Here is a 288,358-nt window from a genome sequence, read left to right as displayed (position 1 = left end):
TCTTATGGTGCTGCCGAGCCCACGGCTGGTGTGTTCGCTCCTTGGTGATTTTATTGTCTCACTTAAGCATATATTATTACTTGCCGGTGATGTGGAGAGCAACCCTGGCTTGAACACGCAAGAGTTTGCTTCTGAAATCCGTAAAATGGCTGCCGACATAGTTGCCGTTAGAAGTGAAAATAAAGCTGCTACTGAATCACTCGCAGCCCTACATGTTAAGCTAGATTCATTGGCTGAAATGGACAACAGACTGCAAAAAGTTGAAAGTAGAATTAGCCAAATAGAGCAAACTTTTTCTCACTTTGCGCAAAATATTGACAATCTCGAAAACGCGAGCAGGCATTCAAATCTTATCGCCTACGGCCTGAATGAAGGAGAAGTTGAAACGCTGGAAGACATTGAATGCGAAGTGGCTGACAGGGTTATCAAGGATAAGTTAAAGGTGTCAACTGCATAAATCGAAAGACTGCACCGCCTTGGGTATAACAAGGAGGGTGAAACATTGCATGTGCTTGATTTCAGGGACAAAGATACTAAGGAATTGTTCCAAGCTGAAGGGATCAAGTTAGTCTGTAAGCGAAGACTTTTCTTTAAAGTGGCTCTGAAACACCTTCCGAGGAGAGCACAACTCACTTCATCACTGCACTGCTTTGCCATGAAAACCAGAACCAAATAATACTCTTCTACACGCAGCAGACTACCCACAATCGCACGTCAAAGTTGGTGAGCCCTTCCCGGCGACTTTTTCATGCTCGCACCATCCTCCGTCCCCCGCATCTGTGTAGACAAGGTGAGAGGTGGCCATTGGTTAGATTCTTTCAGACGTCAGGCAGCTACCGTCGCCGCGGCCAATAAGCCGCTGATCTACGGCGGGTTGGGAAGCTCCACTCCCAGAGGGGGGTCGGCGAAGGAGCGCCTACCTTCCAGTGTGTAAAAAGTGACGAGAGGAGAGGAATAGGCGCGAAGACGCTGAAATTCAAATTTTAACTACAGATAACTCAGATTTTACAAAGCGCATTTTAAAAATCCTTGCTGGACGCAATTCGTGAAGCGGTGTGCTTCAGTATCCCAGGCATGCCGCAACTTTATTTAAGCTTCCTTCACAGCCCCTTTAAGGGTTCGAAATATCAGGAAGCAGCTTTGGAACAGTGCCAGGCTGAAAGAGATAATAAAGAGAAGGTTTTCTTGGTTTTCGATAAGATTAGAATAAACTGATAGCTGTTTGCCTGTGATGCAGTACAGCAAGAAAGGGTACCCATTGAAAAAAAAACGAGCCCAATCAAGCAGTAAACTACTTTTTGGCGAGACAGCACAAAGTGTTACTGTAGTGAACATAAATGCGAGAAGCGTAGCCAATAAGGTGGCTGAGCTTGAAGCCTTCCTGCTTGAACTCACACCTGATATTACTACTATTACTGAAACTTGGCTTTCTCCGCACATATCTAGTGATGACATCTTCCCACCCGGGTACACTGTCCTCCGAAAAGACAGATACTCTCGTGGGGGTGGTGTGGTGATTCTAATAAAAAATAGCTTTCATGTTACACCGATGCCTGAAATTATTAATATTGAAGCACTTCGGTGAAAAATTCTCATAGGCAAACTGGCTTTCTATGTAGGGACAGTGTATCGACCTCCAGGCTCTAGCTCCGATGTATTACATGAATTAATTGAATACATGCAACGTCACCTTAAGTGCTCAAATAGAATTATACTAACCGGCGACTTTAATCTTCCCGGCATATCATGGGAATTCTTCAGAATGTGGATAGCGCCTGCGCAGAGGCCCTTTTGGACATGACTTTTAACTTTGATCTTAAGCAGATTATCCTTCAATCCACACTTGTGGTCGAGAACTACCAAAAAATTCTAGACCTCACTTAAGTTAGTGATAGGCATGCCTGTGTAAGGTTTTCTTGGGAAACAGTTGATGGCTTGCCTGATCACTAAGCGACCAAGTCAACTTTTACATGTGAGGTAAAGTCCGTTGAAAGAATAAGAAGGTTGGTCTACGATTGGGATTGCTCTGACGACTTCAGAATTCTTGAATATTTGGAACAGTCTTATGACGAGTTCCAGCATCATTTTAGCGATTCTGATGTGTCGACCGAAAAGCTGTGGTTAATTTTCAAAAACAACGTTGAGCACTGCTTGACAAACCATGTGCCAACTAAAGTCAAGAGTATATGGAAAGTTAACCCCTGGACCCCTGGATAACATGAAAATTTGTACAGGTAAAACGCAAAATTTCCAGGCTGAGGAAACTCAAAAACAAATTTTCATTGCCTAGGTGCACTTAAAAAATTCGTAAAAATTCCCCCGTGCTCAAAGTAGCCTTAAAGTTAGCAAAAGCAAAATACCAAAATGTTACCCTTAGTAATTTCTTGAAATCGTCCCTCAAAAATTTTGGCAATATCTCAATTCAAGGTCCCATAGCAATATAATCTGCCGCCAAGTGAAGCTCTACTTAGAGCAGAACAGGTTAACCATTACTTTAAATCTGTGTTTACTGCTGACAATGGCATATTACCTGACAGAGACCCTCTGATACCTGATGGCACCTCAAAACTTGAGGAAGTAACTGAACCTGGCATCCTGTCTGTCCTTGTTGCTTGCCATTGATGTCAACAAGACCAGTGGTCCAGACAATATTCCAGATCCTTTCCTAAGAAGATACGCAATATGGGTATGCAAATGCCTTAAGCTTGTCTATGAGAAATCACTTAAAACTAATGAATTACCACGCGACTGGAAAATAGCTAAAATAATTCCTGTTCATAAGAGTAGAAGTTATGACAACCCTTCTAATTATCGCCCCATTTCTATCACTTCTACAGCTTGTAAAATTCTTGAGCACGTTATTCTGAAATGTATCGTGACTTACGTGGAAGTAAATAATTTCATCTGTAGCAGCCAACACGGTTTCCGTAAAGGCTTGTCAACTACAACGCATTTAATTTAAACCATTCATGACTTGGCGTTAACTATCGACAATCATGGGCAAATAGACATTTCATTTTTTGATCTATCCAAAGCATTCGACAGAGTATCGCAACCAAAAATGCTCCACAAACTACACATATTATTTGGTTCTGGGAAAATAACACAATGGCTTCAGGCTTATCTGACTAATGGGTTCCAGTTCGCTGAATATGACGGGCAACGTTTGGGATGTGCTGAAATAGTGTCCGGCGTGCCTCAAGGCACAGTATTAGCTCCATTTCATTTTCTTATCTTCATTAATGACATTGCAGACAACATCGACTGTATGGTCCGTATGTTCACAGATGATTGTATCAATTACAATGAAATTAGTAACTATGAAGATCAACTAATTTTTAACAACTCACTAGAGCAAGTTTCCGAATGGTGCCAACACTGGCAGATGACGCTTAACTTAGATAAAACTATCTCTATGACAGTAACCAGGAAAAACAATCCTTTAATATTTACCTATCGTATTTAGAACCAGAAACTAAATAAAGTTGATAAACGTAAGCACTTAGGAATTCTGATCTCATCGGATTTGACACCAAATTATTAGCGTATATCTCACTTGTTCGTTCAGTACTAGAATATAGCATAATTTGTTGATTTCCGTTGACTAACCACTGCATTGATCAATTAGCAAGCGTTCAGCAAAAGGCCATTAGATTCATTTATAACAAGTGCCGCCGTAGCGATTCACCTACAGCACTTTTACGCAAAGCTGGTCTTCCAACAATACAAAATAGGGCCAAATTCTTGCGATTAAAGTTTCTTTTTCTACTTTTCAATGATGCATTCAAGATAGATAAAAATAAGTACTCGTCATTTTCTAACTCAGTAGACTCGAGAACAAAGCATACTAAGCACATTATAGAGTACAGATTTCATAGTGACACATTCAAATCTTCTTTCTTTCCGCAAGCCACACGAGATTGGAATGTGTTGCCGAATGATGTGGTCGCCTGCAATTTTTTTGATGCTTTTTCGGAAGGATTTTCAAATTTTGAATGGAAATAAGTGCACTGGTTTTGGAATTATTTTTTAATTTTGTTTTCTGTGTACATGATTTATCACATTGTATTGCATGGCATTGTTCTTTTTGTCAAGTAATTTTGCAGCCAAGATTTTTTTTAATAATATTATTTTCATTCTTGCAGTAACCTGACCGTAAACGTTTTTCATTCGTGTAAACAATTTATCTCTGTCTTGAAAAATCTCCCAAGATGAGGCTAGCACTATGTTGTAAATAAAATAAATAAATAAATATGTTCCACATGTGGCAATGTGGTACAAGTATGGAGTACTGAGAGGCATTTGGAAAAGAATGATGCCAGGGCTTACTTTAGAAATGCGGTTTTGTGCTTAAGCGGAAGTGTTCAATCGGGACTAGAAATAAATTGGAGGCGTTGGAAGGTTAGCGCTAGGTGCCGATGACAAAGCCACAGACGAGGCAGTACAGGTGGATATGTGCTGAGCATCGTTCGAAGCACTGAAGCTCAGAGTAAAATATCACATGGAGGACACTTGAGGAAATCGGCGATAACAGGTGGGCAGCTAAGGTATTTAAATACTCGTACAGAAGGAACGTTGATGCACAGTAGCGGAAAAGGACTAGGAATGTAACCAGTAAAAGTGAAGGACACCAGGTCGAGAAGTGTGAAGGACACAAGGATGGAGAAATAAAGAGCTCTAAACGACAAGTAAAAAACACAGAAGGTGAAAACTGGATAAATTAAATGGAAAAGAAGCAGAGTGTCGATTTATATCGAAAATAGAAAAGGCAGATCTGTAAAGACCCGCCGCGCTGGCTCAGTGGTTAGGGCGCTCGGCTACTGATCTGGAGTTCCCGGGTTCGAACCCGACCGCGGCGGCTGCGTTTCGATGGAGGCAAAACGCTAAGGCACCCGTGTGCTGTTCGATGTCAGTGCACGTTAAAGATCCCCAGGTGGTCGAAATTATTCCGGAGCCCTCCACTACGGCACCTCTTTCTTCCTTTCTTCTATTAGTCCCTCCTTTATCCCTTCCCTTACGGCGCGGTTCTGGTGTCTGTGTCCGCCGATATGCGAGACAGATACCGCGCCATTTCCTTTCCCCAAAAACGAATTTTCAGTTTTTCAATTTCACAAAAATGAGTTCCTCCTCGGAAACGAGGCTGCCGATAAATTGTCCCGAGGTTTAATTTTCCGGGCTCAGGACAGTCTCGATCCAAGATTCTCAAGGGTGGTGGCGGTGAAAAGCATTTATTAATCTATATGTACAGAGAGGTGCTCGGGGAGAGGCCCCTAGTGAGTCTCGCCCCTTACAATACAAGGCGGAGTCCCACATTCCGGGACCCCGTTGGTCCTGACCGCTGCGCGGGTCCGCAGAACCAGGGCCTTGTGGGCCGATAGTTCCTGGCAGCCGAGCAGAGCCGCCTCCCAGTCCTCTCGGGTAGGGGAAGGGGTGATGGGGGAGAGAAGGATTTTGCCTGCATGCCCAAACCATGTGAAAGATGTCGGCCACCTCCCCACAGAATGAGCAGCGGCCGTCAAAAGAACAGTCAAAGTGCTTGAGAACCGCCGGGCACAGCAGGGTGTGTGTGAAGCGCCTAAGAAGAGTTCGTTCGCCAGCTTTACCGAGTCCCTTCATAGGAACCGGGTAGCGCCGGTGTTCGGCACAATAGTGCTCAGTAATGTCTTTAAAAGAAACAAGAGGGCTGTGATCTGGGTTATAGGTCCTCCCAAGAAACGCCTGGTGCCCGGTGAGTGCGCGGGCTGCCTCATGGGCGGATTCGTTACCTGACATGCCTTGGTGGCCGGGGACCGATATATAATTGAGCGATGAGTTGGATCGCAGTCGCGAGTACTGTGGTGAAGAATTTGGTGAGCAAGTGGAGTGATTTAACCGAACTAAAAGTTACGACAGCTAGGCTCCGTGAGAGAGTGAGGATTAATTTAGAGTCGCGATGGGAGGCTGCGAGGGTGATCGCTACCTCCTCCGCATGAGTTGAGCTGGGCGCTCTGAACGAGAGGCCGTCCACCTGTTTTCCATCGTCTATGACTGCAGCCGTGTACCATTCCCCCCGGAGTGGTAGGGGACTGCAATGTCGACGTAGAAGACGTGCTTCCTAGAGCTATATATAGTGGCGGTGCAGGACATCCGCCCGCGCCTGGCGCCGGCCATTTGGTCCTCCTTGTTCATATTAGTCGGAAGGGGTCGAACGTAGAGGGCGCGTCTCCACAGTTCGGGCATTCGAACCCGTTCCATCGTATGGTGGTCATGTTTGATATGTAACCGGTCCGAGAGGCGGCGACCGGACACGGTCTGAGCGAGACGCGTGTATTGGTTAACGAGATGCGCCTCGCGAAGTTCCCGATAGGTATTCACGATAGGCGGCGACCGGACACAGTCTGAGCGAGACGCGTGCATTGGTTAACGAGATGCGCCTCGCGAAGTTCCCGATAGGTGTTCACCATCCCCAACGCGAGCAGTCGCGCGTTGGAAGTGGAGATCGGGAGGTCGAGGGCTCTCTTGAAAATTTTGCGGAGTACAACCTCCAAGCAATCTTCGTCATGTTTCCGTAAGCGGAGCTAAGGAGTCGAGTACAGTGCTCTACTAGTTTACGAAGGCATGGGCGAGCCGCACCGCATCCTTACTTCGCAACCCTCCTCGCTTGTTGGAAACGCGGCGAACCATTCGGCCCACCTGGACGCCGACTTTGCGGAGTTTGGCAATGGTCGTGTCTGCCTTGCGATGTTGATTAATGAAGAGACCGAGTATTCGCAGCTCCGTTTCACGGATGGGGCCGCAGGCGAGAGAGAGCTGAACGGAAATTTCGCATTTCGGAGAATGTCGAATACGCACAAATTCAGACTTGTACGGGGAGCACTGGAAGCCACAATACGTAGCATAGTGGTCTACTGTGCTCGCCGCTGCTTGCAGGCATTCCTCCATCTATCCTATGTTTCCCGCAGTAGCCCAGATGGTGTTGTCATCGGCGAACAGTGCGTGCTGAACACCGCCGACACCCGCCAGCTGTGCTGGGAGGTGCATCATCGCAATATTAAAGAGAAGCGGGGACAACACAGCGCCTTGTGGTGTGCCCCGCGTTCCCATCTCAAACGGGCCGTACTCGGTCTCTTGTATGCGCATATAGGCCAAGCGGTCTGTTAAGAAATGTTTGATGTAGCTGAATGTACGAGGACCGCAGTTGGTCTCGCTAAGGTGTTTTCATATGACGCCGTGTTTAACATTGTCAAACGCACCCTTCAGATCGAGTGCTAGGACTATCTTGTCATTGTGTGGGTGTTCTATGGGTTCGATAACCTCGCGATGAAGCTGCAAAAGTATGTCTTGTGCGGACTTATGAGGTCGGAAGCCGAACATGGTGTCGGCGAAGGTGTTCTTTCTCTCGAGATATTCCGAGAGGCGGTCACGGACCATCGTTTCCATCAGTTTCCCTACGCATGAAGTGAGGAAGATGGGCCGGAGGTTGTCTGTGTTTACCGGTTTCCCCGCCTTCGGGATAAAGGTTACCAATGATGTCTTCCAATCGTGTGGCAACGAAGTGTCCCCGGTCCGAATGGCGTTGATATATTCAAGTAGGGTTCCGTATGCCCGATCGGGGAGGTTTGCCAACAGTTTGACTGCGACCTTATCCCTCCCGGGCGCTGTCCCCTGCGCATTTTGGCAAGAGCCGCGCGAAGGTAGTGAAGCTGGAAAACCTGATCCAGTTCCGGATTACGGCTGCCTGCATATGAATAATCCTGCCCGCGCGGATCTTGATCCCGATTGAGGTATTGTGAGCGTAAGACGTTCGCTAGCTGCTCTGTGTTTTCTTGAAAGTTGTGTATCACGCGAGTGAGGTGTTTCTGGGTTTCCGAGCGTGTTTGCGTAGGGTCTATGAGACTCCTAAAGAGCCGCCAAGCGTTGCGGCTCGACCTCTGTCTCGCTGCGATGTTGCATCTATCTACCCAGTTATTGTCAGCGAGCTGGGCAGCATACTCGGCAGCTTGCTGGGTGAGGTCAGAGATGCGAGCGCGAAACTTACGGTTGTGTTTCTGCCGCCGCCATCGTTTAGTGAGGCTGCGGCGAGCTTCCCAGAGGTGCATCAGGTGTCTATCCACGTCCGATGCACGCTCCGTAAGCTGGATCTGCTTTTCGTGTGAACGGAGTGTTTTCATAAGTCCGTGTGCCCAAGTTGAGTAGTCGTACGAGCTTACGTATGCAAGCACTTGGTCGAACGAAACACGGAATGCCATCTCACTTCACAGGTAATCTCACGCGCACTGCCACCACAGATGGCTTGCATGTGACGTCAGGGGCTCCATAACGGTGAACGACACATCGTTTCCGCAATACAGGCGACCAGCGACTCGCTCTGTTCCTCGTTCGCTAACGTAACGGTTGCTGTGACGTCGATGGACGACGTAACGGGTACTGTGCGTTTCCAAAGACGCACAGCAAAGAATCGCAGGGAAATCGTCTGCAAGCTACTACCGGTGCCATTTTCCTCATACTCTGCCTTTGCACTGCAGTCGCCGTGCAGGTCGGTATTCTTTGTTAAGGCGAAAGCATTAGATGGATATAGGTTTACGCCAGAAGTATCCGCAAAGTTTATCGCCGGAAGTTTGTTCCCTGTGACGTCATCTGCCATATGAAACCATGAGTCATGCAAGTCATAAGACAGAATAAAAACAAGAAAACAAAATTAAGCTTTAGGTGGGAATCTATCTCGGGCTGCCGGCGTGCGAGACGGGGACGCTGCTACTCCACCAAGACACTTCACTTCGACGTGTGAAGCTGAATGACGGCGCGTCATCATGGTTAACAACACTAACTAGTGCACGCCTATGTACTTAGTCTAGCGATCCGGCGGACCTACGCCCGGCGAAGAGCGCAGAGCTCACCGCAGCGACCACCTGTTTCTAGACGTAAATCCGGTTGCTAGAGGCTCGTTGATAACGACCTGCTACTCTGCTCGGAGCTCCGAGCTAAACTTTGGTTCGGACTAGCGTAGTAGAGCTTTCGCTCTAATAACTGTTCCTGATTGGCCGGGTCCTTCCTAGCATTAATCACCATAGCCAGGAACACGGCAGCAGAGATGCTATAGCCAGTCGTTAACCACTGTTGATGAGAACAGCTTCCTGCATGCGACACTAACGTGTTGAGTCCTGACTTACCCTCTACTATTGCACATTTCTGCGTGTTAACAATGTATCCATATTAAGTATAATTTACTATATCTCACAAGCGTCTCTAATTAATATGCCTTTTAAGTTACCTGACCAGAATTGGCGTCCGGGCATAGTATCAGAAACGAATTCGCCTTTAAAGCAAATCCGTCCGATTTTCGTTGTTACCAATAGTCGATTGCTAGGTTTTTTTGCAGCTGTGTTGACGTCCGTTCGGCTGCAGAAGTCGTATTTAACGCATAGAAATTGAGTTTTAAAATAAGTAGTATCCTGCCCTTCGATTCATCTCTGCACCTCCCTGCTTCCAGATACTTACTCGCAGCGAATGCATGATGAGGTCGACATCAGGACGGGTTGTGCCCAACTCGACAGAAGTGCTCGTGTCGACCATGGGTCTGCACATCGCCGCGGCCACTGTGGGGGCGATGTCCACTTTCTCTTCCGGGGTCCCAGTGACGGCCGACTGGCTCGACCTCAAGCGGGCCTGGAGCCTGTACCAGATGTCCAAGGCGCAGTTCTTCTACGTCCGTTACGCCTACTTTCAGTGCAGCGCCGATGAGGACTCCGGGACCCTGGTGAACGAGCCCTTGAGGCTAAGCCCCGACTTCGGCCTCACCTTCCAATGTCCGTTAGATGCTCGCGCGGCGAGCAGCATCGCGTGTGCCAATGTTACGTAGAAATCGGTGGATGATTGACTGGTAACATTGCACACTTCCCCCCTCCCCTTTTTTTTTCGCACTGAGTTTATTCATGCTCACTTTATTTGTATTGCTAAGAGTGTATTCGGGATATGATGGGATCCTCTTTTTTGTATCCTCCTTATGTTTTCCTGTGACTGGGAACGCTAGATCAAGATGAAGTGATGATTCTCACTTTCCGCAAAGTTTACACAGTGCTAGGCTTTGTGAACTGTTTTCAACTGAGCTGTAGGGGTAGTGAATTGCGTTTCTTAACGCCTGTAGGTACCGTCATTTTGCAGTGTCGTACCGTGCCTTTGTGTCTATCCGAAATGTAAGCATTCAGCGGACCACAGGTTGCTTGCGTGCAGCGTCTGTGCAATTAATGGCTCTGTACCTTCTTGGTATTGCTGCTAACGAAATTATTAAGTAGCTCGCCTTTCCAGAGGACGCGTTCTGCCCCGATAACTGATCTAATGAAGGTACTACACGTGTACGTAATCTTTTCCAGCTATGAAGTGTTCAAGCTGTTGTGAACCGGAGCGTCAATTAAGCAGAATATGTAAGTGTTCCCTTGTCACACATTTGCAAGAATCGACGGCAAGCTCTAATTTGAACAGCGTCCGTTATAACGTTACCTGACCGTGCAGCGGCCTCTGATAATACACGGCCCAACGTGTTCTTAGACATAGCAGGTAAGCTATAGCGGTCAATCATCAAGTGTTTTCTGTGGCTCACGTAATTGCGAAGAGAGACCGCCCAAGCTTATTGAGTGCCGATAGCGGGCGCGCCTTTTGTGATCGCGTCGCGGTTAGTGATGAAGATCGCCTGCTCTACCAAAACTGATCTTGCGTTAAACCACTGTTTCACAATTTTTCACACCTGCGAAAAGTGATTTCATTGACAGTGTAAACGCTGGGGTGTTAATATTCTTTTTTCCACCATAGTGGACTGACTTCCCTACGTTTATAAGGGCTGGACGTTCTTTAGGGTGCCCTTTGCCAAGCAGGTATGTAAACAAATATTTCTTTGTGCTCGCGGCTTGACGTCATCTCTTGTGAAGCGCACGAGATTCACTGCTGCGAAATATTTTGTGGTGAAGTCTGCCGCATGGAAACATGCCAAGTAGTGAAGCACATTTAGAAATACCAATTAACAGTGGTGTAGAGGGCCTAAGACATTGTTTTGTATTACCTAGTGATGAAGGAAGAAATAAATGTATGAATGACTAATATTAAAAGCTTTAAAGAAGATCGGGTAACTTTAGCAGGCATCCTTGGCTGGGCAAGGACGTTGAGCCTCCCAACCAGTCAATCCGGATGTATACTGTCACATTCGAGTGTGAGGTGTTGAATTATTCCACACCACACACAGAAAATGTGTTATTTTCTTCGTTAAACGTCTTTTCGTAGCTGCTCGTTCGAAGACATCCTGATCTAATTTGAAAGAGCAGGGCATTGCCTCTGCAGTTATCGTAGAATGATTCCTTCTCGAGCTGCCTTTTCTAATATCGATGAAGTTCTACACTCTGCTTCATTTCCAATCAATCAATCAATCAATCAATCAATCAATCAATCAATCAATCAATCAATCAATCAATCAATCAAGTTTTTGCCTTCCGCACTTTTTATCTGTCTTTTAATTCGTTCTCTGTACTTGTGTCCTTCATATTTACTGCTTAGTTCCCGCGAAGAAACGCGACTCGAACTTGAGGGACCTGAACCCTATGCAGGTAACTAGAGAAGAACATATATATTTCTGTGCTGTACGGTGAACTAATGCTTTTTCATGCAATTGTGTCTACGGAAATCAATTAGATTGCAAGTGCTCTTCACCAGCCATCAACGCAGCTGCGCCACAGCCTTCGTCAAACAGTGGCATTCCAGAAAAGACACACGGAAACGAGCATTTATTTTGCCCCATATTCACACGAAAGCAAACCCACAGAGCGGGAGTCGCCACTAGGCACATCGGTAAGCTCGTTCCGGGCGCTTTTGGGTGAATTGTTACGGCATCACGGCACACATCAGTGGCAGTCGCTCCCACGGGGCACTGTCAGCTGGAAAATATACATTACCAGCAGGTGTAATTCCAATTAACCGTACACCGATACCTTTTATCCGCGAATGCGCCGAAGCGACGAAATTTTGAATACGGACATGATTTTACGAACATTCCATGTGGAACAATGATATATAGCAGTACGAGATCAAATACCCCCTAATGATTTTCAAGGGTTACTTCATTCTACGACGTTATTCCCTGCTCATGCAAAGCCAGACTGACCGTAGATTACGCGTTGTGTTCGACAAACATTTAGTACGCACGCAGTCACAACATGAAGCCTGAGCAGAATGAGCAGAAATGCGAGGGTGCAGTACATGTTCCCAGTAGCGTAGACGACGGAATTTGTGACGCACAAATTCTGGATTTCACAGTTTTTCTTCTGATGAGTAGTTCTGTCTCCGGCTGTCTTCGAAACCGCACTCCCGTGCTGTCGTAGGACGCTTGTTTTCGACGCATTTCCTTACTATCTCAAGGTTACCACATCTTCCTCCCTGTGAACAACTGAATTGAAAACTATTATGCATTAAGTTTATACAAGAACATTAAGTCACCGTAAGGATCAAAGGGAACTACCCGCGTCGAAAAAGCAGGCGCGCTATCTATGTCACACTTGCTCGTGTGCGTAGTTTCTGACACCGTCAAGCAGGGCTGGCGTGCTGTTTCGAAATTGCTTGCAATGCAGCGTGTAGTGCCACGGGTGACCTTCAATTTACCTTTCTGTGACTACAGCGCAACGAATGGGACGTTGAAGAAGGACGCAGGCAGGGACAACACACAGCGCTGTGTCCCTGCCTGTGTCCTTTTTCTACGACCAGTTCGTTGCGCTGTGGCCATGAAATATCGAAAACAACTCGAACAACAGCTTACCTTGTCGATTTACTTTGCCACTGTGAGCGTTTTTTACCCGCGAAATCGCGTCGCGCGGCCGACGCCTGCGCCGGCGTCGACGAATTCACTCCCGCATGGTCAGCAGCCCAGCGGCGTTTTTTTGCCACCCACTTGCGCGATGCGTGCGCCCCCATCCACACTGAAATCAGACGGATGCGCAGGAATCGAAGTGAAACCGCTGGCTCTCGCGCGCAAAATGCTCGCGAGCGCGCATCCTCCATGCGAGCGCGCCTTTATTGGCTGGCGAGGCTCTGTCCAGAATCACGTGACGCCCGTTCCGGCTCTCATTGGTCCTCTGGCGCTTCCCTCTGCCGGCGTCGGCGCGGCGTCGGCGTTTTTTTTTTTATGTTCCGCCAGAACCCGACGATTTGGTGAAACCGTCCTCTCCGGCGACAAAAACACGCTCCGCAGCCGTCGACGTCGACGAATCGCCCGGAAAAACGCTCCATGTGGGCCACACCCTTTCCGGCGGAAAATAACGCTCCGCTGCCGTCGACGCCAAGGAATCGCCCGGAAAAAATTTCTTATTTTATGCGAAGCATACTAGCCGCACAACCGAGCTCTTCCTTGCTGCGCCGCGCGCGGCCGCGTAGCTACGACTTGACCTACATCGGCGCACCACGTGATATGACGTCACAACAGCTGTGAAAGCTGGGGCTCAACTCGTGCGCTCGCTTGCGGACGCGCAGCCTCCGCCGGCGGCCTAACTCCCGCTCCTACCGCTAGGAGATACTGACGTCACGCAATTGTATAAAAGGCGACGCACTCGTTGAGTCAGTTGAGCAGCGAGATGTCGGCCAGGGAGAGGGCGGCTCGCCAGACCGCAAAGCGCAAGTTACAAAGAGCCACGGAAACGGGAGAAGAACGAGAAGTACGGCTTGCCAAGCGACGTATGCTTCGCATCCTAGGCTTAACCATAAGCTAAGCCAGGCCATTTTTTGTTCTTTACTCTGCTGCAACTGTCGTGCCATTTTGATGTTTTCTTACTTATGTTTGCCTGGTATTTTTTTTCTGACGTGCTTGCCTTAATCGCGCTATGCTACTCATTGTTACAAAGTTCTGCGAGCACATTATCCTTTATTGTTGTGCTTTATTTTGTGTCGCGTATTTTCTTTTCCCCATGTTATTTCCGCGTCGTTTCTGCTCTACTATTTTTTGATATATTGTTTATCATGACTGACTCATTTCTTTTCTCTTTGGTTATTGCACTAAATAGTATCTCTTTGGTTATTGCACTAAATAGTATATTTATGCCCCCCTTACACAGTGCCCAATGGGCCTTTAAGGTATTAATAAATAAAGTAAATAAAATATTCTTTCACATACTGGTACGACGCTAACGTACTACTTCGCTAGTGGTAAAGAAAGTAGAATGTCCAGTCTTTAGAGGCGAAGTGGAAACATTCCATTATCCGAAATAAAACATTAAAACCCATCGGTAAGGTTTTATACTGTAAACTTCACCGTTGGTTTACAAAAAGGTGAAAGAAAGCGCTTCAGTGCAATAGCAAGTTTCATAAAAACCCCGATCTGCATCGACAAAACTTACGTGATCACAAGAACCATGCCTATTATCTGCTTTTATTAGGCTTGGGTGGTCTCTCTTCACTTCTTATTAAGCCACAGAAAAAAACATGACACTTGACCAGCCAACATGTTGTAGCTCACAGGGTACTGTTCACAACACATTCGGGAATATATAGGCATTATCAGAGGCCACTACGCGGCCAGGAAGCGTTACAGCTGACGCACTGTTGAAATTAGCGCTTGCCGGAGATTTTCTAATCGCTTTGACGCGGGAAGACACTCATATGAGGCCGAAGAAGCGTCCAGCTAAACCGCGTTAAGAGCACTTCACAACTGGCAAACTTCATGTTTTTGTGCAGTGCCTATAACAAGTCAGTTATCGGTGTAGAACGCGTCGTCTAGAATGGAGAAAGCTACATAAAAGGGGCAATACCAGACGGTTGCAGCACATACGCCGCACTTATCAAATACGCTGAGTGGTTACACTCAAGATAGATAGATACACTCAAAGGCACGACACAGCATTGGGAAATGACGGTAGTGAAGCTGTCAGAAACCAAATTTTCTATCCACGCAGCTCCATTGAAAACAGATCACAAGTAAGAATGATGCACGCTTCGGAGGAGGTGAGGAATGATCACTTTGTCTAGACTTAATAGCATAAGCTTTTTGCAGTCACTGAGACAAAAAGAAAGAAGGGGGGGGGGATCTCACGCTGTCCAGAAGTCACTTTTAGCAGTACTAATCAAATGAGCGTAAAATCAGCGCGATAAAAAAAGGTGGAAGAAATATATACGGTAAATCGCGTCAAAATTCCACCGATTCCCGCGTTCCGTTGGCACAAGCGAAGGTAGTCAGTGCGTAAGCATCTAGCGGGCATCGGAAGGCAAGGCCGAAATCGGGGCTTAGCCTTAGGGGCTCGTTCACCAAGCGCTTAGAGTCCTCATCGGCGCTGCACAGAAAGTAGGCATAGCGGGCGTAGAAGAACTGCGCCTTGGACATCTGGTACAGGCTCCAGACGCGCTTGACGTCGAGCCAGTCAGCCGTTACTGGGACCCTGGAAGAGAAAGTGTACATCGCCCCCACAGCGGCCGCGGCGATGTGCAGACCCATTGTTGACACGAGCACACCTCCCGAGTTGGAGCCAGCGCGTCCTGATGTCGACCTTTTCATGCAACTGCTGCGAGTGAATGTCAGGAGAGAATGCGATGCAGGATTAAGTTTCATGATGCAGGTTGAGTTTCATGAATGCATTCATGAGACATGCTCCGGAATCAACTCGGTCGTGGTGGTATAGCACAAGTTTTCTAAAATTTCGATATTTTTTTTCGCAAGCCACGACTCACGGGATCCTAATGGAAAGCTTAGTTCGTACATACCGAGCGCTTGGAACGCATAAAAGCGTTTGGCAGGTTTTGAACGAACATTTCTGTTTAGAGCGTAGGTCTACTCACCGCGGTATAACTTCGGAAAACCCCTCATGCCGATACTTTGACCTTCAGTATCAGCCAAGGTCAAAGCGGGGCTTGGTCGATTTCGTTACTGTCTAGCTAGTATGTGTCTAAGCATAGAACATGTAACGAGATCAACCGTGAGTTTGGGCTAGTTGTAATTCTGCAGTTACTGGACCGAATTAGTGTCAATTATTTGCAACTAAAACCAAATTTTGCACTATAACATCGAGTCATATTCCGTTGGAAAGCTTAGGTCAAATGTAAATGCACTGTGCTAGCTAGTGACCCTAATTAATTAGCGGTCAACAGTTAATTACAATTAAATGAAATTTGCGATAGCGTTGAGTCATATCCGGTGGAAAGCTTAGGTCAAGTGTTAACGCACTGCTCGAGTTAGCGACCCGAATTAATTATCGTTAATTAGTTAATTGCAGTTAAAACAATAAAACCAAACTTTGCACTGTAGCACCAGTCATATATTGCCAGGAAGCTTAGGCCAAGTGTCAATGCACCATGCTAGTTAGCGACCTTTTTGATTAGCGTCAATTAGTTAATTTCAATAAAAACCAAAACCACTCATAACCATAGAGCTAACGCTCTATTAACTAGGTTTAACAGAGCTTAACCGTTGCCATTTGTTTTCTGTGGAAGGAGAGTAAATGGGGGGGAGGGGTGGTATGGTACGGTATAGTAATGCACGGTATGGCATGGTATCTCATGGTCTGGCAAGCTACGGTACGGTATCCAGGTGGGTTTCTCAATGTCAATAGCGATCCTCACTGAAAGAGAAGCTCGTTGGAACTTTCCCTAATGGCACGGGACTCTTTCTAAATTTGGGAATTGTGCACTGGCAAGCGTCGCACGATATCGCCTTACATCGCTCTTTACACCTGGCCAAAAAAGAAAAAAAAAACTCTTCTGTGATCCTGGACACCGTTTTCTGCACACCCTAGTGTCCGGCCATAATGATCTCGTGACCTTAGCTTAACACTGTCTGTCGCCGACATTTCGGTAGCACTAGCTGCTGGACATTTCTTCCAGAGCTAAACATACATCTCATGTAAAGCAGACCTCCCCGCACCTGAGAGTCAATAGATGTTCGACTACGCCTCCTTTTCTGCATTTCCCCAATTCTGTATGCTATTGTACGGTATGGTACTGTTCGACATGGTACGGTATGGTAGCATGGTATGGTTTGGTAGCATGGTATAGTTAGTTGCATGGTATGGTATGGTATGGCATAGAGTTGTATTTAAAAATATCGTACCCCGGTGTGGTATGGCATGTGGGTCTCAACATCGCAAAGCTGTACATGAGCTAAGATCAGCCAGTAGTGAATGGCTCCGGATTAAGTTAGACTACCCAGGGCACTTAAAAGGGCTGACATCGCAGAACGCACGGGAGTCCTTGCATTTCGCCTCCACCGAAAAAAGGAGAGGGAAGTTGCGGTGCGTGCCACACTGCAAAGCGGCCACACTACGTTGCCACGCAGTTGCTACCTGCTCGCCGTGGCACTGCAGATGAGCCCTACGGGAGCTCGAGAAAAGCAACCCGGGTCTCTCAATCCCCACCGATGGCTGTGTTTGAAACAGCTGAACGCCGGGGAAGTGGTGCATTGCTTAACCGCTGAATTAGTGCGCCAATAGGGGGATGACTGCCCACGGTCTACGAATGTGACTGAGGGGGTCGTGACATCATCAACACCAAGCGAGCACCAGTTAAAAAAAAACCCAGGGAACTAAAAATTTGAACATCCGAGAACCTACAAAAATTAGAACCTCTAAACATTTTAGAAGTAGTAAAACGAGCCCAAGCGGAGTTGTGGCGTTAAAACCACTGGAAGAAACACTCATTGTAAATACTATAGCAGGCGGTCAAAATGCTATCTCAAAGTAGCAGCGAAAAAAACACAAAGCGTCTGTGCGTGTCTCTCGGTGTCTAGTTCTTCCTTTGTGTGTGCTTCTTGCGCTGCTATTATGCCATTTTTGAAGTAGGTCAACGCCCAGAAAATGGATCAAGGTGAATTATGGGGATTAGTGGATGAATTAGGGCGAATTGGTGGTTGGGATTAATATGATGGCATATGTAACCCAATTAGAGGTACTCGAACATTTTAGAAGGCGATGGCGCATGCATACCATATTAGGGGAATGAAACCGGTTCCAAGCGGAGTTGTGGCGTTAAAACCACTAGAAGAAACACTCATTGTAAAGACTATAGCGGGCGGCCAAAATGCTATCTCAATGGTCTTTAAGAATGTGGTTACGACAGCCACCAAGTTATATTGTTGCAGTCGTTGCAGGAATCGATATCGACAGTTTGCTCTCGGACCCGCCGCGGTGGCTCAGTGGTTAGGGCGCTCGACTACTGATCCGGAGTTCCCGGGATCGAACCCGACCACGGCGGCTGCGTTTTTATGGATGAAAAACGGTAAGGCACCCGTGTGCTGTGCGATGGCAGTGCACGTTAAAGATCCCCAGGTGTTCGAAATTATTCCGGAGCCCTCCATTACGGCACCTCTTTCTCTCTTTCTTCATTCACTCCCTCCTTTATCAGATCCCTTACGGCGCGGTTCAGGTGTTCAATGATATATGAGACAGATACTGCGCCATTTCCTTCCCCCCAAAACCAATTATTATTATTATTATTATTTGCTCTCGGTTATGCTCGCGCCATGTGCATTTGGGCCTGTTCCCAACCGCTTCAATGCGCCTCGTTGTGACGGGCTTAAACAGGCAACGCTGTGCGCTGAGCCGACGAAACCTTTGCAGTGCGCCTGCGCTCCTGACTAGTTATGAACGCCGACATGCGCCATCTGCCTCTACGGCGGCCCTTCGGAGGCTAAGCGGATGGACACATTCTCGCAGCGCCACGGGCGTACGCAGGGCCTCGCAGCGCCACGGGCGTACGCTGGAGATGGTCTGCGCATGCGCGAGGCGCGACGCGCGAGCAGGCGCGACTTTGCCCAGCTATCTTTGCATGTCATAATCGGAGCCAGCGCTCGGGCGCTCGCGAGGGCGTCGGGAGCGGGGTGCGGTTTACGACAGGCGGACCGCGGGCTCATGGCTTAAAGCTCTTCCAGGTTTCCCGAACTCTTCTCGGAATTCTTTAAGGGCCCCAACTTCTTTTGTTCAATTCATGACATTCACTAAAGTCGGGCCGAGAGCGGCAGCTAGCCAGCACACAAAAATCAATTATTGTAATTTACTTAGAGTAATGCAATTATTGCAATGTCTGTTGCTGAGATTACCTGTAAAGATGGATGGCATCCCCTGTTTCCTGCGACCACGTTCTTCTATAGGCAACCTGGTACGACATCAAGGTTGCCATGCGGGTGGCGATGACGGGGGCGTCGGCGAGCAGCGGATCGGCGGTGTTGTCGCTCAGCAGGCCGAAGGTAGGCGCAGGAACGTAGATGCTGGTCTCGTTCACAAAGAGCAGTTTTTCCGCCCCTTCTTCTATGTCATCTCGGACCAGAGGCATGCCACGTCGCCATTTTGTCAGCATCACTTCGAACTCGAAGCTCAGAGCTCGGAGGTGGTTGCGGACAAAGCCACGAGCGGACATACTGGGCACGGCAACGTCGCGAATGATGAGGTCGACCGGAAGCAGGAGGGACATATTGCCAACGGCAGCCTCGAACTCTTGCGTGTTGTTGCCTGCCGCCATGAGACGACGAAGTGGTTCGTAGTTGGCCAGGGCCCGTCGAGTCGCCTTAAAGACGGTTCGGAGTTGCTCGTTCTTAGCCGGATTTGTAAGGGCAGCGACGTATGTTGCGCGCCATAGTTCCTGGTACTTGTACGCATGGGAATTGCACGCAATCCAGCTGTCTGTCGTGGGAGAATCGAGAACGTTGCCTGCCTGAAGCCCGGCGTTGGCATCTAGCGCGACTGCAGTCAGTATGTAGCCCAAGGACAGCGGCTGATTCGAGCTGTTCCACAAGCGCTGTATGTATGAGAGAAAGGCCTTCTTGGAGGAGACAATGATTTCCTCGTGGTCATAGTAGACGCCACTCTCATGAAGAACGTCGTTAAGCAGCGAAGCGTTCAGGCCACCGAAAGCGTCTCCGAGCTCTTCTAAAGTAGCAGTGCCTGGAGCGCTGAAGATGGAAACCCCCGGAAACTGAGCCTCCCACTCGGTAATCTGCGCGATGGTATAGTTGGTTCGGAGGTGAGCATTGACGAGCGACACAACAATGCCTGAACAAACGACCTTGCATTGGAGAAGAAGTGGATTGATGGACACGTAGTTATTTCCGAGGAACATATGTTCGCCTGGCTCGTAGCCGAGAGAAAAGAAAAAGTTGAGTCTGTATCGAAATTGAGCACGCAGGGCGAAGCGGAGCATATCGGCGGGGCTCATCGGGTAGCTGGTGTTGCCGATTGCTAAAACGGCTTCGGTGGCGTCTCTGGCGCGGAGTTCCGGCTGCCAGAGCTCCCTCAGGCATGATGTGTAAAGCCAGTGAAGAGCGGCAGCAGCCGTCGAGTCGTAAAATTCGGTGCCTCGGATGATGTTTCCGCGGATAGTGTTCTGCAGTTAAGAAAGAGAAGCAGAAAGAAACTCGTCAACCTTCGCATCTCTGACACTACACCTAGTTTATCTGTGAAGACAAGGCGTGTTGTATTCAAGTTATTGAAGATAATATGGCTTCCTTTAATGTTTGAAGATATGAACACTGAGTGCAGAGATAACGCGCTCTTTTACAACGAGATATTTAGAGCTGAGTTATGAAGAGCAATGTCTGTGGTATCACGAGCAAGACAAGTAACTCACCACAACTATGAAACTTCGGAACATTGAAAAGCCAGAATGAGCGGGAACAATAAAGCCGAGGCTTTGGAATTCGTGGCTCTTGCCTCCTGTGCAAGTGCTTCAGTTTCGCGCATTTCTTAGAGCGCCCTCACGTAGAGGTTTTGCAAAACGGCTCACTTTCAACAGGCATTGTATTAGGAGTAGAAGGAACACGGTCATCAGCTAGCATGCTAACTGCACAGAAATAGTCATGCAGATAAATGTCCAATATGCGAGAACCACTTTTATCTACTGCGTGATAAAAAGCCACTCCCAAGAGAATTCTCCCAGAAAGGAGCAGTGGGAGGCCTTGCTGCTCAGCAGAAAAAGAAAAATTTTCAACGGTGCCACCACAATGCAGATAAGACGTAACTCCTTGTAATACTGAATCTTACGAAAGGAGAGAGCTTGAGCGTTTGGAAAAACACGCTAAAGGCAACGTCATTGAGTTCAGATAAACAATGCGAGGAAATCGTTCATTGTGAGCACGTTTCACAGTCTTAGAGCTTTCGTAATAACAACTTGAGTTGTTAGTCTCATTCTCGTGGTATTAATGATAGAGATGATGCTGTTGCCGTCTATGTGTTAATGTCTTCAGGCAGGCGAGACAGGTTATAAAACTTCGGGGTCTTCTTAACCACATTCTTAAAAATATAATGCGATAACTAAGTTTTAGGCTGCGTGCTGTCTTGTCTACAGTGGTTGTCTAATTATTTGCAAATTTTCCCACCACAACTCCGGTTTAAACCGGTTCCATTGCGTTCATATTGCCCAACCAGTAACTCCTCTAGTGGCGCCATACAGCGGCTAAACTGCATTGCCTGGCAGTTGGCAAGCCTTGAGCCATCGCGGGGCTAGATGCTTCGTCTTCATCGTCTCTCGTGCTGCCTGCTGCCTTGTGCGTCCCAACGTCTTGCGCGTCTAAGTAAAGCAAGTAAACCAGCCCTGCATACGTCAACCTTTTCTCTGTGGCACATTTGGTGGAGCAGCTGGGTAACGGCCCATGTACGCTGACCTCGAGGAAACCTTTGAAGTCAGCTCTCAACGCGCGGCTACAACACCAGTCCACAAGGCGAGCCGCCGCCTTCGAGGCCTACAACCCGAGTTCGGCCAACTGACAGCGCCGGTATAGGGCCAGGACATCCACCGCGGCTAGCCAGACAAGTCAGCACTCCGGGAATGCCCCGCCGTTCGTCCTTCACGCACCTCGGTCGCCGCCACCATTCCACGGGGACAGGTTCGAGGACATCGAAGACTGGTTGGCCAGCTTTGACCGAGTGGCGGGTTTTAACGATTGGGACGGCGAGCGCGAGCTGCGCAACGTCTACTTTGCGCTGCAGGACTCGGCCAAAACATGGTTTGAGAACCACGGAGCTTCCTTTACCACCTGGGAGGCTTTTCGTCGCGAGCTGCTAGCGGCATTTACCAGCAGCCACAGAAAAGAGAAAGCTGAAATCGCCCTGCGCTCGAGATCACAGCAGCCGAACGAGGGCGTCGCGATGTTCATCGAGGACATGACGCGACTGTCCAATCGGGCCGACCCTGCAATGCCTGAAGCCCAGAAGGTACGCCACTTAATGCGTGGCGTAAAAGAGCAGCTGTTTGCCAGACTGGTCCGTGACCCGCCACGAACAGTGTCCGACTTCACCAAAGAGGCAATGGGTATTGAGCGCTCTCTGCAGGAGCGGGGCGCCCACTACGGACGTCAGGCTACTGTAGCAGCCGTTTCCCACTCCCAGTACACGCCTACGTCGCTGCCCGCCGAGGAGCTTCGGGAGCTTGTAAGAAGCCTTGTAGGCGAGGAACTGGCGAAACTTCGCTTTGAAGATCCACAGGTCAGCGTCGCTGTCGTAACGGACGTGGTCCGCGAAGTAATCCGACGAGTTGTGCAGCCACCCCCAGCTCCACAGCCGGCGCCCTCCGTTATGACGTACAGCGAAGCGCTACGGCGTCCCGGGCCAGCGATGCGAGCCTTTTGCCCCATCGCTCCTGTGCCATACCTGCAGGAGCCAATCGCACCAGCACCCTCCATGCCGCAGGAGTACAGGCCCCCCGCGAGCAAAGCGCACGTTTGGCGTACGCCAAACAATCGGCCGCTCTGTTACCACTGCGGAGAGCCCGGCCACATCCTCCGCCTCTGTCCCTACCGCAGGATGGGTTTTAAGGGATTCTTCACCTGACGCACCTCGACCACGCTACGGTGAAAGACCACGGGATATCGAACAGTACTTGGCTGAAAACGTGCAATCTTCGACCTTGCAGTGACGCCAGTCCCGATCGCCATCCCCAAGGCGGTTCTCTTCGCCCGGCCGCCCGTCATCCTCTGGCCAGTTCAGAGGTACGTTCCCACGTCGGGAAAACTGAAGACGGCATCCTCCGGGGATAGGGCTGCCGCTACTGGACCGAGTCAAGCCTCCACCCGACGATCCGCCGCGACGCTCCAACCGACGACGACCTGACTCGACGACCTCGACGACGCGCTGCGACCGGCTGGCCGCAGCCGAAATTCCGGTATCCGCCGACAACCACGACGTTACCGCACTCGTGGATACCGGCGCTGATTTTTCTGTAATGAGCAGACGGTTAGCCACGGCCTTGACCCCTTCATGACCCCTTCTGACCCCTTGGTCTGGGCCGCAGATCCGGACAGCCATGTGATAACTCTGATCGATGTCTGCACTTCGCGAATCCAGGTCCGCGGTGTTACTTTCCCTGGCTGCTTTGCTGTGTTACCCGAGGGCTCCAAAGACCTCATACTCGGTTTGGATTTCCTTCAGGAGTACGGTGGCGTTATCAACCTCCAGGAGCTAATCGTGTCGTTTTTCCACCCAAGGCCCTGTCGACGACGATACCGAGCCACGCAGGGCTAAGTTATGCGTCTGTGACGACCACGTTTTGATCCCATCAAGATCCAGCATGTTTGTTACTGTAGATTGCGATAAAAGCACGAAAATTCGTGGCATCGCTGAAACCAACATGTCGCTGCTCCTTGGTCGGCAAGTCTGTGTTGCTCGAGGAATTGTTGAACTGAACAATGGCCGAACCGAACTCTTGGTGACCAATTTTGGCTGTGAACCTTAGTGTTTATCTGGCAAAACAGCTATTGCGTATTTCTAGGAACTCGGCGAATTCGCGGGACAGCACGCTTTGTCCGGAGCCCCGGCATCAGTGGAGGAACAGACCACTCCCATAAAAACTGACGTGAACCCAAACCTCCCATCTAATCAGAAACGCTGCTTGGAAAGCGTTATCAAGTCTTTCTGCGATTGCTTTGCCTCGACCTCCAAGGTTAGGCAGACACCGCTCACAAAGCATCGAATTATAGTTGACGCCAACCAACGGCCGTTATGTCAGCCGCCTTACCGGATCTCTTCGAAGGAGCGTGATGCCATTCGCCGCCAAGTTCAAGAAATGCTCAAGGACGACGTGATACAGCCGTCGACGAGCCCGTGCGCGTCGCCTGTTGTTCTAGCGGCAAAGAAAGATGGAACCCTACGGTTTTGCGTTGATTACAGACGTTTAAACAAAGTCACAAAAAAGGATGTTTATCCTCTCCCGCGTATTGATGAATCCCTGGACCGGCTGCGCCACGCCAAGTACTTTTCATCGCTAGATTTACGAAGCGGCTATTGGCAAATCGAGGTGGACGAACGCGACCAGGAAAAGACCGCCTTTATTACACCGGATGGTCTGTACGAATTCCGGGTGCTCCCTTTCGGCCTGTGCTCGGCTCCTGCAACCTTTCAGAGGATGATGGACACCGTTCTTGCCGATCTCAAATGGCAGTCCTGTATCGTGTACTTGGATGACGTTGTCATCTTCGCTGACAGGTTCGAAGAGCACCTCAGACGCCTGCGCGCTGTGTTCGAAGCAATTCGGTCGGCCGGTTTTTCCCTGAAGCCAGAAAAGTGTCACTTCGCTTTCGAAGAGTTGAAGTTTCTACGCCACATCGTGAGCGCTAAAGGGGTTATCCCAGGCCCCGATAGGACTGCTGCCCTGGCTGCTTTTCCTGTGCCCACCGATAAGCGCAGTGTGCGCCGCTTTCTGGGTCTCTGCGCCTATTATCGGCGTTTTGTGCAGAACTTCTCCCAGATCGCTGAGCCCCTCACCCAACTCACGAAAGATTCCGAACCATTCTTCTGGGGCCTGGAGCTACAGCAAGCCTTTGAACACCTCCGCACTCGCCTCCAAAGTACGCCCATCCTTGGACACTTCGACGAGTCAGCCTACACTGAACTACACACAGACGCCAGCAACATCGGCCTCGGTGCGGTCCTTGTGCAGAGGCAGGATGGTCTCGAACGCGTAATCGCATACGCAAGCCGCACCTTGTCCCGATCTGAGGCGAACTATTCCACCACCGAAAAAGAATGCCTGGCCATTGTGTGGGCAGTAACCAAATTTCGCCCGTACCTATATGGCCGCCCTTTCAGGGTCGTCAGCGACCACCACTCGTTGTGTTGGCTGGCGAACCTCAAAGATCCCTCGGGACGGCTTGCACGCTGGAGCCTTCGACTTCAGGAATTCGATGTCACCATCGTCTATAAGTCTGGTAGGAAGCACAGTGATGCCGACTGTTTGTCTCGTGCTCCTATCGAGGACAACCGAGCTGACCCTGACGACGATTCTGTTTTTCTTGGCGCCATCTCCACGTCCATTCTCATTCAACACCAAAGGGACGACAGCGAACTACGGCCCCTCATTGAGTATCTAGAAGGAAGCGCTCAGTCTCCCCCGCGAATCTTTTCGCGCGGGCTGTCGTCGTTCTGTTTTCGCGACGGCGTCCTGTATAAGAAAAACTACAGTCCAACAGAAGCTGTCGTGCCTACGGCCCTTCGCGCCGAAGCCCTGCAGGCGAGCCATCATGACCCACCTTCTAGTCTCCTGGGTTTTTGTCGAACTTTGGCCGAATACGGCAAAAATACTACTGGCCCAGGGTTGCTGCAGTTGTGAAGCGTTACGTAAGAACTTGCCGCGAGTGCCAGCCTCGCAAGACGCCGCCGACTAAGCCAGCCGGCCTACTCCAGCCTGTTGATCCGCCTCAGGTCCCATTCCACCAAGTTGGCATGGACATACTCGCCCCATTTCCGTAGTCCTCTCTGGGTAACCACTACATTGTGGTCGCCACAGACTACCTCAGCCGATACTGTGAGACTAAAGCTCTTCCCCGTGGTACTGCTGACGAAATTGCGAACTTTTTCATTCAAAAACATTGTGCTTCGTCACGGTGCACCCACCATCGTTTTAACTGACAGGGGAACAGCGTTCACCTCGGCCCTTACGCAGGAGGTTATGCGCCTAAGCGGCACCAGTCACCGCAAAACAACCGCTTACCACCCCCAAACGAACGGCCTCACCGAACGGCTCAACAAGACGATCGCCGACATGATTTCTATGTATGTTGACGCAGACCACCGGAACTTGGACGCCATACTCCCTTACGTCCCCTTTTCCTATAATACTGCGGTCCAGGAAACGACACGCTTCACTCCATTTCGTTTAGTACATGGTCGCGAAACCACAACCACGCTGGATGCAGTGCTGCTTCCAGCTAGCGCTACCCCCTCTGTTATGGGTACTGCCCAATTTGTTCGTTACGCTGAGACCACCCGCCAACTCGCTTGACAGCGCATCCGGCACCAGCAAGTTCACGACGCTCGGCGCTACAACCTCCGCCACCGAAATGTGCGTTACCTGCCCGGCGAACAATTCTGGGTCTGGAGCCCAATCCGCATGCGGGGAACGCTCTGAGAAGCTTCTACGCAGATACTTTGGCCCCTACGAGGTGCTCCGCCAGCTCAGTGAAGTCACCTACGAAGTTCTCCCTCAAGGAACAGTTCGCTCTTCTAGACGGCCGACCTCCGAAGTTGTCCACGTCGCTCGGATGAAGCCGTACCACGCCCGCTAGCCCCTCGCGCGTGTCTACACCACACGCCAGACACGTGCGACTACCCTTGTGGCCCTGCCTGCAATTGCTACCACACCGAGTCGGCGTCTTCAAGAGAGGGGGAGCAATGCCAGACCACTAATTCCTCTAGTGGCGCCATACAGCGGCTAAACTGAATTTCCTGGCAGTTGGCAAGCCTTGAGCCATCTCGGGGCTAGATGTTTCGTCTTCATCATTTCTCGTGCTGCCTGCTGCCTTGTGCGTCCCAACGTCTTGCGCGTCTAAGTAAAGCAAGTAAACCAGCCCTGCTTACGTCAACCGTTTCTCTGTGACAATATGGTATGCATGAGTCATCACCTTCTACAGGGTTATCATACGGGATTATACTAACCCTGACAGCTAATCAACCTAATCCTTCTACTAATCCCCTTAATTCACCTTGATATATTTTCTAGCGTGGGCCAGCTTTCAATATTTGTGGGGTTCTGCGGAATTTTTGGTGGCGGGCCGACTTCGAAATTCTCGGGTACTCAGATTTTCAAAGTTGGCAGCGCCCATGATTAGTCCACTGGTGGTCACGTGGTGTTCCTGACGTCACTGCTCTCTCAATCCCATTCACAGATCGCGGGGAGACCTTGCACCGCAGCAGACGCAGTCATGCAGTGGTCAAGCGGCTACTCTTCAAAGGGATGCTACCTGCTTTTTTCTTTTTAAAATGAGGCAGTGTAGCATGTGTCCTGTCTACCTACCTTCTGTGTGCGTCTTCTTTGTGCGCTAGCCACTATGTCGGTTTTAGCTACCAACTAGCCCAGGTAAGAGCCTTGGCAGCCAAGCGGACATATTGGTCGAAAGTCCGCAAGCAAGCTACAAGGTTCAGTGATGAACAGTTCAGTGGACCATTTCCCAATATGAGACAAACTCTACATAATTCCACCAGAACTATGCCGTAAGGGCCTCCCTTAATGGTTCAAAATCAAACCCTGCCCGCCTGAGGGCTTTGACCAAGGCTGTACGTAGGCGCCATGCATGTCGCTGCGGCTCACCAGGATGTCCTTGGCGACGCCTTGTAGCACGAAGCCTTGCGCGATGGCGTCCTTGCAGACGTACGCGAAGAAGTCTTTGCAGGGCGAAACGCTGCTGTCGATGACGGCGAACAGCTGGGCGGCCTCGCGAGGGCAGCAGAACGGGGTATCGGTGGAGTTGTCTCTGCCCTGTCGAGAAAACTGCCGGAATACCATCCAGGCGAGGGCGAGGGCGACCATGGATATCCACAGCGCGGCAGCGACAATTCCGATCGTGCGCGCTTTTCTTCTTGGAAGAGGCGACGGGAGAGGAGCGACGAGGCCGGTAGGAACGGGAGGACTGGCTACCCCGACCGGGAAGGCAGATTCCATCGTCTTCTTTCTTGTCAAGGGCTAGCTTCCCGCGTGCCAGGCCATCGCCAACAACCGTCTGATGAATTTTTCCTGTCTTTCAAGGAATGAACAAAATTCATTTAGAAAAGGAAGGCCGTTTGACCACTGGTTTTGAAAGAGGGAAAGTGGGATATTGTTTGTGAGCGTCTTGCTCGCCCCTGGTCTTGTGTTGCCCTTGCTGCCAAATGGAGCTTGGACTTCAAATCAAAGCTCCGCAGGCTCATGAATGTGGTGTCTGTGTCCTGGGGGTCTATTCTCGACAATTCCCCATTTTGTTCAAATTGTGACGTAGCGGTGACGTGCCCACGAAGGCGGTGGCAGGTTACGTACCCACCGACTCTGATTACGTGAATAGAAAAAAAGTAAAAAAACTGATCTAGAAATAAATACTGTCGTCTGCTACTATTGGCGCCAAGTACGAAACAGAACGCCGCTCCGGGAGCTTGCGCTGAGCCTCTGCGTTGCAGTCTTCGGTGCATACGAGTCGAGGGGCAGTGCGAGGGAGTGAAATATGTTGCGGCCTCTTGCGTATCATGTCGGATGTCCGGCAGCAGCTATTGACAGACCGAGTGGCGCTACTCAGTGCGAAAGACTCGCACGTCGGTTGTCAAAGGATTCATCGAGTTCGATGCGGCGGTGCGAGCGATCGAGGGCGCAGCCCAGACGAATTTTCAGTCGAGGTGAAGTGATGGCATACCCGCGATGCGCGAGCAGCGTCACACGCGCGCGTACTGTTGCGCAGAGAAGCTGGCGAACATCAGGAGCAGGGCCAGGATATTCGTAATGGCGTACGTGCCGAGTGGGAGCGGAAAGTGAAAGCTTTGGCCGGCATGATGCCTTTGCGGCATTGCTTTTCATAACGATCGACGACAGCTTCGCACATTCGCTTACCAGCCACAGTTGAATGCAGGAACTGAGGCGTTTAAGGCACTTTTCTTGGGGAAAAGTCATCTCGTCCGGGACAGGAAAGGAAGCAGCCAGAGCTAGATTTTTGGAGTGGTGCCGTCACTGCTGAAAAGGCGCCGGAAGCGGCGCCTAAATCCGCAGGCCAGCAGTCCCTGCCCGAGGACAACGCTTGCATTCTTCTTAGCGTTGTAAACTCTGCGCAAGCCCACTGTTTCCTAGGCGCCGCGTCAGCTACCGTCAGGTCAGCAAGAGTGCTAAAGCTGTTAATTGCTACGTATCGGCTTTGACGGGGAGCAGGGTGCAGCGGAGTTGTATCTGTGTGCGCTTGGAAGGCACCCACGATGTGTTTAGTGCTGAAATGCATGCTTGGCAAGGCAAGCTGGTGTGTACAATTTAGGCAACGCGTTGCACCAGACTCTGTTGCTGGTCAAGCTTGCATGCACCCGCGCAAAAAAGGAAACTGCAAAATGCGGAATATCGGAGTAAATCTCGTCAAGGAGAACGCACCGAGTGCGCATCCCTTATTATCAACTTAAATGTGCAAAGCAGAGAAAAAAAAAGATTATTTTCCAGGCATTAAAAAAACATCATCAAGCAAAGCGAACCCCCCTCCCCCCAACATAATTTGAATAGAGCGTACCCTCACAACATTCAGTGATGTACTCATAGTATTTCTTCGTAAGCCTGCATGCATGCATGCGCTTTTGTGGTGTGCGTGGCACATATATTACTTCATAAAAATGACAAATGCTGTCAGCAATTTTGCTTGCTTTTCCCTTCCTAGAAGGGCATACATTTTTTCCACTTGTTCAATTGAATGCGTAGCACTCACCACAACCACACAGAGGCAGCTACACTATATGTGCGATGCAAGTGTGCACAACATTTTGTGAGGTGGAGCAAAATTGTTTTCTTGTGCACTTACAGGCCGCCTCACCTCGCTTGCTGTCCACACAAGCAACACGAGTCAGGCACCGTCTTCAAGTTTCTTCGCTGTAGAAAAACTGTTATGCACCTACCATAAAATCAAGCAGCTCCTTTCGATGCCTGATCAAGTACAGTACAGCAAGCTTCAGTGTAAGAGAGAAAAATATATGCCAGAAATGGTGAAGTCGGATACAGAAAAGTTCCTTCACCTGTTATTCCACAAAGGGGCAGGGGAGGAACATAGAGGTAGAGAGTGAAGGTCGGTGGTGACACCATATTACAATGAGACACATGCACTGTGCAAAACACTTGCTTTATTTGCTTGGTTTTATAGGGTTTATGATCCAAAGCGATTCAGGCTATGAGAGATGCTGTAGTAGAGAGCCTGACTGCACCGCTTGTCTGTATTCACTTTGTTTTGAATTTTATTTGAAGCAAAATGTGCTTAATTTATCTGTTACTTTCGCTAAACTCATTGCCATCGCACATGAATGTTTCATTGCTTTTGTAAGTGCTTTCTAACTTCATTCTACCACATTTTCTGTATAATTTTATGTAGTTCTTGTGAGTGATTGTAATTGCAGATGTTTTCATGTTTTGTTCTATTTAGTTTTTGGATGAGACATGCCGTTTCATTGCGCCTATGATGCTGTCAAGTGTATAGGGGGGCCTCCGGCTTTGTCAAGCTGTCGCTTGTGACAGCTTTTACTGCGGGTCTCCCGCGCCTTGTATTCATTAGGCGCAAATAAAACCACTATTATTATTATTATTATTATTATTATTATTATTATTATTATTATTATTATTATTATTATTATTATTATTATTATTATTATTATTATTATTATTATTATTATTATTATTATTATTATTATTATTATTGTTATTGTTATTATTATTATTATTATTATTATTATTATTAATTTCGACCCCCTCGGGTTCTTTGCCGTGAACTGGCATCGCACAGTACACGGGCCTCTACCGCTGCGGCCGGGATTGAACCTGCGTCTTTCGGGTCAGCAGCCAACTACCATAACCACTGAGCCACCGCGGCAGCTTTATTTATGTGATGCAAGAAACTGTTAATTTAATGTTCATGTCTGCACACTCATTACCTAGTACACGTCACACAAAGCCTGAACATGTGTTTTGGGGCCAAGCATTCCGGCTGGTCTTGCACGCAGTGTTTAAAGAAACAACTAAGTGGCACCATGAGCCGAAGAGCTGAAGGAGAACAAAAACATGACAGTAAACTTACGAGCACTACAGACAAGGAGGAAATTAATTTATTTCCATACCCTGCAGGCCTGGAGGCATACAAAGAAGAGTGGGGGAACATAAAATTGGTAACCGCTTTCTCGAATTTAATACAGCCAGATATTGCAGTAACGGAGGCAGGCACATGGCAGGAAAAGCACAAGCATAAGATTAGACAGAAAATAGGCAAGACATTCAAGGTTGATGTGGCCCACAGGACAACATATGGGAGGCACCAATACAGACAGCGGTAGTGTTCTGGTTAGGGTACTATTAAGATAAAAGTCTCCAGGATGCACAAAAAGCAATCTAGTCAGCGACGGTAGCCACGAGCTTTCAATGCTTTCGGTAGGTTTTTTAATGTGTGCACCATGTAGGATGTATTCATGATAATTAATAAACGACAGGAGATTGTTCAACACGAAATAAATTATTCTCACAGCACCATACAATACACAGCTAAACGGAGAAGTCAGCAGTAGGAATTGCAACGGTACGGTGCATGTACACCCCTACGTGAAGACATCACGCCACAGGGTTCACTTTTTAGCTGTGTAGTGGAGTATTCAAGGCACCCATCATGCTGTAAACTTCTGTGAGGAAAATCCTTGTACCAGCCTTTCAAGGCCCTTTAAGCTTCAAGGACACTGAGTGTTGCACTTCGGGGATCAAAAGCAGACCATGAGGCCTGAAGACTTTTGACTACAACCCTGCAATTCATTACAGTTGAAGACAGCTGGAGCACCATTAAAAACCAAAAAAAGAATGTCAAACACGAAGCAGAACAAGTGTTCCAATTTTTGATCTAGGTATTGTTTACATACATACATACTGGAGCAGTTGCTGTCCTGTTGTATTCTGCCAGAAAAATATGTGCTGCAACCATAAAAAGCACCATATTTAGAGGACGATGGATGCTAAATTAGATTGAAATTAATAAATCAGTGACAACTAAAGTAAACCCCGAGAAAAATGAGTTCGCAATGTACACAGTTGTGTACAAAGAATGCAATTTTCTCGTACATTTAGTCATTTGCAGCTTTTTTTGCCGAACATCAGCATAGCCACGCATAACACAGATAATTTTACACATAGGTGGGATTAGACATTGGTGACACTGATACAGTTAATCGCAAGGGAAGGCTCGAGTAATGGGTAAAGTAGACGATAAACTGGTGATCAGGATATATGTAAGTGAAACTGGAGCATTTTATTGACTAAACAAATCAGCTGTAATACAAAGGCAGAGAAAACTGCAATATGTTAGTGGAAATTTGGTGCACTAGAAGATATATCGCACAAAATTTGAGCCCCCTGAAATATTAGCTTGTTCTAAAAAATAATTGCTTTGCTGCCAATTTTCTTTTGAAGCTCAAGCAAAATTTCGGAGCAAGTCAGCTATAAAACAAACTTCCTTTCTGCAATGTATCACAACAAACACATTTGTCTTTGATACACAAGAAGATTTCATAACTGCTGCAGGACATGTGATGGCAATGACAGTAATAAGCCAATTGCTGCTGCCACACAGCATAAGTGGTAAAAGCCCGCACACATCAGGGTCACAGAGGCAGATTTCTCCGGTAACAAGACAAGTTGCAACGTGTGAAAGAAGTGTGATGTGGCGTATGTGCGCATTGATAATGCCCATTTCACAAAGTGGCAAATCCAGTATATTCCTGTGTTGAATAAAAAAATAGCAATGCGTCCATTGATGCCCCAGTCATACCAAAAGAACATATGGTGAACAGATTGTCTGAATTTTTGTCAAATTCGCCTAACAGCATTAGCAGCAGCCAAGAAGCAAAGTGCCAGCAACAAGGTTGGTAAAAGCGGGTCGTTACACAGCGAAACTGGTCGAACCAGGATACAGCTGCCTTGTCTTTCATTCATAGAAGCTTGGCAGATGGCAAACATGAGAAAGTTGGCTCATTTTTGGCTCAGAGGAAAACTAGTGGATTGCTGTATCCCTACATGTAGCATGTAAAAGCAACAGTAGAAAACAGGCACAGAAGCAAAGAAATGTCAGGGGACAAAGCTTGCTTTGTGGGCACACACAAATGACACATTAGGGGCCTCCTATCGGACGAACAGTTGCCTACATAATCAGACTGCTCCCTGAGCAAGAAGTGATAAATGACTGCATACACATCCCTATGTTTTGTGCAAGTCAAGAAATTTCACTGAAGCAGTAATCACGTCATGGAGCACAAACTTTTAACAGAAATACTGGTTCAAAGCTCTGGTGGCAGGAGAAAAACATTTTGGTGACTTCCTCTGTTTCACTGCACTAAAGCACCAACATGCACATTCTGCATATAGAGAGCACACTGCAATGCAGTACGTCAAAAATTGGCAACTCTTCAGTAGTGTTAAAGCACACATCCGGCCAATTTGCAGATAGTAGGAGAAAAGTTCCTCGGACGCTTCCTGTCACGTGAAGAACTGCAGCACTAGAGAAAGCCTAGTCTACACATCAAACACACGCTCAATTACACATCAAAAACACATCAATTACACACTCTAGTGACAAAGTGAAAGCAAAATTTGGTCCTGTTTAAAGACCAGCACAAAAATCATAGACTTGAACAGCTTTCTTGCTGTGTGCAATGAAACTTGAAACATAAAAAATGTTCACATAGAGTGACCATAGCATGACTACATGTGAAAAGTGAGTCCTGCAGCTAAGTGCGGATGCATGCAGTGTGTCGCACAGTGCAAGTTGTGATCACCTTTGAAAAGAATCCTGTTCCATATGTACAGCACTTGACACCTGTGAAGACATCCAATGCAATCCTTCCAAAGAATGATGCCTTGCTTGAGAAGCACTCTAGCTGAGAGGTGAACGATGTTGAACCTTGCAGCAGCATTCCCTAGCACATGACTTCCTAGGATATGAGTGATGCATCGAAGAGGCACAATATACACACTGTCACCTGGAAGGCAATCAACACTGTCTTTAGTGCGTGAGCTTTAGTGCAATGCAAGTTTCATACACAAAAGAGAAAAGACTATCAAATACGTGACATCACAGGGCTGTAATTATCAAACTAAAGTTTCACGTATGACTGTAAAACTACTACCCAAATAAACTGCTTTTGTAACAGTTATATTCTATTGGTCATCTCTATCAAAATGATAGAGGAAGTAAAACAGAACTGTGAAAACAGCTTGACTACGGCCAGACTTATGGGTATAAATAATTGTTAAAAATTTATTTTTCTTGTGCTGCAGTGAAGGCACTTGCTACAAGGCACATCGTAAGGGAAGGCCCAAGGTTAACTTTACCTCAGAATATTTAACTGCATTAAAATCTCACTACACGAATGCTTTTGCAACTGCATTTATCAAAATGGAGATGCCAAGCCATTGTGTTTGTGTGCAACGAAAGAAAACCATAGACATGCAGATGCCCTACGAGTCACCCACATCCGCATATTGTAGTAATCTGAAAATGCTGTTTTTATTTGCACAAGGCTTCCTCGCTTAATAGGCTACAAATAAATGTGCCATGAGATTCATAGCTGTTTGCAAGTGATCAAAAAAGGGTAGGAACATGAGGGACTTGTTATGAAACACCCGAGGGAAGCCACCAGCCATCAATATGAATAACCTTGCATTCAGCCATCTGAAGAAAGGCAACAACAATATTTCATTGCTGTTTGCCTTACCTCCTCGATGCTCGAGACGATGTACCCGGCACATGTACGCTGCCTTGCTGACACCGCTGTCTTCAGAAACAGCCCTTATGCACACAGACACTGATGCACACAAATTATGCACTGATGAGCACAGTCCCGCCGACAAGCCGAGCACATTCTGGAAGCATGTCGCTCAGCCGACAGACAACCTTTGTGCCACCCTCTCATCACTCACGCAATTGAATATCAAGTCAGTGACAGCGTGTGAATAGAGGCAAACACTGAACTAATTGGTGACCAGACATTCACGGCTACCGATCGCGCCTTGAAACACACAGGATCAGAGTAACGGCCGGAGTAATCCCATGTGTAAGGCAGACCAAGGTGCTCACGCGCTGCCTCTTGCTGCAAAGATTCTTGCACAGCCGCCACACCATATATCACTGGCAGGCCGTCGCACTCACGAACCGTGCAGTCCTTTGAAAACACCGCGGCACACTCACAAACGCCTCGCTTCTCGCAGCCCATGCCAACCAACGACAGCTACGGACGCCGCCATATCCGCGCTGTAGCAACCGCGACCGCGCGGACAGATAATTTCTTAGCATGACAGAAGCGTTGAAACGGCAGAGCAGCTACAGCCCTCACGCGGGTGGAAATTTACGCTCTGATAATTAATGCTCTAAAAGGTTGCTTATTTGAGAGGTACCATTATAACGCCTTTTCAATGCTTCTACATTCAAAACAAATATGGTTCTGAAGTTTATTACTTCAAATAAGCGCCTACCAAACAACGGTGAGCTTTACCTCAACTGGCGCACTTTTTTTTAGTGCATTAGCTTTTCTACGACTGTTCCTCAGAGTCATGGAGCGCCCGTTCTCCGAAGTCTTCACCGACCCACCTCCACTTGCAGAAGCCTGAACACACTAGAAAGAGATTAATGAGACGCAACAGGAAGGCGTACTGCGTTAACAGCCTTTAGTGATGATGAAGATGGTGATGGGCCTCTTCCTTTCTTAGCGGGTGCTCACATGTGCCCTAACCAAAACACATTTAAAAAAGAAAACAAAGAGAAATAAACAAGTGCAAAGCAACCTCAGAGTAGGTCGAGGTGTGTGCCCTCAAGTCACCTCACAGTGCCACGTGTGGTGCGGCACTGTCGTTGGCAGCGACTTTTGCGGTCTGGAGAATCTTCTGCCATCGCTTCTGTAAGGGTGGTGGTGGTGAAACATTTCATTTAAAATTGAACAATGTGAGACCGGTCCTCGTGAGCGGGTTCCTTAGTCGAGGACTCCGATAGCTTCTGTCATTTTGTGGGCCCGCGCGATCAACCGTAAGTACTGTGGGGCGGGGGTTAGGATGCCGAGGAATGGGTGCAGGAAGAGTAGTTTGGGCATCCCACGTGCAGTGGTATAGAGTGCGCTGGGCGCTGCTGCGTGGCGGGATCTGCGCAGGGTATTGTGAAGGGAAGGTGTGCTTGTGGTGAAGGTTCTGGAAAAAGTTCATCTAGAGCTGGCGCTTTGCCGTGGCGTCCGCTCTTGATGAGTATGTGTGAGGCGATGGAAGTGTGCGTTCTTCGTTGCAATATATAGTATTAGAGGATGTGCGAGTATATTAGTGGCTCTGCCGGTGGTGCGTCGTTGAAGTTGGACCGCCTGCCGCCCGGTGCCCAGCCTGTAAGCATCCTGGAGCCCAGAAGATGCGTACCACGGGGAATGCGCTGGCATCAGCAAGATTATTGAGCGTGTGCTGCTCATGGTGAGTTAGCGTTGCCTGCCCACGGCTTGTAGCATGGCAAAGGCGATCGCTCTTTCTTACGCCGACCGGCTCGAAGTCAAGGCGACCAATGAGGCAGCTTGTGAGGGTCCACGCTTGTTCGCGACCTCCATGCACATGGTCGGCTTGTGGGAGTAACTGGTGCCGTAAATATAGAGCGTGGAGGGATTGCTTACGGGGAGGTGCGTCAGTTGCACTCTGGATCGTATTCTGCCTCTGTGATGATCGGGATGCACGTGGCGGGAATTTGATGCTACCAGTGTCTTCACACGGAGCGTGGGCGCCAGGGGCACTAGGCGGAGTACACGATTTCCATGTCGGGTGCCCAAGGTGGTCGAGGGTGGAGGAAGGAAAACTCAGGAGAAGCCTTCGCTGTCCGAGCTGGACGCCAAAAAGTGTGCCGGGAGTCAAGCGCTTTCGCAAATACTATTGGTAGTCTTTGGCCGACAGCGCAGACAATAGTAACGCAAGGCGCAGGGGTCTCGTCTCCTGCAATGCCTGCTGCGCATGCACAAGCGCGCCGACACGGCGCCAAGTAGGGGGGAAGCTGGCTTCAAAACAATGTGACGTAATCGCCTCTCCTGAGTTATTTCCTTCCTCTGTGCGGTTGAGGGGGCTGTGCCTGGTGCGTCTGCTTCACAGCCGGACAAGCCGGTTGGCGCGCTGTGCCTCGGTCAGTTCGATTGAACTATGCATGCGTAGCTAACGTTATGTTGAGGCGTGTGGGGTAACTTTCGTTCCCGCTATGATTGCCTACAGGCGGAGGGCGTTTCAGCGTTGCATTTCTTCACAGGTGAATGTGTGATAGTGCGTGTGGTACGTGAGATGGCTGACGACGAGTGCTTACGCGATGCGCAGTGCGTCCGTCTCTTTGAGGACGCCAGGACGATTGGATGCGCGACGTATCATATGTGCAACCGGCGTGATCTGTTTGTGGAGGAGGGGTATTATGTGAATGGCTCTTCCATTGGCGTGGAAGAGGAGGCCCAGGACGTTTACTTTTCACTTTTCACTTGCGTTACGGATGTCCCCTTCAGGGAGGGTGGAAATCGCGGGGAGCCTGTCCAATCATCGGCGCTATTTGAGGAAGCCCGAAAATTTCGACATTATAAGCTTTAAAATTTGTGCCTAAATACTGCCCAAAGTACGTGACACGGAGTTTCGACTTCAGAGTTTCAATCTACGGCTTACTGTGCCTTGCACGTTGCCGCCGGATCCGTACGTGGCCGAAATTGTCCCATCGTCCGCGTACAGTGCATGACGAACGTTGGGGATGCGAGCCAAGAGCGGGGGTATCCTAGCAGCATCGACATTGAACCGTATCGGAGAGATTAGTGATGGCTGGGGTGTTCCTCGGTCCGTCAAAGTGTTTATGTTCGAGCGAACATCCCCAGGCTGTTGGTGGCGACGCGGTCTGCGAGTAAGACGCAGACGTAGTCGTAAGTTTCGAAGGGGAAACGGAAGGAGAGGGGATGGTCACGTACAGCTTGATTGCGATGGCAGTATCTCTGGTATTAATGAGTCTTTTCAAGATATGTTTGCTGCCGCACGTTCTGTTGACAATGTCTCGCAACCAAAGAGGCAGAAAATACTTTCGACCAGAGGGTGATCAGTGGCCCTTTAAAGTGGAAACTGCTGCGGGATGCCATGCAAAACTGTTCCCAGTTTGGTACCCAGCTCTGCTCCGAGTTTTTTTTTTCATTTCCATTGTAACGTGCCGGTTGCAAAGGTAAAGCAGAAGACGAAGAAGAAGGAGATGATGGACTCGCACAGTCCGAACGCTGGTGCAGGATCTTCCTTTTCCGGCCGCTCGCCAGCTACTGGACCGCCAATTCTGCGGCTCGAGCGAAACAAGGTGACCGGGGTCGTCGCTGGCGCCGCCTGTTCGCTGTCCCTGGTGGCGGCCACCTGCTTGATAATATGGCTGCTCGTCACGCAGCAAGCCTGGGAGCACAGGGTGAACACCACCGACGCGCCCTTCTGCTGCCCCGACGAAGCCGCCCAGCTGTTCGCTGTCATCAGCCGAAGCGTTCCGCCCTGCAGCGACTTCTTCGCTTACGTCTGCTACAACGCCATCAAGGACGGCTTCATTCAGGAAGGCGTCAGCCTGGACATACTGGTGAGCCCCGCACCGACATGCATATTTTTTCCAGCTTGGCATCGGTACCCTCTCGCCATAGTTCTTTAAAGAGGATTCCAAAGCAAATGGAAGCGCCCCCCCCCCCCCCCCACATCCCCTCACTTGCCCCCCTTTCAAGACAGAAGAGGAGAGGGAAGTGCTTCTGGAAGATTTCTGCTCATGATGAGCAGAAGCAGGGCTGAAGGTCGGTCACTACGTAGAAGCGCGCCTTTTGTTCGCAAGCGGCTTCTACAAGTTCCGCGCTTTCTGTGCTCAAAAAAAAAAATGCAGGCGTACGTACACAGTTAGAAGCAACATGAGAGGGAACACGGAAGCGTGTGGTGTCCGAAGCGCTGCCGCTGACAGCCGACTAGAATGGGTGGCACCGGGGGTATGTGGGGAAAGGGCAGCCGTCCATGCTTACTGTGCATGCACCTAGTCGCCGATCCTAGCTGCATGCCGGCGACAGCGGTTCGCGAATTGCGGCGCGCCACATGCTCCCGTGTTCCCTCTCATATTGCTTCTAGCTGTACTTCAGGGGTGGATTTGTGGGCCATTGTTGGAGGTGCCGGTTGGGAGCGGTCCCGTTGTAACCATGCATTTCTCGCACCTTTCCTGTCGACAAAATGGCGTTCAGCCTGGTTGTACGTGCTCTGGGATTATCATGTGTATTAACAAAGAAACCAAGTTGGCTCGGGTGCTTGGCATCCTTTGCAAATGCCAAGGCGTCTTACCGACCAGAGCCAACCGTCTGATTTACCAATCTCTGTTTTCTTCAATTTTATACCTATTTACATTTAGTCTGAGTCATCCTAAAAAAAAAGCTTCTAATATTGCAGAAAGGAACGTTAAAGCTATAACTGATATCCGTATAAGATCGCGATGAGTCATGTGTTTTCGAAATATCAAACCATGGAAGTTACCGAAATGTGTGAGTACCGTGTTCTAGCCTTATATAAGCCCCACTTACACCGTAACATGCTCTTTTCTTTCAGACATTGCCAAATGAGTAACAAATAGAGTACATCATACGACACGCCTTCATGATTACTGGCACGCCGCTTGTCAGCGAACTAATTACGCTCTCCGAGAATTACCGTATACTCCAACTTCGACTTTGCACTCCCAAACAAATTAATTGTTTTCTCTTCGTTTAAACACATGCATAAAATATTTGTACAATTTCTCAAAGCCATATGTTCCTCAATAAATGTGTGTACTTTCTAAATTTTCTTCAGAGTTCACGCTGATGTACATGTGCGTGATATCCTTGTGAAGTGTTTGCTGGCTTTACTTGATTTTTTTTATTCTGTTTCTTTGAAGCAATAATCGTCATTTTCCCTTGAAACTTTTGCTTTGACGATTGTTGTACTTTTTATTCTTCAAGTCTCCTTCATTTTTAAACCATGTACACGAAATCAGCGTTTCTCACCCTTGTTGCAATACCAGCATTGCACTGCCGAATACGCGTAGCTGATTGGAGCTTTGTCAAGGCGCATAATGCGGCCTTTTACTCCCATGAGTGCCTCGAGAATTATTTGTTTGTTTTTTGAAATAAAGAAATAAAAAAGTTCTATTTTAGGGGGGGGGGGGGGCGGTGCTTTCTCACTAAAAATTTTGCGGTGCTCTTAACAATACAGTTATTTGTTCAACTCAGATTACGACCTTTGCGATTACTTCCCAGTAATACTTCATGTGCCCGACGCCATTCTAGCTTTCTTGTGTCCTGATTAGGACTAGAGGCCAGCTTGTGTATTATGCATTCACTTCATAAACTTCACACTCCAGTATCTCTGGATCTTTATGAGTCCATCTGCGCATGTTTTTACGCATTTATTTTTATTTCTAGACCGTTCTTATTTCGTGCGCTCTCAAAGCAGTCGGTGTGTCACTCATGACTATATTCTAGACTAGCAACTCCTTTTGGGTGCGTCTCAGAAGCTGTTTTTGAGAAATAACGACGCCGAAAGCAGGAGATGCTGTGCGTCACGTGGTGATCTTTTTCCCGTAACGTATGGCCAACTGAGTGTAATGTATAAAATGAATTAAAAAGCGAGATCAGAAAGGCTGAGCTGATGTCGTCATAGAAGGCTGTCCCCAATCATTGATCGTGGTTTAGTGACGTCATGGTCGACGTCAATAATTCGGCCGCCCTGGCGTAAGACGCAAAATAATTTGTTGAACTGCGAGTTTCTCGGCGACAAGGCGGCTTTCCTTGCCGCAAAACTGTGGGACGACTGCGGCAGGCTCCTTGTTTGAGATGAAAGAAACTTCTTGTTCTATTAAGTTTACCGAACTGGCTAGTATGATTCACGCTCTTAAGACACTACTTCGCAATTCTCTCTTTTCGTCCTTACAGCATAATATCAAGGGTAATATCATCAGAGGCGTCGACCGCTATGGATCACCAGCGGCCGCGGCGCTTCACGGCTTCTACACGTCCTGTCTGAACGAGATATGGCAGCGCGACAGGCGCCAAAGAGAGATCGCCTCTGTTCTTCTCGATGAGGTCGGCGCGAACGAGACCATGGGACACGCTGAACTGCTTCGCTTCGCCCTTGCCTCGCACAAGCGATATCGGCTCAACTTTTTCTTCACCATCACTGACCACAAATTTTTCACCATGATCGATCGAAACTACGTTAGAAGCAGCGACTACAAGCGTTTCTGCGAGGACGACTGCTTCCTCGTCGCGCTGTCTGTCGTCAACGCTCGCTTGCGCACCAATTACACTCGAGGCGACTTTTTCGCCTGGGAGCGACAGTTGCCAGGCGACGACGAAGACGACGGTAACTATGAGTTGGCCACGGAAGAACTTCTTGACGCCTTAGGAAACATGAACACGTCGTTGCTGGAAGCCATTTTGAGAGAGTTCTTCCCCAGCTTCAATCTAACCACGCCCGCATACGCGACCGCCAAGAAGGGCCTGCTCGACGATATTCGCATCCTGTGGAACGTCTCGAATCAACCTCTGTCGCTACTGTACATGCTGACGACTGTCGTGATAGACGCAATTAGCCAGATCCAGATAGACAAGGTGCTGGACGCTCCGACGCCGCGCACGTGGCGCATTTGCGACGCCCACGGCCAAAAGCACAACGAACTCTGGCACGCCACGTACGTCGCAGCCCTCACGAGTCCCGCCAAGAACCGCCGAATGCGCGCCGTCTTCGAGGCGACCCGAGAGGCCATGGTTAACTACGCGCCGCTCCGGAGACTCGTGGCGGCCGGCAACCAGACGGAGCACCTGGACGCTCTCCTTGGGAACATGTCCCTCGTGCTTCCCAGCGACCTCGTCCTTGGGCACGTGGCTGTGCCCGTCATGCCTCCTCGCGGCTTCGTGCGAAACTACTTTCGGGGGCTGAGCTTCGAGTTCGACGTCAAGCGGGAGAAGCTGCGTCGGGGCATATTCACGCCCCTGCTTGCGGGTGCCGTGCACCACGGCATGGAGCGCATCAACGAGACGAGCTTGTACGTGCCACCGACGGCGTACAGCACGCTGGGCGCCAACACCAGCAGTCCTCTGCTCGTCGACGCATCCATGATTGCGACAGACATGGCGGCCCTGATATGGAGGTGCATCAGGCTGCACGAGCACTGGAAGTCTAAGACGATTGTTGCTTTCGAGTACCACAGGTGACTACCACATTTGAAGAGTTTTTTTTTCTTTTTTCTTTCGAAATTAAGCCAAGTCCACCTAGACGCAAACTGGGAGAAACGCGACAGTTTGTTTTCCGTGCAAACCCTAGTGCTATCGAAGCTGCTATAAGCTATGCTTTACGTGTTAGAGAAACCCTACGCCACAATTTATTGAAAAATTATGCTAACAATTCAGTCGATATCAGCACGTATACTATTTATTTGACTCATTTTCTATGCAGAACTCTGGATATGGCCCAGTTTTGTTCAGAAAACATCATTTCAACAGTTGTTTTCATGCTCTGTTTTGAAAAATAGTGCTGACAAATGATTATGTCGATAACGTCGTGGAGAAACAGTTCCAGCGACCATTTTGCGCAATCAAGAGGCATGGTTGTGCTTCAACACAAGTAAAGGCGAATAACAGGCTTCTGTTGCAAGCACTGACGTGACAGCCTTCTTTCCTATTTTTTGCACTTCGGAAGCAGAAAGGTAAACTAGCTAGAATCTATGGAATGTATAAAATATTTCACTTCACTGCAGCGTTCTAAATTCATCCATGAGTAGTAGTGAAATGGTGGACGCGCGTAGAACACAAATAGACAGAACAACGGCTAGTATTGTACTTTCCTATCTGCATCTGTTATTTAGCGTGTAACAAAATTTTAGAAAGCCACTGCCAACTAGTCCAACTAAACGCTTTAACGGTCGCTGTAGGAGGGGCGAATCTTTGCTTAATCGGTGACAGGGCTAATTATCACATTGTTATCGTCGTCTTCTGTGTTCAGAACTTACGTCGATCTTTTCATATCCATCGCCGTAGAAGGGATAGTAGCGCTGGGGAAAGAAAAATGAAACCACGCACGAAACAGGTCGTCTTATAAGGCTAAGATTAGGCCGCCGCGGTGGCTGAGTGGTTATGACGCTCGGCTGCGGGCCCGAAAGACGCGGGTTCGACCCCGGCCGCGGCGGTCGAATTTCGATGGAGGCGAAATTCTAGAGGCCCGTGTACTGTGCGATATCAGTGCACGTTAAAGAACCCCAGGTGGTCGAAATTTCCGGCGCCCTTCACTACGGCGTCTCTTATAACCTGAGTCGCTTTGGGACGCTAAACGCTCATGAACAAATCGTAAACATATAAGGCTGAGATTGACAAAGGAGACTCTCACGTGTGGATTTGGCTCGTTCTGATCCGTAAATTAGCGGGATCGGGCGCATTTTAAATGACATTGCCTCTTCGCGCATGTTTTCTAGGCGTTAATGCGCACCTTCAGTTCTCACAGATTTTGCAAAATTAAGATCTAAGGATGAGCTTTCCATTACAGCAAAATTTGTCTCAGTGATTTCGCTCATCTGGAAAAAATACTTATATTTTGACGTGAGAAAAGCCTATTCATAGCTGTAGAACAGTAAAATAACAGCTCTGGCACTGAATCTTCTTAGCTGAAGGTAGAAGCACACCTTTGTGATCATGGCGTACTTGTGTTATTTAGGCACTGGTAGATTCCACTTAGTAAAACAGTTGTAATGGCCTATTAAGCTCATCTATTTCATTTCAGCGTAAGCGCGAGCTTGGAGCGGTTTTTTTTTTTTCTGAGATGCCGGCTTACTATCTTTTTACCTCCAACCAGGATATCAGAAAATTCTCTCAGGAGACAAAAAAACTCTTTTTTTAACAACGCCAGAGACAGAATAGAACTGACCCAGCTATCAAATCAAATAAATAATCGCAGGACAATTGTAATGAGGAAGTATAATATGGAGAGAATCGAGCATGCTTAGGTCTATAAAGAACGGGGTGGGCTAAAAGCCGTCAAGAGAAAACTAGGCATAGGCCAAAATCACATGTATACGCTAAAAGATAGGAAGCGCAATGCCGTTAGAAAGGTGTATGAGATAGTTAAAGTGGCCGAATAACTCTATACAGGTATATACAAAGACCTTTTGCATATCTCATTAATTAACCTTGCGCCAAGTTTACAATTTTTGGCGTTTCTCGGGGCGTATACTAACTTTTTCCCTTGGGAAGCGACAAAATGACAATTTGAAAACTTTCTAGCGAGGAAAAACACAAAAGGCAGCGCAGCAAAACTGTTTAGACGTTGGGTTTTCCGGTTTTTTTTTTCCTTTCACACGGCGGTATCATGTCTAGTTGAGAACAGAGATGACATTTTGCAGCGAGCAATGGAAACGAGGGATGGAAGGCTGCCGCTCGTTACTATGTCTGGCATGAATCGGTGGCTTCTCGCGCAGGCCGCTAGGTTACGAGGAATGATTCTTGCAGAGTGGTCTATATATAGCCTACACATTGTATATAGACATAACGAAATGGGGTCCTTATAGACTAGTCTAAAGACAGTCCATAGATTGTCTATGAACAAAAAGAAATGATTCTTGCATACTTCAGTAGATAGGCAGTCTACAGATGATCTATATGCAAAAGTGAATATCCAGAGGATGACAATATAATTTATTTAAAGCCATCTATAGAAAACCCAACTGCTAGCGCACCAAATTCTGATTTCGCCTCACTAGGCAAATCGTCCATCATTTTTTTTTTTTTTTTGCCGGCAATCCGAGAATCTACGCTACACCGTCAGTCACCTCAAAACGACGGCAAAAGTGGCTGTGGTTTAGCTCTGGTTGAAGCTGGAGTGACGCGATAGCTACAGCTGGCCGAGTGGAACTCGCTCAGTCGAATTGGAAAGTCAGTCTTTCGCCGCTGCGTTTCGCGGGGCTTTCCTTCAACCACGGCTAATTTGTTTGCTGAAAACAATAATTGCACGCAGTGGTCGTCAGTGTTCCTTTTTAAACTCTTGTTGCTGCCATTATTGAGCCGAAAGTAACGCCATCTCAGCGTATCCTAACTTGAGCTGAACCTCGTTATAACGATAACGAAGTTGAAGGCACTCGGTGACTACTTCGTTATAGCCGTAGCTTCGTTATAGCCCGTATTTGCCGAGCTTCCAAGGAGAATCATTACTTCGTTGTAGCCACTATTTCGTTATAAACCGCTTGGATATAACGAGGTTCGAATGTACATCTTCGCACCTAGCGAGTGCATATTGCAGCCCCTGTCGGGATGGAGCTGGCACGCCGAAGAACTCTTGGGGTCGACTGTAGCCGTGCAAGTCGCCGCCGATGTAGCGGCTTCGGGGAGCGCCGTCCCTTCCTCCGGCTCACCGACGGCAACGGACTGGAATCAAGTGAGGACAATCTGGAGCCTCTACCGGATGTCCAAGGCGCAGTTCTTCTACGCGCGCTATGCCTACTTCCGGTGTAGTGTTGACAGGGAAGCCAGGTTTTTTGTGAACGAGCCGCTGAGGCGCAGCGCTGACTTTGGCGTTGCGTTTCAGTGTGCACCGCGCCACCTGATCAACATTACCGCGTGCGCGGACGTCCCCCAGTGACTATCTTTACCAGTCTGCTTCTTTATTTTTTTTTACTTTCTGTGCGTCATTCTAGTTCGCGATTCCTCTGTTGTTTTGCTTGCTCAGGCTCAGCTGTGGACAGCGGCAGCGAGTGACCATTTTCCTTACCTTACGATAGATTTCGAACTGACAAAGCTGCTGTCTTCTGTGAAATCTGAACAAAACTGCCATCTTCTCATTCTCGTGACATTGACGGCAAAGCCAGAGCATTTGGGCGCTGTCACTCGAAAGTACCCGTATCGCATTATATTTTGCCTTATTGGTCCCCAGCTGCCTCACCACAGAATTTTATTTTGAACGTGAGTGGCTTCATGCCCTTCTGCCACCACCGTTCACCTTATATTTTTAGGGCTGATTGAAACTATCAAAAGAGAAAGCCAACATGTTTTCTGCCATTGTTTAGGACGAAGAAGGGGCCGCTTTATTTATTCGACACCGCCCTTTCAAAACAAGGAAGAAACACGTTGTCCGGCAAGCATTTTATGTGTCTGTTGCATGCGAGTGGCTAAACAATGAGTAACGATAACATGTGTTTTCTTGTCGTCATTATGAAAGTAGTCCCGTAGATGTATATGGGAAGAATTAACATGTGTTCAGACCCGGCAGCATCCGCATAGAAGTGAAGGTCGGCTTTTTGATGTAAAATGCTACGTGCGGTTTTTGTTATGGCTGCTTGTATAGTGAACTTTACCTGAATTAGGGGTACGTGAGTAAGAAGAGTAGAAGTGAAAAAATAAAAAAATGCTTATTGCACGAAGCAAATATTTATCCAAGATTGCTTGATTTGGTTAATATCATGTGGCAGGGTGGTGGAACCCCAACTTGGATTTATTTTCCAACGCGCCACACCCCTCTCTTGTACAAATGGCATGAATGTGAATAATGTTTTCATTTACTACCAGTGACACTTCCGGTTATCTGCACATTTAGGACTGTTGGTAAACCAGGCACCACAGTTGAATTGGTATAGGATGCTCACGCAACATCGACGCTATTGTGGTGCAAGCCTGAGAGTTCAATTTCTTTGAAAATGTTCGAAACTTCGGTGCACGTCAAGACCGCACCAAATGTAGCCCTGTGCAGAGTGAAAAATTTGTTATATAAAGATAAGTAAAACTACAGTGATCGCTCCACTTTACAGTTCGTGTCAAACACCGCCCTGTTCGTGCGCATTTTATCCCCAAACATAAGCAATAAAATAACTGCCGCATGTAAATGAGTTTTATTTCGCGGCAAGAAAATGTCATGGTACTGTCATTATGCGGTACACCGTCTCAGCCATTGCATGCAGTACCTAAGTTTCACTACCTTTTCATTTACAGTGGCATATGTTCATGCTGTTAGGTACAAATTTTGGTCCCCTATGAATTTAAGTTTTTTTCAACAGCAAACAGCGCATGATAACAGGACCACAAGACAAACATCGCCTTATTGTGCGCTTCTCGCTTCACCGAAGAGGTACACCCTCTATCCCACTGCATGATCCTGTTATGGTTCAACAGAAACTCTGGTTGACTAGTTTGGTTCAATGAAAACCGGCAGAGATTTAATGACTAAGATACTCTGTTTTGCATCACTGAATGCTCCTTTAATGCGCGATAATACAACCATATTTTTTTTATCACAGGCACGATTTTATCGCCACCTATGGCAGCTATAAGAACAGCGCATAAAAGCACAGGACAAAGAGAGTGATTCCTGCTGCAGCTTCTTCTTTTCGTCCTCGTCTTTCGCGCTGTCTTCAAGATGAATTCGACTGAAAACAGAGCTTTTATCAACTTGGAAAGATCAAAAAATGAAATGTAGATGTCGCCACCGCTGGTTGTTTTTAGAAGCAAATTGCGGAAGAGCTTTCCTTGGGCGCGGATCCCTGAGGTCATGCTACAGCGCTCTAGACTTCGAAGCTATCATCACGGAGTCTATCTCGGTCTTGACGCCACGAGGTTGGAACGAGTGGCGGGAAGAACTTTCAGTTTCATTTTTCTGGCACTTTTGCGGCCGTAAAAACACCAAAATTCACCAGAAAGTGCCACGGAGACGATTTTTACGAAGATAAAACGTTGGAAGGTGCTGTTCTTTTTGTGCCCTTACCACCCACATTGTACATGAATCTATGCAGAAAAGCATTTTTTTTTGTTAGTCGAGGAAAGCTAAAGAAACATGACCACCAAATTGCATCAGGCTGGTGTTCATCATGCAATATGCTGAAAAGGTTTTTTTTTTTCGGCGTGGTCTGAAAAGCGCACTCACACGTTGCAGAATGACACAAACACAGCGCTGGCTAGTAGATGGAAAACTAGAAAGAAATCGAAAATGAAGGAATTGGGGAGCAAACGAAACCGCAAAACAAGCTACAGCAATGCCGCTTTGAGAACCTAATCGATTAAAATAAGCAACATCCTTCTGCAATAAAACAGCCGTAGTAATGCTTGTGCACCTGTCGCGCTCCTGACGAGTCAAGGACGGTTAAAACATGTCACATGTTTGCGGATTTTCGCGTCTTCACAGAAGAGTTTGGATTCAGATTCGAATTTTATTTTCCAGTAGTCATTTGATGGATTCCTCGGCCCGTATTTCGCTTGGCAATGACCAAACTGCCTGTGAAAGCTGGCCTGCAACACAAAAAATAAGCGGAGGGTATAATTGCTGCCCGCAGTCCATTGAAATGTCTCTTTTCAAATGATTTCTGACATACCTTTCGTATAGGCTGTGTAAGGGTGACCGAAATTTAACCAAATTCCGTAGACCACGTTCGGTACATGAATGGTACCGCGCCTTTGGTCGCATTGCGCAGGCTGTCGCAGTGCTGAGCGCTTACTCGAGCGCGTCACCAACGGCAAGCCACAGGCTGCGCAGTGCAGTTTAAAAGGCGGGCAATATATGTCATAACACTCCACGTAATTCAAGGAACACTGAGAGCAACTCCATGAACATATCGTTCTTAGCAAAAAATTGATTTTCTGGATTTTTCTGGCTATGCTCACATTTTTCCGCCTGCAAAAGACTCATTTATCAGCGAGAAAATTAGATTTAAAATCCTCCCCCAGTCGATACTTTTTGACGTCCTTACCGAGTAGGAATAATCATAATAATGATAATTGGTTTTGGGGAAGGACATGGCGCAGTATCTGTCTCATATATCGTTGGACACCTGAACTGCGCCGTAAGGGAAGGGATAAAGGAGGGAGTGAAAGAAGAAAGGAAGAAGAGGTGCCTTATTGGAGGGCTCCGGAATAATTTCGACCACCTGGGGATCTTTAACGTGCACTGACACCGCACAGCACACGGGCGCCTTAGCGTTTTGCCTCCATAAAAACGCAGCCGCACGGTCGGGTTCGAGCCCGGGAACTCCGGATCAGTAGCCGAGCGCTCTAACCACTGAGCCACCGCGGCGGGTCCACCACCGTGTACCTCAAAACGTGATTGTGGCGTCCACTGACCCAGGTGGCCAGTTATGCACCCTTCATTTCCTCAAAAATATCATTGGAGTCTAGAACGCTGTCAACGCCAACGCCAATGAGCACAATGAACGTCGACAGCTTTCGCTTTGCATATCCTGGATTAGCTGAGTTAATCCACAGCCTAACGTTTCGGTCTCTCGTAGCTTAGAAAAGTTCCGTTTTCTATGAGGGCGGGCACTTTGTGATTACAACGTCGTACCCTATCGCTGCAAGCCATCTTCTATTTGCCCGCGGTACTTCATAAAAGCCCCAGTTCTTCGTCATTCCTCTAGTTTTAGCATACATCAGCTATGTCTTGCTAGAGGCGTAAGAGTAAGACCAACTTTTCAATATTTGCTGGTACATTGATTTCTGATTTTAATTAATAGCTAGCGTTACTGACTGTCGGTATGTGTAACAAGCGCGTCATTCCTCAAAAACTAAAGGAAACGGACAAACGTTGGTAAACTGTGGAGCTACCTCACGGCCAGCTGCCACCAGCAATTGTTTCCTCACAGATCGGAGGGAAGAACATTTAACGGTCCTTTGTGGAACCTGGTTTTCGTAGCTTCTTTCATCCATGAATGTGCAACCCCCGCATTTATTCGTCTTTCCCATTTACAACCGTCTCGGTCACTCTGCTGTTCGCAGCCGCGTGACTGGACTTGGCCACGTACGTCTTGGCGTAGAAATTTAGGAATAAACACAGAATGACGAAAGTCTGGAGGATACCCAACGCGACCAAGTGCTTCGGGAAGCCGCAGTCCACGAAAAGCGGTATCGACATATGTACCATGATTATGAAAAACTGCACAATCTGCAGAGTGGTGAGGTACTTCTTCCACCAGAGGTACTTGCGAACAGCGGGACCTAGCGTCGCCAAGAAGTAATAAGAGTACATGATGACGTGGACGAAAGCGTTTAGGCACGTGCTCAGCGCCGTCTGTCCTTCGGGCGCGAAAAGCGCGAAGAACCACACGTTAAGTACCACGATTGTGTGGTGGAACACGTGCAGGTGGGTTATGTGGGTGAACTTCTTGCGCAGCACGAAGAACACTGTGTCCAGGAGGTCGCAGTAGCGAAACAAGACGTAGATCCAGCCAACGCGGTAGGACTCGCGCATCTCATCACTCGTAATCCCCGTGATACCCTGGCACCAGAGGTCGTAGTGGCCTCCAGGAAAGTAGGTGAGCCCGAGGGTCATGCGAAGGAACTTGGCGGTCATGAGTACCATGACTAAGTTGTACACGCGCACTATGATGATGATCTTGAAGGGCTCGCGGTTCTTCATCCAGCGGGGGCCGGCGACCTTGACGAAGTAGAGGTAGGAAGCCAGTAGCGCGAACACGAACATGGGGTTCGTCACCACCGGATAGTCCCGGGTTCGGGGATCGCCCATCTGGCGGATCTGCTCGGACAGCGTGAAAGGGTTGATGCTGAGATTCATAGTTGTGTGTCCGTCAGCGGGCAGGGATACGAGCAGTTGTTTCTGCAAATTGAAAAGGAAAAGGGAATAAAATGGCAGAACAACACCCCAAAGCTGTCCGGTTAGAGTAAGCAAAACTTGAGCGTGAGCGCCACAATATGACATCTAATTAGTACGACGCGTCATGCAGGCGCCACATTGATGTCGGGACAGAGACAGGGCATTCTGTTTTTTTTTAGGGATTGTCTCAAATTGATAAAAAAAGAAAAAAAAAGTAAAACATTTTTTTCCCTTCGCACAAAATATTCGCAGTACTCAAGAGTGCTCAGATGGGTATATTTTTTCTCCGTCGGCAAGGTAGAAACCGATCTTGCTTTAAAATTGGTTTAGTACATGTAATTTATATATACAGATACAGTTGAACATCGTTATAACGAAGCGGAAGGGGCCCGGCGATTACTTCGTTATAGCCGTAACTTTGTTATAGCCCGTGTTGTGTTGACAGAGCTTCTAAAGGGAATATTCATTCCTTCGTAATATCCACTATTTTCGTGTTAAATCATTTGGTTATAACGAGGTTGACTGCAATACAAATATTTATTTACCGAACTGAACAGTTTACCACGCTGATTATAGTTTTCTTTTTTGCATGCAGGTACTGTATAAGGATTAGATGGCGTACAAAAATGACAACTATTTTCAGGCACATTACACACCACAATAATTAGCATCGTGCAAATAAATAAGCCTAGTGCGCATTATTTCATTGCGGGTTAGTTCCCTAACCAGAACGCTGTTTCTGTTAGTTTGAAAGATTCACTGCAGTGTCTCAGTGATAAAGCGCTCTATAGCTGAGCGCGAGGATACAGGATGGAATACCGACCACGAGGTTTACACTTGAAGGGAGACGAAATTAAAATCACAATTGTGCTATGCGTTGTGAGTTCATGTGTCAGTCAAAAGTGCCAGGAGGAAGAGTGTAATCAGCAGATATTCACTACGTCGTCTCCCATGGTCCATGTGTAGATCCGTAACTTAAAACCCAGCCCAACGTACCATTAAATTCAACTGGTGTGATAGTCGTCGGCAATTCTTACTTGTAATGAGAGACGGGTAAAGGAAGTGCCGCGAAATTTTTGTATGAAGGAAGCGTTTTGACTGTTGTGGTATAAACACATAAATAAACAGATGTTTGATCAGAAAGACTCGGGCATCGATTGTTAAGACACACAGTATCAAGTGCGCATAATTTGAATCTGATATTCAGTTATCTGTACACATCGCACACGATGAGTGAGACGGACAATGAAGGAAAGAAACGCATGTGCCTCTGAAAATAATTTCCTAGTTAGGCAAGAGAAAATTCGTGATCGATCACTTCAAACGCATCCGGTAATCGCAGATGCCTATGTTTCAAGGTGAAATTAAAGGCTCAGCAACTGTGTTTATTTACTCTCGGTGAACACCTGACCTGCGCCGTAATGTAAGCGGATGAAGGATGGAATGAAAGAAGGGATAGAGAAACTGGGGTCCTAGTGGTTGGCTCCGGATTAATTTTTACCACCTGGGTGTTGACTGAGGTCGCACAACACACGGGTTTCATCTAGCTGTCGTCAAAATGCAGCCGCCGTGGCGCGGAATTCGATCCTGAAACTTCGTGCCCAGCAGCCGAACGCAGTGACTGGAGAGTCACCAAGAAAAAAAAAATATTTGAGCAACACCGATTTTCTGTGCCTCGTCTGTTTTGAATGCCTTACTGGGATGCATTTAGAAGAGGGTAGTTATTGCAATTCTAAGTGGGCAGCCTTTTTCCAGGTTACAGGAAAGCAGAAATTTGTTATTGATATACAGCGTGTTTCACTTGAGACTTTACACAGTTTTTAAAGATAGGCTTTTTGGGTTAGAAGAGCGCTTTTGTCAGCATAGCACTGTCAGCGGTGTAGGGCATCACAATAGAGCTAAGTCGTGTTAACTAGCAGGCTAATTAACTAATACTATATAGGTAACTTTGTAACTATTTGTTAGGCTCATTAATTACTGAGAGACGTGTAGCCCAACTTGAGTCCGTAAGTAATATCCTGATCAGGTATTAGACTTTAGAAAACGCGGTTATCCTCGGCGTTGTGACCCAACCAATTTTTGGCTACATCGCGCAAAAATACATGCGCTTTCGAGAAGCTTGCAAGCAAAGCGACTTCTCCAGTGCACGTAACTCGTCGAAATAGCCACTAGTTGTTGGGCCACAGGGCGGAGGTTAACTGCGTTATCGAAATTCTAAAAACAGATATGGGTATTACTTATGTTGGGCTACACGCCTTTTAATAACTAAGGATCCTAACTGTAATAGGTAAAATTCAACTATTCAATATTAATTAACCATAATAATTAGTACGTCTTAGCTGTATTCTGAAGCGCTACACCGCTAAACATGATATGCCGAAAAAAGTGCACCTCTAACTCAAAAAGTGTATTTTTAAATATTGTGTAAAGTCTTAAGTGAAACGCCTTATTATTACGCGTACATTGTATGTAACTCCTGAAAAAATGATCTTAATTGTGAGACTAATTTTCATCGCCTGATGATTGTCACCAGTTTGCAAAGTCTCATGTATCAGATAGCTTAGAACTGGTTTCAGTTCGTCAAAATTTTCGGTAAGGCCTCTAATTGGAATGCCGCAGTATTCTGGGAATATGACAATCAGTACATTTCGATTATTTTCCAGAGCTCAAACACCGTGACTAATGATATACGAGCAGAGTTTACGCTCTATTCCGAGGTCTGTGATAAAATCGTAGTCGCCGACTGGGCAGCCGCTAGCTCGGAAAAAGAAAAGATTTGTACAAAGCATGCAGTTGGGTGAATTTTTAGCGATATTCTCAAAAATGATATTGGCTGCGTTATGTTGTGATGGCTTTCCTACTAGAGTCTCTGTGTTTACAGAGGTGCCCGTGATGGAGACTTCGTAGAACAGCTCTAGATAATAAGGTTTCTTTGAAGTGTTCATTTTCTGTAAATTTGTTCGCGATTTTCCCCTGCTGTCTTCGAAGGCTATACATTACGGTTTCTTGGAATACTTCTTTACACATTTTTTTTCTTATGCCAGTACATATAAATTATTTTTCTGACAAACCGAGGGTGCATCGCGGTTTTTATGTGAGTGCATTGTGCCGCTGTATCATACCAAGCAGCACATCCTTATCCCGTGTGCGCCAACTTGCTGCCGATGAAAGTTACACATTCAGGTGTTCGATTACGGAGTAGTTGTCAATGCAATGAGTACCATGTACGCAAAACATGCCTAGGCGCATCGCACTAACTGATCACTAAGTCGCTAATTGACCTACCCTGCTTCATTAAAGTTCTTCTCCTCCTTCTCCTAAGTCGCTAATAAACATGCTAACGGTTGACATTTTCAATTTCCGCTGATACTTCCGTTGACTTTAAAGAACCTTAGGTTGACGAAATAAACTCGAACCCCTTCCCACTGAGCTGAATTGTAACAACAAATCCTTCTTGTGCACGCAAAAATAAATGCATTGACCATTGGAGAGTTTTAGCAAAGCGTGTACCGTCGCCGCTTACCGCGACCGCCAGTGACCAATACGCACGCAAAGATGGCGACGCTAAAACTCCATATTATCACGACACGTCTTTTTCCGAATGCACCCCTGAGAAACGAGCAAAGTCGGCCAGCACATGCCAGTACTCACCTCCCGAAATGGCTGATGAACGAGAAGCTTCGACACCACACGACGGGATGGTGCGCGTCCGCAGCAAAGAGCCAGAGTGACTATATGGTGGATGTCTGTCCGCTGTTTGTCACGAAGCAAGACAGAAACACTAAATGATTTCGGCGGACTAAAGAACACGGCAGGGTTTTGCAAACACTGTTAGGCAAGGCACAGTAATTGCGACCCGTAAATTACTAGCGAAGCCAGCGTTCCTCGCTGGTTCAACTTGCCTAGCGGGCACCAGCCTTCTTAGAGCACCACTGCTTGTACTTGCTTGTGGGGGCCAAGGCTAGACTCTAGTGACGACGTTTTCAAACCTTTTGTTTCCTTAATTTCGTGGCTTCATCGCGCAGACGACTCTTCTTAACGACGCCGTAAATGTGCGCGATGGGGGGCGCACACACTTCTATCCACGCATTCGTTGCAATGGCCGAGTCGTGGCTCTGTAATTTTTGTGAGTGACTGTAAAGCCCCGTTGCGTCTCATTACCTCTGATGTCGGGGGACGATGCTGGAGGAAAATGGAAAACAGAGGCAACTTTTAGCTCCTACGAATGACGGTTCAAAACGTAATGTAAAAAAAAAACCAGCATTAAAACAATGACTTCCAGACCCTCCACTACCCCGGGTAAATCTTTTTGGACTGTGCATTAGGAGCGCACGGCAGCTTCGTATCTACATTCTCTGCGGTTCTGAAAGCAAGTATACGGAGCTGTTATAGCAGTCCAGTCTTCAGTATGGCGGTGGCCTTAGACGTCTGTGCGAAAAGCTCTGCAAGTCTGCAGATTTTGTGTATAGAAACAAGGCGTAGGTTCTTTGGCACCATTCGGGTATTTAGATGCCCGGTATTGCGGACCATAGCCCATCGTATTTTCCCTTCTTCTTTCTATTTTTTAATAGGCCAATGGGTACCAGTCTTAATAATAATAATTGGTTTCTTGGGGAAAGGAAATGGCGCAGTATCTGTCTCATATATCGTTGGACACCTGAACCGCGCCGTAAGGGAAGGGATAAAGGAGGGAGTGAAAGAAGAAAGGAGAAGAGGTGCCATAGTGGAGGGCTCCGGAATAATTTCGACCACCTGGGGATCTTTAACGTGCACTGACATCGCACAGCACACGGGCGCCTTAGCGTTTTTCCTCCATAAATGGGTACCAATCTTGGAATTGAGACTTAGAAGGTTTGATTTGTGGCTTCAACAGCAGTTTACGGCTCTCAATGGCTGGAAACCAGCCAAGTTGGTGCGAATTCCTAATGTAATTATAGTGAAAAATGAACAACAAGATAAAGAAGTAGCTAGCTCAAAAGCATGAAACGAAATCTCGCACTTGCATGAGTATGCGCCATTTAACAAAAGCGCAAAAACAACGACTTTCCCCGGTAAGAAATTATTGCAGAACAATTAGCGATCCAACATGGCGTCATTACTTTTCCTTGCCGTGGCCTACCAGCAGGACAGAGGATACTTTTTGCAAAGTTTCTTCGTCGGCGGCTTCAGGTAAGCGCACAGTTTGCTTGCTGTATATTATTCCGTAATTTCTTGGTAGCATAACTTTTTATTCTACTGTGTATTTCCTCATTCTAAGAAGAAAATGGAGTCAGGTGATATAGCCTGTGTTATTTACTTCGTGATATCCTTGCTCGTGTCGCTCTGTCAATCCTCGTTGCTTTTTTAACTTGATGGCTAGTGCTGTGATATTTATTGCAGAAACTGCAAGAGGTTGACCGCACCTAAAGTTGGATCTATAGTTGAAACCATTCCATGCAGTAACCGTATCCCAGCCTGTTTCAAGAGAACGAGGACCAGTTGAAGCTGTTGACGTACCACCTGAATGAAGGAATCAAATGTTGTGTTTTATGACACATAAGCGACTACGGCTATCATTCGTCAACCACAGGGTAGTATTTGTTGCCTTCAAAAGAAACCTTAAAAATCTATTTAAAATCTCACAGTTTGTTAAGAAGATTGCTTTGTTAAAAACAGAATATATGTACACAAGTGTATTTTGTCCTGCCAGTAAAGAAGTGTAAAAACGCAAACATTCAGAATAAAACAGTGGAAAATGTTTTTTCTTCACTGAGTCCAGCTTTGCGCATAAACTTAAAATTTGATTTACGTTGACCTCCTCTCCGCACAGCGCGCATGCAATTTCATCTTTTACAAGAATTAAACTGTGTATAAGATGTGTGTGCCCAATGCGAAGGCGCCATAAAGTGACTTTGGTGAATAGTTATTTGTGTGAGCATCACTTCCATTCGATTATGATAGGTTTTACCAGATGTAGCTTGTTATTAACTTCAGTATTCCATTTAGACTGCGACTTATATCTCAATTTAGAGTGTACCAAATTCATGCCATCTTCATAGGGATTGTTTACTTTCTAGATTTATTTGTGCCGAGCTTGTGCAGCACATACAGCTGCTTTCTCATTGCCACTGATTACGACGTCGCTGGGAAACCAACAAAATATTGTTATGTCATGTCCCTGTGTGGTGACTCTTCTTATGCTGTGTATGATGTCGCCGATTAGTGGTGTAAGTGCATTTCTACAGAGAAGTGAGGTGAGTATGCTCAGAGAACCATGATAAACGATACTGTTCTGGATGTTCTCAATTTTTCTACAGCCAGCAGAGATTACGTAGCACTCAGCAGTGAAGATGGATGCACACTGAGGTTACCGCACTGTTTTTTTCCCACTTGTCTTGTACCCCGACACTTCCAGCGTAGCGTGATGATCTTGAACCACCGGTTTAAAATGCTGTTTATTCCCCGTATCTTTCGCTCAGTGCTAATATTCTTGTAATACATGTTCATGCTGTGTTTATTTTTTCTGAAAATGTCTTAATGTTAAGTCGCATACAGAGAGCAGATAGTACCAAGGTTGGAGTGGATCAGGTTTTCGGGCAATATTAGGCAATGTGTCCATTATGTCTAATTCATGACATTTCTCTCCGAACCGGAGAATCAGTGGTCTGATCGCTTGGGGTTTACTGGTATATTGTGTTCGAGATGGGAACTTTGTAATTATAGGGTAACATATATGTTTAGGCCTTGGACGGATTTTCAAAATATATGAGCATGCAAGCATGCTTCTTCTGCCTGCCAGCCGTGGTTTCTACTGGTTTCTATATACAGACTGTTTATGTGGGACGCACTGAATGTAGAGTATTTGTCAAAAATACGCAGCCCAAGAGATTTGCTTCCAAGCCGCGTAGCGAGAATCTTTAACATATTTGACAGACCTAAGCTTCGGAGAGTTGAGGACTTAAGTTCCTCTAGCCTTCGTGAGGTTAGAGTCCCTGAGTATGCAAGAGGTGCCGCGCTGCAAGGCTCAGGAGCAGACCCCTTGAGCTGCATACGCTTGACAAAGGCTGTACCAGTTGAAAGACGCAAACCTAAATTCTGTACTGGCTCCAGCCGTTTCAAGTATGACGGCCTCGCTGAACCATGCACTATGCAACTATCGTCTAAGCAGGAACGTTAAATTAGTAAAAGGCATGCCCTATCAGAACCCCAGTGTTTGCGTGTAAGGACTTTAGGTACGTTCAGAAACCGGGAAAGTTTTTTTTTTTTCAGCGCAGTTATTTGAGGCAGTCAAGTGAGATTTTGTCAAAAATTATGCCTAGAAATTCACGTTCATTTTTGACAGGTAATTCGGTTGCGTTCAGGTGAAGAGTGGGACATGTCAGTAAGCCACGTTTGAGTGAGATAAGAATGGAATTTTTTTCTGAACTATAAACTATGATGGCAACTATGGCGGCACTATGATGACATTTTGAACTATGATGCAACGCCATCTGAGGGCCTGCTCGCCTGCTCTCGGTCGCGGCGGAAGGCCTCATAGTTTTTGAGAATGTCTTTGTGTTTAGAGCCTAAATTTGTCTCTTGTAAACACTACTCCCCAGTTGGGAGTGTTGCTAGTATACCTTTTATGTTATTTAGGTGATGTAAAAGTCCTCTGCGGTTCCAGTGAATGAAAGCCTTCTTGTATTATATGTGCGTGTATTATATGTTTTCAGGCCCCGCCATTCAGGGCTTGTCTCTTTTGCGTCGATCCAAGGAGCCCCTCCGTCCTGCCGACGTTTACGGCACAAGACTACCTTGACTCGTGTCCATCGCATCCTCAGATACGCTGGACGCCCGCGCGGAACGCACGGGTGTGTTTGTGTTGGAGTTCTCCGTGTGGGAAGTGTCCTTGGGGCCCTCCGATTTGGACGCCCGCGCAGCCTGTTTTGTGGCTGGTGGCGCAGCGCTAGCTGCTGCCACCAGGGGCGCGGGTGTCGCTGCTCCATCTCACTGTGTGTGACCTGGACAGGCACCGAAGGCCATTGTGATGCTGTCCCCTGTTGCACCGCAACCTAGTAGCTAGGTTTGTGCATCAACTAAACTCCTTTCTGCGCTTCCCTGAAGGTTTTGTTTTCTTTTACTTTGATTGTAAATATTTACCTCTTTTTTTCAAAACTAGGCATCCTAGAGAGCATGCAAGTCTCTTGTCCGACAGCGTCCGCATATGCAAAGTAGTATTCAAAGAGGAGCCCAGGCCGCTGAAGGGAACCATTAGCGCTATCGCGTCATAGCCTTACGGCGAAGCTTTAATGTACCCCCCATTTTTCTGTCGCTCTTTTTGTACTTTTTTTTCGGAGCCGCACAATTTTCACCCCATGGTTTCTCCTCAGAGGTGGTGAGCGATCTCTGAGCGGTCGCATAAACAACGTAGCGTTTCAACAAATAACCTCTTCCTTTCATAAAGTACCGCACTTAGCACAATGACCCTTTGTGCGAGCGTGCGGCGCTGTAATCACTTCGCTTCTGTGTTTTTCCCTCCGAGTCTACAATTTGGACAGGATTTTTCCTTACCAGTGGTCATTAAGGCATTTTTCCTTTGTGGACGCTTTGCACCCTTCCGAAAACGGTAGTGCATTTATTAGGGGAACCAACTACTACTCAGTGGTACGGGGGAATCTCGAAGAAAATTGAGAAGTCGCGTCTCACGCTGGCAAAACGGCGCTTACGCGGTCGCGCAGGGGTGGCTTCGCTTTTTGTACTGGCTTGAGTTCTTTGATCTTGCCACTTCCGAAACTTCCAATCGAAGTTCGGGAATGATATTCAGCCAGTTTCTGCTCGGAGTGCCAATGAAGGAAATGCTGCTATAAGCAACTAAATATTTTCCACGTTTTTTCGCTATGTTTGAAACAACACAAGACAGTTTGTCTGAACGCCGATGTAGTGGCGTTTATTTATTTTTTGGTTTCTTTATTTTGTTTTGTCAGTACGCACACCGCTAATTGAGGGAGGGTGGCCTAAAGGGTCTCGTAACACCCAAAAAAGACTGCCCTCCCTATGTAAAAACTATAAAACATATACCACAAAGCAGCCTTGCAAAATTCGCAAAACCAATACAGAATACACACATTACTGCGTAGTATGAATGACAAAAATACATTGATTATTTCTACATAACCCTATAGGAACCATAAAGAAAGAAGAAAAAGGAGCTTATAGAGAGTTTTTTTTTCGGGACATTCGGAAAATCGCCAAACCGCTGCTCATATACCCACAAAGCAACACGCCCACCAGAGCTAATATATATATATATATATATATATATATATATATATATATATATATATATATATATATATATATATATATATATATATATATATATATATATATATATAACACGTGGGGAAAGGGAGTTGTCACAGGTAAAAGCGAAAAATCGAGATGTTGAGCCATTGATACTGCTAAGATTCTATACCGATACGGTCAGCAACAAACCTAGCCGTGATAATTAAAAATAAGCAGCAATAAGTAGAAAATAACCTCGCGGTACAACAGGTCAGTAGCTATCACGGCTGGAATGCTTGAACAATATTTTTTCACGTCCTCTCATTCTAGTTTCTTTTTCTTTTTCCTTTCTGTTTTCTCCAAAAACAGCAGAGCGCGTAAGCGCGGCACTTCACCCCTTCGTGGTGAAAACTTTTGTGTGGTTAGGGAAAAAAATTGGGGTGAAAACAATTGAAAAACTCTTTATTCTGCTCATCAAGGAAGGATATAAAAAAGTACCAACTAAACTTAAGAGGCCGACCAGCAACCGTTTAGATGATCTTACCTGTAATTACACTGCTTTATCTGAGTTGTATATATCTGATTTGAACCAAATCGATAGCTGACATAACCAATTATTTGGAGTGTCTTGTAAAATATTCATGTCTGCAACAGTAAAAAAGTTTCATTTCATCTGCATAAATTGCAATGTCATCTGCTGGGCGAAAGGTAACTACATAATTTATATACAATAAAAACAACGTCGGTCACAAAACTCAGCCATGCGGCACCCCAGTTACAGTAACCTTTCCGACCTGTTTACGATAATAATTGTTTACGATTGTAGATAGTAGTTAGTTATTAAGACAACTAATAATGATAAAGCAACGCCCCCCCCCCCCCCCCTTTTCCATACAACGTCATTTTTTTTTACACAAACATTTTATGGTTGATCGGGGCGAACGCTTTTCTAATGTCAAAAACTATGCGCACCGTTATCAATTTACTTTCTATCTTTTCAATAATATTTTCTTTATTTTCCAACAAAGCGGTCTCAGTTGTCTTCTTTTCTTGAAATTAGTGCTGTTGCCAAGAAATAACACTATTCTTGGTTAGATACAGTGATGTGTGTGTGTGCTAATTACATGCTCAGCAATCTTTGCGAAAACCACGGGCATGAAAATGGGCCGATTATTACGATTCAAATCATTAATGTCACTCCCTTCATGAAAAGCAGCGAACACGATCAACTTTTCAAGAACTATGCATCAATCAAGAACTATGCACCAACTAGCCCAGCAACAAGTGTTACTTGAGTAGCGATCAATTTTAAATTCCTGTGGAACTCTACCTGTATCGACAATCTCCAAGCTCTGGATTGATGGTAGCGCGAGATTTGAATCTATTGGATTACGGGGCGCTTCAAAGCTGGAACAGTCTCAGAATCTTTGCCTGAGGCGGACTGGTACACGCCACAGGTTCTTCCAGTAGAAAAACTTAAGGTACCGTCAGCGCGGCTCTAAAGCGATGCCGCCGTGGAACCGAGCTGAGCTGCAGTACGGTGCCTCAGGTTTCTAGACTCACTGCGACTGTCAAACTTTTCTGGCTGATGCTATAGGAACCTACTTCTTGTCCCAGGTGCGAAAATGTTCGCGCTTACCTCGGAGGCGTTTGTTGTTACACGAAGGGGAAGTTTAGGAACAAAACTAGCAGACCACGCGACGCTTTCGTAAGTAGAAAGCGGTTCGCTTCGTTCAAGGCTGACTAGTGCGGTTGTGGCATCGTCTTCCTTGCAGCACTTACGCAGGCAAGCCAAAATAAAAATACCCCTGAATGGCAAAATGAGTAACTACGTGATCCTTTAAAATGTCGCACTGCCTCTTACCACAACCAGCTTGCGGCGAGAAAAAAATTAACAAATGCTCTTGATAAAATTTCAAACTAGTCTTTAGAAGATACGAAATGCCAACCATCAACGAAGACTTCGTGCCTAGTATCCTTTTGTGGCTTATGTTAATACATGATTATGGGTACCAAACTTTAACTACATGTTCGCGTTAAACGTTTTATGATGCTTATCTAGAGAAAAATAAAAACAAAATATGAACTAAAACTTCACGCACAATAGCCTTTATAGACTCTTTTTAATACGTTGTCATAAAAAACACATTAAACGTGTTATAAAATTCGACAACGGGCGATCTTCTGAAGATCAGTATGGGCCGATAGGGGGCAAATTTATGATTCTAAGCAGATTGTCTTGAATGATTTGATCTTTTAAAGCGAAAGCTTTAAAAGTCCCATTCTGTAGAAAATCAGACGGTGTTTGTTGTAGTTGTTGTGAGCGAAAAATCCGGATTGATCTAAAATGGTAAGGTCACACTTAAAGCTGCGGATTTGAAAAGTGAATAAAACATTTAAAGAAACTGGCGATCAATTGGTCGCAATATGACCAAAACGTCATTAGGACATGTAAGCATATAAAGTAAATGAATTACGGTGAAAAGAAAATTGGGGTAAGTAGCCGGAAATCTCCCCCTGGCTATTGAGTTGCCAGTCATATGCGCTGCCTATATAGGCCAAGCAGGCACGTTCGTATGGCTTGGTTAATGTGCGGCTTTATGTGCATGTCGTGCGTTCTTTCGCATAATATGGAAACAGCGTCCGTGTCTGCGTGGGCAAGAGGAGCCGCTGCAGGGGCCCATTAATGCTATCCCGTCATACTCGTGTTCCCAAAGTTTTGCCGACTTCCTTTCGGTATATAAATTCTAGAAGTAAAATCATAACACAGATCCAGAACATGTTTTTCAATTCTGTTTTGTGTTCTTCAGGCTCGGAGGATGCTCAGTATACCACCTCCGAATGGCGTTGCTTGACGCAATGCGCACTCTGTAACGTGACAGCAGTGCAATGATGAAGGCTAACTGGTTAAACATGATTAAAAGGCGCGCGCTTGACGCAATGAGCACTCTGCAACGTGATAGCAGTGCAACGACGAAGGCTAGCTGGTTAAACATGATTAAAAGGCACGCGCTGCATTTAAGGAGCACGACCTGAGCGAGCTGACCATCTTATTTCAGTGTAATGTTTTTGTCTTGTGCAGCTATAATGCACCCAACTCACTCACTGTATTGTATTCAGCGTGTTAATCGGCTATAGTAGCACAAATCCCTTCGATTTGTTGTCGTGTATTATATTTGTATTACTCTTGAATCCTTGATGTACCGCCACTGAGCAATGCACGGGATTAAGATCAGCGTGCGGCAGAGCGCATCTACTGAGAAAAAAAACACAGAAAAGCACAATTTAAACGGAGGTAAAACGAAGGCGGGAACAGCGACAGTTTAGAGTTACCCTATTCTTACAGCGTGCCCTGTACGCTCTATAGTGAGCGTACTTCTCTGGCGGTCTCTGATGTTACCTCCAGGGTTTTATTTTGTACGAATAATCAGTTTAATGGGGTTTAACGTTGCAGAGCGACTCAGGCTACGAAGGATGCTGTAGTGAAAACTCCGGATATTTTGGACCACCTGGAGTTCTTAACGTGCCCTGATATCTCAAAGTGCACGGACCTCTAGTATTTCGCCTCCATCTAAATGCGACCGTCATGGCCAGGACCAAAACCGCGTTTTTCGGATCAGCAGCCGAGCACCATAACCACTGAGCCACCCCGGCGACCTTTTTTTTATTCTGTTTGAACATTTGTAGCGCACCGCGCGGCTGGCAGTGCGCCTGATACCGAAAAGGACGAAGTGTTCCCAGCACGCGCTGGGAAGAACGCTCGGGAACGCTCTCTCTGAATTAATTACTCTGAAATTTCAACCAAGGCACAATCATCAGCTTGGCACCAGTTTACCCTATTCTATGGGGTCTCCCCATTGAACCCCGGCCAATCCCCTGTCGTGGTTATGTGCCATGTCACAAAGGCAACAACAACAACAACGACCTGGGCTGGGGCTGGACGCTGCCGCCGCCGCTCCGCTTGTGTCTCCTCTTCGGCAGCTCTAAATAAATGTGGCCGCGGTCGCCTTCCTGGGTGAGCTCCATATTGTGGTGACCCGTAGAGCCGCACCTTCTCGCGCAGCTGCGCTCCTGGATGGCGAGCTGGCAGAACCCAGCCTTCGACCCGCCGCTTCCGGCGTTCCGACCTCAAGACGTCGGCGAGTGGTTCGCTCAGTTTGAGGCTGCGCTTTTCCTGAGCGGCATCGCCATCCAGCCGTACAAACACGTTGTCCTCTGCTATATCCTCCCACCCGACATACTGCGCCGACTCGCCTGCCCTGCCTTGGGTTGCCGGCCGTACGACGAGCTGCGCGCTGCCATTCTGGCGGACTTCGGCGTCTCCTACTGCTCTCTGCCACTCAACGACGCTGCAGACCCGCTTTCGCCGCCACCAGCAGCTGGCCCAGCACCAGCCTCGCTCTCGCCCTTGCAGCCTTCGTCAGAACCCTGCCCGCCTCGAGAGCCCCTGGCCGCCTCCCCGCCACTCAGCTCAGCGTCTCCGACCCGCCATCTCTCTTCCCGACACACGAGGTAGGCTCAACAACAGCTTTTCCGCAAGTCCTGCTCCCACAACTGCCTTCTCCGCGTCTTTGGACGGGCCTCATTGCAACCGTTCCGACCCAGAGCCACATTCGGCTCAGTCCCCACCTCCTCGCCCACCACTGCCGTTATCGCCACAGCCTCCTGATGACAAGGAACGCTCTGTGACCGCATGCGTGTCGCGTTTTTCGGCATTTGCGCCTAACACCCCACACCAGCCAACAGCTCAACAGGCCTCTGCAGAGCCGTCGATGCCGTGGCCGGCTGATCCTAACGAGCTCTCGGCAACATCCCAGCCTGCTCGCCTCACTCCCAGCCCTCACACAGGTCCGAAATGCAGTAACAGTCACGCGACGCAGGATGAGAAGGTCAAACCGGTGACAGCTGTGCCAAGCACGGCTATTGACACCCGCCCTACTTTGCCTGACAAGGACCCTGAACCGATGCCAGCGCCCGTCCTCCAGCCAAACCAAGTCACTGATGTCGGTTCTTCTTGCTCCCCAGCGGTGTTCGCATCTTCCAGGACGCCTAACACCACTGGCTCGGCCACCGCCAAACGCAAGTTCGACAGAAGACCCCCGCCCACTCCTTCTCGGCCACAGCAGATTCAGGTTCTAACTATGCTGCCGCTCCATCCGCCGCCATCTAGCAAGCTGCCTAGGCTTACCAGGCCAGCGGACGTTCCTCCGGTTGCTGTCGCGGCGCTGAGGGCGCCTCCGATTGCCGCAACTTCTCCGGCGTCCCACTTCATGACCTGCTCTGCGCCAGTTGCGAGGCCGCCGCTCGTGCGTCCGGCCGCCGCGTTCAAGCCAATCCCGGATGGCTGTGCGCATGTCCCAGGAGCCGCATGCCGTCCATCTAAACCATTCCCCTGCCTCGCACCTCGCTGCGCCTTCCGTAGCCGTCTTCCTAGGTACCGGGCCGCTCCGCTCGGCAGCAGTTCCGGAAGCTCACGGCCCATCAGCACGCCTAGCTGTCCTCGACTGCTACTGCGCGTCCCTCGACGCTCTCCGAAAGCTAGGTCACAGCGCCACAGCCAGAGTCACCCGCCTGAGCCATGCCTTCGGGTCCCGGACGGCCTTCACGAGTCTTCACACAACCGACTGATCGTCTGGGGGGGGGGGGGGGGGGGGGGGGGGGGGGGGTAGCTCCGCGCGGCTGGCAGTGTGCCTGATACAGAAAAAGGACGAAGTGTTCCCAGCACGCGCTGGGAAGAACGCTCGGGACCTGGGCTGGGGCCGAACGCTGCCGCCGCCGCCCCGCTGCTGTCTCCTCTTCGGCACCTCGAAATAAATGTGGCCGCGGTCGCCTTCCTGGGCGACCTCCACACCTTAACCAGCCACGAGCGCACGAACGTAAAAACACTGCAATATGGCGATACTGATCCGGAGTACCCGGATTAGAGTCCGACCGCGGTGGCCACGTTTAGATGGAGGCGAAACGCAAAGACGCCCGGGTGTTGTGCGATGCCAGTGCACGTTAAAGATCCCCAGGTGGTCGAAATTGTTCCATCACCTCCACTACGGCACCTCTTTCTTCTTTCACTCCCTCCTTTATCCCTTCGAAGACGGCGCGGTTCAGGTGTCGGCCAAGACTTGAGACAGATACTGCTCCATCTCCTTTTCCGAAGCAACAATTTTCCGTCTTTTTCCAATACGATGAAGGGGTTTGTTGACGTATCCAGCACCGAGCACTAATTCTTACCGGATACGAACGCTGACTTGTTTTTCCTTCAAAGTGAGTGCTGCAATATAAAAGAGGTGGAAAGTTAGACTGATCGGTTCTTTTTTTGTACTCGGAAAAATAGGCTGCGATGAAGCATCGGAACCCAGTCAGGTGAAGCGTGAATGAATTAAGTGAACTTTAGTGATATGCGCACCTGGTTCTTAACACAGGTCATCTGTACAGCGATAAGCAAGGGAAATGAGGAATCACATCCAATTTGTATCAACATTTAATGACTACAGCCCAAACACGGTACTGCATGCGCAAAACACAGCACGCCACACATGGTTCCGTATTTTGCTGTACACGCCGTGTGCAGAAGCACATTTCCCAAATACCAAAGAAATAACTCAGCATCCACTGGTTACGATAGCCCAAGGTGGACAGCTACATTACCCCATGACAATTTGCAGTGATAGAGGGAGTTATAATCCGGTAAATTGCTCATTTACTCTTGCCATTGAGAACTAGCTCAGCAGCCTTTCCCTCTGTTCTTTGGGGGCCAGGTGAAGCCGCGTGATCGGATTTGGCGCCGTAAGTCTTGACATAAAAGTTCAGAAAGAGGCAAAGAATGAGGAATGTCTGCACGTTGCCCATCATTATGAGGTGCCTCGGAAAGCCACAGTCAACAAACAGCGGTATGGACACGTGTATCATGATTATGACAAACTGCACAATCTGCAGAGCGGTCAGGTACTTCTTCCACCAGAGGTACTTCCGCACTGCGGGACCTAGCGTTGCCAAGAAATAGTACGAGTACATGATAATGTGTACGAATACGTTCAGGCACATGCCAAGAGCGGGCTGGCCTTCTGGCACGAACAGCGTGAAGTACCACGCGTTGCCAACCACGATGAGGTGGTGCAACACATGGAGATGCGTGACCTGAGTGAACTTCTTGCGAAGCACGAAGAACACTGTGTCCAGAAGGTCGAGGTACCGAAAGGCGATGTAAACCCATCCCGTGCGATAGTAGTCGCGCATCTCGTCGGTCATGAACCCCGTGATGCCCTGGCACCAAAGGTTGTAGTGGCCACCCGGAAGGTAAGTGAACTTGAGGACCAGGTAGAGGAACCGCGTGCCGACCACCACCAGAATCAAGTTGTATATGCGCACGATGGTGAGGATCTTGAAGGGCTCGCGGTTCTTCATCCAGCGGGGGCCGGCTACCTTGACGAAGTACAAGTACGACGCAAGCAGCGTGAACACGAACATGGGGTTCGTCACCACCGGGTAGTCCCGGGTTCGGGGATCGCCCATCTGGCGGATCTGCTCGGACAGCGTGAAAGGGTTGACGCTGAGCTTCATCGCTGCGCTGCCGCCGGGACGCCCAGTGCCGAGAGAGCTTGGCCTGCGAAACAAGAATTCCGCATTGGTGAGTATCTGTCTCATATATCGTTGGACACCTGAACCGCGCCGTAAGGGAAGGGATAAAGGAGGGAGTGAAAGAAGAAAGAAAGAAAGAGGGGCCGTAGTGGAGGGCTCCGGAATAATTTCGACCACCTGGGGATCTTTAGCGTGCACTGACATCGCACAGCACACGGGCGCCTTGGAGGAAAAACGCTAAGGCGCCCGTGTGCTGTGCGATGTCAGTGCACGCCAAAGATCCCCAGGTGGTCGAAATTATTCCGGAGCCCTCCACTACGGCACATCTTCTTCCTTTCTTCTTTCACTCCCTCCTTTATCCCTTCCCTTACGGCGTGGTTCAGGAGTCCAACCGATATATGAGACAGATACTGCGCCATTTCCTTTCCCCCAAAACCAATTATTATTATTAATTTTTATTATTGGTGACTAAACACTCCTACGTTAGGCTAATCATTTTCTCCAATGATTAGACCTCGTTTAGTTGTATTAAAACGTCCTATCTGCTTCATTCGAGAATAAATAAAAAAAGTTGATCGTGCTTACCGTGCCGGAGTGAAACGCTTTTAATTGAAGCTGCAGCACACGTACAGGTTTCGGGACATCGCTTATAATTGTGAGGCAACTGTAGATTATCATCAGATGCTGTTATGAACCTATTGATGGGAATGGACTATTTTGACCGATGCGTGGCAAAAATCTTCTAAAATTTGTCCTCCGCTTTGACCGAGACCCGCCGCGGTGGCTCAGTGGTTAGGGCGCTCGACTACTGAGCCGGAGTTCCCGGGTTCGAACCCGACCGCGGCGGCTGCGTTTTTATGGAGGAAAAAGGCTAAGGCGCCCGTGTGCTGTGCGATGTCAGTGCACGCTAAAGATCCCCAGGTGGTCGAAATTATTCCGGAGCCCTCCACTACGGCACCTCTTCTTCCTTTCTTCTTTCACTCCCTCCTTTCATCCCTTCCCATACGGCGCGGTTCAGGTGTCCAACGATATAAGAGACAGATACTGCGCCATTTCCTTTCCCCAAAAACCAATTATTATTATTATTATTATTATTATTGTTATTATTATTATTATTATTATTATTATTATTATTATTATTATTATTATTATTATTATTATTATTATTATTATTATTATTATTATTATTATTATTATTATTATTATTGACCGAGTAGTTAAGAGTGCCTTAGAAAACCAATGTGGTGCTTTTTTGACAGCGAATAGGAAGGAATCTACAGATATATTGATTCTTATGGCGGAATCTTACGATATGCAAAAAAAAAATGCTTTCATAAACAGCTTCCATTTGAAAACTCACGTGTCCAAAATTTCTGGGCATATTTGCTCCCCATGGACGTCTTAAGAACGGAATTGCGGGAATGACGTGCCTTGCAGAAAAGCACCGTGTTAACGTGAAGATTACTTCCTTAACTGCTTCGCACATCAGTGTTTTAGCTTCTTGGCGTAGATAGGTTTGCCTGCTGCGTAGATGGATTTAAGGTTGACGAAAGAAGGAAATGTCAGAAATGTAGGTTACGTCAAGTGGCATGAAAAGCGTTGACAGTGTGTTTAAAAAACTAAAGACGTTGCTACATTCACCTTGTCTTGGAGACGACTCCTTTACCCCAGAGAACGATCGGCTATCTGATTCTCCGGACTGCATGCCCTCCCCCTTCTCATTCCCTGTTGATTTCAGCTGGGCGTTCCTTAATTAACCTTTCCACCCTAGCCTATGCAGCTCTCTTCTGGTCTCTTAAAGGGACTCTGAGAAAAAATAGGAGTTAGCCTGTATCGATGGGTTAGCGCATCTTAATGACAAAGACGCTTTCACCAAAAGCAGAGCTTTTGTAAGGCAGAAAAGAACAAAAAGCTAAATATAGGTGCAGACATCAAACAGGCAATTCATTAATTTCATTTTCCTCTCCTCATATCCACCACAAACTACGTGGGAGGGATACGGAAAAACTGCGCGGGGCTGCTTGAAATAACTACCTCGAGTTACACATGGCAGGATGGGCAAACATACATGGGTTACTTGTGGACAGAAACTAATCAGCAATCCAATTTATTTCATGGACATAACCGTAACGTATTTCCCACTGCACGCAGAAACAAAATGAGCTAAAATAAAGGGTGTGCACTGAAACAGACTGAGGACATTATACGCAATGAAATCAACAAAACAGTCGCATAAAAAAGTAGCCAGACAAACATCTCTAGAAAATAAATAAGTTCATTCACGCAGAAGGATGCACTACATGCAAGTACAAAAATATTTTCAACAAAAAATGTTTCTCAGGTGCTTTAATGATGATCATGACTCGTGAAAATTTTGTGCTTCAAGTTTGTTCAGAAGGCGCTTTAATGTGTTTGATAAGCGTTGTAAGCAACAGTTTGCTCTACAGATTTGGAACGTTCCAGAGTTCAGGTTTTCGACTACTCTAGGTTAGTACATTGTGTGCGGTATTAGCGAGCTGACGCATGTTATCAAGATTGTTTTATTGTTTGTTTTTCATATCTCGCCATTAATTTCACATAATATGATTGAAAATTTTTACAATGCCGTGGTTTTCAGTCATATAAACCATGTGAATCCTACACCAATGTTGTTAATAGACGGCAATGCATGTTTCTGCGGAGAAAAACACTTTGTTCATTAAATGCAGCGGCTGTGCCACAGACCAAGATGCGTCCGTCGACATTGATTTTCCGGCGCAAATCCCAAATGATACACTGCACTGTCATTCACTTCAAAATGACGATAACCCGTTCTTCACCGTGTGAATTTGAATCGACAGGCGGGAAGATTCTTAAATGAATTTTCCTACTCATAGATGCGCCTTTTGCTGCCGGATCAACATGGCTGGAAAAAGCCAAAGAATCAATTTTTCCCGAGAACAATCATACCCAGCAATTCTGGAGAAAAACATTTTTGAGCGGGAAACCGTTTATGAACGCAATTTTTTTCATATAATATAAGATTTCACTATAACATTCAATATATCCACAGATCACCCGACGGCAGTCATGTATTTTTTTTCTATTCATGTTTTTGCTATCGTCAAAAGCGTCCCATTGGTTTTTTATGGCAGTCTTAACTGTTCGATGCGATCGATGGAAACACTTTAAAAGAGCAATTTTGCTACATATCAGAATAATAGACCATTACCTTCAATATTTGCATAACAGTGTCTTACAATTTTCTAATTTCAAAAATTTTTGCCCGAGAATGCTGGACATGAATTGGATGGAGAAAAAAAAACCTCAATTCCTCTAACGTTATCCGTTTTCTTTTCAACAGATCGCAGTGGTCTCTTCAATTTAATTTCAAGCTTATCAGGCAACTTCCAAATGTGTGCTGCAAACGTGAGTACTGCGAAGAAACATCTATTAAATATCTTCCTTTTCAGGGATATTACTAAGCTGCTGCTCATTACCTCATAACCTTAAGAAATATTGTACTGTGCTGCTGTGATTGGATAGCGGAGTACAATAGCACACAGCGAGTCATGGGCTGTTGTTTTGAATGGTTGTTTCTTTAGCTTTATCCTATACTATTGGTACATGTATTCCGTGAACACTTCGAATACCTCCTTGACTATCACAAACATTTCTTTCCTTCCTAGACTATTGACCATTCAGTTTTTTCTTCATATCAATTTTTACTACCCCCCTTAGGTTCTAAGCGTTTAGGTCTTTATCACGCACTGCAAATCTCTTAGTTATTGAGCAGGGCAATGCCAAACGGAAATCAGAGGTTACCAAAATGCTACCCGTGAACATTTTCATTCGCTCTTCATATCCCAACCCTCCGAAAGCTTATGCCCACTTCAGCCGCATTACCAAAGAGACCACATTCTCGAAAATTCTTCACTCCGGGGTGAATGTATCCCTTAGGCCTGTTGTCTACCTGAGTAGCATTTTTATTTTAGCAGCACATCACTCGCTTTAATTCGGACTCGGGTTACGCAAATTCGAAGTGTACTCACCTCACGCAAAGCCCGGAAAAGCGACACCGTGTCAGCACGTCGCGGCCGCTTCTTCAGGCCCTCGACGCTATGGGAGTCGGAGGCACGCAGAGTAGCCTTGTGTGCAGCTTTTTAGGAGCCGGAGCCCGATTAGCGTCCCTTGCGTCACAGAGCGAAGGAAGCCGTAATGACACTTCTACGCCACTCCCGAAAGCAGGCGCTTCTCACGCGCACGCGCGTTTCTATTTACACATTGTATGCCCGGAATTGGACACCACCATTATTCGCCGGCTTAGCTTACCCCTATTCAACTCCCTTGTTTAGCCAGCCTGTGGTCTTATTGTAGTGACTTACGCGGGCGCTGGGCGTTTGATTTGACTCCATTTTTTCCTCCCCTCATTATCTTTAATGACCGCTTTGATTGCTGCCTTCTCGAGGCCGGCAGGAGGGCGCGAGGCGGTGAGCGTGTGCTTGTGTGTTACGACATTGTTCGCCACGCTCTGCGTAACATAGGTGCTGGTGTGGATGGCTTCCTACTGACCTCGAGGTCCAAGCACGATAAGAAGCCGAAACACGAAGGCAGAAGGCGCGCTTTAAGCATGCCGGCAGGCAAGAACAGCAATGAGAAACGACTGGGTAACGAGGTTACAAGGCCTGAGCCTTGAGGAGGGCTTAACTTTGGTGAAACTAAGATTTTAGCTCTTTATCCATTCTTCCTGCGCATATATTCATGCCGTGGGCACTAGACACGCAATTTTGGGGTAAAATTGGTGCCATCGCTTTTTTAGAAGAAGTCGCGCTAAAACTTTGTAACTAGGATACAAGTTAAATATACAGCAGTTGGTAAAAATGGGCTTTGACTCGCGGGGTACATCCCCCAGTCCAATGAAGGAATTAAAGCGAGTGATGTGTTGCCGAAATAGAGCGCTACGCAGGTAGACAAGGGGCACAATTTGCACATTCAACGCGGTGCGAGCAATTCTCGAGAACGAGTGGCATAGACTTTAAGAGGGTTGGGTTGGGAAGATCACAACAGTAAACAAAGTTAGCTTTTTAATCCTTCACTGAGTGGAACACACCAGAGGCATGAAGGTTCTTGCGCTTATTATTTATCGCGTAATTAATTTCTTCCTACGAAACGCAAACGCCTTTAAACAGATACCAATGGCCACATACGTCTTATGCTATACCGAAACAGCAAGAAGTTTACTCAAAGACATCTCTAAAACATCAGTAAAAAAACTTTTTCAGAAACGTCTTTAAAACTTCTTACAAAAGACAACGCGAAGAAGATTTTGCACTCAAGAAATTCGGCTAAAAAAATAAACATTTGGTAAAAGTCAGCGCCATGGCGCTTCCACTCCTCTTCCCCGGTGAAAACATGAGACGAGCCCGATTGAACCATAGTCTAGCGTGTTACAACCTTGTCACACCAGCAAATTTATTCTAATTCGATTCGAATGGCACTGGCATCTAATGTCATTATTCTGCTGCTGCATTCGAGCATTTAATATGATTCGGTTCGAATGACATTCGCCATGAATTTGGGGACCTCATTCTTATTCGATCTTGAACCGAATGTGTACTCTTGACCCCAGATAAGCAGCAGAGACAAGCAGAGCAAAAAATATAATGTGTGGCCTACCAAAGTGAGAAGCTTTCCAACTTATAAAAACAACAGTTAATTTTGGTGCCAAAAATCTGGTAGAATTTCAACGTAGTTAAACAGAGAAGACGTGCGAAAGCATGACATGCTTAGTCTGGCTGGCTCATGGTTTTGCTTTTCTCAGTTGTCGGCACGTCTGGCGGCGATATTATTTCGATAGTAGTGAAGGGAGGTTTACTGGGACATGAGAAGTGCCGGCAACGAAGACTCTTGCACAAGTAAGCCCAAATAGACTAACCCTCTCTAGCCTGACGCCGTAGGATAGCGCGTATTAGCGTTTTTCATATTTTTTTTTTTCATTCTTTGCCTTCTGATAGCCAGTACATAAATAGAGCCCACCGCACTGCCCGCTCCAGTCACCGTAATGCAGTGTATCCCCCACAAGCCCATACCACAACTTTTCAGCAGTCATTCTTCCTGCGCACAGCACGAGACAGGAATGGCCTGCCCACCGAAATTGCCACCATCATCAACCCATTAACATTCAAGCAGCTCATCGATAACAATTCATTGTGACTTATACTTTTTACTGCCTTGTAACGCCCACTCCCTCATGTAATGTCACACACGAGACCATTGACGAATCAAATAAACAAATAAGTAATGATGAACCAGCGGAGCCAGACGCAGGGTCACAGGCAGTTCTCCAGCACAAGCGTCAGCCGGCCGCCTCAAATGCTTCGTCGTCGTTGGCGTCGGTGCATGGTTATCTTGTTCATTTCAGTAGTATCCGTTGATGAAGGCGATGATGTGCAGTGCACAGTGCCAGAGTGCGTATATTAGTTCCATAGTAGTATTAGTTGATGAAGGCGCCCATGTGCGCGAGAGTGTGTTGCAGTTTAACATGAGGAGTGATCGGGTGCAGCTGTAGCATAGAACTCCTTATAGCACAATCTTATGCCCCTAAGCAAAACATGCTCTAAGGCCGCAAACAAGAAATTGTTATGAACTTTATCAAAGGCCTTGGCAAGGTCAATCTGAATTAGAGCTACTTGTCCGATCTCATCTTAAACTGTCTCCACTACTGAACATGCAATATGAATATGGGTTTGGATGCTGCGGCCTCTGATACCGCGGACCTGATGCGTGCCTATTAAGTGAGCGACAACTAGCTGCAGACGATTGCAAAGAACCTTTGCAAAAAGTTTGTAACCTACATTACAGAGGGACATTTTACAACGAACAATTAAGAAGGACATCTACATCACACCCTACAGTATTCGTTTTTTGCCCGCGGAGAAAAACAGTGCTGTGCCATATGATATATTTATGTTGCTGGGACTATTTAGCCTCTGGAAGATGCGCATGATGGACCGCCACGCCGAATAACCACGGTCGTCGAAATACTTGTTTCGTGAACAATGCGCTTTGGTGCGGGGAGTATATGCTGCCCTGCAAGAGCCACCTAGCTGGCTCCCCTGTCTGGATGCATGTGTGTGCCTCCCAGACTTTTGATGTTTTGGAAGGAGGGTTCATACAGGGGTAGGGTGGCCTGGTGTTTTGTGGCGTAAGCGTGCTTAGACTTTTCGTTTCGGCACTATTTCCATGCAACAAAGAAAAAAAAGCTGCGATGGTAGCATAGTGCTCTTCGTGTGTTCGCGGCAGTATTTTTTGTTTATTCACGGTTTGTACAAGGTCACCTTCAAGGTCAAGCTTCACAAAAACTCGGTGAGCCGGTTCGACCTCGTGAATTAGCCCTTTCGCACTAGAAGATTGCACCGCGGGCTGTGGGAAGAGATATCACTCTCGGCATCAGCAGTTCCCGGATAAGCCTGTCGTGTCCGGTAGTGACGCTGGATGTCGTGCTTGTCTCGTAGTTTATTGGTAATTCACGTGCGATGCGATAGCTACGGCGGCTGTGGCTGCGGACAAGAAAGAAAGAACGCACAGGAACCCCGAGGAGTCATTCTCCCTTATCAAAATAAGGGAGGATCATCTGCATGACTTAAGAAGGGCGAAGCGCAATGAAAAAAGTGTTCCAATTGATTGCTGAAAAGCTGCGCGATGCTTGCACCCAGAAAGCCCTAAAAGAGACAAAAGCAAATACTGAGAATCTTGCAAACAAGTACCGGTGAGGTATTTTGTAAAACAATTCAATTAAGCATGGCTCCGCGCGAAAAAAAGGCGGGGGTGTATCACGTGCAAGTGTCATTGTTTTCTAAACACCGCTTTCGGTAGCTACTGAGATTGCATGGTTCACGTGTGATGGTATGGTATGGTATGGTATGGTATGGTATGGTATGGTATGGTATGGTATGGTATGGTATGGTATGGTATGGTATGGTGCGAGGGGTTTAACGTCCCAAAGGTGCATCACGGACTCCGAGAGCCGCCGTTGCGGCGGGTCCCGGATAAATTTAAATCACATGGGGTACTTGAACATCAGCTGACATAGCTCATCACACAGGCGCGTTTGTATTTCATCTCCATCAAAATGCGCCACCCACGGTCTGGAGTGTGGTAGTTCGATTTCAGCAGTGTTCACAACAGCCCTGCGAATTTTCATTGTTCTTTCACCCTGGATCGGCGGGGCAGCTGGCAAGTTTAGTGAAATGGAGTTAATTTTCACGTGTCTTTGAGCCAGCTGCACGTCAGAAAGCAGTCACCTCACGATCGAAGTTTTTGTTCAGCTGCGAATAATTTGGCTTTGGGAGATCGGCGGGAAAGCCCTGCTATCGTGCATGAATTTAGAAAAGGCCGTGGATAAAGATAAAGTCTTTGTAAAAACTATTTAGGTCATGCAGTATGGATTGTTTTGCATCAGCAGCACTCTAAATCTTTGAATGGTGAGAGGTGCTACAATCATTACCCCTCCGAAGTTTTAAACTTCCACGAATTCTAGAAAGCCTTACTACACGGATTAGGAGCAAACCCCTTCAGCTTTATATTTTTGACGTCACACGGATCCGGTGCGTTCTTTTACAGGGTACGTCGGGCGGATTCACTCAGCAGGTCCATGCCATTGCTTGCATGAATAAAGGATATTGATAAGTTTTCGTCCAGAAACAAATAACCAAACTAAAGAATTTTTGGTCATAAAAATTGAGGAGATAAGGTTCTAGCGTTGAACGTAGCCAGGTTCAGATTCCAATCGCGGCCTGTCCGGAGCCAGAGATTCTTAGCACCCTCCGCTACGTCACAGGTCTGACCGCCGCCTCGGCCAGTTGCTCCGCAGCCGCTGGGGACTGAGGACCGAGGGTTAATTGGTTTGATCATAGAAGGTTGTGGCCAAGTACTACACCAGGGTGGCCAAATCCTGTTCCGGTAAGGGGGTGTAGTTTTGATTACAGTCATTCACTCTTTATAATGTGGGCTCATTGCACTGACCTTAGCGCTCTGTTTAAGGTAATTCTTCCAGAAAAAATGAACTCTAACCGTTCATGACTTTTGCAGTGTTTAAACACAGCATTAAAACCTGTTTTAAAATGCATAAATAAACTTTTAACCAGAACACCTTCAGCCGCCGCGGTGGCTGAGTGGTTATGGCGCTCGGCTGCCGGCCCGAAAGACGCGGGCTCGATCCCGGCCTTGGCGGTCGAATTTCGATGGAGGCGAAATTCTAGAGGCCCGTGTACTGTGCGATGTCAGTGCACGTTAAAGAACCCCAGGAGGTCGAAATTCCCACAGCCCTTCACTACGGCGTCTCTCATAGCCTGAGTTGCTTTGGGATGGTAAACCCTTATAAACCATAAACCAACCAGAACACCTTCGAGGGAAGTCCGCATCGTAGGGCTTGAAATAAAAGTTGTCAAGTACTCGCACAAACGCTGAATTTATTTTCAGCGCAACGTTGAGGGGTGACTGAGAGGCGAGCGAGCAGCAGCAGGGAGTGGCACTCGCTATGCTATCACGTGGCGAAGGCTTTTTTTACGCTGTTTATTTAATGTAAATTTTTCACCTGGAGCGGGGGACGCCGTTACCCCTTCCCCCCACTAAATATCCGCCCCTTGGCTGGAGCACCTGTACATCCAGTCAGAATATTGAGCAGTCCACATAGGGTACCTGGATGTCCGCTCTCCCATCGAGGCACCCCAAGTCCACAGCACGGTGTCCACACCGTCTGCAGCGACACCTGATGCCCAACCGAAAAAAGAAAACGGTCTCTCGCAGAGACAGAAGTGGTAGCGCCATCTGCTTTTTACCGTAGTATTCCTGCGCCCCTGAAGGCACACAGTCGTTTTACACAGCGGCGACAGATGGCGCTACCAGTACCACAATATTAGGGTGCATTCATGTTTGCTCGCTTCTGCACAATATATGTCCTCCGATTGCGAAGTTGGTGACGGCCCTGATGATAAAAAAGAGCAGCGAGCGCGGCAGCGGAACAAAGAACTTGAGCATGATTACATAGTTCAAGTTGATTTTTCGAGAGGTGGTGGCAAGTGCCGTTTCTGACAAAATAAAGCCTGAAATGCCTGAAACGCCAGCTCCATAACTTGAAGTAAGATTTAAGAAATAATTATTGTTCTTTCGTACGCTGAACATGTCAGCATTCTGAGTATAGAAAATTTCCGTTAGCATAATAACATCAAACATGAAGTATAACTAGCTGAAGAGTAACTTTAGGTGAGCACATTTATTCTTTACTGCGTGCTTAAGTGAAACATTCCTAGCACTTTCTTATCTTTTTCGGAAATGTATTAAAATTCATGTGACAGTATATAATACGCGCTCTTCATTGCCAAGAGTACGTTTTACTATACAGGGGGAAAGAAAAGGACTACACGATCTAGTCCAAGTCTCGCTGTTCGCGTGCAGTGTCCTCTCCCCACTTTCAGACGTATACATGGTGTTCCGTATTTATCTGTCTGGGTTGTCAAATATTCTCTTGCTCAAACTACTTACCTGTTTGGGCTCAGACACAGACCATAGGGCAGCTTATGATAGTCTGCGTTTTGAAACAGATAATTTAATTATCAGAACTTGTCTGAATTATCCGGAATCGGCAAAAACTGCAGTCGTCTGAATTTTCGTCTAGGCGAGCGGAGCAGCAGATTTGACAGGCTGCGCCATCAGGAATACTGCGAGACCCACCCTAGCTCCGAACAGTGATATTGGCTCTAAGTAGGAATATTGGAGCTTCCACACAGTTCGCCAGATGGCGCAGCCTCTCAAATCGGCCATCCCGCTCACTTTGATGAATATTCTGCGCGCAGACAAGTGCAGTTTTTCATCGATTCTGGGCAGTCCAGGCAAGTTCCGATGTTAAATTATTTGCCTTATTAACGCAGACTCTCATACACTATCCTGTGGTCTGTGTCTGAGCCAAACAAAACAGACCAGTGGTTTGCGCAGGAGAATTTTTTACAAGTCGGACAAATAAATACGGAGCACCCTGTATATCTTTCCGTTTATGTACCAAACGTACTTGTTCGAGTTGTTCGTACATATCGGACACCATTTGAATTGACTTCTGGGTACTTTCAGCCGGGCCTTGCAGAGCCATTAGCGTTTCCAATTTTTCTTTGGTGCCTACCACCATGTCAGCAATGTCAGCATCCTGAGCCTTCAGCTTGCTGCTCTGGCTACCCCTTGAACTTGCAGGTCGATAAGTTGGTCAACGCCAGATTTCCTTCCATGCATCCCCTCAAGTTTCGAAAGTAGACTCAGCTGCCCCAGAGGAAGTATCAAAATGGTGGCAGTAACTACATTCAGCACATAAGACAATCATTCCTCATTCGAATATTATTTGTTGCATCCCGGGCATGCGATATCCTCGATAGGTGACATTTGGCAATTTTTGTTTAAATACAAATGCTGTCACCATCTGTCACATCCGTCACAAGATGGTGACAGCAGCGGCAATGTGATTAAAGAAATATTGAAAAGTAATCATGTGCACACCACTAACCTGGGAAGTTCGGTAGTTCTTTTTTTTTTTTTTTAGCGTGCTCCAGAACGGTGTCACTGCTGCCAAAAGAGTCAGCGAGGATCCAGTCCTCTTTCTATATAAAGAAGGGTGGGTGGTCAGTAACGCGGGCGTTGCTGACGTCACTAGGAAGCTTGACATGAGGACGTTACGAAAGGCTTTGCGTGGTTTGATCCACAGAGCTGTTCCGTACGGTAAAGCGTTTCCTTGTCGGCCAAGGCTGTAGCGCTCATGAAAGAATCGCTTCAATGCAGCAAGTGCATACTAGTGCGGGACTAGTACTAGTGAATTTTATCAGTGCGTGCCAGTTGACCTGGTTGCCCATTTTTATTTGATGCTGGCCGTTCCTTTATTTATACGAGACAAATAACAGCAAACAATGAACAGTTCATAGTGAGCGCTCGTGTTGTCGTGTATTCCTTTTTTGTCCCGTATTGTTCGCCCTGGTTTTACCCTCATGGATCACCAATTCGCAAAGCAAACGTCACTTCTGAATTTCAAAATCCCTTTAGATTCCCGCGCAATATTAAGCGCTAAGCAAACAGTTGGCTTGACGGATCAGCGGCAGCTGACAGCTCCGTTGGGCCTACGCCAACCAGGCACGTCAGGAGCATGTGTAGGGAGGAGGAAGATAGGGGGATTGAAGAGCGACGGGGCAGGAGACAATGTTCCAAATTCGCATAAAGGGTGGGCAGTTGGGGCACGAGGAAGCTGAACGAAGGCGCCGCGCGCTTTGATGGATGTGGCGCCACCTATCGCTGCTGCCCAAAACTATTATAGCTTCCTTTTCACCTTCACATTAGCGCGTAGTTAGCGCTCCGCTCTAGAGGTGGCGCCTTATGTCCGTGCAGATTGGTTATGGAACGATTTTAAGGGGAAGTGCCGAACACACAATAACAATAATAATAATTGGTTTTGGGGGAAAGGAAATGGCGCAGTATCTGTCTCATATATCGTGGACACCTGAACCGCGCCGTAAGGGAAGGGATAAGGGAGGGAGTGAAAGAGGAAAGGAAGAAGAAGGTGCCGTAGTGGAGGGCTCCGGAATAATTTCGACCACCTGGGGATCTTTAACGTGCACTGACATCGCACAGCACACGGGCGCCTTAGCGTTTTTCCTCCATAAAAACGCAGCCGCCGCGGTCGGGTTCGAACCCGGGAACTCCGGATCAGTAGTCGAGCGCCCTAACCACTGAGCCACCGCGGCGGGTCCGAACACACAATTGAGGAATAAACCGGTATCTAAAAGTGGGGCAATGGGAGCTTTCTGAGTTGATACACCTAATCACATATAGCTATTGGAGGTCCGATGCGTATATTTTTATGATAACTGGGGGAGCCGCGAAATATTGCTCATTGTCCGCTAGACAGACGTCCGTGAGAAATATGCTTTCGTTTGGGTGTCCACTGGTCAAACACAGGAAAGGTCTCTTTCTTGATGCCGGTGTGATCCCAATCTTTGAATTATAGCGATACCGGATAAGCATTTGTTACAAAAGAGAAATTAAAAATAATACAAACCATATTCGCCGTTTGGCAAATTTCCGAGAGAAAACCACAATTTACCCTCCCATACAACCTGAAGACTGGACGGTGCTAACAGCACGCCTTAACTGGGGGCAAGAAAGATTGCAGTATACACTCTATACACTCCCTTCCCTTCTGAACGTTTATACATCTGTACATTTTGACTTGTTCACCTGCACACGTAAGGCATTGCGCAGTATGTATATAGAAAGGTAACTCCAAACATTTTTCATGCTCACGACAAAATAACTGTCATTGTTGCTGTGCCTTATATTTTGATGTGTGAAAGTGTCCTACGACTATCACAAACTTGTTTTTGCGGTCTTCATTGAGTACGCCTGAGGTGAACTGGCGATGCATTACATCATCTTTTTTTTTTGTTTCGTTTGTACGACTTGCCCCGCCGCGGTGGCTCAGTGGTTAGGGCGCTCGACTACTGATCCGGAGTTCCCGGGTTCGAACCCGACCGCGGCGGCTGCGTTTTTATGGAGGAAAAACGCTAAGGCGCCCGTGTACTGTGCGATGTCAGTGCACGTTAAAGATGCCCAGGTGGTCGAAATTATGCCGGAGCTCTCCACTACGGCACCTATTCTTCCTTTCTTCTTTCACTCCCTCCTTTATCCCTTCCCTTACGGCGCGGTTCAGGTGTCCAAAGATATATGAGACAGATACTGCGCCATTTCCTTTCCCCAAAAAAACCAATTATTATTATTTGTACGACTTTAGAAGTTGAGTCGTTGTCTATGTGCTGCTGTTGCCTGTAAAATGGGGGCTGCGGCCTTGTCAAGCTGTTTTCTAAAGCTTTTTCTGCAGCTCCTCTGTCGATGTATCTTTAAGGTAGAAATAAAATTATTGTTATTATTATTATTATTATTATTATTATTATTATTATTATTATTATTATTATTATTATTATTATTATTATTATTATTATTATTATTATTATGTTGTTGTTGTTGTTGTTGTTTGGTACCTGAAACAAGAATAACGACAAATGGGTATATGCATGTTCTATTATCTGTGGGATAAAGCCATAAAGTATCGGTAACATGATATTTTCGCACAAACAGTGCGTCGCATGAGCATTCACATCATGTCCAACACACATTCCACACCACCACATATTTATATGTGTGCATCACCCCTGCCTATCACGCATGTTCGGAGAGAGAGAAGTCATGACCACTTGTGGGCGCCCTGTTTCACTGTGGTTGTATGGACAGTGGATGGATGGATGGATGGATGGATGGATGGATGGATGGATGGATGGATGGATGGATGGATGGATGGATGGATGGATGGATGGATGGATGGATGGATGGATGGATGGATGGATGGATGGATACGGCTGAACCCTTTACATCGGGCGGTGGCTCAAGCCACCTAGCCATGTCTTGTGAAATTTTACTCCTGTCTTGCTTTTAGCCACCAATCAGATAACCTTCGCTTGGTTACTTCTAACCTCTTAAAATCCACTTTCCCTTCACTATCCCTAAACCCCAATGTCTTGGGTAAGTCAGCCCCGCTGCCTGAAAATGCGCCTACTGGCGCATTTTCAAACGAGGCCTTCAAGCCGAGAAATTCTCTGAGTCCAGTGCTATTTTTTTGCTATTTTTATACTCCACTCATATCGCTCCTTGTTATGTTTTGTACGTGTGATATTTTATGCTTGTTTACTAACGATGTTGTTATTACTGAGACTAGTGCATTTAAGCCTTTAAATAGTATTGCCCCCCCCCCCCCCCCCCCCTGATGAAAAATAAACCTTCATTTCAAACTTGCTGCTTCGAAACTCTGAAGAAACGCTTAGAACAAAGTATACAAGTAACAGAAGCCAGAAGAAGCTCAAGAAGAATACAAGCAAAATGAGCACACAAAGTTAGTACTATAGGAGGTCCCATCAGGTCAAGAAGGGGACCTCCTGGGGCAAAATAACGTGGTTGAAACAACTACTAAGGCAGCGGTCACTAGTTGCTGTGTTATGATATTGGCCGTTGTTAAACTCTATAACCGAAATTCCGCTTCCGGGTGAGGGCACGGTAGCATTTATACATTTAGCATTAATGATAAATGGGGTGGTCACGAAATAAAAATGGACTTACTTGGACTATACAAACTCCAGTAATACACTAGCTGGCACGTTCGAATTACATTTTTTCGTTTTTTTTTCTCCCCATGTTTGTGGTTGTGTTGGTTGCGGTGTGGAATTGACTGGCAGGTGCTGCTTCTGGAAAGTACCTTCCCCTTCCGGTCGCTGAACCACGCAGGCATTTTTGGGAAGTAACACTGCTACTAGTATCACAGTAGAAAAAAAATGATGGCGATTACACCTGTGGCAAGGCGGATTATCAGCGCTAGCTTTTCTACTTGATGCTTTTACAAATGTTGCATTCGCTTCGAATGCTTCTGCCACACTGGCGAGGTGTTTGTCTTCAACCTCAATCTAAATCTGCCACGCTTGAATGGGTGATGATAGTGTTCTGGTTTTTGCAGGGTTACAAAGAGTTCTAAGAAATGTGTTGGCACGGCCTTGAGCATCTTGTCACGTAGCGGGTGTTGGGTTAGCGTCCTGGAAACATTAGGCCTACGTTCAACACGCCACACATACGTAATCCCGTGTCCGTGCAAAGTTAGAACACGACGCTCCGCCTTGGCTGCATCCATGACCATCCTGCAACGTGACTGAATTGCAACGTTGCAATGCGTCGCGGCTGGCGTCTTTACCGTAACTGCGGCAACTGCGCAGGCGCGCAGGATGATGCGCTATGCAGTCACTTCAGGATGAGATCTTGGGTAGCGTTTCAACACGTCTGGCGCAGTCTTAGTGCTAGCCAGACAACGAATCAATTTGCGCGAGGCGCGTGGCACCGTCTATATGAAGAGGGTGGTCACTGTACCACGGAAGCTTTTTAGCGACAAACAGTACTGCTCATTTGTCGGGAACCTCCGCCTTTAATAGCTGACACTGCAAAGATGTAATATTGCTCATGCTTTGTTAGAACACTTACCGTGCTCCATTTCCTTTCGGGGTTGTAAGTACGCGAATGCACCTGATACGCCCAGTGCTGGTAGTACGGAAAGCTTTGCATGTTGCTGTCCCATTCTTCGATTTATTATGATTATTACCAGATATATCTACATGGAGCATAGCCCCTGATATCGCCTCAGACATCAGCAAGAAAGTGACGTTACTTCTGACGTCATTACAGCTCCCGGTGCATCCTCTACAAGAGGCTCCTTTCGTGCAGCACGTGTCTCGCCTAGTAATCTCCGGCGCCGCTCCATAGGTGTTCGTTGACGTCATCTCATGATTCGACCAGCAATGTGCGTTCAGTACGTAGTGTTCTTAAAGCTTGTGCAATATATAAGAAATGATGGTCTTCCTGTCTTTGCATTCCTCTGTCGCTTGCATATGCTGCATTCAGATAACCATCAGGCCTATAGGCCTTGTGGAATGTACAGCTTTCGTCAAAAGTTTAGAGCCCAAGGCTTTTGCTTCTCGGCTATGCTGTGTGGCTAGGTATCCTAGACAGTGTCCCAAATATCTTGATGGTGAAAAGAACCCTCGCCCTTGCCTCTCTGAGAGTCAGGACCTCCACAGGGGCTGCAAGAGACCCCCTACACGACTTTGATGGCAATTTCTCGGGCTATAATTTTTTTTACAAAGGCTGTACGTACCCCTGCTGATGAACGCGATGGTCTATGGAACATACACGATAGCCATACAGCGAAACTCCACCGAGACGTCGATGTAGGCTAATGCTGAGAGTCGGGTGCAAAACGGTGAGCACTAAGTGACTTCGTTACTATGCTAGCCCAGCCCTTCGTGTTAATCATGGCGCCTGTCTCTTTTACTAAATTCGTGCATATTGATCCAGTGTAGCTTCTTTACTTGAACGTGCTCACCCAGTACACGAATTTAAGTGCAAATGCGCAGTTCACAAACATTCGTTCCGGCTATCCTACATTCTCACAAGCTCTACACGCTATATATATATATATATATATATATATATATATATATATATATATATATATATATATATATATATATATATATATATATATATATATATATATATATATATATATATATATATATATATATATATATATATATATATATTTGCATAGCTCGCTTTTTAGCGCTATCGGTTGCTGTAAAGTTATTGATTCCGTCCGATCCTAAGCGACAGCTAAAATTATCGATAATTTTTGAAGCGAAAAGCTTCACTACGCTAGGTAAAGCAGACTTCGGATAGGCAGCACAACAACCTTGAACGACCTTCAGCCCAAAGATAGCCGTGTATGACCATATGTGGTACAGTTATGGTGTCGAACCCTTGACCCATGACCTTTAGTTGACCTTTGGGTTGACCTTTAACCTTTGACCTTAAGAACAACCGATGGGGTGATGTGAAGCCAAATCATGGCATCCGATGGAGCTGTCGTAAGACCATGTGATACAACGTCATAGCCACGTGGTCGTATGGGTATATATAGAACGGCTGTCGCGAGCGTGTAGCGGAGCTGCCATGGTCTAGCCTCAGACGCTTAGCAAGCGTGCTTGCTTTTCGATGAATTCCAGGGTTAGCCAAGTTAAGCCACGGCCAATTCTTAATTTATATTTTTACATAACCATCAACGCTTTACTCACTGGGCTATTCGAGTACGTATTGTCTCGACATGCAGTAAAAGCGTCAGTGATTGGGAAGATATGCTAACAAAAAGGTGGGCCAGTCTCACAAGCCTGGCTTTTTCTTCAGTCGCCCTCGGATTCCTCCTTCACTTGAGGCGTAAAGGCCTTCATTCAGTGTGAAAGTCTAGTCAATGGCTTATGGAAAAAAAATATTGGCGGACGTCTCATTTTACGCGCCATTATGATAATGAAGGCGAAGCCTCAAAAACTAAGAGAGGAGAAAAGCTCCTTTCTATACCGCTCCTGTGCTGTGTTACTTGTAGCTTTTCTCTTCTATTGTTAGAATGACTATTACTGCGTCAAGCTGAAATGCCGCACTTGGTTGCATTTTCTTCTTCTATGCGCTTATATTAACACATTTTTTTTGCGATAAACTCCATCGGTAGCTGAAAACTCTCACCATCACCTGCTGACTAACGAGAACGTTAGAAAGGAGGCGGGGAGCAGTGGCCGCTTTGAAAACGAGAAATCGACAGAATAAAGGAAAAGATGGGAAGTTAATGACCTTTTGGTTACACGGCACATGGGTGTGGGGGGGGGGGGGGGGGAGCGAAAGAGAAGATAAAGTTCAGTTCAGTGTGCAGTATAGAAAGTGTTGTTCTTTGCCCCGCACGAGCAGAGGACACCCGCCGTGAGTTTAATGTCTCACACTTTAAGCATGTGTCTTTGAACTATTTAACGCACGAGTTAAATATTTAATGCAAGCGAATACAAGCGGTTCGAGAGTGTCTGCAATGTGTACTACGTGGTCATGAGATGTTGGTGTGCATGGCCACGTGCCATGCCACGCGGTCATTAGAATGGGTGCTCTTATGGGGCGCGGAGGAGGGGAAAGGATATGACTATTGCAGCCACGCCTTCGACGAAGGACTTGAAGAGCGTGTCAATTTTTAATACTTCAGCATTACTAGTCTCATTATGAGAAAAGCCGGCGGCGCGCGCGTGTGTGTATCGCAGATGGTACGGAAAATCCCAGCGATGGCTAGAAAATTATTTGGTGGCGTCATCACGCGGCCGCACACAGCAAGCCAAGCAACGCCACTTCCAATCACTTACCAACATTCGTCTATATATACTTGCCACTGGCCTACATGTGGCGCCAATTTTCCTGACGTTAGTACCAAAATTGTGACGCAACCGTTTGTCGTACAGCGTTTCGGGTGGGATCATACGATTTCTCTTTACATATAGCTTACATGTACTAGTCAAGTTGGAAGCCAGCTTGCGACAAGGATGTGAACCGGCGATATATACACCCTAAATGTATGGCTTCCGAGACTTTCGTATCAAAAGTGTGATGCAGCCGTTTCTCCTACAGCGTTCCAGGTGGTGTCATGCGCGTGTATGTACGTGGGCGTCCCAAACAACCAAACGTCTACGTCTTGCGTCCACGACATGCAAAACTCGGCCAACCTCATCGCAGTGCAGCTAGGGGATCCGAACGTTTGCGATCTGGAGCGCTACCGATACGCAAAGACATAAACTTGTAGAAAAGAAAGTTTAATGTATGTACAAATACTACGCATAAACAATGTACCTACGGACAGTAATGTCTTCGCTTTCCAACTCGCAAGCAGTCTTAGTGTATCTGCCAAATTTTTTTCGTGTATATATATTTTCAGATGAACGTGTTCGCCAGGGGATCGCCGGAGAAGCAAGCAAAAGAGAAAATAACACACAGTGTGAGTGGCACACGTACAACAATGACCTACTCCGGCACCTTATTAAACGCTACACTCCGTGAGAACTTATTCTGGCAATGGAGCGGAAGCTGCGCAGCCTAAACACGCCCCCTCTTCCTGCTCAGTGGAATATAGTCCCCGCTTGCAGTTATTTTTCTCTTGAAACATAATATACTGTCAATATTCGTTATTTAAGGCTTATTTATAACCCAACTGCAGACTTTAAACATTCTAACGGCAAAAAAAAATCCCGGTTGCTTGATTACAACGAGTTGCCTAGGCACATCTTGTTACAAGAAGCTTCCATAGATGGCGCCAGCTACACCAGCGGCCGAGAAAAGTTGCCGCGCCGAGAGCTATGCGCAGGCGCCCATGCGTACCGTCGTGCGGCCGTTCTATTTGACTGAAGGACAGTTCCGGACGCTCCGTCCTTGTAGGCTTCTTTTTTTTTGCAAAAAAAACCTTCCCTGAGTGTAGGCAACGCCTCCTTTATAAAATTTCATAAAGTGGCCGCTGGTGTAGGAATGTAGCGAGAAGTTCACAGCACAGCCAAGGCTTTAGAGGAGACCTTGGTCATTCTATGATGAATGTGGTGGTACCTCCGTTACTGATTACTGAAGGACAAACTAGAAGTAGCTCTCCGTGCTGTAAAGACAAGCCACGAAGGCTGCAAGCGGATCACTTTTGTAAGGCAGCTTTTGTGCTCGGGTGGTAAAGCATGTAGCATTTAGTTGGGCAATGTCGGTCAGTGCTGTCGACCGCTACAGGCTGAAAGGGCAAGAGCACAGGCAATAAAAAAATATTTATTTCCGGTGGAGCCAAAGGCAAGGGAGACGCTTCACCAAGCAACAGACACGGCTAAGAAAAACACGAAGTGAGCACTTCATTCATGCATAGTCTCTTGGCACATTGTCAGTGTAGCGACGTAGAGAGGGTGGTCATGAAAATGAGGGACAATTGGTTGGCGACAACTTTCCATCTCCAATTTGCGGAGAACGCCGAACCGCTTGACGTTGATTCTCAGGCACTCTGCTAGCGTGCAGCCCCTTTCGAATCTATCCTTCTAGGCCACCTGGTTTGCTACTTGTCCTGCAGCCATCACGACGACGCCAGTGCTCCAGATTTTTACCCTCTGAGCGGAACTTCCTCCCTCATTGGTTTAGAGCTTTGAAGCTCCATCAATCCGCTACACAGGCAGCAAAAGTGGCCGCCCCGAGAGGTCCTGAGAAGGTAGATACAAACTTGAGACTGCATAACGCCGTTTGACTAACGCACGTTCTTTATCCAGAACTCGTCGACATTATGCTGCTAAAGACCAATGTTTTTGAAAGCACAGAACAAACCAAGTCTTTGAGTGTAATACGGATAAGTTCAAGACAGCAAACAATGCTAAACTTGGAGTAGAAGCTCGTATTCTGCCCCAGCAACATGCTAAGTTCGCAAGAAACATCGTAACATAGTGTGAACACTTATTATACTTTGAAATCACAACAGGTGAAACAGCAGTCGACAGAACCTCGCTATTTCGACGTCAGGCTACGAGGCCACCCTGAAGCGTTGCGAACGGACATTTTTGGTTATCGCTATACCAGTGGGCACAAGGAACAGAAGGACTTTCTGGTTTATCTTTTATATAGCACTGAAGAAGTTCCAAATACAACCGGGCAGCAAGAGAGACGAGAAAATATGCGGCGCGCTGTTTTTCGCGCCTTTGTTTCGCGTTAGGGCGGAACAAAGACGTCGACGTCACACGAGCCGATCACAGCGGAGGGCACGGAAGAGCCGAGCATGCGCTGATCGAACGCCGTCCGGCCAACTGCGAACGGCAGACGGCCAACGAGGTTAGAAGAGCGTCCGAAAAGGGGCCCCGGCCTAACAAAAGCGTCACTTAGCATAGAGAGCTCCGCAGATTCCGGGGCCCCAAATGCAATCCCACTCCACGGTAAGGACGTTGTAGGTCTCTCTCCCGCCGCCCACGTCGCCTTTTGTACAGGGGGCAGAGGAACACTCGGTGCCGACAGGGCTAACACTTTTTCCCCGACTGACTGTCTAACGCGCGGCTGTTCTTCTACAGTTCCAATTTCCTTTGGTCTGTCTCTGGGCGCTTTGCTGCTTTGTTTTTTATTTTTATTTTCAGCCAGTCTTTCAAGACGGTGAACGTAGCGACGTGTTTCAATGCGGTGTTACTAGTATCCCTGCTTGCTAGGCTACTATAACGTGCGGAGTTTTTTCAGGTCGGGTCTCCTAATTCAACTCTGCTCGTGCTGGCTTGATTTCATGGCTCGTAGATTTTTTTTCCCCCTTTTGACTCTTCTCTCTCGATCAATGCACCACACCCTGTTTTTGCACCGTTCCGATTTAAACTAGCCTGTTATTTTACATTTGCCCAGTGGAAGTCCTATGAGATTAATTGAGTTGAGTTGCTGTATGATAAAGGTGGGATTAGCCTTGCTTAGTCTGCCGGAAATAGCTCCACCGTAACGTCACTTATATGTTAATAACGATCTAAAACATGTCGTATCTGCCCCACTATGCGCAGTCACTTATAATAGTACATATTCCACTCCCCCAGTCAACACCTATGCACACATTCACTCACAGCAGAACAAAGTCCACTCCAGAAGTCACCATCTATGCACATATTCAGTCACAGTAGAACATAGTGCACTGTAGTGTCACAATCCATACACATATTCACTCACAGTATAACGTAGTCCACTCCAGAAGACACCATATACGCACACATTCAATCACAGTAGGCCATAGTCTGTTCCTGCTGTCACCATTTAGAAACAAGATCAGTGTCCTGCAGAAATGTTAAAAGAAGGCGTGCAGCCTCCCTTCTGCATATCTGGTTTCCACTCGGGTAGACAATGTCCTGAACTGTACTGTGAAGGGTTCCTGTCTTCTTGAAGGAAGCGAACATCACATAGATTTCCGTGTTGTACTCTGGACAGAACATAATATAATGTTCGATATCTCCGCACACACCACATAAAGAACATAGCGGAGACGATGCTATCTATGCCCGTCTTATGCATCCAGGCAGGAGTGCGAGCAGAGGCCGTGCGAATTCGATGTAGTAGAGTAGCCTGGAATCTTCTCAGTCCCTTCGTCACACATGGCTTGTGGGGCGCACTCCAAAGGGTACTAAAATGATCGAGCAACGTTTCTATGAAGAGACTTTTTCCATCTTGAGGTCCTTTTTGGATTAATTTCTTGACGGAGCTTTATGGGCAAGGCTGTCTGTCACCTCATTGCCTCTGACTCGTCTGTGAGCGGGAATCCATTGGAAGTATAGAGTAAAGCATCTGCTGTGCAGATTCTGCACCAAGTGTAGAGAGCTTATAGACAGGGCATCAGTAGAGAAACCGCGCTCTAACCTCTGAAGGGCAGATTTTGAATCAGTTAGGATGACAACAGGTTGAGCCGGACAAGACCCTAACTTCCGTAAAGCCGCCTCATTAGCAACACTTTCGGCAGTTGCGGAGGATACGACAGCAGTAAAGCGTACAAACCACTTACAGTTCAAAGAAGGAATGTAAAAAGCCGCTGCGCTACCTTGTTTGACCTTGTCCACAAAGCCATCCGTGAAAATTTGAAGATGTCGGACATACTCTGCTTCCAAATGTTCAAGTGCGAACGAACGCGTTGCTGCCAAAGGAGAGCTGCGCTTTGCGCTCACATGGGGAACTGTGAGCTTACGGTCGAGGGTCTGAAAAGACCAGGGGGGTTTCAACCGTTCCTTTGCCTTCGAACATTAATGCCTAAAGAACTAAGAGTATTAAGTGCCAAGTAGGCCTTCGACTCATATCTCTTGCAGAGCCGCCGGAGAAGGGATTGCTCAGCTCCCGTCTCTCTTAGGCGCCCAAGATGCATTAGTAGCCTCTGAGAAGCGACAAGGCTAAGAGGTTTCGATAGAGACTCATGAAGTACTGCCTTATTCGCAGCCGCCTGAGGAACTCCGATGGCTCTTCTTAGGCCCTTTCTGTGGACAACTTCGAGACGTCCAAGCTGTGATGCCGAGGGTGTAATGAAAGGTAATTGATACATTATGCGACTGACCACCAGCGCTTAATGAAGTTTGAGCATTGTAGAAGCATGGCATTTTCATTCCTCACTTGCAATTCTACGGATCACATTGAGACGCGAAGATAGAGATGGGACAATCGCGTCGACAGCTTTTCGCCATTGTAGACGGGAGTCAATAATGACGCCCAGGAAACTCGTGTGATTAAATTGGCGAATGCAAGAGTGACCAAAATCTACCTTCAACCGCGCATGATGTCTTCCTACACCTGGAAACAGACCAAAGCCAGATTTTTCCACTGATAGAGACAATCCCACACCTTGAAGGTAAGCTTGTACCGAAAGTAGAGCCTGTCGAGCTATCAGGGCTAATCGCTTGTGTTGGTAGCCAGCAATCCAAATACAGATGTCGTCAGCATATATTGACATACGCACTAGTCTGCAATCTTTTTGCAACGAATCGGGAAGGCCAGCCATTACAACGTTAAAGAGTGTGGGGGAAAGAACACTTCCTTAAGGCACACCTTGTGATATAACCCTTTCGGTGCTTAAGGTACTCCCTAACGGTACACGAACAGCACGATCACTGATAAACGTGTGAATGAATCTTAACATATGGCCGTGTATGCCCATACAGTGGCGCCATGTATGAGCATAGATCCGCGAGTGGAATGGCGGGCATCATTTATTTCATATTATTCTGCGTCGCCAGGCTGCAAATATTAATACAAGAGAAACAGAGTGCAGAGCCTAATGAAAGTGCAAACTAGCCCAGCACATCAATTCATCTGCCCATTTTATAATACCAGGCTCAGATCTCCTAAACAGAAATAAGCGTCATTAATACTTGCAACAAATCAGTTTTTTTTTTATTCGATCACTTGCCATATGGCGTTTGTTTGGATTATTTGTATAGCTATAGTCACGGGGGCTTCTGTCCTTCACCGAACTTTGTAGACTCTGGTTTTTATTGTTCTCCGTCGTCGATTTGAGCAAGACTTCTTTCCACTAACCGTAAATACAGCTTCTTCAGTAATCTGGTTCTTCGGGCCTTCCATCCTGCACGCGTCGAAGGCAGGTGGCGCAAGTCTCCGTGAGCGGCTGGCGTTGAACATTTCGGTCATGTTGCCCATGTTTAGACGACCCGAGCATAGTTCGCGCTTTTCTGGCCCACGACGCGTTATCAGGCACGACTAGTTTGAAAATGTGCGCACACAGCTTCTTTAGCGAGAAAGGCCCATCCGTGGTTGCGTCCGGCCCAACTTACTCCTCCGCTGGCAGCACTGCACGGTAGAGCCAGCAGAGATACCCATGGCGAAAATTTTAATGCAAATGTATATTCAGTTCAATTCAATTCAATTCAATTTATTCAACATCTTGAGGATGTTGGGTGCGTCGACAAAAAGCCAGAGAGAAGGCTTGACAGGGGTCGACGCACCCTACAATGACTTGACAGCAGCATCAGGATGGTATACAGAGTGTCATATATGTTAATAACAGGATCATCACATGAATATGAAAATAAAATAAAACGGCAAGTAAGCATACAGGAAAGAAAATACAAACAATAAGTACAACTCTCAGTTGGTAATAAGTACAACTCTCACGGTACCTAAGTGCACACAAATTTAGATGCCTTATTTAATGAGGACGGAAGAGTGTGTGAAAGCATTTGGCGACTATAATTGGTGAAATGCAATCCTGTATTTGCCGTACAGGTCCACTATAACTCTGATATGGGCTTGAATTAGTCTAAAATGTAACAACTTGTACAGTTTGAAAAAAAAAAAACAGCGTTTATTTTCTTCCTGTTGCTGATAATTGCGGTCTACAACAGAACATCACAAGCAAACCTGCTCAGATTTACACTACACATAACTAATACCTGCTAGTATTCTTATTTAAAAAGCTTCGATAGTCAACAACTCACCTCCAGTACGTGTGGTTAATGCGTATGGCGCATGGCAGAGGGGCTATAAAAGCGCCGTGAAGGTTTCCAGTTTGCGTGCGTTAAGGGCGAGGTTTTAAGACCTGGATGTCACTATGATGTCACTGTGTTCCCAGAGGATGTCAACTTATGCCTGTTTCAAATGACGGTCGCTGCAAGTTGTACACTGAGCTCAAGGGTCAGGGAATCTAATAGCCAACCAGATTTTGTATTTGATGCATTTCTTATTGGTATAATTTCCTGCTAGTTGTCGATAAAATGCCAGGCTATTAGTTCTGCTATTGTAAATTCCGCCAGGGGCGGTAGATCCTGGAATGTTGAGCAACTACAAGCATTTGCTCTGTAGTTATAGCTTCGTTCACGATTGTGCCATCGCCATGGTACGGGTAAGCGTAGCGTACTCGGTAGAAACGAACTGTGACGTCAGTACTGCGTACGCGAACAAATCAAAGCGAATGATTCGCAATGCAACATAGACGGCGGTTAGGCATAGCAGGTCTCGTTGTTGGACCAAAATGGCCTTGCATACAGGGGCAGATTTAAGGGTCACACTTGCAAGGGATGGTTTTGAGAGAGGGTGTGTCCCATTTGCACCTTGCATTTCTCGGACTCGTTTCTTAAAAAAAATGGCCTTCAGCATGAATTTTCTAAGTAAACGCTCTTGCCTGGAAGAGAGAGAGAGAGATAGAGGAAAGGGGGGGGGGGGCACGACCTTTCTATTGCTGCTTGTATTGGAGAAACTGGATGCTCCATGACTACTAAACCAAGTCCTAGTCGAATGACCATGGCGGTGTGAGTTTGCGTGCGCGCGCGAGTGTGTGTGCGTGTTTGTAGTAAACGCGTACAAGCTAGTGCGTCCCTCATCCAGACGTATAAGCCCTCGCATGCTTCATGTCAAAGCAGGCCTTATTTTCTTATTTTCACGTCGGAAGACACAAGAAATTTCGATATAACTAAAGATACAAAGTAATCTTTCGGGTTGAAAGTTTTTGTCTAGTTGTTTCCCCGTGTTTCTCTGCGCGGCGGAGTTTTGTCGCTAAGCCTCGTTCTTTATCTTTTTTTGTCCCGGAACGTGGAGGAGGACATTCTGTCGCACTTTCCATCTTCTTCCGGTCTTTGGAAAAAGGCAAAAAAAAAAATAAGACACCGTCCGCCTCTTGGTCTCCGCGCCGTTTCGCCTTGGCCGCCTCGGCTCCTTGTCTGACGCGCCGTATACCCGCGCTTATTTTTTCCTGCCTCGCCTACGCTCAGCACAGGCAATCATCATTCCTTTTTCGCGGCACTGAGATCAAGCGCACATGCGTATACGGGTAGAAGAATAAAGACAGACTCATACACACATTTTACGAGTGGAGGCAGAAAGAAAGAAAGAAGGAAGGAAGAAATCAACGAACCGAGAGATGCGCACAGGGGAGACGAGAGGACGAACGAAGAAAGGCGGCAGAGAAAGATGAGGAGGCGGCAGAAGTAAAGCAGTAAAATAAAAATAAAGCTAAGGCGGCGGATCCAATGTTGAGATAGCGCGATATCACAAAACTCGCGAGCAAAACGAGAAGTACAGTTCGAAATGCCAGATCTTGCGCAGGAAAGAAAGAATACACGTACAAAAAGCGAAAAGAGGCGATGAGAGAACGAACACGCAGCGAGTATAAGAAATATGAGCGGAAGCCTGCGCGCAGTGAAGAGCAGGGCAAAAGAGGAGATGGAAGGAAGAGAAGAAGAAAGAGACGGCGTTGGCGGCTCTCGGTTGGTCTGTCTCTCGCGCTTGGTCGGAGCCTCCTCCGAGAAAATTCGCATTTCAAATGCGGCTCCATGGCCCGCCGTCCCAGTGCGCCGCTACCGCCGCCTCCCCGGGCTCCTTTCTGCTCCTTGGGGTCGTGGCACGAACCGGAGGTTCCTGCACGAAAGACGAGAGAGGTGTGTAGAAAGAGAAGAATCAGTAGAAAGAATTATAAAACAAAGAAAACAAGCTTTCTTTCGTGCCGTTCTTTCCTATTTAGATATTTTTTATTCCAGCGGCAGAGATGTAGCCGGCTATGGCGGCCTTAGCAGACCGAAAAAGAGACAGGACGGGAGAGTGGTTTCCATAGCACAGCGACCTCTGCCGGCTCCTTTTTTCCCGGCGGCATTGGTTTCCTTTTCAGACTGGCCGCCGCTGCCGACTGTTCGGCGGACAGCGACCACTCCTACCTCTTCCCTTCCCTTTCCTTTATCTCTTCCCCGTCTCTCCAACTCTGAATCGAAGAGGCGCGCTCCGGGTTTCGAGATTATTTCCACCGTTACAACTGCATATAGCAGCGCACGGCTATCTCCTTCACTTGCAATCGCGTGAATGTGAAAGTATACAGTCCAGCGCTATAGTGAATTTTCAGTGAACTCTGGTGCTGCGCCGACCGTCTACATATACCGCCTCTCGACTCCCTTCCTCTCCTCTCATCCCCCAACACACACTTCCCTTCCCTAAGCACTGCGCCTGCGCGGTAGGTTTCACCTAAGCCTCGCCTAGACTGTCCGGCACGCATTCTGGTGCATGTAAGATATATACACAAGGAGGCGCTATTCGCTGCTGGCGGACTGCTCGCAAAGTTCAAGCGATGTGAGGCCGGGAGAAGATGGAGAGAAAGGTGGTTTTCATTTTCATTCAATCTTATCAGGGTTCCTGGCTTTCTTCGGAGAGTAAGTCGGTGTCGTTCTCTTACTGTAGGCTCCTTAATTTCTTTCGGTGAACGCAGTGAGTGTTCTAAGCATTGGAGATGCGGCGAAGCCAGCCGAAAGAGGGCGGAGTGTGAAGGCGCCGTGTGACAACGAGGTTCCAAGATTTAATTCACTCGAAGAAAGGCTGTTCTTGGTTCCTTTTTACGGGTTAAAGGGAGCTCGGGAAATTGCCTCGGCTCGAGATTAGAAACGAAGAAAAAGGTGGAATAAATGCCCGAAAGGAAGCTGCGATGGTTGTCAAACTGAAAAGTTCGCGCCGCAGTAGCTGGTGGTGACATTTCGCGTTACCCCGACTGCACGGTTTAAGGGAAACGTAAAGAAAAATAAAGTCATTTGGAAATCGCCTCTTTTGACCCAGGAATGGTAAGAATTGAACGAAATATTATAAGAGAGTTCATCGAGATCGCGCGGCACTTTCTGCAGTTAACTTGGCGACGGTCTTCACGTCGCCCCGACTTGTTTTTCAAGGCTGGGAAAGATTTCTCATTGAAAACAAGACACTTACATGCATGACAAACAACGACAGGTTAACACACACTGACGACACACAAGAGAGGTTGCTTGCTTGCTGTTGCTGACAGGAAGAATGAAAAGGAAAGTGCACGGGTTTGTCCACCAGCTCAAGCAGAGCCACAATCGCTGCCACGTGCTGAAAGTAGGAGATTCGAAAGAGAGGAGAGCAAAGATTGAAAGAAAAGACGCGCGCTATTATATCCAGAGATTATGAGTGGCCGTGTGTAGTATGAGTGGCGTTTCCTCTGCCGACCGTCTCGCTGTTAATCACAAAGTCTTGGTTAAGTTTATCTGCGTCGAGGGGAGAGAGAAAGCATCGGAGGCAAAGAGATGGGTGTGTCGGCAAGGCGTTTTCAAACAGGAGAAGAAACCATGGTCGCGCATGTAAAAAGGTTTTCAGAAATGAGCGAAATGAGAACTGCTTCATTCTTATTAAAGGGGGGCAGAAACACTCGTACACGTACGCACTGACGAACACAGTACCGAAGCTGTCGATGCACAGCGACATCACCCGGGCTTCTGATGCTGCTCTTTTCAGTCGCACGATACGCACAGCAAAAGTGCACATGCGAGCGTTAATATTTCTGGTCCAGAGTGAGAACTCCGCCTAAGTGAAGTAGTCATTCGGTACTGGCTTCTATAAGAACATCACCGAGTTGTCTGCCTGAAAATCGACTCTGACTCAAAGTAAGTCAGAAGCCAATATCGCTGCTTAACCCACGCATTTTTTGCCTCTTAAACCCTACATGACTTGTGGAGTCATCCCATCGAACCTCCTCCACTTGACACAAAGCCGCTGGCGCTGCTAAAAGAGCGAGAACAGCCGGCAGGAAGAGAACGTTAAAATGGAGAGAGGAGGAGGGGAGGAGGAGGGTTGCTCTCATTGCAGTTCAGCCCCAGATCTGCCGCAAGCGTCCTGAGGACGACAGGCCAAGGCGACAGTCAAGTCCTTGTGGCGCGACGAAGAGGGTCCTCAACGGAGGCTCCCGACTCGAAGCGGGGAAGGCGACGCAGGGGCGCCTGGCCGTGACAGGCCGGCGCCACCGACGCCTGGCTGAGAGGACGCCGCCACTGCGATGGCGTCGATGAAGGGTGCTCGGCGGGTGCGGAGTTAATGAGAACTCGGGACGGGGATGGTGGGAGAGAGTGTTTCGCGCATCCCCTTTCTTTGAGCCGCCCTGCAGGAGGACACGTGGCGTCGGGCGCGAGCTGCCTGTAGAGGCTATAGGCAGTGCTTATTCGTCGCCATAGATGCTCGATTCCGGAACACGGCGCAGCTCGAAACAACCCGGCTGATCGGAGGGGGAAAGTCAGTTGCCCCGGGCGCAGCTTAACGGCACGTGATTCGGTTTCAGCGCGCAGCGGTGCTTCGGACAGCGCTCGCCAGCGAAGGCACTCGGGCCGTATGAGGCTGATTGAGTGGAATTGGCGTTGTTGTGGTTCCCTGTAATCGGAAAGTGCTTTGGAACGTTCGCGGGAAATGTTTCAATGTTTTAGTTTGTACTTCGGCTTTGTGGTGGGCCAATGGGGAACAGACACTGCGTCGAAGGCGGCTAGGCTTGTGATATTGTGTGCTACACGTAACCGATCTGACCACGTGTGTGTGTGTCAAGCTCTTCTGTCTGGACACCGACATACAACAATCTTTTCAAAGCATCTGCGAATGAGATATTTCTGAGTAGACGGCTTTAAAAGGCAGATGGATAAAGTTTGATAGGAGGAATACTCACAAAATATCTTAAATGGCATCATGTGGCAGCCCTAACAACAGAGGTTTTGTCTGTATACTGCAGAATGATAGGGGTTCAATGAAATGTGCAGACACAGCAAGAGTTCTTATGACAAGAAACATGAAAAATGTGCTTTTTTCACGGTTGTACAAAGCGCCTTATAAATGTCCATGTGACAAAGGCCCAATTTGAGTCACATGTGACGTGAAGCGAATGTGAACTTGGAAAACTGAAAGGCTGCCTCCACGTATTTGGCCATGGAGTATTGTTGACAATATACGAAACTGTGCTGTTGGCATATTGAAACGTTGATGGCAGGAGTCTAACATCAAATTACAGATCAATTGGAGCTTAAGCACCGCATTTGCGAAATATTTTGTACAAGCGACAACTAGCGTTGCGCCAAGAGCACACGTAGGAGCAAAACATCAGCAGACCGTTGCATAGTCGAGCCTTTCGAAATGCTTAAACAATAAGAGTTTCTATTTTCACACTGTCAGCAGTTATAACTTATGATTAATATATGGTGGTGGTGAAAAACTTTATTATTGGCCGAGCCCTTATAGTTCAAAATTTCGGAGGTGGGCTGGCTCCTGGTTGTGGGCGGTGGCCGACAGCTCGTGCTTGACGGCGACCTTTTTCGCCCACTGCACCATGACTAATGTATAATCAAACACCTAATAACGTGCTTTTATCAGGTTAAAACATTTGTCCTTTAAAAATAGATTCCTAAGATGAGTCCCCGTGTTTGACGCTCCTTAATATGGCGAAGCTTATCTGTTGTGACTTCCTCCTATAACTGTCACAGCCGGAAACTACATCGCAAAAATGCATTGAGCTTCATTGTCCAGCTAAAAAGACATACAAAGCAAAACCAAAAAGAAACGACAGATCGCTGGGCGCACAATTTAGACATGAGGGTAAATCTGCCGAATTTTATGCAACAGTTTGTTAATTACTGCTGCCACATAAACTACAGCAAACGATCATCCGGTTGCTATACCTACTTCTCGAATACATCATCTTCACCAGGGAGCATCTCAGCTTGCGTGTTTTCCGTTAGCACATTCCATGGGACACGGCGGACGTAGTGACTGCAAGATGCCGGAGCACTGCCACTTCTGCATATGAAACAAAGCAAATACAAGGGGGAATCATGAGTGGTAAAGAAAGTACAGACACAAAAGACAAATTTACACCAGAAAATAAATTAATTACGCACGATTTAAGCTACGCTTTCCTAAATTATTCGTGACAGTGCACTCGGAAGTACGAATTTTTGCAGGGTTCAGCGTCACTAGGTCTAAAGAACTAATGCTTGATAGATATTTTAGCGCGAAAGCAATACTTCACGAGGTCTAGCCGGCTACCCGAGTTTCTATGAACCTTGACCTTGAGGGTGACTTTTACCAAAGCATAAATAAATATATAAATAAATAAATATTGCCGCGACTGAGATTCTAACCCTCGGCGGCGCGAACAGATCAGCTGTGCTGGCCACGGCACGAGAGGACCGTGCTTTCGGCGCATCCAATCACGCCTCGTGTTAAGCTGCAACACTCTCGCGCTGTGCATTGCACGTCGCTGTCTTCTTCAACTAATACTACTAATACTACTATCGAACTAATATCATCGCCAGACATGCCGACGACCCAGAAAGGCAAAACCATGAGCCAGCCAGGTTAAACACATGCTTTTGCACGTCTACTAGGTTTAACTACATTAAAACCCTACCAATTTGTAGTTCTGAACTTGAAACAACTTTTTTGCCTGTGCCTTCCTTATTTTGAAAATCAGAAACCTCACCTTACTAAAACAATTATATCGGTTCTCGATTGCTTTCATTCGGAGAGAACAAATACCTTTGCATGTTCGTTGTTCACATATGATTTGAACTACCACGCGGCCTGGGGAGAGTGCTACCGGTTTTGAGTTGCCTATTGTGCAAAAAAAAAAGCACTGATGAAACAAACCCTCTCTCTTCAACGCACAACACAGGTTATGCAGAAACACACCTGCCTCTAGAAATGTCCATAATTAAGGCGAAGCAAAAAATTACGTAAGCACAGAGAAACATAAACTGAGAGTCAACATTAGAAGACAATGCTTCTAACGCAAATAACCTTGGCGACGCAGAATTAAAAGAACCTGCTCGTCACTTCGCACTAGCGAACATACACCACAAGCCAGCGACTTGCAAGTAACATTCACATTTTCCTCTCATACATTTCATACATAATCTCATAGTAACATTTTCCTCTCATACAAGTGGCAGGTGCGGCCACTTGACTGCCCTTTCAAAGAAATAGATTTGAGAGGTATAACTCCATGTGATTTGTCCCTGCCACTAAGTAAACACAGCACCTGTGCATTGAATGCAACGCCGTTGGCACCTTGATGTTTCACGGGGCCGTTCACCTCGGTTTGGTTGTTGTTGTTGTTGTTGTTGACCTCACACAATGGCACATACCCACAAGGGGGATTGGCCATAACCAGGCGGTGGCGCCCCTGCGTTGAACGTGCACCTCATTCTCTTCCAAAAAGGCTCATAAACGCTTCCCAGCGACCACCACTCGTGTTCGCCGCCAGAATGGTGTCCCAAAAGCAGCTAAAAACAACAAAACCAAAGAAGAATAAAGCGGCCGGAAGTTCTGCTTAAGTCCCCAGGAAGCGAGGGGCGGTGACGCACTTCCGTACCGACTTCGGGGCAAGAGTTCATCCAAAAGCGCAGACAGCGTGTGAGTGTGATGAGCCAAGTAGGGGATCACTTCGCTCAACGAAAGGCACACCGCCAGGAGACGGGCTGCTATCCTCTCTTCTCCTTTTCCTCGCTGGAGCCGGTGCACAATGGACCGGGGGATATATCGCGTGGGCCGGAACTCCCGGGAAGTCATATTTCATCTGCCGCCGCGCGGTCGCCGCTGCAGCACGCGCGCGTGCCTATAGATTTGGCTTCTCCGCTGTCATGAACCGCCCGGAGCAGCGTCAGATACGAGGACCCCTTCCTTTTCATTTCAAGTGCGGCTGCTGCTGAGGTCGCTGGTTGAGCACCGTCACGGCGACCGCAACGACAACGCGCGACACTACTGAGGAGGTGGCTTATCTCGTTCCGGTGACTCCCCTTCCCCTATTTCTTTCGTAGCTTCTTCTTCCACCTTTTTTTTCCCACTTTCTATCACCTCCGGTTTATTGTGTCTTTTTACTTTCTCTATGTTCCCGCCAGGTAGCCTTGTGACAGTGCCTGGAAAGCCCAGGATGGGCAAGCTTTTCTGCGAGGGCGTGAAAAAAAAATAATTGGTGTGGATCATACGATTTTTTTTTATTGTAGCTATGCTACTGATGAGAAAATTTCCAGGGGTTGCTTGCCATTTTCGATCTATTTTGTTACCCTTTCTATTCCCACAGGTTATTTCTGGCATGAGATATTGTATTTGCCGCTTCGCTCCTGACAGCTCCAGCAGTGGAGGCCTACCCCAATCCTATTCCTGAGCGCCGGGGTTTAAATACGCAGTATCGAAATAGATGTCACCAATGCAGTTGTCAGTTTCTCTCTTATCTGCTATTTGCTGCAAAGACGCGGTGGGGAAAACCAAAAAAACGAATTGAAAGAGAACGACATAATGAATGCTAGTGTTAACAGTTTTGACACGTGAGGCGTCTTTTGTTACATTTAATTTGTCTTTTTTTACTCCAAGAAAAAATTATAACAAATTTCTATCGTACATAGCTAACGAGTGATTGGCCACTGGAAGCTGAGTATAGACCACCACAGTGTTTACAAGCACAGGAAGTGCTTCCGGTCGCCGCAGACTGGGGATGAAAAGTGGGGTTAGCGCCCATAGTAATACATGGAAGCGATCATTTTCAAAGCAGTTTTATGATTTCACAGTGCACCTATGATGTCGCTTCACTGTGAATAATAACCAAGTTCATCTTAGAACAGATTGCGAAAGTATGAAATTTCATTTCAAAGGCGATGTCTCTAAAAAAAAGAACCAGCATAACGTGCGCGTGGGGGTGATTCCAGGCTGAGGGTATAGAACGGGAGCGCGGTCCTTTGAAACACATGTAAACAAACTTTTCAGCAAAATATTTTTCTCATTTCACAGAGTACCCATGGAGGAGGCCGTTTGTTGACAGATGGCGAGTGCTTTGAAGAAAAGTGTGACGAAGTATGGTGCGTCATAATGACTTAATGAACACTTTCGGAGGAAGTTGGAGCGCTTCTTCGCTGCTGTAAGGATAATTTACGCATAATACCTATTCTCATTCTTTACAATTATTCCAGCGAAATATTTTCTCATAAAAAGCACCACGTGCTTACAACAACAGCATCAATTTTGCAGTTAATAATAATAATAATAATAATAATAATAATAATAATAATAATAATAATAATAATAATAATAATTGGTTTTTTTGGGGAAAGGAAATGGCGCAGTATCTGTCTCATATATCCTTGGACACCTGAACCGCGCCGTATGGGAAGGGATAAGGGAGGGAGTGAAAGAAGAAAGGAAGAAATAGGTGCCGTAGTGGAGGGCTCCGGATTAATTTCGACCACCTGGGGATCTTTAACGTGCACTGACATCGCACAGCACACGGGTGCCATAGCGTTTTTCCTCCATAAAAACGCAGCCGCCGCGGTCGGGTTCGAACCCGGGAACTCCGGCTCAGTAGTCGAGCGCCCTAACCACTGAGCCACCGCGGCGGGTGCAGTTAAAGCCCACAAACCATTTTTTTTTTTTACTCAATAAGTGTGTTTCGCCGCATAAAGCAGTATTGTGCAGCAAAGCCAGAGATACAGGAAGTCACAATGGGTGTTCAGTTGTCGGGAACGGTTACGAAAACATCAGAGTCCCAAAATCATAACCAAAACTGCCGCTTTCCCCTTTCTTAAGCCTTTTTCCCCCTTATTCTAGCAATCATGCCGTGGCAGAAGCAACAAAGGCACATGGGAGATGCTCAACTTGCAATCTGCTTGATGTGATGCTGAGCAAGGGCACAGAGAGGTCTCAAAGAAGAGGTTATAAATTTAAACATTCTATCAACCGCGTGGCTGGCAGCTCTTTTTCTGCAAATATTTCGAGCCTTTAATGCAGCAAGCAGGGCCTGCGAACGACTAAACCTCGCTGCACGGGAAGTGGACGGCCACTAACATCATGGGCTTTTATACTGAGGTACGATACGATGGAAACTGCCTCCCACCAATGAAACAGCAGACGCAGGTGCGGAAAATCTAAAACAAAACTGGGAGTGAGTGGAGGTGGCGAAAAGAAAAAAAAATTCGCCGCGAAAAGAGTGCTGTGTCGGGCAGCGAGCATTAAGGCACGACCAAAGGCAGGACACAAAGACGTGAGCGCGAACTGCGGCGACAACGCCGGTGCATGACTTCTCTAGATCCTCAACAAAAACAAACACATGACTCGAACGGCCGACAAAGCCAGTCACTGCACGCCAAAAAAAAATCCCAGAACAAGGCAGAGAAAGCGGGAGAGTCGAAGGCAGCCGATACGCGTTTAAGTCGGCGTTCATTCATATTCAATGCAGTCGCATTATCTCGGCCCTATCTCTCTCCGGGTGCCTTTCTCGTCTTTTCTGCGCCACTCTTACTGTTTCCTCTCCCCGTCGGCTGGGGCCGTTGGCGGGCCTCGATATTGAAGCACACGCTCCCGACTGTTACTCTCTGCCCGCTCTCTGGCGAGCAGGACTCGGGCCGGCCGTTTCCAGGCCAGGCCGATTTCCGATGCCTCGTGTTGCTCGAGTCGGCCGAGTTTTTGTCGATCCTTTCTGCGAACAGCCGAGGACAGGACAGTCGCTTTTCCCCCGGCCTCGTCCTCTCCGTGGGGAGCACGGCCACATAGCCAATCCCTCGTTCATCGCACCTAGGAATAGGCGCCTGTCCCCCATGCACGGACGGAGACTGCCGGCTTTCGGCAGTGTTTTTTTTTCTCTATCTGCCTTTCTTCCCTTGCCAAGAGAGAAGTAAGCAGCCGAGGCGTAAACATGTTGACGTGGCGCTGACAGCGAAGGGAGGTGGCTGCTGGCCCGTGAGATGTCCCCCGCTTTGTCTACTTTTCGGCTGCGATCAGCGCCTCTTAGAAGTTTTCCTCCTTTTTTTATTACTTTATTTGCTCCTTTGAGCTTGCTTAATTTCCTTGTTTGTGTTATCTTTAAAGGACTGCAGGTTCTATGGCAGAATGTCGAATGCGGATGTCTAGCGAAACAACGCTTGCCTTTGATGGATTAAGGTATAGTTTAGTTTATGGGGGTTTAACGTCCCAAAGAGACTAAGGCTATGAGAGACGCTGATGAATTAAGGTATGGGCAAGTACAGCTGTAAAGGCGAAGTCGCAGTTATGATAACACGGAATTAACGAACAAGTGCTAAAGGTTGTTCTTATTCTCTGTCATGCCGACCAATTTCAAGCGCGAGCTCAAATCGCTTAGCGTTCTTGGCTCCATCGTAAGAAAAATTGTGCTTTGTACCCCCATGTCGAGATACGCTGTAAAAATTCAGAATGCAGCAGTGACAAAATAGTTTTATTTAACCTTAAGGTAGCCTTCGAAATTGTAGCCTATTCCTTTCTTTTCGCTTACCGGTAGACGTAATAGCGAAGAGAACTGGTTCTGTTTGTGGAATCAATCCAGCTGTCCTAGTAACAGTAGGATAGGGATTTCCTAAAGAAGACTAGCAGCACTGGATGTGTGCCTGAGGCACTAAAACACGACCAGGGTGCTGCTGTCCGCTCGAGAGAATTAACAGTGACTTTTCTGCTAGCTGTATGTTGCAGCTGGACAAAGTATTTTCTCGAGAGAGTTTGACTTCGAAGACGTGTCGTGGTTAAAAATTTGCGCATTTGTTATTTAAACGCAGTTATGAAATGAAAATGTATAACTCCTATACCATCTGTCACACTCTTCCCAATAAGTAATCACACCCGTTACGCCGCTGTCGCATACCAAGAAAGGGTAATGTGCACTCATTTCGTTCGCCAAGGCTTCACTGGTAACAAAGCACATATCCTCGTATAGGTCGAGCTTGGTGTCACTCTCAAAGCGTATACTGAGAGACCGGCCACGTTCATGTTCATTTTCCATTTTCATCACGGAGAGACACGGTCGTTCTGAAGAGCCCCTACACTATAAGCACATCAATGGTCAGTAATGAGTGAGCGTCAATCTCCATACAGGCCCTCTAAAACGAACTCCTTAAAGTAGCGCAGCGTGCTGTAGGAAAGGTGCTTGCCGCTTGGCAGAGCTTACCACTATGACAGCAAACGAATGAGGAAGGCACTATTTATCTTTTTGCCACAGCGTATCTTTGTTTTCGCACTTATATTTGACTACAGCATGAACCAAAAGGTTGGAGGGCACACTTAAGCTCCGCCTTAACGGTATGACGAGATAGCGAAATGAGTTAATTCTCATATACGTAGAATTCCACTCTCTATTTTAAATTCATAGATCGCTGGGAGTCCTCATGCCCCTCCTGGCGCAGTGGTGCAGAGGTTAAGCGATGCGCCACTGCCCTGCGATGGCAGGTGCTGTCACCGGTCGGCCTTGGGAGGCCGAGGTTTTTCTTATCGAGCGACCAATGTATGATTTAACTGCTACGGTGGGGAGCTTGATCACTATCCGGTAGGCAGGTTGTGATGACGTGACCTAGGTGGCCCACATGCCTACTAGGTTGCTCTCTGGGGACCACCTATACCAGAGCCATGCTTGCGAATTATCGCTCAGAACGCCAACGCCGACATCAGATTTTCTGGAGAACGGAACCTTTTAACGCGACAGCGTTAAAAGACCAACAACGATTGCAGCTCGAAATGTACGAACGTGATACGTAATTTCTGTTACCTTATTAGAAAATGAAAATTCGAAGAGTCATAAGGCGAAGCCTACACCAAAACTGGTGGCGGTTTATCGTTGCTAACCACAAAATATTGTCCGAAAGAATGTTTTTGCAGGTGGACACCCACGCCACGTACCTGAAAGCGCGATTGAAAGCGCATTTCCTTTCCTTTCGTGACTTGCGCACAGCTGGAAGTTGATGAAGACGATATGCAGTGCACAGCTCGACAGTGTGTTGCAGTTTAACACAAGGCGTGATCAGCTGCGGCGATAGCATAGCGACAGAAAAAAAAAAACCGCCGCGATAGCATAGTGCTGTTGTGCTGTGGCCAGGGAATCTAATCTGTTTGCGCCGCCGCTGGTTCGAAACTCAGTCGCGGAAATATTTATTTTATTTCTCCAGGTTGGGCAAGGTCACCATAATTCAAATTCTAAAATAAATAATTCCACCATAAGTAATTCCCGCCATTTCCTGCATCACGTGACTAACTTCAGAGGCTTCACCACCACCCCGGCATTTTCCCGGTTACGAGGACAGTAGTGTTTTCACACTAAAAAAGAAACGGTTGCAAGGTGCACAGGTACGCTAAAGGGTCCCAAGGAAACCTGAGCCCTGCCAAATTACGCTGACACATACACAACTCAACCGGTTAGGGGAGCCGAGCGAAAAAACTTTCGCCACGTTTCAAAATGACAAATGCTCGCCCACGGTGATTCGCAGCTTATATGCGTCTGTCGTTATACCGCAGCGGCGAACAGCCAGCGCTGGAGTGATGAATGTTTAATGGCAGTCGGAAAACCGGGACCATTAGTAACCGAACTCGGTTTCTGTCGTCGCTGAGGGGGATAAGGCGGCTTCAGCCACGCGCGCGGCGTTCCTTCGTGAATGCGGGAACAGCTCGACATTGCGTTATATAGCGGCGGCTGTGGCGCTGACGGCACAAGTTGGTTCCGCCTGCACGGCAACGACGTCGTCGGCAGGTTGGCAGCCACCGCGGTGACGAATTGCGAGGCGCGTTCGTCGTTAGCGGAGACAAATGTACCCGCCGGCCGAGGCTCATTTGTCACGAGGCGCGCGCTGCAGAATCGAAGCTCCCTTTAATGCGACGCCATATCGGAGCGATGGTGCGACGGCGTGGTGCAGTCGTCGCGCGCACTGAACGATTCTGCATGGTAAGCGTAATTTGAACTGAACGCCATCTCGGCTGGCGAGTGAGCGAGTGAGTGAGTGAACTGAGCGTCATCTCCGCTGGCGAGTGAGTGAGTGAACTGAGCGTCATCTCAGCTGGCGAGTGAGTGAGTGAGTGAACTGAGCGTCATCTCGGATGGTTAGTGACTGAGAGAGATTAGCGTCATCTTGGCTGGCGAGTGAGTGAGTGAATGAACTGAGCGTCATCTCGGCTGGCGAGTGAGTGAGTGAGTGAGTGAGTGAGTGAGTGAGTGAGTGAGTGAGTGAGTGAGTGAGTGAGTGAGTGAGTGAGTGAGTGAGTGAGTGAGTGAGTGAGTGAGTGAGTGAGTGAGTGAGTGAGTGAGTGAGTGAGTGAGTGAGTGAGTGAGTGAGTGAGTGAGTGAGTGAGTGAGCGAGCGAGCGAGCGAGCGAGCGAGCGAATCTGTCAGCGAGTGGCTGACTGAATGAGCGAATGAGTGAATGAATGAGTGGGCCAGTGATTAAGAAAGCACTTGAGCGAGCTAGTTTGTAGTGAGTGAACGACAACGTGCGCAGTTGTACCCTTTGGTTATTTGGGCGGGCTTTAAGCTGGTTCTGTTCTCTTTCTGGGCGACGTAGAAAGTCACAACAGCGGCAGTTCTACTCCAACAAGACGCGCACGGAAACAGTGCCAGTCGAAGTTCATCCGTGCGAAATGCTGAGCTGTGGAAAATGACAGCCGCATACTGCAAACTCCAACGTTGTGCAGCAAGGCTGCGAAAGGACAACTTACTTTTGACCAGTCCAGAACATAGGCTTGCGTTCGCTCAGAGCCCGCCAACAGCGAGAAAAAACATCATCTCACACTGGCTCTATCCAGACCCTTATCATACAGGAGTGAGAAAAAAGGAGCCTATCGAGCGGTCCGAATTCAACTGCTTTCGAAAGTACTCACTTCTGACCTTTACCATTGTACTGATGGCATTGTGTGATTGCTCGAGCTCCGGTTCAGAACCGATAGTCGCTACTACTACCCCCATGAGACCTCTTTCACAGAAGAATAAGGACGCACAGGTCACTTGTGCAGTAGCATACGCAGTGTTTAGGATCATGTTTGCGAACAGTTTGCAGCGCTAGCAAGGTGCAGACAACGGGGGACAAAAAAAAAAGACAACACGAGGTGCTCGACTATGTATTTTACAACATGGGATCAGTTTCTTGTCAGCTCTGCCCTGTACTCATTTCTTGTACCAACTTGCCAGCTAAAAAAAAATTAACAACGCCAATCCAGGTTCTAATGCAGAATTTCTGCTGGTAGATAGCGTTTCGGGGCAAGGTGGGAGCACTGCCATTTAGACAGGGTTGCACGAAAGGTAAATGGAAATTAAAAAAAAAATTACCTCCTGGCTAGAGAGTCACACGCTAGAGATAAAAGAATTATCCCTCTTGCTGAACTATGTCTTGAAGCTGAAACCCGGAAAGTTGCTAGCAACCATGAGTAATGACGTTCCTTGGGACACCCGTCGGCTCACCATTTTTGCCGCTCAACGGTTCATCTCAACTTTTCCATCACAATCGTTCCGGCTATTTCAAAAACAACGCCGCGTTCTCAGGCGTTCCGCCATCTCCAATTCATGGCGGGTCTCCGAACACTTTTGCGCTCCATGCTCCGGTCTCTGCCACGAATAATAATAATAATAAAAGGCGCAACTCTCCGATAGATTACAAGCGAAGGCAAGCGGCGTAGGTATGACGAAGTTGCTCAAAGTTACCGCCAGCCGTCTGACTGTATACGCCCAGACGTATATCGCTTCTATACCGGGTGCCTCAGTACGAGGTCCATGAATTGCCTAGCCATGGAGGAAGACATTCCATCTCTCCCACACACGAGCAAAGTTTCGTCGGCCGGTATTCGGGCTCGCACTCACAGCTTCCGGCCCCAAAGGAGGATGTGCCAGCAAATGAACAGCGCTGAGGGGGGGGGGGGGGGAGAGTAGTATAGCCTGAATAGATTGCCTTTGTTCCTCCGAACCGAGCCGACAGTGTAGGATAGTAGGATACCGGTGCCACGGTGCCGCTCCTTTACTTTTCCCCAGCGCGATTCGGCGCGACCCAGCGCGATTCGGCGCGATAGAGAGAGAGAGAGACCCGGTGGTGTGAGGCAGCGTCGGTAGGTTTCTCTGTGGCCTATTGATGCCTTCCTCCAGTAGCACCTTCGATATCGCCATCGCGGCTCGCTTCAGTGTGCGCGGTTGGGAGTAGTGGCACAGAGCGACGTAGCCTACGTCGAGCCTCTCCCTTGACTAGACAGCTCGCCGCCGATGAGCGGGCTCGTTGACTTGGAGATGAGCGAGAATAGGAGTCGGGTCCCTCTCTATTCTTCTTTCTTTTCCCGGGCTCCTGTGCGTCCTGCGAGACAATGTTCAGGCAAGGCGGCAACTCTCTTTGCGCGTCACTGGACAAAGCGTGCCAGAGTTGCCGCCTCCGGGCGTCGCTGCGTTCTGGGCTCCCGGGGCTCGCTTCTTCTTCGCCTCGTTCTTTGCCTCTGCTCGCTTGATTTGTCATGCCGCGCCCTATCTTCGCGGCCATTCGCCCTTCTTCACTTTCGTCTTCAATTTCGTGGTTAAAACTCTAAACTGTTAGCATACTTCGGATTAGTTTCTTCAATTGTTTTATCGCGGGCAGAAGATAAAAGATGAGCGAAAAATTAGGTTTCTCTGGGTCATAAATTGTGCGACGAAAATTAAAAAAGGCGATCCATGTTTAAAGACGTGATAACGTTAGTTGCCGCTTGTTTAACTGAATTAAAGAACTTGGGTATGTGCTACAGACTGGTTTGTCTTGCGGCAGCTTTTGGATAAGTAGTGTACTAGCCCCAATTTGTGGACGTGTTATAGAATGGTTTGTCCTGTGAGAGTTCGTGTCCTGTAAGTAGAGTACTATCCCCAATGCGGCCGCCATGGCTGAGATCCTGCCTCGCGACTTTTTCTAAACAGTCGAATGCCTAACCTAATGAATCACCGCGGCGTGGGCGTCGCTCATTATATGGTTAGATATTATGTCTCACTGTAATAACGGGGGAGCACACACTGAATAAATGGTCTGAAAGAGTATAAAAGTGGTATTCGGGCATATTGTCTCGAACCCGACCGCGGCGGCTGCGTTTTTGTGGCGGCAAAACGCTAAGGCGCCCGTGTGCTGTGCGATGTCAGTGCACGTTAAAGATCCTCAGGTGGTCGAAATTATTCCGGAGCCCTCCACTACGGCACCTCTTCTTCATTTCTTCTTTCACTCCCTCCTTTATCCCTTCCCTTACGGCGCGGTTCAGGTGTCCAACGATATATGAGACAGATACTGCGCCATTTCCTTTCCCCCAAAACCAATTATTATTATGATTATTATTATTATTATTATTATTATTATTATTATTATTATTATTATTATTATTATTATTATTATTATTATTATTATTATTATTATTATTATTATTATTATTATTATTATTATTATTATTATTGTATCAGCGATCACCAAGAACACAGCCGACCTCCTGCTCGCATTGGCTGCTGAAGCCAAAAGCGCAGTCAAGTTAAGCTGCTTCAACTTCCCATGTTGTCTAGGCTTGATTTAATTGGACCTACATCTAGACGTACGAAATGCTCAAAAACGACATGCTGGTGACGTCATAATATCTTCAACGCGAGTAATGACCTTTTCATGAAGATAATGTCACTGAAATCGCTTAGCGCTAAGCAAGTGAAAGCCAATGTAGAAAGAAGAAGCGGGCCGAACGTGAAATTAATATCGCGCACTCTGTTAAAACACGGACTTTTAAAACCATTAGCTGCGCCCAACTCATTGAAGCTCTTTCGGCCGTGTACAAGCACCTCGGCACGCGGTTTCCCATGCACACATTGTATACGCGGTGTGAAAGAGACAATCTAGTGGAAGAAACGAGGGCATAGCGAGCTCGGATGAAAAGAAAGCTTTCCAGCTTGAGGAGAGGGCGAAAGAAAGGGGAGTCGGTAACAGGAAGGGAAGAGCAGTTAGCGGTAAGGCGGGCACGCGTGGTGAAAATGCGACGCAAGCTACGTCATTACACGCATTAGCCCTGCTTTGCATAACTTAATTCAGCGAAGACTCACTAATATGGGGTACAGTTTTCTCTATCACCACTTTATTTTTTTTTATTTTTCACCCGCGCTTTCCCCGTTAACACGCCGAACACTTCGGACTCGCGGAGGTTACGTTCCGTAGTTCGTTTCATTAGCTGCTGTACGTGAAGGCGTGGCAAATCGGCGGCCGATAGAAAGGAATAAAAAATGACGCAACGCAGAAAAATGAGAGAAAATCGGTGGTCAGCTCGACGGGACCAATACAGGAGAAATAAATGAGGTCTCGTTAGCGCTCAAGACGTCACCAGGGGGCGGTGATGACTCCAGTAAGAAAAAAAAATGAAATAATAATTGTGAAAGAGAGGAGCAGGGTTTCGAGAGGTTAGCTCAGGGTTGAGAGAGTTGCTGCGGCAGTGGAGAGAGAGACGTGAGGTTTACGCGGCTTATTCCAGCAGCCAGAAGCGGCGATCACCGATTCATCCGGCGAGTTTAAATGAGCATAAAAATATGCGGCGAGCGACCGAGGTGGCCAATCGATTTTGCCCTGCATGCCTCTGTGGCTATTGGATACCCCGCGTACGTGCGTGCGTACGAATATATATCCGTTCTGGATATTCTTACGGGCACTTTTGGGATACCCCTCTCCACCCCTTTTTTTCCCTAAACGAAGCGTAAAAACAAGGGGGTCATAGGGAGAGAGCGCGAGATGCAGCGGCGAACGCGGACAGACGAAGAGAAGGACGAGGTATTGAAGTACACGGAAAAGGAGTTTGAGTATAAGGGAAGCAATGGATGGGTGGGAGGCAAGGGGGGGGGGGGGGGGGGGGTGAGCAGCCGCATAGATTTATTTAGAATAGATTCAACACACTAACATGTATAGAGGACGGGCTCGTCCGCGGCGAAAGTGACATGCACTTCGCCGAGAGAAATGTAAATGTAGTCGAGCATAACGTCACTGGCTGTGCGGAAGCTGCCTGCGGTATAGTGGCGGTGGCCTAGCAAGCAGGAAGGGGTATAGTGGAGGGAAAAAAGGAGCGGGGGGGGGGGGGGGGGCGGCTTCTGTGGATCGGCAGGAGACAAGTTTAAAAGGGTGAAGCAGGCCTCGGGAAGGCTGGCCCTTTTATTCACAATGCCGCATACGTTGCCACAGCGCAGGCAGTACGCGAACGCGCGCGCCTGTAGGGATGCAGTCAGTGCCGCCGTGCTACTACTTGCGTGCGGTATACGCGCTCTGCAGACGTGGTGTCTTCCTTTCTCCACAAGCAAGTAGATTTGCCAGCTCAGATAATGGCCTCTCCTGGATGTACATTGAGGTGTGGTGTGTACGACAGTGGTGTGCGTGAAGTTTTATCCCTGTTCTATGCGCGAGCGAAAATGCAGTTTGTTGCGAGTTTCGCCTGCTGCGTTCAGTGTGGCCGAGGTGGCAGCGCTCTATCGACGGAAATGTGCTGATATGTAAGCCTCTGGAACTAATATTTACACAGAGGGACGAAGAGGGACGAAGAACCAGCGCGCCCTAAAAACGATCGCCAATATTCTTCGGGAACGGAATTCATCGCACACCAACACGCCGATGGGATCTTTGTGCCTCACTTCTGGTCACAAGGTTTGTGAGCCTGTACACTCAAGCTAGTGTGAATGTTGCGTAGAGTGACAAGTGTGAGCACTGCTCTACTTTTCCAAAGACGAAGGGCACTTCGCTCTTGTTTCGCGAGCAGCCATTCTTCAATGGATATACATTGCTCGTTGAGTGAAGACGCTGTCAAGATAAAGCACGAGCACCACGGAAAAAAAGGTCAACCAAGAATTGAGAAAAACATCCAGGTGAGTAATCAAGGCTGAAGATCCTCAGCACTTGTTTTCGGGTTTTAATTTTAGAATAACGGTTATAACCGGAGAAAGTGTTGCCAAGTTCGCTACTATTTTTTTTCAAGTGACACTATAGACAACTCTATTCAATCGTCGTTCTTCGTAATAGTCAGTTATATGAATATTCTTGGCTCTGTTGATATTTCTTTAGCAGTAAAAGACGTATTTACAGCCAAGAAAACGTTATTTTTAAAATTTATCTAGCACTCGATACGTACTCGTCACGTCAACATCGAAAGAGACACCGTGATCACCATCCGTATGTTTATGCTTCGGTGCCAGAGTTATTGGCGGTACGTTTGGTTCTGACCTCCTTCGCCAGGCGGTGTCTCCGCCATCGACTAAGGGCCATTTGCTTGACAGACCAGAACGTCCCAGACCGGAGCAGGGAGAGACGTGGACGAGAGAACAGACCAGAGCGTCTGTGCTGCTCTGGTCTAGGGATGGGACATTCCACCTCTGACACCAAATGAAATGACCAAGAACAGATTCAGTTCTCTAACCTCACGACGTTCCCCCCCCCCCCCCCCCAAAAAAAAAAAAAAACGCTCCACTTACTCAGGAAGATCTCGTGTCAACGTCCTCGTTGCTTTATGAATAGAGAAGCGAGAGAGAGTGGAAACAAGATAGAGCGCGAGACGTCGCAGCGGTCATGGAGGCTTAATGGTCTCATAATATCGGCAGATATGGCACGCCAGAAAGTGCGCTATTTATCTCAAATATGATTAAGCATTCGTAAATGTTACATTTGAACGAAGTTACAACCAAATGTAACAAAAGAGACGCAACAAAGTTGCATCGCAGTGGGTAGGCCAGGTAGTGAGAGCAGCTCAAAGGAAAGTTTGAAGAGCATACGGAGGCAACAAGGCGATATGTGCCCCGAGACCACTCAGTCAAAGTGATACCTAAGCAAGAAGTCAAAGCTCGTTTGTATCACCAGTTCTTCGCATTTGGATTTGAACAGTCAGCGGGAATCTTCGCCGGCAAAGTCGCCGAAAAACGATCGTGTGCAAGTTGTAGAAAGCGTGTTGGCGCATTTCTTTGGTTTCAGCAGCCACCAATTCATAAGACTTGCGAAGTAAAACTGGTTTAAAACTTTGAAGGGCTTGTCTTGGAGTCACAAAACACCGTCCATCTGCACAGTATTTCTTGTTTGATATATCTAAATGCAGTACAAAGAACGGTGGGCTGTATACCTCTCGATGACGTCACGCGTGTAACTAAATCTGATTGGATCTTGCTTTGACGATATGGCCATGGTCCCTGCGGAGCAAATGAAAAAAAAACAAGAAATACGCGTCGAGAACAGCCGTCAGGAACAACTTTTTGCCTATAAACCCGCCAAAATCATTATGGAAAATGAAATTGAATTGAAATGAGATGCAAGCAGCGTTCGTATATGTCATTCAGGAATGATAGTGTGATCTGGCCCAAGTCTGTTTTTGACAGATCGCCATTTGCGATTGCTAGTTTTTTTTTTTAATTTTGTGTGGTTGTTACGCTAGGCTAGCTACAAATCTTTATTAATCACGATGGGTCTGACTACTAGTGAAATATGAACAAATAGGTTCTGATAGACGACCTTTATCAAGATATCACATGTCGGTTGTTTTCTGAGGTCCACCTCCACCGACACTCCTTTGCCTAAGAGACCATGTTTCTATGTAAGCACAGTGTTTAAATTTTTAAAAAAGTATTCCCTGAATCGGTCAGTACACCGCGTACAGAAATACGCGCGAATAATGCAATGAAAGAGATCACCACACCCTCGCCAGCAGTATGGCCGCGATAGTGGAAAAACACCGGACAAACAAAAAATATTCGATACAATAATTTGCTCAACAGCCGCAGATGTTCATGAAGCTGCATTCGCGATAAGTGGCGCACATTAGCCTGCTCCCCTTTTCCGCGACGCGTGCGGTATTGGTGGAGCGTTCTCGCTCGTACCGAAAAACCATAATCTCAAATAATGTTACGGCCCCCAGAAAAAGCTCTCCAGCTTTTGCCATTTCCACGACTGTCATCGCCATCTCCAGCAGGCTAACCGAACGCCAGCCGACCGCTGGTGTTTGCGTTTCCGCCACATGTGCCCCAGATCATTTAGAATATATCAGCGACACTTAGTGTTCCGGGCCAAAAAAAAAAAAACGCCACCATCGCCCTCCCCTCGCACGCGGGACCCCGAAGCGATAGCAATAGCGCCCAGCTGAAAACAAAAGACAATACAGAGAGGAGAAGTCACGACGAAGGCCACAAGAGGGAAAGACTGAGATAGATAGGGGGAAGTTTAAGGAAAGCATTCCGGCGGCGAAGGGAAACCCCGCGTTTTCCATGTTCCGTATCTCTAATCTCGCCTAATGCCTCCATTGTTTGGCCATAAAGCAGCAGCGCGGCACGGGCGATAGAGCCTCCGTTTTATTTTATTTTTTTTTTAAATCAACTCTCGATGTGGAAGAATAAGGCGCCGCTTGTGCCAGAGACTTGCGCGAGGGCAAACACAAATAGGAGACAGTGACTGGGAGGCGGCAGAAATCAAAAGTAAGGACAAATAAAAGACAGCACTGCAATAGTTGTGTACTGCATGCGTCTTTGGTATTTTTTTTTGTCAGTTTATCTCGGGGCGTCGCGCCACTCGATCACGCCCACTGTTTCAGAGTCAACAAAAATAATGTAAAAGAGGGGTGAAGATAACCAACCATTAGCGAGGCAACGCGACTGTCATAAGCACTTCGCCCGAGAGTTGAGTGATGTCGTCCCAGCCACAGTCGAGCCTGTATTCCGAAAGGCGCGCGTGTGGCGTCGCACTGGGGAAGGATGCGTCGATGTGTTGCTAAACTTTTATCGCCTTTTCGCTCCACGACTCTTCGGGAGGCAGGATGGAGAGGGCGCTACAGACGGCAAGGAGTTTCCGTCTACACTGGTTTTTTTTTTTTATTACGCGGAAGTCGGCTACGTGAATGCTTTTGGTACTCTGATTAAGTCAATAAATAGGAGAGACATCAAATAAAGCATGACCCTTTTTAATGAACAAATACAGAACACTGAGCGTGATTAGCAAATAAAAAACAAACAAATAATGAAATCCTCACGATGTTTGGCAAGCCTAAGTGAAGAGATTAGACTGCGTTATCTCGCTTATTCAAATATATATATATATATCAAATACATAGCAAATATAGCAAATACGATTTATTTATTTATTTATTTATTTATTTATTTATTTATTTATTTATTTATTTATTTATTTATTTATTTATTTATTGTACCCTCAGGGCCAAATGCATTACAGAGGGGAGTGGGTTAATTAGGATAAACAACAAGTGAATAGAATACAGTGAAAATAAGTATTACAAAATAAGTTTCCTCCAGATTTAAACAAAGAACAACATCCAGAAAACGTAAATAGTATAGAAACAATGTATACAATACAGTGGAAGCAGATAAAACACACAATCAACTTTATTCAGAATAAACAATATTAGCTACAGCGTCGTGAAAAATTTTATTATCAGGAATGGCTGCAATATCGGGGGGAAGGCGGTTCCATTCCAGAGATGTGCGGGGAAGATATGACTGAAAAGATTTGGTGTGGCATGTTGGGATGCCAACCTTGTGGCGGTGATCGATGCGACGTGAAATGTTTTCGCGGGGTGACATGAAATAGTTGTGAAGCGCAACGTGATGATATAGCTTGTGAAATAGCGTTAGGCGACTAATTTTGCGGCGAGATTGTAACGGTGGGAGTGATACGTTAGATTTCATGGCTGTGATGCTTGCCGTACGGTTGTAATTTGAAAGAGTGAAGCGAACGGAATTATTTTGGACTAATTCCAAGGAATATGTGGTTTTCATGCGTAGGGTCCCATATTGATGCTGCGTATTCTAGTTTAGGACGTATGAGTGTTTTATAGAGTAGAAGTTTAAGGGATGAGGGAGCGGTAGGGAATTTGCGACGACTTAAGTATCCTAACATGCGGTTAGCGTTATTAATCACGTAGTCAATATGAATAGACCATGTTAAGTTTTGAGCGATATGAAATCCTAAGTACTTATATGTTTTTACCCAATCAAGAGAAGTGCCATCAAGATAATATGAAGGAAGAGCGTTAGATGTCCGGATGATATGGCGGCATAGGTTGAACGCCTTTGCATGCGGTTACACGCGATAACGAGGCTAACCTAACGGTTAGAAAACATTTTTATCTACCTTGAGGGGTCCAGGCTGCATAAAATTTTCTTTAAGTGTTAAGACCGTGAACGTGTAGGCACTGTCCCCGTCCTTTTGACCTTGTTGATGGAGTCTGCTCCGGCGTTTTCAGTTGAATCGCTGCTGTAGTTAACAAAGCGCGTTGCCCAAGTGTCAGCTAGAGTAGACTTCGTTGTCTGCTGATTTGAGGTGGACAAGAATTAAGAGCGACTCCGTGCGCGGTTCATGACTAATTTCAGCTAACTGTGACATATGGATACACATAAGCTGGTTAGTATGGCTTTTGTCATTCGAAAAGGCCCATCAAAAGAAAGTTACAAGGCCAGACTGATTACGCCTTGTTTAAAGTGAACATGAAATGAACAGAATTATTACTCCGCTAGACAAGCAGGTGGCGACGCAAGGATCTAACAAAATCTCCGAATCAGGATGAAGTGCACATTTCTTCTCGCGATGACTCACGGGCGGGCGCTGATTCTTTTCGTGGACAATGGTGACGCCGAGTGAACAGCCAGTGTATCACGATATTAATTCCCCGGGATACGAGCTCCTCCGGGCCCGACCCGGATCGGGATTAAAACGCAGCGTGAAAGTAAAAAAAATAAATAAAGAAAAAAGAATGACGACAAGGCGAGAATGAACTGCGCGGGGTCGTGTGGCGACGCTCATTCGCGCTAAGGCGCAAGGGGTGAACGGGAGAAGGGTTGCGAAGGCGAGGATAACAAAAAGAAAAAGAAAGCTCCGAAAAACCTCTCCGAACTCGGGTGCCAGTCGCCGGAGCGCTCGTTCTCGAGGTAATCCGAAACTCGCGCCTGCGCCGTTCGGCGGCTCAGGGTCGCGGGCGGTGAGCCGCAGAGGCAACCGCGTGAGCGCCGGCTTAAAGTGGCGACTCCCATCGGGCTGCAAACTCGCGTCGTGTGGAAAGATGAGAGTACGCAGTTGTCCGGGAAAGGGTTGCCGGGGAGCGCAGTTGCCGGAAAGGAAGAAGAGATGAAATAGAAATGGGGAGAGCCGTATAGGTGGAATGGGAAGATGGGAGAGAAAAAAACGCTGTACGCGAAAAAGAAACGGAGATAAAGAGATGGTGCTTGTAATCCTCTTTTTGCGTGAGAAGGGTTGGACGCGTAGGTTGGAAGCCTTAAAAGCAAAAGAATTGCAAATGCACATGGGCGTGTAGATGACTGCAGAGAGAGGGACAACTGTGACGCTAGCTCGTTATGCTGTAACACATGTGATTTGAGACATGAAACTAGGGAGAAGAAAAGTGCGAGGCATAGAGCGAAAGACAGAACAGTGTTTTATGTCGTTAGCGATAGTAGAGAGTTAATTACACAATGATGCCTTCATAATAATAATAATAATAATAATAATAATAATTAGTTTTGGGGGGAAAGGAAGTGGCGCAATATCTGTCTCATATATCGTTGGAAACCTGAACCGCACCGTAAGGGAAGGGATAAAGGAGGGAGTGAAAACAGAAAGGAAGAAAGAGGTGCCGTAGTGGAGGGGTCGGGAATAATTTCGACCACCTGGGGATCTTTAACGTGCACTGACATCGCACAGCACACGGGCGCCTTAGCGTTTTGCCTCCATAAAAACGCAGCCGCCGCGGTCGGGTTGAGGAAAAACGCTAAGGCGCCCGTGTGCTGTGCGATGTGAGTGCACGTTACAGATCCCCAGGTGGTCGAAATTATTCCGGAGCCCTCCACTACGGCACCTCTTTCTTCCTTTCTTCTTTGACTCCTTCATTGTAAGCAAAACCAATGTTAGCGCTCAAGTTTCTTATTAATACAGTCAGGAAACAATAAAACAAAAATATATGAAAATGAAAGAGAATAATGCGCCCGTGGTGCTTCATCGCGAACTAATGAATTTTCACTCCTGCGAACACGTCTGTAAAGTGTGACGACAGAGGTTCTTCCCCCCCCCCCCCCTCCCCCCTACCTACCCGAGTAGCCTCAGGCCACGGAGGCCTGCGTGGAAGCTTCGTCTCCTTTCTTTCAATCAGAGCGCCGTGTTAAATGATTGCATAGCGCATCTCTGTCCGCAATGTCGCATGAACTATACAACTTCAGTAGAGTGCTTTCCTTTCGTATGATGCTCGAGACTAAAGCTCGCAACTGTCATAAGCATTAGTGCTGTCTCCTCGCCGAAATGTGAGTGTGGAAAAAGTGGTCTGAATAATATACTTAAGATATTGTTTTTATGCCCGTAGCCAATTGAACACGTTGCATCTACTAGGTAAACATACACTTAATTGCTAGGGTTCGAAGAACAGAAGGGCGATTCATATTTTTTGCTTACGCGAATAATGATCCATTTGGTCTTCGAACATATTTGTTTTGGTATGCGCTATTTTACAGCTGCTGCGACGACGTTTCAGTGAATTGTACATGGATGATCGTGAGGGCTTTTTTACTTTTTTGGAAACACTTATAGCGACTGCAGTCACGATTTAGAGAGAGAGAGAGAGAGAATGATGAACGGAAAGGCAAGGAGGTTAACTAGACGACGCCCAGTATGCTACCCTACACGTGGGAAGGGGAACGAAGGGAGAGATAGAAAGGGGAGAGAAGAAGGTAGATCACTTTTTCAGAGTATACAAGATGCAACAGTATAACCACACTGTTGTTTCGGTTCCAACCACGTGCAGAACTGCTCCATGCAAGAAGCGTTCGTGCGTTCGAATGACGTCACAGTGATCTGCTCTATGCTTGCGCTGAACAGACATAAGGACGCCGTCGAATTATGCAGGAACTTCGTCGAAATATCAATAATAGATCGTAATTGCTTGTAAAGAAGATATGACAGCTGCACAGACCACTTCCGCCTCGCAGTAGCTAAACTGAATCCTGTTTCTGCCGCTTAAAATAGCATAACCAACCTTGCGTGCCCGGGTTACAGAATGTCTGCCCTCTCCACAGCTGGACTACCGTTATGTTTTTTTTTTTTGAAATACAGACTAGCAAAGACCATTAGAGTACTTCCTGTAGTTTTCACCTCGATTTGTGACACGTGTGACATTACTGGTTATGCCGAATGAGGAAATTAGCTACATCCTTAGTAAAAAGTAAGATTGCAGGATTCTGAGGCGCAGCGGATCATGAAAACCTATCGAGATGAGGCTTGAATACTGCGTGCATCGCTGCTAGCTATCTAAGTTTCCTTCGCCAAGTTTGGCTTTTTCAAACTGGGAGTTGTTGAAGCGATAGAAGGGAGAGGACTAGCTAGAGTCAAAATATATTGCTGGTGCGAAAAGCAAGTCTTCACAAAGGCTGCTCAAGTTACGGACAGATAATAGCACTCTCCTTCATAACCTGATAAAATACGACTACTGTTTTACAGTGATGAAGTTTCATGAAGCGCTGCAAAACTAAGAATGAATACACAACGAAGAAATATTCGCTAAAGTATCGCTCTGGGAAAGCCCTGCCACTTTGTTAAAGAATGTGGCCCCCATAGTTAAAGGAAATCTAGCCTTTGAGGGCCAATTGGCTCGTAAATGTAAATGTCTCTCTCATTAGAAACTGACAACACGGAATCTCCGCAACTTGGACGAAGCTCTCCTGGCACACATCCGAACCGCGGGCCTCGTGTCGCGCTCATTTATGACCGCAATTAATTCCGCCTAAGCGTAATCCGACTCGGTGCCATAAAACTGGCGCCAGGCTGGCTCAAGCGATGAATATGCAGTAGGGGCGGCAGCAGTGGGCTGACGCTTGGCAAAACCGCGACTGCGATAGGCGCCTTGACAGAGTGCGCTCGTCTCCACTGTCTACGCACAGGGCCTCTATCTTCACGCTGAGGAAGGAATCATAAGCCACTGGTAATTTAAAAGACCGCGACGCCAGCGGGATTGCGCGCTTGCCATAGGCGCTATCAAAAACCATACAATTAACCCGACCGACAACGAAGTCGCCGCCACCCAGTGAGCGAGAGGGTGGGTGGGATGGAGGGAAGCTCAGGGCTTACTTACCCTACCCTGGTATTAGCAATGCAGCCTTAAATTGAGGCTGTGCCACACGGCACATTTCCCGTGCAGTGAAACAGTCACTACGCCTTCATAATGACGTCACGGATAGGCGCGGGGTGATGTGGCCGGGGTCCCGTGCGCGCGTCGGAGCGCGTTCATTTATTCCAGTAATTAATGAAGGCGCGAGGATTATATTCGCAGAGACAGGGGGGAGGATTAGGGACGTAACAATAACCACGAGTATTCGAGTTGGGGATAAAGAAGAGGAGGGCGAGGAAGCGGTCGAAAGCAAGGAGAGAGCGAGACATGTAAGGAGGGGCTGGGGCAGAGGGATTAAGATCGATATGCCAAGATTAATCTCTGTTCGAAGTTCGAGGTGTAGAATCACTTCTCAAAAATTATATAAAGCGCACTTAAGACAACAGACAAGGGAGACCAAACAACACAAGCGCTTGTGTTGTTTGGTCTCCCTTGTCTGTTGTCGTAAGTGTGCTTCATATAATTTTTGAAAATGGAAAACCAACTAGCTCAGATGTCAATTCTGCTTCAGTAGAATCACTTCTTATGACTCGACAGACGAAGCGGCTGGTTAAAAGTAAAGTAGATAACATTAGCTTCACGCGTCCTCTTCGTCATAAGGTGTCCACACATCGCAGCAGACCACAGATGTTCACTGCTACGTTAATAAATCACGCAAGCAAATCAATCGCAACGACGCCTGTGTGTTTTCCCCATCAGCTAATGTGTAATTAGGAACAGGTTGGGGAATGAGCAACTAGACTAACCGTAAAGCGCAAGTCAGTTTTGAACAAAGAAGGAAGGAGTTAAGAGCAAGCATTACTGATCAGATGAGGCCCGAGCTGAGATTGACTGTGCAATTTTGTTAAAGAGCACAGATCAAGCACTCGGCATATCCAGTGCGTGGTTCATAATAATTAGTGATTAAGTCGGTAGAAAAAGGTGGCAAATAATAACGCACATACATCATTTAGGAGTACCTTCTGGCTGTTGTTTCTGGAGTTGAAATCGTGAAGAAGCGCTATTGAGGAAAGAAAAAAAAATGTACCAGATAGTGCGTACGGACATTATATTAATTTCGATTTTATAGTAGGGTCTTCCGTTTTGGAAAACAAAATTAGAGTCAAGTTCGACGCACTAGCACAATACGCCATGACATTGGCAGTTTGGTGCATATCTCAAATGAAGACATGCTAGTTCCGAAGGAATGCAAGCAGCGGCCTATTGAATTCTTTCGTTGTCAAATGATATATTTTGCAAGATTGAACAAGGAATGCCACAGGCGAGTAAAATGAGAATACAAGGCTATTTTTCCTCATCTCATGAGCCCTAAATTTTTTCACATATGTGGTGATGTACACAAGATTTTTTGTTTTGTTTTGCCCTCTCTTTCTTTCTTTGCTGTCTCTCAAAGTACTCTTCAACAAATATTTTTTTTTCCTTATTACAACGATACTAGAAGCAGGCACTCCCTATGTAATTTGCAGGAGCAATCACGAAGCGCAACCCGCATTTCGCCGTGATAAGAAATGGGCGCTGAGTACACGTCCTAGCACACAAGATGGCTGCCGTCCACTTACGCAAGCGCATAGCTACAAACTGAAGGATTATGCCGACAAAGACTCCTCGTCTGTCTACGACGGGTATTTTCTCGGGACCAAACATCACGGACCCAAGTTTCAACACTGCCCCGTTCCAGCACACAATACTGCGCCTCAGGCTTCTCCCGTTCGCCAGGCCCCGATAAAGACTGCGACATGTCGCAGGCATCGCGGGTCCCTTTTGTCAAAGACCAAAGCTTCGATTCACCTTAGGAAAGTAGCGCCATTGTTTCGGGCTCGTCCCCCCTTTCTGAATTTTTCCATTGTTCTTGTTCTTGGAGTCAGCGCCGCTCGTTTTATACGTTTGAAGTTGATTCCCGTGTTCCTTTTTTTTCCCTCACCGCTGTTTCTTAAGAAATTTGTTTTCCCGCCAGGAGCTCTGCACAGCTAAGGGAGTACTCAGAGTGTTGCAACTGATGCGGAATAGTACAAATGACAGACGCGCACACCCGGAGGCGCTGAGCGCGTTCGCGCTTCCATACACCTGGTTTTGTGATGCAAATTGAGCCGAGACGCCGCATCGCGGCACGCGGCTCATTATCGCCGGTGAGGGCGCCTTGTTTGCACTGCCTCCCCAATCTTCCACGTGGACTGCGATTGGTACTGTGGAGATCCGTCGTAAGAAGACAAACTGTTGAGTTGCTTTCAGCTGTGTACAATAGGTGACACCTTGCGTGCAGAGAGAATCAACATCAGTGGCATCACTGTGCGCAAAGAATGCCTGTGAGAAGCATACTCGTTGATTTCAGAAATCCCCCAGTTTTCCCCCTCCTCAGTGGCATCCACTGTCGTGGTCTTTACTTTCAGTGAAGATGAAAAAAAGTTGTACTGTTGTACTTTGTTCAGGCTTCTCCTCAGTGCTCCAGAGGAGTGCGGAAAAACTCGTGCTGACGTCATTGTTGGCGAAATTTTAGATGTCCGCTGCCTTCCTCTACGTGCTGCCGTGGGCCTTCCGATGTCACCAAACAATAATTAGTTAGCTTTACCTTCGACAGCATTCGTTTTCTTCCATGAAACAACCGCTTCTTCGCTGGAAATTAAGCGCCGCCGTATGTGACGTCATCGTTGCGTGCGCTGCCTGTCGCTGTGCACTGCAGAGAAGCGTGAACGCCGACGCCGCTTTAGTCAGCGATTACGTCGCCATCTCAAGCGCTAGCGCAAAAAGATTTCGCATTCTTTACCTACAAGTTTTGCACATTTCGCTCGTTCAAATTTATGGAATAGTAAAGCCTTTTCAGTTGCCCTAAACTCCAAGGCGTGAAATGATAAGAGCTTATCTATACACGGTTCACTTAAGCTCGAGACTACGCCCAATAAGGAATTTTCTGCGAGCCCATTTCGACGTGAAGTCTACGCACCCTGTGAAGGACTGGGGGCCGGAAATCACGTTGGTGATGTAGGTAACAGCTGGTTGTGCAGCAGGTGCCCTAGCAACACCATCTAAAAACACGAGAAAGAGCTTGGCGGTTCTGTGCGTGACAGGCGCAGTCGAATTCAGATACTTATCCGCGCTGTGAGTGGGCGATACCATCTGCCTGGAAACTGCATCGGTCTGCACAATGTCCACTTTCGCAAGTTGTCTAGTTCCACGTCTCCTTGACGGAGAAAAAGTTGGATCGACTCAAGGGGAAAACACTGCTTGGAGCAATCATAGCGACAGTGTTTCGAATAAGCTTTTCTCTATCGCCAAATGCGTACCGCTGCTCAGCCAATCAGGTCGTATAGCATCGCCGCTCGGCGCATGTTCATTCATTCATAGACTATGCTCCCACGAGCAAGGAGAGTAAACGTCAAGCGTCCGCATACCCGTTGTGCGAGAGAGTACCTTGTACAGGCTACGTACTAATCCCTAAACACTGATTCTGATTAAACTGAACTGCTGGCCTGTCACGGATTTAGACGTTACGCGTAAACCGCTTGGAACTTCGAAACAGACCATACACTCCAAACGCGAATACGCCTATATGACAGTAAAATCGAGTGAGTTTTACTCTCTTTTATAAAGGAGCTCTCTTTACTCCCTTTTTATTCCTTTCTGTTTAGAGTGTAGAAATAGCGCATGGCACCCTCCCTGCCCATCCCTATTTTGTTACCCTCTATATTTTTTCTCTTAACAGTAATATGCATCCGAATTTTCTTGCAACGTGCTTCGCGCGCCGTTGCCGAGTAGCCCTGGCTTATACCAAGAGTACCAAATGCCAGAAAATATTAGCGCTTCTAAACGTACTAGACGCACTAACACAGCTTACTCCTCGTTCTTGTTTTTTTGCTCTGCATACAAGACAAAGGCACACGGGTGGAGCGCATGTACACTCGGTGCTTGTGTCGCCAACGCAGCTCAGAAATGTAGGCGACTACTGGATAAACGTCTCGCTCTCTCAAAAACGCAGACAAGGCGAGGGGGGAGGGAGGAGGGCGCACGTTATATTCGGTCTCGATCAATCCCAAGCGTTCGCCGCCCCATCTACGACTATCATTACGACGCCTCGTCGTGTGACGCCCTTATTCTTCTTTAACGTCTGTGCCCCCCTCTTCCCCCTTTCCCCTTTTCCTTCCGCGCTCCTACAGCCGCCACCAACGTACCGTGTGGAGCTGCCGTTCGCACCCGCGCTGTACGGAGCGGGCCAGACGCAAGTAGGGGGGGGGTTGCTACCGCAGAAGTGCGGTGGTGGGTTTTCTACAAACTGCCCTACGACCGGAAAACGCACCGCCACGGCCGCTTTCGCTGAAACACCGGCTGAAACACAGCGTCAGCTGCCTACTGTGTTAAGGGGAAGATTGGGTAGTGGGGGACTCGGAGTAGGGGGCGCGACGGTGGGACCGCAGGCACGTGCGTCACGGCAACGAGCAATTTAAGTTTTCCACCGCACTTACCGCGAGCCGTCGTGCCCTTCGACGCTCGACGTTCGGGGGAAAAAAATGAAGAGAAAAAAAAACGAGCAACGAAGAGGGTGCCAGGAGGATCCGGACGCCGCGAAGCAAAAATTTTGTTTTTTCTTCACCGCGCAGACATTACGTCGTGGGTCTTGACGTTACTACGGCGCGGTCGTTGTGGGGTGGCGCTGTCTGTGCCGCGCGCCTTGGTGAGATGGGGAAATGTCTGCGCGGAGAACAAAAAGAAAAGAAAAGAGAAAGTAAAAAAGAGGAGCGAGCGAAGAGGTGAGACGAGGAAAGATTACGATGACAGCAGGGGGAAGAGTGCGTAACAAACGGTAGACGTAGAGAGACGCGGAGAGCGGCCGTTTTATTGCGTCGATACGGCCGTTTTCGAATCTTTCGCACCTCTCTCGTCCACCCGGCAAACTTTGCCTTTTTGCTTCTTATCTTGTGTTTTATTTCTTTGTTTTTGAATGGCGATATGCAAGTGGTATACGATAAGGCCACCATTAATTCTAAATTCATTTTATTTTAAAACCATTCATTCCGTAATTTCAGGTGATATTTGGACGCTGTAAAGTATCACGTCAACGGTGAAGGGAAGATTTCTTTGACATCAAAAGCGAATGAAAACTTTGAAAAGTTTTCGATTGTTCTTTTTATATATTATGTTCTCCTTACGAAAGGAAAAGTAGAAATTACAGTTCCATACACGCTCCCGGACTTTAAACAGATAAGATACGACCACTAAACTGATATTTTCTTGTTATTACTCTGTCTTGCTGGCCTGTCCCATAGGGTGAGAGAAAGAGAGAGAGAGAGAGCGGAAAAAGAAATGGGAATTTTGATAAGCGTTAGCGCGAAAACAATATTTGCTGAACCTGACGACGGGAAAAATTGTTTTGTGCTCGTTGTAGTTTTACTTCTTTACTTGTTTTCACTCGGTATATAATTCATCCAAGCTTGCCGCGCCCGCCAGCGCTAGGCATAGCCGAACTTCGACAACCACAACCCGAGAAGCACAAGAGGAAAGCCACAACAAAAAAGCAATGCGAAGAGAAGCAACAAATGGACGGAAACTTTCGACTAGAGAAGCGAATAAATTGAAGAAAATTGGCCGAGGATAAGTTAGACCCTTGTGTTTTAGGCTCGGAGGCTCGCACGCGATGGAATTTCCATATTTCGGCCATCGGTCTCCGAACCTATTTTTCAAGGTAGGCGGCCGAGTGAGCAGGAAACGCGCACAAAATATATATTAAAAAAACAACTAAATTTTTAAATTTTGGATAGGCTGCCCAAGCAAGTAAACAAACAAGGAAAGAAGAATAAGTATGCAAAACCAAAAACACACTGAGGCCTGCCAGCCTGCCTCCCGCCCGGCGCCCAAATCGCGGCCCGCAAGTTTCGCACCTCGCTGCCAAACTATAACGAATGCTTCGCAGTTTGCATTTCAAATCACACGCTGCCGAGCGCGCGCATCACTCTTGTTTTCAGTACGGCGCGCCGCCTCGCTCATACCGCCTGGGTTCACATAAATAATAACACCCGCGGAAAAGAGGTGCCTGGTGCGAAAACGCAATCTTTTATTTGTTTTTTTTCCCCGGCGGTACTTCGCAATTTTCCACAGGACGCACTTTTCTCAGGAAGTTGGGCTTCCATGTAATTTCTTCTGTACTGGTCTCTGGATGGAAGACTAGGGCGCCGTTCTGCACATGCTCGAAAAAACAAATGTTGCTCCGACGTGAGGATAGGATTGTGCGTCTCAAAGATCTTCTATGCGCGCTGGAAAAGCAAAACCACAGCTGAAGAAGAGAATGTCCGGCCTCTTTTTTTTTTTGAAAACTTCAGGGAAAAAATTAGGAAAAATAATATTCCCCGCCTTCCAATGCAAAAACGGTCGCTTCTGACCAGTCGCAGCTCTGTGTGAAGCTGTATACTAACTTTAAAGAAAAAAAAAGTGTTTTGTCAAGAGTTGAGAGTGTTACAAGGACATGTAGCTAAAGCTGGAGATGCCAAGCTGTTTAGATTGAATTCTGCAGTGATAGCATGAGCACCAAGTTGGCAGCGATTGAGAGGATTGATTTTCTAAATTTCTTGGTAGAATTTAAAAACTCCATCCTGAGAAGTATCGGTCTATCGCCATGAAGCGCTGCTCAGTGACGGTCCAGTGCAACCGATGTGGCCTCGTTTTTTTTATTGTTAATTTCAACTGAGAATTTCAGACAAGAGTACAGAAAAATCAACGTTTTCTTTAAACAAGAGCCATAGTGTATGTATAAGAACATTTTCGTTAATTACGATTCGAAGTTTGGTTTGACGGATAAAAAGGAGAGCCTGAGTTGAGATCTTACAACCATAGTGAAGTGAAGTGCTCCTTTGAAGAGACTAGCACGTCTCTGTTTTAGTCTACTCCGTGGTTTGTGGAGAATAATTATATTAAAGAAAGCATGCTCTATGCGACAAAGAGGGCGGTGAAATTTTCTGTGATACCTGCAAGGCATCCGTAGAAGAGCTGAAATTAATAAAAATGCGTCGTTCAGGCCGTGTTGGTGAGAAGGAAGAATATCACACAAAGGCTACGTCCTGTATTGCACCTTCGCGACCACTGAAAAGGTCAGTTTGCATTTGTGCCAATGAGGAATAGCCTGAGCACTGCATGGGAAGAGGGCGTTTCTCGCTGACGAAAACAAAATATAGTTCGAATTCTTATTTCTTTTTTTTCTTCAGTATTGAACCCCACTAAATAGTACCATCAGTTTAGAGTTTTGGCGGCATGCATGTGTTAGCTCTCTACGGGGAAACTGCGAAAACCTTTTTAACCGAGTACACCAACAAAAAAGTCTTCCCTATTGTAATTTTATTGCTGACTTTATAGAGGGCTAACAATAAGCGCTCACGCTGAGTAGTTCCGCACTAAGAACTGCTATACAATATTCAAGTCGCTCGCGTATTCCTCGTTTCCGATCCATCAGTAGGCTATCAGCTCACCGTTTCACAGGAACGTCATTTGGGCAACGCGCTCCTGGGCGCCATTTTCTTTATATCCGTAAAAAGCTGAAGGGCGGGGTGTGAGCCTCATAAAGGTAGAAGGCAAGAGTGGCTGCTCACCGAGACCTCCGCCGGCATGCAAGCTTCCGCTCCCTCTTCCCCAATCACCGTTCCCCACGATCCGGGATATCAGGCTTGGCCGAAAGAAGCAGCCTGATCTCGGCGCTACCCCGAACCAGGCTGGCACCTATACACCTTTAAGGACCCCCCCCCCCCCCCCCCCCCCCCGCATACATATCGAAGTGCGGGTCATTCCAGAGTCGGCGCGGAGCGCCTCATCCCGCTAACAAGGCCCGCGCACAACTCCCACCAAAAGCCGCGGCGTTCGGCAGCGTTCCACACGTGCTCGGGATAACCGCCGGGAGAGGACTGTGCTAACAAATTCCGGGGCCCAAAGGGGTTTCGTGGCCGCAAAAAGGCCGCGCCACCCGGAAAGCCGTTGGAAACGAGGCGCGCCAACGCAGGGTCTATTCCCGACGCCCGACTTCCCAACGCCTCCGACGCTGCTCGACTTGGAATTGGAAATGAGACAACCCTTAGCGGGCTCTCCACTCATAGCGAAGGCCTATCGCGCAGGCAGTTTCTATCGTGGTGCTCACCCTAAGCATGCGGGCGCCGTGTAATTCTCCATTGCGGTTACGGTCTTCGCATAGCGAGGCCTGTGGCATAGCGCGCTGTCATTACGCTAAGGACCACTTCGACCAAGGGAAGCGAGGCGCGTTGGTCTGAAGAGTGTTCCGGCATGGCTGTGTGGTAGTCGTGGCGCTCGGGCTTAGGAAATAGCGAGCGATAGGTAATGCCTGCGCCGTGTGGGGAACGGCTTTTAGCAACAAGTGCTTGACGTGGTTCGCTAGATGCCTGCTTTCCCAGTTATTTTCCGCTCAGGGTGTACTTGGGCGACAGCTGCAACACTCTGCATATGGAGGCTGCTCAACTCGCGTCTCTGCCTTCCGCTGTCAAGAGATCGAAAGCGCTGGTTGGGGAGTGGGAAAAGTTTACCTGTCGCAGGAATCGTGAGAAGATGACTAAATAAAGAAAAGAGGTATGAGTTATAGTGTGCCGTAACAGAGGAGCAACCGCGTATGCTTAACTTTCGAGGGAGAAAGGCAAACGACGTCATAGCTGCACTGTCTGCCTTCGCATACTGCACTGATGAAAGCGTAAAACGCAATTTGTTTCTCAACCTAATTATTCACTCACCAACTGGGACCACTGACTACCAAAACTACTGGAAGAAAACAGCAATTACCTGTCTCGCATTGGTGTCCAGTTCATCTTTGTAGAAGGTGGTATCATCAAACCACATGCCTATGACTGACTTCGGCTGTCTTAACCTCAAGCTTTTTCCTAAACTAATCTTATTTATTTTATCTTGGATGGCGTATTCATAAACCCTTGTCAGACTAGAAGGTCTGTATATCAGGTGTGTATAAAACTTTAACCTTGCGATCGTAATCTCTATAGAGAAGCGTGTCAATATTTTTGTAAAGAAGGGCATTCACCCGAAATGAAGCTAAAAAAAAGGGAAGAAAACTTCCGCATTTCAGTAAAGCAGTGCGTGAAATTTGGCCTCTTCTAAAATCTCTGATAATGTTTAGCAGTGCCAAGACCCGATAGAGACGGGTATATCTAAAACCAGGGAGTAGGTCTTTTTCGCTATACTCAGACTGAGAAGTTCGTTGAGAAATTTGAAAGCGCAGCGCGCAATTGGATATCAATCACCATGGGAGAAGGGATTTGGGAGCATCTCTTGCTGCAGCAATTACTTGGGCGAACATAGTTGCTGTGCAGCGCCTATGTTCTCGATCCGACGCTGCGAAGAGCTGCGCGGCTCACGCATGCGCAGTAACGGGAGCCTAGCAGATTCTAGAGACGCTATTGCTGACGCATGCTCTGCGCCGGCGGCAGCACAGTACGTAGGCACCAAAGGGTGACTGAAAGTTTCGTCAAAGTTCGTTTAGTTTCGCCTCCGTATTCTCCCTTCGTTCTGGCTGTCACCCACAGCGCGCAGACGATAACGGGAGCTAAATACATTTCACGATTAAAAAGAAAAGGTTGCCTTTTTCCGAATCTCGAAGGTCGAATAAGAGGAGGCGCGCAAGTTGGTGCACTAGGCATTTTTATGTCTAATTAAACTTTTTCCTCCCAACCAGCTCTGTTGCGGCAGGCCGAGGACTTGCTCGGCGCTCATTTAGACTCCAAATAAACTAATTCTATCTTTTTCTCCGCATGAGGAGAAACAGAACCTCTCTTTTGAGCGACCAAACTTTTCTAATAGAACAGAAAAGCGAAGGAAAAAAATGACAGGGGTATTGCCACAGGGAGCTAAACGATATTCTCCGTTATGACCGCGAATGGCGCTAGCACGAAGACGTTCACGCCATGGCGCATTCGAAAATGAAGGATATCCCGCGGGTTCTGCGCGACCACTGGCGCGGGAGGCGTCGCCTCATCGCCAGGAGGGTGCGACGGGCGCCGCTGAAAAATGAACTGCTGACCGGCCCAGGAAGCCCGAGGAGGAGGGGGCGATTATGATTTCGAGGCGCCGCAGATAGAAGAACGGTCATCTTTCAACCGTATAAACGGGCCCGGCGCCAGAAATGAAACGTATTCGGCGCGAAAAAGAAGAAGAAATAGTTAAACAGTCTATTAGGCACGTGGCAAAGGACAGCTAAAAAAACACCCGCAAGCTGTAGAGCAAAACAAAGAAAACAGAGCTTCCAGTAGTGGACGCGGAAGCAGTCACTACGACACTGGGCGCATCGGGGAACGTGGGGAGAAGGGTGCCCTTTCTCGCTCATGAAGAGGAAGAAAACTGTTTCGCCAATGAGGAGCCGATCTGCGTGACAAATAGCGTCGGGCGTCGGCAGGAGCCGGGGATTTATGGTCGTCCGGAACCACATCGCTCATCTGGTGCCGCATGCTCTTGCGACTATAGCGGGTTGGCACCATGGCTGCCCATCAGCCCGTGTGGCTGGCTCTTCATTTCAGTCTTTTTCACTACTATTATCATTACTTCCGTGGGTGGGCGGCCAGGGCGTAGGACCCGCTATCACAGGACAAACCGGGCACTGAAACAACGGTCACCAAGTGTGGAGATGGGGCAGGGAAAGTATATACTGAGTCAGTATATACTGGTGACCACCACTTGGGGAGGGGGGGGGGTCGTTCTTTTGGTGACATTTTCGTTTATAGCGCTTCAGCTCATCTCTCATTTAATGGTCTCGCTCCTGAATGGGTGTAGTTTTCTCTTTGCAGATTCGCTTGCTCGGGGGCACTGTCACAACACGTAATCGGCGGAGGACGCGTTCGAGTTGACAAGCAGAAGAAAAAGCCTCTCACAACGAACTATAATAATGTTGTACTACTGTATTAAAAACAATCAATATTATTTTTAAAATTATGTCTGTTTTAATGTCGCAGTGACACATTGTGGCTTGTCAGTGCCTGTATGCTAGAGGGCTATCAAGGTGTCTGGACCATTTAATTTGTTTCAACGTTTCAAGCTGCGCCATGAATTACACCCCCCCCCCCCCTTCCCGTAAAGAGTATACGGCTTAAGGAATTTGCTTGTGAGGCCAGCTGCATGCCTCGTTAGGCATTCTCAGCGGCCGTAATCTCTCGAAAGAGGAATGGCTTGCCGTCCTCAATCCTCCCAACCTTTGGATTGGTAGATGTGGCAGGGAACCCTGCTAAAGAGCTCAGAAGCAAACGCCTTGGTCTGTATACTTTTCACGGGGGTTGTACATGCCTGCCTTCGCATTTCTCTACCTTCGATAACCGTCCAGCGCAGACAGATAGGAAACTGTGACGTCGTGGCGTACGAGATATCGCGGAGTTGAGGCACCTTGGCTTAGAAACACGGTGTTTGAACAAGCTACCTTTAGGTTGTATTTGTAGCGTTCTTATTAACCTTCAGCTGATCCTCGGGCTGTTATCTGTTTTTAGCGCAGGATGGACGATCAACATCCAAACAAGTTCCGTTCATACTGTGTTAGCGCTGAAGACAATGGAGCGCTGCGCTGAAAAGCCGTCAGTAATGGCTTTCTGCACAAACTAATGAATTTAAAAACAATTATTCAAGCTAATGGATTCAACGTTTTGCACAGCCTGTCTGTGTTGCAGACTAAAAGTACAGTTGGCAGGACCGGTGGCACAAACAGTTTCTGTGGAAATCAACGATTTTAGGAACGTGACCGCCGCGGTCACCAAGTGGTTGAGCGTCCGCCTCGCATGCGGGAGGCGCGGGGTTAGATCCCTAGTGCCACAGGATACCCACCGGTGATACAGTGGGTACAAGCTTTCCTCTGGCCTGGTGCTCGGCTTATCTGGGATGAGTTGCTTGGAAAATGGGCCTTTGACCCCACCTTGAGTAGTCGAGAACACCTTGAGCCATGGCGCTATTTGGCCACAGATGCCCTTGCGCCATAAAAATCCATAATCGTCATTTTAGGAACGAGCGTCATGAAAGGGCAGTCGTCATACTCAGCTATCGTGGAAATACAGAATCACGCTTCAAGACTAATATTTCGCTCCCTTTGCTGCCAGGTTTCGAGTAGCTAGAGGGGTAATTAGTGAGCCGGCCCTGTAGCGGAACGCAGTGTGACATAAAGGCAGGAGTATTTGCTGCAGTTCGGTAGCAAAGCAACTGCTGAACGTATCATGCAGCAATGTAATTCTTGCACCAGTTACGAATTCTTCCAAAACTGGATGCTTTAGTTAAATAAACTGAATACAAAATGATAAAACAGTGTGACAGGCAAGGTGTTAGTAGTTAACTACTGTTTCGCATAGGTTGGTTTATGAAACGACACTTTCGCATTCTGGTATGACGGCATGACTGGCCCTGTCATGTGGTTGCCATGTGGCAACCAGTATTCTAATCTGCTTCGCACTTTGCTCTACTTAACGCATAGGCTTCCCACAGCCGTCATATTATGATATTGTCAACAGTCATAAAATCAGCAATTTCGGTAAAGAAAATGGGATATGCAAACAATTAGATATACTTCAGTTCTCATCGGCCGCTCCTGATTCTGACGGCTTTCCCGATATCTTTTGATCAGGCTATCACAGAATATGCAAATGATGCGTGCTCGATGCGAAGAAGAAGCTGAGGAGAAGAAAGAACTATGACCAGAGAGAACAGTTCAATCTCGGCGCGCAAACAGAGACGGCCGTAGCGTGGGACAAGAGCCGAAATAATCTGCGTTTCTGGGAAAGGTTCGAGGGAGGCGAAGGGGGATCGGAGGAGGCCGAAATCGCGGAGGAGACTCAAGATGATTGGCCAGAGCGACGAAGCGACAATAAAAGAGGCGACGAGTTTGAGAAAGAAAGTTTATTTTGCTCCCCACAAAAGGTTCGCCTTCTTTTTCTTTCTTTTTATCTTTTTTACCATCCATAGCAAGTTTCCTTTTGTAAAAGGCAACGGAGGTTCACATAAGGACGAACACGTGAACACAAAAGCTCACTTCACGAAGGCTCAGTTTCGAGGGAAAGAGCGTAAGGAGGGAAGGGAAAATAGAACTTGCCATGAGACGTAGGGTATATGAGCGCGAAAGAATCAGCATTAAGATTGGCTAAGGATCGATGCGATTTGTTGGACTAGATGGGAAGACTGCTGAAGAATAGATTTCGATGGGAAATGGTGCGAGAAGAGCGAAGGAAAAAGGAAAAAGAAGTGTCAGGACGTTTCGCATTATTGTCCCGGCTTATTGAAAAGACCTCACGGTGTGGTTTGACAATGACACCTGAAAGTTTGCACAGGCGCGAGGAAAGAGATGTTGTGCGCGCTGAGAACGGCAAACGCGGGTGAAATGTCGTGCAGGGAAGCGAACACAATTTGCAAAACGAGAGGTACCGTGCCCTTGCGCTGCAAATTGTTGAAATTCAAGTTTCGAGTGACGGTGATCTTACTCAATTCCAGCAAAATGCTGATAGTATTGTCTGGAAACAAGCTACATCCCGGACAGTTAGTTGAGCGTCAGTAGCTTACACTTCAGGTATACTCGTTATATTATGAAAATAAAAACGATTGGGGACTTTCTTGACCACATTCCTAAAAAAAAGCGATTGTATTCATGTTGTCCGCAATGGTGTCTATAGTTCATTTTGGGTGGAAACAACAGCGCGAAAGGGACGGAAGACAAAAGAAGAAGGCAACCACACGGACGAGCGCTCGTCCGTGTGGTTGCCTTCTTCTTTTGTCTTCCGTCCCTTTCGCGCTGTTGTTTCCACCCAAAATGAACGCATACCAACTCGCCCAACTTTCCATTCTACTACGGTGTCTATAGTAGATTGCTGTTGCGATTTTCTCGTCAAAACTCTGGTTAGAACCGATCTCACTGCCATAATATGGTATGCAGGAGTCATCACCTTCTGGATAGTTAAAGTACCTTCCATTAGATTATCATATAAAATTATACTAATACGACCCACTAATTCCCACTTTTTTCCCATTTTATGGGATGGGCCTATTTCCAAAATTTCTGGGGGTCCGCTCAATTTTTTTTTGTTGAGGGGGGGGGGGGGGGCAACTTGGTAGTCACGTGGTGTTGATGGCGTTAAGACGCTCTTAATCGCTTTGATAGATCGCGCGGATTCCTCGTACCACACCTGGTGCAGTGGTACAGTGGTGCAGCGGTTAAGCGATGCACCACTGCCCCGGCAGGTGTCTCTTTCAAACACAGCCACCGGTGGGATTTGTGAGGCGCAAGTTGCGCTTCCCGAGCAACCTCTCACAACCAATCATTAATTTCACTGCCAAAGTGGGCAGGTTGTGATGACGTTTCAAAGTCAGGTGACCTTGCTCAACCAATAAGAGAATTTCATTACATGAAGCCGGAAATTTTTTTTTTTTGAAACGACATTCTAAATGTTCGAGCATTAACAAACCGACATCCACTGTTCTAGGGACTCAGTAATGGAGTACTTAACCGATGAATGAATTAAGCCTTCATTCGTAGAGTGGAGCTGTGTAATGCACGCGAGACTAAGAGGGCGACGGAGAGATTTCTAAAGAAGAACCAGGGGAAACTGATAACACCTGCACAAGGACATGCGATCGAGAGAGAGAGAGCGCAGCTTTACTAGAGGGGGGTCATAAATAGCGTATTATAGCTAAACAAAACCAAGATAAACCAAACTACTTCAAAGTGGACTAGCCTATAAAGCCCTGAAATTACGCCAGACAAGGCTAGAATAAGCTATACCATGCGTCCGGAACGTGTGGCACCGTACATGATTAGCAAGAATCGTAGAGAGACAAAGCAAGCTTCATCCACGCAAGCTAAACCGAACTGGCGTGAAACGGTGGTGAAGGCGACCAGGAAAAAAAGCCAATGCATGAAACATCATATCTAATCATTAATTACAAAGTTGTAGCAGGCAGCATTAATAACGTCGCCCTCTCTATCAAATATTTCAGTCATTCTGACGCAAGCAAGCACTGCAAAAAGGCATTAAGGTTGCTTTGAAAGGTGAGGTCAAACTATCCATGGCGACTGGACAGATTAGGATTGCAGAGCACGCACACAAAAGACTACGCGTGAGTTCATTTAACGACTGTTTTTGCTTCGTGGTTATTGTTATCCTTTGCTTTTTTTTCGGGGGAGGAGGGGGGGGGGGGTTCAACCGATGAGTACTTTCGCCACACAATAAAACAAGAAAATGCAAGCAGGGCCTCCAATGAATTCTTTGCCGTAGTGAATCATGCCTGTTTCGGTTGAAAAGCATCCAAAAACTTTCTAGGAGTCCAAACACTGCCACATCTTTGATTAAAGGCGCGCTTTCTGTAAAAAAAAAAAGAGCAAAAACTCCTACAGGAGCCAAAGAGCGCCAAATATTTTTAAGGCTGCATGCTCTGATGATCGTATTTCATTCCTGGACGCTCAAGCGGTGTCGACCACTTCATTTGTAAACATTACATCAGAACAGTGGGTCAAACTTGAACATAACTGCAAAAGATGGCACACACCAACGCATGCCATTTCTACTAGCCGTTATGTTATCTGAAATGTGGGTAAAAAAAAAACTGCATAGATGTTGGAGAAAATGAGAATTGAAATGGAAGTAATTCATAGAGCATGTGTACACTTCAAAATAATGCAAAATTCTCCACTTTTCATTACCTGACTGTTTCAATGCTCGTGACAACTAGACTGGTTTGCAGGGCTAGCAGAAGATCCTGACGATTATCTGAAGCGCACATTTGGTTCTGCAACACGTTGGGGCTGCTTTGTGGTTGTGTATATAAACCCTTCCAATAAGGGCTGCCTGGGCGTAGTCATATTGCTCGCTGTGCTGTTGTGTGCACCTGACGCTAGCCCAGTGGAAGAGGAAGCGCAGTTTGCTTGCAACAGCCCAGACAGAAAGGTCTACACTTCGCGACAATGTTTTCTGGCAGTAGAAACGGTCATTATTACGCAGCGGAATATAGTCCCCACTTGCAGTTATTAGTTCTTTCTTAAAACATAATATACTGTAAATATTAGTGTTCAAGGCATATTTCTAACACAACTGCCAACTTTCAACGATAGAGTCAAGTAAAAAAGTTTAAAACGAATTACAACGATTACAACGAGTTAGCTAAGCACGTCTTGTTACAAGAACCTTCCATAGATGGCGCCAGCTAAATCATTCACGGAGTGAAGCTGCCACAGAGGGACCAACGCGCTAGGCGGCCAAGCGCAGTCATAGCACAGTCGTGCGGCCGAACTACATGCCGGAATGTCACATTTACGGAATCTACTGCAGTAGATGACAGAGATTTATTAACGCGATAGCGTTAAAGTGCTCGTGACGAAAAAAATTTGGCGTAAGCGTCATTGGCATCGTTGACCGTGAACGAAAAATGCACGAAAAATCCCCAGAGGAGCAAGCTAGGAGGCAGGTGGGGAACCTAGGTCACGTGACCTTGCGGCGTCATCACAACCTGCCCAACGGGTTGTGAGAAAATTGCACACTGTGGCAGGTGGCAGTTAAATTAATGATTATTCGCTCTGGCAGAGCAACCTGGGTCACACAAGGACTACGGGCGGCAACAGCTGCCACGCCAGGGCAGTGGCGAGTCGCTTAAGCGCTGCACCACTGCGCCAGGAGTGGTACGAGGGCACCCATGGGTCTATGAATGTAAAGTAGAGAATGACCAATTTAGCATGTATATGAAGTAACACATTACGCTATCGCGCGATACCCTTAAGGCGGAGCTTAATTGTCCCCTCAAATCTTTTTTTTTTGTGCTCACAACATTATCTTCCTGGCTGCTAATACAAGATAGTTCATCTTTGTTTTTCCTCAATAAGTGCTCCACTAATTTTGAAATCAAAATGCTCAAGGTTCGGTGTCTGATCGATTACAAGGGAATAAGTTCTTGCACTTATTTTTATGTCACAATATGCAGATCTACATAATATCATGCAAACCACACAACAGCTACTTGAGTATTGCGACAGAAATCAAAGGAAAGAAATTATATGTAATTCCAAGAAAATTACTTAGAACAAATTTAATGGTGACATGCGGGCAGTGCTCAAACGACACAGCATGATGCCTCCCTGCTCACGATTAGTTAAAAGACATCATTTCTCGCTGGCGTGCCCTAACATGTATTGACATCCCTCCATGGATTTTATGTGGATTAAGCAATAGCCTAATGGCAGACCATATCTTAAGAACGAGCAATGAAAGTCAATAATAATTTTTTTTATTGCAGTTCGTTTTCTATTTAACGAAAAGCTTCAGACGTCTCACCCTTTTATTTCTTTCTCCCAAACGTAGTGCCATCCTCGTCAGTTCAGTAGTACAGTAGAACCTCACTATAACGAAATAATGAATATAACGAAGGAATAACGATCTCTTTTGGCAGCTGGGTCAACATGGGGTATAACGAAGCTACGACTATAACGAAGTAATCGCCGAGCCCATTCAACTTTGTTAGAATGAGGTTGAGCTGAATATTTGGCAGCGGAGTAACCACCTGACTACTGTTCTTACAACCGATATGAAAAATAAGGGTCGATGTTTTAATACATGAGCTGTTTCAGTTAGCCTCTAAAGTGTGCTGTGCTTGCCTTTAAATTGGTTTTTGGGGAATGGAACTGGCGCAGTATCTGTCTCACATATCGGCGGACACCTGAACCGCGCCGCAAGGGAAGGGATAAAGGAGGGACTAAGACAAAAAAAAGAAAGAAAGAGGTGCCGTAGTAGAAGGCTGCGTAATTATTTCTAGCACCGGGGGATCTTTAACGTGCACTGACATCGCACAGCGCACGGGCGCCTTAGCGTTTCGCCTCCATCGAAACGCGGCCGCCGCGGTCGGGTTCGAACCCGGGTACTCCGGATCAGTAGCCGAGCGCCCTAATCCCTGAGCCACCGCGACGGGTGCTCCAGTTCAATTTGGCGACATAGTTTGCCGGTGTAGAGATAATGTAAGAGACCTCGAACGCTACGTATGCATCTGGCCGTCCCTGGCATCGAAAGGGTCGGTTCACAAATTTCGACAACACTGGTGCACACTACTCATGCACCCGAGTTTCCTAAGACAAATGCTTTTTTTTCTGCATCAATGTGCCCAAGAAACACGTTCTAACACGAGGCTTACACTCCGGTGGCCGCTTCCATCTCGTTCTGAGGGTCGTTATACGAAGTCCCCAGACCCCAAATCACTTTTAGATTGCATCGCTGCAGAGCCTCGCTTTCGGCGAAGCGTGCGGCCAGGACAAAGCCGGGCACGAATCCTGTGTACGGCCTGTCAAATCCTTTCTAAAACACACCCCGCACGTCGCCCTCCCTTCTCCTTAGCTTAAACAAATTCAGCCCGGCCAACGAAGCGAGGAAATAAGAAAACAAAGAAGCAAGATGAGGCAGCGTTGAGACCCCGCTGAATTGCTTTGTGCCGTTCGCAGCCCAGACGCCCTTGTCGACCAGATTTCCTTTTGGCTCGTCAAACTCGACAGCAGCTACGGTTCAGAGGAGCCCAACGTTTACATTTAGTTTATCTGTTTTTTTTTTTGTCTTGCTCTGATCGTTGTAAAGAAAAAAAGTCGGAAAGAATAATTCTTGTTTGCAAGGCCTGTTCGCAGCTCGCAAGTTTGTTGTGTGCTTTGTGGCTGTGTTTCGTATAACGGTTTATGCGTAGTTTTTTCCGCACTCACTGTTGAAAATGTCCTTGCCGTTGACGGAAAGTTAGCTGTAAATTTTGTTCGCAAGCATACACCTGTCTTTAACGACCCGAAATATACTGCTGGGCAGCTTCATGCACGCACTATAGCCAGGTCGTATTGTCCAGGCGCTCTCAAGCTGTGTGATCCTGACTACTATGCTTACGTCTCTCTTTTTTTTGCACCCTTGTTAGAACGCCTAGACTCAGAGAGAGAGAGAGAGAGAGAGATGAACGGAAAGGCAGGGAGGTTAACTAGGCGAAAAGCAGTATGCTACTCAACACGTGGGAAGGTGAACGGAGGAAGCGAGAGAAAGGGGAGAGGACAGGGAGATATTTTTCCATATGTCCGTAGGCATTACTTGCAGGGTGCACAGGGCACACACTGAAAGTTTGAAACCTTGAACTTAATCCCGCGTCCTTCAAGAACTTAAGAAGCGCCTTCATAGCTGTCCTCTGCGATGAGGGTTTAGTCCAAGGACCCAGAATCTTTGCTTCTGTAAGGGGACGAGGATCTAAGTGGCGGAGAGTTTCACCCAGGAGGACACAATTTACATTATGTGTACGATATAAATAATACCAGATGAATCGAAGTCATCTCGCCCGAAAGCTTGTGAAGAACATGTTCAAACGTGAAGCCTCTTGTAGTACGTTGCTGATAATATGCTTGGAAGTATGCGCCAGATCATCATACTCCTTTAAGTTCTCGCACTTCATCCGGGTGCCGTCTACATGGCCCTGAATCGTTGCTTGCAGAAGCTAAGCCGCGTGATGAAAACAAGCCTTTTTATTTCAAATTCAGTACCTCGTCGTTCATGCGAACTGCGGTTCGTGATGCTAAACAGACCTTTTAACTCTTATGGAAGTATCGCTTCGCCTCGGCTTTCCTATCCCTGTCACAAATGTGAAAAAAAAAACTCCGACCTCAGCAGACGAGGAAGAATCGATAACACTTCTGTTGGGCCTAGTTGGCGCATGGTGATACAGATGAACGATGTGCGCAAAACTTCCGACGAACCACATACACGGGAGAAACACAAGGAGTTGCGCCAGTCCTTGTGTTTCTCCCGTGTATGTGGTTTGTCGGAGGAAGAATCAGCCAGAACTGAGAATGGCGAATTTCCGGACGCCGTAGAGTATCTGTTACGAGTCCAATGGGACTTATTTTTGGAAATGTGGTGGAGAGTTGGAAGTTTGCTTCACTTCCGCCACTGGTTGGCCCGGTATTGCACTACCTCCGGGATCGGCCTTGGTCTTTATACCGCGCGTCTTTACTATCCTGTCTTTCTATCCCATCTTTCAACTCTCCTACTATCTGCACGTGGTAGCGACTGTGGCTCGGCTTGAGCCAGTGAGCAGGCCTGTGCACTTTCCTTTTCTTTCTTCCTGGCAGCAACAGACAGAAAGACGGCAAGAACAGAGAGAAAATCTCAGTTACGCCGCTTTCCATCGCGTTTGCGCTGTAATTTCTACAGTATAAACTCTGACAAACTATTTTGACGGTTCATGTTTGTTGTCTCACGGCTGGTAAAATTTATAGCGAAAAAAATGTGCTAAAAAATGAGGAACCACAAGAAGGTAACACGACATGAGCGTTGATTCGGTGTTGATCATATGTCGTTGCTAAGACAAAACCAGCCACGTTTGCCGCAATAATATGACCGCCATAACGTGAAGTTAGGAGTGAAAGCTGTGGTTTCGCGCGAAATATCTGAGGAACTGCGGATATTTCGGGGATATCGCTGAAATGCGGAGCGCTGAGAGACGCAGTATTCGTTGTGTGGAGGGTGCGGTCACCCCGGTGAGCCGAAGAAGGAGAGAAGGAAGAGGGGAGAAAAAGTACGGTTTTCGGAGGGGTCCCCTACGGGAAAAAAAAAGAGCTCGCCCTCTCAGCATAGCCAGCCACACAGCGAGCCAGCTAGCGAGCCAACCCTCGCGCACTTTCACTAATTGTCGGCCTTGAGTAAATCAGTATTCCCGGAGCGATCCGCCGGGGTCGGCCCGCTGCCGGCTTGATTGTAATTCAGCGGACGCAATGCCCGCACGCTGCTGGACTAACCGTGCGCTTTCGGGCCTAAACCACCACCACAGTGGGCGTCCGGGAAGAACAAGAATAAGAACAAAAAGAAAAGAAGAAAGAAATGAACAGCGAGGGGAAAGCAAAACCGGGAAGGAAAGAAGTGCGCGCTGAACTGAACCTATAAGAGAATCGCTGAGAGATAACACAGGGAAGCAACGCACAATCCCACGTTTCAATTCAGCCGCGAGGTGTAGGGCTGTGTCTCTAGGCCACGTATGGGCACTACAGACACGGGGGCATGGCGTGCGTTTACATTGTTTGTATGTCGCTTTGTTTATCACTTTCTTGTGGTAAACAAAAGGGCCAAGTTCTTCCAGTGAACACTGGCCAGCGTGTGCAGGAGGGAGGAAAAAAAAAAGACTACAAGATGCGGCAGCAGAAGCGCGGAGCGGAAACTGTGTCACATAAATGATGGCCGGCTAACACTTTCCGCTTTGCGATTTCAGTTGCACCGTGCAGTGAGGTACTGATTCATGGTGGATGCATTCCTGAGTGATGGTGCTCGTAGTGGAATGAACACTGTTTTCTTCATGGGGTGTTGCTAATCGCATCGAAACAGTCTAAGCACGTTCACGCGCGAACATGCCGTTTTCGGCGACCCGAACACTGCGTGAGGCCTTGCAGCACTGTGCGAAAAAAAAAAGAAGGAAATAATGCCCGAAAGTGTTACTCATTTGTTTTACGTCGCGTGGCAGCGCAGCAATTTTGTTATGCAAATCAACAGAATACGGCAATAAAGCAAGGTAATGTTGCACTGCAGGCATCGAGGCATGGAGATGGGGAGATATTGAGCACACAGCTTTCCTTTTGTGCTAAAAAGGGTGTTTATTGTGCGAGCACAGACTTCGGAATGTGCGACACTCACATGCGCACATTACACGCTCAGGAGGGACACCCAAATGACTTTTTCTCTCGTTCCCTCTTCAACGTGAGCTCAGAAACGCTCATTTTGCATGCTGAGCAAATGTTCAGTAGCGTGTGATGTGCGCTGACATGAATACATACCCAAATATAATAAGAAGCCCTACTTCCAGGTGAGTTATCCTGAACATATTGTCTGTAAAACAATTCTAACCCTAGTTCAGTTGTACACTTAATACTAATGCCGACAGCACTACGATGTATCCGCAATTCACTGATCTGTTTTGACGATATGTAAGTTTTTACGACAGAAACAAGTAAAGTAGCCCGGCCGTATCAGAGTTATGTGCGCGAAAAGGTGCCTTCATGACGAAGAAAATTCACATCCACCAATTGAAATGTGTGTATTGTCTAATAAATTGCACTACAAAAATTCAACTGAAAGACTGAAAATTGAGCTCTTTCTGACTACCAAAGCTGGCATATTCTCACGACCGTAATTGGCCTCTGATGCCGGACGTCTAACGCCTAAACTGCTTATATATCTTAGCATATCATGTCAAAAGACTGGTTGCTCTCTTCCTCCAATATGCGAGCACTTCACTCAGCTTTCCGTTTAAAAGAAAAAAAATGATCAGTGCATTTTTCTTTCCATATCTTTTGAGCTATTGCCTTGTTGTCGTGTTGTCGCCTGTCCAAGCGAATGTTGCTGTCTGTTGAGCTGCCTTCAGCCGGCCGGCTGACGGCGGGTGCCTCGAGGGAGAGTTTCCTGGAGACGTCGCCAAAAACATGAGGTCGCTTCTACCCAGGCTCTTGAGAGTTCACAAACGCACGCCACGAAGGGCACAGAGAAAGGACTCATTCACACTTGCGGAAAGAGCGACGCCGCCGGACCGCATTCAGCGTGGCTGGTCGAACCACAGCGCGCACCCTCCCTCTGAATGGGTGCCGCAGTGAATGCGAGAGTAGCTTCAAGCGAGGGAGACGGGCGATGGCCCTACACGCGCGAGTACAACGAAGTGCTAGGATGCTCCAAATTTGTTTTTTTTTTTACTTTCAGATTCAGTGCATGGTGCTGAGGCTTGTCCAATGCTCCGCTCGTCCACGCGAGCTGACCGGGAACTCTTTCAGCGCGGGGGTGGTTTTTGACGCGAAGGGGATCACGCCCCCCAAAAGTAAGCGCGCCGGAACGTAGCGGTTAAGTTTTCCGCAAAGACCTGTGGGAACGGAACCCTCGTCGCTGTGTTGAGCACAGACAATGGACACGATGGAGAAAGCGGAGTTGTGGGCCCCATGTTTAGACTCCGCCCAAGTGCCGGAAAGCAAAGATGCGAAGATGAAAGAACGACAGAACGCTCCCGACGTTTCAAAGGGTTGGAGCGCGTACGCCAAACATGGCGGACACAGGTTAGGGTTCAATAAACGCTTTGTGGAGGAGCACGTGCGGTTGACAGGTAAGAATAACGTGGTTCAGACCGAGGGCGACCGTAGCCAAGGGAAAATGCGTCAGAAGTAAAATGTTTCCTTAAACGAAGCGTATACTTCGATGTATATTATTTTACTTGACTGCTTAAAGTAATATACATCGAAGTATACGCTTCGTTTAAGGAAACATTTTTATTTTACTGGACGTTTCGATCGGAGGACCGATCTTTTTCAAGAATGAAAAAAATTCTTGAAAAAGATCGGTCCTCCATCTGATGAAAACTGCTCCCAATATCAACTTGCAACCACGTTTTAAGCGCATTCACTGTATTATATATATATATATATATATATATATATATATATATATATATATATATATATATATATATATATATATATAGATATATATATATATATATATATATATATATATATATATATATATATATATATATATATATATATATATATATATATATATATATATATATTGGGAGCAGTTTTCAGCACTTACTTAAAGCTATTTGCAGCATTTAAAGACTATAGCCTGTGTTTGCTTCTTATGCTTTTCAGAGAACAACCATAACTAATACAGCGCTTTTAGCAATGCGCCCAAGTTACAATGGCTGTATTCTCAAAGGGACTTCGTCGTGTTCGCTCACAGCTCAATGAGGGAAACTGCTTCAAGCTATTCGAGTAGACACGTGCTGCCACTTTGTCTCACATTGCTTGGTCAACCTAACCAAGACTCTAGTCTCTAAGCTGAGGAGAAAAAATTAAAAAGTTACTTCACGTGTTTTCACACTACGCTACCAAAGAATGCGTGGGGCGTTATACGCTTCTCGGAGCCAAGAATCAAACAAATTTCAGATCTCCCCTCAATACGTCGCGGACTGAGCTTACCTCTCGCCATAGATCCACTGCTCAGAAGCTTATTAAGTGCGTGTACGCCATTGGTAGAGAGCTGCTCTTTACACAAGTGAGAGTGAACTCGACAAAGGCGTAAATCAAACAAGCCACACATCCCTTCCTTTTCCCGCTCTCACCGCTCCCACCTCTTTCTTCGCTCTTCGCGACTAGAGCTCTCGTCATCTCGTGTGTCCCTTCTTTTCTTATCTCTAGCACGGCCGACCAGCGTATTGGATCCGGGCCACGCGCAGCGAAACGAACACGCTACGCAACAGTAATAGGGACACAAATAAAACACCTGCAACCTCACAGTCACTCAGAGGAACGCGCAGCTAGGAGAGACATTGCTCGAAGAAGAGGCACTACTCCGGAGAAGGATTTTGATTGGTGGTGGTTGCCGACCAATCATATTTCGCCCTTATGCATCCGTCTTTCGGACGGAGAAAAAGAGAAAGCGCGGAGGGCCAAAGCTATAGCGAGAGAAGATAGAACGAAGGGGAGGGAAAGAATGCGAAATAAGAAAACGGGAAGACGGTGGCTAGAAAACGAGCAGCGAAGAAAGGGTGGAGGGGGGAGGGGGATAGAACAGGGGCTAAACGGAAAGAAGAGAGGAGATCGACATGCGTCAGAAGCGTGGAGAGCGGCTCAGTGTAGAAGAAACGCCGCCACCCGCCTCGTCTGGAGCAAAAGACTCTCGGAAAGTCTTCCAACACGCGCGGTGCTGCGGATCGTGGTGGCTGCGGCATCGGCTTGGCTGGGCTCGGCGCGGTATTTTGCTGCGCTTGTTCGCTTGGTCTCTTCGTTACCGTAGCGCTGCTGCTGCCGACGAAGACGCCGCCCTCCATAGCAAAGTTTTTCGCGCGTCTCATACATTTGGCGTCGCTTCTTTTCCTTTTGGCTTTGATATTCTTGCGTATTGCGGCAACCAGGCGGCGGCTTCGGTCAGACAAGCAAAGGGGCGCCGGCACAGCCGAAAGCGTCATCTGCAACCGAGTACCGCCGCCGGAAGAAAAAAAAAGAACTATAGATTAGAAGGACGGGAAGAGAGGGCGGGTGAAATATTAGCTCACGCCTCCCGTACACGCCGAAGTTCGCCTCCTCCTTCGGCGACTTGACGCAACGCGCGCAGCAAAACTGCGTGTCAGAAACAGCTAGCGCTTTAACCCACACGAAGAGGAGGAAAAGAAGCCGCGCTTTAGGGAGAGGTGACACTATAGGTTTTATATACCATGTGCATCTCGAAGGGTTCATGCGAAGTTCATTCTCTCTTAGGGTATATGTCTTGCTAGAAAATTAAGGAGAGAAGGTTGCGTCCTCCGTTTTAATACGTATTTAGAGATGAAGACGACTTAAGGAGGAACCTGACTTTAATGAAAAACATTACCAATTACCGCCCTATTGATGCAGCGAATATCAGCGCTGCCCACAGTAATCACAAGTTAATCAAGGTGCCTACACGGCTAGCGTTGATATCCGCAGGATCTTTATCATGCCCGTTGGTAATTTTGGGGGATGGAGAGTTCATGCTTCGCTATTCGATGGCAACATTGCGGATTATTATTATCTTAGGCCCCTGCGTTTAATTCGTGATGATGCCCTCTTCGTGACCAGACAAATTCGTGCTGATGTACGCAATCGCTTTCATTGTGCACCGCGTGCTCAACGCCTAATCGATGCACGTGTTTCGTGGTGTTGTCGGCGGCGTTGTATCGGTTCTGACGGTGCAGGCAACTGATGCGACATCGACAACGCATTGCTTGTGCTTCATGACGTCGACTTGATTGAACGGCCAGCAAGGATGATGGGCGAAGCGTGATTGATACCAGCGAGAAATGACGACGAATTTCAGAAGATTTTCCTAAGACGGATTTCGAGACATTTTGTGGCGAGATTTAGGGTGTTCACGTGACCTCCGATGCTACGCGTAGATTGCGGTAGCCGAGGGCACTGCCCCTATGAGCTAGTGATGTGAAGGAAGACTATGATTTGCAGCTTGTTTCGAACCTAGGCTTTCGAAAAAAAAAAGCTCTTCAAATGAATGTCGTCAGAGTCAAGCGGTGGATCGCGAACTTTTGCGTTGCTGCTAGTATGCAGTGAGATAAAGTGAGATCAATCAGATAACGAGACATTCGGCGCCGCGTCCATATCATAGCCTACGACGCGGACAGCTTTTAGCTGCGATTACATCATTGCCATTTTGAGGCACGAGTTCTCACACTTCGCTCAGTGTGAGAACTGTTGCTAGTGCAGATTCTCTTCTTAGTTTATAAAATTGTTAAAAAAACGAAGAAAATTATAAGTGACGCATTTGTAGCACCGTGCCTTTCCATTGAAGCGAGTGCAGCCTATATAGATGACGTTGAGAGAAAGCAAGTTTTGATAGTTTCTTCTTTACGTAAAGTCCTCCCCGCGCTTTTGTGATCGGTGCACTGGCGGTATGCGTCTATGACTTTTATGAGTGGCCTGAAGGTAGCAGCAGAATAATATTGTGCTTGCGCTTTCTTATGCGTTTTTGCTAGTTTCTAATGCTTTTTAAAAACACTATCGAGCCAAAACGGCAGAGGTAAATGTCGAAAACGACCACCACAGCACGCTCCTCTAGTGCTCTAGTTTGCGAAGCATTGTGCCAAGTGTGTTAAGCACTAAACTCTCATCTACCACCGGTACCTGCTAAACGGTCTCTGCCATATGTTATATGGGGCGGTAGGATCAGGAGCTACATAGAACTCTCAAACTAGGACTGCATTTCATTGCTTAGCTAACAGACAGTGCTGCACTTTCGAACATCTAGGTGCACGAATAAAGTTCAAACAAAAGCTCGAGTCTCGCCTTTAAAGATACTTCGCGAGAGTCAGATATAGAACTGGATTAGGTTGCATATATTTTATACATATCTTCTCAAATTTACGGCATTTGTAGCCGTCCAAGTATTTAGGAACCGACAATTATCGCTTCTCGGTCAATGAGCTTCTCGCGTGCTGCGACTATGACACACCCCGTTCTCTCTCAAGCATTATAGATTGTCTACTTTATTATTTATTTAATTTTGTTCAGTGACTGGGTGCCTATGTCGAGGAAGGTAAAGTCATTTTTGTAGTAAAAATATTGACCAGTTCACAACGCATTTTTAAGGTTGGGCTTCACCTTCGAAACACAAACTGAAAGGCAAAGCCTGCTTGCAGTAAACAGAGATACAGAAAGTAAGCTTATTGCGTAAACACGATTTCATGCCAGCCTTCTTGGACTGCAAGTCGTTAGGCAGAAGGAGATAGGATAGACGACAGAGGGGAACAATGAACAAAGAAGGGTATTGCGAGAGCTTCGAATATCGTGAAATGGCGAAACCACTTAAGCGAAATGCAAAGCTGTTACTGCGCAAGTGTTCGAAAACACAAGAAAGGATAGGAGCAAGTTAAAACTCGAAAATACCACAAAAGGTAAACCAGAGCCTAGAAACAGTCATACCGCTTGTTACGGTAGCCCGACATCAGTGTGTACATAGTGTATCTAAGGCAAAAAAGTAAAAGCAAACGCCATGGGGAGCTTCATCAGTCATTAAAAGTGAATTCAGTGCATCGAGCCTCCGCCTTGACCAATATCGGGCACTTCGTGCTACACGCACTTGCCGTAAAACATCAATTTAGTATTCGTCAAAGAGTATCTGGAAGGCAAACTGTCAACTCCTATGTGAATTTTCCTTCCTTTTAGAAGACTGTTGAGAGCAAAAAAAAAAAACAATTTAGACGTTCACTATCAACGCTAACAGAACCTCCGGCAATGTTTAACCTGTTAAACTCATGAAGCCTCACAAGGTAAATCCAACCGAGTATGCTAAGTCGGTGTTCATTTAGTACATAATTTTGTAGCTCAAGTGGCAAAATGGAGTGATAGAAAAGTGTACCACGAGCATGTCGTTCATTTCCCTAATATTGATCTTTTCCATCCCAAGAACCATGTTCTATTTGCTTATTTCTGAGGGTCTGCGCTCTGGTTGCGGAGGAAATAAAAGATTATAGGAAATGTAATAATGACAGATGGAGAGAAAACAAAGCGTGTCCCACAAAAGTATTTAAATAAATGCTAAAAATGCGATAACCAAAAAACACATAAAGCGCACAACCGAGACTCACCAAATCTATAAAAGAATGCAAAGAAAGAAACACTAAGACACGTTATAACACTAAAACGTGCGAGACGCATACATTGTGCTCGAGGAAAAATAAAACGATGAGAACCCCTTGAATGCGGCTCCAAAGCAACAGTGAAAAAGTTCTCCTATTTCTGAGCCTCATCCATATGTATGCTATGGAAATGAAGCAGCTGTAAACAGGGACGTTCTCTCCCTGGCCCCTTCTCCTCCGCCTCTCTTTCTATTCCCAAGGGCTGGCCTCTTCGTGCCATGTTTAGCTTTTCATTTGCAGTTTGCTTCGAAACCATTTTGGTAAGAAGAAAAAAAAACGTTTCAGAAAGAAAAAGGAAACCTGTGTGTTGAAATAGCGATAACCGTAAAAAAAAAAAAGTAGTAACGAGCTGTAATCATTAAGTAAAAACTTCTCATCAGATAAGGCAGTCGGCTGCGAGATAAAAATGATTAGCTAAATACGTTAGTTTCAGATATGGATTCCAAGCTTTTGTGCGTAAGACTCAACGAAATTAATTCCCCGTTGTTCAAAAACGCGAAACATAGAAATAAGGCGTTTAGATTCTGTGTGAGTACGCTAACGTCCGCCGAATAAATGGGAAATATATGTTAGGTATCTGTCCTGTTAATTTCTTTTTTCCTTGAGGGAGGGGGGGGGGTCAGAAAAAGGACATAATGAAGCTAATTTTGACAGCCGCAACAAATGAGGGATTACACACCCGGCTTACGCATGACATGCCGTCTATGTACCGCTCCTTGCGAATTTGAACTGACATCCTACTGTGTGCGTTATTATAAACAACAATAATAAATCAGATACCAAGGAACTGCCTAAAGCGTAACACCCCGGAAAATAAAACTCGGCACAATCGATACGCTCTGTTCACTTCTTCAGTGCCTGCTTCCATTCATTCAACAAAACACCAAACTTTTAAGCTAACTGGAAGAAATGTCACTGGGTTAAATGTAGAGATGCGTAAATAACATTTCAAATCTGTCGTGTTTCTGATAATATTCCTAGTTTTGTCCAAAGGGAACAATCGCTATCTCTTTTATACGCAATTTACTACTTCGCTGGTTGCGGACGTTGTCAGTCTGTCAATCCAAACAGGGGCAAGATGTAAGTAATCTCTTTATTACAACCTCTTCCGACCACAACATGGATAATCTCTTTCGTGTCTTCAAACAGGGACGTCAACGCACCATGAATTATGCATGCGACACAGATTTCCTCATTCAGGTCGGCCCGACAGGTCGCTTAAAACGTTTCTGCTCCTGAATGCCAAATGAAAGTTTTACGAGAAAGTGAACCGGGTGCTATTGCGGTGCTTGTGGGTTCATGTGTTACGAACTGCCCTCGCAACCGCTGCCTAGAAGCTTCTTTCATGCACAGGAACTCCTGTTTTCTTTTTACGGATTTCTTTTACATTTTTTTTTCTCAGCAGTAGGTTTGCTTCAATTCATTCCACGTATGCTTCATGAAATGCGTAACGCGAACATTTTGTACCATCCAACCTTTCAACATGATTTTCACGCACGGTAGAATATTGAATGCACTTCAAGAATTACCTGCCCTACCCGTGAAAACGCAAGAAGGCAAGCATTTGTACTTATGCTAATTAACTTACCTTTCTATTCATTTCAGATTTCCTGAGAGCCACATTTAGGATGGAGCACGATACAGTCTAATATGATAAGCGATCCAGCGTGCTTACAAACTAGCACAGCTTTCTTCACAAAGCATGTGCTACGCTACTTTAAAGGTAAAGCAAAATATAGCAAAAAGATGGAATAAAGGTGATAAATCAAAACGTTTCATCTGCGAAGAAACAGCTGTCTTTTACTATATAGCGCGTACGCAACGGTCTTGCTACGCGGGGCACGCTGAAGGCGAAATCACTCTGCCGTGAGCTGTCCCGTGCCCCAAAACACACGCACGCTCGTAACTGAACGCAGAAGGGAACCCTTCTCTTTCATATGCACATTAGGTCGCTCATATACCAGCACTCGCACATACAAGCACGGTGGTCTGCACGCCGCGGTGTAGCCCGCTCAGCGTGCCAGCCGCCATAGGGGGCTACGCTCGCACACAACGCGTTATGCACGCTCAAAGGTTCTTGCTTTCACACGTGACGTATGAGTGCATGGTGTTGTTGCCGTTTCTCGCGCGGCTATTTCTGCTGGCACGGCTTGTTCCTGTTTCGTTTTGTTGTTTGTTTCTTTGCTTCAAACCAGCGAACGGAAGGAACAAACCAGACAGCAACCAACTGGCGTGGAGCGGAACGTATCATGTACAAAGCAGCCCTACCTCCTTCTTTATACACTCTCCTCTCCCCTTCGCCGCCCCCCGCCCGCTCTCCGCAGCCAAACGCACAAACATGTACGTATTTCCTCCCCCGCCCCCCTCTCGCCCGTGGCTTTGGCGAGACAGAAACGATTAGAACTCTATCATGAACTGGCAATTGATTCACTGTGACAAAAGCAACAACGCTGGGGGGGGGGGGGGGGGGGGGGGGGTGGGGTGAGGTTGTTCCTTTACGCTTTATGCCTTCGCACGCAATGTGTATGCGTATACCAACTGCCGCTTCGTCTGCAAGCACTGTGAAGCACAAAGAAATGTGGGGGGGGAGGGGGAGGGTTCGAAGGGTGCGTGAAAGCGGGCTGCGCCGACTGAACAGACGTGGACTGCTTAGCATCAAAATGGTGTCGACAAACGTCGTGTTGAACGCTATACGCCCCAGTGTCAGCGGTACGGAGGTAGGCAGGGCAGGGATGGATGCTGTGGAACGGTGAGGCGGAGGCAACGCCTTTCGCACACAGCTCGCTGCAGGAGCTCGCGCCTGAAGGATAGGTGCGCGGCGTTCACAAAAGCGGCGGCTGCAGGCAACGAACGCGACGCGAGTCTCGCCCTCCTGCCGTGGAGTACAGGAAGAAGAGAGACGGGTGGGAGTAGAACACTGGTGCACCACCGCGGGGGGCTACAAAAACGCATAACCGCAGCGAATTTTAATCCGCGGTTTCGGGCCTATGCAGCGGCGAGTCCATATAGTAGACGCGGCACCGATTCACTGCTTGTATGCATGGCTTCCGAACGCAACTCCCATAGACCCTCTCCATTACCCTCCCCAGAGAATACTCGCAAAGGATGAGGACACAGAAGGGTGGGGTGATGGTGGGGTGGGAGAGGGGGGGCTAGCGAAAACTCGGCACACTTTAAGCTCCGCCCCAGGAGTACGGACGACACATTCGCAGCACTCGTATTTCCCTTTCCCTCTAATGTTCGCCGTAATATGCAGCATGCAATTATTATTGGTAACTAGACTTCCAGCTCATTTGAGGAGAAAAATGTAGGCAATAAAAACCCGCTGTTTATGTGTAATATAGGAGGTGGGAGCTGTGTTTGTTCCACCAATGAAATAACGACGGTGAAACTAAAGACCAACAAGTTAGATTTTAAGTAAACTAACTTATAACCGTTTTTTCTCTCTGTGTGTCCTTCATTTTATTTTTTCAGTTAATAGACCTCGCTGAAGCACTTGTTATGCACCCAAAGAAATGGCAAAAAATTCAAATATTCAGAAATATTCCGAAAAAAAATTCAGGGGCACTTTGCCGAGCCAAAGTGCGCAAGGCGAAGGTCTTTCTGCGCCACTTTGACTGCCTGTATGCGCTCGCGCTTCGTTGATGGGGAAACGGGAGCGCGCTTAGGTGGCATCCGGCTGCGTCGACTGCCAAGGAGCGTCTGCCGACGAAAGGGATCACGCGACAGTAGCGCCACTTTCGGCGCATGCGCACTGCGACACCGCCGCAGTTGTGACTACTGGCTACTAGTGACTTGGCTACTGGCTAAAGTTTCGGTTATATTCGGTTTCGGTTTATGACATCATTTTATTGACTGCTATAGTATGACCGGACGTCGGACGCCCTGAGTATTAGGCATTAAAGGCTTTCGCCTTAATATTCAGAAAGAGCCGCTGAGGTAAAGACCCCTGCAACGCATAGTCTGCGATTAGTGACTCTTCTTTGTTCAAATATGTACCGAGAACAACAACGAGCACTAAAAAAAGCAAAATAAGCACGAGCGCCCGGCCAGTGAAAAAGTTTACTGCTCGGGAAGCGGAGCGGACAGTGCGAGAGGTTACAAGAGGTCCGTTCGATTCACCTGCACTCCCTGCACCAGTTCTGTAAAGTTCCGCGGCGGGGCCGTGTCGGTGCCGCGAGCGTGCAGCGCCAGTTCCAGAAGTTCACCCAGCGCCAGTTCCAGAAAGTGATGGCACAATTAAGCCATCACCGCGCAAGCCGTCGTCTGCTTCCATGGCGGCTGCAGCTGCACCATTCACCGACCAGTGAGAAAGTGGTGCACAGTTTTCCTGAATTTTCCTGAACTAGACTTGCACAACGTCTGCACTCTTTGAAACGAATGGCATCATGCAGACGACGCCATCTTGCACTTCTGAAACGAATGGCGAAGTGCAGCACCGCGAGAACCAGTTCACGTAGTGCAGGCGAATTGAACGGACTTAAGGTTCTACTGCGCCTTAGGGCGGAGGTCGGTGGGCTTGAGGGGAGTGAGGAGGAGGGTAGAAGGTCAGAAGCAAAACGGCCACAAAGAAGTAGCCAGGCAGAAAAACGACTGAAATTTGATAGCCAGAGAGAGGGAGAAGAGGGGGAAGAGAAAGACAGGCTTGAAGTGGCAGGTACTGCACACACACCACGTGGCCAAAGCGTTTTGCGGGCGCCAGCCAACAAGTAGGGGCTATCGTTTTCCAAGAGCCCTCTCTGCGCTCCTCAAGGGAGCTGGCAAGAGGGACGAAGAGTCCAGCTCCTTTCTCCTCTGCGGTTCTTTTCGAATGTAAATACGCGGCGGAAGGAGCACGCCTTGTCGTTCTCGCTTCTTCACAGCCTCCTGTTCGAATCGAAGAAGGCGTCCAAGATTGTCCGACCTCAAGAAAATTTCGCATACGCTTTCAACTGCGTACCACCGCTTCATGGCTGGCGTTACCTGACAAGCGTACGGTTTTCAAGCAGAGCTTGTCGAGCGGTTTACCGCAACGAGCAGCCTTATTTTCTTTTTATTCTCAATGCGTGAACTCAGAAAAATAAAAAAAAGACGGGGGCGTTGAGGTTGTTTGGCGGCTGTGCTCGGTGAGGTCGCATTCTTCTTTAATGCGATGTGAAGAATGTGGACTGCCTGTAGAAGTTCGTAGGCTCTTGCACCACTTGCATTTCCTTACTGTCACCTTAGTATACTCGCAAAAAAAAGAATGCGAAAATGCGCGCGAAATAAACGGTTGAATCAAGACCAGCGCACTTGCGAGGGTCTGGTAACAGCCGCATTGGGTTCCGGCATCCGAAATCCGCGCTTGACCCGCTCGGATCGCTCTCATTGTTATGCTGATGATTGGTCCGCTCCGATTTGCACGCCTAGCCCTCAATTTCTGTATTCTCCTTCCTCAACCGCTGTGCCTGTGGCCCACAGAATTGTGAGGAGTTAAGGATACACGTAGCAGGAAGGAAAGAAAAGGAGCGTTGCAGCCCTTACGTGTTTGCGGGCGGTATGCTAGTGTCTTCTTTTTTTTGCTTTCTTTCTTCAACGGATGTTAAGCACATGTGACGAGAGACAGCTACGCCCTTATTTCTGGAAGTGGCTCTTGTGACGCAGACAGCACCGGTACCGGAAGACTTGTACATGTAGCTTTGAACCCATGCCACTTCACTCTTCATCCACATGCTCGAAGTGAAAACCGAGGCTTCAGAATTGTGCTGTACTAAACTTAGAGTACTGCAAATGTTACAATTCGAAAACAATTTGAGTGACTGGAAAAGAAGGGCGTATTATTCATTAAAACAAAAGCAACAAATGAAAGAAAAAGAAACAGGTTGCTTCAGGAAATAATTCTATGGATTGTTTCTTGTTCTGACGTTGCCTACGTATGTACTGCGGCAACTAAGAATGCGAGAAAGTAAGTTTTGAATTTGTATAATAAAAAGGCAGTCTAATAAAGGACGATTATGATGACGATGGTTGTTGAGAAGCTGTTTACCACTGCGGCTGTACAACTGGTCAAGCTCAAGCTCAGAACTGAAATTTATTTCATTATACATCTGGCGCTTCATGAGTCGATGGACGCTAAACGAAGACCCAATCAGTCGGTAGTGGCAATACAACGTTAAACGCAATGCAAAATCACACCGGTCTCGGTATTAGTCCTACCAAAATCAGCGCGCCCTGCCCTCGGACTCAGGGCGATAACCCCCTTATCTTTCTGACTTCTTTCTTTTCTCTTCTTTTTTTTTAGCGGGAAATGTAACAAGGACTGCATGCTCTGGATGACGCAGTGGGGCGGTGTGTGTCCGATTTGAGCAACAGCAGCAAAAGCTTCACACACTGCCAGAGTCTTGCACACCACAGAAAGTTGATATCGGTAACAGGAGGGACAGAGGGACAGGGGGTAGCCGATGGAAGGAGGAGTGTCCAGGGGAGGGGGGGTTCCACACAGGGTTGAGTAGCGGTATAGTGCGGCGGCTGTCACTGACGGCGAAACAGATGGCGGTGCGCGACGCACGCGCCCACTCCCCCTCTCTCTACCCCTCCCCTCGCTTTCTTTCCCACGTGCCAAACGAGGCAGTGCACGAACGCCCGCCCGCCAGCCGCGACCGACTGCCGTCACCGATCTGCGTGGCGGCGGCAGCGTGGTTGCGGACGCTGGCGACAGGGCGGCATGGTGCCGCCTCCTCTTCGTCTAATGAGGGGGCCGGACCGGGGGCGAGACCGCATGAAAGATGGCCGCCGCCCGTTCATCCCGTTCCATGCTCGCGCGCGCGCCCATGCTCGGGACTTGTCGTTATTACGGGAACCCTACCCCCCCCCCCCACCTCGTCCGGCGAGACGACGCCGTTAACGCGAACGACCTCGCGTTTTACCCGCCAGAAGCAGCCTTGCCGACGAGACACACGAGCGGGAAACTAGGCTGAGTGTACTCGAGCCATATTCTGGTGCCTTTTTCCCAAAAAACAAGTTTCGGGGAAACTACATAGGCCACTGCTTCGTGCTAGGATTGCTATTTTACCAGCAAACATGTTCCTGAAACAGAGAGCGTCGGTCGGTAAAAGATCGCTGTTTTTTTTTTCTGGTGAAGGACATGTAGGCTCCAGTCTGTTCGTAACTCAGGTAACCAGTATGGAGGGGCACAATAGGGTCGTTTTCGCAAGCAACGTGACACCACGAATGAAGGTGTAATGTTCCTGGTCACGTTATTCTTAGCGCGGCGGCCATCTTTAGAGTATATTGTTGCTGTTTCTAAGGGCAGCGTTTTGATCTGCAGAATTCTTAATCAACTTGTTTTTGATGTCATCAGCACTGAAATATTTTTCAATCATTACTTAACACGCATCCTTCACGTTTATGTGTTACGCCACGAACTCTACTGCCGCTGCTTTCCTGCTGCAGTGGCCGACGCACCTCCGCTGCACTCCTTCAATCTCTCACTCTCAACCCTTGGGCTTTATCTTAAACGTGTATGCCTTTGAATAGACTTAAGGATGTTATTTCTTTCTGTGGCGCCCTTTCTCGTTAACCAAGATTTCAAGTTAATCACCGCTATGTTCGAATAACCACTTCAATTTTAGAGGGAGCGACCACCTTCCTTAAGAATTAGTTCATGGGGTCACATACAAATTGCATACCCTATTTCCTTTAACCGAATTGCTTTTGTCGCCAAGCTCTGTAGAATGAACTTCAATTACTCAATCCCATTACCATTCTGTCATCGATATCTATCACCATTTATTAATCAATCATTTAGTGAATGTCCCTGTATTGACTTCTTTTTATTTATACGTGCCGTTTACACATGCCACTTCACATATTCCATCTCCCGTAAGCCGCCGCGGTGGCTCAATGGTTATGGCGCTCGGCTGTTGACCCGAAAGACGCGGGTTCGATCCTGGCCACGACTGTCGAATTTCGAGGTAGGAGAAATTCTAGAGGCCCGTGTACTGTGCAATGTCAGTGCACGTTAAAGAACCCCAGGTGGTCGAAATTTCCGGAGCCCTTCACTACGGCGTCCCTCATAGCCTGAGTCGCTTTGGGACGTTAAACCCCATAAACCAAACCAAACTATCTCCCGTAATGTGGACAAAATGCTGTTTTTCACTCCTTCTGTACCTCGTTCCTGTCGTGCAAAGTGCTGGTCCAGAACTTTGCTCTCACGCTTTTTACTGAACATCGCTCGCAGGAAGATGTCATTTGCACGAATTCGCTACTTTTTTTTTTCTTTTTTGCCGCTTCGCCAAGGTGCTTACATGCAGTAATGCTTATATTTCATGCCGAATTCACCTCACTGGTGCCTGTAAATGTCCACTTGCATCCGCGGCGCTGCTTTAATCTAACGTCGGTCAAGCCACACAACACATTAGTGACAGCGTCTTGTTGGAGCTCATATGCCGCTAAAGCAAGCGCGGGAATGCACTCACCCCTTGTGGTGAAACGGCGCCGCATTTGATGTGACGCTTTGCGAGGAGTATGCTCTCTCTCCGCAGCTCCATCTGAAATAAAACAAAACCCATTAAAACCTTTCAATGTCAGCTGACTAGAATGAACATCCCATGGGCACCGATGTTATACAATGCGATTCAAAGTTCCATCTTTATTTCAATATGGATTTTCCAGCCTAGAAGGCAACGAACAATGGCGGAAAAAACAGACGCCCCTATTGTTCGCGCACGGGCAGCACACAATGCTAACAGCATGCAGATAACTAGGCTGCCGCTGACCAAATAAACTTGAATAGACGTACGTCTACAGAAAAGGAATAAGGCATTTCACAAGTGTCTATCTATACAACCGAAAACCAGAAAACGCGCAGTAGAAACGGCGGGACTTAGGTTGAGTAAAGCTGAGATTTGGGCGAGTTGGTAAGCATTCATAATGGGTGAACAGCGCAACAAAGGCGGGAAAAAGGAAAGACAAGTGCTGAATAGAAACTGAGTACATTGAAGAACGAAAAGTGGTAATATATAGTGAACGTAAACAATAAAATGTAAAAAACTGAAAAAAACGACAAAAGTGGTTAAACAACCTATGCTATGTGCAAGTCCAGATACTGAAATTCCTTTTCACTTAATGTCACAGAAAGATTGCTGACGCACTTTTCCCGTAGATTGTGAATGTGATACATGTTTCCATAATTTCTCGGGTCACCTTGTTCTTATGGTAGAACAGCACTGCTGTCTTCTTGTACAGTGGTTCGCATTTGCATTTTTTTGCAGCGAAATTTTGTCCCAGGAGCCGGGCCATCTTTTTCTGGTTTTCTCTTATGTTCTTTTTCTTTTTCGTGTTTCCACTTGCAACTAGCGCAATGAGCGGCAACATGGCAAAGAGGGTCATTTTTTCTTGCGAATTCCGCCTTTCCTTCTACCTCTCTGTCTGCCGCCCGTCATCCAGGACTGCGATGGTAGAGCGTGTTCCGAAGTTTTGGTCAGTGACATGTCCTTCCGTTCAACCGAATGGCGAAAAAAATTGGCGGTTGTTTAGCTCTGGTTAAACCTGAAGTGACGCGATAGCTACAGCTGGACGAGTGGAACTTGCTCCGTTGAATTGCAAAGTCAGTCTTTCGCCGCTCCGTTTCGCTGGGTGTTCATCTTCGTCTTCGTCCCACTTGACATGGCGCATGCGCACAGCCGTGGCAGCTCGGTTTCGTCGTCGCGCCGCGCCGCCGGCAGCAGCAGCTGCTCCACACCACGTGGCTGTTCACGTGACCAGCCACGTGATCAGTACGGCGCCGCGCCGCCGGCAGCTGCTCCGCACCACGTGACCAACCACGTGACAGCGTGGCGGCGCAGCCACAGGGTGGCAGCACAGCCACAGGGTAGCGCCGCCACCAGGGTGGCGGCGCCGCCACGCTGAAGGCTCGAAATACTACCGTAATGTAGCTATCGCTACAAAAAGAAACGAACCGAGACAGCTAGTCTGTTCAGGCAAAATTCGACCGCCATCTTTCTCTCCGTCTTCCTTTCCACATTTGTAACCATCTCTCACTGAAGACATTTGGTATTTACCTTGAACAAATTCTACAGGCAGTGCACAGACTCTCTAATGGCTTTCTCTGGACTGTTTAAAAAAAATTATCAACTGAGTTAGTTCGCCACCTGGGCGCCCGGATTCCTCCACTACTCTCCGCTTCACACTGTCTTTCGTTAGCCGTGGCCCCTTCAGCGCAGAACATTTCCCATGCTTGAGCACTTCCCTCCCTTTGATCATTATACCACCACCCTCCATGTTTCTTCTCTTTCGGGATCCACTCCGTTAGACCCACAGCGGCTTCTTCCACTCTAGGTCGATAAAATATTTTATGTTAAGTCATCCTTGCCCTTGAGCTTCCGTGCGTGCAGGTAAACATTTGGGCACGCGAGCCAACGTGTAATTGTTCAATCCTGTGCCTTTGCCTTTTTGTGAGCTCGGCAAACAACAAGAACACATTCGTTTTGACATATTTGCGCGTCTACCGCATGCTTGCACATACAAAGGGGAGAAGGAATTACTCTAATTGTTCTGTTTATTTCGAGCCAGGGAGTGTAACAGCCTTTCTTGTTGTAGCCATTGTGTGTCATCGCTACAGTTTCAAGAGAAGAGTAGACACATTGTAGTAGTTAGTAGAGAAGACTTTAGCGCGATTCATCTAATGTGTATACGCATACGATCAGCGGCCAATTGCGCATACAGCCGCTGCAGAGAATACCCCCTTCCTCCTCAACCTCCTCACGCACACACGCAGCCTTCGCTTGAGTAATTATGAGTGTCCGCCTGGCGACGAAGTTATTCGAGCAACGGTGTTCCACCTTTTTCCACTGCGAGCTCCAGGCCTACACGTCAGACCACCTGGTCTCAATTAAAGGCAGGACGAGAGAACTCACGAATCGAGCAACGGAATGGAACGCGGAAATAGAGAGAGCGAAACAGACAGTACAAGTACCAGAGTCGAAGAGGTGCGGCTCATTGAGCATTCAGGACTCGCACTCCTACAGAGACACTTTCGCGTGAGCGCCGGCAATGAGCGCAAAGAACGAAGAGCGTCAGCGAATGCTAACGAACGCAAAAAAAGAAAGAAAAAAGGACATCTGCGACCATCCAGTCACGTGGGTGCTCGACGGGAACCGCAAGTGCGAATCCCTCACTCAAGCCAGGGTCACAATGCACAGAAAGTTGGCGCCGGAGCAATCAGAAACTGACCGCGGACTCTGCGCACACACCAGCGGGAATTGTCTCTGCTTGCTTGTGGCACGGGATTATAACGTATATATGTACAGAGGCGAGCCTTCAGACCTCCGCAGACCACCCCGCTCGTGCGCCTGTAATAACGCCTCGCTCGCCACGAGCCTCGCCCAGCCCTGTCTCTTTCTCTGCCTCTCTTTGCACAATTGGGTGACTCGCTTTCTCACTCACCCTTCTCCCCCAGTCCCACTCAGGGTAGCTGCCGCCTCTCACACCGCCGCTGTAACGGCGAGTCCTCACGGGGGTAAATGTATTCACCGCAGATGTCCGCATATGAATGCGCATCACGATGTAGAGGCGCAAATCGTGCGCGCAGCTAGCCCGACTCCATTACGCATCTGTGTTTATAGCTGAATGTGCCGCCGGTGCTTGCCCTTCTCTCGCCGCCGCGTTGTGTCACAGGTTTCGCTCTTGGTGTGACAGTATCGGGAGCGGAGCTTAATTATTTTAACGACGCCCCGGCATGATTAGAATACCATTACGGGGAGATCGCCTTTCGATGGAGAACACAAGGGAGGGTGACCGCAGATCGCTTTTGTTTTTGCGGTTCGCTTTGTTTTTTGTTCTTTCACGTGAGCGCGCACACAGAGGCTTTCGTTTCGTTCAGGAAGGGACCGTTCTAGGCAAGCTTTTCGCCCACCGTGTGAAGACGGAAACAAAAGAGAAAGATGCACGGACACAAAGGAACCAGTGATTGTTATCTTCTCACTAATTAAGGCGACCAAGGGGAGAGAAACCGCAATTTGCATCCAATGAACCCGCCGACAAAATACGTGGCAGTGAGAGTTTCCTCTCTTTTGTGCTCCTTGCACAGCCACATGAGAAAAGAGCCACTAGATAATTGTGTTACTAGTGCTGTTGGAGAATTCTCCGTTCAAATGTTCCTTTTTTTTTAGTGAACGACTTATTATTAACCTTCCTTGTGAACGTTGCCGAGTTCAGACGTAAGGCCACAGTTTGATGCATATTAAATGGCGCAATGGTACGTTTACGGAGCTGCGCCGACTTGCCGGAAACTACATCTTTTCTGACATTGTAAAGAATACGTGTCAGATGATACTTTTCGTTAGACGCATCAGCTTCGTGCGCGGTTAGTAAGCAGCGCACCCGCGGCATCCGCAGTAAATTAAGCAGGTTTATTCAACCAGAGAGCGCTGACGCGCGACCTGATGCAGTCTAATACCCCTGTCACACGGCCAGTTTCAATCACCCTCGAGTCGAGGGTCTTCGAGATTCTCAATCGCCATCGAACTCGCCGCTGCTACACGGCAAATCTCAATGGCCATTGAAATGGTTCTCGTGTCTTACGCCACGGATGTGTGGCGCCACAATCGCTACTTTGGATTTTGGAAAAATAAAAAAAATATTTGATAAATGTATACTAAATGCTGAAATACACGCATACGCGAAAGTCGTTCAAAACCCTTTTAATTGCACGTACGCGACGGACATATGCATACACTGCTATAGCCACACTAATACAAGACGAGCCAAAACCAAGCCAGTCCAACTGCGTCGGAGCGCTGCTTCGTCGGGCTTAAGACCTGGGAAATCGCCATGATATCTGAAAAACAAGAGCTATTTGTCTCTTGAAACTTTATGCGAGGGTAAGAATGGGCAAATTGAAGGCGAATACAACAGCTTGGAACACGATATTGCTTTGAGGGATTAGCGACGAAGCTGTTATCGCTGTGAAGCGGGCGGGCAGGGTGCCGCCATGTTGTCAACGTTAAGTACGCAAGCGACGCAAAGACTGCAACGCAAAATTAATGCGCTTAATGCACTTAAAACCAGTCTAATATAATTTTAAAATAATTTTACAGGCTGCTTGCATTAAATTTTATGCGAATGTTTGTTCATGTTTTTGCACCGTGAATGTGTCGTGTACGAAAGTGCGCTTGGCGCCGCTCGAAGCAACGCTAGCAACCTTGGGCAGCGCTCGAAGGCCCTCGAAATCTCGATGGAGTTCTGCGCTACTCCGTTGACTCGATAGGCTATTGACTCGATCGCCATTGAAACTGCCCGTGTGGCAGCGCTCGATCGCCTTTGAGTCGATAGACTATCGGTTCGAGGGCCCTCGAAATGCCCGTGTGATAGGGGTATAACAAGCGTACCCACTCTGCATGAAATCGTTTTAGGGTCACAGCTGTGCGCCAACATGCTATACTCCTAAATTATTTACGTGCTCGACACCGGGCGAGGTTGATAACGAGGTAATGTACCACCCACTTTTCCCACATTTATATTACTCTAACTTCTTTATTGTAGAACCCACTGATGAATTGAAATACTCACGCAAAGCCAGCAAGAAGCTCCGTTCAATCAAGACGGCCGTAATGAGTTCGGCGTATGCGGTCAACGCCGGACAAGTGCGACCAGCAACTCAGCCGCGTCGATGTCTATAGGTGGTGTTGACTTTATCCACTGCGCTTAGTCGTGCGGGCTGGGACGCATTTTTCTTGGTTCTTTATTTTTTTAGTCCCAATATAATCTCTGTATCCACTGCGCTGAAGCAGCACGCGAGCTGCTCCAGTTAGCTGGCACAACACCGCTCCATCAGACACAGGCGCCTTTCGCTTTTTTTCTGGAACAACTTGATGATTTGAAGGAGACAAATCATAGAAAAAGCCACTGGATGTCCTGCCCTACATGCTAGAGCACCGATTTGTCGGATGTGGACACGGTGAGGATGAGTGTGAGCATGAACGCCACCACAAGCTGCACGCAGAACTTGCCCTTCTCGCTGCTTTGAAATGTTTCGGCGATCTCCGGGATGAACTGCTGGAGTTAAACATTGTCCGTTCTAGTGACAGCCAGTGCAAGGTTTGCAACGCTAATTTGAGATCCGTTGGAGACAGCAGAGCGATGCAGCGGCACTTCCCGCAGCCTCCAGCCGTCATTTTCACGCAGGGCCGTTGACTTGAATTCTTTCTATCTCTCCCTCCATTCCCCTTCCCACGTATAGGGTAGCGTGTAGGGTAGCATACCGGGCGCTGCCTAGTTAACCTCCCTGCTTTTCCGTTTGTCTCTCTCTCTCTCTCTCTTGAAGCCGAAGTTCACGGAGCCCGGATGGGGGCCCCCAGTAGCAGAACAACGCAGGATGCTCCTAAGCCTTAGTGTTGGGTCTGAGTCATTGTAGAGAAGAAATCATATAACTCCACAGCTTCTCGAGAGACATAGGCTGAACGTAGGCTGCCGCCGCCATGCAGCAGTCGCACTGATTGCGCAAATTCAAGACCGTACGGAGTGCTACTGTTGTTGCGGGCGATGAGGCAGTGCTTCTGGAGGTGCATGGTGGCGTCGCTGACAGCAGGTTGTCCATCAGCGAAAACGCAAACGTGGCATAGGCCATACTAGTCCATACTTCTATAAGGCGTAGTTTCATGCATATTCAATGGCACAAATGTGAGGAACAAAGAGAAAGAGAGATAACGAAGAAGATCAACGACGAGAAAAATGCGACTTTATCGAAAGATAACGCTCTGTGTCCGTGTCCCTTTGCGCTAGCGCCATGTCTCTTGAAGGAAAACTGAGAACAAACTGAAAGTAGCGTGTATTCACAGATTTACTCAACCTCGTGACAAAGACGAAACTTGCACTGAAAACGGAGCTTTCGTAACCTAATATGGCAGAAAAATTAAATACAAGTGTAACAATCGCAGGCAGATTTAGCAAGTAAAACTGTGTTGGGTCGACGTTTACGCGGATCCCAGAGGCTATGCTACGCCACCACTCTCTTCAATATCGGCGATCACGGTTTCCTTCGCGGTGTAGATGACACAAGTTTGAATAGATTGGCGGGGAAATGTTTAAATGGAACTTTCTGAACAATAATTGCCTCTTTTCCTGAAGGACATACATAAACACAGCCACAAAAAACTACATATAATCGACTTTTAGTGAAAACAACAATTGGATGGCGTTGTCCTGCAATCAAGCTAAAACATCGAGTGCGAGTCGCAATTCAGAGGCACCTCATTCAACAACTAGCGGCTGCCCGTAGTTTGACCTCGACAAAAAATAGTTGAGGCAGGATGATAAAGGTGCGCAATCAGGAAATAAAAGCTCGAACTCGGCTCAGTCGCGGTGCACCGTGACACTTCTCGCAGTCGGTTCATCTTCGCCAAAGGACTCCCGGGGAACGTTGTGCATATGTGTGTGCAATGGAAGAGAGAGGGCATGGAGGTTGGCTGCAGCTGGGCAGCCGCGGTGGACATAGCCAGACCAGAAAAGCAAGTTCCACTGAAGCAAGCTCACACACAAAACTGGGGAATGGCCCCTTCAGAGTCGTTGGCTGCTGTATCCCTTGGGTTCCGGTTCTCTATCCGTTACTGATGCTTTGTGTTTTGTGCCGGCGTACTTCGAGGGCCCATGCGCTGACGTGGAGTGGACGTGTCCGTTATCGGGAGCCACGGTTGTGGTATGCTGCTCTTCAGCCTGGATCAGTCTGGAGAGGAAAATATTCACAGGCACAACTAATTAGCTTATGTGTTGGAAATGCGATTGCATTAAAAGCTACTGATGCCTTTACTGCAACGGACGTCACGAGAGCGAAATTCACGTCACTTCCAGCTAATCGGAATTATACGGTCTGGTGGCGTCACTTCTATCCACCAATGGGCGAATTTTATGACCGACGACACGCTTTTTCCCTCCGATGAGGCTTCTAATGATATCGCAATAATATGCGCACTCAAGCCGTCCACTCAAGACATTAAAAAAAAAAGCTTGTTGCTATTGAAGAGTGCGCTGCAGTAACATCGTGCAATTTCCGAGCGAGAATTGAGCAAGCGTACGAGCAAGAAGCTAACGCACAAGCGTACGCAAGAGAAGAGTGCATTAATCACAATATGACACCAATGGCGTTCTATGAGGATCGGTTGTGTTGCGGGCGATTTCAGTCCGCATACTCCACAAAGTATTATCCTGATCTGGATTGAAAAAGCCCCCACAGAATGAGGATTTCCCAGAATGTACGTCTGGACATCTGAGCCACACCTCACATTAAGACCTACCCACTGGGTAGGCCCACATTTGACGGGAATTTTGAGGCGCAGGCTATCCTTCCCACGCGGTGAACGCCTTGAGAGCCGAGTACTAAGGCCGGGGAACCGCCTGTTCCCATTCGGTTAACCGGTTGGGTAGACCGGCGGCCGCGGGAATCGAACCCACGGCCTCCCGTAGCCCAGAACCCGCATCTGAACCCCCATATTTGCATCCAAGCTCGTATCCACACAGCATCTGCACTATACACACGCCCACATCCAGGTGTTGCAGCTCATACTCCGCATCCGCACGCTCACACGTAGGGTGCACAACACAGCTCGCATCTGCACCCCACATTTTCATCCAAGCTGCACCCCACACCTTGCATCTACAACCCGCGCTGACGTACCGGTTGTACCTCCCACCCGGCATCCGCACCCCACACTCGCATCCAGGCTGCAGCACCCATGCACATCTACGCGGTATCTTAAATCCCGCCTCCCCACCCCATGCACATACATCCTCCCGACCCGTATAGACTGCATGACTACATATGATGCATTCTACGATCTACCCATTCTATCCTTTCCTTGGTCTATTAGGTTCAGGTCCACCTGGGCAATACTGACTTTGGTCAGCAGATGAGTGTGGCAGTTTTATCTGTAGTTGCGACATACTACGATCACTCATACAGCTATTGTTTTAAAAGAAAAAGAAAATAAAAATCGAATTTACCACGAATGCCTCCCGCGAGAAAGAAATTTCGAGCAATTTTTTTGGGTGGCACACATAGTAAGTGTTTCAAGCTGCACACAGTCGATGGTTCATCCAGTCTATGCGCCGTTCTGAGTGCACCTCCCGATAGAGACGGTCATCGTTTAGGGCTGCTTAACGGGTGCGTGTGTGTGTGTGAGCCGGGGCGGGTAGGAGCTGGGGTCGCTCTCTGAAGCCACGCGTGGACAGGCCAAGAGGTGGTCAAACAATGGTCGTCTCTCATCTCATCGCTCATACCGTAGCCGATACAGCCGGCAGCAGCGGCCGTCCCCCGATCACTCGGAGGCTTCCGTGGTACACACGTACAGGGAGCACGTGCAAAAGGGAAAAAAAGGGAAGGAAGGGACAGGCAGGAAGAAAAAGGCGAGCTTAAAGAGAGCCAGCGGGAGGAGTGGGGGTCATCACCACTGCAGGGACGCCAACAGTGGCCACAGTTTCCCACTGCTGCCACCGTGGCGTTTGTTTGCGCTGACCGCGGCGTTGGTCCTTTTTTGGGGAGAGCCGAGGGGACGTAAACAGATGGAGGGACTCCGGATGTGGATGGCTTCCGTGGAGAGGAAATTAAACACCCGAGAGCGTCCATTTCCTTGCCCACTACGGGATATATATATATACGGGGACAGCAGTGGCGACGGTCAGTGGCGTGCAGTACAGGCCGAGCCTCTCTCTCCTCGCGTGGCGGCGCGGATGGGTTGACCCTGATTGCTTCTGTAGTCGTCCGATGGGGCGTTATTGCCTGCTCTCCCAAGAGCCGGCGGGCTATCAATGGCCCCTTTGGACTCGCTCTCGGCGCTGTTTGCGCGGTGACGCTTTGCGGTCGCCGGGTCCCGCTGCTGCTATTGAGTGGAATCAATGAAGCAATCAGCGAAGGCTTCGGTTTGCACGTGCGCCAAAGCACCCTTCTGTGTGTGTGCGTGTGTTTGTGTGCGATTCGTTTATCAGCGCGTCCTAGTTTAGTAAGAAGCACTGATAATAGTAACTACAGTAACCTATTTGAATGTTGCTACGTACGCTGGTTTGTTAGTTTGGTGGCTACGGGAGTGTGTGTGCATGTAAGATATTTGAGATCAACATACACGTGCCAGTGAAACTGCTGCCTGTAAAGAACACAGTATTCCACCCGAAAAGTTAGTTATTTCGGCAATTACTGAGATGCCAGTCTATTTGTTGAGTAGTTTTCAGAGCCTAATTAATTTGTGGAAGTGGCTAAGTAGTTTTGTGGTTTCGTTATTTCTCTACCTCTTGAATAGCTCCATTATTTATTCAGTTTGCAATGGAAAAAGTAAATCAAAAAGTTGCGAGTGGCGAAAAATTTCAAAGAACGAATTGACAGACGCTCGGTTGGTCTGATGCGATTTGCTGTGTAAGCAGAATGCGGTTTACGATGATGGTTTTCCATTTGATGCCTTTTTATTTAATTTTTCCCCATTTGATCCTTTTCCATTTGGTGCTCTTCCCTTTTGCCGCTTTCCGTTGCCTAAAGATTGCAGCAATTGATTTCTGTTTACTTTGGCTGGCTTCAAGGCTCCGTAATGATTTTTTATGAGTTTTACATATGTTGCATTGTACGCATTGCACTTTACTTAGCCCGACGCGTTGGATCAGCCAGTGACGAGCGCTCGCTTTCGGCGCCGCCTTCCCATCCTCCACCCTCTCCGCTACTTTTTTTTTTTTTTGGGGGGGGGGGGGTTGTTGTGCCCTCCTCACTGCCTCCACCTATGTAGATTTTTCCTCTCACTTCTCATCGGGGGACGGTTCTTACGCTCAGTTCACTGCAGGCCCCGAAGGCTTCACTCGGCGGCCACACAGAGACAAACACCGGCATTTCCGACTGATGGCACTCATACTTATGCTCGCTTCACTGTTAACAAGCACTCAATACGGGACATAAGTGAAACGCGGAGTACACACTCTAGAGCAGTGACTGCGATGTGTGCATTTGCACGTCTTCTCTGAGGCGTTGGTAAAACACTCCTCCGCCTCCCCCTTTAGATCGGGCAACCATTTAGCTCACTTTTCAGGATTACCACCCTGCGAGGCCACTCAACCATTCTGCGCTCCCGCATTCCGGAAAGGCAGCGTAGCATGCTCATGTATTCTACCTTTTAACTTGCAGCTTAAGCTACACGACTTTATGTGTGTTACTGCAGTAGCAAAGCCATGAGTGACAACAAAAACCGAAAAGATAGATTTGTTCTTAACTGTGGCTGGCATTCCCCGAACATGCCGTACTAGCTTGTGGGCATCGTGCTTAGTCACTGACGCTGCGTTTTCGGAAGAATGAAGCTTACATTTTCCTTCAGGAAATTTACGGGATGACCAGACATATCTGATGCGACAATGCTGCTAAAGCAGTCGGATTTACCTTATATTATTGCTTTAATGCTCGCACTCTAATGAGTGCTTTGACTCTAAGCCGAGGCTCGCCACATGCGACAGAATTGCTCTGGAGTGCGAAATGGGCGAAGGTGGGTGGTGGCTCGAGGGTGGCGGTGTGTGGATGGGCAGCCCCTTAGCTAGGGTTGTGTGCTGGGCACGTCGCTGGTGGGCGGAGATTTTCGAGGGTTGAGGCTTCACTGTCCGTGGTCACAGACAGATACACACAAGCTGGCTTTCTCTCATAGTGACACTGGTATTGCTTTCGCTGTAAATCGCCGTTCCATCTGGTATTATTCTAGGGCGTTTAAATGACTACTCAGATGACACCCAGAGCAAGGTGTCTGAAGTCAGCTTGTCAGTTGTTGCTGTAAATAGGTTCTCTCTCACGTGTGCCGAACGATTAGAACCATTAAGGAGCGACGTTGACGTAGTGTGGTGTTCTTCTTCTGAGCTAAACAATTCAATTTTATTTCAGGCCATCCAAGAAAAAGTGCATCTTCTCTATTCTTATCGTTTCCTTTTTAACGCCGTGTAGCCTATATCTACGTTGCTGCGCGGCGCTCCACGCAAAGATGCGTTTACAACGACCAGCCCTTCGCCATCATGAGGAATCATGCGATGCTGAGCTGAGACGAGGCGACAGACGTTCTACCGAGAACGAAACGGCGCTGCGCAAAAAAAAAAAAGAGAATGATGAAAAGAAACAATTTACCGGGGCGGCTGAAGAAACGAGGAGATGAGCTGGAAAAAGCGGCCGACGCCTCCGCCACCGCCACATGTGTGGCCGCGTCGGCGGGCCAGGCAAAGCAGCCGCCCCCTTCCCCCCTGCCAAGCAAGCACAAAAGTAGAGCGCGCGCGAATCTGATGGGGCCGCTGTGCGCGAGCGCGCGCGCTCCTGTGCGACAGCTGATGACGCCCCTGCGAGGTGTGCGACAGCTTTGGCCGCATCTCCTTCCCATCTCTTTCTTTCCCCCTTGCCCTCGTCCCCGTCCCACTGTCCCCGCAGCGGAGAGAGATCGATAGAGAGAGACACGTTCTTGCCGCATGCGTCGTCGTCGACGGCGTCTTCGCGCAGCCGTTGCCAAGTGCGCTCTCTCACAATTCGCTCGAACATAACAGGCGTCTGTGCTCTTCTTTCTCCTATTGAAGCAGAGCCTGCCTTCACTCCACAAGGCCTAGCGAGCGCTGCTCCAGAACAATGCTGCATCTTTCACGAGGGCACATATGTGATGGTTCGGTTGGAGATCCCCTTCTGATGGTGCAGGAACGTGCAGACCCGCGGAAAAACCGCGTCAAATTCTTTAAACTGCTGCACATCGCAACAAAGGGTTAGTCTGTGCTCAGAGTTATTGTGGTTGGTTATCCTTTTGCAGGAAGGCTCTGTGGAAGTTATGAATGATCCTTTAAAGTAATAATGGGTGTGACAATGACTCAGTTCCCAAAGGACTAATACCCTTGTTCTTCATCTAGTTTTTTTTTTATTTGAAGTGTACGCGCGGTATGCACGATATGTTTGGGAGGCTGCACCCGTGAATGTAAGCTTTACGTTGCGCCTTTACTTTCTCTAGTTTCCTCTTGCGTGCGCAGACGCTTGTAGGTCTGTAAAGATCTAATCGGAACCCCTTATTTAACCCGCAGCTAACAAGACGTGCTAGAAGCTCGCTTCGCACAGCACTGAGAGTTCCGAGGTGATGAAAAGTTTCGTCGAACGCATGATGGAACACTGTGACTCCCACTACCAGTACACACAACACATACAGGAGCTTCCAGGATACCTCTCCTGCTCCAACTGCAGCGGCTGCCCACCAAAACACACATTATATGAGTACCCCCCCCCCCCCCCCCCCCCCCGCACGATGACGCAAATGCCAAACACCTTTCACCGCTTTCCAAAAAACTCGAACTTTACCACTTGGCAGAGCTGGCTCGCCCCGCCAACAAGGGCCCTCAAACACTTCTTACTGCCATTCGTCAATCAGAACTTACATGACGTCCTATGAGAGAAATGAGAGAAATACTGGGAGCATTCTTATAACGCCAGACTACACGGTGAAATTAATTTCCGCTCTCTCTTTTTCTCAAAGACTTCCGCTGGAAATGATAGAGTTCCGCACAGCGTCCACAGTGTGTAACCCCGCATTCAGTAGCTACAAAGTTCGAACAGCAGTTAAATTACTGACGTTGCGGTGTATAGACGGAGCGATATTATTCCGCCTTCGATTTGTGCGCAATCTTCCATGCTGCCGTCGAAAATCTACGAGGCCAAACAACGTGTCGGCTGCGCTGCAAGAACAGTCTAATGTGGCTAGTCATGTGCGATCGCGTTGGAGGACAAGTCATGCAGCGACCCCTGCAATAATTAGCATTAGCGCGCGTGTGAGTTCAGGCTTTCTTTCGCGACCCGCATCATTTTGCTTTTATTTGATTATACAGGTATTTAGGTCTAGTTATACGACGAAAGATCCTGTTGTCTTCTTTACTCACACATTTGGCAGAGCTCAGCTCGCTTCATACGTTATCGGTTCCGCATAAGATGCGTGTGCGGCCTATCTTTCGGACAGCACTGGGGGAACGCGAGCACAACCGACAACAGGTATTCAAACGTCAGTCACGGCAGTGACAAGATTCGAAGAAGCGTCCGGAAGAATATTAGTGAAGAGGCCACGTCCAAGAGAGCCACCATTGCCGTGCGTTTCACTAACGCCGCAAGGCACTGATCGCAGCAACTTGATAGGCAGTATATAATAAGCCCACGCGAACGTACTCACGCACGACCCCCACCACACACACACACACGCTCATGCCACAGAAATATGGAGGACTGTGCTCCAGTCTTCGTGTCTGTTAACGCGCGGTGTCTAGCGCTTTGTAAAATGCTCGGTTGTAGGCGCCACCCATTTGGTCCAAGCTGATATCGTGATCAATTTACAGCGACTATTCCGCGGCGATATCCGCAGCTGTCGTTGCCCCACCTAAGTTCTCACAATTTTTTTCTGGGGAAGTGGGGGAGGGCTACTATGTTCAATGAGAGAGCAAGACACGATTCCATGTTCGCATTACAATTCGTACAGTGCTCAGAAAGGGTGCGTGGTGTAAAGGAACCACCACCGCCATCTCTAACTATATATCCCTAAATTATTGCCGAAAGGTAGAAACGTGCAATGTGACCTTCCCTTTAGGAGAGCACGATAGTAAGAATACCGCGAAAGATCAAAGACATGACTCCGCCACCAATAGGCTGCTCGGTGCGCGCGCATTAGTGCCTCACGATCAGAGTGATACAGCAGGAGTGATTTGGAAGAACAATTTACTCTTTCGGCGTACTAAAGCTCCATGTCAAGATGGACAGACTCTAAAAAAAGCAGTTAGATTTGTTTTGAAAATTTTCTCACACGGTTCCTGGTGTTTTCGCACGTGAAGAGCATTACATTATCCTCACTTCCCCTTCTCCTCATTCATTTTCTTGGCGGGACGGTTGGTTTTATGCCCGTGTCGTCACTCGTGATCACGACGGCATCGCATGCCATTTCCCTCCATCTTACGTGACGTACACGTTTTCACATACAGGACCAACTAGTCCACGCGCGTCGCCTAGCTCAACACTGCCTCGGCGCTAGAGTAAAGGGAGATTCGCCAAGCGAGTTTGCTCGTAAACAAAATAACGGTCGAATCCAATTCGCGCGAGGACACGCACGCGTGGCTGTCACGTCTGCGCGCACACAAAACGCGGGCGCGCCTCTGCGAAACAGCAACGGGCTCGCGCTAGCGTCCTTCATGAGCCGCGTGCGAACAGGAACAGTTTAGAGGAGAGCCTCACCACACACAAAATAAAATAAAATAAAATAAAAATATTCTAAAAACTGCGCGTGATGACGGAGGAAGACGCGAAAGAAAGAAGAAAAAGAAAGTAAAATTTGAAAATCTCCTTTCTTCCTTGTCCGGCGCGTGCTTTGCTCCGGACAGTGTGCGGACATTTCCGAGGCGGCCTTCGTCCGTGCCTCTGTCTCCCTTCGCTACGCGAGTGTTAGGGAGAAGGGGAAGCCGCCTCATTTTCCCGAAAACGACTCGGCGACGTGACTTGACTCGCAAGCGTCTGTAGCTACGCGCCGCTCCGGCGATCAGAGAGACGCGGCGCGAGACGAGGACTGCCCCGTAGGAAGGGGCGCGCGTCGGACGTGCACGCTGAAAAAGTTTTTTTTTTTCTCTTTCAAATGCGTGGTTTTACGGGATTATAAATTACTTCGTCACTCTGCATTACGTTTCGCTTCGTCTTTATTTTGTTGTTGTTTTTTGGCTAGGGGTATACAGCTGCGTGAAAGGTTCAGGCCCCCGTATGAACGTTGTACGCGTCAGCAGCGCATTGAACCCGGCTCTCTTTGAATACGCCGTGCTTGCACCCCCTCTCCCCCCCCCCCCCCCCCTACCCCCAGCAAGCGTCTGTTGTGGAGACGGTTTCCTGCAACGCTACTGTTTCTCAGTTTCTCGTGATTTTTTTTTCTTTTCGAGAGCAACTCCAAACACATGCTGCATAATAAGATGCTAAGGCATTGTTTCTGACTTTACGCTGCACGTTTTCGACGTGAACAATGGCATGCGTTAAACGGTGCTAGTTTGGAGCAAGAATTGAGAGGACAATTAGAAAGTGAGTGATGAGAAATAAGACGAGGCATCCGTGGCGCGCGTAATTAATCAAAGACTGCCAAGGCCTCTTATGGTCTGCAGATGGCGATTATCACAGCAGGCACAAGCCAAAAGTGTCAAATATGCACTTCATCGATGTCGTCTACAAAGTAACAAAACTTGCTGCACATCCTTACCACGTACCGCTGCCGTTACAGTTCACACTCCCGTCGGACTCTAGCTAGCTAGCTATAAAAGTGTAGAGCGCGCAAGCGTAGTCATTTCCCGGCGTGGTAACGATAACGGAAGTGCTATAACAGTATAATCTAAAGCATTCCACTAACTGAGCATGGTAAGACAGCAGTTCCACGCTTTAAAGAGTGACATTTTATCCGCACGTTAGCAATAGCAGAATCACCAGATTTCTCGTTTTATACATGCGCCCATTAGCATTCCGAAAAGTTCTTGCGCACTGTCTCTTTGCTAACGTGTTGCTGTGAATTACCCATTGATCCCGTAGCAGGGATGCTTCTTATCTGTAGACTCTATAGTTGCCTTATTGACTACATTGATATACCTGTCCGAGAAGCTTGCGCTTTTCAGAACGATACCTGTGACCTGAAAAGAGAGGCCAAGTTAACGCGTAGTGGAGGAAATACAACAGTGAAACCTCTGCAATGGCGATGTGGAGGTTGTACAACTTCGAAGACAAGGAAATACTAGCTTCCATTTGTCTTTGAGAGAACAACTCAACAAAATGAAGGCAACTGGTGCCACACAGCCAGTTTTGTTCATAAGAGCGAAGCAGTCATAAAAAGAAAGACGTCGACTCTACACCCGGGTACACCCTTAGAGTCTCATTTATTCATGTATATTTTTTTTTCATTTTGAACTTTTTATTTATTAAACTCGCAGAGGGTTCCCCCTCACCACTCACGTTCCTCTACTGACAAGCGCTCGCCTTGAAAGCGTTCAAAGCCACGGGCCCCAACTTTCGGCTCTCATCAGCAAATTAGAAAGTTTGTCCGCGTAGAGTATTTGGCCACGCGTCGCTCTCTCCCTCAGGCACCCCGCGCCCTAACACTCAGCGCGCCTGGGTCTCTCCAATCGTCTATTTTTCTCTTTAGTACGTATTGAGCTGCGCATTGCCCGGCACTTAGGACACCCTTCTTCTAACGACATTATCACTGTTCACCGCCTTCGCATCGATTCTTCTTATTGTGCTGCTAGAGTTATATAAAGAACACCACCGCTCTCCCCAACTGCCCTTTCCTTTTCCCATATTTCTGTTTCCCCCTAACCTTTTGTCGAAAACTCTAAAACGTTGGGCTGCCTCTTACTTTTTCGGGGAGGCCAAATAAAAGAAGAAATTTGTTGGCGGGAGAGTCCATATTGGCCAGCGAGAGAAGCCGGCGACGGCCAAACTGCTTCAAACGGGTCACGAACGAGAGTTGGGGGACAAAAAGGATGAAAAAGGAGCAAATTTTATCTTGCTGGAGTGAGGGCGCAATGACGAAATAACCCAAAGAACAGCGAAGCGAGAACAGAGGAATAGATGGCCTCCGAGATGGTGTTGAAAGAAAGCGCGGCAGACGGTCGCCAACAGCCCACTTTGGCGACCAATCTGTCTTCCTCCCTCAGTTGGTGCTGCTGCCTCTGGTGCCATTCCCCGTTGCTGGCGGACAGATGAAAAGCGCGGTCGATCGCGCACCCTCCAGAGAAATGTCTCTGGGTTTAAACTCGCCTGAACAACAAAAACAACCGTAGGACTAACAACAACAACAAAAGACTGCAAAACAAAAAGGTGAGGAGGCGAAGGAGGGCGCCTTCAAACGTGGCAGTGGAGAAGCGTGGAAAAATATGAAACACCAGTTTTCCGGCGAACCGGGGACTAGGCTCAGTATGATCGAAGCACCTACACACACGTCGAGGAGATTTCAGGTCCTATACGTGTCGACACGGACCGCGCGCACGGCATTCCGAACACCTCGCGCACTTCGACGACCGCGCGATGCGGTTCGCTTCACAGCCTTCGACACCACCCGAACGACACGCAGCAGGGTGCGCGACGCTGGCTTTGGAGCTCAAGGAAGGGAATTCGCGCGGTTTCCCAGAAAGCATCATGGTCTGTTTCCCTGTTTCCCCTGTTTCCCTCAATTCCCCACCCCCTCCGCCTTCCTTTCCTTCCGAGTTCCCCGATGTCAAGTTTTGAACGAAATGCTCGAAGAAGCGCAAGCGGAAAATCTGTTCGCAGCTAACTAATACGAAAGTGCGAAATATACCAGAATGGCACCAAAAGGAAAAGTCGGACGCCGGGAGTTGGTCCCGCCTGGGGACGCTGAGGGGTTTACGAGGCCCGGGCGTCGAGCAGGAGGAAAGCACGTCTCTGTGGTGGGTCAGCTCAGACGCCCGCAGACTGTCAAATCCCGAAATGGGATTAAAGCGGATGCGGCAGCACCGCGGTGAAGCCTCATATACTGAGCGACGTTCTTTGACATATACGGTAGATACCCGCGTCTTTCGAGTACGTGGCTCCGACCGTGTGTGGTAGTGATGTGATCCGGCCTCACACGTTTGCGTAGCGTATATTTGAGAGAAGCAACACTACGCAGCGTAGTCTCTTTCCTATGTAGCAGTGAAATGAGTGAGCTCACCGGTGGGTTTACGTTTGTTTTATTGTCCCCCTGTGATGCGTATCGAAGCTTCTATTAGGCGAGATATGGGCTGCATTGGGCCGCGCACATAAAACAATAAAAGGTTATGGTTATGGGGGTTTAACATCCCAAAGCGACCTCAGCTATGAGGGACGCTGTAGTGAAGGGCTCCGGAAATTTCGACCACCTGGGGCTCTTTTACGTGCACTGGCATCGCACAGCACACGGGCTTCTAGAATTTCGCCTCCATCCAAATTCGACCGCCGCGGCCGGGATTGAACCCGCATCTTTCGGGCCGGCAGCCGAGCGCCATAACCACTCAGCCACCGCGGCGGCCATAAAACAATAAAAGAGCAGCTTGTACAATTGCGCGCTCTAAAGCTTTCTTAACAACATCGGCTTCGGAAATGCCAAGCTTACCAACGGACAACGAATGCGACACTGGTTTACTGATTAGAGCAGGCACCACCCCCTTCAGCGTGGGAAAAATTTTAAGAGTGGGCGATGTGGTTGGCGCGAACTGTGGATGTGGATCCATGGATCTATGGATCTATGTTGGACAATATGCATGCCGGTTGAACAAGGTCGTAAAATGCGGCTTTATGAAAGAGCTGATAGGATTTGCAGCTCTGGTGCTCATTGCTATGCTAGCGGTTTTGGTCAGCAGTGACAAAAAATATAATTCTCTAGAAACCGAAATGAAGAGTTCGGCGAGAACCACACTCTGGCACTATAGACGACAGTATACATTGCAGTTCGAATTTATGCGCTATAGAAAACTGTACGTTTCGGTAAAAAAAAAAAAACTGTCACATCACGCTGCGCTGAATGACGCCCCATAGCTCTCACTGCTATTGTTTCTGCTGGAGTGTTGCTACGGGACGAGCGTTCTGCACGCGAACTCCACTGTGCTAATAATAATAATTGGTTTTGGGGGAAAGGAAATGGCGCAGTATCTGTCTCATATATCGTTGGACACCTGAACCGCGCCGTAAGGGAAGGGATAAAGGAGGGAGTGAAAGAAGAAAGGAAGAAAGAGGTGCCGTAGTGGAGGGATCCGGAATAATTTCGATCACCTGGGAATCTTTAACGTGCACTGACATCGCACAGCACCAGGGCGCCTTAGCGTTTTTCCTCCATAAAAACGCAGCCGCCGCGGTCGGGTTCGAACCATGAAACTCCGGATCAGTAGTCGAGCGCCCTAACCACTGAGCCACCGCGGCGGGTCTGTGTTATTCGCTGAGTGAGAGAACGCGCTAGGGCGATCGTAAAGGTGCACACCAGCTAGATGAACCGCAGTATCCTACACCCCACCTCCCACCCCCTCCAACTGAAGGTGGCGCTGCTGTGAGGGGGTGGAGCAGGAGGTACAGGTGAAGGGAAAGTGGTTCGGGATGGAAGGAAGAGGAATAGGGAGGGGGGGGGGGGGGGGGGGGTTGTATGGTGCACGGGTACCAGCCATAAGGGATATTGCCCTGCATTGCTTATTCCGATCACCGATGCTGTCTGCACACGCCCGCCTACACCACCCTCTCAGCCCCTCCTCGCGGCCCTTTTTACTGTACCTGCCCAATTTTCTCTCTCTCTCTCTCCCAGTCTCTCCCGCTCCACCTGCGCGGCTGATTGCCATTCCCGGCGCGTAGCCGTAACTGTGACGACTACGACAACGGCCACAGCGACGTCCGCCAAACTGCGTGGCGTGTTATTACGGAGCGCCGTGTTGCCACTGCGCCGCTCAGGTTGAACGGCCGCAGTGCACACTCGGGCTAAACTCCACATTTCACGTTGCCGTCCTTTTTGCTTCTTCCTCGCTCACTTCTTTCTTCTTTCTTTTCTTCCCTTTCGTTCGGATCGACGCTGTATCGCTCACGCCGGGCTTCTTGGCCTCGTTTGCATGCACAGCATGACAACTGCGCGTGTCCCCTTCGTCAACTACGCTACGGCTTCTCCCCGAGACATTGCTTTTTTTTCATTTATTTTTCTCTTAGCTCACTTTGTTCTCGGACAGCTGGCGCTCATGCTTATGAGAGGGTGACTGCTGCTGTACCGCTACGCGTTTTTAGATTGCTCTTATTCAGATATATGTTTCGATGCGATCTTTGTTTTTGTGTTGGGGCACTCATGGTAACAATTCCTGTCGAAAACTACGCGCTAGGAGACCTTTATGAAAACCCTAAAAGAAAAAGTCTTACTTACCAAGGTTAACGGTTCCGAGTCATACATGTGCAACGGCCACCCAGGGTTTATGTCGGATTTTGAGAGCGTGGCTTGGATAAGGTTTATCTCCCGTTTCGTACTGCATAGGGGTGTAGAGTAAACCCTGCGTACTCCCATTACGTCGCCTTTTGATTACTTGCTCCTGCAAGTGTTTCTGCCGCCACCCCCCCTCCCCCCCACACACACACACCTCATGTAACACCTTCGCATGAAGAGCTGTAAAGGTACGATAAACAAAAACGGGTAGGCTTTTAAGGCAGTTAAATTTATAAAGGAGACGTGCGGAAGCATATGTTTAAGCCTGTTTGGCTCACGGTTTTTCTTTGCTAGATTGTCGGCACACCTGGCGACGATATTAGTTCGATAGTGGTATTAGTTGATGAAGACGACGATGTGCAGTGCACAGCGTGAGAGTGCGTATATTAATTAGTTCGACAGTAGCATTAGTTGAATACTACGATGTGCAATGGACAGCGTGAGAATATATTGCAGTTTAACACGAGGCGTGATCGGCTGTGGCTATAGTAATAGTATGGCGCTCTCGTGCAGTGGCCAGCGAACCTGATCTGTTCGCACCACCGCGGGTTCGAATCCAAGTCACGGCAATATTTATTTTATTTATTTACTTAATGTTTGGCTAAGGTTACCCTCAAGGTCAAGATTCACGCAAACTCGGGGAGCCGTTTCGACCTCGTGAAGTATTGCTTTTGTGATAAAAGAAAAACCAGCAAACAGGTTAAATCTTGGATATGCAGCCTAGGCGAAGCAATGTCCATAGCTTCAGTTTCGTGTTTAATGAAGTGGCCAAACAGGAAATGGGGCGCCAAGGGTGGCATTTGCTTAAATTTTGCTCTCAGAAACCACGAATAAAGCGCTTGCAGTGACGTGCTTTATATATATACGTACCAATAAATCGGTAGTTAACCTTGTGCTGGTAATGACAATCTGCTTGGTACGCACAAAAGTTAAGAGACGCTTCAAGCACTCGCACCACCTTCACCCTAAAGAGCCCATTTGGCTGTCCCGGAAACCTCCTCCCCACCTGATTTCCCCTACACGTCAACAAACCTTGTGAAGAGACATATAACCTTTCGTACCACGGTTCCCACCTTTCCTCCCTTCTTTTTCTTTAAACAAAGAAATGAAGACGTCTTCAAAGTCCTCCCTCTTCTAAATCTGACAAGGCGAGTTCACAACAAAAGTTAATGGCGTACCAAACGACCCCACGGTGCCCGGATGATTGAGGCGTTGATGATTGGAGGTATCTCGCTGCGGTCCCCATCTCCGCTCCAACAGAGATGATCGAAGCGGTGATGAAAACCACACAAATGGGAATCGCAAAGAATCATGTGGCCTGGGGAAGGGGATATCAAGTCAGAGAAAGGGAGATGAGAAGATAGACGAGAAAACAGGCAAAAGTTTTGTTTTCTAGCAAGCACTATTACCACCAGCACAATACAAAACTTGCCGGGAATGGCCAAATAACTACTAAAAAAACACAAGGGGAGGCAACAAGGCGGGTGACTAAAGGGAGCGATAAAGAACGCAGCCGTGGTTTCTTTAAAAGAAGAAAAATCGGGATCTTCATCGGCTTTTCGGGGCGGGGTCGTCGCAAAGCGAGCTTCAGGGTTGCGCGGAAGCTCTCGACGAGAGAACGGGCCGCCTTAATAAAGACAAACTGGCGGTACTCGGCCGCAGAGCGCAAGGCGGGCCACGGCAAAGAAAACGAGTTAATAAAAGAAAAAAAGTGGAAAACGCGAAACTGAAAAGAACAAAGACAAAAGCGAAACACAGGCTAAGCGATAACGCGACGAAAGCAACCATGCAAGGGCTGGCAGAGCCAGAAGACGCAGACTTTTTCGCGACGCAATAACTTTTAACCCCCTCTCCGCATTGCTCCTTTTTTTTTTCTGTCGTTCCCGACCCATCCTTTTCTCCTATCACTGTGTTGTGTGCGTGTTTTCGTTCTTTTTCCCGCGACGATCAGACGCTTGTAAGGAAGAAGCACTCGCTTTGACAGGACGCCATGCCTTTTGCTGCGCTCCGTCTTCTCTGCGTTTTCTGCAGCTTCGCTGGAACGACACGCTTAGAGAAGGATTCCGCCGTCCCTGACGCCCGCACACACACACATGGACACACACACTTCTATAAAGCCGACCTTTCTTCATTCACTTCTGCAGATATCGTCGTAGTTTCTGGAGAGCTAGTGCGACAGGAAAGAAGAGAAAGAATAGAGGGGGGGGGGGGGGGGGGATTCTAGAGATTCGAAATCCCGCGTCCGTCACAAGACGCGAGGTGTTCGTGTGGAGGTTCCGCCTCGAAAACCCGCGCGCACAGTTCTGGAGTTGAAGCCTCGAGAAATATATCCTGCAGGGCGGTTATATGAGTCGAGGGAGGAGAGGAATGAATAAGAGGAAGAGAGAAAGAAGATGGGAAGAAGAAGAAGAACACGTTATCTGTCCTTCCTTTTACGTGCAGTCTTCTTTTGCTTCCGCTCTCTTACGAGACGGAAATCGCGCGCGACCGAGAACGATACTCAAAGGAAAGAACGGCTTCTTCCGCTTGTCTCTGATGCTGCTGCTGACGCTGCAATAGTAGCAGTAATAGCGGCAGAAGAAAAGCTTTTTTTCAGTTTTTTTTTCTATATCACACTGTTTTGAAAAATGCCTTGGCCTTCCTCGATGAGTCCTGTGTATGACGGTCTTCCTCATTCCCTCGGTATCCCGTGTCTAGCATTAGAGCGGCCTCCTACGCTTCGTCGAGCTACCCTTCGTCGACGCATGCGCGATGCTTGTTCTCCGCTGTGTTCTCAGATGTCAGCGATTCTGAAGCCAGCAGGGTTCTAAACAGCAAGCAAGTCCTCTTACGCTACACAAGCCGGCACTTCTGTCGGGACGTATATATAATATAGTGAATGCTTTATTCCAAAGTCTGAATTGGTGGCGGCAGTGAGTAAACGTGCTCATTCCATGCAGATAATTCTGATATTTTGGAGTGTTAACGCGCACGGCCTGCTATGGAATCGGGTATAGGCGTCAGATTTAACGACAAGAGAAAACCGATGAAAAAACCAGCTGCAAGAAAATAGGCGAGTAGCTCTCAATTTGCTCGAGCGAGTATGCTTGTTTGTTTGTGTATGTACGTGAATGTGAGTTTTTTTATGCATATAAGTGTGAGTTTGTGCGCGTGTGCAAAACAGGGTGTGCGGGTGGGTATAGTAAAAAAATACGTAATACGGTGTTGCTGTCGCCACTGAATGATCATTGCGAATATTTAAGGCTAACAAGCAGTCTCAAATCGTTGTAACTTTTGTGGTTATTATGAAGCAGCCAGAGAACCCGGGTGTTGTCCGTGTCCCACGGCTACGTCAAGTTTTCAGAGCCTTAGAAATCAATGTGCTGTTGTCGACGAGCAATCGTTGTACCTCACTTCAATAACTTCGGGTTTTCTCTTTATTAAACTGCAAGGAGCCCAAAGGTACAAGCCGTTTTGCTCATCCACTAGGTTTTAATGGCAATGTTACTGTTCGTGAAATAATCGAACGTACAGCCCGAGACTTTAGGCCCAGCGCCAAAGGCAGCATCCCCAGCCACCATACGTTGCTGCACGGCAGGTGTCTACAGTCGGAAAGCTCAGAAGCTGCTGCATCAAAGCCCAAAAACTGTGTTCACGCGTGTGATTCACGGCACAATTTGATGGAAGGCGTCATGGGAGGTATAAAAAAGTATGATCGAGAAGCCCCAAAAGTCAGCGAACTGAGACGCAATGTGCGGCGGCTGAAAGTCGGGGGCGATAGTTTGATACGAGGAGCGCCACTGTACAGCAGGAAAAGCGTTAGCTCCCCTCTGTACCTTCCTCCTTCCCGTCCCGAAACCCTCTCCCACTACAGCGCAGCGACAGGCTTGGCGAGAGACAGCGAAGGGGACGCCAGCGAAGCAAAGTAAAAGCCGCTATTGGGAACATGTCACGCAGTTTCACATCACAATGATGGATTACGCTTTGATGGCGGGACACAAAATTTCCCGGCGGCTGCTCCATCTCGATCCTGTTGCGCAGCCTTTCTCCTCCCAGCACCGCCAGGCGTCGCGCTAATCTTTCTTTTCTCTCAGCAGCAAACGCCAGGCGGAGGCGTGATGGAGAGACAAGAAATACAGCAAACGACGGGAGAGGCAAAGCGCAAACCAGTTAGTAGAGGACAGAGGCGGGGGTGGGGGTGGGTTATGCTAGGTCGAGGCGGTGGTGTTGCGGCTGTTTCAGGCGAGGAGCTCTTTGGAAGGAGGTGGAGGATGAGGGTGGGGGGGCAGGGTACAACTTTTACTCAACCACACATCAAAACTGTTCGCTTCCTGGCACCGAATCTCCCTCTTTATCTCTCACCACTCGTTCTCCAGCGTTTCTATTGCTTATCTTCAGAGGCGTGGCAGCCGGCCACAAGGCATTACCGAGCCGGCGTTGCCCCTCACATGCGACGCGGATATATACACACACGCACACACCAGCGCTGGAAGCGCTCTCGGGACTCGAACACTAACGACTCCAAGAAACATACGAACAGAGGGAGCCTACGATATTACGACGAAGCTTCGCGTGCTCATTGAGAAGAAAGAACAAAAAAAAAAAGGGAAACTAAAGGGGGAGAACGCGAAACAAACCCTTCTCCCTTAATTTCCCGGCCAATTTGGACGCGTCAAACGCGTGATTCAAGATGGCGATACGTCAAAAGTTGTCGCACGGCCCACCATCCTCGCACAAAACTCCTTCTTTACCCTCTTTTCTGCTTCTATATATATAGATTCACCGGGAATCCGCGACAAGTGCTTATCTTCTTTTTTTTTCATTTTGCGCTTCCTTCCTTTCTGGCTGTGTGAGCCGTCGAGTTTTGTAGGGCCTGGTTTCTCCTGATTTCCTGGATTCTCAATGCGGCTGGGCCGTCAGTCAGTTGGTGCTGTACGAAGGACAACTCTGCGCACAGAATGAATGAAGGCGGAGCGCATGAAAAAAAAAAAAAAGAAACGAAAAGAAGAAGCAAGGAACGAGACGAGGAAAACTTTGCTCCGCACTTGCGCGTCGATGCGTATGTGCCGGGGAACACACACGACGGAGAGAGGCACCCAGAAGCCTGCACTCGCCGGTGGTGGTCGCGCTGCGGGGGAAGGCTGCGTGCGCGAGTATACGAGGCTCAGCAGTCAGCCGGTGATGGATGACGTCTAGAAAATCTTTCGCAGTTCTCGCCTGTGTCCGCCCGCCGCTGGCTGAGCCTCCATATTGCCCCCCCTCCCCTCCAGCCTACGCTCGGTCTCGTTTCACACGTCAGACACAAGCTGAAACAAGGCTTCCTCGCTTTCTTTCTTTCTTTCTTTCTTTCTTTCTTTCTTTCTTTCTTTCTTTCTTTTAGCTTCTGCAATCCTTGCCTACTGTGGCCAAGCTCCTTGTTGGACAGCTGTAATTAGCTAGTATAGCGAGTAGAAAGAACGTGACAGCGGAATACGGGCTCTCTGTGTGACGCGACAACTTGAGTAGAAATTGCAAACTAAAACTGCGAAAGCCCTTTGGAAGTATAGAATGAGAAAAAATGACGTGCTAGCCGCTTAGATGAACTTTTGATAACGAAGAAACCCTGGCACGTAGCCAGGATTTTTTTTTTTTGTTTCGGGAGGGGCCCGATGTATAAGTTGTTATATCGGAAAAGGGGGGGGGGGGGGGGATATCGGGGAGGAAGCGGTCCCCTTTGGCCCCCCTTAGATAAGTGCCTGATGGCTGAAATGCAGCCTTTGGTTTTACACGCCGACATCGGAATTTTGTGGAATGGCCCTATAGTGCTATCGCAGTAAAAGAAACGATAAGCAGAAAAAACGAAATTCTAATAGGTATTCCAGGTATTCGCGCAAAATTCTAAAATTGTCTAAAACTCTATAAGATTTAAAGCACATTTATTCGCCTGTTCAGCGAAAATTTTCTCGTCTCATTTAGTACACTGCCTGTCAGAGGGTTGTAGAGTGTGGTTGAACGGGTATATGTAGCTACATAACGCGAAAGAAGCTCATTACTGCTTTTGTGTACTGCTAGTGTGTATATTCGCCATTAAATTCTTTATCTAAGTCTTCTTCCAAGCTCACCTAGATAACCTGTCCTCTTGACTGCGGGATAATGCATGCAGCGCACTCTGTAGACCCCACCGTCTTTGCAAACAAAGGGGGCGCTCGAGGACGCCGGAGGCTAGGGCGCCTGGATACAGCTTAAAAAGGAAGCTGCACCGAGGCATCCTACCGGAGATGACTGGGTGTATCCACTGCGCTTTCGTTCTGCGATATGCGGTTCGCTTATCGTGCAGTTTGAAAACTGCTTTCCTTGTACAGCTGTCTGGGCCGTCTGGTTAGAAATGTATTTGCGAGCAGATGTATAGCACATGCAGGAGTATGTCGAACTACATGAGAAGCTTCTGCGTTTCACAGAAACACCCAGCTGATTGAGCGTCTAGACATTTGCAGGCATGTCCGGCATTACAACACGCATTTATCGCGACGTTTTAAAGAGGTAAAAGCTTCGAAATGACTCTAAATAGCTTTCATAATCTTTTTTAAAAGTACTCTCCAGCACTTAACGAACTACGGCCTTAGTAGGTGGATTGCTAGATGAGTAAATAATTTCAGAATGTTGTGCTCACTTATGTTTCTATGTGCCACGCTCTCGCCCTGTACCCCAACGCACATAATTTGGTGTTATATATGAGCTTTTAAATGACGTTCTATATTTGTACTAAATGTTCTGGGATGTGCTCGGCTTCCGTTAACAGACGACATCAAAGGCGTAGCGCGACATGAGAAAATTATCCTTCAAAAACATTTGTTTGCATACATTCCTTTAGACCGCAATGCTAACTGCTACCGGCCCTCGAGGAAAGCAGCGCCACCACATGTTACGTCACAGATCGCTGTTGGTATACATATGGCTTTGTGTACTCTGTACGCTTTTAAATACATAGGCGGTGCTTTTTATTATGCAGGTGCGCTTGGACCTAGATTGTTATCCTAGTCAACTCTGCAGCGCGCACACAAAAATAAACTAAAATCTGGCGTCGAAGACTTCTAATTAACGGCACTGGGCCGTGAGGTGCAGGCATAATTTGGCATCGTAAAGGGCATCAATCACGCGAGCATGTTTCATGATGTCGCACCCACCTGCGGCAGCGCAATACTGTGACGTCACAGGATGATCACAAATGGCCCGTGGATGCTGAAGACGTTGAGCCCGAGGATCATAAAGCTGTGATAGTCATTCGTTCACACACTAAAGATAAAAATGCAAGGGACTTCTCTGTCGTCTTGCCCCTAACGATGTAGACGGTCCGCCGAAAGTACCTGGGCCACAGGGCCTGCTTTTGAGCCATGCAGAGGGGTATGGACGACACCCCTAAAACTCAATCTGGAGAAGTGAACCCTCTCCACCAAACCTGAGAACCCTGGAACCTTCATAAGCGTCAGAGCTGCCAGACTAAAAGGCACGAAAGCAGACCCTGTGTCCTGGTAACTTTTGCCGGCCCCTGTATACTTGCCGCTCAGAACCTTTTGTTTGAGAGCGCAGCTCAAAGTGGAGTTGCATTAAGATGCTACAACGGGCACTTATGAAAAGCTTAGTTTTCACGAGATGAATGCTCCAACCCTCCAACTATGTCTTTCAAAAAAAGATTAATCCCCGAAACAATGCAAGCACATTGACCAATCGTGCGTAATTTACAGAGTTTCAAATTATTCGATGCAGGTTTTTCTTTTAAAAGCTGTGGAAGATAAATTTACGCGAACATATTTTACGGAAAAGGTCGACATTATTTACATGATAGTGAGCAATTATATGCCGGTTAATAATCTAAATTAACAAATCAACCTTACAATGTTTAGTTTAAGCTCAAAAGGTTGCACTGAGAAATTGAAAGCCGTAAAAATCTAAAGTTTCAAAACCACGGAGTCGTCAACGTGTTTCGAGATTTCGAACATGAAAACTATGGCTTCGTACGTTTAAGTTGCTTTCCCACGTTGCATATCCTTCAGATGTCATCGTTGTATGTGCTGTCGTCGAGGAAACATCGTGAGCATCTTCTGCGTCATAAAATATATGACCTGCATAAGTATTTCCTACATTAAAAATTCGAGCGACTACATTTGATCCATGTGCAACGAAAGAAAGCCCAACTAATTCATTTTTTTATGTTCGATATCTTGAACCCAAATGATGATTCCGACATTTGACGGCCGTCTATTACGCAATATAATTTTGAGTCCTAGTATCATGAATTTAAAAGTTGATTTGCCAATTTTAGCAAATGAATTGACTTTGAATTGAACTTTATCGCGCAAATAATACCATCTTGCCTGACAGCCCAAGTGCTCAGACGAGACCGAAATATCTTTCGCGGCTTTTTATCGAATAATAAACTAGCTTCTTTTGGGCGCTTACGGTCCTTCGTTGCGTTTGTGCCAGCATTGCTGCGCATCTGTTCAGCTACTATACATGGTTGAAGCACTTGAACCGTTGCGCACAGCGGTTATTTTTCTTTTAACGACACCAAATGAACATGTGCTGTTACGAACGCAAAGTGCGCAGAGCTCGAAAGGAAGTAGATCAAGTGGTTGATTTACTTCAGCCAGGAAACGAATAAAAAAAAAAGTCAAGATGTAAAAAACGGTTAATGGAAGAAACTTTTGTAGTTTAAAGCGCTCTTCAAAGAGCTAGGGAGTAACATTGCCGACAACTGTCTTCTCTCGCTACCTTTGGCTCAAGCAGCCAGATGAGCTTTGAATGCTTGAATCATCTACCCATCTTCAAATATGTGCCAATCTTCGGTTCTTTAAAATAAAGGGGAACATTATAAGAAATGTGACAAAGCAAGAAATAAGGTAAAGAGAAAAGGTTTGAAAGAGATTCCCGCTCACTTTCTAACCGACATTAAACGTATTTCTTAAATTAGGAACAGCCCCAAAAGGGCATGCACAAGCCATTTTTCTATGGTAGTTTTCCTTGCCATGAAATCACGTGACGACGTCAATTCTGTAAACTGAGAGAACCTGCCATATAACACACTAGTAAAAAATAAGGCCCATTCGAACCGTGCATGGGCTCTCATTAGGCTTATGCACCAGACATATTACCACATAATTTATTTTAAAAATCCAGTTTCGCTCAAATCGAATTCATGATTTAAATAAAAACTCCAAAGACCTATGAAATATATTGAACCGCGTGTAATATATTTCGTAAAACAGCAGACTTGACGAGCAAGAACTTGCAAAAAAAAAAAACGCTTAAAAAACTATAGTACTTCACGAGAGCGGCAGACAGGACGACAGCGCTTTCGTTACGTGTGCGATGGCTCCAATGTTTACATTTTCGCCTCCTATAGAAAAATTTAACGCGTGTAAATTTTTTCTCGGCGACCCTTGGCAGTTTTCTGCGTTCCTTGAGCGAGTCGCATTGGAGCAAATTCGAAATGTTGGTGCGCTCGAAGATGTACTGAGGTCACAGTAATTGATAATGCAAGGCAAGATTGCATTAAGTTTCAGGTAGTTAGAACAAAAAAAGAAAAACCTCCTAGGTGTACAGTTAATGTGAACAGTTCTTCCAAGGCTTCCAAGCCTGAACGCTCAGGCGTGAGGAAAACGAGCACCATGGTATGGCTACATCTGCTGCTTAGCTCGAAGCCATTGCTTGCTATCTATACAGGCGCACTTACCGTTAGAGCACGTTGAAGTTATGGAAGCGCGCAGTGTAGAAAGCGGTAAAGGTATTGGTTCAAAAGTTTATGTGGTGAGAAAACAAGATACTGCCGGTTCAAATGAACAAGAAGCGACGCTGAAAAGAAAATGCAATAGGCATAAAAGGAAAATTGATTCAATATTCCACGGTTGGGACAAAGCCAAGACAATCCATCATTCGAGCGATCGGCCAAGGATCGCGATACCGCGATACCGGGAGAAGTGAAGAGCACTGGGAAGAGAGAGAGAAAAAAGAAAGAAAGATAAAAGAACAGCCGGCGGGGAAACAAACTCGCAGGGGAGTCCGCGGAAAGGAGGAGATGAAAGAAGCAAAGAGCGCCGACGCAGACGAGACGGGCGGCAGCGAGGATAGAAGAAGGCAAAAAAAGAATAACAGAACACAGCAACATCGTTTCGCCGCGAACGAATACAAAGAACTGAAAGGAAAGCGGTACAAAATGAAGATATAAAGAGAATCGTACGAGCCCATAACGCGCGCGACGTGAACGTAGGGTACAGGCCGGAATAGAACGAAGGACATAAAAAGAAAAAGAAAGTGGGACGGAAGAAATAAAGGAAAGAAAGAGAGTGAGAGAGAGAGATGATGCAGTGGAAGAGAGTGGCAGATTGAGAAGGGGAGAGGGTAGAGAAGAACGCTCGGAAACGCGCGTAGAGCGGCTGGCGCCGCCTTCGACGCGGTCTCACGACGTCACCATTGGTGATTTCCGGCGCCCGTAGCGCGAGCCCCGATTGGACCGCGCCCTGGAAACCGGAAATGGGCGGAGCCTGTGCGTCGTCGCTGTCGACGACCGGGACGCAGCGCGTCGTTTATTCTTTTTTTTTTCTTCCTAGCAAATACATTTTTCTTAGTTCCGTTCACTTTCATATTGCCTGTTTTCTTATGGAAGTAAGCGGGCAGGGAGGAGGCGAGGTTGAAAGGCTGGTCCTCCGACGTACGTTACCGTTCTATACTTTTCTTCCTGAGCCGCTCCCACGCTCATGATCCCGCGTTAGAGATGGCGAGCGGTGAGCGTTAGACCTTTGGTCCCGCACCAGAGTGTCTTCTCTTTGTTTGCTTTTTACGCTCTTTTTTTTTTCCTTCCTGTACAAACTGAGCGCATTTTCTAGAGCGCTGCTGTCTGGAACCGAAGCAAAGAAAACTAGACTTCTGCCACCCCAAACTGATAATGTTTCAGAGAGTTCGTTGCTTGTGCTTGTCCTTGTCTATCCGTGCAGTTGCAGTGCGCTTAGCAGTTGCAGTGCGCTTAGCAGTTGCAGGTTCGCGCATACAGTTTATGACGGTTGGTAGCTCATAGAATTTGTTCTTTAGCTACTCTGCCGAGGTTCCATCTTATTACGAGACTCGGGGTTAGGAAATCAATTCGTCGTGGTTAAAATTTGTCCCAGCAATATCTCTGCGCTTTTACACCAACTGTATGGTTCCTTATAGTGTTGAAACTATTGTATTTAATTAATACACAGGTCACTTGACTAGGCCGTTCAAGAGAAAAGTACGTTTTGTGGTTCTATGCAAATATGAACTTTATTTACCTAGATTTTGAGCGAAATGCCCAGAGCTTTGCCACTCCCCTAACAGACGTTAAACGCTCTGTAAAAAGTGTCTCACTTTAAGCGAGAAAGCAGGCATACTTCGATTAACACCAGTTTCCAGTATCATGAGAACGTGACGAGCAGGGGCAAATATTCTAGAAAATAAGCTGCCCTTAAGTTTTTTTCACGGTGATAACCGTCTCAATAAGAAGCACAAGCAATTTACAAAACATGACTCCACAAACACATTAGCTCATCACACTACTGCTTACAACAACAACAACAAAAATCAATAAACACCAGTTTTACGAAATCATAGGGCATTAGAATATTGCGTTGTTCCAGTCTGCACATCAACATACGTTCAAGTTAGGACGCTTTAGGTGTCCTCTCAGCCTAAATGCCACCGTCTATGAGAATTGGCAAAACCGTTTGAAGATGACATACACTTCAGTCTTAGTACAGCCATCGTTACACTATAAAACAAAACTGCCGCCTGAACGAGGTGTATGTGCTATTAATCCCGTCCAGTGTCATGTTATTCGCTTTCTGAAAGTTCATTTTCTTCACATCATGCTTGCCCTGAATGTTACGATTTCACGACTACGCATTAAAAAATGCTTACTTATACGCGTTTAGTTTCCCAATAACTCTGTCCACTTGTTCCGGCCACCAGTGTCGTAATTTTTTTCGTCACGTGTCATACCCCTGCCTTCTTCTAATCAAAAGTGTTTTTTTTTTTTTTGAAAAGCCTCTTTGTTTCAAATGGTATGTATGTTCAGGGAGCTTTCCCGCAAATTCGACTTGAGTAGTTTTTCGACAAATGGTTAGAATAAAAAAAAAAAGAAAACAGTTACGAACACAACAAAAACAATCAGTGTCATTCTTAAACCCCAATTGAGGTCAGCAAAAACGCATTATCCATTGAGCTTATTGCGTAGCACAACGTCTTCAAACACTTTTGCGCAGGCTACAACGCCGGCCTGGCGCATTTGCGAATCACAGATAATAAAACGAAAAGCAGAACAAAAAGAATAGAAAAAAAGAATCAATCAGGCTGCTCACGCGTAAACTTTGGATCAAGGCCATCAACAGCCTTGTGCATCGGCCTTAAATCAGCACGCGGCCCATGGCGCTAAACATCGCGAAATTATGCACATACCAAATGAGCAGCAAAAGGCCCAACGAGAGCGGTAATGGCCAACAGTCCGCGCCACTTTTCGTTTTATGGTGCGGACTACACGGCGCCAATTACTTCACTGCATCGCCTTTAGCATTGCGTGTTCAAATATAAATGAACGCAGCTAAAGAGTTTCGAATAACCAGCGCGATTGCTGTTTCACCCGACACGTAATATATATCCGCCATGAAGCCGGCACGCTATAGCATGGAAATCAATGTTGCGTTCTCTTTTACTCCCGGCAGTTTTTACGTTTTCAGCAGTTCAGTCATTTTTATCGGGGCAATTAAGGACATTCGCACTTAAAGTACACGTTCGTGTGTCAAAAGAGCGGCGTGTAAGAGTTGTGTAAACACTCTTATTACTGAAAACAAAAATTAGAAGAAACGTAATCTTATTTTTTCGACCATTTTTGATCACGCTTGTTAAGCTTTAATGTTAAAATTTATGCCTTGCCTTGCTCTTATTTTATATTTATATATTTAAAGCGGCATTTATTGCCTCACAGCACAAAAGGGAATGACTATATGAACGGAAACAGATTTGCAGAACTAATGAAGCTCAGGTTTGGTTTGGTTTGGTTTATATGGGTTTAACGTCCCAAAGCGACTCAGGCTATGAGGGACGCCTTAGTGAAGGGCTCCGGAAATTTCGACCACCTGGGGTTCTTTAACGTGCACTGATATCGCACAGTACACGGGCCTCTAGAATTTCGCCTCCATCTAAATTCGACCGCCGCGGCCGGGATCGAACCCGCGTCTTTCGGGCCAGCAGCCGAGCGCCGTAACCACTCAGCCACCGCGGTGGCGTTAATGAAGCTCAGGTGAGATCGATGACACGGTCCATGCGTCCGAGTATCATACGAGGCCATACTGTCAGTGGAAGACCCCATAATGCCAGCGGTCGCATTTTCATCGCTTTCAGTGTTGACCAGACCCGCATAACATCGGATCGGCAATGAAATATAAAATTTCGTTGGCGCTGGCTGGAGTGTAGTGCCATTGCTAGAGCTGCCGAAGAGTGCCCTCAGTTATACACATGCAGTCGCGTTTAACTTTCGCGTAGGAAATGCGCGGCCAAATTGTTAAATTGTTGGACAGCCTTTGCCGGTTATACTGGGCTACATTGTGACGTCGTTGCGGAATCAGTGATAATTCTAAGCTTCAACAAGGCAACCATGTGGGCTAGTTGGTGTCTTTGAGACAAAACTTCACCGTCGAAAGTACCAGGTGTTCTCCTGGTGTTCTCATACGTTCGCTGACGAAGTTATGTCTAGTTCTAAGCTGTGGAGGAAGTAAGAGGAAACTTTCCCCCTTCTCAGCGATTCAGAGCGCTGACGGTGCAAAACTGGCCACCCTGCAAGACTTGGAAGCAACTTTTGTGGCCCGTACATTTTAGACAAAGACAAGACATCACCGAAGACGCATATCCGGCTCGAGCGCAGTGTTCTGCATTGGTGTCGCGCGTATATCGTGTTGTACCTTATGCAGTAAGTGCCAATGAGAAAGTGAAGTTTTTCGCTCCCTTCTGTCAATTCGTTGTTGACGTGTCAGTTTTTTTCTATTAATTAATTACCCTTTTGGCTTCTTCGAAAAACCAGAGCCAAACAATAAAACTGCTCTTTCACATTCCGCCTTCCCGGGGAATTTTCGCAAATATTTTGCACAACATTAGTGTTAAGAAAAACATGATCAAAAACAGGAACGCATTGAATGCAGGGGCTATCCTAAATATGTGGAAGGCTGGCATTCGTCATACGGCCAGAGTTGTAAGAAGATTCGTCGACAGTGCTGCCTGCATAATACAGTCAAGGAACTAGAAAATCTCGTTTGAAATCGGAAAACATCGTTTCCTCGTTGAATTCGTAAGAAATCGTATGAACTATAATTGCGAACATCTAAAGGCCGACAGCCATATAGACTACTAATATGGTGCTTTAAGCGAGGCTTTCAGTACGACTTGAAGAAAAGACTTAGGTCAGCGGAACCACATTATACCGGATAGAAAAGGGAACGCAAAGAGGGCCGGGAAGCATAGCTTTCAAGAATAGTTTTTCAGAATTCATTACTTCTAAACATTCCGATTTCCTTTCTGCCTGGGTTTCTACTGGCATTGGACGCTATACAATGTCGCAGAGTTGTATGCGAGCCATAAGCGTGTGGACCGTTGCTGGTAGGGTAAGGGACCGATGGTGGCTTTTGATGCAAGGAGAAATAAAAAAAATATCCACCCATTACGTATGGACGAGTATGTCCCCCAATATATATTTAAGGGAATAAGTGAGGGCAGGGAGAAATAATGAATAAAAACACACGTAGCCAGGACGAACAGAATATATACGGAAGGAGGGACTTCAGGCCCGTAGTAACGACTAACTAGGTCTCTAAGAGCCCTCGAAGCTTTTGAGTCTTTAAGATAACCATGATTTTGGAAGAATGCGATACAGTGCTCAACGCACACAGCGGTCTTCACGGTGCCGCATCGTCTTCAAATACCCAACCAGTCGTGAAAGGGTGAATTATTTGGGAAGCCAGGAAGACCTCGCGTGTGTGTGCAAGTCAGAGCCCTGGCGCCTCCGCTTGGAGGATACGGGAACAATCCCTTCAACGTCGGCCCACAAACATGAATTACATAGATAACACGTCAATTTTGTACGCAATATAGCTCTTATTTCGCACACGCCGTCACCACCTACAAATAGCGACGTTTTCCAGGAACCCCTGGCTTCAGTCTATATATATATATATATATATATATATATATATATATATATATATATATATATATATATATATATATATATATATATATATATATATATATATATGAAGGGAGCCAACAGTCACCGAAACCAAGGTGCATAGGGGAACGTTAATTTCTTTTTTAATGTCTTATGCTTATCAGTGGGATAATAATACTTAGATTAATAAATCGCTTAAAGAAAATTACTTATAAATCAGCAGAAAAAAACAACCATGCCGCCGGTGGGATCCGAACCCACGACCTCCGAATATCGCGTCCGGTGCTCTTACCAACTGAGCTACGGCGACGGTTGTCCAATCTGCTGCTCTTGTGGGTATTTATGTTTACTGGGTGTAAGCGAGCCTTGAGAGTGTTCACCAGCGCCACCCTCGACCATAGCGGCGGACGCAGCCCGTCCTGTGATACCGCGAGCGTTACGTAGAACGTCATCTAACGGCGAGGGCGGAAACTGTGCGAGAGCCCTCTTATGCTACCTATGGCATCACGACGGCCAGAACCGAGATCCTCGTTAAGCTATTAGCAGACAAGGTAAATGAAATGAGGGGCCCGTTTGACAAATTTATGAAGGGAGCCAACAGTCACCGAAACCAAGGTGCATAGGGGAACGTTAATTTCTTTTATTTTTTTTAATGTGTTATGCTTATGCACCTTGTGTTATATATATATATATATATATATATATATATATATATATATATATATATATATATATATATATATATATATATATATATATATATATATATATGCACACCTGGTGAGTATGTGTTTCTTTGGCTTCTGTGGCTGCAGTGAGGCGGTCTCGTTGCGCTGGAAACGCTGACACGATTTTTTTTTTCAGAAAAACAAACAAACCTGGCGCACCCTGCTCATGTGATCCCGCCTGCGTACGTCACGCGCCGAATAGCCCACTGTTCTTTCATGACCACGCGAACCAAGTGCCACGACGTTCGCGCTTTAAATCTCAGCATTTCTTTTAAAACCCCATTCGCATTAACACTCGCACGCGTTTCCCTGAAAGCGGAAATGACGCTAGAACCGGAAGTAGGCTCACACACGCACCGCTGCAGCTGATTGCACGGAAGCGCCGCGGAGCGGTAGCACGCGGACCCCAAGCCTCGACAGAGTTTCTGAGAGAGCGCGTAGCACTCGCCTCTTTCCCTTACGCGATCTCGAGATCCTCGACTCTTCTCGCACGCAAAGCGGGAGAGAACAAACTTCCAAGTGCAGCGCGCGTGAACCGCTCCTGTTCCCCTTCTGGAGCGGAGAGAATTTCGAGTTTCAGTGTTTGACTTTTGATGAAGTTCCGAGAATTTCATGGCAAATACGAGAGTGCATTTTAAAGAGGCTGCAGAGACGGCGGGGCCCGCGCAGTTCCTCGCACCGGGAGGACCGGTAACGTCTGTTTGCAGGACAGACGACGAGGACGTCGTGTTTACACGCGATTTTACGGTACAGGAGACACTGCCGGGGCCGCGTGCGGGGTCTGCGCTGCGATGCTTATCTTATTTTCTTGAAGTTCAGACCAGAAATGAAGCAGGCGAGTGTCTGTGTGCTTCGCCCACGAGTGTATATGCGGGGAAACGAGGTGCGGTACGTGCCGCTGTTCGCAAGGTGGCGCTGGCATACGAACTCTGCGATGCACCGTGCGTGCAAGTCGGCCGGTCGAAGGAGAAGAGATATGGATTTCAACGCTGTCTCCACGTGTTGCTTTCCTTAACCTTACCAGATAGCCGGCAACTTTTGCAAGGCCTTCTACTGGATTTACTAGACTTTTCATAGAGCATCTACAGACTTTTATAGAGCATCTATAGAAGTGAAATACAGTTTTTTTTAATAGGAATGCGGCTTATGTGTCCGTCTTCTCTTGAGTCTGGACAGTATAGTTTGAGTTAAGTTTGATTGAACTTGCCTTCCCGTACCCGCGATACGGGCGGTGATATCAAAATGGGTATTCCTTGAAAGATGAAAAGATGTGTGACGAACCCGAAGAACGAGGTTTGTAGCAATATCTGAGCCATAGATTTGGATACTTGCTGACTGCGTGAAATGATATGTGGGCAAAGAGATGACGGCTGAACTCTGGACAGAAAACACGTTGCTGATGTCGTAAACGTCCTCATCAGGCAACCGCCAGTAATCATCCTGAGCTCTAATCCCACCAACTTTAACCAGTGACCCGCGGACCTGAAACGCAAAATAATGTTTTCTATCCCTCTCTACTTCGTTTTGTATACAATTAGCAACCACTTGAAACCGCGCACTCAGTGGTGCGTAATACACCAATTACAAAGTCAGCAAAGAACAGGTGAGGAAAATCAAGTCAATCGTGTAATCACAGACGTCATTCCTCGTTTTAACAACGAACATGGAACGCGTAACTCTATACTGCCGTGTGCTCGTTTGTTCGTTTTCGTTGTTTTTTTTTCTCCTCAGGTTGAGCCCCGTGCTGGAGGCGCCGCGGTCGCGGCTGGGTGGCCGCAGGTGGTACCCAGGAGGAAATGACAATTCGGCCGCACGAACTGGGTCGGGAAATGCGTACGTATGTTTTGCGGGCGCCATAACACCAATTACGAAGGGCATTTAGCCCGAATTAGCCGCACAACTAACAAGCAGATGTTCCGTGATCTCGATGCAACCCGAAAACGGATCCCTTCTAAGGGTGTCCTTGTTCTATCCCCCCTCCCCTTTTCGTTATCTTTAATTATAGGTGTGTATTTGCCACTGAGAGCAGCTGAAATTTAGAGAAGTGTGATTCATCCGAACATGTATACGTCGGCGCGAGCTCTCCTTATACAAAGTACCTGCTTTGATTACAGCGGCTCACGCATGTGTTTTTGTGAGAAGATTATCACTCTTCAGTACGCCTCTCACGTGTATCTGTCGACTGGATTTTTTTCCGTGATGTCTGACGCGCGCGAATGAAGGAAGCGGTTAGATAAACAGGCCCAAATCACTAATTCAAATTCGTATGCTAAGTTTCATTCATCCTGCTTTCGTACATTACGAATTCCTTGTGCAAGCTGGTAAGCTGTCCGAGTATTCGAAAATAAGCTGCTCGCCTTCAAATGTCCCGTATAATACACCAGCGTTCATACTGCAATTAACTGATCGTTTTACACATCAATTATAAAAGGGATGTTGAAATAATATGAATGTATAACTTGCATTTACTTACATTTAACGCATGGGGACTCATAGATTTGACAAAAAAAAGTAATGAGAAAAACAGCCAGTTCAGTTTAGACGGCAAACTGCAACGATTGACATGGGCCGCAAAGCAAAAAAAAATAATAATAAGAGAAGACAGGCCTCCGAATTGTTAAACCGCTGCATGCCGTCTCTTGCTCCACAGCTGTTCTTTGCACATCTGCAGCGAGTTACGCACACCAAGCGAGCGTCGGCTACGATCCTATATGCCGCTGCGTTCACAAGCTATAACCACCAAACCCATAAAAATGCAGGGGAGCAAGCCATGAGGCCAAACTGACTCCGTGTCGCTTGCACGGGCTTGTTTATATTAATTTTGTTTGCTTGTTTGATTTTTTTCGTTTTCATTTTCATTTCCCCTAATACCCGATGCGCTTCTCTTTGTGCATGCAGCCTCTTAATCCGGCGAACAATGGCCGCGGGGCGCGCAGATTAGAAGCTAATCGGGGTGGCCTTCCCGACACCCCTTGCAAACGCCGCTGCCCAGTGTTTCCTCCTTTTCGTGATGTGCGGGTGCTTTGTCCGCTCGCCCTGCTTTTTGCGAATGTACACACGGACATATATAATAAACTCTCGCCTGCACCACCGCTCATAAATCCAGCACCGGAACACGATCGAAGCCCCGCATAATGCGGCGCTGTCACTCACACGCTACTCGCGCGCACATATATAAACCTCATGCTGCATTGGGTTCGAAACATACCGCTGCGTTTCGGGGGTTACGGTTCCCCGAACTTTTCCCTTCGCATTTGCATACCGGTCACGTGCCACCTCTGCTCTTAAAGCTGAGCTGCTTTTGCGTTCGGCAACGCGCTTTTCCTAAATTTTAAGTTGTTCCATTTCCCGCAATATTATTTTCGTCGAACGCTTCGGCCCTCGCTTCCAATCATTGCTGCTAAGATCCATCGCTCCGCGGCGGAAGAACGGCGATTTTCTGACCAGATGTGTGCGAAGTGATCCAGCTCTACATGTCAGGTTAGTAGTTTCGCGCATAAAGGAGCGCAGAGCGGTCTGTTCCAAAGACAACAGCTAGCGAATTCAGGATGCAAACCCGCAGAAACAAACTATAGGAGCTGTGTGGTTCAGAGCAATGACGAGTGCAAATACATCACACTGCACAGGCCAGCGACCGCTCGGGATGTAGCGAGAAAAACTAACGAACATCAGAGCTAAAGGCAATTTGCCGTATAAAAGCGTATACCTGCTTTCGCAAGGCAATGCCGTGGCTTTTAATGTTAAGACAAAAGGAATGGGCTAACTGTGTTCAGTGCACACGTTTCGTATTGGCTTCTTAATATTTTAACGCGGTAGCGTTAAAAGGCCCTTTTACCCGGAAAATCCGGCGTCGGCGTTGTGAGCGAAATATCACGAGCGTGATTGTGGCAGGTGGCGCCCAGAGAGCGACCTAGGAGGCAGGTGGGCCACATAGGTCACGTGACCTTGCGGCGTCATCACAAGCTGTTCACCGGATTGTGAGCAAACTGCCGACCGTGGCACGAGGCAGTTAAATCAACGACTGGTCGCTCGGGAATAGCAACCTGGGGCGCACAAGTCCCACCGGTGGCTGCACCTGCCATCGCAGGGCAGTGGCGCATCGCTTAACCGCTGCATCACTGCGTCAGGAGAGGTATGAGGACTGCCAAGGATTTATGAATGTGAAGTAGAGATTGACCTTTTGCATATATGGGAGATAACCCATTACGCTATCGCGTATTACCATTAAGACGGAGCGTAAGTGTCCTCTCCAAATTTTGTCTCGCTAAATCCTGCTCCACCCTTACCACGGAATAAAATCCCTTGCCGACACAAACTTCCAAGACCACAAGGAAGTGTCGCTGTCCTTCTCGTGTGTCGAGGAGGTTGCCTACTTACTGGGTCTGTCCTTCCCCATGTGCTGTCCATTCCTTGCCGAAGCGCTTACAGCTATAATATCAGGCCGATAAAACAAACCCCACAAGTCTCCTTGCCCTCACCAGGCGCCCGTGTATATAGGTGACTGGTTTTGACAAGCGTGTAAACGGTGCAAAGTTCTCGTTGCGGTCGAAGCTCGCGGCGCTCCTTTGCGCCCTGGTCACGGCGCGAGAGGGCGCAGGCACAGACGCGTGGGGTCGGCGTCGTTCCGTGTTTTTAGCCCCCCGCTCTCCGGCAGTGTGCCGCCTTAATCCGCGGCTCAGACACAAAGCCGCTCTAAACGCTTAACAAAAGCGTGCGCGCACACACGCGCACATGCGTACAACGTGAGTACAACGCGTGCGTGCGTGTACATCGTGTACAACACCGATCCCCAGCTCCGGTCAGCTGCTTCTGAGGAGCGGAACATATCACCGCCGGAGAATGGCTGGCTTTTTGCTGAACACAGCGCGTGTGTAGGAGAGGCGTTAAAGCGATTACAACATTGTATGTGCGGTACTGCGATGGTGAACGGTATTGAGGAACATGGTTCTGGAGCGTGCAGCGTATTGAGTGATCGATATGGCGTGCTATATGCGTCGCGTGAACGATGCCGGGGATTTAAACACGGTATATAAGCTTTCTGGGCATGTCAAATTACGCTGCTCAGAGAACACCTTTATTTATTTATGTTTTTTAACTGACCAGGCACGCTATCCTGAGAGGCGAGATACCGCAAAAAAGATAAACCGAGTTCCAAAACAAAGCTATATAAAGCAACAAGAAGAAAGACTGAAAACAAGAATTTATCGTTTGCGATGTATATAGTACCTCGGTGTTTCTCGGTAACAAGGACTACAGTAGAGACGTTAAAGTCGCAACAGTAACATGTGGGAGAGGTGGGAATGCGACAAAGACGAGTGGAAAGTTGCTGTAATTAGTATTTTCCATCGACCACAATACGGACAGTGATAGCCAGATATCTACCGAGTTAAAGGAATACAACCTATGAATAGTTCTAGGATTATCACCATAGACTTCTCAGTACCGGAATCTTTTGCCTCCTACGTGCTCGTTTTGCAGCTCTGTGTTGTTCGCTGCATGCGTCTTGAGGAACTGGAAAAACCAACCGGACAGTTCTAAACTTTCCAACACGTACGTTCCTTGCATCTGTTCGAGCTGGCAATTTTTGCGAGTGGTTTCTTTCCTCATTAACTGACAAAGAGTAGACAGGACCCGACAACTGTGAAGTTAAGACATCTTTCCCACATGCACCAGACAAATCTAACTAGACAGGCAGGAAGAAAGGGAGAGGGAGGGGGCAGGCATGTTAACCAGAAAGGTGTTCCGAGTATACCCAGGACTTTGGGAAAGTGGAGGTAAAGCGTGAAGAGGAACGAAGGTTAGACGCAAGGACGTCAGGTAAGGACAGGCAAGCTTCAAAGTCCTAATCTTGCGCAAACATAACACCGCTAGGAATCAGATAGGTACTTCTCACACATGCACCAGACTGCTCTAAGCGGAAGCCCTGCAAAACCAACGGGGAATTAACGCATGCTCTGGGCGAGCGACATCAGCGGCCAGCTGTTCTGCGGCCTCCCGCGGGATGGGGCAGCAGGGAGCTATCGCCAGCCTCGGCAGGGGGTGAACGAAACCGAACGCGACAGTCATTCTCCGAAACCACCCCCGCGTGCTGAAGCTGCCGCTGCGGGGCGGGAGTGTCGAGTGACACGTCTGACCACGCTGCGCACTTCGTCACCGCGCCTGCGCGAGCAGAAGCGGCAACCTCTGGCGACTTGCCTGAGGCGCTGTCTACCGTAATTTAGCGCGCATCCATCGTGTGAAGTAGACAAGTGAGCAGTCTTTCAGGATGCCGGGATGGGGTAAATGTGCTAGTGCGAGAGAGATGCTTTAGCGGTAAAATAAAAACCAGAATTGTTTGGACATTCTTCTGTGGTCATGGTGAATGCTGAACGTTCTGAGGGAGCGGAAAGCGGATGAATTTCTCCAGTTTTTATTTCTGTTTGCAAAACAACGCTTCCTATGAATAAGAGCACAGACATTTGGGCGAGTTGTTGCATTGCAATCATGTACAAGCGCAAAAAGCATTGTGTTCAACGTGTGGTGTGTGTGGTGACATAGAACATTACCTCTTGTGCTGTACTTTGTACAACGCGGAACGGGCTGTGTTATTCGGATCCCTCAAGAAGGCAGGAGTTCCTCACAGTTCTCTTCAGGACATTGTTCTCCCGCGCAGGAGCCAGTCGAGTAGAAGGGATGCTTCTCGCCTTCTTCTACTTTACCTGCAGGACACGGATTTGGCCTCCACATGGTGACCTCAGGAGTGTCAACTTTGGTTTTTGCGGACAGTGTTTATGTGATTTCTATTTAAGTGTCGCTACGGTGGAGCAATTGCCGGCAGCAACTGCAAGGCTAATCCCACCGGTAGCTTACAACCACTCAACTCAACTCAACTCAGGGACAACGAAGGACTGGACAACACGAGCGCTTACTTCCAACGAAAGATTTAATGACAAACAAGCACATTAAATACACCTTGCTGCATGACGTCCAACCGACAGCACTGCCGACATCAAGTGGCCGCACACAAAAACATTGTGTCCTTTTTAGTCAGTGAGACAGATGGTGCGCTGACGCAGGATGGACCCCCTTTTCTAATGAAATCTGCCTCTATTATCTAACATCCTGACATCTATGCTTGGCCACTATCCTGCATGCGCTGAAGAAAGGTTTACATGGTTTCTTATTCTTTTCAGCGCAGTCATCACAATGTTCAGAAAGATTACCATCTCTATAATTGCCTACCTTCCTCCTGTGCTCCAGCAATCTTTCATTCAGACATCGGCCTGTTTGACCAATGTACCTAGAGCCACACGATAGAGGAATTTCATATACTAATTCAGAAGCACATTCTAGAAGAGTATCTCGGTGTTTGATACCGCATGGCTCTTTTGGCTTTTGGAAAAGATTGGTCATTTTTACTTGTTTTTCCAGCTTCTCCAGCGCCGAGAGCACTACTCTGACGTCATTGCGTTTTGCAATCTTCTTTAGGCGATGCGCTCGTGTTGTCCAGTCCTTCTTTGTCCCTGTTTTTCGCGCTTGTACATGACTCCTAATAATACGCTTTCTTTTACGCTTTTTATTAGAGTTGCGGCTACCGTTGTTTACGCATTAGTACGTTCGCAGTATTGGTTAATTTGCGTTTGCTCGTTTCCAGAATAATTTGTGCTCTTCGGTTCTCAGTCGCTTGAGCTTTACTTTCTAATTACTTACAAGCAGCCGTACTAATCGGGTTTAACTGTAGGCCCCGTTTCCTTTAATAATCTCTCATGCACTGTGCTCCCTAAAGTGTATTGATAAACGGCGTTTGCAACAACACATTAATGCCGTTTAATTTCGACAGCTGCGGGTGCGTTTGGGGACACATTTTACGACGCGGCAAACAGCCCCTCTCCTTTTTCATTTGCAAGATGTCGCCTGAGTGGATCCTGTGGGAAGCCTTTAACGATAACGACATCTCCATCAGCTAGAACTTTTGCTGAAATGAAACAGAAGCCTGCACACCGCCACCGGTTCGAATGGAATGAAGAAGCGCTTCACCTGTGTGGAACTTCTGCAACCACCTGCTACTTTCCTTCTCATGGTCAGGTATATACCAACTCACCATCTGCAGGCGGTGTTCCTTTGGTTGTGACGACAGCACAGTTCAGTTCGAAACAACCACCGTGTCCTGTCTAGATTCGAGATTTCGTTCGCGACGCCGACGAATTTTTTTCTTTTTTGTTCGAGCGTGCCCTTTCCACCAACAACCGTCTCCCCCTCTACCCGCCAACCCGGCCGGTCCTCCGCTCTTCCCCCAGCTCCCATTTCACGCCGGGCGACAATTCATCCATTCTTTTTCACGGCGCGCATTTTACTGCCCGCCTGTTCCGCGTGCGCGTTAAGTTTGATTAGTTTTGCTCGACTCTATCGCCTCCTCTTTCTTTTTTCTCCGCGCCACGCATCAGGCGCGGGCCGCGCCCATTTATAAAGGCAGAGGCGGCGACACGGAAAGGAACGAAATCGCGCCCGGCATACGCGACTCGCGCGCTGTGCTTTGCTGCTACGCCTTCCCCATTCCTAGCTCCTTTTTCACCCTCTGTTCTTTCGACATATGTCCAATTTCATGCGACGTTGACACTGTGGTCTTTCCGGTGGCCCGCACGTGGTGAATAGGCGGAGTCGAAACTAAGAGATAGACAAAGAAAAAAAAACAGCGAAAGCAACACAATGGAGCTAAACGTCGCCTTTGGGGTGTCTACCCACCCTTCTTTCCATCCGTAGCAGGTACTCTGGGAGTGTAACCTTTTCCTCTCTTTTTTTATAGCTGCCAGGATTCTCGCTAAGGCACTGTGGTGTTTAGAGCTTAGATAAACCGTCGGTGACGTACAAGTAAATTGTTCACTCAGGTTCTGTTCACGCTCAGCAAAGGTATGCATAAGCGACAGCACTAGTGCTGTCAGTATAAAATGACCCCCGGTATCAACAGACTGGGATCATGACGGTATTCCTGGAAGCTACGTTCATCGGAAGTGCATAAGAAGCTCACGCATTTCCCGCCCGCACAGCAGGCCAGTGTTTTCCACGCATGGTTGGCTAGAAACTGACAAAGGGGTCAAAGCATAGAACAGTTTTATGTTGAGGAAGAGGATGAAGAGGCAGGAACAGGATGCACCACAGAGACGAAGAAAAGGTGTCAGCGCTTTATCATTGTTATATTGCTTGACCGTGCGTACAACTGGAACAGCTGAGCACAGGCTTAAAGAAATACTACGACTGCCTACTCTGTTATATTGTCTCAGCATCTTAGTTTTGAGCACCTTGTCGATATGCACGTGCTCCTCGTGATTCCTCGTATCAAGGGCAGGAGGAGATCACTAACGTTTTTGTGCTATTTAACCAACAGCCAAGAACTGCAGGGAAGTAGCAGTTTTTCTGTAGACTAAGAAGTGCAGCTCAATAGCGGGTAGTAATGTTGGAGGCTGAGCGGCCTGGGTGCGGTACGGGTGCGGTAAAATTTAAGTTTAGCGGAAAAAGCAGCCTCACGCTACTGCTCGCACAGCAGTCAGGTGCTTTATTAACCGTTAGTGGCACATAAGGCTTAAAATTAAGTGAGCAAACTACAGATCCATCGGTAAAAATGAAAGCCGCTCTAAACCATACCTTGCACCAAATCTAGGATCCCATGTTTTGTCAGTCCGAGGGTAGCTGTAACGAGCTAAAGACTCAGAAAATGACACATAGAAGCGTGTTTTAAACGAAGATCAAGCATTGGCCTTGAGCCACCCTAGTTTTCGTTAATTTCAAACCGGTTTCCCTAGGACATCATCATTTTCTGCTTGAAGCAATGAAGAAAAGCCGCATGACACTTATGTTTGCATTAGTGCCGGATAGGGGCTCAGACAGTGACGAGTCCAGTCGAGAGCTTAAGTGGAACAGTTTAGGTGAGGCGAGATACGGGAGCCATAGGTTAGATCGAATGACAGCGGCTAGAAGGCGCGGTAGGAAACCGAGGTCGCCATATTTTGCTAAGTTGCGCATCCAAGAGACGAATAAGTACAGCGGGAAGGTATGGCACTCTTCAGAACTGACACTTCAACCATTGGCCTGCGCACGCCGGGCAGCAACGGGCTCGAGTCGAGCGACCCGGCATGGCCGCGGCTGTTGGCGCACAATGGGGGAACCGCGATAGAAATTGGAATCGGCGCCTCCTCACCTACCGCGGTGCGCACCCTGTCATTGTAGCCGACCAGGCTCCCCGCACTTGGCTCCCCTTGTCCTCTCTCCCCCGGTGAAGGGAGCGATGACAAAGCGCGCGTGGCGGTCCGCATGCGGTATCCTGACCCCTGCATGCGGAATGCGAAGGGCAAGAGGGAGAAGTAAAAACCAATATGAAACTTAAAAAAAAAATAAGTCAGATTTGAACACAACTACTGCCGAAGAAAAAAAATTGAAGCAAGTAAAAGAACCTCTGCTCCGGCGTCACGAACCGTGCAGACACACGGCTAGCCGTCCTCGCTCAGCCGCAGTGCCTCCTCGCCCCCCCCCTGTCGTCGCTCCGTGGCTAAGGCAGAAGGCAATCTGGCTCTGACAAATAAGCTCTACGTATGAAAGAGGATGCCTTATTTTTGCGCAGTGGAACGAATACGCCCCAAGTTTGACTAAAAGTACACGCATTTTATTTCCTGTGTAGTTATACTCTGATGAAATGACCCTCATTACACTTCGTTATACTTTTTCAAGTTCCATTCAGAAGCAAAAATAAATTTGTCCTTGAACTGGTCCCAAGCATTCACTGTAATATCGCTTCTGCTCGTAAATTTTCCTTGCTTGCAGTTTTTCATCACTATTTCTCTTTTTTTTCGGAATATACACCCCGATTACGAACAGACTGGCTAGCATAACGCTGCTTTCCGGTCGGAACTAAAGATTGTGAAACTAGTTTGATTACTCCATGACAATGACCTCATTCATGCCGACGAAAAAATGAGTTCAAAATTGACCTCGGCGCGACATTTAGCGCGATATTACTGGCGTAGTACAAACGCAGCCGTGGTGGCGAGAAATGAACACATTGCCTTTTTAAGAGGCAGTCACGGCCAAAAACGAAAAAAAAATAAGAACTGAGAGAACGTTTATGTAATGTATTACGGGTTTTGGCGTCAAATGTTAATGTTATGTAAGGGGGTCCTGACCGTATGTAAATGCTTTAACAGGTAATTCATAAGGTCGTTCCGTGACAAATCCGTTATGACAGGAGGTCGTGGGATTTTACTACGTGATGACGTCATTTAATGCTGATCACAGTCAGGACATAAAGGGAGAGAGGGTTGGGGGTGGCTGGCTATAACAGATGGCGCTGCAAAATAGAAGAACAAAAAAATCTGACACTCCTACAATTAAGTTCAGTACAGAAAGATAATCAAATCTCTGCAATCATTAAAGCCTCCTTTTTTGAACAAACCGTCTTTTAGTTTCCCTGCAATTTTTATAACTTACTGTTGCGCAATGTTAACATTGTACTGGATTATTTTCAAATTTCAAGCAACAAGCAGCATGTTTGCTTGCTTTTTATTATTGTCGATGTGCGTGGAATTAGCTGTCGTGCATGTTCTGAGCGGGATAGTTCGCTGATGTGTCGTTTCTTTCCTGGAAACTCAGACAAAACTTCACATGACCCAACAACGCGCCTTATATTTTTTGCCTTCTTCCGGCTATCTTTCAAGTACACGTGAAACAGGACTTAACGCATGATTAGTCTCTTCCACATGTCATGAAATGCAATACATTTCTCGTATTGTTGGTGTGACTTTCTCTTTATGAAGGACGTGGAGCTGCTAATTATTTCTCATGTAAACGTAAACCATTGTTGTGCTACTCGTAAAACTTCTGATAAAAGAATTAGTGGTGAAAGTGACGTCATGCTGGAGTGCACTCTTCGCGACCCTCTAAGGAACTGATGCAATGCTGTAATAGCTGTAATGAACTTGTTTACGGCACAGCGCTGTCCGCGACAAGCATTACCGGAGTCATGCCATTTCTTCGAGGGTTAATCAGTATAATGAGGGGAAATGTAAAGAAATCAAATAACAAAATTTCTCTATTTTTCGCACTCCCATGGCGAGCAGTGTCAGCAACCGGAACGCTGCCCAAAGGACTACACTTCGCGCTGCTCTCGCAAGGCCATCAAGTTTTTCAAGAAATTTACGAACAGTCGTCTTTGGGTGCCCAATTCTGTCTTCTAGTTTCTACGATAAACAGCTTAATTAGAAAAAAATCCGTTTTTAGAAAAGAAAAACAGGCTGGCACGCAATGTCGCTTCCCCAGAAAAAAGAACGAACAACCCCCCCCCCCCCCTTTCCCTCCCCCTGTTTTCTTCAGACCGAGTAAAAAAAAATACACGTGCTACACACAAAAAAGAAAATGAAATCACTGGTCACGCGTCTCCAGCTGGAAGTCACTCCGAAATAAAAGATATAACAAAAAAATCATTTCTTTTCTGTCGTCAGCGTAACACATATATCACTCCCACTAAAGGCCGCACAGGGCACCCCCCGCTGGGCATTCATTCTCGGGCATGATGCGAGAGGCGGCAATCAGGCTTCTCGAATTTGACTTTCCCACTGGGCCTTTGCCTGCGGCCCGAGCCAGCACAAAGGAAACCCGAGCACAATACCGGGGGGCGGTGTGTACAAGGAGCCCACAATGGCAACGGACCTTATAGACGGACGACTAAGTTACGGTTTAGCGAAGCCGACACGCACTGGCTTGGCCCGTACAGTAGACGAGCCCGTGCTCTAAAAGCGAGGCGCCGAATAAATCGTAGCAGTCAAAACAGATCGGGAGACACGAAAGTTTGCCGGCCTTGCTCTCGCTCTATCTATGCGGAACACAACTTAGTTTACTTAGTTTGGATTGCAAGTTGCGCTAGTTGCAAGAACTCAAGCCTTGAAATGAACGCCACCGGCCTACTTATGTCCGTATATACAGAGTGATTATCATCGAGCGGAGGCGCCGTGTTTCAGTGACCAGCTAAAGGTTAATTAAAATACTAGCACATAAAACTAAGATGCAGACAGAGAAGAAGACAGGACGAGCGCTAAACATCATCTGCGTCCCAGTTTTATGCGCTAGTCTTTTAATTAATGATGACATACCAACTAGTCCAGCTTTCCGCATTGATAGTAAAGGTAAAAATTCCCCATTTCAGAACTTGCTGAGCACTTCTTGCAATATTGCAATACGTTAGCATTTACTCCGTCCTTTGCGTTTTTATGACATGGAGGTCGAAGCACAGCAACAAGATGTGTAACCCGAGTCTCTTCAGAACAGTATTATAATAGAAGAAAAACTGGCAGTGACGTGAAAACACCAGTAAAGACTGGAAAGGTGAGCAAACGCCCACGATTGCACTACTGACTTTGCTCACTAAAAGTGTACTTCCTTCAAATAATCTGCTTAACGAAGAAAATGTGAAAAAATTAATAACTTTTGGTTATTGTGAATATTTAGCCATTTCCAACTGACTTGCTGGCATATATGGAGGCAGAGCAGTGTAAGAATAAACCAAAATCTTCAGACCGCCGCTCGCCTCTTTTTGCTATGAAACGTACACAGCGAGCTAGGTTAACTCATTGTGACACATCGAAGAAAGGCTTTAAACGCGTCAACGCATCTCTGCCCCGATATGAGGACAGTGAAAGAGACATCACGAAGGGCAAATTGCCGGTACCAGACAGCGGCATAATACCGAGGGCTCGGCTCTGGCTTCTCGTGTATACGCGCAATGTAGGACGTGCGACAACACCAACAACAAAAATAAAAGAACACAAGTATAGAAGAAACCAAGCTCACAGATTCAGTGTCTCGGTGGCATGAATTTCCGAGAATATTCACACAACAACGCGTTTCTGATTCACCGGAGATGGTGCATTCTCCACGGCCGATCGAGTCTTTTCTGCGTAGCCAGTCAGAGGGGATCAAAGGACCGAGGCGGCGAAGTCCAGTCTACCAGAAGGACTGCGGTAAGCCGAGCCGAGCCATAAGCCAAGCCGCGTACGCATAGAGGCGCGTCTACGGGCTAGCTAAAGGACGACACGGCCTGTTTCAAGCCCGGTTGCCCGAACACAGAGGCCGATCGCGGGGGGCTAAAGAAGCACACCGCCGCCCAATGACCGCGAGAGCGAATAAAACTCCAGATGAACGTTAAAATAAAATGAAACTAAAAATAAACAGGTGTGAAGAAACTTGTGCCGCCATGGTCGCGGCCACCGGGGGCTAATCTGCATCTTTAAGGAAACACGGTTTGCCCGGCGCTTTTGTAGGCGCAGTCTATAATAAACACCAGGCCCCCCGCCCCGCACGCCGGGGTTTGGTGGCCTGCGACGCGCGCACGGCCGCCGCAAAGCTTTCTTTGCGCAGTCGCCGACGCTGTGCCTACCAAGCATGGGCGGTACACAGGGGTTGCCAGCTCTGCTTTGAGCCACAGAACCCGAGCGGAAAATGTATCTGTCGCTCTTTCAATGCCATCTCCTCCTCTGCTGCTTGGACTCTGTTCTTTTCTCCTCTTGGAAGAAGACTCGGTGAACCCTGAGGGGAAAAAAAAAATGTTTCCTGCCTTTGCGGGAGCGAACCACTTTTTTTTTTTCTGTTCGTATCTTTCGAGATGCGGAGTCTATATGGCCAATAGGCGGGTATACAGTGACCTCTGCTTGTATGCGAACGTTCTCACCTTCCCCTCCCCCCTACCTTGGGTGTCTCGCCTCATCCCACGCCATGACCAGGAGGGGTATCCACGCGCCCCACATGTGCGGCCCACGGAGACGCAGATTCTTTGAGACAGGGCGCAGCCGCCGCCGCCTCTGTGGCGGCGCCTCCTGTGCGTCGTATATATACCGCAGCGACACCCGCGCCCCCTTTGTGCAACGCGAGACACATGTTGCTCGTCGACGCCTTCGCAGATGAAAAGGAGAATAACCTGAAAGATGCAACTCGTGGAAGAAAGCTTTTTTTTTTGTTGTTGTTGATGTTGCAATTGTCGGCTTGAGCTTGGGAGCGTTTGCACTATTTGCCAGGCTGGCATGGGGTAGCGGAGAGGCGGAAACGAATCGTGACATTCATATGAGATGAAAACGACTCAAAAGAAGCATCTTGACGCATAAAAATAACAAATAAACAAATATGAAAGGCGCGCAATATTGATGATATGTCGGCGCTGTTTTAATGACTGCGGTAGCTCGAAAGTACAATCATTGTTCTACTGCCTGAGCAAACGCCTTTCGCATGCGGAAAATGCTTTGAATGCTTGCGCCATCTCTCCACCAGCCACAGCACACAGAAGGTGAAGTCTAGGTCGAAACATAGCTCGGGCGTAAGCAGCGCAATATACGAGCTGAGGAAGTCCGCTAGGTATAGCCGCCTGAACCTCAGCGACAGTCAGACCCGTGGCACAACCGCGTAGAACGGAAGCGTATATCCTTGGGAAAGCACCGAACGCGCGCAGACGGGTATGCATACGGCGACACCAAACTGGACGCAGTGCTACAATTGTTGCGGGACGGCGCATTCGGCCCGTACGCACACTGACGAAATAAAGCAGCGCCGCTTGGCGATAACGCGGAGGGGTGAAAGACGATGGGTGACAGAGACACCCACAGAGGCGTTGACGGGGACTGCTTTGTTGTGTTTGCTCAAAGTGCCGAATTCGTCGCCCGCGAGCCTCCGCGGCTCCTCGTTTCTGGCATAGGGCTATCCGCCCCCCCCCCCCCCGCTTTCCGCACACACACACGCACGCACACGCGTGCACATCGCACCCTGGTGTTCTGGCTGTGGCTGCGGCGTCCCACCCCAAGCTGCCATAAGACCTCGGGTCTGCTGGGGAAGCGGCGCAGGGTAGAGGACGGGGAGGGGGGTAAGGGGAGAAATTGGGGGTGCGGACATAGGAGGGAGACCTCTTTTCCCCATTGTGTCCCCCGGGCGCATTATCGGGGGGCCGGTCGCCGACAGTCCACCTGGCAGAAAATTTGATAGCGCCCGAGCATTTTGTGTACTGTTTCTTCCGCCGCTGCTCGCCGCTTTGGCCGCGGCGGCAGCAGTTGGAGGGGCCGATCCGCGTCGGCCTCTTTGTCGCAGGCGCCGTGTGGCAGCTCGGCTAGCACCTATCCTCCCTCTTCCCGCTTTCCTGTTCCTCCCTTCCTCCCGAGCACCCCCATTGTCCCGCACCGGCCGGCCGGGGCGGAGGGGAACGGGACCGATTTCGAACGGGGTATCCGACGACCATGCCGTGTGTCGCTCTGTGTAAGCCCGGAGAGGCGAGGGCAGGGGAAGCCCCCGGTCCCGAATGTTTCGGCCGGGCAGGCGCGAGGCTGTCGGTGCCGAAAAGCTAGGCCGACGTACAAGCAGCCACAGCTTTCCGCTTGCGTGCATGCGTGTTATGTTGCACTTGCAATGGTCCCTGGGTACGCTGTGGACTGCTTGCTTTATTTTATCATTTCTTTTTGCCCGTTCTGCCTAGCTTTGTTAACTGCTTTCAAAACACTGAAGCGTAAAGACGAACGCTATACCACTGCGACAAATGAGACACTTTAATAAACCTTATGAAGTTTTCAGGTGGTGACTGCTGACGTTCGATTTGCCCTTGCAGCAGCTGTGCTTCTGTCCACACGGGTACTTTTTGAAATGACTTGTGTAGTTGGTAAATTGCTTGCTTCGAGCTTCCTTTATTGAGACTAGAGAGCCGAATGCTCGTGTGAGTTTTTCTGATGGAGCGAAGATATTTTGAGCTGCATCCTCCACGAAGTTGATGCAATGCGCTGTACAAAAAAACGATAACGGATACTGATGGCCATAAGAGTGGCCTATCTTTCACTGAACAAGTAATCTACAACTTTTCGAACGTTTTAACCTAGTTTCATCTATTTTAGTCCTAATATTACCAACGTGCTCTGTACGTTAACTGTGTCGCAAATATCGCGGTACAGCCGAAGGACTGTATGACTTTCCTGAACTGGAGACCACCATGAGGAATATCTCTATGCTAATCACGAGTTGGAGAAGCAACGTGCCCACGCTAATTTTAAGCTATTACATCATGGTAATGAGGCTTACGAATCTAGAGAACTCGGACTTTTCGCGTATTGAGGTCTTGTGCACCAATCAGAATTCCATATTCTCTTAGACGGCAGATTTCAAGCTATTGCACTGTTCGACTTCTTTCCTATAGTTGCATATGTTCGTTAATGGATTGCAGGTTTACTTGAAATTCTCATTGCATTTGGTTTTAAAGTCTTCGAAAATAGAGCAGAAACGAAACCTTGGGGAGACAGGAAACCCTGTGGTGCTTACTGCCTCGACATCACTTGACATGACAGCATGCAATTAATGGGCTGACAATGGTGGCTCCTAAGGGCGGTACATTTCTGAGTTCCTGCGTGGAAATGAGCCGTATACATTTGTTTTGCTGTTCACGAGCTGGTTTCTGAGCGCGCGCCTCAACGTGTGCCTTAAGGCTCTGGCATCATATTTGGCTGACCAGCCAGAATAGGTATACGGTCCGCCAACAAAGATATATGCTTTAATTGGCTTGCATTATTCAAGAGTGTTCCTATGTATGTGTGCATTTGTGTATTCCTCATGCTCTGCAAGGTACTGATTGTCCCTCAGGCCACATTTTCGATATTTCTTTCGCCGTAGGTGTGTAGTGAACACACTGCAGCAGTAGCAAGCAGCTCTTTTGCTCGAGGTCAGTTCTACTGTCCTCTTGAACGCATGAACACCGCAGTAGGTACGTTATAATCGCCTTTGAAAGGTTGTTCAATAAATCCAAACTAATGTAATTGTTGATATTTCTGCAACGAAAAGACGATGTGCGAAATGTGCAGCGCAATTTCTTAGCGCTCCGGCCCGAGAACTCCAACCCGATGAGTCAAATCAAGCAGAGTTATACCCTTAACTCTACTCATGTAGGCGGTGCAGTGACTTTTACTGGCAGAGGCTAGGGCCAAACTTGGGCACGTGCTGCATAAAACTGAACAGTTCTCGCGCACTTCCCTCCGTTAAACATATGCAGAAAAAGAAAATCTTACGAATGCACCACGCCTGGCTGTTCATCTTGAAGAGGGCCGCATCTAAATGCAATGAGACTTAAGGGCATTTAAGACAAAGGTGCAGTTCTAGCGGGGCACTTGAGAGATAAAAGCGAAGCCAGAGCGGCAGTGAAACGAGAGAACAAAATAAACCCACAAACCCGCTATCCCAAACGGCTTCCGGAAGCCAGCGACTAAGCACCGATCGGAAACGCGTCCGTCACGATACGACCCCGCAATCATGGCCGCCATTAAGGGTCAAGGCGACGGGCCTAACAGCTCTTCCAGCCGCTATAGAGCCGTTCGGCGGGCGGTAGATTCCGAAGGGCAGCACATATATCTTGCGCGCCTCGCGGGCCCAGCCTCGGACGGAGAAAACAAACCGCGGGCGGACGTCTGGCCGCGCCGAGCTTCTTAAGATTCCGGGCACACAGGAAAGCTCATCGGCAGTCGTGCGACGCGGAAGGCTCAACAACGTTAATAAAGGAGCCGCCTTACCCTCCGCCCTCTCTTCTCCTTTTGCCCTCCTTTCTTCAGGCTCAACAGGAGTGCGCGTGGTAGCTCTCACGGGCGCAAAGGAGCGCCTGGAAGAAACAAGTCATTTTGTGAATGGCCCGAGCCAATGCCGCCCTTTGTACGGAGCGACGGGGCCTTGGCTTGGCTTGGCTCGGCCGCCGCCGTCTAAGATTGGAAGCGTCGTTAGAAAAGACGCCCGCGTGCCCTCGTCACGAGCAGGCCTGCTGACTATTTGCATAGGAGAGATCGCAAGGGAAGCTAGCGGTCGGAGAAACGCACGCCTCAGTCGTCCCTTTTTCTGCAGCGCGAGTGGAGGTTGCCGGCCATGCAAAAGAGCCCCTGTAGCTCGCGCTGCTCCGCTTGTGAGCAGAGCAGAGCAGATAGGAAGCAAAGCCCTAGAATAGTCACCAAGCAGCTGCCGCCTTGATAAGTGCTGGGCACAGCGCTTGCGAGAAACAATGGCCGGCATTGAAGAGAACGGCGCCGCCACCGCACAACAGGTTGCCGACCCGCCATGTATAGCGGACATTCGTGGTGGTCGCCTAGTCCCGCCATCTACCGGAGCCATCTCGCGGCCTCGCTCCTGATGCGAGGCTAACGGGCGGAGCAGCACCGTCAATCCCAGCGAACGTGAAGAGATTAGGATCAAGGCGTTCAAGGCCGGGCCCCCCTTTTCCCTTACGGTTCACTGGTTGTAAATAACGCGTGTCGCTATGGCAGTGAAAAGGGGGGCGTGGGCTATTTATTATGCGGCGCGCTGTTTTCACTGTCTTTTGTTTCAGCTCTGGAAGCAAGGTCAGTCACGCCTACTTGTGTGCCTGGACGCTGCGCCTGACAATGACCTGAATTATTTCGCAATGAGAAAGCGGGCGATTTTAGAAGGCGAATGAACGTAATCACTCCAGAAAGTTGAGGATTACTGAATTATTTTCGAGAGGTTGTTTGTGAAAGAAGTCATCTTTTTCCTCTAGTTTTATTCGGGCATGGTGGACACATTCTGGCTACGAGGTATAAATGTGCGAAAACATTCAGACAAAAGCGCATACAAAATTAGCGCAGACAAGACAAATTGTATACAGCTGACGTTATTCGCCCACGAAAACGTCTTCTCTGAGGCCTCGTAAGTACTGACTCGTATAATTACACAGCTGAAAGTACAATAACTATACTTCATTGATAGGGGGTATTTTCTTAAATGGCCTGAACTCGGATGATGATGACAATGATAATAGCGGTCGTGAATACTACGATGAAGAAAAAGTATTGGCGTCTAAGATGTGATGATTTCAAGAACAGCAGGTCTTTAAAGACGCAGTGGTGGCGGGAGGCTCTGCTCTCAAAGCTTCTTATTCAGGGCATGTGCTTTCGAATACAGACAATGGATGACAGTACAGACAGCCATATCTAGCCCAAAAGGCAGCAGGGAACATCACCAGTACTCTCCGGAGCTCACTATCCGTCATTGCGCTGTACACAGTGTTGCACACCGCCTACGCATGAAAAGAAAGGGAGCTGCTCGCTTTTCTTTTTCCTAAGCTGATGTAGCTTCCTGGTAACTGGTAGATGCTGTAGTCCGCAGTGGTCGGACTACAAAATGACTAATTAATTTCCAGCTTCGTCTAAACGAGCCGAATTACACACCCCGGGGCCGCACCTCAACAGAAGCTCCAAGGCGGCACCAGAAACGGAAATGGGAAGGAGCAATTAACGAGGAAAGTGTGTATGTGTGTGCGGGGGGGGGGGGGGGGATGCATGGAGGGGCGCTGGCACTCCCGACTATTAGGGCAGCCCTAAAAGACCACACGAATGCCCTCCTGAACCCTCGCGCTCTTTCTCCGGCCCTCTTCCCTTCTATGCACTCCCCATACCAACCCTGCCCAAATATCTCATGTCACTTCGCGTTGCTATAGCGTAAAACTGGACACCTCCAGCATCACCCCCCCCCCCCCCCCTTCCGTCATCGCGTACCGGCGTCGCGTCGGGTCACCGGCAACGCTGGCCCCCCAAGTTAGCCCCAGCGAGACAGATGGTCGCGGGTGCGGTGGCCTGGCTGAGCCCCGGCGGCAACACGAAGTACGGTGCCCCCCCCGGTCGGACCGAATCTGGCGTCGCGGAACGGTCGCGTGGTCCCATAGGACCGGCCATTTCCGGTGCCTAAATTTTTTCGGATAACAGAGCGTGCCGTTTCTACTGGCGACTGCGAACGTCGAAAGCGAAATGTACGTAGAGGACATAAGCGCATGCGAAAAATCGCCGGTAAATTTGTTCCGATTCGACGCAACAGGAGAAAAAGGCAGCTGCTGCAGCATGCCGAAGAGAGAGGCGTCCCGTATTTGGCTCCCAGTCAGCGCTCGCTCCCCTTTCTCTCTGCACTCCATCTAGCTTAATTCCCTCGCATAAAGCTTATTTCATTCGATAACTGACTGCTTTGATTTTCTTTTCTGTGTCTTGTTCTATACTTGCCCGGCTGAACATGTGGCCCGCCTGGTACGTACCCGACCTGAGCTCATACCCTGGCCGTATCTAGAAAGAGCGATACGACACGTGTCATCGTGAGAACTACCGCGATAGAGTCAGGCTGGACCTCGTGCACGTGGCAGTGCGATACAGGGGAGCAGAGAGCCGTAAGGTGGCGCCGCACGTCAGATCTGGCCCATATGTCGTGATCGTGGTATTCGCTGATTAAGAGCGCCGATGTGATGAAATAAATACAAAAAATAAATAAAATTGGTTTTGGTTTTGGTTTTATGGAGTATAACGTCCCAAAGTGACTCGGGCTATGAGGAATGCCATAGTGGAGGGCTTCGGATAATTTCGACTCGACCAACTGGGGTTCTTTAACGTGCACTGACATCGCGCGGTACACGGTCCTCAAGCATTTCGCCTCCATCGAAATGTTTCCCATCGCCTCCATCTAAGTTAACATATTACGTTTAGATACGGAGAAGGAACGCCGCTGGCTATTAATTAAACAAGCAGCAGCGGAAAATTATTGACTGGTTTCAACGACCTATGTAGTGCTTTAAACAGTAATGAAATTAGAGCACAAAGTCGTGAGCCGGATTATACACAGATATAGCTTTGTGATATAGCAGATTATACACAGATAGATTATAGACAGATAGATTATATACACAGACAGATTATAATGTCCATATATAGCGTGGTTTTTTTTTTTAACCTTCACAGATTTTTATTTTAAAAACCATAAGAGGTACATCTGTGCTGCTTGGGGAGCTGGATTGAAGAGCAATGCGGGCATTGTGAACGGGATCAAGCTTAATTAATAAACGACTAATTAATTAACTTAACTAACCGATTTGTTATTTTTGAATTTAAAGTAATATTGCGATTTCAAAGGCCGTCAACAGCGAAGGTGACCCAGTTCTTACATTTTCATTAGTGACATTGTAGTTCGAAATACCAAGAGTAAGAAATATGGTTTTAAAAGCTCGTTTAAATAACTTTCCTGCGATGCATATTTATTAAATAGCATCAATCGCAATTCTAATGTAGCTTGTTCAGGCGTGCATTGCGTATTTAGTGATGTAGGAGTTCACTTGATTTAGGCGAGGATATCACGCACAGCGACACTATTTTATAATTTTACAACTCAGGAAAGTCAACTAAACGAGCTTTCAAAAGCGTATCTTTGACGCCTCGTACATCGAACTGCAATTCCGATTAAGAAAACTGAAATACTCGGCTAGCTCTCGATATGGACGGCGTTCAATTTCGCAATATATTCTTGTACACTAAAGCCAGGAATAAGAAAGTTGAAGAATAAGAATAAGAAAGTGTTGTTTTATTTAATGAATTGTGTACTATTCGAGCTCGATCACGTCAATAATGTCCGTCTTTCTGTAGAATCCACCTGCACAGACCGCACCGATGCATTTCTCACTATTTGTTCTTGTTAATAAAATCCGTATTGGTTTTTAAAAAAATCACCCCCTATATCGCTTTGCTACGATTCGATTGTTTTATCCTTGGGATTGTAACCCATGTAGCCTTATCCCTTGTTGGCACAAATACTTTGGTCGACAAATCCATTTTCGTTTCGGAGCGGTGCGTAAAGATTCATATCCCCGATATCCGCTGTATAATCATCGTTGCTGTATAGGCACCGTCGCCAAGGCGGCTTGCACCTTGTATAGTAAGGCTATAGGTTTAAAATGATATCTGTTGTTGTGTGTACATTGCATTGTACTGAATCCAGGGGGTTTAGCACAATACTACATTGTGTAGTTCTATGCATACTGAACGAGGCAGCAACGACCTAGTAAGGGAACAGCAACCTGGTATGCGTGAGTAGTTAGGTTCGAATCTCGATAAAGAGGTCCAGAAGAATTCGAAACAGTACTTGCCCAGATCGTGACGCATTTACCACTGCGCACCCCAACGTTCGCTTCAAACAAAACCTCGCACGCTGTCCACTCAAGACGCGGCACATTAGGCGCGAGTGCGATAATTTTGTGGATTGTTTACCTTTATTACAGGCGCAGCCGAAAAGTTAGCTCCTATCACTCTAAACAGAAAGGAGCAGAAAGGAAATGAATGAATGAATGAATGAATGAATGAATGAATGAATGAATGAATGAATGAATGAATGAATGAAAAACTTTATTGTTAAGGAGGATTTTCGCGGCGTAGATGGGTCCCTCAGTCCAGGGCCCCAGTGGCCTTTGCAGTCTTGCGAGCCCTGTCGAACAGCTTGAGCTGCTCTTCAGGCTTCGAGCAGGACAGTTAGCTGTCCTTTAGCCCACTCCCTTTTATAAAAGGGAATGCGTTAGAGGACATCTTACCCCCGTTTTACTCCCATTCAGGCGTATTCGTGTTTAGAGTGAGCCCCGATGTGTCACCACCGGATTTTGCTCAAAGCAGTCGCACTTGACATCTTCTCAGGTTCATTATGAACGGCGCTCGGAATCGCTGGAAACGGCGGCAGCTGATACAGAGTGGCGCGATTCGTAATCGCCGCAGGAAGCATCGTCCTCGCGTGCGGCTGGTTACTTACCTCTCAGCGAATCGTACACGGACCACCCGGCGCACGCAAACGTTGGGGCGCGCGGTCCGGCCCTTTCGATGTTATCAAAACGTGGCCGTCGCCGCCACCATCGTCATCGCCGCTTGCATTCGTTCGTGCACACACCTGATCGACGTCGGCGCGGCGCGAACCGACGCCAGCTTGTTGACCGGCAGCGATCTCGTTGTTCGCGTCACGCTAAGCGACGACAAGTCGCCCAAGCTCCCGTCCGTCACAGGGCGCTCACAAATGGCGGGGGGTCTTCGATCCGAGTTGCACGCCATTAACATTGCATCAATAACATGCGCGCCAACAACTTTGGTTTTTTTTTTCTGTCAGATAAGCAGAAAGAGAATGACGTGAAGGGTGAAAAACGAAGCTACGACTGGAAAAGTAGAGTAAGCCAGGCACGGATAGCTGCTTCCAAGTGTACATCGATTTCTGTACCTTATTTTTTTTACCGCTTAGGAAGCGCTCGCTCGCAATGATGCGCAGGTGGTCAGAGATATGCAAAACAGGTTGCGCTCGGCTTCGGCACGGCAGTACGCGGAAGGCATCAACAAACTTGAGAGAGAGAACCAGCCGAGGTGGAAAGAAAAGTTCTTCAGAAGCGAAAGCGAAAGATAACAAACACGGATGCGATGCGCGATGCGGGCGACAGCCTCAACTTCAGAGATTCCCCCCCACTACTACCAAACTTTGTTTATCGTGCGCTTGGCAGGCGCATCCCGAGGCGAGTTTTTTCTTTTTCATTCCGCCTTTTATTTCGCCTGTTTGTAAATACTCCAGCATGCCGAAGCGTTCGACGCTATGGCCGAGGCTTAAAAATTATGCTAATGAGTGTTGATTGTCTCACTTTCATCCTCTGTCCAAGCAGGCCACTGCTGGCACCGGTCTCAGTTTGAAAACGAAGTGGATCCGTGAGCAGGTGAGAGAAAGAGGGGGGGGGGGGGGTGAGCGCAGTAAAGTACATACAGACATGACCTGAAGATTCTGCGGCGTTGAGGATGATACATGTTCAGCGGCAATACGACGATATTATAAAGCGAACAAAATGTGCACCTGTCGCCATGTTCCTTTTAAGAATAAATTATCTCCAATTCTTTTCTTTCTTTTATCTTCCCAGTCGCCTGGTTACACTGAAACAATTTAGAGGCAGCGTTGAAAGAGCCACTGATGTGTTATATCGGAAACTTGCATAGCTACAGGTAACAGAATTGCTGTGTGCGGTTATATATGCGCTTTTGTCTGGGCCTTCCAGACACACACACAAAAAAAGCCATTATGCTTTGTTAGTATTTGTCACAGTACGTTTTTTTCTTATCACTGATTACATTGTTAACTGATATACTTTAAATTATCTATAGAAAATGACGCGTACTCAGAGAACCATACCGGTCAACATTTCCGGTGATTCTGAAATTGCGCTGAATGTACGTTCGGCGTTTGAAGAACATACAAAAAAATTTGTGGCAGGAGCAAAAATCGATGGTTAGAAGAGATGTTGTTAGAAGGGACACCACAAAAAAAGTTTTCAAGAACAGAACATTCCAGATGAAATTAAGGCAAGCGCGATTAAAACTTATGTTTTGATTGGCGTATGTACGCTCGGGACTGTTCGGAAATTCTCCTTAAATATCACCAATCGTGGATGCAGACCTCACTTTTGTGTTCAATAAAATTTTGTATTACCTTGAGGTTGCCTGCAAGCTCAGCAACTAGCTGTCGGCAGCGCCCAGCAACATTTATTTAACCATCGTAACCATATTTTACGCAGCGCTGAGTAATGGATCCGAAATCCGCAAGCAGCGTCAAAGTCGGCAAGCTAATTTCTGTGTCCTGTGTCCTCCTTCATCTTGTCCTACGTTGTTCGCGCTGTTTTGCTAAAGATGCATCTATGCCAACTCGCCCAAATGAACGTTCTACTAAGCTAATTTCCGAGTTTTGGACCGAGAGGGAGACCAAATCCTGATGAATCGGCTTTGCGGGGTATTTCAAAACGAGTACGTTTAAAGAGCTATATGCAAACTACGGTCTGTTAGAAGCGAAGAGCTCTAGCCGTGACGCTATTGTGTCCGCGAGATCCTGATGCATTGATGGAACCTCCCTCACTCTCGCCTCTAAGGCTTCTCAGGCCAACCAGTTTTTTCCCTCGCCGTAAAGGTAGATCTCTCGAGTGTGAGCGACAGCGCCACCTCGAGTCCTGGCAACGAGTCCAACCTCTCTGCACCGTTGCCCCAGCATGTCGGTGAAGGCACTGGCGTTGCACGGCAGAGATGGCGCCCTCACGGCTAAGTGCTACACCTCTAACAAGGTGCAGCCGCGGTTATGGCGCACAGAGACAACGAAGGCGCCGAGCCAGCGCCGCCGTGACTCGCCTGCAGAAGCCGAGGGCGTGGTCACAGTAGCGTGACGTGTCACGCTTCGAGGCGTCGCGAGCGCGCGCTCTGTACGCGCCATTATTAGCGCTAGGAAAAGGGCGGTGGAGGGGTGAGGTCGCCGGGATCAGTTAGCCGCGGTTCACCGTGTCCAGAGGGCACGTTGGAAAGTCAAGGCGTCCTTGCACAACCGCTGCTTCACCCCCCCCCCCTTCCCCCTTCGCCCCTGGCCTCCTCACGCCCCCACTTTCGTGGCCCGCCAACTCTGTGCGGAGAGTGGCTTGCCGCATCGTCAGCCGAGCGCGGTGCACCTCGCTCGCGAGGTGGGCGCGGATTTAAAAGGATGACATCGCCGGCGAAGCAGCTACGCACTCGAACGACAACGCCACCGCTGCGCTCCCGTGGTTACGGCTCTTGGCCCCAGAGGTGGGGGCGTGGCCCGCTGTCCACCCGGGCCCCGGCCAATGGGGAACGCCCGCACAGGCCGGCCGGACAGTTTGACGTACGTTCGGCCGGCACGTGGACTTCATCAGCTGCGAGAGCGAGTGTGTGTGTGTTGGCGAGTGCGTGTGTGTGCGCGCGTGTGGGCAGGCGCTGGAGCGGAAGGCATGAGCGGCCGAGGACAAGCGCACGAGACTGGTTGTTTACGTCTGGCCCTTGCGTTTTGAGGTCACCGCGGATGCAACGCTTGTTGGTTGTGCTGTTGGGGCTTGGGATGAAAGCTTTGTAGTGTTACGAGTCAACAAAACAGGCTTCCTACAGATAAACATGCTGCGCGGGATTGCGACATGGTTTACCCGACTCTATGATGGAAAAGTGAACCACATGTCCGAAAAAAAAAAGATTGAAAGAAAAAAAATCCGAAATATGTCCAAGCGGCATGACGAAGTTCACAATTTCTGTCAGAGAAAAGTAACGATGCGAGGCTTCCGAGCATTCGAATAATAAAATCGTCGAATCATTTTCCTACTTTCAGTTTGAACTGAACCCGTTAAATCGATTGCGAAGTTAGAGATTCATATCTCGAGAGAAACAATACATACCATGATGGAAAATAACATATTTATTACAACCTCCAGCCCTAACTGCCGCTTCTGCGGTGCAAAAGCTACTTTAGACCACATCATCTGGGACTGTAAAGCACATCCCCCACCCCCAGATCTCATGGCTGCTCCCTCACCTGACGCGTGGCTTTCAGTAAAGGTCAGCGACGACCGAGGCACTCAAGTCAAGGCTGTCGAATGGGCCTGTGCGGTACGAGACCTACATGGTCTGGACCTCTCTTACTGACCACGAATCTACACTTTCTTTCAATAAAGTTTTTACTCACTCACTCACTCACTCACTCTGAGAAGCACTGCTAAGTTTTTTGCGTGCTAAGTTTCTCTGGATCTCCATATCACATTAAAGTTTTTGTTTCAAAATTTCTGACGTCGTTCAACAAAACCTTCCGCTCAGAATGCAACCCTTTATCGACAGTTGGATTCAAATACGCTTGCTTCACTCAGGCTCCTGGCTGCTTATCGTGGATTTTTACATAAGAGCGTCGCTAACCATGTTGCACTTCGAGTGAGGTTACAATAACTCATACAGTTGCTGTTGCATAAGTAGTGCATTCGTTATGACCCCAACGAGAAGTTTCTGAAACTACTTGGCTTTACATGAATCCCCGAACAGCGGTTTTCTTTGCAGTTTACGCCATGTGTAGGGCCCAATACGAAGTGATACGCGGCTCAAACTAAATGCAGCTTCAATCTAAATGCGCCACTCATGGAGAACAATAACCGTAGTCTTTCCGATATTTTGCCACAATGCTGTGTTATCGACGTTGTAACCAGCTGATATTAAGGACTATTGTTGCGTACAAGGAAATACAATGCAAATACATGTATAAGTGAAACTCGTCTTCTCAAACATGACACATCCAGATTATCAGAAACGAAAACTAAACGGCTGACGAACGAAAAATGCTCCATGAAATATGGGCAGAGTTGCACACGTACCTGACGGATGGCAGAAATAACTTCGGCGTCAATCGATGCAGCAGATATCTTGAACTTGTAAAAACCAAGGTGAATTCTTGAGGACGGCGCGCATGGCAACGTGATCGCAGCCTCCACTACGCTGTACTGTCCACGTCACATCCTTATGACCAACGCGCATGAACGAGTCAACTTTTTGCCACCACAAATATGGCGGCCGCATGCTTCGGAGGAAGCGAGTGCGCGCCGTGATAAAATTATTTCGTGACTGTTATTAACGGCCTCCGTTGCTTCCCTGCAGACAGTTTTTACACGGAGAAAGCAGATGTGAAGAAGGGAGAGCCACTGGCAAAACACTAGACGTGATTTCATTTCGTACAGCGTCTATAGAGGGCTGCCAAAAGTCCTCTTGGCGTCGTAACTTTTGGCATCAAAAACGCCTACGGAAAGGGCAGTCAGAATCTGCCGCCCGCTTTGAGGGAGGTTGAAGTGTACATTCCAAGCCGCTGCAAGGTTCAGCAGAAAAATCAGCGGCTACAAAAGGTGCAGAAATCAGTGCAGTTCTAGAATGAAACTTTGCTAAGAGCACTTTTTTTTAACGTTTCTTCGAGGTCAGCAAGCAGACTAGCCAAGCCATTCAAGAACATATACGAATACCCGTGGCCTGGTGTGCTGGTAAAACATGTGACAACGAACACTGGAGGTTTTGGTTATCCCCTTCACATTTCACTTGTGTCAGCATGGTGTATGCTTCGCCGTAGAAATCACGTTCCGCCTACGGAGGAGGTTCTTGGCACTAGGGGGTCTGAGTGACGATGTACGCGAAGTCGCAAGTCTTCTAAGTAGATGTCTGCATGGGCACGGCATCGCTTGCAAATGAACACATGAAGAAGCGATAGTCGAAACTGGCTCCGCCGAACACACGCTGTCAGGAGCATGAATGTGGACACGTAATCACGTTTCTTCCAATGGAGATTTTAGCTCTTTGATGACCCTCTCGACAGATCCTTTTTTTTTCATGTTTCTCTAGTGCAACAAGTTCTTGTAGGGGGACAGGGCGTTGTCAAGCTGTCCTTCACAGTTTTTAGTCCTGGCTCCTTCTTTTCGATGAAAAGAAGAATAAGCTTGACTTGACTACAGTTTACGACAGCACATCCATGACGCAAATCTCAATCGATGCAGGAGCGGCGATCTGCTCGTTCGCGGAAAAAATGGAGCGTAATGTACGCAACCGAAAAAAAAAAAGGCATTCCGGGGAATATCCACATGGAACGTATTGATGAAAAAACAAATCAGTGCGGGAGATGGCGTTCAACTGCTTGTCATGATATTAAAATCTCAGCTAGCTTCTTGAATGACACAGCTTTTTGTCGATGGAACAGAAACTGCGCGCACAAGCAGGCAGCCATGACACTGGCTCCGGCACCACGCAATAACCTTGCCAGAGATGCGCCGAGTCCAGGGCCAGCGAGGTTGCACGAGAAGCGTTCGATTTAGCACACGGCACTCTTAAACCTCCAAGACACAGTCGACGAAACACTGGCTTGACGGGAAAAGTGTTTGCTTTTCGTGCAAAGATGTCGTGGCACGCCCGCAGCTAAGACAAGGCGACCTGGACAGATTGTCTTGCTCGGTACTTCGAGGCGATTACTAAAGCACGACAAACGGTTGTTCTCCACTGTTCCTGGCGACTCTCTCACAATCCGTTGTTTAGGCGACGAATCCAGTCGAGGTCAAAGGTAGTCGTTACTTTGAGCAACTATGGCGTGCAATCAAAGACTCAAGACGCCGTCAGCCGTACGAGCGTCCTTGCGCAATACGGTCCCATGATGATTCAACCGGTGCAGCAGATGCTGATCGCTGGATGCAGTTTGCGACCCTAACAACCTCCATGCAATCGGCGACAATGCGGCCTATGTTCGCGCTCGATGCAAAGATGGCGCGCAACCGCGCGCAGCCAGGACGAAGCCACTTGAACTCCTGTCCTTGAGTAACAGTCTGGGGTGTGCCAGGGGTGACCGTCGGATGCAGCTCGCGGCTTCCACGCCTACAGAAAGGCTGCCCGGAGAACCGAGTCGAGGACTGTAGCATTCGCAAGTGAAACGAACATGGCGCCGCACGACACAGGCGAGACGACTCCGACGATGGCTCCTCCTGGACGTCACACAGCGAGAGAGAACGGCGCGCACGCAAAACGCGAAACGCGTGCGGCTTGCGAGCAGCGGTGCCGGCGAGTGCCAGGGGCCCGACCATGGCGGCGAGGTTTTCTCGGGCGAGACCATTTCTTGTGTTCGTTTGTAATTATATGGAAAGTGCCTTGATTGGACGGCCGACGAGTGGAACCGACCGAAGCCGGAGCTCGTCGGGCGGCAGGCCAGCAGCAGCAGCAGCGGCAGCAGCCTGTTCGGTGCCTGCCGTATATATTGCGATGCGGGATAATTATCAAGTTAATATGGATCATCATTGAAAGTCGTCGACGTTTGCAGCTTTTCCCCCTCGCCTCGCGGCCCCCTTTCGTCTCCGCTGCTTTCCATCGCCCCTACCTCGTGCTTTGGAGCAAGAAGAGCAGCTCCTGAAGGCGAGGAGAGCACAGGGACGTGCGCCATATATGACGAGGCGAGGGAAGCGAAGACGTTGGCATCAAGAAGAGAACGGGAAAGAAGGGGGGGGGGGGTGCAGCTATACTTGCAGGGAGGGCGTGCGGGTGAATTGAAGGCGCTAAAGCCAGCGGAGCTTCCTCTTCCATTCTTGTCGTTTTCATTGTTCTCTGACTCCCGCAAGTCGGGGAGGCTGAGATGAGATGCGCCGCGAATCAAGACGATCGCGAGAATCGCAACGAGGTAGAGATTAGAATTAGAAATAAGACGACGGGTACGAGGATCCCCTCTCTCTCTTCTCTTTTCTCTTCCTCCTCTCACTTATATTTCTTCCTTGCGAGGAAAACGAGAGATTTGCGAATTTTTTTCCTTGCCTTCGTTTCTATTTTCATTCGTGCGCTTATTTTTTTTTGCCGTTTATTTACGAAGCACGGCGTTAGTTTCTGTATACGCTAGCACGACAGCACGGTCGAAGTGCTCACCGAGGAAATCCAGCGATCTTTCCGAATATTTTGTCATTAACTAGCAGCTTTCCTTTCTGCTGCGAGCCTGTAGCAACGGGGGAAAGGAGAAGCAAGGTTTTGCGGGTGGCGAGTCGGCGCCCGAGCCGAGGGCCACCTCTAGCTGGGTTGCGTACACGGCCGGCTGTTTCGCGCGCGAGGTTTATGCAAAGCAATGCGCGCGTTGTTGTGAGCGAAGGCAGAGCGAGCATAAAGAAAGGCCATGGAAAGGGCCACGTATGAGCGAGCAGTTCGTTCACTCTCTCGAGCCCCCATCTCGCTCGTGCGTCAAACCGGGGGGGCCCTTGGCACAGGCGTGCATAACTAACCCCACCCCCCCCCCCACCCCCCCCCCCCCCCCCCCCCGCATCCCAATGATGCTGTCTCAGCGGCATACATACATATTACGTGCTTAGGCAGGGCGAGCGGACTCCCCAGCGCTAAAGGGAGGGTGATGGACCAACTGAGTGAGTAGAATTGACGTGAATAAAGTAAGACGAAAAAAGGAGTGAATACTTTACGATAGTTTATCAGGGCGCTTTCTTTTTTAGGTTACCTGACGTGATTGAATGAACAAGTTGAGTATTGCAAATAGGTCTAACATTCTTGAAACATAGAAGGCATTCTCTTAAGTCCAAGCAAGTATTTCTAGTAATGCAGCGCTGATTTTTTTCATAACAGCATTATCGTTCATAAATTGAAAAGCTTTCGATGCAAGCCCCGCCGCGGTGGCTCAGTGGTTAGGGCGCTCGACTACTGATCCGGAGTTCCCGGGTTGGAACCCGACCGCGGCGGCTGCGTTTTTATGGAGGAAAAACGCTAAGGCGCCCGTGTGCTGTGCGATGTCAGTGCACGTTAAAGATCCCCAGGTGGTCGAAATTATTCCGGAGCCCTCCACTACGGCACCTCAATCTTCCTTTCTTCTTTCACTCCCTCCTTATCCCTTCCCTTACGGCCCGGTTCAGGTGTCCAACGATATGTGAGACAGATACTGCGCCATTTCCTTTCCCCCCCAAACCAATTATTATTATTATTATTATTATTTCGATGCAAGATCTAATCCGTGCAGTTTGGTATATCAGCCTCCAAACTCATGTCATGGCCTGTTTACAAGGAAGCTCGGTTCTGTCGTCAACTTTTAATGATTTTTTCGCATTAAAATGTAAATTACGCTAATATGTGGTCATGATTGACTCGGTATGAAAGAAGTATCGTTCACCAGAAGAAAAGGATACGCTGTCTCGCGCTCGATATGAGGTGCCACGCGTATAGAGTAAACCAACTGAGGTTTCCGATTTATAGTAAACATCTGCGCCTTCACACAAAGCACCCCACTTGAAGAAATATTAAATACACTTTGTTCTCAGCTTTGACAGTTAAATAAAGAAATTTTGAGCATCGGTGCGCTTGTACTGCATCGAGAATAGAGATCCTACCATATCGCGTGCACTGCCTTACGGAGCGTCTCAACCGCACGCTGACAGACATGCTCGCCATGTACGTATCCGACGACCACCGGGACTGGGACATAAGCTTGCCTTTTGTCACCTTCGCCTACAACTCTTCGCGCCATGATACCGCTGGTTACTCGCCCTTCTATCTTCTCTTTGGACGAGACCCCTTACTGCCCTTCGACACTCTGCTGCCCACAGCTGGCCCTGTCACTACATATGCGCGTGACGCTATCGCCCGAGCAGACGCCGCCCGCCAGGTTGCTCGACAGAAGCTCTCCGCCTCCCAAGAGGCTCAAAAACACCGCTACGATGGCCTGCACCGTGATGTGCGATACCCTGCCGGATCTCTCGTCCTGCTGTGGCTCCCATCCCGTCGTGTGGAGCTATGTGAAAAACTTCTGCCGCGCTACACAGGTCCTTATCGTGTATTACGGGCAGTGACCGACGTAACGTATGAAATCACGCCGCTGCACCCAAAGTCGACGTCCGCTCCACTGAAGTCCGAAGTCGTTCATGTAGCTCGCCTCAAGCCCTATCACCCACCATCGACATCGCACGCCTAACACGCACCGGGACGTTGCCTTCAGCCGAGGGGGATAGTGTTACAAGTGGACGAATCATGAACGAAGAAGTGGCGGTGCGCGGAACGACGACGACGTTGACAGTTGGTAGCTGGGCGCTCGGTTCTGAGCTGAGTGCTGGCCACCTCAGAGCAGCCGCCATATAGACTTACCGCCGTAACATCCCCGTAACAATATAAAGCCCGATACTACGTCATGTCGTAACTACATGCAATTAGTACATTAAGCTGTAAGATAATGACTAGAAATCCATATCTAATATACGAGAAGGATGTCGCCTATTACGAACTCACAATCTTTGTACCTATGAGACCTGGCATGTGAACAGTTTTCATAAAAGAACATTTCCAGCTTCAGCAATATGTACCGTTTGCGAGTAACAGCATGCGTTGAGCGAGCCTGAATGATTACATAGCACTGATTTGATACATGCAGTTTGCAGGCGTCGTCAATCTAACTAGCAGCAAAATGCAAATGGCGCGACTAGTTTACGCGTATGTCAAACTTGTGCTGCCAGTCGCAACCGACATATAAATTACATAACGCTGCCTTTCTAAAGGCGCGAGGACTGCAGATGCGATGCGAAGCGTCTTCGCGGTAGAAACGGGTAACAACCATCTTCATTCTGGATTACGTTTGAAAGAAGCTAACAGTCCCAGAAATCAGGGAAAGCATGGGAGTGTTTTTCTATACTTTTTTTAATTTGTGGTGTTGATCAGTGAGATGTTTATAGCGTATTTTATTTTATGGTTGGATGTTAATTTATTCGGGAGTAGAAGACAAAACAACCACATGCCGCAGGTGGGATGCGAGATATACATACACACCGGCTGCTGTTGGTTTCGCTTCTCTCACCATGGTTTATTGTCTTCCATGCCGCCCGATGCAATAAATGTGAACGATCATGAAACAAATCAATACAGGTGCGAAGACGAACTATTAAGAATAAATTGTTTTTGTTCTCATTCTCCGCAAATGCAGGTGAACATCGTACAAAAATGACGGCAAATCTGAGGCCGAACGCGGCTCAAACCTTTCTGCAAAATTCCGGGACTGTTCGTTCGAATGGCATCGGATGAAAAATTTTCTCATACAAAAGCTCCAAGCAGGATTCAAACTAGCGTGAGCGAGAACCGAGCAGCGTTGTTCCCGGACGCTCTGCTATCACCGCAGCCCCTCGTATTATACATGTTTTAAATTGTCACATTCATCATTTTTCATTCTTTACAATGTCACGAAATCTGGACAACGGCTTCTGATTACTGTTGCTCCCACCACGTGCTGTAAAGCACTGAGCATCAAAAATTGCAACATATTCTGGTTGCTAGGTACGCCCCACTGATTTCCTTTTGATCAACAAAACTCTTGGATGCAAGCGCATCAATCATTTTAAAAATCACATTCAGCAGCGCGTAATAAGAGTTAACCGCCAGAATCACCGTCTTAGCGCACCGCTTCAAAGGAGGCTTTAATTTTACCTCTATTAAATAAAAATAGCACCATTCAGTTACATGGCGTTCGCTATTAGCGGCCGATAGATGGCGCAAGTTGATGATATCAAGAAAGCTGAACATGAGTTAAGCGCATCAAAATGCTCGGAAGTACAGTAGTGCTGCCATCGTGGCCGGGCAGTGGAGCCGGAGAAGTCAAGCGGCAACAAGACTCGTCTGTGTCCCCAAAGAAAGCACTCTGTATGCACACAAAGCTGAGAAGGCGGCCTAAGAAGAGCCGCTAAGACCTAAGAAGAGCGGATGAGCACTATGGTGCACAAAGCAACGAGAGCAGCGGGGGACACTGAGCGTGCTGTCCATAACTGGAAGAGTACACCGGCGAAAGCAGCCAGGCGAACCATGCATGCTGAGTAACTCGAACAGAAACAGCGTCTAAATTGTCTGGCTAATATCGAGGGCAGCTACCGCCATCTATGAGCTATTGTAGAATGTGCAACACATTACTTGCAATGTACACGCTGACGCATACTCTTGACGGAAAAGATAGACTGCAATATTTTAACTAGACAGCGTTAAGGGCCCGGTGTCGCAGAAAAGCCGGTATCGTAGGCGTCGGCGGCGTTGGCTGTGAGCGAAAAATTCCTCCTCCTCCTCCTCCTCCTCGCAATGTATATTTATATATTTATAATTGGTTTTTGGAAAGGAAATGGCGCAGTATCTGTCTCATATATCGTTGGACGCCTCAACCGCGCCGTAAGGGAAGGGATAAAGGAGGGAGTGAAAGAAGAACGGAAGAAAGAGGTGCCGTAGTGGAGGGCTCCGCAATAACTTCTACCACCTGGGGATCTTTAACGTGCACTGACATCGCACAGCACACGGACGCCTTAGCGTTTTGCCTCCATAAATACGCAGCCGCCGCGGTCGGGTTCGAACCCGGGAACTCCGGATCAGTAGCCCAGTGCCCCCAAGATAGCGCGCGACGGCAGCGCCTCCCGCTCGTCTCGTTCGGGCGCAGTGGGGCCGTGCGGGCACGCAGGAATCACGCGGTGAGCGGCGAACAACGCAGCGCACATTCAAATCGCGTTCCCCACGAAGCTTGCGGCTTGCTGCCCGTTCGTTCGGCGCGGAAGCTATGCTGGCGTTCGTGGCATCGGGTTTGTGGAGAACGATGTGCCGACGAACTACGAGTGCAACTTGAGTCCCACGCGTTTCGACAAGGCGCCTGGCAGCGCTTCTACGTGGTTTGCCGCTCCGCGCGTCCGTTTCACCGTACGTAGCAGAGCGATTTGTCTAACGGGCAAGGCGTCGCGCCGAACGGGCGATGGCGTTCCGTGGACTCCCTGGCAGTGCTGCAACACGCTGTCGCGTTCCACTCTTAAAGGCGAAGCTTAAGCGTCCTCCAATTTTTTTTTCGCTTTATGCCATCCTGCAAGCCTCGCGCAAGTATACTTGTCCTGAGCGGCACTCATTTAAAATATTGGTTTCTTTTTTTATACTAAAATGCCTAACCTTAATTACTAATACTGTTTAGAAAAAGAATAACAAGCATAATTTTAATTTAATTTCCAAATAATTGTAATTTTTAAGCAATATACTGCTGAAAATTGCTCTGAACCATTAGCACGCACTGAATCCCACCATTTCTGCTGTTTTCGCTGCCAATGTGTAGATATATGGTGAGTGGAGACACCACGGACCACACGTCGGTCGAACCACGGTGTTCTGACTGCCGCTCAAGCGGACTCACTCCTTATACCGCACGTAGTATGTGCTTAACATTTTGATTCTTTTTTCCTCTAATATTATTTTTGTCGTTTCCCTCACTGTGTTCTTGAAATGTCCAACCAAAGCGAAACAGCCCCGGCGCCCTTCTTTAGCTGAGTGCCCGGGTTCAAACCCGGCCGCGGCGGCGGCCGGTGCCCGTGTGAGTGCGATGTCAGTGCACGCTAGATCCCCAGATGGTTGAAATTATTCCGGAGCCCTCCACTACGGCACCTCTTTCTCTCTTTCTCCTTTCACTCCATACTTCCTCCTGTCCCCAACGGCGCGGTTGGGATTTCCATAGAACAGTGAGACAGCTACTCCGCCATTTCCTTTGCCCATAACTTTCTCTTCAAGGTGCGGTTGAGGTGTCCGCCCGGAGTACATAAGAGAGTTGACAGCTATTTCGCCTTGCCTCCCAACTCCCCTCCCTTTTTATCATCATGCGTCAGGCAGTTACTAAGGCGCTCGTGTGCTGTGCGAAGTTTTTGCATGTTAAAGCTTTTTGCACGTTTAAGCACCCCAGGCAGTCCAAATTGTTCCGCTATTTATTTCCCTCTACCTCCTTTCACCAGCTGCTCCGCCCGTTCCCTTAAGGCGCAGTGGAGGTGTCCACCGGGAAGTGAGACAGGTACAGCGCCTTTTCTTTACCCCGTTACGAATCGCTATACATTTTCCTCTAAGGTATTCGTCCTTTCCCCGCTTCTCTGCCGAAATGTTGATAGGTTTAAAATTCTGGTTAATCCTGTCAGTACATCTTGTCACTCAGACAGCACAGATCTCTCTATGCACCAAGCGTGCTCATTGTATTTCATCAGCGTAAGATCTCAGTGTATTGAGAGGCGGCTTTTTACTTACGGAGCGAGGGGGACGACAGTAGGGCAAAAGGAAACAGCAATAAAATGAATATGCCAGAATACGAGCAGGCGCGTAACCTGAAAAGCAAGACATTGTGTATTTCACCTGCACAAGAGATAGCACCACACTCTGTAACTCTTGTTGGACCCCCTTCCCACTTCCGAAAGAAAAATAAATGCGGAAATACGGTGGAATATAAAAAAAGAGGAAAAGCCATAAGGGAAACACCGAAAATATTGCTATTCTTTTGAAACGACGAAACTCAATTTCGGCTGTGTGCTGGCCAAAATTGCGCCTCGCGAAAAGGGCGGAAACGGTCTGTAGATTGCAGTCAAGCACGGCACCGAAATATTGGCTCCAATGGTCAGTCTCAGTGCTACATCTTCATTTGTTTATTAATATTCTTTGTTTATTATTTTACTCTTCGCAGCCCCGACGACCACGCCGATGGGAAAGTTCACGGAATAGAAAGGCCGGGAGAATGTGAAACGCGCGGGTCCATCCCTAGGAAGAGAAAAAGTAGGAAGTGAAGGTGGGTATGAAAGGGGGGGGGGGGGGGGGGGGGGGGAGTAGGGCCGAGTCTTGAATGCGATTTCCTCGAAAAACGCAATTTCGACTGGGCCGTGCGAAGCGAATGGACAACGGGACCCTCATACATTTTGAGTAGGCGCCGTATAGTCGGGGAAGCGGAGGCGTCAGCTAGACCTGCGTATATATATAGGTCGGGCGTGCCACTTCGTCCCACGCCGATTTCCTCTCGCCGGCTCGCGGGCCTGTTTGCCCGAAGAAGAGTTTGGAATGATGATGTGGGCCACAGCCTTCGACCTGGAGTACACCACGGTGGAACACCGTTCACCTTGGGGCACATTTCCTATCGCGCGGCAAGGAACAAAGGAACAAAAACAAAACAAAAACAAAGCGTCGTTGCTTGTTCGTACGTTAGCAATTTCTCCAATGCGCAGCGGACAATGAAAGGCCAGTTCCGCTCACCTGATGTTCCGAGAAGCATTAATCGTCCGGCACAAAGTAACTGTTATTTGTTCCTAGATATTAGGGCATCTCTTCATGGGTGTAGAGTCAAAGTTCCAGAAGCCGGAAGCCAACCGGAAATATATCTGACAGAGCTTTTAACATTCGAGGGAATAGCATTCCGCTCTGGAGGACGTAAAGACCTGGGGACGTAAATTCGCGTCGTAAGGACCGGGCAGCGCGACGATGGGGTAAACAAATAGAATAACGCTTAAAGTGACCACCATAACGTATACAGTTATTATAGAACAGACAGGACGAAAATATAAGCGTCGTTCGTAGCCGCAAAACTAGGAAATCAGTCGATAATGATAAATGATGTGAAGGTCCAAGAAATGTAATCAGTGGTAAACGAAAGTGGTTGTGGCTATTTAAGGGTGAGAAAAGTTGATTCAGCCCTACATTATACCGTACATCACTGGTTGCTTCCCACTGCGTCGTGGCTAGCATACTGCACTAGACTCTGCGTTCACTAATCATCTCGAGTTCTCCCTCTCCCCCATCACCTCCTTTCTGCTTTCATTTTACACGGCAATGCTGGACCACTTCGCCTCTAGAAGTTCACCCCGTCTTCTGGCTCCGCCTCGCAGGACGCATCTCCCATACAACCCGATAACTGCCACTGTGCTCTTTGGGGTTCCTCTGCAGCTCATCTGGAAGGCCATCGGCGGTAAAGTGCTTCGCTCACTAAGTCGAGGTCGACACAAAACAAAGACGTCAATGTAGCAACCGTGCACATTAGCTTACATCAAAAGGAACAATTACACATTAGCGTCCACCCAAGCCCAGACATACGGATAGAAAAGAAAGCTAAACAGCTTTCACAGAAACTTCTTATCCGAATAAAAAATGCATCTTGGTCCCAGAACCACAAAAGGAAATCTGTTTTTTCAACTACGAAGTTTCTGAGAAAGCTGTATAGCTTTTTTTGTAGCCATATGGTTGGGCTAGGGTGGGTGCTAATTGCTCTTTTGTAATTGCTCTTTTATAACAGATCTCCACATTGGGGGACTACCTAGCTCACCTAAACAATGGACCTAACTAGCTTATACGACACTTAGCCTGTCTAACAAAGACCGTTCAGAATAGACTGTAAGGGGGGGGGGGGGGGCAGCAAATAAAGAGGGAGAGGTTTTTTATTCGTGTTTGCATGTATAAATAGGCTTCTTAGCTGGCTGGCTCTATCCAACAGCAATAGACCACCGCATGACATCCATGCTGCCAGCCAATTAGAAACCTTTTCACTTAAAGAGGGATTCCTAAAATCGGCCCCGATGGGCTGCAGCCATGGAGCTACAGAATTACAAAGTTTCTCAGACGTTTTCCAGATATAACCGACGCTGGTTTGCGACATTAAGCACACAAACAAAAAGAACTGGATGTATCTTTGTAACAGAAAACTGAATTTCTGTATGTAATTCCAACGCAAGGAGCTTTTACACAAGCATCAGAGCTCATGAACATCAGAGACATTAATGAGGGCGGCAGCGGCGATAAAAAGGAAAACAGCAGCGACAGCAGGTTCAGCGCGACGCGGTAAGCGCAGCTACATCTTCAGGAACCTCATTCGTTATATCTTTCTGCAGGTGCACGGGAGCAGCTCCAAGCAAAGCCCTGCCCATTGAACTAATTCTCAGTGATGGCTGCCTTCAGCTCGAAGCGTGGATACGTGGTAGCGCACTGAATCAACGCTGTGCCCTGAGCAATCGCCATGTGCATCGAACAAAAAAAAAAAAGGATGTATAAGTAGGCCTGCTAGTGAGGGCATTGAACTTCATCGACGACAAAAGCCCGTATACATAAGAAGATAACTGTAGAGTGACAAATACTGCTATATAAAAACAAAACAAAGGAATCTGAGAAACTAGGCAATAAGAAAAATAAAAATGGCGGGGAGCCGGGGGAGGGGTCGATGGAGAAGAAAAAAGGAAAGAAGAAATTTCGATGGATCTCCGCGGAACGTCTCTGGTCTCCTGAGAAGGCGTGCCGGGTGCGCCGGCGTTTCCTGTTCGGGAAATTTGCATAACAAGGTGTTGATTAAAGTTTGCCCTTCTTTTTCGTCAATGCCGGCCTCCTTTGTCTTGCTTCCTCTCCGCGTCTGGAGAGGATTCTGCAGTGTCCCCGATGAAACAAAAGGGGAAGACCCACCCCACTTTTTTCCCTGAAGAAGATCTGAGGAAACGTCAAAATTGGCTCCAAAGGAGGTGCGTAGCTTCTGTGTCTCGCTTTATCTACGTGAAGTGGTGAATGATAGAGGTCAGTTGCTACGATCGATTTTTCTTTTCTACAGCGAATCTGAATAGGGCATTTTTTTTTTTCTGGTGTTACCGACGCCTCTCTTACAGAAGGAGACGGCCCTACCTCATGAACCAGAGTAGCTCGGTGCACCCTGAATAGCTCGAGCCGCTTGGTGGTTCCAGTGAAGTGATAAAACTTCGCGTTAATAAGTCGCAACCGGAAAACTGCTGCACGTACCACCAGGTTAAAAAGAATGTTGTCCAGCTGATCCCAATCCCTAGGGGCTATGTGGTAAGAGATGTGGGGGTCTCTAGATTATAAGGCATCTGTGAACGCGTGATCTTGGTTTTCCCGTTTAAGTGTAGTCCGCCGTGGGCTTACTGGGGTGTAACTTAGGTGCGATCCAACTAATGTAGTCCCAACGATATTTTGTCGCGGATCTTAGATGCCATGGTGCATTGCCGTCCACTATATTTATAGTCATTTTGCCCTCATTTATAGTTCTTTCAGAGTAAGGACGTCATGGGGTTGAATCCGCCGCCGGTAAGATTTTTAAATCCAATTTCCTGAGAAACACATTGGTTTTTACAGTGTCACAAAAAAAATGGCAGTGGCTTAGCTCAACTATGCCAGGATATACGTAGCGAGAGCTGCAGTTCCCCCCTGGTCACGCACGTTGTCGAGCTCGTTGTTGTGAATAAAATGTTAAGCATTGAAGAAGTCTTTGTTGAAACTTATTTATTCAATTGTTTTGACAGAGATAAACAGTGCCTGGTGATCGGTAAAGTAACATGCAGTTGTCTCAATGCTGCCTGCACAGTATTGATGCCCCGTGGAGACCGACACCTGAACCGCGGTCGTAAGGAAAATGAAATGGAAATTGGTTTTAAGGAAAGGAAATTACACATGTCTCGCAGAAGTCACGGCGGCATCCCATGCGCAGGTCATGAAAGTGGGTTCTGCCGCGGACTCAGTGGTTAGGACGCTCTGCTACTGATCCGGAGTGCCCGGGTTCGAACCCGACCGTGGCGGCTGCGTTTCTCCGCGTCCAAGTCTGAATTTGTGCGTATTCGACATTCTCCGAAATGCGAAATCTCCGTTCAGCGCTCTCTCGCCAGCGGCCCCATCCGTGAAGCGCAGGAGCTCCGAATACTCGGTCTCTTCATTAATCAGCGTCGCAAGGCAGACGTAACCCTTGCCAAACTCCGCAAAGTCGGCGACCAGGTGGGCCGAATGGTTCGCCGCGTTTCCAACAAGCGAGGAGGGTTGCGAAGGATGCGGTGCGGCTCGCCCACACCTTCGTAACTAGTCGAGTACAGTACTCGACTCTTTACCTCCGCTTACGGGAACATGACGAAGATTGGTCGGAGGTTGTACTCCGCTAAATTTTCAAGAGAGTCCTCGACCTCCCGATCTCCACTTCCAAGGCGCGACTACTCGCGTTGGGGGTCCCCTATCGGGAACTTCGCACGGCGCATCTCGTTAACCAATACACGCGCCTCGCCCAGACGGTGTCCGGTCACCGCCTTTTGGACCGGTTACATATAAAAAATGACCACAATACGGTGGAACGGGCTCGAGTGCCCGAACTGTGGAGACGCACCCTCTACGTTCGACCCCTTCCGACTAAGATGAACAAGGAGGACCATAATGGCCGGCGCCAGGCGCGGGCGGATGCCCTGCACCGCCACTGTGGCTCTAAGAAACACGTCTTCTACGTCGACATTGCAGGCCCCTACCACTCCGGGGGGAATGGTACACGGCTGCAGTCATAGACGATGGAAAACAGGTGGACGGCCTCTCGTTCAGAGCGCCCAGCTCAACTCATGCGGAGGAGGCAGCGATCGCCCTCGCAGCCTCCCATCGCGACTCTAAATTCATCCTCACTCTCTCGGAGCCTAGCTGTCGTAACTTTGAGTTCGGTTAAATCACTCCACTTGCTCACCAAATTCTTCACCACAGTACTCGCGACTGCGATCCAGCTCATCGCTCAATCATATGGGTCCCCGGCCATCAAGGTATGCCAGGTAACGAAGCCGCCCATGAGGCAGCCCGCGCACTCACTTACAGGGCAGCAGGCATTCCTTGGGAGGACCTTAACCCCCAGATCACAACTTTTCTTTCTTTTAAAGATATTACCGAGCACTATCGTGCCGAACACCGGCGCTACCCGGTTCCTATGAAGGGAATGGGTAAAGCTGGCGAGCGAAATCTCCTTAGGCTCTTCACAAAAACCCTGCTATGCCCGGCGGTTCTCAAGCACATTGATTCTTCTTTTGACGGCCGCTGCTCATTCTGTGCGAGGTAGCCGACACCTTTCACATGGTTTGGGCATGCAGGCAAAATCCTTTTCTCCCCCCCCCCCCCCCCCCCCCCCCCCCACCCTATCACCCCTTCCGCTACCCGAGAGGACTGGGAGGCGGCTCTGCTCGGCTGCCAGGAACTATCGGCAGAACAGGGCCTGGTTCTGCGGACCTGCGCAGCGGTCAGGACCAACGGTGTCCCGGAATGAGGGACTCTGCCTTGTATTGTAAGGGGCGAGACCCACTAGGGGCCTCTCTCCGAGCACCTCTCTGTATATATATCTAAATAAATGCTTGTCACCACCACCACCACCACCACCACCACCTCCCAGGCTCACGGCGAAATGCTCGACTGGGTAGCGTAGTGTAGCTCTCGCTACAAAATGCGAACACCCGCAGAAAGAGCCAAAGACTCATATTTCACTAAGAACAGCAACTGGATGGAATGCTCCTTAGGGTCCTTTTAAAAACGAAACGGTTTCGAAACCCGTGGTTTTTGGACATCAAAGCAGTTTTTTTTTTTTTGCTAACGCCATGCGTAGAACCCGCTAATAGATTGAATGCATTCATATTCTACTACACATCGTTCGTAATGTTGTGTTCACTATTTGTCCATCGTATAATGGTAGAAAATGTAGCAGTGATGCGGTATCCCTAACGTCCCTCGGATAGTGAACTTCCGGCTGCGACTGTAATTGATCCCGAGACATTGGGGCCTCGAACCGACAGCCTGCTCGCTCACTCAGGCAGAGCTGTTATACTCACGCCACGCGTACGCCTCGTTACGGACACAGGCCTTCGAAATTTTCAGCTGCTCGCACCAGCCAGCGCAAGAATGAAAACAGATAGGACGATTAAAGGAGGTTACGGAGTCAGCGTTCGGTTCTGCCCAAATGGCTTCGCTCCATCGCACACTGAGTGTCCCACCAGAAGGTCGCCATCAACTGCATCCTTCTCTCCGACACTCGCACGGCCGTACGAACGGACGCACCTGCGCCAAGGCGGCTTCGGTGATTCTCCTTGGCTGACCAGCTGCCCCGTCTTGCTCCTGACAACGGGTGCGAGCCGTCGGACAAACGGACGAGGGGCCACTGCCATTAAAGAGACCAAATCACGCGTGCAATAACGCGCGGTTCACGTTCGGTTCCGCCTCCAACGCGATTTTAATTTTTATGTTTAGTTGCAACACTCTAGGATTATCTAATTCCTGATCTCTGCTCTTCGGCCTACGCTCCGTCGAAACGCCAGCTTGACGCGGTTGCAGGGCGAGCTTCGGCTTTTTATAATTACCGGCCGAAGGTTCGTTGTAACGGGCGTATGCAGAGGAAACGAGTCGGTTGTCGATGCCCTGCGCTTTGATTAATTATCTGCACTCCCCTCGTACAGCAACACCGCTCTTAATGCTGGCTGTTAAGCAGTCGAGCATGACCTTTGTCCGTTAGGTGAAATCGCTCGTGAAATAGGACGGTTGTCTAGTTTGAACCGCCGTTTTATTGTTCCTCTCTTCCAGTGCTTTCTTTGCTAAATGATTCAGTTCCTTTTTTACATAACTGAAGTGTATACGCAATGCGCTGTGAAATCACTCGACGTAACAATGGCTCAGCCCAAGCGCGTTGGTATAGCCTTTCAAATGGCTAGAAATTGGCTTGTGGACCGAAGTGTCGCGCACAGCTGTTTCTTAGACATGCGTTTAAGCGTCTGAGGAGTTGGAATGACGTCGTTTAGGAAAAAGTTCTTCAAATAATCATTTACAGTAGAGATAATGGATAACGAAGATAGGCTACCCATAGATGACTACTTTCATAAAATATGCGTGATTGTTGATCCCTCCGAAATAGCGTCAAATTCAAAACGTCACGATATTCCGGCTCTGCCTCACAAAAATAACCAGATAACATGGTTCTTAAGGGGCATTGTCTTGTTTCTTGTTCTCACTAACATAGTGGCCTAAGTTTCTCTTTTTTAAATTCTAATAAATCCTTTTGCTCACCATTGGCCGCTGTATCCTATAATGTCACAGCTGACAGCCAGCTAGCAACGTGCGCCTTCAGCTTCGCAGTATTAGATTAGAAGAGACAGAAAAACTATTCGGGAAATTAACTGCTGAGAACCGCGCTCCTAGGAAGCGCGACTGAGCAACGCATTCCTATATCAGCGTACTCGTGCTAAACACTTCCTACGCGCTCGTTCTAATGCAGGCTCAAATAATATCGTTCAATACTATAGTAAGTAACTGAATTTTATCCAACTCTAAGAACACCGCAGCCTGCTGAATGTTTGTAGCCGCATCAGAAAACACAACAAAACAAATGCAAGCCACTGCAACTGAACGGAACTGGCAAATTACTTCAGTAAAAAAGAAAAAAAAACGAAACAAATAACGACGCAACCACTCTAATCAGAAACGCAACATGTTATTACTCTCCATTATTTACGACCCCGTGGGAGCAAGGCGTGAAGCACTGGCACAATCTCTTCTACTCGCCCTTCGCACCGGTTTGTTTAAGCCCTGGAAGGTCATTTGTTTTTATCCGTCCTCCCGCGTTTCGCCCGGGGCCAGGCTCGCGTCGAAGGCGTTTCGGATCGCGCGGGCGAATGACAAGCCGCGTGGCATTCACACCTGGCCTAGTATACCCTTCAGAAGCCCCCAGTGTGAGCCGCACGTTGGGGCCAGCTGCAGCCGCGCCACTCTCTCGGTGGTACTCACACCGGGTCGCTAGAGGAATTGGCCAAGCCTTGCCGCGCGCGTTCCTGGTCGCGGAGATAGCGCGCGCGCGGTCAGAGGCGGAACTAACCAGCTGCCCGAGACGGCTGAGCGGCGGCGCCCTCCGCAATTATTAATGACGGGGCTTCGTAGGCGGTCGGTCAATGTTTTATTTATTTAAGGCGTTTAGTTCCGCTCACTTGATTTCCCGCGAACAGGGAAGCGAAAATAATAAGTAGGCAGTGCAGTCTGGAAACTGCCATCGTTGTTTTTATTCTGTGGCTGTTAAAGTTGTCCATGCATTTTTTTGTTCGTTTGCTTATTTGCTATTTCAAACTAGATTACTCGCGTTACAAGGTTCTTCAAGACAGCTTGTACGGCGCTGGCGGAATGCTTTGCTTACGGCCGGAAAGAAACAGTGTTTGTCGGAGTACAGGCGAAAACGCCGCCTGTGGGTTGGGAAAGCAGGCATCGGAGGCACCCTATAATTTTTTCACCATCATAATCCTTTATTTGATGGCGCTCAGCAGTTTGTCGGAACGCAGCAAGTGAAATTACACTCATTTAACCCTTTCGACCACTCAAAGTCGACCACTCGCAGTACACCAACCGGAGTGTCCAAGTTTGATTCGTGGGCACAACAGGGAATATCGAAACTGGCAGGACCACAGAGATCACCTACATATTACCGAACATACCTTATTTACTCGAACGTAGGTCAACATTTCTACCTGCAAATATTCCCCAAATCGAGGCGGTCTACCTAATATCGTGGACAAAAAAGGCAGGTTTATTGGCATAACTAAATAACGGCATTTGTCTCTGTGAAATTATACGAGTTATCGGCCCACAAGCTTGAAATTAGAAAGGAGGAGGACAAAAAGAAGCGAATAGCAAAGAAAAACATGGCACCATTTTCTGAGGGCAGGACGACGCTATCTAGCCGCCAGTCGCCGCGTCGATCATTTAGCGTGTCGCGACGTCTCTTCCTTAGGTGAAGGCTAGAAGACGCCAGTTGACTAGATGAAGACTTCTCCGAAGCGTCCAACAATGATGGGGTTCTGGCATGTACCCTGGTGTCTACTCTCCCTCCTGTAAACTATGTGGCCAACATGCCACACTATCCCACGTACTCTGGGCTTGCCCTCAGGACTCCCCTCCGCGAGGTTTGCAGCTCTCGAATCCAGACCAGTGGGAGGCCGCATTGCTCAGTTCTGACTCGGACACACAGATCCGGGCTGTGACAAGAGCCCTAGAAGTCGCCGAACGCCACGGGCTCACGGTCACTTGATGGGGCTATAACCCCACACTGACTGCTACCTTGGTCGACGAAAATAAAGCTTATCCTCCTCCTCCTCCTCTGGTGTCGAAGTGGAGATGCCACCTGCGCCTTTCAGGTACAGTATGTATGTCACCGAACGAACACCAAAGCCAAGGTCTCTCAGCTCTGAATTTGAGTCGCTCCTAATGCATCTGGGTTCATATACACGCTCATGGTTCATATTATCATTTTACGGTTGCTAACGTTTAGCGTAGACCCATGTTTATGGCCGTTATGAATTTGAACCTGATAAAACCTCTTCCGCAACGTTAGCTCTGCTCTTGGATTCATAATCAACAGCTTCTGTCAGTAATTGTTCAGGACGACGTACACACCGAACTAGCAGTGTTTCTTGCACTATCCACATTCGACTGTTACATCACTTGAACGCAGCTCGCGGTACTTCGCAGAGGCGCCAATCACAGCGACGCAGTTATAGCGAGTTAGAAATGGCACGCAAGGCGAGATTTCCGAGAGGCTCTTCTATCCAAGTGAGTGTACGCTGGCATGCGCACGATAAGCGCGCAGATCCCATTTAAACCGTTCCTTTTTTTTTTTTTGAGAGCGAGAACAAACAACGAGATGAGTGCAAGGATCTGATCTCCCTCTCGTGTGCACCCGAAAAAGAGGATAATATAGCGACAAATGGTGAGAAGGGTGAATAGGGAGTGACACGCGCACTCAACAGTGGCGCTGCTCCACGAAGGAAGCAACCTCTTGACAGAGCAAGCTCGGATAGGGGACGCGGATACAGGGCAAGGAGAAGAAAGCGCGCTAAACGCAGCGAAGGGAGCAAGAGTCACTCTCCAGAATCAACAGATGTCACGCCGTAAGAGCGTACGGAAGCAGTCGCCGCAGAGACAGCAACGGCGTCGAGCGAAAGCGACTCGAGTGCACTCTCGGAGATCCGCTGGGAATGAAAGAAAGAAGGGAACGCGACGAAGACTTCGGAGTACATATACGAAAGGATTCCGTTCTTTTCTCGCAGGAAGAAGAGAAAAGAAAGAAGCGCGTAGAGCAAGTGGAAAGCATGCTGGCAGCTAGGGGAAGGTTCGTCCGTTTGTATACGTGCGTGTGCGTTCGTGCCTGTGAGTGTGCGTGCGTGCATGTGTGAAGGCCCGGGTCTCCGGATAGTGAACGCAGGGAACAAAAAATAGGTGCACTTCTTCTCCCAAGCTGCAAGGGAAGCGAGCTACCCTCCTTTTCTTCCGACATGAAAGCTCCATTATCGAATTGAGCCGCTGCGGTAACTCCCAAGTCGGCGTGTGTCTTATCAAAATAACTTCACCGTTGTGTTTGTGCTGGCCGGAGAGGAAGAGCCACCGGCTAGCTTCCGGGCGCTGGCAGCAGTTCCACCAGCCGCATCTATTTGCTTGGCCGGCACCCATTGCTGGCCCCCCCTCTTAGTACCATTCCATTCCTTTTTTTTTTCTCCCTCCATCTTCTTCCACGTGTCCTTTTCGCTCAGAACGGAGAGCTTTGCTCTTTGTTTATTCGTCGCAGTCTTTACGGCGTCCTGTGCTCTTGGACCGAGGCTATTCCTTTCTCTTCTACTTCCTCAACATCCGGATGAGATGTCCATCGAACCGAGAGAAGCAGTCGCCATTGTAGAGAAAGGCATGGTGAGAGAAGGGGATAGGTGGAGGGCGAGGAGTGGTGGAAAAAAGGCGAGGAACCAGAAAGGATCATGTTTAATTTATACCGGCCGGGGCAAAGAACAGCAACGGCTCAGCGGCGTCAGTGCGTCGTCGTGTTGGTTTTAGCTCACGGCTGTTTGAACAGGGGGCGTACAGCGGACCGGGCCACCCTGCTAACCTTCCCTCTCGCAGTACACCCTCCCCTGCCCGTAACCCCCCCCCCCCCCCCCCCCCCCATAGGATTTTGAGGGCCTGGGAGTTACACCGAAATCGCGCTCGGCTTCGCAATCCGCCGGGAATGTTGTGCAAACTGTCCCTTTCTCGTCGTTTTCTTCTCCTCTTCATTCATCCATTTCCTCCTCTACTTTCTGCCTTTCTAGCAGTACTCATTGTTTCTACACTCTTTTTTTCCCCTTTCTTTCTCCCGAAATTTCCATTTGCACTCAGTTTTTCTCTGTTTGCGTTGACCTTTCATTCACTGACTCGGCGAAAGAAAATTCTTGTACCATGCTGATGCCAGCTTGGCGTTTTCTGCACTTTATCATCTTTAGCGCTTGGTAGGAGGCTAAATCCGTGAAACTCGTCGAGATCTTCAGTCAGCTTCTTGCTCTCCTCTTGATAGCTCTGTGGATACGCTATACTTGCAATCGCAAAGGACGATAGCCATATCCTCGAAACGTTAGGGTCTCTTTTGTAGAACGGAAGAACGGATAGGAAGAGAGGATGGTAAAAAAGACAGTGAAATCTGGGCATGCGTGGAAAAGCTACTGTCACTCTGTGGACCATTCTGGAAGTATGCAGTGTCGTGGGTTAATAATAATAATAATAATAATTGGTTTTTGGTGGAAAGGAAATGGCGCAGTATCTGTCTCATATATCGTTGGACACCTGAACCGCGCCGTAAGGGAAGGGATAAAGGAGGGAGTGAAAGAAGAGAGGAACAAATAGGTCCGTAGTGGAGGGCTCCGGAATAATTTCGACCACCTGGGGATCTTTAACGTGCACTGACATCGCACAGCACACGGGCGCCTTAGCGTTTTTCCTCCATAAAAACGCAGCCGCCGCGGTCGGGTTCGAACCCGGGAACTCCGGATCAGTAGTCGAGCGCCATAACCACTGAGCCACCGCGGCGGGGCTCGTGGGTTAAGCAAGACTGGTGTCCAAGGAGATGCGGGCGGGCTGGCGTCCTTGCTAACCAGATGTTTACAACGACCTCGACAGGGTCGACCCGGTATCTCAGCAAGCAGTTCCCCGGGGGTCCTCGACACTAACCGCAGACAGGGAGTTCGCGGGGTGCGCTCCGAGACTTCCCGCTGCGTATCGAGAGCGCGTGGACGGCTGCCGGTCAGCTTAAACAGCTCCGCTTTTGCCGTATCTGAGCCCCCTTCCCTCGAGCACATTCCTGCGGGGCGGAATCCTGCCGCTTCCGCGGCGAACGCACTCCCATCCACGTGCACAGCGGGTGAGGAACGCCGCAGAAACGTGTCGGACACATCGATGAATCAGGGCACTCTGTCTTTCGTGCAGACCCTCCCCGTGCTGGAACTTTGTCCCTGACAGAGGAATGAGGTCTCTTTGTCGGGCAAGGCTAAGTGTGCGGCATGGTTTATGGGACGGACGATTGTACTGCGGACAAGGGCCATGTCCAAAGAAGGAACTCGAGCAGGGTGACATTCGCTTTATGCTCGACTACACATCGTATTGAGGGTCCAGTGATGACGAGTGGCTATGCCGCTTTGACTGGCCACGTTACAGCCAAAACGAGTTCCAAATATAGTTCCAGTGAGGACGTACTGTCTACGTTTTTAACGACCCAACTCTCGTCTAGAGCTATTGCTAAATATGTCTACCGACGGTAGGAGTCAATTTTCTTAAACGAGTCATCAGTGCCAGAATTTAGCAGAGTGATAGCCAGGGGCACGGTGAGAGATGTCTGACAGCGAAGTACCTCTGGCACCCGAGGAATGCCATTAATGAGGAGCCCCTACCTCTTAACACGACGACTCCGAAAGCTGCCGGCACGTGTCGTGCAGTGTCACCCTCTGGTTGGCGCGGAGGCCACGTTCTAAAAGACATCCCAGGAATGTCTCCCCTTTCCCCCTCTGAGACCGGCTCCGCATGGTGGTCTTCAACCACGGGCTGACTATAATGGAACTCGCTCTCACAAGCACGCCTGGCATGGCTCGCCTCCGGGCCTGTCCGTCCGGTGGTTCCGGATGCCGGGCTGGATTATAGCGGCCTGTCGTCTTTCGTGGGCGGCATGGGTGAAGTGATTTAAAGGGAGATGAAGCGCATTGTGCGGTTCTCCTTTGTATGAAGCTGGGCTGAGCAGAGAGGCGGTGAGAAGTGCGTAAATAACTGCAGGCCTACTGCGGCGCGCTAAGGTATTGAACTGATTTCGCGCAGGGTCTAGACCGCATCCGCATTATTGTCATGAGGAAAAATTGCGGATTTTTTATTGTGGATGCGTTAGTGAAAGCAATAAACGAGGCGTCAACGGCGTGTCAAAAAGTTCCCGTGACGTGCAGCGGAGTCGTTTTATTTTAGTGGTCATTTTCTTGCTCTATAGAGACGGGGTGGCAGTCTTTGAAGCACTCATACAACTCGCAGCAGTTAAGGCATGTGTCCAGAATACTTGCGATTGGCAACATGCACTATGTTTATTTGACTTTCGTACTCCACTAATTACTCGAAAAAGGTACAGTACTCACGGATTGAAATAGGACATTCGGAGCGCGTGGCCGTCGCTTCATGGAGCGCCGCCCGTAGACGCTCATGGAACCAAGGTGGTGCATTGTGGTATGGCGTGAGAGGGAGAACATCTACAAAGCAGAATTGTTCCTTCCAGTAGCCAATCAGCCGGCCTGTGGTTTACCACATGCCTGCGTGGCACTGCAAGGCTAGCGCTCCGAATGTCCTATTTCAATCCGTGAGTACTGTACGTGCTTGCAAACGTAGCATGAGTCGTAGTCGACCCAGCATAATGGTGCAAACTATCTTATGTCTCTCCGTGAACCAAGGCCTGTCGAGGGAAAAGTATGGCGCTCACCTGAAGCTCGTCTAATACAGTGACTTGCTAACGAGTGTTCACTTGCGATTTATAACTTTTTCAGATAACATATGCCCAGACTTCGCCATATGTCTAAATTTAATTCAATTTAATTTCATTAATTTTTGCTACTCATGCAAAAGAAGCTGTAACAGACAGCTTGATAATGCCTAGAAGACCCGGTTCGCACCAGCATTCATGACGTATGCTGCTCGAAGGAAAATGTGCCACTACTGAGCATCCAAATGTGTGGTTATCAGGCGTGGAACCTGAGCCATTGCCGAAGAGTCCTATAATGCTGCAACTACCAATATCTCACCTATGCGTGTAGTTAAGGCTTACAAGCGGAAACTAACCTAGCCTGCTAAAGATGGCTCAAAATTTTTATATTCCCCTCGCTAAAAAAAAATGTGAAGTTTACAAAAACTTGATTTATTACAAGGTTGAGTTGCTTTACCAAAGTTGCCTCACTAAACTTTAGCGCCCAGGCCCTGAACTTTTTCTGTCTAAGCGTGCCATGTTGAATTGACCAGTTAACAGCATCGTGGCCGATTCAGACCTTCATTAATTAAAGTCTGGTTCAGGTTTATTCCTGTGACACATTTTCGGAGTGGTCCCACTAGATACACGACATGCAATGCCCCACGCCGACCTGGAGCGAAGCAGTGCACAGGAAACAAACAAATAACGCCCCCTTCTACGCCACCAAAAAAACAGCAGACATTCAATTCCAGAATATAAACTGAACAAACCAGCAGCAGTTAGCGCTGCGCTGTCGTGCCGTTAATTCTGAACCCTGGAGCGTAGCCTGCCAGTTCACTTGATGGCTCAGACTCCACGCCCTTTGAATTAAACTCGTACCACGCTTCGAGCTAAAGGAAAGGCTTTGCTGCAACTGACAGTTACGGACTGTATAGAGCGGCGTTTCTTTCAGACGCACCTCTTTGTCCCCTTTTCCCTATGTGTCCCTAACTTCCCGCCACTACAGAGCCGGGCTTATAAGGGGCGCCGCAAACCAGACATAATTAACTCCTGACAGCTTTGGCTGCCACCGGCCCAGGCGACAGTCGCCCTGCTGAGAGTCAGCCGTGCGGATCCGCGTCACTTGGGCGTGCTCTCTGCCGCGGTGGGAGCACGGTCTCGAAAAACGATGACAGCGTGTTCGCTTCGCTTGTCTGCAGGAACAATGAAAGTCCCATTTGTCTGGAGACGCTGCCTTTCCCGTTTTTTTTTTCTCGTTCCTTCCCCTTTTTCGCCTTTGTTATACCTGTGACTTTGCAACGGCACGGTGTAGGGCCTGCGCCCGGGAAGGCTGTCTGACTTTCGCACGCAACGCTTCTGTGCCAGGGATTGGCCCTCCAAATCAGAGCTCCAGACCGTATAAATTTGTCGTTCCTGAACTCTTCCTGAACGTGAACTCTTCTCGCGTCTGGACTGTACTGGTTTGCACGTACAGGCTTTCTTGCCGCACGGTTTGGTGTTAGCTGCAGCCGAAGTTGTGCTTTGACATGTACGGTATATAGAGTGCGAACGCTAGTGACGTGAACCGTGAACCTGCATACAAGACAGCTTGCTAGCCTGATGAGTTCGCACAACTAGACTTGACTTCAGGCATAGCGTAAGCAACAGCTTCTCCCGCACAGGTACTAACTAAACAACAGCACGGCGACTGCTGCCAGTGCTAAAAGTCGGGCAGTCGCGTTATCATGACTCAAGCACGATGAAATGGTTTTCACATGGCCGCCTAGCTCCCTATAACGTATAAATGGGGCGCTCCAGACGGGCAAGGGGAACAAAAGAACATACTTTCTGATAGGTTTACAGACTCAACCTTCGGTACTAAGTCTAATCAATTCGTCAAGTCACCTTTATTTAACATCACAGAGATGTCAGGAACGCAGCCAAAAAAATGTATAAAAGGCTTGACGAAGGGTCTGAGCCCCTGTACAAAACACTTGGCGATCTTGAGTAAGAACAGCATTTCACTTGCACATCGACAACCGGCGACGACAACATTTTCACGTAAAGCTGACAGTAACAACGGAGAAGAAAGCTCATTAGCGGATAAAAAAAACACACAAGCAGTGTAAAAAAACTGATTTTGCAGAAATACAAAGCGTTGGGCTGGACTTCATAGAAAAATGCGCTTTGTACGCTATAACTCCTGCGGTGAGATCAAAAAGACTGGTAAATCATCGTTGGTCCTCTGACGACCGCATAATTCATCCGTGTTTGTGGAATGTGGAAATGACCATGGGTGCGCGTACCATCATTATGGGACTTGCGCTCCAATCTGAGTATTGCTTTGAGAAAACATGGCCGGATTATCAGCGGTTGCCCTGTATAGAGTCTTAATAAAATATATTCAAACGGTTGAGGTATTAGGATCACAGCCACTGACTGAAAAGTTGAGTGTGTAGGAGCGTCACGAAAACGTTGACTTATTCTGAGGGCTCGTTTTTGTAGTTTGTACAGTTTGGTCATACTGATAAAGATGGTCGTTCCCCACACCAAAAAAAAACAAAACAGCAACTAATAAGTGAAGCGAATAATGAGTGGTAAGTAATTTCTATCACATACTGCGGAAGAAAGTAACGTATCAGTTCTTCCCTTCTTAATTAGAAGAACACGTTGTCTAGGGTCTCAAATACTTTAGTATTTTTTTCGTAATCGGGAACAAAAGCTAAAAGACAAAGCAGCCAACTTTACTCAGTGACGTGCAGTAAGCACTTCCGACTAAACAACTGCCTTAAATTTTGCCAGCGTAATTGCATCCTCAGTTTCAGAAAATTTTCGTCTTTGTTGTTGAGTGGCTGCGAAAAAAAAGTAAACGCAAAAATAAATTCTAAGAGGCGACAACGCATACCCGCTGAAAGTAACGATGGCGATCGTTTTAAGTACGCGTTTTTTTCCCCTTTATTTGTTGCCCGAAAATCTTTAGTTCCGAGCTGCCAATCCTTTTCTATTGTGCCGCCTTCCACCCGCTCTTTTATTTTCTTGTGGCCGTGAAATTACTCTAAATGACTCCTCGTGCACCCTTCTCGTCGTGAACGGCCTTATGCGCTCTTTATTTTCTCACTGTCTCCGTGCATAATCGAGCGTCGGCGCTCGCGAATTCTTTAACCCGCTTCCCTCTGCTGTCCTCCTTTCACCATGTCAGCTCGAGATTCGCTGCGGTCTTTATCGGTCACCTTTGGTTCCCAGTGGCTGCCATAAATCAGCAGGCATGGACGGCGCAACGTCTTCACTGCTTTCTTGGTGGCGGATTCTTAACGGTTGTCGGTGTGACCGCGACGCTGTTGTCGCCGTTCGTGAGTTCATACGACAACGGGTTTGGCAGGCTGAGATTTTCCCGTGCACTTGTAGGTCGCCATTACTTATGCAGATTATGGACACGCAAACACAAATACGAGGAAATGAGCTCGGGCGGTGCCTGGAATGCGGCGAACAAGTAACTATTGGTCTGTTCGGGCAATCGATTGAGTGGGCTCCAGGAGAAGGGAAACATGCTGACGACACGGAATAGACTCGTTCAGGAGTAAAGACTCAGAGAGGGGGAATGCCCAGGCATGCAGCGGGTTAGACTGTCATGAGCAAAAACAACATTGGCATCCTCACTACGCCCACTGCAGAACAGATGCCTCTCAAATAGCTCTCCAATTAACCCTCCAATCAATCGTCCAATTAGCAACAGGTAGAGGTAAAGACTAAGCGAAGAAGAAATACGTTCTCAGGCCAGGGCAAAGACTCAGGCAGGGGTAAGTGATGAGGAAATTTGCGGGGATATATAGGGGCGGGCAACAACTGACGCAGAATGGAGCTAATCGGAAATCAGTGAAAGAGACCCGAGTCTTGTAGTTCACCCTGCATGGCTGATGATTATGACGATGACACTGAGAACTTTTTTATGATAAAAATGACGGATTTGTGAAATTACCTCAAAACAGTGGTGCTATATGATATGTCGTCTCAATTCCCACATAAGGAACACCTGAGTTCACAACTCTGCGATGCCAGTCGGGTCATCAAACAACTCTTGTGTTACTGCTGAAACGATTTTATTGATGTCAAAGTTATGCCGAAGTGCAAACATGCACCTCAGTCCTAATATCTAGCGCCTCAGCGGTGGGTGGGTGATGCTGAATAAACCCCTCGAGCAGCGGCTATCAGAGAAAGTCCGAAGAACCGTCCAGAATCAATACGCGCCACATGCAGAGGTCTTCCAGTGTAATGTGTCGTCCACCCGTGGAACAACGCGGGCGCTGTCCTTTAGGCACGTCACGGATTACGCCGCTCGCGAATTGCACTCATGCTGGACGACTTTTGTGCGGCAGGTGCTTTGGTTAATTGCCTCCATTTAGCCTTTAATGCTGTCAGTCTGGGAATGGCATGTAAGCGGCTTTTTTTTTCTACTCAGGCGAGCCGAAGCAAAGGAATTATTCAGAGGACTTCGTCTACAGACAAGTGTAAGTATGAAAGGAAGAGAATTTTTATGTCTCTTCCACAGCTTCACTGCAACAAAGTGAAATTTTGCTAAGGAGTGCAATTTCGGCACAGTAAAAGTGTTCTCAACGGTTCTAGCGTGAGACCAGGAACAGCGTAACACGAGGGAAAAACAAAAAAAAAGAAAATTCAAATTGCTCCGCAATGACTGCTTCCCTTTTCAGGGTCCATTTTTCAGTGGACGCCACTCTTCACAGAACTGTTTACTGTTTTCTTGTTGTGTTTTGTTTTTGTGTGTGTGACCAAAAATTTTATTTAGGCTCTTTATTTCACCACTCATTTTTCGAGATAAGCAATGCCTGCCAATGTTTCAATGTTTTACTTTTATCACGTGCGTGCCCTGGTCAAAATGTCCCATAACCCCCTCACCGTTCCACCCTCTATTTCCCCTCATGTTGGCGCTATCTACATATTGGCAAACGCTCAGAAAAAGATGACGCGTGCTTCGCGAATGCAGGGACAGGAGCGCGACGCTCTCATCAATATTCCGAATTCGCAGCAGCTCCACACACGCACGCACGCACGCACACACACACCATGCTGCAGACACCGGGGAAAGACAAAGTGCATGTGGCACAGTCAGAAATATGCCCGGAAAAGAAACGGAAACCACAAAGAAAGTAGAAGGAAGAAAGCTAGATGGAGAAAGAGAGAGAGAGAAAATCTCAAAGAAAAATAAATGGCATTTCATCCTGCATATCCGGCGTATGGCTAGTAGTCGATGGTGCCATACTGAGTAATAAGAAGAAAAAAAATACGCGTTAGAACAAAACTGACCCAAGCAAAGGAGCGAGAGATATGAGCGGAAAGCCTCGAAGGAATATACGGTTCCGGGCTGCAAGGTTGGTGCTTCTGCTTTGACTTGTATCTGCGTTTGTCCGTCACGTGACTATGATTACGTCGGGTTTCTTTCCTCTCCGGCTGGGAGCAGAGACGCCGCTTTCAATCGCCTAATCAATCTTGAGCGGCTTTGCAAGATGACGCCTCGGGGATTCGCGGCGCCTTGCTCGCTGGCTTGCATCATATCTATACGAGGTGGGTTTGACTGCGGCTTCATCCGGCATACGCGAACCGTTCGGCTCCGCGCCCCGACGATTCTTATTGCTCCAGAGAAAAGCGGGGGGGGGGGGGGGGGGGGGGGGGGTGGAGGTCAAGGAAGAGCGCAAACGGTCCGAACAGAGCTGCCTGGCACATCCGTCGTCGGATGTTGGCTTTGCTACCACACCGGTCCTCTTTTCTTGTCCTCTTTTGTTTCACTGTTGATCTTTGCTTTTTTTCCTAACATCTGGTAGACGGGGCCCCGTTTGAGTTCTTCCTCCGACGTTCGATATATCCCCGAGGTGTTGGGAATATGGATAGGGCCGTTTAGGCGCTTTTTGCGCTCGCCTGGGCTTCGTCGTGAAGATCAAACATTCGGGTTTGTCATTGCTTTTCCGGCTATGTGCAGACGCGGAAAGAACGGGAGAGGAAACGAAGGCTTAGGTTGTTTCTACCGATAGAAAAAGAAAATAAAGACGGGAGGAGGGTATGTGTTGAGAGAAACAGGACCACGCAAAACGAATGCTGGTAGTATTCGGAGAGTCGCCAGGCTGCGCGAGATAAAGCGAGAATTTTTTTCCGGGATTAGTTAGGCTGCGGAAGCGTTTAAAATGTTTCACTCTCCATTGCAACTACGTAGTCGAGGACTCTATTGTAGGGGCAATAAATTGTAGCGCTACAAAAAACACAAAAAAGTACAAAAAACACAAAAAAGTTTGGAATGAGGATTCCGACCCTCGCCAAAGAAGACTCATAAGTAGACTCATAAGTAACGTAGATCGCTATGATAGACAGTATGCAAATTGCAGATGCAGTGTATCTTGAGGCTATATTTTCCAAGAAATGAGATTTAATATTTCACTAAATAACACAGTGCTACTTGGGTGTGAATAAGCACGACCAAAGGATCCTAATCGGCCCGCAAAGAAAAATGAAGCATGAGCTAAAAGCTGTGTACGAATGATATTCGCACTAAAGCCTGCATCACATGGCTCAAGAGTGGTTGACGCTCACTAAGAGCTGATATGTAAAAAAAAATTTCAGCTAATCTCTGTTGCCACAGTTTGCTCATAAAGTCATGAATGCCGCTACAATTCAGCGACAACGTTTTCACTGGCACCACAACTCTGCTCGACCGACCTTTCTACGTACCACAGTATCCAAGCTTCCTTAAGCGAAAGCCGCGTCGACTCATTTAAATCTGTGGACACGTGCAGGTTTTCATTATAAGTAGGCGCGCTTCCCTCCTTCCTCAGCGCCATGACCGCGTCCTCCAATGAAGATGGCCTCCAGCACACCGGTCCACGACCCGCCGACAGTTCCGGAAAGCCCAGAGAGTGCGCAGCAGCCATAGGTAAAGTGCTCAGCGACAGGCTCAAATGTCCCCCCCCCCCCCCCCAACACCACCGCTTCCCCCTCGACACTCCTGTTGTCCTCCAGAGCGCTTCACCACCCTGACGTTTACTAGGCGCCGGGCCTTGTTCTAGGAAGCTCATTATCATAATTAATTATGCGAGAAAATTGATTGAGGGAGAAAGGAAGAAAGGGAAGGGGAGAGTGTGAGAGGGAAGCGGGAAGGGTCACTCTGCAGGGACAGCACTAGACAGCGTGTGGACGCGCCCATGAGCGCCGCTTGTTGGACACAGCGTGGAGTACGCGAGGCCTGTCCAGCCCAGACGCAGCGCTGTGCGGCTGGCGCGACCACGGCTATAAATAAATATAGTGCACGAACACGTGCATGGTCAGCGCGGAGAACTCGTTCTCACAGAGTGCAGACGGTCGGGAAACACACGCACCTCCCACTATTTGTCCCGACGAAACTTGAGGGATTTCGAGGAGGGCCGGTTTTTTCTTCGCGCCTGCATGCCTAGTTGTGTTTACATTTCGGGAGGCCTGCCGGATGGCAGGCTAGCGGCCCGCGGCCAACCCGTTCTCTCGGCCCCTTATTCGACCGTGCCTGTATAAACAGGCGGCGGGCCCCGCGGTTCACACTACGCATTTTCGGGACCACGGCTTTCGCGGGCCGGTCGAATCTGGCGAGGGCAAAACGAGCTACGGGGCGAGAGGGCAGAGCGAAAGTTTGCTGCGCGTTCGAGTTTGCGGACGAACTGAACCTCTCCGCCGCGTGCGCCTTGCTTCGTAAGGCGCGATTCTCTCCGTCCACTGGTTGTTTGCGGGTCGAGTCCACTCGAACCGGTGCATGCGCGTGGCGCGCACCTTTCCAGACGAGTGGACAGCCTTGCACGCTCACCTGTCCGCCTCACCTCCCCGTGCCAGCGTTATTCCGCGATCTGGAGAACTCGTGGAGAACTCCGAGTGCGGAGGTGTCGGCACGCTCAGTTGTGTTTGAGTTGGAAGTTCTCTAAATGCGCGCGCGGCCGTGAGCTCGCATGCTGCCGCTGCATTGCCCGACTTTGACCAGGGTGAAGTTTGGAAGCGGTTGGCGCTCTGGAAAGGCCTGGCGGCGCTGTACGGGCTCTCCAGGTTTGCTCGATAAGAAGGCATGGGGAGTTCTAGGAGCCTTGATCCGTGTGAGAGATTTGATTCGCATCAACGACTCAAGGCTTAACGCTTTCACACTGGATGAAAGGAAGTCTGTAGTTTTGTTAACGACTGTTTGCTCGGAAGGAAGGCAAGCTTTTCGGAGGAGGTGTTCTGTTCTTGAAATCAATATTTTAGTTGGCGATAATCAGGTCTCACGCTACTCTTTTTGTAATATAATCTGAATCTTTGCCTTTGAGAGCAAACAAAAGATGCCTCAGGGTTATGCTTCCTGAACCCGAATAACAGAGAAGTCGTAGCATTTAGAATCATTCTCTATTAAACGTGATAAAGCGATTCATAAACTTATGAACCGACCGACCGACCGACCGACCGACCGAGGATATGTTTATATTTCGAAAGATATTTGCAGAGTGTATCGTATCAGCCATTTCCTAAAGAACGAGTTGCTTCGACCTTCACCAACTCCTTAGACGCCGCCTGGCCAACCTTGTCATTCACGTTAAGTCTGCTGTTTTCAACGTGTAGCGTGCGCGAGGACCTTGAGCACTTGATCTGTAGCTGTCGTTATCTCACAGGGTCTCGCAGGTCATTAGAAACTGCTTTAGGTCTCCGCCGGGACTTGACATTGCACATAGAGTATTTACCGCCGTTGCTACAACCAAGGAAAAAGTTTCTTAGCCGTGTAACGCAGCACATGCTTCACTCCTTAATCTGTGTAAGGAAGACGACTGTCCTCTTCATTCCAGAGCTGGTTTGGTTTATGGGGGTTTAACGTCCCAAAGCGACTCAGGCTATGAGAGACGCCGTAGTGAAGGGCTCCGAAAATTTCGACCACCTGGGGTTCTTTAACGTGCACTGACATCGCACAGTACACGGGCCTCTAGAATTTCGCCTCCATCGAAATTCGACCGCCGCTGCCGGGATCGTACCCGCGTCTTTCGGGCCAGCAGCCAAGAGCCGTAACCAATCAGCCACCGCGGCGGCCTTTCCATAGCTATTAATCCTGAAGAGTGGCGTAAGGAGTTCATGACACGGCTGAAAAGCTAAACCCGTTTTTCCTGGCTACTTTTGGCAAAGACGGCCCTTGATTCTTGGCGTGATGCAGCTTCGGCATCGCGAAGCACAAAAGTCTTGTTAAATTGCCTTAAACAGACGGGTCTGACTCGCACTCTTCGAAAATCCTATGCATGTTTGTGATTGCAGGAGCGTTTTTTGTGTGCGTGTGTTTGGTTTTATCTTTGTTTCACCCTTATCTCGAGTGGCCTGCCAGGTTGACTTACAGCAGGCAAATTATAACACCCTAACAATGACAAAGGCGTGCCTTCCTCTCATTAACTTCACATTTGCATTTCTAGTTGTACATCTTATCGCGTTTGCGCATTGTTGGTCCCACAAGGTCACCAACAAACAAGATAACAGCCGATGTTACGACGTTTTGCGGTATGAGGTCTGTGCCGCAGACTTTCCCATGGGCTAAAAAGCGCGCTGCTCTCTCATATCCAGAGCTTCGCATCCGGCGCATCCTCCCCATAGGGTCTGTCATACGGGGGCGGTGGAGTATCGAAGAGTAGGACAGCAAGTGGTAGCTGCGGCGACCATTTTTAACCCACCTCGCGGGAAGGTTGATGGATGACCGGGTCAATTTCACGTCCTTTTTGCCGCGCGACAGAAAACGCGGGCAGGCGCACTTTTATACTTCTTTCGTTAACCGTTCCTTCGTTTTCCGCATCCCCCCCTCCTTCCATTTTAGCGGCGGCTTCTGATCGGAGGGGCTGGGGCGCTTCACCCACCACCGGGGTTCGGCGTAGGCGGCATCAGAAACACACGCGCACGCGTCGGGGAGCGCGTGCTTGCGGCACGTGCCGGCGTCCATCTGAGCAGCCTCTCGTTGTGTATCCGAGAGAGAGTGGTTGGCTGCCCAGCGCTCGTTGTGAAAACGCCGGCGCCGCGCGCCGCAGTGAGACGAGTAGCAGCGCGTGCTGCTACCGTACGCCTCTCTGTCGCCGCCGCGGTCGCGGCGGGAGAGAAACCACTCTGTCGTCGGTGCGGCAAAGCGACACCGGTGGCTGGGACCCAAGTACCAACCCCGTAGGGGAACCCCATAGCATGCAGAGGCAAGGGCGTGATCCTCTTCGATTTGGGAAGAGATAAGAACGTCGTTGCCCTAGCGAATTTATTTTTTTCTTTTGTATTCTTTATTTTTTCGTGGCAGCACTAGCAAGACATTTGATCCTCGGTAGAGTGGGGAACAGCGAAGCTGTGAGAATTGGGGAAAGTAACAACCACCATTGTTTGTGAGAAGGAGAACGACTTGCTATGACGGTGTGCAACGGTGCGGAGTTGCTGAAGTCTTTGATGCACTGATAAAACTCAAGATTGTATACGCAGATGGTCATCAAACGAGGCTCTCCTACCAATGACGCCAATCTACGTTGTCATGACGTTGCGTTCAACAACCTTGCAGATGCTAGCATGCACCGCAGGTATCCCTGGATTCGTACAGTCTTGCTCAAAAGTCGTAAGGCCACATCGTTCACCTCCAGCGAAATTAATGTCCCTAGAGTGCTCCGTGTAGCGGATAATTCGAAACACAAGTCAAGCACGAAGCTTCTCTACACCCAGACAAATCCTTCCAGTAGCATTTCAAGGTGCTTCAGTCTTTAATAGTGCCGTAATGGCTCTATTATGGGGGTGAAGCGAGAAGCCTTTGGCCTTAGGACTTTTTACCAAGACAGGACATATTCTGAATCGTAGCTTCGAAAACATTAAAACACGTACTATATGATGCCGCACCGACCGGACGGGCTGTCGACGACGTCATACTCAGTCCTTCAGTATTTGTATTCCAACAAACAAAAAAGGACACTTAAAATACCCCAATCGAGTGTTTGTTCCTTATTGCAAGCAACAACATTAAGCTACCCACGACCAAACTTCTCTCCCGCTATGGATGCCATCGCGGGTATATTGTTACCTTAATTTTGTCGTCTCAGCTCATGTCACCATAAACGTTGAGCATATTCCTTACCGTTGCAGCATAGCTATCTAGAGTTATTACTTTACAGTCTTTAAGTCTTCTATCCCTTTCTCTTTTTCATCGTAGCATTCTTTATTACGAAAAATTGCAACATTTTCCCATCTGAATGAACAAAGGAGCCGATGAGTGCATGCCAACAGCATTAAAAAATATGGTTTCTGTCGAAACATCCACAACACGACTTTCATGTCTCTTCCTGTCGTCTATGAGGGAAATTTCATGCAGGTAACACGAACGACTCAGTCTCATATAATACTACGAGGTCCCTTATTACACCAGACGCTGCGTCCCTTTAGTCGCAGGTCCCACAATCTTGCGCTAAGGATGGTTCACCTTCTCTGTCATATCTTGTTTTCACACTAGAAGGTAAGCTTCGAATTACAGTGGCTATACAGAACTCTAGTAAACGACAGTAACGTTCAGTGGTAGTACTCTCGATCGTTCTTCCACGTGCAGAACTTTGCCGACGCTAACAATTTACATTAAGTTATGTACGCATTATTTAAGAGAGAAATGCTTCACTGCGGAGGGGTCCTGAGCAGGGACGCCATTCCGCAGACTACTCGCAACCTCTGCGTACAGGGTATACTACACACCTTCGCGAGCAGCATTCGTCTTCTGCGCCGAGATGGGCACACGAGGGAAAGGGGGAGACAGGGGGGAGGATAGAGAGAAGTCGTCCAAAGAGGGGGGCAGTGCTGGAGATCGCGAGAAAGCATCGCCCAGTCGCCGCGTCTGCGCAGAAGGGTGTCCCGGGGTCCAGACGAACGCTCATTGGTCGATTAGGTCGTCCGGCAGACGGGAAGACAGCAGCGTCGCGACAGGCTTCTATGGGTTCCCTTTTACTTGTCACTACTTACTTCTGGGCTAGCTTGCTTTCTTTTCGTTATTTCTACGTGTGCCCAATGCTGTCCCTTCCTCTTACCCCCCCCCCCCCCCCCACCCCCCCTTCGTACTCCCTCTTTCTTCATTTTCTTCCCTCTATCTCCGTTTCGGCGTCGCGACATTTTCCCCAGCTCGTCTCGGCCCGTCTATATCGCGCCGACTGGAACATGTCGCTCCTCTTATTTTGTACGGCCTTCTCCCTGCGAACGCTCTCCTTTCAAGTGATTTTTTTTCTTTATATTTCTCCCTCGCCGTCCCTCCGACTCTTCGAGCGCTATATCGAGGCAAGTTTTGCGGGAGGAGAGAAAACTCGAAAAGGAAAATAATCAATCTCGAAAAGAGGGAACGAAGAACAGAAATCGCAAGGGAATACAGTGTCGGGTGCCTTTTTTGAAAGCTCCGTTGCCGCCGTCCCCGAGATAAATTTTTTTTTTCCTTTTAGACGCGCGACCGATCAGCATAAAATCGATAAGACGTCCTCGTCGCCGCCAGTCTTCTCAGAACGCCTGCCTAGTGGTGGGCTCGAACTTTTTGTCCTTTTTTCTTTCTTGTTACCAGACGACACAAGATTTCTCTTTAGAGCTTCTGGTCTTGTTCGGTAACATTTTGGTGAATTTGTGCCTGTCGTTTTGTTGAGTTTGGTGCTATTACAGCGTCTCCACGCCTTCGATGCTGCGCTCGAATTTGTTTGGAAGAAACATTTTAGTTGAGTTTGTTATTTTTTGTTTTCTACTTGACGACAGCGCCGCCGCCGTTTCATCGGGACCTGGTGCAGCAAATCAGCCGGGTGGAAAGAACACGCCAGAGATGAAGACACGCCATTTTTCGCAGTTGCAGCGTCGTCGTTGGTAAGAAGCTCCGGAGATTTCTTTACAAAATCTTCTTGGTGAACGCTTGAAACAGAAATAACGAAGTAAAAGAGCAGACGAAGGAGTGGGTCGGAGCAAACAGAGAAATGAACGAACTCTGCACTCCTTGCGGGGAAGAAGGAATTATCGGTAGGCCTAGAATTCCGAGATAGCTTCACTGAAACTGAGTAAGTATAAACCTCACTGAAAGCGATGACAGTGCATTACTTCAGCGCTGCATCTGAGGGGGCGCTCACGACATCAACGAAACCATAATTATCCCCCCCCCCCTCCCCCAACCCATGTACGAGAAAACAAGCACTAAGATCCGTTCTCTTTCTCAGTGAATTCCAAAGCCAAAGTCTAAATCACAGTGCACAGTTGTCGAATCAAGCTACGGGCTTCTCAAAATCACATCAGTTCTTTGAGGCGCTTATCCTTCTTCCCTGCTTTTCGATATTTATTCATGGATAAAACTGGCACACCACCCAGACAGTCCGCATTTAAAACAATGACAGCCTGCAACGTTCATATGAAGAACACTTGCTAGGATCAGACAGGCCATGCTTAGACGCGCAACTCCCTAAAGGTACACACATGTCCTGAACTCGCAACTTTGCGACCTGCTCCTATGTTAACATTACGCATTCTGTATTCTAGATGTCTGTGAATAAAAAAAAAACCCAAAACCTCTCACCCGGAAACTTGTTTTTGCAGTTACTAGCCACTAATGGCATCTCTTGCCATTTGTCGGCACCCGTTGCTTGAAGCGACGGGAAAGGCGGTCCGTGATGTGGAGCTCTACAAACAGTATCAAATTTAGTACAGCGTACAACACCGCTTTTCATAGGGCTGGTTTTATCCTAGATACCGAAATCTCAGTAGGCCGCTTATATAGCAGTCATGCAAGGCGTGTTTCGGGTCCGATTTCAGCGTTTTTTTTTTTTGCTCAACTACAAGTTCAGCTTCGGGCAAAAGAAAAGTAATTACACCCTAACTGACGTTCTTCTGAGGTGCTATTTCAATCCACAATGCAAGCATGTACGGTATCCGTCGAAATAAACGCCAACAAATGAGCTGAGCGAAATTGATTGCTGCATGGTCGCGACGAGCTTCAGTTCCCGAGTCCATATCCCCCAGCCTGCATGTCAACGTCGATTCTTAGGAAACTGATGATAGTTATTAGCCACTGTTAGGATAGTTACGATTGAGAGCGTAGCATGACAGAGGGTTACGCAGGCAAGGATCCGCTCATTCTCAAGCACGCTCATCTGCCAGCCCAAGTGAATGGCTATCTTATCAGAGAGCAGCTGCTCGCAGGAGTTCTCGACTACAGTGTAAATCGACGCCGTAAACGGTGGAACTTCCAAGTGGGAAAATGCCCTGTATAACTGTCGCTTGCAATACTGTGAGATCTCTTTAAAAGCCACGCGTATAGTTTATGCTCAGATAATAAGACCAGATTTGACGGGCGTGCAATATTCTGACGCACAAGCGTCTCACATTTGCGCGTTTGGGAACAGGGGGCGCACACGTATACATCCCAGGGTGCTCTCGGCTCCGTAAATCATCGCGCGGGCTTCAGGAAGAACCCCTGGGAACCTGAGCACTTGCTGCAGCCGGCAGTCGTTTTAGAAGCTCGCCCGCTCTGATACTTTTCCTGTTATTTTCGGTTTTCCTTCTCACCCCGAAACTCGGCATTTAGTTCGCACGTACGCACGCTTCCGGAAGCAGTCGTCCCGGCATCTGTTGAGCGTGGCGCGCACGCGAGCTGCTCACTAGCGCCGCCTGTCGTCACGTCGGTCTGCGGCGTCGCTGGGCGCTGCCGACGCCGGGGAAGGGGGGGGGGGGGGGAGCATCCGGCTTCATATTTCAAGTCGTAAACGGCGCTGACGCGGCGCCGGATAGAGGCTGCAGGGGCTTTTAACACCGCTCGAGGTGTTGTTGCCACCACGGGCGCCACCCAACACCCCCGACCTGCGCCCACCCCGCAACCCCAAGCCTGTTCTTTTCCTTTTTTGTTCCGCGGCAGAGGTGCGCGTTCCCGCCTGGATATAGCGATGATCCGTAATTATCGCCGACCCATTTCGTCGCCTTCTCCATTTGCGCCCTTGATTGAGAGTGTTCGCCCCCATCTGTAAATGCATTCACTTCTCCCTCCCGTCCCTTTCGTACTTTTTTCCTTTTCACGCTTAAAGACATTAGTAAGTGGTACCAAGCCTGGAAGCTGGAAAAGATCGGTTCGCACTTCACCCGTAGTTAGTAATGCGTGAGAATCATTAGTAGCGGCTGACGCGGTAACAGGAGACGCATTAGTCGAAGAGTGGTAGTAGAGAATCAACTGTAGAGTAGAAAACTGGCATCATGAAAAGCAGTGGCCTTCTTGTGGTCGGTCGCGGAAAGCGGTGCATCTGAGTGGACGCACGAAGGCGGAGTTGGGACCGCCACTTCTTTCGAAAATCAAACCATTCCCCCCCCCCCCCCCCCCACGCCCCCCCTCCCTCTATACTCTTCTGTGAGCACATGACATGATCATGAGCGGTAAGTGTGAAAAAATGGCCGCGTCAAGCATCCCCGGCGTGTTGTCTATGCCGAATTGAGAAACAAATATGAGTAACTCAAGGCGCAAACGTGGCACCTTAGAAAGCTGCAGCCTCCGTAGAAAGTTTTTGAATAAATATCTAACAGAAAAGGCTCAGAGATATATCTATGCCAAACAACAGCATTCGCCACCATGAACAAAAATATCAAAAACACGCGCATTTGTCTTCCCCCAGATGAAACGAAGGCGACAATGACGGAACAGTATTACTTGAACAGGTACAGAGGAAAACAAAGAAAGTTCGGCAGCTAAAAAAGTCTCGCTGAAAAGAAAAAGAAACAAGAACACGGCGCTGCACAAAACCAAACGTGGCACGCTACACAGCACGGTAGACAGAAAGGAACGGAAACACAATCGCCATTATGTTCATATCTAATATGTTTGCGACTAAGAAAAATAAAGTCAATACTAGACGGCGCGTTGTTTCCGAGCTGGACTCGATAACTTGCGAACACAATCCAGGGAGCGGTGTTTCGTACTGTGCAGGGAAGGACGAGCAGGCAGAAATAAATTGACGCAAAGCACGAGGAAAACAAAAAGAAGAAATCGAGAAGAGAGAAAGCGCGCGAGAGAGAGGGAGAAAGTGGACCTCAGCGTGTGTACAGTTCCGACTTTTACGGGGAGCTTCTCTCTTGATGTGCGGAAATCAAACGAGCGGACATTCGTGCAGAACAATATTAGACGGCGGGGACGGTCAAATAATGACCCGTCCGGACACAAAGCGTACGTACGCGGAAGACTATATACGCGACTCGTCTATACCTACATACATATATATCGCTAGCGAAACCGTTAACGCTCCCAGAGAGAGCACGCACACCAACAAAGTTCGCTTGCCGAGCTAGGCGAATGTGCACGATCTGCATTGATTTTTTTCGGGAGCATTACTTATTCATGCTGCGATTGCCGACTAGCAGCCCCGGGCGCACCGCCGCGGCCAGAGTTGAGAGGGAGAAGGGAAAGGCGTATAGCCTAACTGCACATCTCTCGTGTACGCACAGACACGGAGCAAGGTGCAAACCGTGCCGAGCGAATCATCAGAAATCGTCCCAAACGGCCCCGCAACTGCCTTTTCCTTATTTGCTGTCGCATACGTGTCATTTGGACGGTCGAATCAGCCGCGCCACACACCGACGTATTTGGACTCTCCTGCGGCTGCTTAGCGAGGCGGTCTTTGCTTGGCTAAGGAAGATTGATTTCAATCGTGTGCCATATAAGTCGCGCATAAATGGGCCCCGTAATACGGTGTGCGGGGAACAAACGGAGGTCGGTGTGCGCCGGCCGTCACGCTTACGCAGTCATTAGATTCGAGTTAAGCGAGAGAATTGTAAACAGGCCGCAGATGAACCCGATTACAGCGCAGCCGAATCAATGAGCCGCCCGTGCCCCAGCGTCGAATAGAGCCTCTCGTGGAAATGAAACGTTTGACTAATTTAGCAGAGGGAAAACGTGTGGATTTAATTCGGTCGTGTGTCATGCGTGCGTGCTGAGTTTCCTTTTCTTTCTGGTTTAGTTTCGATTTTGATGTGCTACTGGAGTGCGCACTGGTACCCACTAGGCGTGGTAAATGTTCAGCCCGAGCTCCGAACCATTTAAGGCGGTCCATGGCGTTAAAACATCGTGAGGAGCAAAACCGCAAAACAGGGCGGGACTGAGACAGGCAACACCGCCCTGTGTTGTCGCCTGCCTCAGTCCCGTCCTGTTTCCCCGTTTTGCTCCTCACGATGTCCTAGCAACTTGCCTACAACCATGTCCCTCTAAGGTAGCGTTAAAGTTCGCGTTCTGCAGAAAATCCGCCGTAGTCATCGGCGGCGGCGTTGTGAGCGAAACAGCAGATGGCCTACCAACTACCCAGGTCAGCTTATTTTGTGACGCCATCACAACGTGCCCGCCGTGGCAGGTGGCAGTTAAATAAACGATCGATCGTGAGAGTTTGCTCGGAAAGAGCCACTCGGGCCTCAAGAGCCACACCGGCGGCTGTGTTTGAAATGGCCACCTGCCGACCCAGTGGCGCATCGCTTATCCGCTCCACCACTGCGCTAAGAGTGGTATGAGGAGGCACATGGATGTGTGAATATGAAGTCGAGAATGACCAATTCCGCATGTACGGACACTGACCCATTAACGTCATACCGGCGTTGTACCCTTAAGGTACCGTTCAAGTGTCACCTCCAGATTCCTTTTTTTTTGTGCAGCATGATATGCGGCTCGAAGGCATTACGTGAAGCTCACGAATTTCATGTCGAGAAAGTGAACTTTTTTGTTATCTCATTCGCTTGAATTACGGTATCTGTTGACTATTGGCTAGCTGGCCTGCTCGCCGCGACCCCCCCCCCCCCACACACACACGCACGCACACACGCACGCACACACGCAAACACACACACACACACACACACACACACACACACACACACACACACACACACACACACACACACACACACACACACACACACACACACACACACACACACACACACACACACACACACACACACACACACACACACACACACACACACACACACACACACACACACACACACACACACACACACACACACACACACACACACACACACACACACACACACACACACACACACACACACACACACACACACACACACACACACACACTTTTTCTCTCTTTCTCCGAATCCTTTCAGAAAGAAATGCAGGGTTGCGCCTCGACCCACACCCCTCCAATTTCCGCAGTCCAGCGGTACTCTTTAGAGAGCACGAGCGCTCTCACCGCAACCCTTCAATCTCGGCACCTGATTGGCGGGAACTCACACATGCAGAAAACGGGAGCGAGAGCGCACGCAATCCACCCCCTTTCAACGCTGAAAAAAAACCACAACAAGAAGGAACAACAGCACTAAACAGCCTCTCTAGCATAGCCTGTTCCACCCCCAGTGGAGTATTTGGTATCATCTAAACTTCCTGGTTACTTATTTTTTATTTATTCCTGTGTAGGCAGCCTTTCGGCGCCTTTGCGCGCATCAGAGCATTGCGGACTTCCATACTACGAAAAAAAATGAAAGAAATAGGATCTACGCCGTCTACTTCGGTATGACGTTCAGTGGCGCGGATTCGCGAGACGCAGCTGTTCACGAAGTTCAACGAATTTACAGCACGCAGTGTGCTTTGCATGCTTTACGGCGACCGGTTACTCAAAACATGGTGAAAAAAAATTGAAAGCACTGCTCATGTTACGGTCTCCTTCGCCCTGCCTCTGATACCAGCGCAGCTTTGATGTTCATTAAGGCGGAACTATGGGCTAGTTTCCTGAGGCTGTGTCTTCTCTCTGTACTGTATACCTTCGTTAGCTTTGAGACCGCCACAACAGAACGCACCATGACTGCGAGCTATTTTTGCCGCAAGTTTCTGTACTGTTCGCTCTGTAACCAGGCACCGTTTTCATGTGCTGCTTATCCTGTCCGCCATCCCTAGTGTGACATTCCTCGTTTTTTTATGCGATAAGATTAGAAGCCTCATTGGGAAGAAAATGTGTCATCGGGAGCTAAATTCCCAGATTGGCCGGAGGGAGTGACGCCACCAGAAAAGAGCATTCACACTGGCCGATTGGCGGGAGGGAAGTGACGCCACCAGCCGAGAACACTCCTGCTGACGGGAGGAAAGTGGCGTCACCAGACCGGAGCATTCTCACTGGCTGATTGGCTGGAGGCAAGTGACGACACCAGCCGAGACCACTCCCGCTGACGGGAGGAAAACGACTGCACCAGGCCGGATAATTTTCGCTGGCTGATTGGCTGGATGGAGGTGAGGCCACCAGCCGAGACCAATCATGCTGAAGGGAGGAAAGCGACTTCACCCGACCGGAGCATTCTAACTACTGGCTGATTGGCTGGAGGCAAGTGACGCCACCAGCTGACACCACTCCCGCTGACGGGAGGAAAGTGACTTCACCAGACCGGAGCGTTCTCACTGGCTGATTGGCTGGATGGAAGTGACGCCACCAGCCGAGACCACTGCCGCTGAAGGGAGGAAAGTGACTTCACCATGCCGGATTCTCACTGGCTGATTGGCTGGATGGGAGTGACGCCACCAGCCGAGACCACTACCGCTGAAGGGAGGAAAGCGACTTCACCAGACCGGATAATTTTCGCTGGCTGATTGGCTGGATGGAGGTGACGCCACCAGCCGAGACCAATCATGCTGAAGGGAGGAAAGCGACTTCACCCGACCGGAGCATTCTAACTACTGGCTGATTGGCTGGAGGCAAGTGACGCCACCAGCCGAGACCACTCCCGCTGACGGGAGGAAAGTGACTTCACCAGACCGGAGCGTTCTCACTGGCTGATTGGCTGGATGGAAGTGACGCCACCAGCCGAGACCACTGCCGCTGAAGGGAGGAAAGTGACTTCACCATGCCGGATTCTCACTGGCTGATTGGCTGGATGGGAGTGACGACACCAGCCGAGACCACTCCCGCTGACGGGAGGAAAACGACTGCACCAGGCCGGATAATTTTCGCTGGCTGATTGGCTGGATGGAGGTGACGCCACCAGCCGAGACCAATCATGCTGAAGGGAGGAAAGCGACTTCACCCGACCGGAGCATTCTAACTACTGGCTGATTGGCTGGAGGCAAGTGACGCCACCAGCTGAGACCACTCCCGCTGACGGGAGGAAAGTGACTTCACCAGACCGGAGCGTTCTCACTGGCTGATTGGCTGGATGGAAGTGACGCCACCAGCCGAGACCACTGCCGCTGAAGGGAGGAAAGTGACTTCACCATGCCGGATTCTCACTGGCTGATTGGCTGGATGGGAGTGACGCCACCAGCCGAGACCACTACCGCTGAAGGGAGGAAAGCGACTTCACCAGACCGGAGCATTCTCACTGGTTGATTGGCTGGAGGGAAGTGGCGCCATGAGCCGAGAACATTCCCGCTGAAGGGAGGAAAGCGACTTCACCCGACCGGAGCATTCTAACTACTGGCTGATTGGCTGGAGGCAAGTGACGCCACCAGCCGAGACCACTCCCGCTGACGGGAGGAAAGTGACTTCACCAGACCGGAGCGTTCTCACTGGCTGATTGGCTGGATGGAAGTGACGCCACCAGCCGAGACCACTGCCGCTGAAGGGAGGAAAGTGACTTCACCATGCCGGATTCTCACTGGCTGATTGGCTGGATGGGAGTGACGCCACCAGCCGAGACCACTACCGCTGAAGGGAGGAAAGTGACTTCACCAGACCGGAGCATTCTCACTGGTTGATTGGCTGGAGGGAAGTGGCGCCACGAGTCGAGAACATTCCCGCTGACGGGAGGAAAGTGACGTCACCAGATCGGAGCATTCTCGCTGGCTGATTGGCTGGAGGGAAGTGATGCCACCAGACGAGACCATTCCCACTGACCGGACTAAAATGACGCCGCTAGGCCGAGCATTCTGACTAGCTGATTGGCTGGAGGGAAGGGATGCCACCAGCCGAGTCCACTGCCGTTGACTGCAGGAAAGTGACGTCACATGACGGCGAAGTAACGACACTTCCGGCAAAGGCATCAAGAGCTGGTAATGTTATCGCATCGCCAACACATAATGGAATTAGGCACCCCTGCGAATTTTTTGTTTATTGTGTCGATATCCCTTAACTCGCGTTGCGGTATCTTACTAAGTTGAGCCTCCACGGAGAAGTAAACTTTTCGCGTTCTACTTTGCGATCCGTAACGGATAAATCCTATCAACCAATCTGCACATACATGAGCGTTTCCCAACCATTCTGCAGGCAGGAGTACGCTCCATAAACTTTGTTATTTACTTTTGCCAGGCAGTTCGTTGATCGGTTTTTTCTTCCAGGGAATTTTGTCCGGAGTTCAATAAATGTAACCAAGGCCTCACCGTGTTACAGACGCCTCCAAGTGTCAAGAGTCATCCTTCGTTCAAACCATGTAGACGAGCTGCAAAGAGAAGATGGAAAGCATCTCGAAAAACATCCAAAGCAACGTAAGGACCACATCTGCAAGCAAGGCCCAAAGCTCAGTGAGTGTTGCCTCACGCTCTTTTGAAAACATGCATGTGCAACGCTTTAAATATTCTCAGTAGCAGTAGTGTGCTTTATCTTGATTAAAAAAGTTCTTTTTGCTTTGATGAACTGTAATTCTGCTCACAGCCGTCAACTTCGTCCACACATTTAGTCGGTAGCCTTCTTTATACTAAGCGATATTGTTCTCTACCGTCACTTGTTTTGAATGTTGTTCACCCTGCTTCCAACGAAATCACTCTGCCAAACGTGCATTGTGCTTCCTTCATTAAAGCCTGCAGATAGCAAGGAGATAGAAGTAACAGCAACATTATTAGTGAGGTGTTCTTCAGCCGCACATAAACTGTAATGTGCGCCCAGGGATACCGAGCAATATGCGTTAATACACATTTCGCAAAATCAACGGTACAATGACACGCCATTATTAAACAGCATGCTGACGCGTTCATTGGAACTCTCACTCACTCACTCACTCACTCACTCACTCACTCACTCACTCGCTCACTCACTCACTCACTCACTCACTCACTCACTCACTCATTCACTCACTCACTCTTACGGCTTGATGCCAGCCGATAAAAGTGCGCAAAAACGCGAGACAGGCAGCGGCGCGAAGATGCGAGGCCCCGAAATTGTCAAAGCCGCCGGCGCGAAACGAGCCCGTTACCCACAGAGTAATCCTCTCTCCATCGGTAATAAAGGCGGCAGCCATAGCAAACAATGCCCACGGCCGCATCCAGAGAAAAAAGCAATAACACAACGAATGCCCGAGCACGAGCAGGCAGATGCGCGCGCGCTCTCTATCTCGCGCGAGCACTGTTCTTGTCTTCGTGCCGGCTGCAGCAACTGCGCCGCACCTTCCTTCTTTTCACCCTTTTTATTCTTTTTATTCTTTTTTGCTGTTGTTGTCGCTCGGGCGTGCGCGACTTCTCCGCGCAGGCGCTTTGTTCTCTCCTAGGGCGCCGTAAAACTTGCTTATCGCCGCGAGACACTTTCAAATTTTTCAAGCTCGGGTTGCGCAGACTCCAGATGCCGCAAGGAACGCCGGTGGCGGCGGGCGCGCACAGAGGGAAAGGCTGGCGCTGATTTGTTTTTACGAGCAGGCCGTATTTACACCCGTGCCATGCGGGCACGCTCTAATCCCTTTCGCGGGGTTTTTTTTTTGTCCCCCAAATGAGCTTTAAAAGTCGCCCTTTCACGGCTATCTCGCACGCAGACGGAGGGGATCGCCGTGGCATGAACGGAGAAAAGGGGGGCAACGGCAGCAGTCGACGTTGTTACGGCGTCTCTCTTTAATGGTTTGTTTACGTTTCGCGTCATATTGCCGTTTTTTCCCAACTCTGCCGCACTTCTTGTTACGAGTAAAAGAAAAAAAATGCGCGAGAGAAAAAACTCAGTCGTCGATGGGTTCACGTTCAGTTATGGGTTCAGGTTCAGATCTGCCGTGCTCCGGTCGTTCAGAAATATACTCGCATTAGCAGTTCCCTTACATGTGAAGTTACCACAACATTACTTGCCCTCTTTGTAACGGATGCAGCAGGTATAGGTTCTACTGCGCCTTCGCTCACTGACTTACTCACTGGCGCTCGCTACGCCGTCTTAAGCCTTGAGTAGAGCAATTTTTTAATAATATCACTGGAGCGTTAACTGGACGGTTGTTCAGCGTCCCATGCAGGTCAGCAGTGGAGAAACGGATGAGAGTATGCGCATGCGCACAGAGCGCTTGCCAGTTGAAATGTCTCATCGGCTGTTCTTCTTACGGTACACAACCTCCGCTGCTCGTCTGCTCGCGTCTCGAGCAGACGGGCAGCAGGGGCTGCGTCATGTGAACAGAAAAGCCGAGCAGACGGCGCTGCTGGCAAGCCTTCTGCGCGCATGCGCATACACTCCTCCGTTTCGACACCGTGGTCCTGCATGGAACGCTCAACGACCGTCTGATCGACGCTCCCGTGACATTACTAAGAAATGGGAAAGCTTTACAGCTTCAAGCTAGCTGGACTCCATCGCTCTCGGAGGCAAAGACACTTGGACATGGACACATCATTCAATGATGCAAAATGCTCTTGGGCTGCTGCTAGTTTTGATCCCCATAGTTCTAAGGGACGGCTTGACGTCATTTGCATCCTGCAGTGCGCGCGCGTTCCCTGTGAATCTCCCCCTCTTCTGCTCTTACGATGCTTTAGTCCCTTTATCCTCCGCCTTCAAGTCCCCAAGAGCAGGGTAGCCAGCCGAACGTGCGCACGGTTGCATTTCAGTTGCATGTGCTTTATCCTCACTATTAGTTCTCATGTGGCCTTTTGAAGACAATAAAGTTTCTTCCCTACGCTCCCTCTGGTGGTTCTTGGGCTATAACTTACGCAAGTACTGCGCAACACATCCGTACCGTGTCCCTGTTCTGAGCGAATATCGAAGAGTTCATATCGGACAACTCGATCACGGCGTTTTTATGACAGACGACGTGGATCAACTCCAACTTCGCTTAAGTTACCATGACCACGATGGAGCTTGACGACAGCCCGGATGCCCCAGGCAAGATTACATTTTGTAGCGAAATCTACATTGGCAACGAACTCTCAGTTTCGCGGTGTTCGCAGTCCCGCCGTGGTCGCACCGCACCACGTCACAAACCACGTGACTGTTCACGTGACCAACCGCGTGACAAACCACGTGACGTGTTTAATGCAACAACAACTAGCCAGACAACCAGACTAACCTGGACTTGCAATCAAGATTAACCAAGGCTAACCAAGCTATGCCTGAGCTTTCGCTACGTATACATCCTGGCACAGCCGAGCTAAGCCACTGCCATTTTTTTTTTTAAATTTCGGTCGCAGGGTTCGTTGCGTGGTTACATTGGATCTTTCCTGAGCTCTAAGGGGACTTAAGAGGCCCTTTAAATTTTTACCTTTTTTTATTTAGATTTCTAGAAGTAACGCCTCCTGTAGTGGCTCTATATGGGAACACTTTCAACTCTTTCGAGTTCAACTTTCTCCTTTTCAGTGACAAACTTACATTTGCATGCGGGAGCACTGGGGGCCACAGGTCATAATAAATCAACCCTAATGGGCGTAAACAAGGGCGAGTGCGTCGTGCATAGTCAGCACTTAAAGTCCATCCTCTTGGAATACTTTTAAACTTTTTTTTCTACAGCACTTGTCTGCGACGTCGCTTCAATAGGTTGCAGAGGCCACGCCGGACACCACAGCGCTGGTGTACAGTGCGCACAGTATACACGGCTCTATATAGAGCAGTTCCGAGCCCCGCAGGCTCGTGGTGGACCACGGTGCGTTAGACCCAGCCGCGCTGCTGCCACAGCAGCAGCAGCAACTGCACAGCGGACCCTACGCGCGCGAAGGGGGCCGTTCATCATTCCATTGTTTTCCGGGAGCCCGGACCGCGGTCTGGCGGCGAGACGATGGCGGCGGCGATGATGACGCTCTTCTCTGCTGCAGTGACCCGCCGTCGCGACAGCGCGTTCATCACTATTCGCGTCTGGGGCGCCATTTGCATGCATTATCATAATGAGTATTCCACTCGGGGCCCCAGCCGCTTTTCCTCGCGACTCCGGCGCCCACTGCCGGCAACATCGGCACGCCGTGTCTGGGCGCGCGGAGGCGACGGTGGTCCCGAGCGCGCGAGCTCCGGCGAACCGTGAGGCTGACGGCAGTTGCGAACCGTAGTGAACACGTGCGTCTATGTCAGACACACTGCGAAGAGAAGAGGGGAGGACACCCACTGTCTCGGCGCAGTGCCTGTCGCGGCGCTGTGTACAGACGCCAAGAAGATACAACGACGCGAAGAGACGCGTCCTTCGCCTAGCGCTTATACAGCCTCTGAGTTTAGTTTGTCTCGTTGTGCAGGCGCCTGTTAGCGTGTAGTATACGACGCTGCTGCGCCACGGCAGTGTCACATTAATTGCGAGCAAAAGGCTTGCGAGCATAGTTCTACCGTGAGAGTTTAACTTGTTCGTCACGAAGAAAGGCAACTTGTGCATAGGCGTACTAGTGTATTCTTTGCTTCAATCCGGTGGTCGCGGACGCGTACAGTTGTTTGTGTTTCCGCTGATGGTGTTGAGGCAGTCTATAGCCCCGGATCTCTTTGTCCTGCAGCTTCAGCAGCGGGGTTCACTGGCGCATTTTTAAGAACGAAAACAAGAAGTCATTCTTACTAACATGCACTGCATGGTTCACTCCATTATACTGTTCCCCCTTTGTAGCACTGAATATGCGTTCGTTTTTTTATACTCCAGGTTTTAGTTGCCTTGCACGTAATAAAATTTTGAAGTCGATGGAGACGTTCACTTACTTTTTTGACAATAGTAAGTACGTCAGATCAATGGAACTGTAATCGAAAGGAGATGATTTTTTTAAGTGGGTGAAAATGGTGGGGCTTGTGCAGTAGATACACCGCGACTAGTAACAGCTCGTCGACATTCACGTTATGCTGCAAATTTAACGCTACTTGTCAGCCTTATCATGTAAACTATACAGACAGCAGCAACAAGCGAAAGGCATTTTACGACAAAGTTTATACATTGTTTATTTCTTATGAAGATCCCTCTGTTCGATACCGTTTCCATGCAGAATGCTCAAGCCCACCGAGCTCGTATTCGGGTATCTAGATGTGGACTTCCCGGAGTTCAGACATGTTATAGCAAAATGGAAAGATGAGCTAGTGGCATTCATTTATACTCAGGAAAAAAACAGAGAAGACAAGATTTAGTAGCACGTGCCTCGTCAACGTCCTTCCTTGTATCTTTCATGCCTTTAGCGCTGTTTGCTTTCCTCCCATAAAGAGTTCAGATAGATCTGGACTCTCTTAAAACCCGCAACGCCTTACAAACCATGCACTCTTCTGAGAAGCTAAAGTCTTCCTCTCTCAGTACAGAGGCTGTGCGAAACCACTTGACAAGAAAAAACTGTCCTCCATCACGGCGACACCAACACTGCGGAACCACGCCTGGGGAACAAGGAAGAGGTAAAGTAAAGGGGGGGGGGGGGGCAGGTTGTTTCAGGCGCACGTCCTCGAACGGTGGGCCCCAAATGGAAAGGGCTTCGGGCGCATTACGCGTCGACGAAAAGCGAACTAGCTGCGCTCGTCACGAACGGCGGAAAGACAACAACGCCGCCGAGGTCTACATTCAGACACACCGCAGGCTCGCGCACGGCGCGGACGCGAGGCTTCCGCATGTAGAAGGGATCCTCAAGATCCAACCACGCGCGTATGCAGGAGCGGAGAGCCAAGGGGATTTCCCTTTGAGAAACCAGTAACAACACGCGCTCCAGGCCCGAGGCACCGAGCCCCGGGCAAGCTAACAGCATTTAGAGAAATAAAAAAACGAAGAAAAGGAACAATGAGAAGCTCCGCAGAGAACGGCGATAGAGGGGGGGGGGGGGGGGGGACTCCGGTTCACGCTTTGAACCCAACTCGTTTGTCTGTTTCGCCGCCATCGCAGTTAGTTTCTTTCTTTTCAGTATTTTTTTTTTTTGCATCGTTGCGTGTTTCCAGCTTTGGGAATATGTAGTGCGCGCATCCGCACATGTGAACGGACGGACGCCAGACGCACGCCGCCACCGCCTCACGCTCTGTTTGGAATGCAAATGCCTCGTTTGGTCTCGGCCGGGTCCTCCGTGGTCGGGTCTCCTCCGAGGGTGGGCTGACGCGCAGAAGAAGAAGAGGCAGTGAGCATCAGTCTATGCATTGTGCGTATGTATCTATATATATAGCTATATATATATACAGAACCCTCACTGGACTCGGCACTGCAGACGGCGCAGCCGTCCACGCGCGGGCTCTCCTCCCCTGCCCACCGCTAGCCGTCCAGAAGTAAGCTTCCTTCTCGAGCACGAGCGACCTCAGCGGCAACAGCGCATGATTTGGTATGCAGAGAGGGGACAAACAAGGAGCGATGGCCCCACGCTGGAGACAGGGACGAAGAAAACGGAGCACCGGCAAATTTGAGACAACAACAACAACAACAAAATTGAAGAACACAAACGACCAGTCGCTGGGCACGCAGTCAACCGAAGCCTGCCGGTGGTTAGAGCTTTGTGCGCTACGTCTGCTCGCTGAAGTGCGCGTGCCTGTGCCCGGGTTTCCAGACAGAATACGTTGGAGAAGCAGATGTGTGGGAGGAAGGTCACTGCGTGAAACAAAGGGCAGAATAAAAAGGTCCGGGAGAAGAATAGACCGAAGAAGAAAAAAAAAGGATTGGAACCGGGGGGAACCAGTTGGTGTTGCGAGGCGCGGAAACAGAAAAAACCTCCAGAAACGTCCAGAGAAAGGCGCGCGAGTTGGTCTTTGAGGCCTTTTCTTTTACGTAGTCAGACGGTGCCTCGCAGTGAGTGCTTCCGTCAGAAAAGATGAATGCGTTGACGAAACGAGCTCCGCACTGGTATATTTTCAGTTTGTTTTCTTTCTGCTCACAGTTTTTTTTTTCCTTTTGACACGGGTAGCCTTGCCAACCAGTTATTGTGATCAAATACGAAAGAAGGCTACGCCGCCCACGGCGAAGGACCAGACAAAGGCGGCACAGAAAATACACCTCAAGAGGCGCCGAGGAAAGGTCGTTAGGTTTTGATTAACCAGGTTTTGGTGCTGCCATAAATGTTTAAGATTGGTGTACCTGCGTACCAATTTTCTATAAAGCCCAACCCTCGCAAATTGTGATGACATTTCGATGAAAACCGGTTAATGCTGGAAGGTGGAAGGTCAGTAGAATCCGAAAGGTTGTGTATTCAAAGGACGGAATAACCGCATTATCAAACGGTAACAAAAAAGTGGCAGAGACGAATGGGAAGTGATTTTGGGTTGGCGCCTTACTGGCCATTCAATAAATCCTCGTTAGTGAAATGGTGGAAGCGAAATGGCGTTTTACCATGTTTTCTTCTGTGGCGCACCGTTTTTGCATAGCCCGTGCGGGGTTGACATTTCTCTAGAATCTCTGATGTAGCCTCTTGCTCATTGTAAAAACCTTCAAACTTTGCCTGTAGCTTCTGTTCACGGCAAATGGTTCTGAACCCGCAACAATCATCTCTAATGACGGCTTTCTCTATTTTTTTTTCGCGTGCAAATGCGCTCTTTGTCCTCTTCGCGTTTGCTACTCCTCATACGAAGCATATGTAAACATAGACTTGCCACGAATACGAAACAGTGTTCATTTGAAAGGTTTTCTTGAACCACTGGGGGAGTTCCCTTTGGTCAAGGTTCGTTATTCTTGATCAACGACCACAGAACAAGTTGCGCAGCGCCCTCTTCGCCGCCACTGTAGCCCCTAAGTGGGGCAAGTCTCTGTGTTCAAGAATGCTATAGGCCACGTCATTACAACGGCTCACAAGACGGCCACATTTTTCTTTACAGGGCTCCAATGGTTCGGGAAATAGAAGAATGTGCCATCAAGTTAAAGAATGACTGGTCATATGGTTCATGCGGCCCTTGGTCCTCTTTGTAAACTGCAGTCTAGGTTACCCAACCTAACGAGAGCTATCTAGTTGAAAAATGCACTCGAAAGCTGTCGTAGAGAGGCCAGAAACACTTCAAAGCGAAGCTGCGCAAAATTGTTGTCGAAAAAAGCAAACGCAAAAAATGAATTACAAAAACATTAAAAGTAGTCTTAGTCTTTAGACTACTGCAAGTTCCCACCTCTGAATTTCCATTCCTTTGTCCAAGTTGAGATCTCTCAGTAAGAAGAACCTCCAAATCTACGAACTACCCCTGCCGCCTTTTTTTTTTTTAACTTTTTCAGCTCGGAACTCCAAAAGAACCTCATCGCCCGTTCGTGTGGCTCACCGAGACGTAGGCGGGGGAGCGTCTCGCGCGCTCCGAAGCTCCCTATCCGCCGCAGCCACGATTCCAGTGACTCCCATCATCCCTCGGTTTCCCCACCCCCGTGCCCTCTATCTCCCGAAAAATTTGCACCCCTTTTATTTTCCACCCCTGCGCGCAGGGCGAGCCGGCAGGCAGCGGCGGATCCTGCGCGACGCATGAGCGGAGCTACAAAACACCCCCTTCGCGGACGGACGCCTTGTCTCCGCGCGTGTGTAAAATTGGAGCTCAGCTGCGAGGTTCCGGATCATCAAAGGGGGTGAAACCCTCTTCGACGCGCCACACACGCGCCCTGCATTTACAACAAGCGCGGCCTCTTCGGCTACTGCTGCGAGCGCCCTCTGGTCCGGCTCCGCGCCTCCGCCCTGTGCCTCCTCCTCTTCCTCACTATCTCTCGGCGCGTGTCTGTGTAGAGTTCGTGTCGGGTGCTGAGCGCTTAAGAGTGGCGCAACGCCTCGCTGATTTCACCCCGATCGCGATGCGCGCACATCTATAGGCTGCGGTGGCGTGTCGGGGCAACGGACCCTGATGAAAAATAAATAAATAAATACGCGTTCTGAAAGACATAAAAGTAGGCGGGGGCAGAGCGGCTTGAACCAACAACTGCCTGCCATGTTTTTGCGCACTCAAGGCTTAGGGATGGTCGGGAAGCTGAGCGGTTGCACGCGGTTGCGAGCATCAGTTTTCCTGAAACACCCTCGGAAAAGACGAAGAAACTTGAGGATTGTCTCCGGAACAGACAAAGCCTAGTTGAGCTGAGATTCGCTGCTTTGATTTTGAAGGCATGAGATACAAAGTACGACAAGAGATGACGTTTCATTCCGAGTGGATGGAATGCGACGAAGGTGTACTTATTCCTGTGACGAAATGGCTGATCATTTTGAATTCTCTCCAGCGCTGGCTGTGGCCACATATAACTGCGGGTGTTGAAGACACGCGCAGCCGTACGCTCAAACTTTTCGCGCTGCCCAAGCCTAGTATCTGTTCACCTTGAGGACGATTTCAGCCAGACTATTAGGAAAGACCATCGGTTATAAAAAAAAAGAAATACCCGGCAACAGTAAAAACCGTAACAGCCTAGAAGTTGGCTAAATATAACCATTTTAATTCAGCTCAGACTCTGCCATGGGGTGCCTGGTTTGCATGATAATTCGCGAAGAACATACGAGGAATTATTCACCAAAGTAAACTCACTTTATGGTCAGTGTATACTAGTCGAACACAAACGACAAGATGATGGTTTCCTGAGCATAGGGTGCTCGAAAATATCTAGCGTTATTTATTCAAACCATTTCTACCATATTTGGTTTTTCGTGATCAAAGATAGATTTGAACATTTGAACATTGAACATTTATTTATTTATTCCACACAAAAAGTGAAAAGGGAGGGTGGAGAAAAAGCTGTTTTAACTCAGCTTGACAGCGCTCCATCCCCCCCCATCCCCATTTGCAGTGTTGTGCAAAGTTGTCAGGAAAATTCACCAAGCCCATCTCAGTGAAGTGGTTCTCATGCTTTCGTGGTGTCTAAAGAGATGGTCAGTGTCTACGCACGGCTTTGGGAGCGTACTTTTCCTGGTCACCGCATTCCGTTGCGTTCTAGGCGAAATTTCTATCTGTTCATCATCATCATCATCATCGTCGTCGTCGTCGTCGTCACCACCACCATCATCATCATCAGCCTCACTACACCCACTGCAGGGCAAATGCCTCTCCCATGACTCTCCAATTAACCCTGTCCTTTCTATCCTGTATGGTGTGTTAATATCTTGTTGCTGACTGAAGTGCCTCAGGTCGTTGAAATGGACCAGAAAGTTACTTCAAAGTTGCCATAAAGTTTACTTTCTCTTTCCTTCCACCAAGTGGACTTTATGGAAAGGCGAATAAGGAGTTTGTATCGCACAGCTTCCCCCGGGTTTCAATCACCTCGTTCCAATGAAATCAGAAGTCTACTGAGCGCCTCGCTTGAACACATCTTGGGGTCTTAGGAAGTAAGGCGTTCGATCGCTGATTCCAAAATCGCTTGGTCGAATCTCTGCCGCGGCAGCATGACACACGGTCCTTCGTGCATTTAAGTATTCATTGAATGCACGTAATGAATTCGTGTGCCAGTGAGACCTTGTAAACAGCCGTAGCGTTACGGGCTCATTGGCACTGCATACACATATAAGAACAGAGAAACAAGGCAACTAAAGTACACAGAACTCACGCAGTTGTAAATCAAGGTAACCGAATTTCACTAAAAAAGAGGTCACGCACGTGGCCAAGAAAGCAGCTCAAAGAAGCCCGCTTCAGTTTTGTAACGAACTACGATCGGGGAGCCCCTAGTGATGCATCGACACGCGGAGAGGTGGCGCCACCGTATCAGCCTCCGCTCGAAAGGCGCCCGAGGTTCCCGCTGCAGGTCTCCATTTCAATACGGGGTCATTCAGTTCGTTCTCAGCAGAAAGGAGAGGAGAATCATCCAACAAAATGCTTCGTTGTTCATTTTCCACTCTATTTACCGTTACCTGTCTTCTTATCGCTGTCTAGACATCTTCAACTGGTTTCTTAATTACCGAAACGACTCTATGGGTACGACTTTCATTGGGGTCGTGTAGCGATTTGCAAATCCCACTAAAATGAGACGTGGCTCTCAGCCGAAAATAAAAAAAGTGATGAATTGTGAATGAAACGAGACAGAATATTATTTACATCCACTGAACTTTCAGCACGAGACTGATTTTCTGACAACGCAACCGGGCTATAACTTGCAGGTCCATTCACCGCTGATTGACCCGTGCCCTCAGAATATAAGCAGTCGTTTGGCTGCGCATTACCTGCATGCTTTTCTAGCTACCAGTAAATGTCCACGCAAACATCGATAGCCTGGTTCCCCCTAAACCGGTAGCAATATGACGGCGGCGCCCTAGTTCGTTCCCTTCTTCTGCTTCTGTTCCTTCTGCCACCGTTCCCCCTCGGCTCTTATTTCCCGTCTCTCCCCATCGCTGCCTTTATGGCTGCCGAAGGATATGCAAATGAGGGTGTCATCGCGGCAGCCTTTTCCGATTCGAGGAGGGAGTCCATTAGGTAAAATGCCCCGGCCTGTCTATCGCAGGGGATGGGCGGATAATTAGGGAGAAGCCCAGTCGTTCGTCGACGGGCTGTTCGTCGCCGACGCTGCTTCTTATTTATGGCCTGCGGCCCGGAGGAGGGTCCGTGGAAATGGCCGCACGCTGCGAAGGCCGTTTGGCATCGCTCCGCTCTGCGCGCTGGCCCGATGGTGGCACCTCTACAAAATTGGAACGTTTTCTCACTGATTCTGTTGCACCTGAACGCTGTATCAGGGAGGGTTCAGAGGCCTATAGAGTCGTCTTCGTAGTAGTACTAGTACTAGTAGAAGTGGAAAAAGGAGAGGTTGCTCGGTGCCGTCACCGCTACGGAACTGTCGACAAGCATCTGACGAAAGAGACAGGACAGTACTATTACTCTTGAAATAGTATTCTTGCAGTAGTCCTGCACGTTTTCAGTTGTCAACAGTAGCGTGTGTATCGTCCCTCTCGTTAAGTCTTCTTCTGTTTGGTCTCGAAACATGCAGAACCAGTGCCAAAAAGCTCACATTTCTGTTTTCCTGCAGTAGTAGCTGTTGTAGTTGTAATAGCAGCCAAATTATGCTAGTAATAGCAGCAGCAGTAGTATTAGTAGTCATCGTAGTAGTAGTAATATTAGACGAAGAGGAGGTAAACTAATGACGTCACTTCCCATGTGATCCCGTAATCACGTTCTGGCCAATTACACCGGAAAAATTTCTTGTTAATATGCAGGTAATTCAAAATACGTTATTAGTAGTCCTGTGATTCAGGCCTATAGTCTGCGGGCTTGGAGTAAGACCGTTCCAATGGAGGGTTGGGATGCTGGATATCGTTCCCAGTTCTTGCATTTGGGGGAACGAGAAAAATCTGGAAGCGACTGGCTTGAGGGACCAATTGTGACTGTGCCTCTCACTCCCTATTTCCGTTCTCAATCCCATCATCCTTCTTCCTCAGCCTCAACCAGAACAACCTTCTGGTTAACATACCCGTCTTCCTTCTTCTCTCTCCCTATCTCTCTAATAGCGTTCCACAAAGGTTCACTTGTATCTGCATTTCATTCACGATAGCGCACTAAGCAGGGACACAAAAGCACATCGAAAGATATCCTGACATCGTCCCAATGCCATAGCGTAGTCCATTCTTGAACCAAGGAACAAGAAGGACACCACACGTGGCAGGAGAGCCATCCGTGAATGTCAGGTCCCGAATGCCATGCAGCCTGTAGTTTTTAACGTCCTTCGAATCTAGCACCGGAAACTACGCAATAATGTCACGTGCTGGAAAAAAAAAATGCCCGCATTTTGTGTTCTTTAAGCCGTATACGTTTGTGACAGCAGCCTGGAGAACCTCTTCACCGCTTTACTTCGCATATAAACTCAGAAAAAAAAAATTCACAGCTACTCCTAATTACCCCATGTGTTGGGAATGATCTTGATCCCTTTACAGGCAGTGACGTAATAAAAATAATAATTGGTTTTTTGGGGAAAGGAAATGGCGCAGTATTTGTCTCATATATCTTTGGACACCTGAACCGCGCCGTAAGGGAAGGGATAAAGGAGGGAGTGAAAGGAGAAAGGAAGAGAGAGGTGCCGTAGTGGAGGGTTCCATCCAGCCAATGGGCGAATTTTATGGCCGACAACACATTTTCTCTCCTGATGAGGTTTTTGCATTAAAAAGATCCCGAACTAAGATGACTGATACTCTCATAAGATTTCAGCGAGATGCTACATATAGGCGAACCCGTACTACGGCAGAGGATAAGCGCTGGTGCTTACTGCGACAAGACCTCAGCCACCTTAGTGCTTGCCTGCGGTTAAGCCTGCTGAAGTGTTCTCGTGACATTTGAAAGCGGGAAGAAGGAAGAAGAGTCGGCGGGGTGAGCTTTAAAAGCAATGAGACTCAGAGAGACGAGAGCCACGTCGTTCACGTCCCCCCAAACCGCACACTCCGCCGGAAAATACCAGGCGATTCCCTGTATATCGCCGTCGTTGTCGTCATTCCACAATCTCTCCCACCGCTTCTTCGTTCTCTCCGAAAGAAGAGACAACGGCAACCGTTTCCCGCGTCTTCCGAGCGGCAGCAGTGCCCAACGAGCCGCGCGTGTAATTCTCCGCGCCGGCCTCATTTGCATAAAAACGCCGCCGGCGATGGGAGGATGGCGCATTGGGAGCAACGAGAGCGCGTCCGTTGCCCTCCTCGCGCGGTCTCTCTTCTCCCCATCTTCTCCTTCCGGGCTCAAAGGAGCAAGCGCGCGCGCTCGCCTTTCGAGCGGGGTTCTTGGCGCGGGCTTCATTTTTCCATCATCATTAGGAGAGGCAACACCATATAGACGGAGCGCGGGCGGAACGAGAGATACTCTCCCTCTTAACTCCCGAGAATGATCGTTCTCTTTAAGAGACAAAATATGACTCTCGTTTCGCCCTGTATCTCATCTTTCCTTCTCTTGACTTCGGATGACAAACAAATTGAGTGGGTTTTGAGCATAGCATTAGCGGGCGCGGATAGCAGCGCCGATGTGTGCACTGGTCGTGTTATTGTTGAGGAAGCAACAAACGTAGACGAACTGGGAGCCCCATGGCCTTTGAAAGAACAAGCAGGAGGGTTTATTGAGAATATAATGCTAGAAGATAAGATTAAATAAGCAAAAAACTTTTTCGCATGTGGTAATGAACATACATACGAATATCAATATACAAGTATGCGAACACCTAGTCATGAGAAACATGCAGCTGGACCGATGCCAATGTAAATGTGTAAATGAGAGATCCTTCCACTGCTGTATGTCTATCACAAGCTAGCTGAACATTTAAGTGCCAATTCTAGTTCTTTTTCTTGGGTTGATAGCCTTGATTATCGCTAAAAAGCGGAGCTTTTCACTCACATCTTCTTTTTAGAGTCTATATACAGTTGATATTTGCAGCATCAGATTTTTTTTTTTACAAGTTCATGTTTCAGAATAAGTACGGAATAGATCTGTGTGCCCCGACACGGTGCAAAAATGGCAGCTTTGAAGTCCCATAGCCTGCCCAAGGGTAATGATCATGGACAAGCACAACAGATTACAGCAGTTCGAATGAGTAACTTCTCCAGTCGCATAACCGCTTCCGCCATCAGCTGTTGGATAACTAAAGCACAATTACGACCGGAAATTTATGCGCCTACAGTTATTACAGTATAGGACGAGTCATTGCTATAAATATTCAAGGAGCGCCTTGCGCCACTCAGCCAAAAAGATAGGGTGCTTGGACGGTAGGCTGAATTATGCAGCATCTTTATAAAGGTGCACCCTTAGATAAGACCGGCATAATCACCTTAACAAGCGCTTCACCATGCATGAACTAGTCCGTGGAGGGTGCCTAGCAGCGGTTCGGAATAATGAGTTGGGCTTCCGTAAACAGTTTAGTAAGGTGTTCCATAAGCAAGCAGACAAAGACGGACATACACGAACGCTGCTTTGGGCAACCTAACAACGTTAGAGAAGCAGATGTGGATGCATGGCACAGATACCAAAAACTGGACAACGCAGCAGTGACCTATGAACTGCACCCATAAATTGGGGGGTCACGAAGTCATCCATATCGCCAAAAATGGCTCGCTAGGGTCACGGACATTAACATGAACTGTGTATTACCTCTAATATGGCGCAAGCAAGGCGCCTCGGTTCCTGAGCACATGTGATAAATAACGGGCCTTCCATAAATACGCATCCCGGAGTGCCAGTGAATGGCCGAGCCGTCCTTAGTACACATTAGGTAATCCCAAGCAGCACATTTCGCTAACGAACGTTCCAATCGAAGCTGCATGTGCATACACACAACAAATTCACGACAAACATCGCCGTACGCAAAACCAATGATTTTGATCGCGTATGCGAGAACGCTGCGCAGGAAGAAGGGAGATGCGGTGAGGGGCTACAGGCTCACGCAACAGCAAGATCGAGCTCGCCCATGTTTACGAACGACGCGCCGGAAATAACAGCAACACAAACGGCATCACGATGGGGATAACGCCTTTTCCTCAGAGACTACTTTTCCTGCGCCCAGTGACCACGGCACGTATTCGACGCATTGGAAAGGGTGGGCAGGAGGTGCGAGTTACAGCCATAGGGGAGGGAGGCGGGGAAGGGGGGGGGTGGCAATTTACTGTTTGCGCGGAACTCCATCGCGTCCCAGCCGTCTGTCCCTACTTCTTGTACACGCCGGGATTTCCCCCTTTCATTACTGGGCGTCCGTGCGGTGACCGAACAGGGAGAAGCGTGGCCTCCCTGACGTAACAAGGGGGTGAGGCCGAATTGACGCACGCTGGCTTCCGCAGTGGTCATTCCGAACGGGTCCCTCGGTTGCTGACTGCGGAGCACGGAAAGGGGGGGGGGGGGGGGGCAACAACAGAAGGAGAAGTGTGGGGCGGGAGCCCTGATTTTGCAGCCCTTTGGCGGGAGGGCCTCCTCAATATGGTCACTCGCCTTGATTGAATCTGTGCCTCGCGTCGCACGTGCTGCGTCTATGGAGCAGTGGGAGAGCAGTTAACACGAGATTTGTGTGCGTCAGTCGGGCCAGGAGCAGGTTTTTAGCGGATGATCACTATCTACTGACTGCCCGTACGATTTGAGCCTCTTTAAGAAGAGCTTTTAATTTAGGGCTATACTCATTTGCTTGATCAAACATATTCTCTACCTATTGCTTTCAACGGTTTAGGTGCGGTTGTTTAATTTGAGTTTTGTTTATGTTGAAACGGACGGTTACTGCAGATGTTCATCGGAAAAGGCGGTAAAGGAGAGTCCTTCCGTCCAGCATGAGTCTCTTACAGCCTGAACAGCTAATTCGTTAATTAATGTTTATTGTGGTTGCAAAATATAACTCATTCTTATCTTCCCCACGCTCATTAACAGCTATTGCAACAGTACTGAGCCCCGGCCTATGCCATTGTGTCTCATTGTGTGAAAGCTTAGCCACATGAACTTATAGTGCGTGGTGAAGCCCACTTTTTGCCAACAGAGCTCATGAGGACTGACGGAAGAGATGTTTGAAATTTTGTGTTATTTAATTGAATGTAATTGGTATAAAATGAGTAGCTCAACGCTTTGCATTCCTCTTGGATAATAACACGCTTCCTTTCAGCTAATAATACCAAAACTGTTTGCGGTGTCAGTTTCGTTTAGGTTCGGTCATATTTTTCAGCCGAGATATGACAGCACATTTAGACAGCAAGCAAGTGATTATGAATCGTTGGCAGCAAACTGCATGAGTTTTCACGGATTGGAAAGGCTCCAGAGAGTAACTGTGCAAATAAATGCCTGAAGGGGAAAACAGTGCATGGCACACCCGTCTCAGTAGGCAACTAATGGGTCGTTAAATTCATGCGAGCCATCATGGGTTCCTTTTCCGGGCCTGCACCTGTAGCAATGAGGTTATACTTATTCCATCGTATTTAATTGTAAAAAACAGGCACAAAAATAATAAACTCTGCAAATAACATAGCCCAGTAGTGATCGCTTGCCCGAGGCATTTCGCGATTTCCTAATTTATGTATAGAACGGAAGATTACTAGTGCAAAGAACAGCGCATTTAATGCGACCGGGCATTTGCCACTTGATCTTTCTATGTGTTTTTCTTTCTCGAAAGAAGCGAGAAGTTATAACGAGAACAACTAAACCAGAAATTGTGAAAAAAAGTCTCATGTCCCGTTAAACTAGAGGAACTGCGTCACACTACGAAGGGGGGAAAAAGCAGTGCGTCCAAACGCAGTCAAGGACACCTAGCTCTTAACAAAGCAAATATGCCGCCCGTGAGCTTTGTCTTGATACCGAAGATAAGAGCTCTAGAAACACTACGTCACTGTGAAATATGAACCCCGAAAAGTTTTGTCGTCCGGACAAGAAGGACATCTTGTGCCGAGGAACACAAGCCAGTGTAAGAAAGCATTGCGTAGTGGAACAGGGACATTGGAGAGCGACGCGGCGGATGCCGATGGCAAGCTTGCGCTGCACAACAAAGGAAAGAAAACGCACAACAGCCAGAAGAAAGGCACGCCAATGCAGTGACTGGGAAGAAGAGAAGGGAAAGCATGGACGGGAAAAGGGAGCCGGGGATGCAGCAACAACGTAGTTGTGCCGGGCGTGGGGTTGGCGTGCAGGGGTGTAGGGAAAAAGGGGGAAGACGTAGCAAGCCTGTGCTAGATAGCCGGGCAAAACGACACGGAGTAGGCGTGGCCGATGCGCGCACTCGTGGCGCTGGGGGAGAGAGGAGGAGGAGGAGGGGGAAAGGGGGAGCTCGCGGCTGCTGTCGGGATGTGGGCGCGTCCGCTACCACCACCAGCACCACCGCGGCTGCCGCTGGCCTCTCCGCTTCTTGCAGGCCGATCCAATTTCTTAGGAAACGCTATAAGATTAGAAGTGAATCGGCCATTAAGGCCCCACGCTTAATCCAATTGGGGTTGGCCCGGGGCTCGGCCCGGTCCACCGCAGAAACGCTCGGCTTCGAATGACGCAAGCTGACGTCTCCTCCCTTACCTCCCTTCGTCCCTCTCTGACTCCCTCCCTACTGGTGCTGCCGGGGAGCGAGCCGCTCTACGACACACAGGGAGAGGCAAAAAAGATAGACATTGAGGCCGAGGTCGCCGGGGATGGTGGGGAAAGGAAGTGCATGCGATGCGTACGGCGAGGATGAGAGACAGCGGTCCGAATGGTGGAGGAGCGAAAAAAAAGGAAAAATAAGAAAGACCTAGCTGCCGAAAATTTCGGACACCGCCCCGGCTGCAACAGCGTGTGGGCCGCCCCGATAGAGCAGCGGCGCGGTTTCGATGGGCATAAAGGCCATTCGATTAGCGCCCGCTGTCGGGACTCCAGGCCGTATTTCTTACTTGGTGGGCCTCCTTTTTTTTTCCTGGTCTTGCTTCTCCTGTGTCGATTACTGCGGCCGTTTAGAGAGAGCGCCTGCACTTGTGGTGTTGACCCAAGCTCACATGCTTTCTTAACAGCCGTAAATTGAGGAGTCTATACATTCAATATCTGTGCGTGAGACGTACCACAGCTTGCTGGCAGACGGAATTTAAGACTTCTGTTTGTTTTTTTTTTTGACAGCGTAATAAACTCACGATGCGTACGACACACTCAAGTTTGAAACGCGCATTGAACTGGGACTTGAGCACTCTTGTTCATTCATGCACGCCTTACTTCCCTGTAATGACGTATACTGAGGAAAGCATTTTAGTAGTATCATATTATACGGTTGTTTTGTCAGCTATCTTCCTGATGCAAGGGAACTTTTTCCAGAGCGAATCGGCAGCCAGCACTATGCTTACATTATTGTTGTTTGGTGCTGCTATTTAGTTACCCCACAAAGCAGTGCAAGGCTCTGGCTTCCTGGAGCAATCTTAGTGTTCTCAGTTCCCGCCTCTTGTTGAAGAAGGCACAAAGCCATAAAGACACACCAGCCAATGAGAGAAGGCGAAAAAAGCAGCACAAGTCGGCTGAGACTGGTTGGGAGGCAAAAGCATGTAGGTGCTATAGGAATGCTTAAGGAAGATGCACGGCAAACGGGTGGTAGTTTTGGTAATTCAGGAAGGTCATGAATGACTGGGTCGCCAGTGTCCAAGTATAAAGAAATGAATGCAGAGTGAAGCCGTTTTTACAAAAAAGTCCTGAATACGTCTTTATGAAAATATGAATGAGAAACACAAGAACATGACAGAATATCGGGACGTAGAGAGAAGAATGCGACGCTGATCTCGGTTGTTGATATATAAATGACTATTGTGGCTCAGAACGTTGCAAAAAAGAAAATAAAAATAAGTCTCTAAAAGAAAGACAGCCGAGAGAGTGATTTAGACTGTGGGGAGAGTTCAGAAAGTCGTCTACGCGCTGCTTATACCTTTTGTGAGTGCACGAGCGGGAGTGCATTCTTAAAAGTCTGCATTCTCGGTCGCTTAAAGTGACTTGAAAAAAAAGCGTTGAAATCCTTTGAAAAAATAAAAAACTACAGGTAAAAAAAGCAAAGAAGAATAAACCTCTCATGAAGCAGCCTTTGACGCTGGGACTCCAAGTACATAGGCTTCAACTTGATCTGTAACAACCAGGGTTCCGAAACAGACCTTGTTGGCAGCACGGTGTTTGAAAGACGGACAGAAGCGACGCATTTCAGAGAAAACCAAAGGTTCACAAAGCTCTGAAAGAGGCACTGACGATGATGGGAAATAGTAATTATGATGAGCCAGAAACATCAGCTACCTGACGTTATCCCTTATGCGCTATCCTGTATGGGTCGTGGATTACGAGCGTAAAGTGAAATTAACACATATCTCTTAAGAAATCGCACATTTGATCGTTACAAGCACAAAAAAAAACTTCTGGCGTATATGTTTCAACCTCTGCTACTTCGATATTCACAACAGCGACTCTGACCTTCTCACTATGACCTCTGAGAGGCAACATGGTCCTTCAGAGTGCTATGTCACCTTTTCAAGACGAAAGGTGAGTCGATTGGTTTATGCCAACAGGTACGTTTATGCAATAATAAGAAAAGTAGGGCTGTTGCTAACAAACGTCGTTCGCATTTAATTCGAGGCCTATAATACTTACTCCTGCTGCCTTAGAGGAGTTAGAAGATGCTAAAGGCACCTGTATCATATTTTGATTTGAGTTCTTAGCGCAAGAAGAGCAGAAATAGTAGCAAAGGACAGCGTGTTACTTTAGGCATGGTAAAGTTACCTCTACTGGTCTCGGGATTTAAAGAGGCAACCCCCCCCCCCCCCCTTTTTTTTTTCTCCTAAAAAAAGTGCATTTGTTTCATTTGCTTCCACTTTCCTTTGTTGCATGCGTGCATTCCTGATTCCCACTGGTACTCCCTTGGGCCTCTTTATTTTCATAATAATAGGGTTTAGCCCGTTATACATCAGTAGCGCAGGCTGAGACATTTGTCACTTTTACCTTCTGTTTCATGTTTGCCTCAAAGTGTTCATGTATCTGGAATAAAATTAAGAGTGCGTCTCAACTGAGCAGACACATTGCCGTAACCAACCGCTCAGTGAGTGGTATAGGTTATGTCAGTGAGCATACCCTCTTGCTCCGTAATCAGCGTAAAGACAGATATCTTACACGCTGAATGACATGGTGTAGCATTGGATGTGTGAAGCATATTTCGTTGGCACCCGCCTTATGCTTAGGGAGGGGGAGAAAATCTCCAGCATTCATCAAGGTAGTTTGCGTGATCCACGAGTACACTTCTCGCCTCTAATTATCACTTGCTACAACTCATTATATATAATCCAGCGGTGTGCGACGAATTTAAGCATGGGCAGAGAAAGGTGATCTTTGGTGCTTTTATAATTTAACTCAAGTTCATTTTCTTCCGGTCGAAAATAATTAAGCGAGCGTGCATCATGGACTCCTTTTAAAGCAAGCATCCCGGGCCATTTCCAAAATGACGTCCTTTGCGATCCTGAAGAGCAAAGCAAAGCAAAGCAAGCAGAGACGTCCATGCCCGACTGCCCACCGAACGCGATCGGTCAAACACAGGTTCACCCATGCCTGTCTGCAGTGATTCATCCCGACGCGAGGATCCCCCACAAAAATGTCGTCTCGCCAAGACAAAAGGGGAGCCATTCGGCACCTCTCACCCTCTTCCTTTCCCCCTTCCAGTTCTTTGGGGACAAACTGTGCAAGAGAAACGCAAGCGCGAAACGCGCCCATATACAAACACGCACAAACCACAAAGGATAGAACATCAACAAAAAGAAATAATACTGACACAAACCGCAGTGCCAGAAAGGAGAGAAGGACCTGCGCCGGCTCCGAGCGTGTTCCAATCCGTTCCGGTTTTAGACTTCAGCTAAAGCAAAAGATTGAGTGGCGAGGAAATATGTGGGGGAGTTCTAGGGAGACCCGAAGCGCGGGTTCTGGGAGGTCGGGAACTCCGAATGGAGGGGTAGGGTCCCGTGCAGCGCGCATGGGTCCCAAGCGAGGAACGGCGCTAAAGAAAAACGCCGTTCCGGGTCGGTCCTTCCCCTACCGTGACGTATTAGGAGCTATTTGTCACGTGACGATTTTTTAATCTCGACCGCTTTTCTTCCCCCCTCGTTCCCCTCTTCCCCACGCACCCTTCTTTGCGCGGCCAGTGCCATCAACGCCACCGGCGGGAACTGCGTTGGTACCGAAACAAGCTCGCCCTGGCCTCACTACAGCTCTGGCTCGCTTCGAAGGGAAGTAAAGCAAGTGAGAGAGATGGAAAGAACTGCATCGCTTAAATGCACCCGCCAGCGGCGTTGCAGTCAACAGGGCTGCCATAGTTGAGTGCACGTAGCTGAGAATAGAAAGGAGCGGTGGATAAAAACACAAAGCATGCGCGAGCATGGAAGCGGAGGAGCTGAGAAATAAAGAAGCGAACTTACTAGCGCTGTGCTGGCTTCAGGAAAAAAAGGAAGAAGGAAAAGAACGGAAAGCGGATGCAAGCGGCGGATGGAGCAGACAAGCGTCACCAACCGGATTCAAGAGACATTTAGCTCGCCCTTCTGCACAAGGCCTTCTCTTGTTTGGCGCAAGCGCACGCGAGAGCTCCTTTATTCGGAAGTTGAGAACGACCGGCCGTTCTTGACAGTGCCATGCGCCACTACGCAACGACCACACCCGGCCGCACAAAGATAGCCAGAAAATGCACAAAAAGAAAGCCGGTTAAAAAAATGTACAGGGACGCCTAATTAACGTATGTGTTGGTAATACGATAGAATTAGAAGCATTAGAAAGTGAATTCACTTCCGATCTGGTTACGCCACTTTCCTCAGCCCATGGGCGAATTGC

The 288,358-nt window shown here is 48.1% G+C and overlaps 1 protein-coding gene, 1 long non-coding RNA gene and 3 pseudogenes across 5 annotated transcripts; 2 read left to right on the top strand and 3 right to left on the bottom strand.

Moving 5' to 3' along the window:
- The first annotated feature begins 36,200 nt into the window (after window positions 1-36,200).
- Window positions 36,201-45,543, top strand: LOC144097626 (uncharacterized). Its single transcript, XM_077630281.1, has 4 exons — window positions 36,201-36,275; window positions 38,105-38,494; window positions 40,854-42,130; window positions 45,189-45,543. Exons 1-4 carry the CDS (start codon window positions 36,201-36,203, stop codon window positions 45,541-45,543), a joined length of 2,097 nt encoding a protein of 698 aa, XP_077486407.1.
- Window positions 45,544-49,605: 4,062 nt separating this feature from the next.
- Window positions 49,606-50,451, bottom strand: LOC144097625 (very long chain fatty acid elongase AAEL008004 pseudogene; annotated as a pseudogene).
- A 15,433-nt stretch (window positions 50,452-65,884) lies between these two features.
- On the bottom strand, window positions 65,885-71,628 carry LOC144097024 (very long chain fatty acid elongase AAEL008004 pseudogene; annotated as a pseudogene). Its single transcript, XR_013306891.1, has 2 exons — window positions 71,337-71,628; window positions 65,885-67,330 (listed from the first exon to the last, which is right to left on the bottom strand). The product of XR_013306891.1 is annotated as a very long chain fatty acid elongase AAEL008004 pseudogene (transcript).
- A 19,236-nt stretch (window positions 71,629-90,864) lies between these two features.
- On the bottom strand, window positions 90,865-266,599 carry LOC144098718 (uncharacterized). Of its 3 annotated transcripts, XR_013307228.1 has the most exons (5): window positions 221,788-223,983; window positions 204,002-204,127; window positions 157,455-157,526; window positions 98,701-98,814; window positions 90,865-94,632 (listed from the first exon to the last, which is right to left on the bottom strand). It is a non-coding gene; the product is annotated as an uncharacterized LOC144098718 (long non-coding RNA). The 3 variants fall into 3 exon arrangements; XR_013307230.1 differs by lacking the exons at window positions 204,002-204,127; window positions 221,788-223,983 and adding an exon at window positions 266,536-266,599; XR_013307229.1 differs by lacking the exon at window positions 204,002-204,127 and having other exon boundaries at window positions 221,788-224,063.
- LOC144099595 (U2 spliceosomal RNA) lies at window positions 140,720-140,810 on the top strand (annotated as a pseudogene).
- Window positions 266,600-288,358: the final 21,759 nt, after the last annotated feature.

The sequence above is a fragment of the Amblyomma americanum genome, chromosome 7 (assembly GCF_052857255.1).
Source record: "Amblyomma americanum isolate KBUSLIRL-KWMA chromosome 7, ASM5285725v1, whole genome shotgun sequence".
Classification (NCBI taxonomy): Eukaryota; Metazoa; Arthropoda; class Arachnida; order Ixodida; family Ixodidae; genus Amblyomma; species Amblyomma americanum.
The sequence above is the reverse complement of the archived record's forward strand: the minus strand, read 5'-3'. Positions and strand labels throughout refer to the sequence as shown.

What these genes read in the sequence shown, in the direction of transcription:
- LOC144097626 (XM_077630281.1), top strand. Translation starts at nt 36,201, where the DNA reads ATGTGCGAGTATATTAGTGGCTCTGCCGGTGGTGCGTCGTTGAAGTTG. An exon ending in TGCCGCCCGGTGCCCAGCCT is followed by an intron (nt 36,276 to 38,104) that starts GTAAGCATCCTG and finishes CCGGTTGCAAAG; the next exon opens with GTAAAGCAGAAGACGAAGAA. An exon ending in GTTGCTTTCGAGTACCACAG is followed by an intron (nt 42,131 to 45,188) that starts GTGACTACCACA and finishes CTTCGCACCTAG; the next exon opens with CGAGTGCATATTGCAGCCCC.